This window comes from Hippichthys cyanospilos, chromosome 4, assembly GCF_059441005.1.
Source record: "Hippichthys cyanospilos isolate Australia breed blue-spotted pipefish chromosome 4, RoL_Hcya_1.0, whole genome shotgun sequence".
NCBI classification, from domain to species: domain Eukaryota; kingdom Metazoa; phylum Chordata; class Actinopteri; order Syngnathiformes; family Syngnathidae; genus Hippichthys; species Hippichthys cyanospilos.
This window is the reverse complement of record NC_142372.1, coordinates 8,386,384-8,674,527: the sequence shown is the minus strand read 5'-3', so window position 1 is coordinate 8,674,527 and position 288,144 is coordinate 8,386,384. Positions and strand designations below refer to the sequence as shown.

Below are 288,144 nucleotides of genomic sequence, written 5' to 3'. Positions count from 1 at the left end.
ATCTATTATAGAGAAGACCTTATTTGTACAAATTGATTTCTTGGTTCTATTTTAAACTGGTCTTTGCCTTACTATGGCATCCATGTGGAGAATCTCCTCAATGACACCTTACCTAAAGCAGAATGCTCCCTCCAATCCTTTCATTCTCCTTGCAAAACGACACTTCTAATGAACCACCGTGCCCTTGAGAGCTCCCCATTTTCTGCGACCGCCCTCATATTCTGCATGAAGCCGTTAGTGTCCACCATGTGAAGGGAATGAAATATTATGCCGCTACTGCTGCATAATTGCCTCTTTACCTGCTGGTAGCTCTTGCGGCAAAAACGAGCAATGCGTTCAGGAGCCTAATGGGGCCGTCGGTGGAGGAGAGGTAGCGTTGCCTGGATCTGTGTTCATGGCATTAGGCACACTCACACTCTTTGATCTTGCAGGTAATTTACACAGTGTGGCCATAAAGTTGAGGTCTAAGCTCGCCAACAAAGGAGCAAATCACTTTGTAAGATTGTGGTAAAGTTATTTTTTAATCCAAGCCTGGGCAACACTTTTTTTCTACCAGGTGCCATTTTAGTTCTGCAAAAGCCTTAGTTTATGATTTGGTACCACCCTTTGGTGTATTACAGACAAGAAAGATGCAAATAAATCCAATTCCTTCCATGCTGCCTTCTTTCCATCCTTCCCTGCAAACTTGTGTTGAGGCCTGGGTGGGGACACATCTGTCTAAGAAAATTACAGTGCCTGCCATGACGTCCAAAGTCTTGCATGTTGCAACCCGGCCGCAGTCTTTGACCTCTCTGTGTTTAAGATTAGGGTCCACGCAACCCCACCTGATCCCTCCCCCAGCAGGAAGTCCCACTTCCTGTCCAGATGCTTCACTTCCTCTTATACCGGCCCTTTAAAAAGCAAGACTGAAGCACTGTGAATTCTGATTAGTCAGTCGAGTGCTGTGAGTGTTTTAAAAGTGGAGAAAGTGTGCCTCATTAAAGCTGCAGTAGCAGTGACCACAAGCATCTGTTAAATGCCACTGGAATAGTGTGCAAAGGGTGGGGGGCACACAGCACAGAAAACGGCATTCAACCTTAAAACCATTTACTTACACAATAAAAGTCAGTCACTAGAATGTGTGCATAAAGCCAAAACCAGTGGTTTCTCCCGTCTGCCACAGTTAGTCTCCCCTCGAAATGTTACAGCTACTGTGCGTGGAGTATGATTGCATCTGTTGTACAATTGAATTAATCATTTTAAGAACTCTGTCAAGTTTAACAAATTGGCCATGACCACAACCCACAAAACAATAAAACAATCATAACTTTTGCCCGTCTAAACTTTTGATTGACATATCCATCTGTTCAGTGTTACACTGCATGCAAAGCTAAATTGAAAACAGTATTTCTAGTCTAAGGACATGACAAATGCCTCCTAAAGGTAGCTAGCTCCTACAGTAACATTTCATCTGAATTTTCTAATGCTCTGATGGGTGTGAAAGTACACCAATTGAGAGGATCATAACATCCCAGCGAGGCAGCTGAATTAACTGATAACACATTCAATTGCTGCCAGACGAACATTAATATCACCGCTCCAAGTAATTCTGCTAATGCTGTGTGAAAGCTAAAGGAAAACGATATAATTAAGATGTGAACACACAGTCCGGAGTAGCTGCTGGGCATGTAAGTAACATCCAGTCATCTATTTGGTGTGATGGTCTAGCAGCGCAGATGAAGTGGGAGTTATGTGATGGCACGTAAGGTGTCAGTCAGGCACACGGCCGACAAGGGAAGGTGTTTACTCCCTGACCCGCAGTGGCCTCGCTGTTGACTGTCTTTCCGCTTGATGAGCGGAGCCATGAGATGGCTTGCGCTCGCAGAATACTAACAACTTTGCAACAGCCGCCATAGGCGCTGCTCAACAAATCCTTGACACACTAATCTGCCTCATCACCAGTCACTTTACCGCATGCACCCACGCACCTTACAAATCCTGCGCAGTGCAGGAAAGCTGCTAAATACATAATATTTTGCACTATCATCCTCAAACATATACAGTTTCTTCCACTACATCTTCTGCATAATATGCTAACAATGTGAGTCTTTTCATTTACTTTCTTATTAGTGCTTAATTATTACTGCCCTTACTGCTCTATTACTGTTTTTTTCTGTTTTATTGCTTACTGTTTGCTATTAAAAATGTATATCTTGAACTTGCTAACTTCCTATCAATCTTGTTGTTTTGTTTATTCATTTTCTAAATGTCATGAAGGAAAGCTGCCTTAAAATCTGAAATGGAAAGTTGTCCAGAAAGATTAAAAAAAACAGGACAATAGATATGTGCCTCAAAAGTCACAAAGTGTACCATTACATCGTTGGACCAAGCACTAAGTAGCTGGTTGACTTAAGGGGTTAAGGTTAACCCTAACCCTAACCCTGGCTCTTCCCTCAGATGGCCTGGAGGAGAAAAACTTGTGAAGAATTTCCCAGACAAGATAACAACACGCACATAGATTCATTCCCTGGATTGTGGGGCAGAGAACAAGCCATAGGAAACAACAGGGCACAGAGCGAAGCGACGGAAGTGATCCAGACAAAGTGACAGAGAAGAAGAAGAGGAAGAAGAAGAACAAAGGCCGTGGGGATGGTAAGACAAAGAAAGGCAGTCAATAGATAAAGCGAGGCAGACAAGTGAGTGTTACACAGTCGGCAGCTATAAACAACAAAAATACACTGTGACAGTGAGTCAAAGGTAATGAGGTGAGGGACGCTTCTTTGTACGACAGCCCCTGAACACAGCACTTGGAGCCTCATTAGGGAAAAAGCTCTGTTTGGAAGGCTTAAGGGCTAAGTGTTATGTAAGCTGTTACAAATAATAGGGAGAAAACACTTTTCCTATTATTGTAAACACCCTTATTCAAATATGAGCGTCTTTATTTACCATTAAGATAATGGTGAAGAAATAGTCTTAACATTATTATTCTTATTATTCTTCTATTATTATCTTGTATTTAAAAAACTGTGATAGATTATTCTTATTATTAGATAGTCTTATTATTCTTCTATTATTATCTTGTATTTAAAAAACTGTGATAGATAAATGTTTACTTGCCCTGAAATGATGGTTGTTTTATACTCACAGGTAAAGAGTCTTGAAAAACAAAAACAAAAAAACTCCATGTAAACAGCATATTACACACTACTGGCAAGTTGTCAAATGTTTCATGGGTGCAAACCACATGCTCAACCCTGCTGCTCATCCGACAAATGTACGTTCTATACAAATGTGGCATCAATTATAAATTTAAGGCTTTCCAACGGTAATGAGATTAAATGACGAAGAAGCAGAAATAATCGACTGAACACAATTTTGTGGGCATTGTTTATGATTACACAAGCTACATGACAATTGTGGTGGGCTGGATCTGGCCTTAAGTTTGACACCTGTGCTTTAGATTTCCATGTGAATTCACAGTGGATCTTGCTCTAAAAACACTAAGAAATGAGATCTTATAAAGATGTGTGTTTGGCTCCTTCAACAGATGTTCTAAGGAATAAATTGTGTGCTTGCTGTCATTAAACATGATTGGGTGTGAGCGTTTGGCATATAATGTTTAATTAAGCAAACTGGCTGTCAAACTGAAGATGATAACACAACACTGAGGGAATTTGCCTGTGTATGTGATTTAATACCGATCAAGCAATGCCACACTCATGCATATTCCCAGAGTCCACTTTGGGCATCGATCCCGACCGGTACGCGGGCGCCATCACAGCTCATTAAGAGCGAGGTGAAAGCTGGTTAATGGAAAAGATGAATGTGAAGATTGCTTTGGTACGCAGCCGGCCCAGATAATGGAAGAACATTCTCCACCCAAACACAGCAGACACCCACCCCACTCCAGCACAGGTAACTTACAAAGCTTGAGGATTTGTAGTCAGGGCCAGTCAAAGTAAAATAAATAAATAAATAAAACAGTGTATGGCGCATTGACTGATACAGTATTCGGAGCATATATTTTGCAGATTTCCTGGAAAATTGGTTAATGGGATGGTCAATGAATGTGTCATGATAAACTTGCATGAAAACTAGACAAAAAAAAATCCACATAGAAATAAACTAACAAGCATAAAGGAAACAAAGACAACTTCAATTGAACTAACTTAACTCAGCTCTTCTTATCCCCAATGAAATTAACATCCCCTTTACAGTGTCCTCTCTGGTAAGTGTGGTTGACAAACACCCAAAGGCAGAGAAAACAGAAAATGCACACAAAAATGAAAACGTGGCAGTTAGAATGGCATCACTGTCATATAAATCGTATTAGGATGCAAGTCTGACACACTAAAGGCACGACTTTTTGCAGAGCAGTGATGTGCAGAAACCAAGCTATTTTTTGTACGTGGTTGCTGTTCCTTCGTTGCAGATAAGAAAAGCCGCGGATTAGACCCGGAGTGCAGACTGCAATGGAGGAAGACGACCAAGCACGGGAATGTAGCGAAGGAGCGAGGGCTGGGGAATTAAACGGAGGGAGACTAGAAGGCATGGAAAAGGCAAATCATCCATGTCTGTTAACTCCATGTTTGGTGACGCGGAAAGCTGCATGTGTGGTCACCAAAAACGGGCCGGGGGAAAAGGATGAGCTGGTGACATGCGGATGTAGATGTGATGAATTGTCACGGTGTGGCCTCTTTCCAATGGAGGTCAACGCCCCATTAGTGATGATAGGGAAGTTGGTACACCTTCACTTTTGACCCTCAAACTTCACCATAGATAAACAGTGATTACCAGTAGCGCATGTATATGGCTGTTAATTCATTGAGTTCTTTTGCAATTCTGACACAGATGTTTGTTTGTTTCAGTTATGAATCTAAGATACAAGCGACGTATCGTTTTATAATTGGGGTTTTGAGACCATCGTAGGATTTGCTCAACACGACGGGACGTCAGCCGAAGGATCTATGTATTGATATCTCTGCAGTCGACTGCTTGCTTGAAATTGTACATGAAAACGGTAATTTTTCTAAATGTTGACGTGGCATTGCAAAAGGTCTTGCGCAACTTGGCTCTACTTGACTAACGTTGAACTCCATACACAATCTTTTTTAAGATTCGTCAACTGGTGTTACCAAATAGTTTAAGTCCTTAACTGTCAAACTGCTGGCACGTATGCTAATGTTACCATGTAAACCAAATGCTGGTTCCAGTGTCATGTCAGTCAGTCTGTCTGTCTGTCTGTCTGTCTATCTCACACTCTGGCCTCAGTCTACAGTGATGCATTCACGTTCGAGCCAACGTCTTCCTAAAAGCTAAATAGGTTACTATGAGAAATAACAAGACATATGTTTTTCAAATGTTGCTGCTCTGAGTTTGTGTTTTTGCTCTCACCCCAGCCAAACAATGAAAACACCAGAATAAGGTTCTATTCCTCCCTTCATTAAGTTTCTGTACCCTCTTTGGGCTGTCACTCACTGGATGTCAGCAAATACACTCTTCACACAAAAACTGGGTTACCAAGATGTGGCAACAATAGCCACCCTGAACTGTGTGTGAACCCACTATAACTAGTGGAGATGATTACTATACCAAATAAAAGTTTAAAAAAAATTACACGACTGTATTTCCTGACTTCAAAGCCTAATTAGAAGCACAAAAGTAGGCTGCAAAAGAAGCAAATTACAAAATTATGTTTAATTAATCAAAAAGATGCATCAATATTCATGATGTCAGGGTAAAAATATCTAATCATGCTTAAAGGCCTTCATATTGATTTGAAAATCCAGTGGCTTTCCTCAGGGAAAGGTGCACAAGGATGACACGAGTTAAACACAGCGACGATGGTATTATCATAGTATACAGTGTTTACTTAGCAATCTGACAAAGTCACAGGAAAAACAAAACGTGATATCCACCTGATTATAGACTGTTTGGTCTTAAACAAAAAAATATTGAAAATGACAATGGAAAAACATTAGGAATGACTCGGGACTGATTGGCATATTTGGCTTCCTGCTGATATGCCCTTGAGTAATTGCAAAGCGCCCTAACTGGCATCTCCTGTTTAAAACCAGAGGAGGCTTGCTACATTTCACTCTGCAGGCCAAACAAAATTAAGCCTATCAAAAAAACAAAACAAAAAAAAAGTCCAGTTTACCTCGAGTGCCAACGTTACTAAAGTTAATTACAATTAACTGTGTTTTATGGCTGTATCCTGTTTTGTTGTTTTAAAAGGTGTGTCATAGGCGGCAGAGGTGAAGCTGCTCTTAAGGTCACCTGAGGGCTGCTTATAAAAATTTGACACTTGTATTCACGCAGATTCTTCCCAAAAATAAACTCCTTTACATTGAAAAAAAAGGGAAAAAATAGGTCACATAGCCGAGACAATATTCACAAAAAAATGGATATCCATTAACCATAAGTGGTGAAATCTGGACTCCAATTTGTTCTATTTGAAAATGTGACTCACAAGTCAAATAACTTCATTGATAGATTTTTTATGGGGTACCAAAATCATAACTACTAAATTGAGGGGTGTTTGAATCAATATTTGGCAAGTCAGCTGTATGCAATGATGAAAGTGCTTGTGTTTTCTGTTTTACGTGTTTGTCATTATCTTTGCATGCGGCTCACTGTTAATCAAAGGAATTTAAACATTAGGGACTGGAAAGAAGGGGGACCTAGTGTACATGTCAATTTTGTATGGAAAAAAGTATACAAAACTATACTAGAAAACAAGTACAGGTGAATCAAGCCTCACCCAAAGTTAGCTGGGATATAGATGCTCAAGCACCATAAAAAATGGATGAATTATGGTCACAAAAGTTTTAATAACTCATGTGTAAAACACACGAAAACATTTGCTTCAAAGTCTACAATAGATCTATTAGATTTAACTGATAGAAAGTATAAAAGACTTCTGCAACATTTAACCTTGACTATATTAACACTATTAGTGTAAATCAGTGTTGAGAGCACATTCCTTATTACAGTGCTTTATTTACTGTTATTCAACTGAATTTGTGGACCGCACCCATTGCCTGATGTCCACCAGCTTAGGCTTGAGTTTACTCACAAAGAGAGAGAAGGAAAAATAAATAAAAAAAAACAGTCCTCAGTGTAAGCTGGTGTGAGGTTTTATGAAGCCACTCTGGATGACTGCAGTGCACCAGCTCTCCATCAATCCCAACAGCAGCACTGCCAAACATCAGTCAGCGCACCACTAAATTTTAAAGTCCACACTGGAGTTCACTGTTTCAGGAAAGCCATAATAATTACCACACCGGAAACTGGCATAGGACTTGTATAGCAGCGCGCATAGTGTCACAATAGGGTTTAACTTCAAAGACAAACCCTGAAGTTGTACTATTGTGTAAAAGTCAACATTGACAAAGCATGTTAGTACCATCTCATTTGGTATGAATTGTCATTCACAGGCATGTAATTATACTCTATGTGGTTTGGCCTCCTGTAGGAATGCCAACATCGGTGCCCCAAAAAAAGAAAAAAAAAACAAGGCAAGCTAAACCAAAACTTGGAGGATGTGTCCCCTGTCCGCTGAGCATGTTCTCTTCCAGGAATGTCTACTCCAGCACTCTACCCACTTTACGTCACACCGTTTGAAGGGAATGCCACACGCACCGCCTGCGCTCGACTGTAATTACTCCAATGCGAAAATGTACAAAGAGAGTTTTAGCGTGCATGCTAAAAACTCTACCGTGTCATTATGGACGAATGGAAAGCTTGCGAGGCTGCATACTTCCAGTGTGCCAGTGATGACAGATAAAATGGTGGCACTTGTCTTCTGGCTCCGTAGCCAGACGATTACATACTATCTGGGTACGATACTGTCGGAGAAGGGAGGCATTCTAACAGTTTGTGGCTTTTCTGTAGATAACAAAATATTAGAAACAGCTGTCAGCATGATGATGTAGGGTTGGATAATTTAACAGCGCAAAGGTAATCCTGCTTGGGGTATGCGACCTGGGGCTTGTGGGTAAAACAAAAACAAAAAAACGTACAAATGCTACATATTATACAGCTAAACTAAAAAAATTCTGTTTCAACTAAAAAAGTAAACTTTCTGTGTCTTTTTTTGGCATTCCTTGACAGTATTCTTGCAGGACTACTCATTGAACTGACTACCAAATATCATGCTGCAAGGTGAAAAATGCTTTGCCAATATGTTTAATGAAAGTTCCATACCATTGTGAAACAGCATCATCTAAAAGTGATGAAACCTACCAAATTTTCCGTTGAGAATCAGTCTGTTTAATCCAAAATACAAAACCTGTCAGACATGTTTGGTTTTGAAGTATCCTATGAAAGGCCAAATTGGCCCTAAAATGATCACATCACGCCAAAATGGTTGAATTCCTGGGTCTTTTTGGGCACACCTTCCTTCGACATTTTTACACGCCTCCCAAATTTAATGTTGCTAAATCCTAGCTCCACTGCCAGTCCAATTTTGGGATGTCACATATGTAATTGCTACCAAACTCAATTTTACACAATGATGAGTTTTTAAGTATGGGAAAGCTATCTGCCTGCTCTCCTCGAGAGGAGTGCATACATAAAATAACTCGCTAAGCAGTCAAAATCATCTCCTACCTTACCTGCAGTAGTGTGTTTCGATTTTTTTTTTTTTTTTTTTTATTCAAGGAGTAAGTGGACGGGCACTGTCGACTCTATTCAGAGCCGAGGCTCCAGTCCTGGGTGTGGAGACTTTGAGCGAGCGCGACTTCATGCACGCCCTGCTTAGACACAGGAAACCTCCGGAATCCTGTCAGGAAAAGGAGGGGCCAATTTCTTCTCTTGGCTTTCGATTCTCTAGGAATTGTCAGCCTTCTTCTTCTCCGGTCTGATTCATAGCTCATTTCTGACGTCAAGACTAATGCGGTCGGGCGTCTTATCACCATGCTGGCTATGTACCCCACATTTCACACTCAACTCCAACTAAATGGCGGCCGACCTTTTCAGGCTGCCAGTCAAGGCAAACAACTCTTGACTAGAAATATGAACGGCTGGAGAGTCCATGAATAAAAACATGAACGGATGAGAAGATAATGCAGTGGCTGAGGATGATGGCACGGTAGGGGGGCCAGGGGACGGGGGGTATTCTATCATTTGTCGGATTCTAGTAGCTGTCTGCCTGCATAAGGTAGCCTCATTTTTTAGCATTCATTAGTTATTCAAGCAGAGCATAGAGAATCTCTGTCTCCAGGCATGTGGGGAATGCAGTCCAATCGGGAAAGAGGCATTTGATCACTATTAAGATGAAAGGATTGCTCAGTGGATGGGCAATACATCACAATCAGGGGCTAGATGTTGGCATTGCTAGATGACTTGTCCTTATTATTGTACGGAAAGCGACAATTAGATAATGGGTTTACTGCTATACATTGGAAAATGAAATATCCAGCAGATTCCTTTGCATCTTTAATGGTACAAGTTTTGATTAAAAAAAAAAAAACATTCTAAACATGCATTTGAGGGGAAAAAAAAAAAAAGAGTAAAATTAAAACCAAATGAAGCTGAAGTATCATGTCACAGTTCTACACCAAAAATGACCAAGTTGTGACAGAATTAGCGAGGCTTGACAGTGAAAAGGTCGTAAGGGAACAGGCGAAGACAGGATGTGACACACGGAGGCGGTGAGGCATGGACGGTGGCCAGTGCCAGTGCTCAGCCACTCTAAGTAGTGGCCAAACTCAGAGGGGAACTAGGTTATTTATCCACTTGTTTGGATAATCCACCATCTGCTGCTTTGTTTGAAAGCCTCGAGGTTGGACATGAATGCAAAGCATACGGGGAAGAAGAAGCACAAATGAAGTCCAATTCTCCCTGAGGGAAAAGTGAAGTGGCCAACAAGGTTAAAACAACGTATAAAATAAGACTGACTTTGGGAATTCGAATGGAAATGTACCGAAACTGCCAGTTAAATGTGATCCGATCAAATTCGTCTAATTGGTTCGAGAGTGGCTCTAGGTTTTTAGCCAAGCTTGTCATGTAATTATTTGAATTTTAATCGCAATCACGATTAATTAAGCTGATCCTCAACGATATTAACACTTCAAAAGCAAGCTACTGTACATGTCGAATCAAGCACTTTCAGTCATCCTACCACCAGGGGGCGAATGCAAGGTTAAGACTTCAATAAGCTTAAGAAATAAAGAAAGCCATCAAATCCTGCGCCAGCAGCAAGAAGGGGAGTAGCATTAGAACAGCCTCACCTGAAAGCCTACCGAATGAGCGTAACGACGCAATATTTCGCGTTCAGGCTGAACGCAGAAAGAGTGGGACACAATGACGACGATGAGGTTGGCTTTGTGGGCATGAAATGACCGAAAAAGCTAACTCCATACTCACTTTGAGTGATTCTGGTACTTTTGTACTATTTCTTCTTGAGAAAAAAAAAACATTAAGGCTGTTGCAGGTGTTGTTACAGACCTGTTTTTGTAGTATGTGCTTGGTTCTAAGTAAGCTTCATTTTTTTCAGTGGTTTGCACTCAGCAAGTAAGTAAGAGGATTCATTTATTGTTCAAAGATATGTATTTTTGTAAATTAATCCCATTAAATATTTTGCTCTTGTAACCAGTGAATTTATCTGCAGAGTAAGCCTTTTATGTAACTGTATGGCAGAGATGCAAGTATGCCTCGCTGACAAACACATTTTCAGTAGGCAGATTAATTCCATGTTTTAAAAGTTGGCACCCATGTGTATTAACAAAATTCAAATTGTCATTTTGACAGCATGTCCGGTTTAAGATTTTTTTTTTTTTTCATTTTCCTTTTTTATTTATTTCATGCTAACGATTACCTAGTCTTACCTTAGGGCAGCTAACTATTATTTTAGCAATAAATTAATTTGTGGATTATGTTTTCAATTAATATATATTGTCATTAATACAAAAAAATAGATATTTTCAATTAATTATGATTCATTTAACACATGTCTGTAACTGGTTGTAAAATACTGTAGGCTCTGATCTCTGATCATTATTTTGCAAAGTAAAAACAAACCTTTCATTGAAAAGCTGATGTTCTGACGATTTGCACAGTTTTAAAGTTAAAAAGGTATCCATCCATCTATCACCTATAGTCCCTTATTCTCATTATGGTCGCTGGCTTGCTGGTCCCTAAACCGGATGACTTCGAGCAGTAAGAGGGGGACACCTTGAACTGGTTGCCAGCCAATCGCAGCGTACACAGAGACAAAAAAGCAGTCACAATCACCTAAGAACATTTTTGACTTACCAATACAGCTTCAATGCATGTTTTTGGAATGTGGATGGAAGCCGGAGTGCCCGGAGGAAACCCACACGGGCACCGGGAGAACAACCAAATTCCTCACAGGAAGTCTGGAGCAAGTTGGAATTGAACCGTGAGGCACATGTGCTAACCACTGGGCCACCGAGCAGCCCAAGGTATCCAAATGATTATTAATAATAAAACATCTTTGATTTATAATTGATAAATTATGAACTAATTAATGGATGCCTCAAATGTGTTTATATTGTATTCTTATGTCAAGAGTTTGCTAATATTTAATTTTGGCATGACACTAAAGGTTGTTGTCATTGCATGTTTGTGTCTCAGCACTTGGCAAGGCACTAGAATGCTGAAAGAGGATGTACATGGCTATTAAAAAGCCAATACATGAGGGTGAGAGGAGTTGAGATGGAGTAACAGAAACAACAATGGTGGGGTGCCTCACTGAGCAATCTGCGGAAGTACTTTTGGGTGAGGAGTAGTTGCAACGGGCTGGCGGCGGGACAGCAATGAGTGCCGTCTAAATGGAACTTCTCTTCCAGCTTCCATTGTCAACAAACAAAGGCGCAGCGCAGCGGGGAGTCAAGATGAAAGGTGGATTGTTGGAATACATGACTGCTTAAGAGCTATCCTGAGGCTTATATGTTCAAAGTTGCTGCGATGCAAAGTGAATATCAGCCAGCATTAAAGTCAGAAAAAAAGGGAGCTAAAAGAGGCCTTGCTTTCGGGACCAAATACCAATGTTGCAATGTATTGTATCAGTAATTGCTATTAGGCTCAACTTTAGAGCAGTATCAGTTTAGCGAGCATCTATCCCACTGAGGGGTGAACATTTGCGAACATTTGTGGCAAGAAACAGAATATGAAACATGTTGGCAAATATTTAGAGAACCTTTGCAATCTTGAAATAATCGTGACAATTTTTTCTTTTCTTTTTCTTATTTCTTTGGTGAAAGTGTTACAGGGTATTTAAGAAGCATTTAAAGTGCACCATTCCATTTTTTCTTCAAGAATATTCCACAGAGTTGTCCGCCACTTGTCACGTTGCTTTATAAATACACAAGCATACTCACAGAATAATCACTCGGTATCATATTGTTGTTTGGTGCAATACAGTAAGGATGCACTAGCATAAGTTGCAATATCTCTTTACATCATATATTTGGTAGAATGTATCAATATAAAGTATCAGCAGGCAAAATTCTAATTTCACAATGTATTGCACAGTTGTTTGGTACAATAATGTATCAGGACAAATACAACTTTATAACAAACTCTTATTCTGGTTCTAATAAAACAGCGAACACGTTAGTCCTTTATCAACTCATTGTCATGCTAGAGTGGCATTCTGCAGACATATAGTAATTACTTGTCCACGTTCACATTTCCCTGCTATCACTTAGTTCGACCTAATTGAGCGCTTTCAAAAGCCAAGTCGATTTCTCTATTAGTAACAAAAGGCAGGCAGCTAAATGTGTCACAGAATGAAAGCTGTCAGTGTGGGTGTGTGTGTATGTGTGTGTTCCCTCACCATTGCAGCAGTGTTGATTGTCATAATGAGCTGAGACAGCTGGTCTCAGGTTTGCTGTCATTTTTGTCCGCGCAACACGCTGATGGAAGCTAGATAGCAAGCCAACAACGCCGTAACGCTCGCCGAACGAGCTGCCAGAATGACAAGTGATGGAAATGTGCCTCGGATGCCAGATGATACGTGATTAAAAAATGCAGAAATTTAACGACCTAAAGAATCACTCGTTACGACAATAAAGTCCCGTGCCCACCAAGACCTATTGGGAGAACCACAACACCTGTAGTATCCCCATGCTGCCCAAGGCTTAATTAAACAAACATTAGCGTTTTAGATGTGATGGCCCGCTTAATGGCGCCACACAGATGGGCTTTACTCCCTGATTTATCAATTTCAGGCCCGAGCAGTAGTCAGAACGCTCGTTTTTTCCCGTTGCTTAAACACAGCATTTCGTCACGCCTCGACCGCACCTGCTCTCGCCGTAATGATACTCACTCCTTTAATTCCCTGAAATGCCATTTGATGTCGAATCAGTTATTAGTGTTTAGCCATGTTTTAATGCACAACATTATATCAGATAGAAGTGAACTGCTGTAGCACTATAGCACCAAACATCCATCCTTTACCTGCCAAAACGGTGATTATTTGTGGTCTTCAAGAGTAAAACGTTGTCTTCCTTTCATCTCGCCAGATTGTTGATTGCTACCAAGCACTGCACTCTATTTGCCTCAATTGTTTCAAGACATAATACTGTTCGTCCAATGAAAATACTAAATTTGCACTTTATTTAAAGCTCCTTCAGGGCTTTTTGCTTATTAATATGATATTCAAGTCAATGTCCTTGCGGGAGATTCAAATCAAATGTTTATTCAGCACTACATGTGGTATTGAAAAACTTTCAGCAAAGAAGCTTCACAGGCACCCTCACGTGTGTATCTGATTCATCACTTTCCATTGTCCGGATTGGGCTCTTTTAATAATGCATTGACTCCAGATCAAAGGCGATTAATAAGCAGAGCAGCAGTTTGACTCGAGCACCTTTTAACCTAGCTTGGCCTTCATTTCTGCTGAATTAATAATCAGCCCAAATGTTTACATAGTGTCACCTGTCCATCGAAAGCCTCCTCAGTTGCACTTTTCCATCCTTTCTGTCAATGGACAAATGATCCGGTTGGTAAACACAGCCTGTTTGTTTGCTGGCATCGATGTCATCGGGGTTCAATAAGGCCATTAGGGCGACAGACTAACAATTTGGCCATCTTGTTGCTAGCATTAGTTGCTTGTGTGATAAGCAAAAGGCGCACATGGTTGACATTAATTCACATCCATAAGCTCTATGAACACTAGTGTTTTTCTAATGGGCAAAGTTGTAAGAGGCAGGCCAAATTTGTGAAAGTGGAAAAAAAAAATCCAAAAGTTAATCCTTATTCGTACCACACATATTCCCCTACCAGGAAGGTATACAATTAATACTAATAATTTTAAGTTCCACAATCAAAACCATCTAATTATGGGTCTTAGTCTCAAGGCACATTTTTTCTGCCATCTTGACTAAATCTTAGAGCGTGATATGGTAATAATTTTTTCAGCAATTAGGATGAGGCGGATGCCATAGAAAAAATGGGAATTGCTAGCTCCCCAAAAAGAGAACTGCAATGGCAGAAGTTGTAATGCTCAAGGATGCCACCCAAATGCGATGGTGGTATTTTTTAGTGCGGAGGAGTGATTATCGTCGGCCACCATCTCAAATTAGCCAGTCTGAAAATGGGCTGCTTTGAAGACTTTGCCATTTTTATCTCTCATGTTCCAAACGCTCAGCAAAAATTACATGGACTATATTTTCAGCTAATCACGGTGTTGCGTAAACTTTCTCTAAATGTTTACCCACCGTCTGGATCAGGGCATGAAGGCGTGTGGCTACACAAGGCCCGTTTAAGTGTGTGAATGGATGACGGAAGCACAACCTGCTTCCCTCTAGCCCACAATCCCGCTCTACATCCTGACAAAGGAAAGCGACTCACTGGGTCATGTCAATGCCCGCCACTTGTCAGGATAACCACACCTGTGTTGCATAAGTGCTGGATGACCTTCGGCATGCCAGTAAGTTTAATAGAAAGTCAGCTCCAGAATTAGGAAGTTAAACGTGTTCCTTTGCAGTCGTGTGTAGTGAGAAAAGCCTGGAAAAGTACCAGGAGGATGCTGTCTATAGAGAATTTGGGGGACTAAAAAGGCCATGTTCTTATGAATGAAATAAGAGAAAGCTTTGCATTCTGCTCATTGCAGTGATGAAAATAACTGATACAATGAATGTATTAAGTAGCATGGAACTTAATTGTTTTACACTATAAAAAATACACTAGACAAAACAACACTAAGTGACACACAAAACAAAACAAAGTGACAGTAATGTGTCTTAGTTTGTTCAAGCCGTATTTGACTTATTTTTTAATAAAAATTAACGTTTGACACGAAAAATGCAAACTTTGACACTACATTTTTAATAACTACAACACAACGAAAAAAAAACATTTACGAATGTAGAAAGAACTATTTTTTAAAGTCTAATACATAGTTTGTCAAAGCATGTACAACAAAGTTTGTCTTCTTTCAAGAAAATGAATGATACAAACATCCAACCATTTTATCAGTCCGAATTATATACACTACATTATGCCATGACATTTGTTATTGCTTAGGATGTGTTTTTGTTTAGGTTTCAACAAAAGAACGAAGGGAAGACTTCGACTGCAGTTCAAATAAACTAAATACCTGTAGTCTGATGTCCTGCCACAAGAATACTGTAAGCTAATGAATTATGTTGGCTAGCCAGAGGCTTAGCTGCTTTGTATTTGTTTACAAAATAGATGCCTGGCTCCAGCGTGAGGCAGGCACACGTCCTGTCCCTTACATACATTTTTCGGTGCAGAGAACACTGTGCCCTACTGAAAAATTGAACAGTGGACTTTTCTAACAAATATTCTGGGATATTTTTTTCACCCTCTTTCTAAAATGCCTTCAAAAACTGTTCTATAGCTTCAAACCCTGCAAATTTGTCAAATGATACACAATCAGGTAACAATCAGCCAGAAAGTAAAGAGTTGAAAACGAAATGCTTCAGAAGCTTGAGAAGAGGAGCAAAACAAAGATGTTGAAACTAAACAAATGAACATCGAAAGCAAAAATTGGACTTTTCTACCAAAATGGACGGTTATATTAATTAATGGTTGTGACATGAAGATGATGATGGATGCTATATGTACGTTTTTTATTTTAATAAATTTTATTGTGACATTTGTTAATAATATCTGTTGTTGGTTTTTGCTCATGTTTTTTAAATGCCGTTTGAACCTTGGACATGAGGACATGACACACTAAGACTTAATAGGGAAGCTCAATTGAATCAAAATATATGGACAAAAAAATGTTCACTACAGTGGACACTTCAAAAAGTGACAATGCTTACTACTGCACTGACATGCCCATTACACATGCCCTTATTGAAGGTCAGCATGAATTTTGGAGTGATCTTTTTTGTTCTGTTTTCATAAGAAACGTCCCAAAGGAAGACAAATGTGTCAACCAGTTGCGTAAAACAGACAAGCAACCTTGAGACACAGATCTCATCAGGCCTACAGTAGATCTACTAGAAGGAAGGTGCAGTAAAGTTGGTGGCGATTGGAAATAAGAGTGGTGATGGTGAATGTCTGTCTGGAAGTGTAAGGAAACTTTGATAAATTGTGGGATGATAACAAAATACCCAGAGGGGATTAAAACAGAGAAGCTTAAATGAGTAATGGATCACACGGACGTGCCACGAGGTTCCCAAAAAACTGCTGCGCTTGCTGTGTAGCCCCCTCCCCACCTCTCCGTCTCACTCCGAGCCCCCCGCCAGCCCTCTCTGTCTGCATCCTCAGAATCCAGGAAATACTAGGTCATGCTCGTCGGCACCCAAGCGCTCATATAAAGCCCCAAAGGGTCCAATTACTCAAGCTGCAGCCCCCCGTGACTGCTATATGCTGATCAGCGTTATCGGATATCAGCTCGGAAGCGACAAGAAGGATTTATTGGCATAAATCCCATCATGAATCATCCATGAAAAAGCTACATCTGATGCCATAAAACATCAAATCGTGCCATGTGTAGTCAGTCAGTCCTTAAGAGGTGTAAACATTTTACGACGGATAAGATGGCGTATCGTATAGTGTGAGCCTGCAGGAATCAACATTAGCCCGAGTAGCATGCATGAATGTAATACTCCCAGGAATCTGTGTGGACCTTGAGGTAGAGACCTGGAAAAATGCATTGCATCCTTCAAGTAATGAGGATGGAACCTGGTGCTTAGCCTTGGGATGCACATTGCGCACAAGGTATTTGCATAAAAGTAGAAAGACTGACTTTGAAATCTGTTTGCGCATCGATTTATGTCTATCCCTCCAAACATAATGCAAATCTTACTCCGGTGGCTCCCTAGGGAATGCCGAGATCTTCATTGGCAAAGTAAGTTTACCCAAGTTTTGTCGTTTCCACATGAGATGGCCTTGAAATGCTGTAAGAAACATCATAAACAACTTACTAAATAATAACCTGCGATCTCAGAACAAAATATTTAATATTTTAAAACTTTAGCTCAGCAATGATTTAGAGAAGGCTTTTACAATATTAGTGACATGACCTAAAACCAGTTGCTTGTAATTGTTGTATTTTGATGACTTTTGTTACATTTATCATATTTTACACTGCCTCACATATTTGCCCTTTCCTGCCTGTTTTGTCATCAGCCTTAAAATGAAATGGGTGGACATAGTCAAGTTCCTCTTGTGCTGTTAATAATGGGAGAAGAAAGATGCAATCTGTTTTAAGATACACCCCTCCTAGGCCAGAAAGATTGACACTGTGGATCAAGCTTCATAATTCATTAACCATAGGAAAAAATGTGACTTCACATACACGAGAGACCAACATTTGTTAACTGTGTAAGGAGCATGTACTGTACACTTCACTCCCAAAACTACTGATGCGTAACTGATGTCGACTCTGAGAGACTTGACCGTGCAGCATGAAAAATTCTTTCACTTGGAACAAACTTGTAACCCACCTAAAATAGACTGTGGCACAATCACATGTCTGGCCCAAGCCTGAGAGGAATCACCAATGCTCATCTGAACACTTTGTGATTCAAATTGCCCCCAGGCGCAAGCCAGAAGCCACATGTCAATACAGCCATATTTGAAATACGGAATTCAGAGCATCTTTTTCTAACTTTTGGCAGGTTGAATCTTTCTTTTTTTTCTGCGGTTGAAATTTTGCGTTCTGACAGGAAGACAGAGATGCCAACGCTAGTAATGCCAACGCTTTGCTCCCTTTAGGAAATGATGCACTGGGTGCACGTCTAAGTATAGAAGCTGTTGGGTTCATGCGTTTTGTTGTAGAGATGATCGCCGTACACAGCACAGCTCAGCACAGAAAGTGCTGTAGTTATAATCTTGGGATTCAAAACAAGAACAAGAAAAAGAACACAGAATTCCAGGCAGCAAATATGATCATACAAACAATCTGACAAACACCAGTAGAAACCCTATATCACATTGCTTCAGAAAAGGGATTATCAGATTTTGGGATGCACAATTGTGCTCCAAAGGAAGTGCTTTAGGATCAAGCAAAATAGTATTTGCTGAAAACGTTTGCAGAAACGGTGACAGTCTGGTGTTACATTGACAGTTGCTTTCAACATGGAGAGAGAAGAGTGCTTTCACACCACTTCCTGTAAGTCCCTGAAATAAAGATCCTGCCTCTTCCAGTTCTGATACTTAAGAGAATCGCTGCATTGAATTTCTCCTCCTTTTCCCTGCTATTTTTTTAAACAAAGCACAGAAAACAAAAACAAAAAGCATAAAACTTTACAAATTACAGCAACACATGTTGGTGGTCCCAAAATCCATTTGCACTGCCCAAAAAAATAAAACAATACTTCATACAGTACGTGAATGTGTTGAATACCAGAAGGAGCAATTCATATTGTTATGCGTTTTCCATTCCGTTTTACCGATTCCAATCTAAAAGGGTAGCCAGCAGACACAATAGCAGTGGTGATTAAGTGTCCAAGGGCATCCTGCGCGCTCTGAATGGCCCAGCTGTTCTCATTCTTAGGTTTCCAGTGCTTCAGAATCGCTGGCTGACAGGAGGTTCCATTCAAAAGGTAACCAGCATACCGCAGAGAGCATATGCTCCCACCATCAGTCTTTCTCCTCAGGACACAGTGCACCTCCAGCCTGACCTGGCATGACAAGCCTGTGGGTGGCCTCGGCACACCCGGGGAGATTCTGAAGGGCTCGCTAACCCCCACCTGCATGCCCCACTAGCTTGCCAGCTGACAGTGACATGTGGGCTTGCTGGCACATCACAACGGGGCAGTGCGTCTTGGTGTGGAGAAGTGAAGCAATGTGGCGAGTAATCTGAGAACTCCATTGGTTAAAAGATTTTTCCCCCCCACCACTGAGAGTAAAGACAAGTGCGAATGGACAGGAAGATAAGGACATCATAGTGTAATCGACAGGAGTCGGTTAATCACTCAATTGTGTCTTTGCCTTTTCAGTTTCTGAGAGTGGCGGACTTGAAGCATCTCACTTGCAGGGAAAGAAGCCACTCTGCCTGATTACAATGAGATTCAAGTGACAACTTCACGTTATGTTAAAATGATGCTTATTCACAACAAAATTCCAAATCTGTCCTAAGTGTCACTAGGGACAATAGTTTGTATTAGCACAACACGAATAAAAACCAGTGCTACAGACAAGTGGATGAGTGGACGAAGGGAAAATGAAGCTGCCTTGCAATTTTGTTCAAACTCAAGGGTAAACTGTTTATCACAAATCGATGGCATCGGTGATGTACATGTTGTCTAGAATGAGCAGCAAATCTCTGTCTCTGCCACAAATGATTAGTCCAAATGAGAGCTGAGAAATAATAATGCAGATAAGAGCATTTACTGGAGGTTTACTGGCATGTACTGGAGAAGACAAGCATATTCAAACTTTGATGTAAATATCAGGAACACATGCGTTTCCAAATATATACAATGAACAAGCATATTGAGTGCTTACGGAGCACTCCATGTTTTTTTCTGTGAGTACTGCTGTGCTACACAGATCATCTAAGGACATAATAAAGCGTAACATTAAAAGATTACTTTCCCCATCAGCTACTAGAATATTCGCAAGGTATTTTTAGCACAGACACAAAGTGAGTGTTATCAATTCCAAGCCAAGGGTTGGCAGGAGTATTAAAAAAAGAAATGTTTTGACTGATTTGAGCTTGTGTAAGTGCACATATTTGTCCATGTGTGCGTATAAACCTGCTTGCTTAGTCAGTGCTTGCAAAAAAATGTTTTTTAATGACTGAATGCAACACGATGAGCCGGTTTAATGGGGATCCAATCCGCAAATTAGCGACACAGGCAGCAGAAGTGCTTTTTTGATTTTATTTCTGAGCAAATGCACTGTATGTCTTACCATCAAACGGGGAGGTGATGCATCAATATCTGACCTGGCCCGGCTTCTGCCTTCCTGTGTAGAGTTTGCATGCTCTCCCCGAGCCTGCGTGGGTTCTCTCCGGGCACTCCAGCTTACTCCTACACTCCAAAAACATGCATGGAAGGTGTATTGGACATACTACATTGTGCCTAGGTGTGATTGGGTGCCTGGATGGTTTTTTGTCTCTGTGTGCCTTGCAACTGGCTGGCAACTAGTTCAGGGTGTCCCCTGCCTAGCGCTCGACGTCTGTTGGGATAGGCATCAGTAAGCCTTTATCTTTATCTTTGTAAGGACAAGCGGCTGGTATGCAATTTCAAAGAAGGATTTTCTATTACGACTGATTGTAAACACACAGTGCAATTACGAAAGGAGATTGATTTTTTTTCCATCATGAAAACAGAACTTTATGCCAAAAACACTACTGTATTTTTTTTTTTTTTTTTTTTTTTTTACCAGGTCTGTGATTGGCGGTGCCAGCGGCTGACAGATTGCTAAACACAAATACGTACATATGCAAATTGTTGAATATCTTTAATATGTTACCTTACAAGCATTGTTTTCATCAAAATGTTGGTTGAGCTCCATTTCACAAGCTCAAAACAGAAAAAAACAGGTCTCCCTGTAAAGTTTCATCAATAGTGATTAGAAACTGTGAATCACCAAGCTGGAGGTTAACCACATTTCTGTGCTGAGACAAAGGTCACTTAAAATAGCCTTGCCTGCAAGGTACATTGAGCTACTCTGAGGAGCCAGACTTTGGGCTCCAGTCTGGTCAGGGCTCCCTCAATCACCAGAAAGTCAATGCAGAATACAAGTCAATTATCCATGGACGTGGTGGGGGAGGGATTCACGATGCTATGAGATGCACAACGTTTCCTTATCCAGACCGCCAATCTTTCTGACAGCCAAATCATATGCACCTTATTGGATTTGGCAAAGGGAGACTTTTACATTAATATTTCACTGTCCGCTTCCGCATCTCATCATACGCTGGGCCACAGGGGGGGAGAGGCCATACGTTGCAACACACAGCTGTCGGGGAAAAAGCAACAGCGGTATGGAAATGAATTCTCAGACACACGGGCTTAGGAGTGATAGCGTTCCAGTGTCAAACAGTTCCATTTCAGCACCAAGCACACTGTCAATTTCCTTGGCGCGAAATAAAAACTGTCCATGGCAAACAGTACTTTGTAACTTGCCCTTTTCTGCACAACACGTCAACAGAAAATGTTTTATTGAGCCCTCTTCACTGGACATCATTGTTGATTATTTCTTGAAGTAAAACGTGTCCTCCATTTTACTTCAAGAAATTATTACGGTAAGCAGCAAGTTGGAACCCAGTAGACGCAAATAAACTATGTAGATTTCATATAAAATAATTTGTTGTGTAAAGAAAAAAGGTTATGATATCCAACGACTACACAGACACCACTCAATTTACATGAGATTGATTCCGAAGTGGGATTCGAATTGGATTGGAATCTTGGTATCGGTTTGGGCCCGTTTTAAATTGATAACACAAATAACTTTGTCACAGGCATGGGCTTGATAAATTGATTTTGCTGACAAAAAAAAAAAAATTGTGGAATTTAATCAGCATAACATAATGGTGTTCTAACCAGCATGCGGTAGAAGTCAAGCCTGAATTCTTTGTTGCCTAAAGTGCATTTGGAGGTTACAAACGATGTGCAGAAAGAGGAATAAAAACAAAACAGCAAGTACTAGCCTACCAGACCTTCAAACCTTGTTCCCATCCCATTTTGTTCCTGCTATCTCCCTCTCGTAATGGAGCGCCCCGCCAGCTCTAATGAGGCTCTCAGCCACACGCACCATATCAAATTAACAGGCTGCGCCATCCTATTACAACCCCTGAAACCCCTAGCAGCCAGCCCCCAAGTAGAACCAGCGCCTCACCTCACCGCACCGGCGAGCCCATTTCATGATTGATAAAATGGGATTGAGGCAAAGGCAGCGTATGGAGCTGGAGGCAGAGAAGACAGACAGGCGCGTGGGCCGACAGACTGGTAGCCATGAGAGCTAAAATGAAAGCCGTCCATACTTTTTTCGACAATTTTTCTTTCCAGAGAGTAATTATCCTCTTGATGGAATAAGTAATGAAGGGAAAAGGTCAGATGAAGCTGCTGTCAAGAGTCTTATATTCATTGACGATGAGGCTGCCAAACATTTGGAATAGAAAAATATGCATGAATAGGTCACCATCTGACAGAGATAATTGAAGCGATCATATCCGAAATACAATCTGGAGCGATTATATGAAAAGAGTTTAACATTTAGGAACCGTTTAGATATGGTATAAAAATAAAATAAAATAAAAAAGGAGCAAATGCACAGTGTTAATCTTCCAGCTCGTAACTGTTGATAACTCTACATCAAAAGTTTAGAGTAAATGCCGCACTGAAATTTGTTGTTTGACATTAAAAATCATGTTTGTAGAAAAATTATTTTTGTTAAAGAAACGAAATAACAAGAAACTAAAAAGGAAAAATCTTATTGAAGTTAAACTGAGAAAACGTCATTAATCATACTAACAGCAAAAGCGTCTTTTGTTTGCGTCTTTTGAAATTGATTTAATACATAATCATCTTGGGTTTATTTTACATATACTGTATTTATTTCGGTATTAGCCGGAGGTGTGTAATTCAAGTTGCTTGCTAAACAGTCATTTGACGACGTTTGCTGAGTCCCAAATAATTACGTGTCTACACTGTTTATCGTATTGACGATACATTGCTTAGTCGGGTATGTATGGCAGATTAATGCACAGTGAATGGCATCCTCCAGCGTAATTGCTTTTTGACACTTGGAAGACACACTCCACTTGCTCTGATAAGGTCGTAATCTGGCACTGGTTTACTCTCCTAATTAATTTGCTGCCTTAAAACCAAGTGAGTCCAATTTGCATTGCTACTGATGCAACATTCAATTAGCGGGTATATACCGGTACATTGTATATAAAGAGGAAAGGGTAACTGTTGGAATCAAACCGTAATAATGAGAGCCGGATTGCCCTAGGAGGACAGATTAGGGCACGTGTCCGAGAAAGTGAAGGTCATCCTTGGGTAAATGTCACAAATAAATTGGCTCCTGGAAAGAGCGAGAGGTTGTTTTAAAAGACAACAAAGCATCCTGTAAGGAGCTTAGTGCATAGTCTATGGAAGTGAAAGCAGGATTCTCAGGCGGCTGCCTCCGGGGTAGAATGATGGAAAGCGTGTGTGCACTGAGGCAAACACGCAGTATACACACAGCAGAAAAGAAAGGAAGTCAATCTTGGAAATGAGGCAGGGATGCAAAAGAAAAATGCCTGGTGAGGATTCAGTGAAAACAAAATCAAGTGGAAAAAATGTCAATGGGAGGCTGTTGAGATGGACAACAAACACTCTTTCACACGATAATTGAATTTTCATTTTGCACACAAACTAGAAATTAGTTTTTTTTCAGCTTTCAAACATCAACACAACATCTCAAAGTCAAATAACTGCATTCCTCATAGCAACAGTTTCATAGTTTTTTTGTGTTCATTATAAGACGTACAAATAAAAGTCTCAATAACACATACATAAAATTACAAAGGAAGTCGGCCATTTTGATTTGAAGTTGTCAATTTGGATTATCAGAATCCATCCAGGTATCCTGAACAGGTGGGTAATGCTAAATTGCTGAGCATTATTGCCAATGCCATCTAATGTGAACATGGCATCAAAAGGTTGATGAATAAAATAGGGTTGGGGGGGATTCGAAGGGAAACTCGTTTTGAGTCAAAGAAGCCATTTTGGAATTATATCTTGAAGAAATACATCTATCAAATCATTAAATATATATTTTTTTCATTTTAGTGAGCTATTTCAGTTTTATCCGCTTTTGTTTCTGAATGAAGTTAATAAAGCTGCCTCGCCTGACATCCAGGATTGGTCGTCGACCAATCATACAAAGAGCCTGACAACTATTCACACCTTCATTGAATAAGGATAAAAACCATGCTGTACCGACGCCAGGTAGGCAAAATTACTACAATTTTAACAATTTTCAAAATGGGAATTCTCCCATAAACGTAAGTGGACAGATGAGGTGGCGCTTAATGTTGAAGCATTTTGCCTATGCCATCTAGGATTCACTGTGAAAAAGAGGATGTGAGGACCCATTCAACCAGCTTCACAAATATCGTTTCTTTGACGGGTGAGAAACGAGCAAGCACATTTTGCAAATAATCTATCATGTAATTGTCAGCATCTTAGCAGCTGTATGGACCATGGATCGCTTCATCACTTTGCTGTCAAATATCATATAACCTGCACACAATACAAACAAAGAAGTACTCTAGGAGCAAGCTTGCATCCAAGCCAGCACATTCCTGCTCGCCTCCTTCTGTGCTACGCAGTGCCAAGCCAAGGATGGCTGGATGGAATGGCCGAGTTCTTGGGTGGCTGAGGTGGGAATGGTGTGGGGGAGAGCGGGCAGCCATTTTGGCACCGGGCACATGGGACTGGAGTCATTCATTTTAAAAGGAAAGATTAACGACACCATTATAGCCCGTCTGGGGATGTAGCGGTTTTACATGGGATGTAGCATGCACTGATAGGTGCTACGCAAGACAGAGGTTTACACAGCTGCCGCGCTCACACATACGCGCATTCCTGCGGGTCATCGGATATGTCAAGTATCCATTCGCCCTCAAGTGCCCGCAAGTCGGAGCTTGTGTCTCGCCATCGCAGGCTGCTACTTGATTTGAGGTTTGTTGTTGAGAGTGAATTATCAGTGGAGAAGCAGATGGCTGCACGAATAGCATCACAACTGTGTGTTTGTGTGTGTGTGCGCGCCAAAAGTTAAGCGAGGGCATCGGGCCTGTTGACAGTGGGGTGTGACAAAGCTCTCTTTCGGCGTGAGGGTGTACAAGTGCGCGCTTTACACGCTACAGCTGTTGCGCTACACGACAGCAACAGATGGAAACTCACAAGCGGGGTCTAACGTAACGCCACAAAACTATGGTTTGGTAAGTAGTTTGGTTTTGAAGTGGTGTTTACATTTGGTATGGCGAGAGAACAAAATGAATATCAAAATGTTTTTCTTTTGTGTAAACAGGAAATAAATTATGGCATTTATTTAACACAAAACAAGAGAATGCAAACCGCAAGCACAAAATTCTCAAAAATCTACACAATGAAAAAGTTGGAAAATTTCAATAAATGTATTAAATATTACAAGGATGTATCAATAATCTGTTTGTCGGACCAAGTATTGTATAAAGTAAATTTCATAATGTAGATTTTATAGTAAAAAGACAATATTTAGTCCTGGTCCAAACAAAGTAAAGTTTAAAAATAACTTTTACAATAGGACGAGAGTGAAATATTTAGGGTAAATCCATGAGTACATTTTACTCTAGGGCCAAATATAGTCTTTTGAGGGAAAAGTGTACTCAAGAAATTCTCCCTGAACAAATTTAAGTACTTATGCCATTGCGCCAAACATTTATAATGAAAATGTTTTATTTCATCAAGTTAGAATTGGGCAATAAATCTAAATAATTTGTGATGATTTAATTTGTCAGGTTTAAAAATTGACATTTGAAAATTCGCAAAATCTTGTAATCTCGGTTTAGTACAAGAGGCAGAATGCTGGATGGGTGCTTCACTAGATGTATAGATCCTACCTACTGATTTGTGGCATTTAAACAAGTTATGCACAGAATGAATAGTTTTTTTGTTTTGTTTTTTTGCACAGGGTATTAATGTTAGCTTTACAATCAAAACTGATTTGAAGTCAGTTTATATTATTGCTGTCTAAACAATTTCCACATAATTTATTTTGAAATTCAATCAAACATTTAAAATAATTATTTGTTGGGTTTATTACTTCAATTGTATCATTAAACAAAATAGCACAATGAAAAAAAGAACAGAAATTAGAATACGCAGAAGAAATCTCGTGTCATAAGAATTCATAACTTTTACCGAGAAGCATGATGTGTTCACTGTACATCAGTTGATTCATCATGATTTGATTACACACAAATACAGACTTTTCTATATCAGATGTCACAATTGACAGTGGACGTCAGAGCAGAAACCTTGCATTTTTAATCATTTTGGGCCACCATGGTGTTTATGAATGTTAATGAAAAAAAAATCAGGTGTTCTTAAACCAACGATCCCACTCAGTCGCAGTCAGGTGGTGTTTACAGTAAATAATTTTGTTTTCAATCAAGTTCAACAAGTTTGTGTCATACTGTATGTTGTTCTACATAGAAATGTGTGTAGGTTGCAGGCATAAATGAATAAATGTAATGATTAGAATTCTGTGCCACTTTTTGTCTTTTTAACCTCAGCTGTCAAAGAGGATAATCTTAAGCAGCTGCACAGCATTTGCCAGGAACATAATTGAATCTAGAGTCTTGTCTGAAAGCTACTGAGCTTGAGTCGTTAATCCACCATCTTCATACCCAATAAAATAGCACAAGGTAGCACACAAACAAAAATTATTAGAGACACATATTTAAGAAGTGTGACTTTTGTCTCAGAATAGGAATCCAAGCCATACTCTTCAGAGTTGTACCTGCGTCTGTGATTTTTTGAAATGTGTGGGAAGTGTGATGCACAGCTTTTGAGTGTTGTTGCTGCGTCAAGTCATGTAACCAAAGAAAAGAAGATGAGAGCGAGCCTGGATGAAGATTTCACAGGAGTGAAAAAAGATGTTCTTTTTTTTTCACAATTTAATACAGTCTTGACCCCAATTATCAAGAATCATTGTGAACTTCATACCTGATTTCCTGGTTTTAATGAAAGTAGCCAGCTTTTAGGTGCTGCCCGTGTCTTACTTTAAACCCCACCTCGTATACTATTGGGCAATAGCAAATCTAGCTTTCATTACCATGACGACCAGGGAAAAAACTTAAGTGTTGTGACTTCCCTGGTCTAAACTTGTGGAGGGGAAGCCAAGAGTAAATAGAACATTTACATAAAAAAAAATAGAAAAAAATAAGTGCTCATTGAGTCAGCAGTTCTTCCACTTCAATGTACGTTTATGGCACATGGGAACATCATAATAAACAGAGTAGTGAGCACTGGACACCTGCTCTGGCATTATGCCTTATGTTGCATCGCCAGGATCGGTCAAATGTATAATATATAATAACTGTCAGTCATTGGCTGCTCCAATTATGTATATGTGACACCAGCGGGCAGCTTGTTTGTTGTTGCGAGTGTCAACAAAATGATGAGACAGGTAGAAGCAGTCCAGTGTCACATGGTCAATATTGTAATGCATGTTATCTTATTCGCAAAATATTTGAAGCTTGAAATGGAACAGGACATGTTGTTTTGTTCTGACACTACTCCTTCACTCCTTTACCATTATTACCTAAAACTTATTATCTAGAATTCAGTTAAATTTGATGGTCTCAATGAAAAGGATAATGCCAAAAAATGAAGACCAGACACTCTGCCATAACGTACTCTTTTCTTGCCAGCTACCATTAAATTGTTCAATGATAAACATCAGCTTTACAAATGCATGCAGCTAAAATGTTGTGGTTTACTGTGACACACACTGGTGTCAAACATTTTTATTAAAAAAAAATAATAATACATTTTTACAGTTTCAGGGCAGATACCACTACCGATTATTGGTGGCCAAGGAGGCTGATAATTGATGTTTGGAGCCTAAATTAATTTTTATTAAAAGGAAAAATATTGGCGTCAATAATTAAAACAAAATACTAACTTTACTTTTTGGAATGCCTTTAAGCAGGTAGGTATCGATCATTGTTTTTTAAATTTCAACAAAAAATACAGTGAGCTCCCAGTGTCATCACACATCTTTACAAGTTTAATCAAAACTTAAAGCAATGTAAAACTAGTAAATAACTCCCTATATGTAGTTTTCTACCGTGAATAAATATTCTCAAAATAACAAAGGTTAAACTTACACTCATCTTTGTCCTAATTTGTAAAAATATTAATATGAATAAAAACAAAAGGTGCAGACTGCAAAGAATTCCCAGGGTAAGGTTAACATTGGTGAAATTTTACATCAGCAGTTCCATGTAACTAACCTAGGTTCAAACTAATATATTCGATCTTTGTTATCTGCTTTAAAAAAAGAAAAAAAAAGCTGATTTTCAAATTTGTCTATGCCTACAACCGTGAGGCTGGCATGAGATTGACTCGATCTCAATACCTCACTGTCACAAGTTCAATCAGGAAGAACCATGGAATGGATTGTTACTATATCATGTGTTGAATCAACTGAGGCAAAAAGGACTCATCCACTTGAGCTCCGTCAACTCAGGCTGAAAAAGATTGCTGTGTAAAGGACATGACATCAGTAATGACAAGTAGCGCTATGTCCACGGACATTCCCGATCTGATAGTATTCCCGGCACTGGGTCTGTTAAGCCAACAAAAAGCTTAGTTACAACACTCTCATGAGTAACGGAAACAGCTACTAACTCCATGGCTAACAATGACTCGTCCTCTTGGCAGTGGATGCTCTGCTTCACCGGGAGTGTTCCTTCAAACACTTCCAAGCCTCTTACACGTTAACATGAGTCAACCCTTGTGGAAAACATGAAGGTTTTCCCCTCCCACTTGGATGATAATCTGCAGCATGAGGACAAACCAATATTGACACAGTGTGAATGGCTAAAATATCCCGTTCTGATATCTCTACTTAAATACAGTAGTAAAGAACTTTGTTTCACTGTTGTTTGAAGCAGAAACAGTATGTATTCAGATATTTTCAGTGCTGGCAGAGGGAATCGGACTGGACCACAGAGCTAATTCACGTGAGCTGTTTGCAAAACAGGACTGCACTGCACTGTGAGAAAACTCACACATTTTTGGCTGTGCCTGACAGAGAGTGTGCGTGTGTGTGTTAACTGAGAAACGACCTGGCGCAGTTACCCAGTAATACTAACACCATCCCTTGTACTTGTCAGCTAAACAAGTCTCAACAGCTTCAACAATGTCGGAGGGATGGGAGCCCTTGTAAGCAGAATCGCATACCTCCACCAGGGCAAAACGACCTACAAACATTAAACGGACATGATACCTGTTTTTAACTTCAAACTTAAAGGGCTTGCCATGAACAGTAGAAGTATTTCAATTTTGGCCTTAGTTTCAACAACCCTTACAGTTGACATACACTCAGCACCATTCTATAATATCAATTTAAGGACATATTGAGCCTCGTAAAATAGGTGCTAAAGCGTGTTGAGATGAGGGAATAGCAACAGTTGATATGCTAACAATCAGCAAGATAAAAGCTAGCGTATAGAGTGTCATGACCTATTTGTCACAGTTTGTATGCTAGTGTATATCCAAGCAGCAACTATTGCAGGCCACATGTCAGAGATCAATAAGGGTTTTACCTCACATACCATATAATCAGGCATTTTCAAAAAGCAAGTAAGATTGAATAAAATGTGAACAGCTAGTATGCTAACACACAGTAAAGTGTATAACTTTTCGTTCAGAATCCTATGAACTGCTTTGTGCAACTTATACACCATAAACGAATGGTGATGAAATCCAACCTCCGTGGCTAAGGTAATAACAAACCAAAAAAGGCGTCTCTTCCGGCATCCCCACCTGTGATTATTTAGTTGCTGTGGTATTCCAGGAATGGCCACACTGACAGTTGAATGTGGATATGTGTCACTGGTAAACGCAATAGAATGTATGAGTGCATATGTGTGTGCATGTGTGTGTGTGAGAATGTTGACGAGCCCAAAAATACCCAAGGGTTTAGCGCCAGAAGCGGGCTGCCTTTTACCTATAACATACTTTGATCGGGAGGGAGGGACGGACGAACAGTGAGAGAGTTCTGCAGCAAACTGACACAGCAAACTGACACAGATTTTATGTGTTTCATTTTCTATAGTTAGGTTGAGTTTCAAATGAAAACTAATAAGTGCTTAACATGCTAATATGGTAAAATAAGATTAAGCATGGGATAAGCAGGTAGAGAAATAGGATGGATGGATGATAATATGAGTCCAATGATTTTTATGTGAGCATGCTAAGAAAAGAAAAAAAAAAAAAACACCTGGACTCACACATTCACATTCAAAGTTGATATTGTAAAGGCTGACGCGTGTAGACACAAAAAACACACCAGGCATGCTGGGAAGACGTATACTTGTGCACAAGCAGGAAATGCACAGACATAGTGGAGGGTGTGGATGTCTTGGCATGACTGCAGGTGGACCTGCAGCTCCCTCGCAGTAGGGAGGCCGCATTGCGTTTTCGGGTTAGGGAAGTCATGGCATGCCCCTCCGACGCATCCGTAAATCAAACAAAGTACGACAGCAGTCTTTGTGTATTCAAGGCGTGTAGATTGTGTAATGAAGAAATCGTCATTGCTTTTTAAACCAAATCTGCTTTCCAATCCCTTTCCATTTTAGGCTTATTATTTTGGACAGGGCAATTAAAACTTGATTTACTTCCACTCTAGACTGCTGAATTAATAGATTTTTTTTTTAAACACATCTTTTCATACACTGTATAATTTTACAGGTCGAGTTCACTTTATGAGGGAGTTTATGAATGACATCGCAATGGCACTAAATCAAAAACTAGCCTGGACATGAGCTGCAAATAGGGAAACTGGTGTTGATATGTTCAGCTTTGGCTGTCCGTCGGTACCATCTGTGAAGAATTGAATAGTAGCAAAGCTAAACAAGGCAGACTTGTGTACTGTGAACCCTTAAAAGGTGAAAATTTCAGGTGATGATAAAACACTGTAACTGTATTAATGTTTTAAAACCGAATTATGTCACATATATGATCTGAAAATACTATTATTTCAAACTCATCTCAAAACATTACCTTTAAAATACCTTTAGATACTTCCCAAAATATGCACACAAATAGCTCAGTTTCAATGAGCCATTTTTTTCATGTCTTTGACTCAGTGATTCAAAGATACACTCATTTCTTAAATGCATACTAAATAAACATACACAACTATATGGGTCAATTGATGTCTCATTTAAAAAAAAAAAAAGGAACCCGTAAAATGCAAAGCGTTTGTTAAAACGTGAAGAAGGATATCAAATAGGATGAAAAGAAAACATCTCGTGTTCGAAGGAAACCACAAAAGTGATTTTATATCGACAAGCGCTGCCAACCTAGTTTAGCGTCTCCAGACAAGCAAAAATAAAAGCAAATATACCTCAATTTAAAACTCATTCGAGTGCTGCGGCTGCCAAAAGAAAAAAACAGTTGCTCTGATTTCTCTTCTTTACAGCCACTAGCAGCTAGGAGAGGGTGATAAATCTTTGTTACTTTCTTCTCCTTACTCGGCTGAGGCAACGGCTGGGCCAGGGTCAAACTAGTAAGACAGATGAAAACAAGAGATTGTCTGGAGGCCACGAGAAGAAAAAAACTGCAGAGACACAGAAACACACTTTTGTCATGCTATAGACCTGTGATGGGACTGTGTCAGAAGTTGAGAAGTTTGTGAGCTTCTTTACCATATCCATCTTACATCAAGACTAGCAAGAATTTTGATGAAATTGTACTGCCCACTGTGAGAGAGCTTGCAATTTGCAGGCACATAGAGAAGGTAAACATTTACATTTACCTAAATTCATACCACATTTTAGAATGTAACATGGAAAGGAGCTGAAATACACAAAAAAAATCCACACAAGTAAGGGGCGAACATGAAAGCTCTGAATAGTAAGCCAAGCTAGCCAAGACAGCTAAGATTTGAAACCGGAACCGTGTTGAAAGTGTTATTTATAAACACTAAACTGAATTCTGTTTCCAGCACAAAAAAACAGATGCCTGATTTTCACATACAAAATTAATTTCCAAAAGAGGTGCAAATAATTGACAATTAATTAATAATCAAATAATCATATAGAGACTGACAATTATACAAATCCTTAAAATGTCAAACTCTTAACACTAAATATTCTCATATTTCTTTAATCTTCTATGAAAGCAGATTATCACTGTATTGAATCAAAATGGGACATAAAGTGTGTATTCACACATGCACTGTTTGGTCCAAAACATACCAAACAAAAACATACTAGGCTTCTATTCCAATGCTGGTCCAAACGTATTTTCCACATCGTTAAAAGATTCAGAGTTTCAACTCTATAGTATGTTTTCAAGAAAAGGTAAGCGGGCGATTAAACAACTCATACTTTGACAGGAAAAAAACAGTAATTTATGTCCTCTTTAAAAAAAAAAAAAAGCTATTGTGTTTGCATATTTGTCTTTCTTTGCCATTGCTCACAGCCACAGGATGAGTACAGTGTGACAGAGCAGTGTGGAAAATGTGGTGCATATGAGTACACCATGGTTGTGGTCTCAAGAGAAGGAAAGGAAAATGTCTTCCAAGAAAATCTCAGCATGCAGCCGCTTGTACATAGTACTTCAGAAAATAACCCTTTTTCAGAACCACTGCCGACCTTATTGTTTTTTTTTTTTGCTGTAAATCGCTTAGAGGCGGATATCATATAATTCCTGGCAAGTCGCCGCTTTTGAAACTGTTTCCAAGTCCTCGATGACACACATTTGCTTTCCGCTCTCCTGCACCTGTCATGTTAAAGCAGCACTGGGCCATCGGAAGGAGCTTTTGTGATTCCCGATGTGGAAGAGTGCAGCAAAATTACTTTGCAACAAGAACTGCACGAAGCGTGTACTGTGTTCAAGTCACAGCATGAATTTAGATACAAGTACAGTAATAGTGGCAGCCGTGCATTGCAATATTATGTTTTGCCATAGCTAATACTAAGGTGATAACTGATGGTGAAAGAAAAACCTTCAGGCGACAGTACATCATAAAGAAAATGCATGATACTAAAAAAATGATATTATATATGATACTGGATAATAAATAAAAGTTGTTAAATAGATAACTCAGAAAACACAAATTATAAGACAACAAAAATTCGTAAAAAAAAAAAAAGTTCATTCATTATTATTATTATTATTATCTATTGCGGCTAATGGCCATAAATGACTCATTTTTTTCATTGGTTTGCACTCAGCAAGTAAGTTAATTATTTACTTAATTTATTTTAGTTTTTTATTATTATTATTATCAATTAATATTAATATTAATTTATTTCGTATCAAGCCTTGAAGCCTTGTTTATATACTGCTTGTTAATCGTGATTAATAATCGTGATTTCAATATTGACCAAAATAATCGTGATTTTTATTTTGGCCATAATCGTGCAGCCCGAGTATATATCCCTAAACTGCCAACTTGACTCAACACATAAATTGTACATTCAAAAAATGTAGCGAAAGGATTAAAAGCTTCAACCAAATATAATGAAAACAAAAGTAGAAAAAAAAAAACACTCAAACAATGAGTAAAAATAAAAAGCAAACTGACAGATATATACAAAAATATAAATACATAATACAAAGTAATGGTAAAACAAAAACAAAATAATTGAATTATATAAAATGAAAAATAATTTCACACTGTGCTCTTTTTAATAAAAAAAACAACTGCAAATAATCTAAAGCAAATAAAATGCAAATATAGATATAATTTCAAACAAAGTAGTTTATTTCTCGCAAATGCGGATAAAAATGCCCACTTTCTGCAAAACTAATGAAATCAAGCCATTGTCTTCTCGTTTTTTGTTGAAATCAACAAAATTAAACAGTTAATGGTAAGCTTACCCAAACGTATCACCTAACCTGGGACGAAACTACGACTGCAATGCGACAAATATTCAACTTGTGAACATCAACAGTAAGACAAGACATCACTGCTCTTACCTGCCATCATCTTCTGGGCCTCGTAGGGTTCCATGTAGCCGTCATTCTCCGTGGTCACTTTCTCCGTGCTGGCCTGCGTGCCGCCGGCCTGCTCGGCATCAAAAGGGTCAGCGTAGTCCTCCAGGATAATGAGCTGAGGGGATACGACAAGGGGAAAGGTGGAATTGCGGTGAGATTTAGTTTTCTGCTCTGTTAAACACGATGAGGTGTCAGAAGGGTTGCGATGACAGATATGGCGGCATGCGCGTCGGACATCTACCGTCGGTCCACCAGATAAAGTAATACACACGATATGCTCCAGTACACCGCAATGTCTCAGCTTGGGGCCTCCAGCACGCTCTCTCTGCAAATGCTGCTTGACCTAATTATACGACAATGACAAGCCCACTTTTCAAAAAGTAGAGGCTTGGAGCAGGCCTGCTGGACTTTTGGACAAGCAATTTGGCAGATTTATACCCGGCTAGCCAGCCAGCGAGCCCGAGCTAATTGTAGTCTTGCGCAGTAGATGGCAATTAAGCGGACATCCTGAGACCCAAGGAACACGGCCCAAAACTCGAAGGAACACAGTGTACATATATGCGGCCTCCGAGGTTTTTAATGTATTTGCATCTATGAAGTATTTCCTTTCTTCCAGCTCTTAAAAAAGCAAATACAGTTGTTGTCTTGTGAAAAGAAGTCTGAGGCCTAAGGGGAGCCATCTGTCCTCCCTGGACAAGGGTGCTAATAGAGAGGTGTGAGTGGAGGAGTTTTTGCCTGCTGTTAAGGAGTGATTTGTTGAGACTCTATATTATTCCAGTTTGAGATTCATTGCTCTTACAGTGTGACAAGGCTAATGTGCATCCTGGACTAGCTACCAGTCAATTGGAGGATACAATAAACAAACAACTTACGAAATATTTGAAAATAGGTTGAGTCTATTTACGTATTTCAATAAGTTGCCAGCTAACACTAGGAAGCATTTATTTTTTTTTTTTTTTTGCGAGAGGAGCCCCTAAACAGGCACTGGCCGCCCCCAATTTAATAGATAGTAGAGTGTTTTTAATTTTTAAAATTGTCTATGGGTGAATGAAAGTGTGATTTTTTTTTTAATGTGTGCCGCAACTGACAAGCGACCAATCCAGGGTTCACTCAAATCTCACCCAGTCAGCAAGGATAGACTCAAGCTTCACCACAACCTGAATGAGAAAAAGTGTCAAATCTCTACTACAAGCCTCCTCCTGCCTTAGACCCAAGAATGGCGAAGAACACATAAACAAGCACATGTTCATTAAAGAATGAATTGTACGTCGATCCTATTGACAACTGTAGAAAATTGATGGTTCTAGTTTATGGCAGTTTTTAAATTATTTATTGTGGTTACATTCCTTGACAAACCTTCAATTTTAACCAGGGTGTGTTCACTTTCTATTACAAGCCAATATTTTTCCCAGAAACATGGAGAGTGACAGCAGCCCTCATGAGTCAACGCTACATGCCACAACTCCACAATGTGTCAATATTTGAGATTATTTCGGTGAGAAAATCAGTTGTGACAGGAAAGCTGCGGGCTAAACAGCCATCTCAAACTATTTGTGGCACCAGTCGATAGAATCCACCCTTTACCGAAAATCAACCTCTTTACAACATTTGTTGACTGTGTTATGACATCACTAGTAAGGTCATGACTTCCAATTACCTTCACAGTCCGTGAACAGGGCATTCAACAATTTCAAATCATGTCGGCACTAGTAAAACAGACTGATGTATTGGTCCAATCAGCTAAATGCTTCTGCATCAACCTGCACTACACCCTGTGACTCATGGACACTAGGAAATAATTTAGACTAAATATAAACAAGCATATCACTCATCAGAGCTATGCAGAGACAACAATCAGACAGCAGTGTGCGCGTACGCACATACCCTATCACGCCTAAAGTAATCATGCATAATATAACTATGATTTCACTTAAAGGGACACTGTGTAAGATTTGACAGTTTTTAAGTACGGACAGCAGTAAAGTGCAGCATTTACCATTGGCAGTAGCTTTAACATGGCAGCCTCCGGATAGTGCCACTCACCATGTAATATAATTTAATGATAACTAGACCTACGATTACATTTAAAACATACTGTTGGCTATTAAGAACACATTTATTTGCAAGTCTTTGAATTTTATAAACATATTAACATATTAACATATAAACATATTATAAACGTAATATTTTCTACAAAAAGAAAGCTAAAAAAATAGTATTTGGTATAATAAATTAATTTACTACCAAGAAATGATTACCCACTACATACATTATTTGACTTCATTCCCATTATATTGAAAAAAAGTTTTCCATGTTAACATTGAGAGGAAATTTAAAGTAATTAAAAACCACCAGCGAGAACGTTAATGCCTGAATGGTTGAATATAAATACACCCATTGGTGCATGATTAACCACTTTTTTCTTTTTTCTTTTTTTAAAAACAGGAACGAAAATAAATAAATTAAAAGAACATTCATACACAAGCTGTACAGCCACAACTGACACCCAGGGCCTCAACTGGCTAACTGTTAGCCGCTAACAAGAGATCACTACAGCCAACTACATTAATTTGCTGACTACTAGCTGGCTCACGAGACCAGGTCCCACCTTCCTGTTACTTCATACTATAAAGCCTAATCGTGAGTTACCTGTTCCAAACTGGCAAACTGGACTCAACCACGTGGTTGAAAGCTGGCTTTGGTGTTTAATTCTCTCGGAATATCATGTAACCCAGTAAAGCTTTAGCATACACGCTCAAAGCATGAATAAGAACTGGGGGGCATGGGGTGAATTTCCTCGCAGCTACTGTGTGTTTGTTAAATCCCCTATCTTCCAATGCTGCCCGTTTCCATCTGTTTTGGGGAAAATAACTAGGCCTTGTTCTGCCGCAGCATAATTATGGGTTCCTCAAATGTTATGCTTCTGTGAGTTTCAAGTCCAGCACAAACACGGCCCTGGTTTGTTTTTGCGCCACAAAATAAAATACATATGTTTCTCTTGCAAATAGGGGCAGCAAAAAAAAAAAAAAACCTGCAACACAAACATAAGCAACAACCGCAGGGTTCAAACGACGTCAAAATAAAAATAAATATCAAACATGATCACAGTTTGATTGCTGCCTCATAACGAGTTAGCACGAAAGCTGGAGCAGAGTTAATGGAGACGTGTGCCAAACCAATCTCTTACGCAGACCAGGACCAGGAATAAGTCAGCCTCACTACGAAAATATAATGAATCACATCAATTCCCATCCGACTGTGGTACTTCATTGGAGTGGTTCAAGGTCAGAGGCCATGGCCCAAAAAAAACACCCAAAGTGATGTAATGTGTCCCCTTGGCATTAGATTACTTGGACTTGTGTGTTGGTAGATTTAAACATTGATCAAGGTATCGATTAAGCATAGCAAAACTTCTAAGTTGGAACACCCTGGTAGTGGTATTATGGAAGAGCTCTCTGTAAATGTGTTCAAACTGCCATAAACCACAATATATGCAATTCACATGAGACCTCAGGAACTCTCCCGAGATTTCATCTATAAACCTTTGAAGCCAAATGCCCTTGTGGTTGTATAATTTGTACACTGTATTTCCACCAGAATGTGGTTGAAAACCTGCCTCAAAAAATTTGTTAGAAAAATATCGTTAAAGTTTCCAAATATTCAGGGGGGAAACTGTCCAAAGAGCAGTACAAAAATAGCCATCGTACATGATCTCACACAAGCTGTGCAAATCCTAAACCTTTCATGAATTCAGTTCTAAACCTTTTAAAGTTCAAGGCCCCAGTAGACATGTAAGTGTCCTGCGTAGTGAGTAAAATAAGTTGAATATGTGGGATGCGTTGAGTCTTTGCATGAAGGGACTCAACTTCCAAGGTCAAGCGGCGATCTTTCTCTGCATCATCATTTCTCTGTATCATCAGACAATGACTACAACATAATTAGTTCTTTTAAATTTTTGTTTTTTGGACTTGTTTAAAAATTTGTGTTCAAATTTTACTTACGTCATTGTAAATAAAGTTATAGTATAGTTAATTACATTTCCTGTGGGAGATTTAATTTTTGTAATACATTCAAACAAACTGGAACATGTTTTGTTTGACAAGACAGGCGCCACTGTAAATGCAAATCTTTTTTTTTTCTTTATGCTCAAGGTCTTGAAACACTTTCAACTGCCTTGTTATAGATCCTCATGATGCCGCAGGATGTTTGAGCATGCTTCAGGAAACAACAGCATCATTGATTGAGTTACGGGCGGAGCTGCTCCGAAAGCATGACATCATCTTTGCCTTTCCTGTTGACATAGCGTTGGACAAACGAAGGACGAGTGAGCGATGAAAACCTTGGCAGCAGCCTTCAAATGCTGCCTGAGTGCCGAGTTTAGTTAAAAAAAATCACAAAGAACTGTAATATTTGAAAGACAAAGAGATGTATGCTTTGACCTTTCCAAGCAATCGAATTGGATTTGAGATTTTTTACTAAGGCCGCTGATATTTATGAGGAAAAAATGAGAGATGAGATGTGATTTTGCAATCAGATACAGCAGCTGAGCCACTAATTTGAATGGTCGGGAGCAATTTCATTCAATTTCAGTTTCCAATGCATTTCGTTTAACCATGGGTATTAGACTGACTGGTTTAGACTCAAATGCGAAGGCTGTTGCACGCTTAAAAGGAATGGCTAGAGGCAAGATAAACCTCAACTGGTCACCAGAGATTTGCAGGGCACACATTGACAAAATACCAATTTGCACTTCCATCCATACCAATAGACAAATGAAAGTCTTCATTTAAAACACACCTTTATGGAATGTGGTGGGAAACCATAGCACAAAAATATAATTGAGAAGTACTGGGTTCGGATTTGTTTCTTACCATTTTGAAGCTGTTCTTCACGACAATACCACTTACATTGTTTATATAAAGTCCACTCCACGATAAACCGTTCTGCGAATATGCAGTTAAGTCAGTAAACACCTCCTGGCCACTAAATACAAAATATACTGGAGGTTTGGGAATGATTGGACCAAAAAAAATAATTAATTAAAAGAGAAACATTATTTTAAGCAGATTTTCTTAGAAGTGACAAACCAAAGCAGTTGTTTTAATACAAGATTAAATTAAGTTGAAGGTCAAACTTCAACCCATTCAGTAAAATAAAACGTGCAGTTTCAGAAGCTTCCAGAAATGTTTTTTCTTTTGGCTTTCTATTCAATTCAGGGAGTGCATTGCAGCAATGTTATGTTTTCACTGAGTTTGATGTTGTTTGTCAGTCAATTTCAATGTGTTTGTATTCATAACATAGTCTTTTGTTGCCCACTGGTAGGCAACAGTGTTAATCATTTATCCCCATCACATCTGAAGGGGCAATCACTATGATCAACATTCTGAAAACCCTATCAACCTGCCCCCAGTTGCCTCATTCGTAACTGTTATTGGATGCAGATGAGACGGTTAGCATTTGCAAACTGCTCCAAAATGTCTGCCCGGACCCGTGGCACTACTGTAATGACCAACTGACAGCAGGAGAAAGCATGAGGCTGCGAGCGACGAGTCGGCAATGCCCGGGGATGCACCATCTGCCTTGTGGAATGGCCAGGGTGCATCGGCACTGCAGTCGAGTTACTGTCAGGGTAAAACTCCTCACAAAATCAAAATCTGTGAGGGCTCAAATGTACAGTGGGGATTCCTTGGAAACTAAGCGGGTAATGTTTACTAAAATACGTTCATTGGAGAACTTACAATTTATCAAATATCTAGCCAGCATTTGATTCGTTCCACTTCCTGAAATAACTTCCTTTTCAATTCACTGGTTATCAGCTTGTTGTTTACTTATCAACACTGAAAAGAGCTAGAGAAAAAACAAGTAATTCTGGAATGGGATGATTCTGGCACGGTTATCAACTGCACTGGGATGATTCCACTTTTTGATCATAGTTCTTAATAAGTATAGTCCAAATCAAAGTTGTAAAAGCATAAACATCAATTTCCAGAAAAAAAAAAAAAAGACCGTAGCTGGTTAGACTTAGACTTAGAGTTGGGCAATTATTCAAAATTTAATTGCTATTTTGATCTAAGCATCTCCCAGTTTTAAATAATCAGCGTGGATATCAAGTTAGGAAATATCCATAGTGTTTAGCTAGCCCCATTCCAAAGTTTATCAAAAACTCTTGAGTTTGAATGGCCACTGTACCATTTGAATGTTAAAGTTCTTCACCATGTTTTAATGAAAGAATCTTGCAGAAGTGCCGCAAAGGCTTAAGCCTCGTCCCATTGGTACTTCTGTGTATTACTTTTGTTGCTGTTAACCCAGATTCTGAAACCCCATTTCTTATATCTGCCTGTTCCCTGGCGAGGGCAAAACTTGTTGAAATGCGCTGCAGCTCTCAGCCAATGAAGCCCTCTTCGCATCAGCGGAAACAGAGGGAGAGCATTAGTGAGGCGACCAGGCTACAACTGGCACCTGCCATTTTGGCTCAATATTTGACGGCAACAGAGATTCTCCAATTACAATTCGATTGGGGCCCTCATTCTTCCATTACATTGAAAAAAACATGGACGGGAATTGTCCTTCTGTGCACTTACGGGAGAGAGCGATAGCATATGGCTGGAGAGAGATAACAATCGGAATGGTTGCATTAGTTGTCATTTGAGCTCTCGGGCTTGGCGATGTGGCACTTCGAATAACACATTTGTCTGCTGATGGTTTATTTTTTTGACGGTCTAGATCATTCTGAGTAATTATGAGCTGCGTGTTAACCAGACAAATTCCAAGACAGGCCTCAGTTGCGCTGTTGGGAGTTTGACATTTATTCCGCGGCGGCTGCAGCAGGGATTGAGTGGAGCTCGTCAAGGTTGAAGCCCCGTGGGGAACGGCAGAAAAGTCATCAGGCTATCCAATGGAGAGAAAGCGAGAGAGACTGGCATGTGTGATTTATGTTTCATGCCACAAGGGATTTCAGCCACTGATTGCCCGATACAACACAGTGCTTAGCAGCTCAATTGCATTATAGCCTTTCAAAGGCTTTTTTTTTCTTGGCATAACTGTAGGTTGGTTTGTCAGGATGCAAAATAAGCTAGCAGCAAGAGCGCTTCAAACAAAGGAGAGAGGATAGGAGGACATTTTCGTCCACTTTATTTCTAAGCTACTGCTGTATTGACACCAATACAGAACACTCCACTCGAATCTTTAAATTCACAAGGGCAAAAAAAAAAAAAAAAAAATGCAGAAAAAAACTAGTCCAATGGCACACTATTGCCCAATTTCCACCACACGGTACTTACTCGGTACCTCACTATTGAAGGACTAGCATTAGCAAACTTAGTTCATATGAGTTACCACTGCAGGTCGCTCATTAGTTTATCAACTGTATAGTTGACATTAATATATCTAAAAGCACACTTTGTCTCTTGCTGTCCACTGAAAATGACAGCACGTGTACCTAGGGCTCAGGTAACATCTTGCAAAAGTCACATGATCAAACCCATAAAACAGTTGCACGATGATTGGTTATCTGAGCCTTGAATACATGTGTACATGTATTTTAGTTTTAAAATTCATTATAGAAAAAAACCTAACTTTTTTTACTGCTGGAAATGGCTAAATAAGCTTAGCCTTAGGCATAGCTTATAAATGGTTGCCCGGTGGCGTGGAGGCAGTATAATTTTTTAAGTCATCAAAAAAGTGCATTTTGCTGTCTGGACAGTAAAATCTTTATCACCAAAAATACCCAGCCGATCAAACTATGTCGTCATAACATGACATATTCGGATGACAGCTGAAGAATTGCGGGAAATGACAGAATTTGTGCAAAATTACAACTCTTAACATGCACAAATAAAAATGTAAACCATATTTGTGCGGAATCTCCTGGTTGAATTGAGATTTCTTTATAGACAAACTGTTAAAGTTGTAAGGGTCATGTAGTCACCCTTTGTAAAGTCCTGGCAAAATCTCTAAATGTCTCGCTCTACCACTTGAACAACCAACAAGATAAGTAGATCTGGTCTGGTCCAGTAGTAAATCAGTGTCAAAGTGGCATGTGGGTCAAACAACTAAAGAATAGAGAATGGAAGATGGAGTTAGTCTGCACTTTGAAGCGATAACCTATTTTAAGCCTGAATTGCCGGACTAGTGCGATTTTTTAAATGCTTTTAAGTTTGCGCTGATTGATTAATTACCTCATTTAGCTGTCTCTCTCCAAAACTACTGACCATATCGCAAAGTGCTTGGCCATTTTGTGTAAGTCATTTGGCACGATGCAATACCCACTATCAGTGCTGTTGTGTTTGTCAGCGGCAACTCTAGTTACCATTAATCACAGCAGCCTTTACAAAGGACTGAACTGCATTAAATATCTCCCAGACAGATTGGGCAGATGGCGCACAGGGCTGCGTTTTACCGCCGACACAAAGCCGACTTTAATGAAACTTTATGGAATACATTTCTAAAAGCATCACAACTGCTGCTCGACTATTCTCAGGCAAAATGATGTCTTTCCTCTAAAGGCCTACCGAGAGTTTAGAGAAGGTAATCATATTATTGGATTTGCTATGAAGACATTTTTCTCAATCAAGCTGTGTGAGCACTTTACTTGAGGGCAACTGTGGGTTGTTTTTTTTGCAGGTGAATTCATTTGCTTTGCTTTAATCTAATTGAGGAATCATCTCGGTGCAGCAATTTGCGTACACGTGAATGAGCATGTCAAGCACAACAAATAGGGACTTCAGTAAGGGGGGCCATGATAAAAACAAGGTTACATTCTCACATGTGCCCCGATAATTTATTCATAAAAGTCTCTTCTATTTTTGTTGCAATTCAGCCCGAGGAGTGCAGTTTTGGTAGATGTTGAAAGGATTCCATGTTGAACATGAGCAGCCATTAGTTTCATCTCCCTCAGAGACATCTGTGCCGCAACGCTTACAACAAATTTATTACCAACCCCACTCCCACTTTGAGATTAGGAACGTCTGCGCTTCAGATCTTTGCATTTCTGCCTATGCGGGACACCTTTAAGCTGAGTGTAGTTCGCACGGGGAAAGCTTCCAGAGTCGTGATATCACTGGACAGACTGCAGTGGCAACAAATTGCCAAAATATCGACACCACACGATCTGTAATTAAATGATTTGTATGACATTTAGAGTGCAGCTGGGTCATCCTCTATGCAGATGTAAACTGCATCATCATTTGATTTATGACAGCTCCATAGAATACCCTATGAAATAAAGTAATTAATTATGTATGTACGATCCTTAATCGGATGATTTAATCAGTCAGCAGATTAATCAGTTGGACCTCATCAGAAAACATACTGAAAAATACCTGGTACATTCTGTTCTAATGTTCTGGCATAGTTATTATAACCCCTAAGTCACTATATTTGACGCAACCCCGGACCATCACAAAAACCCATCGGTGTAGACTACCTGCGCCATCTACAGAGAATACTACGAGTCCAATTTGACAACAATCTCTAGCAAATATACATCACCTCTATCTCCAAGATTTACTTGGAGCATGCGAGGATTTAAAAACATCACATACAGCGTAGACGCAGTTATGGGGTTTCAGCCCACACGAGAAGCGAGCAGAGGCCCAGAGTTGTGCCGTATAAAAAGTTCCTTTAATATACGATAGATATTCAAGATGAAGTACTTGGTGACACGCTTGACGGCACCCAATTTCCTTCCTGTGCCACCCCTCTGGACCCCCTCTGATAGGTTTATTGGCAAGATTGCTGCAGTACAATAGTGCTGGTGCAGCAGCGGAATGCTGAAAAGTTATAAACTATGTTAATCCCGCATGCGCTGTAATTACAAGGGAAATGCTAATTTGTGGTTTTCTTCTTTGACAATGCGTGGGTACGGCTTAAAGAGGGGAAATGGCCAAGATGCAAGGATGCTGATGAATACTGAGAGGTTTGGGGTAATATTGGGCTGAAAGTAGAGCACTACAAAACAACATCTCAACAACATCATCACAGAGCCACAACAAGACACGAGGACAACTTGATGATGAAACGTGGCCTCAGATGGCCTCTTGTGCAGACGTCAATAGAGAATCCTCAGACAGGGTGGAGTCTCAAATCGCTGCTATGTAGCTCCGCTTCAAGTGACAATCGCCAATCAGTTACCACAAAGGAACGTCATCAGTGGCTCATGTGGCTGCCACAGTGCAATTGCTATTTGACACGCTTTTGGACATCCGGGTTTTTGCTCCAACCGGAACAGCCGTGAACATTTAACCCTTGGTTATATTTTTCAGCAAAGCAAGGCAAGCACAGACTTGTCGAGTTAAAAAGGGAATGTCGCCAAGCCGTAAACACTTCCTGTCAGGAAGGGAGCACTTCCTAAATCCTGGAGTGAGGGAGCTACGGCAAACAATTGCAGACATTGGCTGACTTTCTCAAACTGCATATTGAGGGGAGTAGTGACTTTAGTTTTTGTTTTTTATTTTTTTTGGCAGATTGGCTATACAAGAAACACATTCGTCACTTTAACTTTGGCCCAAAATATTAAGTCAGGTCTAAAATAGATAGGTCCAATTACATTTTTGTTTTCAAACCAGAAATAATGAAATAGCATTTTCAAAAATAGGCTATGATTTACTTGTTAGTGTGATTTCACACTTAAGGGGGAAGTCAGCCCCAAAATGTATATACATATGTGGCCCAACTAGTCTAAACAAAGAATTCTAATTGATATTATGTTCGTGGACTTGTTAATTCACATGCTTTCATCTCTCAGATATCAACCAGTTTTACAGTTTGCTTGCACCTGAAAAAAACATCACAGTTGCTCAGGGCTCAGGTAATGACCAATCGTGGCTTGCCTGTTTATCGATAGAAACCATGATTGGACATTACCTCAGTCCTGAGCAACGGTATGGTCCATTTTAAATTGATAGCAAGCGGCAAAATGGCTGCGCCCTGAGTTCAATAAAAACAGGTGGATGTCGTTACTTAATTCATAGTATACATATTGTTGTGTATAGGTATGCACGACATCTGCATGTATATATGTATGGATGTCTATGCATGTACATATGGATGTGCATATATGCAGTATGTACTACAGATCTTTACAGTATATACATGTAGATAAATGTAAATATACATGGACATGCACAATCACGCAAAGAGAAAAAACACGCAGAATTGCACACCCACAGATGGACACGTGCAATCAGAAGTTTAAAGATCAAATTAACTGCAGGTTATAGTGCTGTTGAGTGAATTTCACCCTTAAGATGAATATGCCTGGCTCTTTTTAAGGAGTGTATATTGAAATTAAGACATGATACATTACAATATCCATATCTAGTCCTTCCATTATACATGTTCTAGTTGGTGTTGGAGTTAAAGTGTGTGTAAAGAGAAATGTTCCATCCCGTTAAGTCGAGGCTCCAATTTAGAAATCACAAGCCAGCAGGGCGTCTGGCGACCTCCTGTCGAGCAGCACAAAGAAATAATAGCAAGGGAATGAAGAACTGCACTATGATGTGGAAAAAATACCACTTGGGTAAAGCATATGCTCGCATAGATTTGACTAGTGGAAAGAAGAGCCATATGCCGATTCCTCACGTCCATTTAATCAGTGGTTTGCGAGAATTTGCCCAGCCGCCAAGACTCCCCGAGGCGACACGCGCTGTCATTAAAGAAAATGGATGACATGTGTCGAGAGCGGCCGTTTGAGGCCTAATTGTGACCTGGTGGAGTTGTTTGAGTGAGCTGGTCAGGACAACACAATTGGAAAAGACAGCGGGTAAGCTTGATTGCAGCAAAGGGTGATTATAAAAGGCCATCTGACCACTTTTGAGCTCGCTGTTTATAAATCCCCGAAACCATGACTAGTTATTATATTCAATAATGCTGGATTACAGCATAGCAATGTTTGTGCAACGAGCTATGTGGATGACTAAATTATATCGAAGGCTTTCCAGTGTTTTCTTGATGGGATGACATCATGCCAACAAGTGGAGGCAAATGGGGCGTAAACATAAATCCAAGACAACTGAGCAACTTCCTTTTCCCAAAACTTCCACTTCATAGACAGGCTTTCAGAGAATGCATGGCATGACAGTCATTGGGTATTTTTTGAGCTGGTGAGTAACTTGTTGACATGAGTAACCCAAGGTGGTACTAGGAAAAATTCCTGAGACACTTCAAATAGCTCAGGAAGCCTGTGGCGTCCCGCAACACCGAAAAAAAGCACGTTACAATCGCAGTTTTGAGTTGAAGATGCATGATGGAAAATGCTACACAAATAGTGGGGTATTTTTCAATGAAAACTGAGCACGTTAAAATGACTTTTTTGTACACGCTGTTGCATATCTTTGGTATTAAACATCCAACCCTTAAAAGGATGCTTTAGAGCCAAACATGGAGAATGTATTACACTATGACTTCAGATGTGGCCTTTTAGATTTCTTGCCAAGCACCCTCAAATGGACACTGTTACAAAACATGATGGACTCTGATGTTTCATCCATTTTGGGAACTCTGGAAAAAAAAGACACTCACGAGCCATATTGATGAGAGTGCAACTGACGTTTCTCAGGCTATCATGTTCCGAGATGAGAACTAGATAAGGCCCTGATATTGAACTGCAAAGGTGAGAGGCCAGGGGAACACATTTCGGCTGTAATCTGAAAACTACCTGCACTATAAGAAGCAAGAGGCAAAGAAATTGTTTTTTTTTCATCTTTTTATGTGAGAGTGAATGACATCAAATGTATTAAATTGAATAATTATCTCACTTAAGTGAGAGCCCCTCTGGTTGTTTGCAGGGTATGAAAAAAAAATATTTGCACTACACCGTGCGCTCGGTTTACAAAACGAATGATTATAGTTTGTTTTGAGTTTTATAAGAATTAAAATGTAGTTTCAGTTAGCTTCAGTTTTTTTTAATTGTCTTTTTATTTTAATTTATTAACTAAAATGGTTTATCAATTCTAGTTTTGGTTCTATTGTTAGTTTTTGTTAACTACACAGCTATAACAGAGCTAACACAGCTATACCGAGCTGTACTTACGTGCCGTCAATAACCATTTGAATATCTGAAGATTTATGACATTCTGGTTTTTAAAGGCGACATAAACAGGTGGACTCACTTGAATAAGCTCATATTCGGATTTTTTAAAACCCATAAGACACTTCAGTTACCCTTTTTCAAACCAAAATATGTGGTCATGTAAACCCATTTGTGTTACCTCCATTGAATGGGTCATTGATTTGAGTTATGTGCATGATATAGCTGCAAATAATCTAGGTCTTTTCAGAACAAGGTATTTTTCAGGTAACATGGTTATCAAATTCATATTGTTAGGGCGCATTTTAATTTGCTGTTTTGACACTTAGTCAGACCATGGAAGATCATGGACTCGACTTTGTACCACCTATTGTTTCTAAGTGCTGTTCTACACAGAACAGCAACACTGGGGGGGAAAGGTGGAAAAATGCCAGCTTTTACAAGCATTAATAAAGAGTTTTTTGAAATGCTGAGCTAAGTTTTCTTGTAGTACAAGAGGCTCACTGAGGACAAGTACCAGAATGAGCTCAGTGCAAATTTGTTTCTATGTATAGATGTTTCTGTGCAAGCCGGCTCTACACGACTGGAGCAGCCTATTCCCCTGCGCACAAACACACACTAATGATGGCTGGCAACGAGGATGCCGCAGTATCCTCCGCGCCACCGCATTTTGTTTACTTTTTTTTTTTTTCATTTTGCAGCTCATTGTCACTTTCTCAGCGCCCTTGACTAAAAGTTGAGGGCAGCGATGAGCTAGCCGATGAGGCCTATAATGAGTTCGGAGGCGGAATGAGAATTGATCACCCCTCTTGACGCCGTCTAGCATGAAGGGCTTGCCGTCATTAAAAACAACACAACATCACAACCCTAATAAAACACAAGGTAGTCCTTTTCTATGCAATGGTCAACAAGAATACTCAAGTCAAAAATTAAGTCTACATTGTCATAAATTATGTAATAAAAATGCATCGTTAAAGGTTGATGTAAGTGGGTACTGCAATTTAGAGTCTATGTTTTAGGGTCACTCTCTAGCCATCTAAAGGCGGACCCGTTTTAGAGTTCTTATGTTCTGCAGTTCATTTGTAAAATGAAGATTGAACTTACTTTCAGAGAATTTGGGTCAAATTCAGAACCCTATGACCTAAATTGTAAGGCAGTGGACTGAATGTGAGCAATTTAGTTTTCCCCTCCTTCTCTAATAAGTAAAAATAAACTTGGTAAATAAGCCTTCATTCTTCTATTGGCATTCTGTTAATCAGCAAAGTGCTGATATAATTAGCGTTCATCAGTCAAGTAATTAAAACATCGATGCACCCAGGCACAGAGGAGCTGAGTCACTTTGTGCAATGTTTTTTTCAGATTCCATTGGTTTTTGTCTGTATTGTTAGTACTGCTCTAGAAAAGAAGAGGTTTATGATTTTTTGTCAGATTACTTTTGTGCCTTGATACTGTAGCATTACGACTTCTAATAAATTAGCATTTATTTTGATCTACAGTATTTTCATAATTTGTTACCAACAGCAGCGCAAAATGTAAATGTAGTCTAGCTATTTTTTGTACTGTTAGCAAAACAACTACTCGCACTTTAGCTTTTTATCAAGTTATAGTTCCAAGTACCTGTTTACAAGGCAAGTGTTTTATTAATTTTTATTGACAACATCAAAATACAAAGCAATACCTAATGCTTTATATATTTGGCACTTTTTTTGTATTCACTTTACTATCTTGCTTTGTTTTGTCATTTATTTTTGCATTTCAATTGTGAATATGCTAGCGTTTAATCCATTGTTACTACAAAATGACAAAATGTAAACCCCTTATCAATGTGTCTTAAAGTTCTCTTTATTAGGGTTGCCATCCAGTTGTATGGTAGCATTGCAACTCGCATGTTAGCATTTGATCATTTTTGAAAACCTAATAGATGGCAAGAGAGCCAAATCAATAATACAAACTTTTAGCATGTTAGCATTTGATCATGTTTCATGAAGTAAGTCACGACACAGCAAATTGTAAAATCCTGACTAATCACCTTTTATGCTTTTCTTACTCAAGTTGTTATCTTAATATGTGCGTACATGACAGTTGTTACCATGCTAGCCTTTTATACAATTACATTATATATATGACAAGGGCTAATGTAGAGTATAACCCCTAAGAATCCGCCAAAGTGTTTTCTGTCTTGTTGTTTTTACCCACTCCAGCCCCAAAAAGGCTCCTGCATCACTCAAGTTAAAATGAACATAAAGATTAGAAATAACATGTACAAAACACACTCACTGTCTGTGTTCCATTTTTTCAATTCATTTCATATTCTTGTGAAATACAAAGCGTCTACTTGGTTCTAAAATCAATACGAAGAGAGAATCAGCCCAAGTAAGCATCGCACTTCACAATCTATACAACACTTGTGTCAAACCCTCAGCACCTGACGAGAAACCTTTAAAGCCAATCTCTCTGTGTGCTGCTCAAGAGAGCCGGGCTGTCAGCACTCATTTCACATCGCGCGTACTGCTCAGCATGCACAGCACAGCACACAAAGTGGTCCGTTAAAGCCAATGTGTGTGAGAGCGTACTACCGATGTGTAATCTGTTTAATCAGCTTGAACAGCTGCACTGGTTGAAGCAAAATGATATTTTTGGGGAACGGGGGCCTGTTTGCTTCACATATTTAACACAGAAGTGGAGGGCTGATAAAACCAAGCTGCTGATCTTCAGGCATATGGGAAATATACTTTGGATGGCAATAACAGTTGTTTTCTGAAAGCAAGGTGGGTGGGCGTAGGAAAACAAGACACAGATTGTGCACAACAAGTATGGCGATGTTAACAAGATACAAGCAAAAAGTTACAACCTACAAGTTGACTCTGAAGTCACCTCGACGGTGCTACAAAAAACCTACCCTGAATATAACACCGAAAGTGGATGCTATTATGATGTATTAGCAGCACAGTTCATAACTATGGTCAGGAAAACAACTCAAAATTAATATTTAAAGATGCAAGTTGTGATTGTGTTTACACTTCACACAGTAGTTGTATGTTGTTTGTGAACATGGGCCACAAGCATTCCACACACCCAGATAACACAAGCGCGTCCTTAACCTTGCCGGCACCTGACTTCTCAGGTTTCTCCCGAGTGTGTGTGTGCATGTGTGTGTGAATTCCTGAGAGGCCAGGACATGACAAAGTGCGCCGAGATGCATTCTGCCTGCCTGTCTGTCTCCACGCCGACTTTGTGCTGACACAACAACACCCTGCAGAGTACCGTTGAAAAGCACGGACGCAAGTGTTGTCTTCTTAGCAATGAACTAAACTTAGTGGTAAGTGTTGTTTGACTCTCAGTTTGGCTCTCTCACATTCTGTAGATTCTAGAGATAATGTAGATTCTAAATTACCTGTAGCTAGAATTATGACTCTAAATGCACCTTATATTTGACAGGTGATCAGTCCAGGATATATCCCACTTCTTGCCCAAAGTCTGCTGAGATGGGCTGCAGCTCATCTGTGATACTGTATTTATAAGGACAAGTTAAAGACATTTTTTTTTATTTTTAAGAGCACAAAAAAAACTCACATTATTATCCAAATCCGTAATCAATAGACAAAAAAAAAATCGTACTTTTACAGGCAATGCCTCTATGAACACTGCAACTCAGAAATGAAAGTGATTAGTTGCCACACTTGTGCAAAATAGCTTGCTGATTTTACAATGACTGAAAATGGAACTCTACACGAGCGTTTCACGTCTAGATTAACATCTTGCTTCATCGTGCTACTCCTCAGCGCAGATAAAATCCTTGCATTGCAATGACATATTGGCCATGACCAGATATTCGACTTTGGTCAATGTTGTATTAAAACCAATTACTCTTGTATTTCGTTTTAATTTGACTTCATTTGCATATTAGTATTAGCATACAGTCAGTGCTGCCATGTTTGACAAAATGACTGCTTCTTTGTGAGTTTTGAAAGTCTTCTGTCATGTTTGTCATGATGTGGGTATCAACGAGTGTCCAATAAAAAGACACTACAGCAGAATTTATCCCGTATATTTTCTTTGCACTTCACTGCAACTTCACCGCAACTACATTTTTTGATTAGGGCATTTTCCCTCCACTATATTGTCTTTATTTAAAGTTAAGTTAAGTTGGTTAAAAAAATCAGCTTTGCACAGCATGATATTTCCTCAGTCAGCTTTATGATATGGGAGACGCTTTATGGCCTGAGATGACTTTCAGTTAACAGCTGTGCATTGCAAGAGGTAGGCTAATAGCGTGAATTCCTCGACCTCTTAATGTATTTGAGACCATTTTAAATGATGGAAGTTTCCAAACTTTTGACCAGCATTATACCAATATAATGCATACACCAATATACCAATGCATTATACAAATATAGAGCATATTATACATATATGTATAATGTGCATTATACAAAACAAAGATCAATTGTGCTGCAAGGATCACTGAATGCGCCAGGACGAGCGTAAAAGTATTCGCAGTACAAAGTGAAAGTAAGTTTGCTTTTCATGATTACAGATCTGGTGGGTCGCGAGTGGACCGCGTTCAAGAAGCACTCCGTGCCGCGCAGATTAGTCATTAGTAGGAAGTGGGCCGCGGCTCGCACCGTGGGACAAGTTCCACCGGTTGTCACAAAGTGGGTCAACCCCTCAAAGTTGACAATATTCCGATTTTTTTTAACTGCACGTAGAACGCGGCAGTTTAAAGCTCCCGGAACACAATACAATCGGCGGACCAGTCTATGTGTACATATCGGATCGTGTTAGCTTGATTTTCGCAGAAAAAGTTCACCTACCTTCTCCTTGTTTTCTTGCTCCGTTGGGGGCGATGTGGGCGATTTCACGCTGCCCACGGCGACTGCTTGAGCGACCACCGCACCACCGCCTCCTCCTCCACCACCAACACCCTGCGCCGGGTTGCTCTTCTCCACCGTCTCCACCTTGATTAGTCGGTGCTTGGGTGACACGTACTTCATGTCCGGCGAGCCCACGGCGAACGCAATATTTCCACCGGGAGTGTAAGGGTCCTCGAAGTCCAGCTCCTTTTGGAGTTTGTACGCGGCGAGAATGTCCGGCTGAGCGGGACTCAGCGTGAAAGTGGCCCCGGGTTGGAAGCCAGGCGCGCCGGGCACACCGGTGAGGCAGTGTCTGTAGTCCGGCTTCGGAGGCGCCGGAGGGGGTGCTTTGGTAGTTTTGAATCCGAGGTGCTCCTTGAACCACTTGGCCATGCTGCCAGAGCATCGCTTACGACCCGAAAATGACGGCACTTCGTTGTTGTTTATTAAGTTCCAGGAGTTCGAACCTGGCAGTGTGGAATGAAGTCCGTGGGTCAGCCGGGAGCCACAGCCGGCCGGGTGGCGTGGGAGGGCTTCGCCGGAGGCACTTTTCCGCTGTGGAAGTCTGACACGCGCACTCACACAACAAACACACCACGCTCACGTTCGCTCTCTACTGTGGTGTAATGTATGCGCGTGTGTGTGTGATGTGTGTGCGCTTCACACACGTCACGTTTCCACGCTGCGCAACATGGGAGCGACTATGAGGACACGCCCCCTACTTTCTTCCTCCCCACGTTACTTTTCCAAGCAACCTGGTCTCCGTTACCTGATAACGTTCATTGCCCCCTGCTGGACGGTCCAAGCAATGCAAGCCAGCGCCAACTGCGAAATCCACTTTGGAAGCTCTCGCGTGACGTCATTGTCCGTTTTTGTGTGCTCGTGCTGCATTCTTCACAGGTAGGGAATAGGAACTGTGCAAATTTTGTGTTTCCGTGGAAAGTTTTAAAAATTATGGAAAAGATGGATGGTTGATGGGTTGAAAGACTGGCAGATGCAGTGGCAGGTACGTTGGTGATTAACCGAACAGAGGTATGATAAATGGGTAGATAGAATGACACTGTCATTGACAGGCCAAGTATTTCCTGTGGCTGTATCCGGTAGATTCCTACATACATACAGTTTTACATGCGCTTGCAGCTACTTAAAGAGGTCGTGCCTCCTTTGAGACGGCGGATTAGAGAATTTGCATTTTGATGGCTGACAGCTCAGACAGCAGGAAGTGGGGAACGCGAAAAAGAGTGATTGGACTCAAAATGCTTGCAGATCCTCTAATCGCAAAATTGAGATGTATTATATTGCGCGGCTGACTATGTTTTTCAACGTGCACCTGTAGTCATCCTTGTATATTATTAGTGCCAATGTCATATGTAGTTCAAGGGTGCAGACCTTTCTCGAGGAGACCACGTAAAAGTACACTAAACAAAAGAGACCCTTTCAATCAATGTGAACCTTTTTTTTTTAATTTAATCACATGAATACACCTAGCTTTGAGGTCAGTTTGCTTTTCACAAAATAAACTGAGGATAGCAATAACTGATATCTCCTGAGTTGTTCCTGTGCCAGAGTTAAACTGTGATCTGAAAGTGTTATTAAAAAGAAATATTGCTTCATAAAACCACCGCAGTCTTGACTCCTGTTAATAATGCACACTGTTGTCAGTGTTTTGTTTTTCATCTGTGCTCTGAAGCAAAATAAACAAAACAAAACATTTGATCCTTTGATCTATTGTGTCACTTCTGTGTAAAGGTACAATTCTACAGCATAACTATTTGGTAAAACATGTTTGTAATTCAGGAAAAAAAAAATCTGCATTAATGTCCAAACCTTACCAATAATCATATTTTCTCTTCTTTTTTTTTCCTCGCCTTCTTTTCAGAGCATTTATAATGCAACATGCAATTCCAAACTATGTTCAAGCTCACCACGCTAGGCAGGGTGAAGCTCTGACATTTTCAAAATGACGACTGGATTATACTATCCTATCAAATGAAAGTTAAGTCAAAATGTCAAAATTAACTATCGGTTTTGTCAGCACAAACTGCAGCATTCCAAAAAGTTGTCAAAGAGTCAGAAGGGAATATTTTTCTTGGTAGTGTCTGCTGCATGCACCATTCGCTCAAGTCAGTTCCACTCATTGTCAAAATGTATTCATCATCTTTTTCTGATGAAATGCTGCCTTAACAATTGAAAATAAAAGTGATGCTTTTATTTCAATTTTCATGGGGACTCACTTTTTTCTTCAGCATGTGGGCAGTTTCAGAACAAGTAGCTGCTCGCTTCATGCTGCTCCTGATTGTCATGGCAACAAAAGCCATTGCTGATGTTTACATTTGTCATCGAATAGTCAAGTGGACACAATGGGTGTATGCCTTTTTTTCCCCCGAATTCACCTGCGGGACAATTATGATTGAGCCCTGAGGGGTCTGCTTAGCGATAACAAAATCGAGATCAGGAACAAAAAATTTAAGCAACATCCTTATCCTTGCGGTGTCTGCACAAATAGCAAACTATGCATTTAATAATGTGATTAAAAGCCTGGTTAGTGGAAGAAGTAATTACAAAACATTTAGACTGCACATTCTTCCTCCTATGGTGTGCATGTTCGTGTGTGAGTGTGTATAGAAAGCAGCCTAAAATCCACAAAGCTCAGACAGCCTGTCAGCTTAGGTTCAGTATATGCAGGCATTTAATGCCGCCATCAGTTGCCATGCATCTCAAATAAATAAATCAAATGCATAAAATAAGACTTGCTGTCTTGCAAGACATGCAACGACTTTATTTCCTCTGCTAAGTCGTCTTCCTTTGGGGCTTTTTGTCAGGCTGTGACAAAATGATGTGACAGCAGGACCAGGCTGTTCCACAGTGAGGACGCTGAGAAATTATTTATCAGTACATATATTCTATATTTTGGAGGGGTGAATTTGTTTTTTTCTTTTCGGTTTCACAGAAAAGAAAGGCAATAGAAATAATTGTGTTTAGATCAACTTAAACAAAAAAGGTAAACTAAAACCAAACAGAAAAATTGATGTAGCCATCCATTTCATAAAGTATTACACTGTTAAACTATCTATAGCAGTGGTTCTCAAGCTTTTTTCAATTATTAACCACTGCCCCTCAACCAACGCACAGGTTGAATCTTGAATCTTTATGATAATGTACAAAACATTACAATGTTTTGCAAAAGAGTAAATATAGCACGAGCAATAATATGATAATCATCTTCCAATTCATATGCTCTTAATCTGAAAAGAAAAAAAATACTGTTTATGTCATGGCATTTAAAAACATGAAATTCAATTGAACAAAAACCCTGTTAAAATCTCAAATACCACCCCCCACACCTCCACTTAAAGTGCCTTCATATTCCCCCAAGGGTACGCATACTTCCATTTGAAAACCGCTGATCTATAGTAATTATCAATGAATGATATTTTATGCTGAAATTCATCAAATTATTCCAGCACTTTATATTCCACTTTATGGAAAGCAGTCCTTTTCGAACACCTGTGAAGACTTCCGTCATTAACCTGCCTGACCTTCACCACCTCTGAAGTTCCAAGCCTTGAACTGCACATGCAATAACGAACGGCTTGATGGCTCTTTGAAGCCTTCATTTTGACGGTCACGCCTATCCCTTGGATGTAAAGTGATCTTATCTCACATATTATTAAAGAGTGCCCTTGCACATGCATTATAAAATGTGAAGGGGACGTTAGAGGACAATCCTTTACTTTCATAAGTGAAACAATGGCAAAAGAGGCGTATCTGTATATGGTCATGTTTCTTGTTTTGCACGAATGTGACTACGATGAGAATTACCAAGGTAGAAAAAGAGGTGGTTGGGAGCTTACTTTTGTCACGCTAGAAAGGTCCTTAACAGTTGTGCACGGCCTGATAAAGTGAGTGTCAGACTGTTGGCTCAGTGCAGATCTAGGAACAGATCCAATCTCAGATGTCTGATGCTGTTGGCCGTGCAAGTGTGACATTCGCTCACGCTCACTCGTTTTTCTGGCTAAAGGCGTTTCTGTGACCCAGTAATGTCTGTTTGTGTCACGGTGGGCTGCGCTGGACCAGGCAGGTGGATTACAGTTTTATTTGGATAAGTATAACAAAACAAAACAGAGAATGACAGGCAGGAAGGAAGGGGAGTGAGGATTTGGTTTTTGTCACCCAAAGTCAGAATTCACCGGCTTTCAACTTGGATTGGTTGTGTATGCATGTTTGCAGGGGGAAAGAACTAGAGGGCTATTGTCATTTTAGTTTACTTTTACACCATAGTGTAAAAGCTGTTTAGGCAATTTTATTGGTGTGGTTTAATGAAATATCCAATGTTGAACTCAACTGAGTTTACACAAAACTGACTTTGGATGAGGCTACGTCCGTACCATGCAGGGCTCATTGACAATAATGTTGCCTCGCAAATGAATATAAATTGGTATCATTGATTAATTACATTGATATAATACATCTAATACTGATAGGAAAGAATGGAGTAATAAAATTACTGACCAACCTGAGTGTCAAAGACCAAAGCCGCACCCTTCATCGAAATGTATGAGCGAGTTAATTTCCTCTTAATGAAAACTGAAGGCGTTAAACTAATTGGCATCATCTACAGTAACATACAGTCCAACTAACACAACCAAATCTTGTCAATGCTTCTATAAGGAAGAATTTCCTCATTCAGCGAAGGCGACATGAACTCGCTAAATGGGGAAAATGATGTCAGTGGCGACAGAATTGAGGGCACGGTGTGACTTTAAAGCCCCATCTTAAATGAGCGAGCTGCTTATCGCTTACTTGACACACGCGCACACACATGCAAGTCAGTCATCGATGATGACAATAAAGTTTCTCATTTTTACAGCCTTTCACAAAAGGCAGCACAGAAATAACCTCCGGCAGTCTGGTTGATGAGACCTATTGCAGTTCACATCCAACACACCAAGGAAATAAAGCAAAAAAAAAAAAAAAAAAAGAGTCAGCTCAATCGCAAACTGGATGCAATGGTTGCCATCTTGGAGAAGTTGGCGCCTCGCCTAGAAGAATTGATTACTAATTCAGCTAATTGAAGCCCATTGAGTCACCGCGCGGCTTTGTTGGCCAGTCCCCAAATCATTCGTTATCCATACTAGAAGAGGAATTCTGATTAAGGTTATACCCCCCCCCCCCCCCCCATCCCACTAACTGATATGCTGATATGGACAAGGCTGTCTCCGTGGCACTGAGACAATATGCATGGTGCTTCAGGTGATGGCCGTTCAATGCACACACATCTACAGAAACACACCAGAAACACACAAACTTGCTTGAACACATCTGTTGCTTGTCCAATCTGTTGATCTTTACATCATTGCTGTTTTACATCAAAGGGAAAGAGTTGAAAGAAGAAACTAGGGAGCTGAAATTTCACCCAGATGGTGACAACTAACAAAGTTCAACATGGCACAAACACTTAGTTATCCCCCTAGCAGGATTGTGCCATCCCTTGGCTAAAATATGATGAGAATAATATGAAAGCAAATGACCCCAAAATGGTCAAAATACTGCACAAGGGTTAACCAGCAACTCTCTCCACATTATACCAATCAGCTTGGTTGTGTCATGACAGTCCCCAAGCCTCCTACATATATGCCTTGTGATTAGTGGACTACATTGGTCCCTTTGGAGAAGCCAAATTGGAGGGATTTGATTGATTACCAGGATGGCTGCATGGCCTTATCTCTCTCTCTTCTTTGACAAGAAAAAGATGATCACTCCTGTATCAATGTTTCAATTACTTGCAATTACATAGTTTGTGTTTACAAGTGTAACTTTATCCGTGCCACTTGATATAATCGCTGCTGTTACACAGATGTGTACAACAATTCTCCATCCACATTAGCATTTCCAGTGGTGGGTGGAGGTTTGATTTAAGGACCATTTATGCACAAAAAAACAATGCTGCGTAATGGAAGTGAGATTTAACATCCAAGCATTCTTTGAGCACTTCTTCCAACACCTTTTTTCCCAGACAAATTAGACACGGCTCGGTGGCTCAGAACGGCTTCCACTCCAGGGAAATCATCACAAGACAATGGGCTCGCCGTCTTTGTTTTATGTCCTGAAGAAGAAGAAGAAAGAAGAGCGTTTGGAGACTTGTTGTTGTTTTCCAAAAAACGTAAGTTGCCTCCTTGGGGGGGGTCTGATCCGAGAGTGAGATAGAGCCCACCAGAGTGCCATTGCACTGGGATGATGATGATGATGATGATGACATCAAGAAGATGACGGATTGATGCCGCCAAACGTGCAAGACGGCAGTGTGTCCGGGCTGATGGCCGGCCTGCTGGGAGCCCTGACCACAGCCTCATTAAACACACCACAAGTCCATATCCTGCTGCTTGCACTATATGCAGGTGATAGTAACTGCTCTATTAAGCAGCTTGACAGCCAGGACGTGGGTCCAAACAGTAATTGAAAGGTTTTTTTTTTTCCTCCTTTAAGGCAGGCAAGCAAAATAAATTGATTTCCCACTTGGGAAATGTCAGAAGGATGTACAATAATCCTATGGTAGATCGCGTAACTTACAGCATGAGTGCCACTATATTCTGGTGGTATAGTCTATAACCTTTTATGTGCCAGTTTTTTCTTTTTTACTGAGTAAATGTTGCTTGCCGCAATTTTGTTACTTAAAGGATTAAAACATACAATTACAAATGTTTGGAAAGTTTATTCTATACATTTTATTCTCACATTTTTTTTTCTTTTTTTTTGGTCAAATACATTTATGGCCCCGTGGAAGCAAAATGCAGAAATATAGCAACTTCAGTGTTGTGGATATGCTTTTAAAAAGCATGGCCAAGTGAGTGTCGTCAAGAGCTGAAGTTTGGTTGCAGGTGTGTCCATAATAGTATCCGGCACAGCCACAAAAAGTGAGGGCAGAGGCAAGGTGACATCTTTTACTGTAGCTCATTCTTGGTGTGAGATTAAAAAAGGTCTCATTTACATATAAGTCGAGAGGTGCGCAAGCTAGCGGAAAAGGTAGCACTGGATCTTCTCATCCTGAAACAGCTGATCCAAGTATTGGCCAGAAAATGAACATAGGAATTTTTTTTTTCAGTTTGTTCATATTTTGCAGCTTTTTGAATTTGTAATAACCTAAAGTTATGAATGGGATAGCACAGTGGCCCAGTAGTTGGCACATCTAACTCCAGGTTCTGAGGTTAAGGGTTTAAAACTCATCTCTGGCCTTCCTGTGAAGAGTTTGTGGAGTAAATTATGCTTGCAGGGGTTTTCCTCCGGTACTTTGGCTTTCTTGCACATTATAAAATCACACATATTTAGTTCAAGACTCCAAATTGTCAATGTCTATCAATAAGACTGTGAATAGTTGTCTATATGTGTCCTGTGATTGGCTGGTGACCAATCCAGGGTGTATAACAAGTTTGTAAAACAATGTAACATTCATACTGTTATTTTATTGGATATTGTTGTCAAGCAGTAGATGGTTTACACTGGTTGGACCAGTCTATCTCCCTCTTGGGGGTGTTCTAATAAATATGATCTTAAATACTGCTATCTTTTCTACAGTATATAGGCTATAGTATACATCCCACCAGTGAGCTCCAACCTCGCCACTGATTAAATCAAAGAACGGACATAAAATTCCCTCTGAAAAGGCTTGAGAATGTTGCTTTTTTTCTCCAAGAAACGGCCAGCTCGACCATAACGTCTGCAGTTTATTAGATGTATTTTTATGTGCTTTGAAGGCTGGGGTAGCTCGCGGCACCAGTGGCGTTATTATTTTTCTTGGGCTATTGTCTCGTAGAAGCTGTAATTCAAAGCCAGTTAGGCTGTCTTTAAACCAGTGGCCATGATAGGGATACATATAATATCTTATACTATGAAAACAGTAGCCAAAGGATAGAACAGATTAAGTATTTTCTTCAAAGAGCATTCTATTGACTTCCGTTGATTGATCCACAGTTTTAAAGTAATCCCAGCCTGATCCCCGATTTACCCTTATAAGCCACATTAAGATTTAGTACTATTATTGTTGTTTTCCTTGAAGTCTTCAGTGTGTCTTTCCCATATATGCGTAAACTCAGAACACTCACCAAACAAACTAACATAGTACTGCAAATAATGTTCATGACAAAAAAAAAAAACATATATAGTAGTACAGTATTAGTAATGTGTGTGTATGTGTGGGGGAGGGTCTGACAAAAAAAAATATAATTACAGTACAGACAGCAATGAAGTCCTATCTGTAATTAGTGGTTTTAGTAATAAGAGTTTTCAGAGCGAAGGTAGCAGTAGTTTTGATCATTTGCACAAAATACAACTACAGAAAATTTCTGCCAGTAGTTTCAGTATTAGTATTAGTAGCAGTGTTAGAAGTAGTAGAAGTCGTAGTACTAGTAACAGTAGTTGAAGTAGTAGTAGAGTGGGGGTGGGAAAAAAAATGTAGCAGTATTAGCTGCAATGTTGTTGTTGCAGCTGTGCTCCTTTTGGCAGTGGCAGCTGCAAACCCAATATTTTAGCATCCCACTTCTGACACCAAATTGAAGGACAATCTAAAGATTCCTGAATTTGAAGCCAAGTCTGCCGACCACCCGATTCTTCTCTTACACAAGCATAATGTCCAACTCCTTTTGTAAGTGTCCTAACACAACCCAGCATCCTGCTTCTGCCACCATTTTTATCAAGGAAGGACTGAATGATAAGTACAGTCTTGAGTCACCACCCTTTCACATGAATAGAGTCCTCACTCGGGAGATTAGGGACACCGTCTTCAAAATAACAATGACTTAACACGTCAGATATACTTATCCTAAAATGTCACTATTAATTCAATTGTTGACATGACGGGAGGCGGCCTATTCTTGCAGAGGGTTATCATTTCCTCACATGGATTCAAGGCAGGTCCCATCTGAGCGAGCATAATTAACAAGCACGAATAAAAAGCAAGTCGCCCTGAGGGAGATGTCCACTCACAAGATACTTGATTAAATGGAATTGTATAAAAGGATAAATTGTGAGTTGTACGGTCTCAACACTTCCACCGGCACGTTCATCTGCCATAAAACATTCATTAAAACAAATGGATCACACGGCGTCCATCAGTCACGTTGCCTGTGTGGGGAGCTGATGTCCACCCGCGGGGTGAAGTGTGATTGCATTTCTTCATGCTAATTGGCTCCTTCTGTCAGTTAGCGCTCAGCTTCTAAACCCAGGTCTGATGTGCAGCCAAAGCACCACTGAGGTCAGGACTTCTGTTGATGGTTTTTGATCCGCACGCTTCATCAGAATGCATGTATGCTAACAAGCGCTAACAAATATCCTCCTGCTTTGACATGCTCTGTGGATAAAAGATTGGATCCTAAATCTGATCCATCAATACTAAGTAATTTACTCCAAATCCTAATCGACTAACTTCCCCTAACCCACAGCTTTACCATAACCTTTAGTCATTGTCCTATTGACTAACCTTAAACCTTACCAACTAACCTCGACTGTAACACTAACACATTTAAAACAATACATGTGGTACTGTATTCGAGCATATAAGGAGAATGCATTAAAAGTTGATGACATTTATGGCTCTTGACTGAAACTAATGAAAAATGTGAACGAATCAAAATTTGGCTAGGCTTCCATAAATGATTTTGTTCAACCCCAGTGGTGCAGATTAATTAAAAATGTGTTTACTGGAGTATAGATTTCATTGCTCCAATATAAACAAGTTTTTATTATATTGTATGTATTTATGAGTCAATTGTTTCAATCTTTTTGGCCAAATTGATGCTATGAATTGCAAACTGGCACAGTGCGCAAAGTAAATGTTCAATTTTAATAAGGAGCTATGTTACTATCAAGACATTCATGATTGTATACAAGTTGATTGCTTTGTTATCTTTCTTTTGCATTAGAGGCTTTTAAATGCACCACCTGTGGTTCTGTTACCAATCACTTTTCTGTTAATCGGTCCAATAGTAACACAATAGCGGCTGTATACATTTTTCATAAGTGTCCGTTCATATCAGTGTGTGTGCGTGTGTGTGTGTGTGTGTGTGTGTGTGTGCAGGGAAAGCCATTAAGTCTTAATGGTAAAATGACACCAGAGAGGCTTTTTGGGCCATTTAGCTTTGGATCAATAATATGAAGCCTTGGGATTTTTCACTTCTCAATTTAGGCTTACGTCCCATCAGAGTATTTTTTTTTTCAGCGCGAATGACTAAAGTGCAATGCAGGTTCAAGCAGTCATTTTGATCAAGCTGATTGGGGAGAGAGATCGTGTCTATTAGCGTATTGATCAGTGACTCCTTCTGCTTGAGATCATACTACGTAGGTCATACAGGCCGACACTGAGAAGACAACAGGGAATTGATGGACAAGAATTGGATGTGCACTTTACTCAAGTGCAAAATGAGGTTAGCCCGTTTTTAATATGTCGTACAACTGCTTTCATTCAAACAATCAGCAATTAAGAATTTACTTTTTTTTAACATATTTTCTTTGGTCTTTCCTGATTTCCACAGGTCCATTCACTTGGCTCATTGAGCGTTTACATTATCGAGACTGTTGTAAAACCTATTACAATGATTTAGCACTTTTTTTTTTCTTCAAGGGAAATCAAATGCATAGTGTTTGTTTTAGTTTTGCTGAGCAACATTTTTTGCATCCCAAGTGAAAGGTTGTGGATTCCATCCCCAAGGACCATGTCAAAGTGTCCTTGACCAAGAAACTGAATGTGGCAGCAGACCTAAGTGGTGTAGTACATATTTGTGAAAGGGTAAATGTGAGCTTTTAGCTCCAAATTGTTTAGAAAGTGCTACATAAATCCACTTTGTTGTCCACTAAATGAAAAACTGGTTTATTAGAATCAACTACAAATAATTATAGTATGTGTTTGGACAAAATATATATTTTTTTCCAATTGGAGATTTTCTATGATTTTTTTTAATATTATAATACAATTTTTTTAAGCTAATGCCAGTTGATGCTAGGGAAATACTTGCTGGAAAAAAATTGTGTGGAGGAAATGAATGAAAGAGAAATAGAAGTGGAAAAATACGTATATAATACCAAACCTGAACAACTTGACTTTTCCTGTAAGTGAATAGGGGAAATAAAAAAGTATATTGAATTTTTGTCTGGAAAAAAAAAAAAAATTTATGTCAAGGCCATAGCGTCCAATCCTAACTGGGGATTTATTTATTTCAAGCATCTGTCAAGATCTTAACGTCTTTTAGCCTCTCCTCAGCCTCCTGCCAAAGCTCTTCTCATAAGCCCCCCCCATATGTGTTTCCACCTTTCCCACCCATCACAGATGTGACAGGAATTTGAAAGCAAGCCCATCTTCCCTTTCCCGCTCCTCCCCCCCTCCCTCCATCCACCTGACTGCTTGCCTCCAAGGACACAGACAAAGGCATCCTCCTGATAAGGGGAGCCATCACACCGCCTGCCCGCCTGCCTTTTGGCTGTTTGTGTGTCATTGAACGGCCGTCACCACCGCGGAGAACATGTTGAGGAAATGATTGGGTTGCACCAATATGACTGAGGAATTATGAACACATTTTAAGATATTACCTCTTATTTTGTAAGGAATCTCTGTTATGAAACAATGGTCAATTTGCAAGTTAGACAGTGCACAAAAAGATGATTATAAGTAGTGTTTTTCTAGCATGCAAAATATGTGTGTAAAGGTGTGAAACAGTAGTTATTATACGGGGATTTGCTCCTTCTTGTAAAGCACCCTTTGTCATGTAGCGATGTGTAGTGAAGTCTTTTGAATGGCTCTTCACTGTGAACGACGGGATTCGAGACTTTGTTAAGAGCCGTACACCCGCCCTCACAACCGACCCTCTTCGTCACTTGTGGGACTCGTTTAAGTCGTCACTTTACAATTGATGAGGAATTTACTCAGACTTCATTGGACTAATTAAACTGAGTCTTGAACGTTATGAAACTTTTCGAGGACGCGGGCTGACAGTGTGTTGCTGATGTGAAGACGTTGAGGTAGACTTTTTTAATGAAAGAAAGGGTGCGTACCAATTACTATGTCCCGGGTTACTCATGTGAGTAACCCACAAAAGAAATTATGTGCATCCATGCTTAACTTGATTCTCAAGCCTCATCAGGTTGGACGGGAGATGTCTATTCACAGCTATTTTCAGGCCTCTTCAGAGATCTTCAATTGGATTCAAGTCAAAGGTTTTCAGCCAAAGGCAAAACAAAAAGGCTATTGGCCTCACTGTTCCAGTACTTTTGAAGGGCGGTGTACTTCATTTAAGTGTGAGAAAGCCTGACATTTCTATCTTTATTTACTGATGGGGTTGTCAACGTGAACCCCACATCCACAGATTGCGTTACTGCACCTGTTTGTGCTTCTTATCAGATGATGTGTGGCTTTGACCACCATCGCGTATGAAGTTATTTGTGCCGGAGAAGGACAAAACCAATAGAGAGGTGATTAAAAGTATGAATGGAATGTCACACCTAATGGATACAGAGCTGGCCAGAAAGAGAAATGGGAAAAGAAAAAGTGGTTTATTTACCTTTATATATGTGTGTGTTGGCATGAGAGGCGTGTAGATAAATTGCACCACGCTGCTCTCGGCTTCCCCAATTTCAGGTGTAATTACCCAAGAAAATGATGGAAGCCAACCAGACGGACGTCTTCCGAGAGCCATTCCCTCCTTATACACCAATGCTTTTGTACGACACAGAGAGGAGACATTCGCAACGATAAAAATGCACACTAACTACCACCCAGACTCGCACAACGCTGTTAAGTTGTGACGCAAGTGTGTCGTTACTGTATGTAAAGATCACGCTGTTGCAAATTGCCGCAATAGTGGGGCGAGCAGAGGTTGTAAATGGGCCAAACGGCACAACTGCGGTTGTAAAATGGAAAGAAAATGAGTCGTATATGTACGGAAACTTGCAATGGGAAGCTTAGTTGGGGAAGTTGACAATTTTAAATGATCGTTACGGTGAAATGCATAATTGCTTTTCACTGTTTTTTTTATATTCCTGTACATTAAATTAGTACCAAAAGAAGTATATTTAAAGTAAAGCAAATGTAGTAGAGTAAGCTAGCAAAGCTAGTGGAGCAAATCTAATTTATTGCATTTCACTTTTCAAATTAAGAGCAAACTAACTGGAACTTGAAGCTACCTATTTCTAAACTGTGTTATAGTGACCTCTTCGCAAAAGGGTCAATGCCTTTATTTTGTTAAGTTTTACAGAGATACACATCGTCATAAGTGGCACAATACTTTGGCAGACAACTCAGAAATTAGACATGAAAAATGTGACAATTAGCTAAATGTATACCCTAACGTATAAATAAAGGTTTTGCGCAATACTCTACAATAGTTATTCATTACTTAATTATGGCATTTAAACAAGTTATGCACACAGAATGAATAGCTATTTTAAGGACAAGCGCTGAATAAGTTTAAGTTAAACCTGATTTTAAATCAGTATACATGATTGTTTTCTGAACATTCTGCACGCAATTGAATTGATATTAATTGTATAAATGTTTATCAGATTATTAGTTTGCTTTAAATTGATTAAAATTGTAATCATCCAGCTAGATTAAAGGAAAAAAAAGTGTGATCCTTGAAAAAAGATTGAAAATCACTGCCCGCATTTGAGTACAACTGTAAATCCCTACTCACCTTTAGCTGGCACAGTTGTACATATAAATTTTTAGATCCTGCTGCATGGAATCCTAGAAGCACATTGGTATGTTCTTCGCTTAACATGCAAGTAACATGAAGCGTTTAAGTATTGATTAGATTATTTTAGACCCTGAAGGTTCACATCATTTTTCCTGCTTTTTGTTGAACATGCATTATCCAGCCTTTTCCAGTCCCGAACACACACTTATCTGCCATGTCATAAGGGGAATGGATGGCCGTGGCGCACTTAACTTTCACTTGAGGATTTACTCTGCTGTGGGGAATGTGGGCCCACTCCGCAGTAGATCCTAATGGATTATTAAAGTGTATTGTGCTGACATTGACACAACGTGAGTTTGAATATACAGGATGTGTGTGCGCGCGTCTTTATGTATGTATGTGAGGAGGTGGATTCGAGCACTGATGGACTCCATAAGTGAAATTACATTACGACCCAACTGATGTCAGCCCTTTGTGTGGTGTAATGCCTTCACTCGGTGTGCATGATGACAGATCAGCACTGGGGTAAAAAAGCACTTTTTGTAATATTCATAACTGATTTACACTCGGGATGGAACGTCACATAACTTCCACGAGAAGAGATGTCTCAAGAATTTGGGTGCGGGAGAATAGGATAGAGATTTTTGAAAAATGTATCATCATGTTTTTCTTTTTGTCATCATGTTTTTTTTAATTTTTATTCTTTTCATCGACAGGACAAAGAAAGTTATCAAGCGAGTGTGCGGATATAAAGATAATCTAGTACTCAAATGTAGACATTGCATAACTGCAAAACTAAAATATCACATCACAGGTGATTTACACAAGAGCAACTCTCATTAAAGATAATGGTTAACTCATTCAATGCCAGGGACGTATTTTTTTTTTTCCCAAAAATACGGACATTCACTCCCAGATACTTAAGCACTAAATTTAGACTCAAGAATCTTAAATCCCAGATACTTGAGTATCAAATCAATACTTAAGTATCTAGGATTGAATGTCTAGACTATTAAAAAGTTGTGAAAATACGTCCCTGGCATTGAATGAGTTTTAATGAGCGACAACCAAAGAATACATTTTGTCAGCCTGGTTTGTTCAAAAGTGATCAGTATGAACAGCAACAGTCAGGCAGTCAGTATCAAAGTGAGTAATTTGCATTGATTAAACTGCCTTTGAAAAGTAAGCTCATTACCTGGCAAATGCATTCTTGTTTGTACCCCATGTCAAAAACAACAGCCAAAAGAAAATTAATTTTTTCCTATACATGATCATGAAATCGCTTGGTGGTCTAATCTTGTCATACGAGATCTTGTCCCATCCCTCAATTTTCACCATTGTGTTGTACTCCTTTTCTTGTTTTATGTCTTTCACATGAGGGTTTAAATTTTGAAAATCATCGTGCAAAAAGTACATGACACAATATATATTCATATGTTTTGTCGCGTATGCAGGAAGATCCCGTAGGCATGCTGAGTAGCTTTGCAGTCCCATGTGCATTTTTGGGAGGCAATCATGATGTCCCCCGTTCTGACATGTTTGTGCTTTCTACCACCTGGCAGCTCATCACCTTGCCCAGGGTAAAGAAAAGCATTAAAACTCTCTGCACGATCTTTTGGATTGGCTTTTGGCTTTTTTTTTCTTTTTTTTACGACAGCCAATGTCAATTGTGAGAGAGGTATTATGTAGATTTGTTGGAATGCTATTTGGTTGGTAAGTTAAAAAAAAAAAAAAACAATGTTTTGAAGGAATGCTTTAGGGTTTGTCTTTGGCTCATTATTAGTTGGTATGGGGAGTTTAGTTTTTTCGTAGTTTTTTTTTTTTTTTGGCTGGTGTTTGTTGTTCTTTGTTGCTTATTATTTGGTGAATTTGTAGATTTGTTTGGAATTTGTTAGTATGTTGTTTTCATTGGTCGTAGTTAGGTTGTGTTTTGGCAGAGTTGGTTAGAATTGTTTTCTTTTTGGTGGGTTTTTGTTTTATGGCTTGTAGTTTTTTGTACTTTTCTTTGAGTTATTAGAGATATGAAATGTTATTGTTTTATTTTTTATTAGTTGGTTTCATTTATTTTATGCTCTGTGAGTTTGTTTCAAAGTTAGTTCACTTTTCATTTTACTTGGCTAGTTTAATTGTATTTTTTGTTTAATTCTTGTTTATTAAAATCATTAATTTTGCTTTTTTATTTTTGGCTGTTAGTTTTCATTAGTTCATTATTTTAAATAAATTTGTGTATTAGTTGGTTGTTTTTATTTCAATTCATTTTGTATGTTATATTGTTTTATGTTTGAGCTATATTTTAGTTATTTGTTACTTGTGCTCTTTTCTTTTGTTTTTTTGGTCTGTTATTTGTTGAGAGGTTGATCTTTTTTTGGTAATTATGATTGGTGTTTCAATTTATCTAATCGTTTTAGTTGTTTAGTTGTGATTTTGCATTGTTTAATTGTTTCGATCGGTAGCACTGGAAGAGTTGGGAAGTGGCTCATAAATGAAGCAAATTGTGATAAAAAGGCTTGAAACAATTTTATTTTGTTTCTTTCTTGGTTAGTTATGTGGTTGATTGTAGAAATGCAATAATAAAAGTTGTTTTTTTTTTCATTACAATTATGTGAATTGCCTCACTTAGCAGCATTAAAGTCAGAGAGTGGAATGAATGTCATGGGGGAACAGAGGAGAACATGGTAATCAGACGGTGGTGGAGCAGTAATGAAAAAAATAAAAAGTCAGGAAAGAAGGTGGAGTGTAGAGAATGTCACGCTGTAAACGATGTCTGCTTGGGTTTGACAAAGTCGACATAAATGTCAGCAAAGCGAATGTTACAGCCTCAGCTAAGGCTGCGTGAAACAACCTTTGATGCGACTTAGTGCGCCATCGGAGTTGGGAGATAACTCACATAGACCACCAACTGTGAATTCTATATTTTATCACAAAAACAATGCTAAGACATTTACTGTCATCTAAAGTTAAATCACATTTCATCGATCTAATTGTAAACTGCTCTCTCACCTTCGTCCATTAAAATCACAGTATCATGTTTCCCCTCTTTTGCATCAGTATTATCTCAATTATTCCTCAACCGTCGTCGCTGGTTTATGTGTCACTTTTTTCGCAGCTGTTGTCGTACACAGGCAAAGGTCTTGCTAATTTGAAGTGACATATGAAATTTAGCTAATTGGATGCTGTGCCACATAGGAGCTAAATGAAACAACTCTGTTGCTTGAACAAATGGCAGCTGCAGTGTCGCATGCAAGGAGCCGAGGCCAAGTATGACTTTTCTTATAATCGTGACCGGGGGGATATTTGTAAGCCCCGAGTCATAAAAAAAAATAAAAATAAAAAAATACATGAGCTCTTGTAGACATTAAAAGCATAAATTGTTTTTCACTAATGGAGGCAGCACTTCATCAGGGATGCAACTATTCATACAGAAGAGACCTTATATACCGGATTTTTTGGGGCCGGCCATGCGCTTCGATTAGCGAGGTTGAAAAAAAAAACAAACAAAACAACATCACCAATCATGCTTATATACTGGTATTCTATTTATTTGTATTTGAATAGTATCTGTAAAATCAAACATTTTCATGGGGGATTCACAATATTTGTGTCACCGAAAATTGAGATTGCACCGTAAAAAAGAAAATGACCTCAATAAGGCATTCAAAATCTGGCCAGACATAAAATAAATGTAAAGTGAGACAGAAATAATAACTGAACAACTTACTGTCATTAAATGACAATGTATTGCAATCCAATAACCAAATAAGTACTGCAGATAAGTAACTGATGTTACAACAAATATTTCTATAACAAAATGAATAGTCACACTAGAGCAAACAAGAATGACGTTGCCCTTCAGAACATTCATGCAAGATATAATATGAGGAACGATCAATGACATCATTATTGCATCGCTCGGCAAATTGACATCACAGACGATCACTGAGCTTGTGTAAAATGGCAAACCTTGGCCGATTTACAATCAAGTCGATCGGATTGGAGTAAAGTTTAGTAACAGATTGACTCATTCCAGGGCAAATAGGAGAAGTAAGACAAAAATTGGCAGCCTCTAAATCAGGGGTCACCAACTCCGGTCCTCGAGGGCACCTATCCAGCATTTTTTCAGTGTAACCCTCCTCCACTGCACCTGATGCAAATTATCATGATCATTTTGGTGCTCCTGCAGAGCTTCTTGATGAGCACATCCTATGAATCAGGTGCAGTGGAGGAGGGTTACACTGAAAAAATGCTGGATAGGTGCCCTCGAGGACCGGAGTTGGTGACCCCTGCTCTAAATACATCAAGCAGGGTTAGTTTTTTTAATGTATTTTTTTTAGCTGAGGGTTGGATTTGGACGCAAAGTTATTATAGTGAATAACTGCAGTAAGTTATCTTGTTTGTCTTTTCAAAGGCATGCTTTGATCTACATTTCTTGGAATCCCTGCACCATATAAATATTTAGCCCTTTGCCCTCAACTCTCAAGATGAATTCCCGGGGCTGAGGCTCTATAATCAGCTGCTGCAGCCATTTTGTCATCCACTGCTTTATAATCCTTCTATCCGGGCTGGCGAATATGAATGAATATTACTCTCCGAGGGGCTGCTGCGCCAGCCTCTCTCCGAAATGAAGTCTGACAATGTCTGCGGGCGTAATTGTATAATGCTGGGGGCATCGGTGGAAGTGATGCTTGCAGGAACTGCCCTCCTCTCCCCTCAGAGGGGAATCAAATACACTTAATGGAGGGAGGAAGCTTTACGAGTGTAAAGGAACAAGATGCACCCAGTCACCGATGTTATTTTGGTGTCAGCGAGGTTCTCAATGAAAGAAAGCTTGACTTGGCGATCCGTGTGCTACCCACCAATGAAAAGCAACATGAGATATTACCTGTGGGATTACATGCTGGAGAATTCCTATCCATGATTCATATTTGAGTCTTTGCGATTGACTGATACGGGCCCAGGGTATAGCTCATCTACGTCTTCGAAATTACCTGCGACTAACTATAGATATACTGTGGATAAAAAAAATAAAAATAAAAAAAAGTAAAAGGGATTGATTGTCCATGCAACATCAATGTCTCCAGAGTGCGGGGCCAGTGAATCAAGCGGAGCAGAGTGAGCTTCAACTACAGTCCGGATCTAGTTTCACTAGAAATGGGATTTTTTTCACATTAGGTCGACTCAAGGTGATAATCTTTCAGGTTTCTCCAGAAGATTTTTGATCAATCAATCTTAGATTTTAAGTCAGGGATTTGTATTATAAAATTATTCTTGTACAGAGTTAGCATTTTCCCTTGTGCTACCCTAGCATGTTCTTTTTTTTTTCCTCCCACATTCCAAAAACATGCATTGTGTTTGGTTTACTGATAGCTCTAAACTTCACATTTCTTTCTAGATATTACAGTATACACTTACACAATGTTTCTCAATTTTGTTTTTGCAAAGCACACCTTAGAAAAGAGAATATATTATCATTATATTGGAATATATTAATATAGCTAAAATGGTATCCTTTTTAACATGAACAAAAAAATGAAGTGCAATAAATTGCCTAAAGTAAAGAAAAAATGTCAATCCTCACTTCAATTAAAACATTTTGCCCATCTGAAGCGTTTGATGCTGAAAACCAACTGAGTCAAATATTTCCAATATCTCAAACATTTTAACCTGAAGTAAAACTAATAATATAAACCATTGTGTTGTTTTTTATTTATTACATTAATCATTTACGTCATTTAGAAAAAAATGTTGACAGCCACCTAAAAATATTCTAACTCCCGCATGGAATTTGACGATGAGCACGTCACAGCAGCGCCTGGTGCTGTGTATGTGCAATTACACTTCACACGGCAAAAGCAAAGCCTGTACCGCAGGGTCATGCGAGCGTGGCATTGCATCGCATCGCTGCATCACAAAGTCGTACTCCCATATCTCTTAGGCCTCTGATACTACCTCCAATGGCAGAAAATTGCACAACACACCAATCCTTGTTAGCGCCCTTCACGCAGAACAACGACACAGCAAAAAGCTATCGTTTCCTCTTTCTTTGTTCAAGCTGTCTTGTGTGTGACATTCCCACTTGACCGCATTGTGTAAAGATAACACTCCTCTTCTTCTTTTCCTCCTCAATGGTGCTACAGTCATATATTAAGAATAAATAATGAAGAAACTCATCAGAGGAGACTTTGCATATAGATAGCCTACTTAAGCCGGCAGCAGCCATTAACACAAGTTGCGGGGAGGGAGCGTCGGGTAATTAGAGTGGATCGCCTTGCATCCTTGTGTGTGTGTGCGTACGTGTGTGTGAGACTAATAGAGAGGCCGTACCGACAGAAGGAGGACACGGAACACAAAAAGGACGGAGGACGTCATTTCTCACTTAGCCAACTCAAGTGGGAAAAAACAGAGCAATCCAATAAATGTGGTGAGTCTGCAAGCAAAGAGAGGATTACGCAAACAAAGTTGTAATTACTCACAAGTACTCAGTTACAAGCAGGGGTGTGGTTGTCGTCGGGAAGTTCGGGAGAACTCCTGTATGACTGACTGATCCATACCAGGCCGGAATTTTCGCACATCACCACGTCAAACAAATCCACCCCAAGTCACCACATTAAAAAAATCGTCCTTGGCATTGGTTTTGCAGTGTTGAGCGGTTCTCAAATGTGGGAGTGCGAGTATCCCTGGGAGAATGTCAAGGCACTTCAGAGGGTAGGAGAGTGCTTAAGAATTTTTGCAGGTATTAGCAAATCTAATCGAACGCTTCTTCATGGCAGGACAGTTCATTTTTTATTTCAAATTAAGCGCAAGGTAATGGGAACAAGACCGACCTCAGTGATAAATTGTGTTATAGTGAATCCTTTGCAAAATGTTGGATACCTTGGACACTGTCATTCGTGACAGTTTTCTGGATCAAACAGAACACTGTCTATGTCCTGGATTTGCAGAATGAAATACACCAAGAAATATCAATTCAGATGAAGTTGGAAAGATGAAGAAATGGCATGTATGGCTCAACACTCACAACACTGTTTTAAGACTTTTCTTTTTTCATCCAAAAACGTTTTGCAGTGGTGGTGAAATGAGGCTGTGCTCACTTGGATTATGGCCCTAAAAGGAGATTAATTTGAGTAAGAGGGGGGAAAAAAAAAGAGGACATAAACTGTGTTGTAATTTTCAATTAATGGGCTACTTCGAAAAAAAAAAAAGTTGCGCTTGCTCTCTGAAGAAATACGGCACACGTTTGGAGGAAGACATTAGGGGACGACATGGTGCTACTTGTGTCATTTTAACTTCATCATGGCAGCACGATGTGCTCATCCTTGTTTCAGCTCCACAGTTAATTATATGAAGCAGTGGGAGCAGGTCATTAAATACAGGATATATTAAATAATTTGAGGGAGTTGGCACCATCCATCAAACCTCCAGTCTGTGTCTGGTTCATCAGGGCGGAACTCAAGCCCATCAATCAAAAATCAGCATGTTGCATGAACACCAGCCTATTGCCTTATTATAATTTGCAGCAAGGTTGTTGAATATGTATGAAACTTTTTCCTCAATAGACTATCCAAAGATTGGTTACGTGGACTCAAAACTGAGTTTGGCTTGGCAAAACAGTATTTAGTATGCATAAAGCAAGGAGATTTGAGCGAATGTGGCAAAAATGTTAAAATTAAAAAAAATTCTGAGCAAACTCAATTCATATTTTGTCGGTCACTGCCTATCATATCTCAAGAACTTATTCAGTGGACTGTCATGGAAGTAACTCAGGCGCAACAGATGCAACGGCCTTCTATTTCAAAGGTCACACTCCTTGGTGGACAGCGAGGACATCTTGCTATCATTCCGCATCTTTGACCCTCTCCGAATAGACACTGCAATCAGTTTCAACGGAGACACAAGCACTAGAGTGGAACTCAGTCAAGTGCAGACCGTAAAGGAATAAAACAATAGGACATAATCTAATGCTAAATGGTAAAAACACAGCATTTGTTGCCATAAAAAAAGAAATACAACATATATATATATATATATATATATATATATATATATATATATATATATATATATATATATATATATATATATATATATATATATATATATATATATATACAGTATATATATATATATATATATATATATATATATATATATATACAGTATATATATATATATATATATATATATATATATATATATATATACAGTATATATATATATATATATATATATATATATATATATATATATATACAGTATATATATATATATATATATATATATATATATATATATATATATATATATATATATATATATATATATATATATATATATATATATATATATATATATATATATATATATATATTCCTCTCCCTACTTTTCAGCATGGGTTTTTGAGCCATTTTTGTGGGTCTACGTGTATTTCACTTCAGCAATGCGTGGTGGAAGCATCTTTGTCAGGGGCCTGTACAGGTTAAAAAAAAAATAAAGAAAGTGCTGACGCGCAAGCGCACCCCCAATTTTACACCTCCAATAGCCTCGTAACAATTGAGGATAGATGACCTTCGATAAGGCCTCTCTCTCTGTTGGTGAGCCCTTTAATGGAATTGCTGCTGTCTCAAGTCGCTGCGGTCTATCGACTGCTCTCGCCGGTGAAAACAGAGCCACCTTGAGATGTGAATGCAGCGCTAGATTGATGTGACTAGGGAAAACCACACAGAACAAATCTTCCTTCTCACTGCGAGTTTGGAGAGAAGGCGTTCTGATGCCAACGTGTTACAAGACCCCCTCAAAAAAAACATACCCCATAGGCGCTTCCCCCACTCTTCGCCTTAGCAAATAATAAACTGGATTTTCACGGTCTGCGGGGACTTGCCCAATGCTGTGTTCTACAAGAGGTCAAGAGGCAGACGACAGGCCGATAAGATGCTTATCCGACTGGTGAGGCTGCGCAGCCTTATCTCTCTTCAAGGGTCTGCCTGGATGGCGGCCAGCCTGACAATGAGGAAAGCTCAACGGGGAGCTAATTGATTCCCGTCATGTCAGTTTTTTCCCCCCCTGCGATCTAGAGGCTGTCGTTTAGCCAGCGTGATTGAAACGTCGTCTGTATCTTCAGACACATCTGGATGACATAAAACCTTCCTGGATGTAATTACCACTTTCAAGGGTAGTATGATGTTGCTGGCCGCAGTTTGTTTAGTTGTAGTGGGGGTCCCTCAAGGTGCAATCTACACTTGTGTACCCCACAACAAATCCGATTTGTACTCAGCGTTTTTCAGTATGGTATAGTGGCCTGTTGAACAAAACACGATGTGATGGAAAGTGAAACTAACTTGCATTACTCCGTGAAAAAATACAGTGCAGCTTAACCTCTGGATTTATACAGTTCATCATTCTGCAGGATATACTCAGATGCTCCTACTGATATTTAAAGAAACCAAGAGGGCACCTATTCAATATGGCCAATGTTTCTGAGAAGGAGGTGTTCACCTTGTGCTTCTCGTAAGAACTCCTATAAATGGTGATTCATTGTGTTTTGTGCAAGCCTTTCAAAAAAACTCATTGGGTTAATGCAACCCTGCCGAGCAGAGTCTTATTTCCGTTATGAAGCCAATCAGTCAGCTCTGTGAATGATGTCATGCTTTCATCTATCACTGGCAAACGCTCACCACCACCCACCGCTACTGGAAATAAGGCGGAGGATTAAGGAGAGGGGTCTATTAGGAAAGATATAGGAATTCCTTCATTTTTGACATATACTGGTCACTTGCTGTATTCGTGGAAGTAGAAATTTGTGCACATAGAAATTTAGGTCTCTATGACATGAAAGATTGTGTCCGTTAAATTAGTTAATTCATTTGAGATTTTACTGTATGTCGGAAGTGCAATGTCATTCTAATGAAAGTTCTATCAACATCAAATAAAAAAGAATAAATAAAATAAAGACGGTTTAACACCCCTTAGGATCCTGCCTCAAAATACTGTGCTGCTGCCTATTGGTGAAGAGCAGTTATTACATGATCACGCTGCAACACACTACTCTCACAGCTGACAATGGCACATTATGTTAACGAAAATTTAAAAAATAAAATAAAATAACAAATGTGAAATTGGAAACTTGACTGCATCCACTGCCGCAGCTCAGTGGTTAAAAAATAGTGGTCTAGATGAAGCAGTACGCGGTTCATCACTGTTATTCTCCAAGTAGAAAATGAGGTTTGTGATCACGAGGCGGCTGATGGCTTTATTTGCTATACCATTTGTTTTTTCTCATTGATAACAAGGAACAAATTACAAAGTGCTTTCTAGCAGACTAAAGTGGTTAAATGCCATTTGAATATCATGTTTGAATGGAAAAAAACTGATTTGATTATTGAGTGAATTTACGGTTTCTGTATATTTTCATCTCTTGGATGAAATTTACTTGTATTTTTTGTGTCTTATCTGAGTGTCTTATTAGCATACATTATGTATTTTTTTCCAAAACCTTTAGGTGATGCATTTCCCCAATCATACAGTACTGCACAAATCTCTTCTATTTCTAATTATCTCAGTCTCATTATTCGCCATAAAGATAGCATCCAATGCCTAATGAGCGAAGAGACAAATGTTTCTTTTGGGATGGATGCTTTGGGGGCTGGGGGGATAAGTTGCCGTGAGGATGGTGCAGAGAGACGGATGGTATGTTTCACCAGGATCCGTGCTTCTCTTTATTGATCCTCCAGTGCGGGTTTGGCCTCCTGATGAGGTGTATCCATAACGACTTGAGCGCCTCCAAGTAAACAGATGCCGCTACCGCGGCTAAACGCCTGTGTATTTCAATGGTCCAGCTGCCGTTTATTGCCCTATAGCCGAGGTTCTTAGCAATCCGTCTTATTTTGCGCAATTCTTTCAGCCGTCAGAGTGCGCGCGCAAGCTCCCCTCTCAACAGTCATATTTGCTTTTTATTGTTTGGTCTAGTGGGGGAACTTTCCGCTACGGTGCCCACACAACATTGAGTAAGCATCTGGAATAAGTCACAGCCTCGCTAATGGAAATCCATTTAGCCTCGGTGTGATGTAAACGTCGTCTGTGCAGGGGAGCAGAACGACATGCTGGCTACCCCTGAGCCTGGCAAGGACACCCAAGGTGAAAAAAATATCCAAAACTATCAAGCAGCCACATTTTAGACTGCTGATCTTGTTCAGGGTTGCAGAAAAACTGCAAATGTCTGCCAGTTAACACCTACATTTACAACTTTCAAACACTACAATTTTCTGGAATATGTAATATGGAATAAACCAGGAACCGTTTTAAACAAATGTAATAATATGGAAATCTCTTGACCACAAGTTGTGTTATCTATCGATTCTCTATAGCTGCTTTTCCTTACTAGAGCCGCAGGCTTGCTGGTGTCTATCCCAGCAATCTTCGGACAGTCCACTGAACTGGTTGCCGGCCAGTTGCAGGGCACACAGACGAACAACCATTTATGCACCCAATCACACCTAAGGACGAGTGCAGGCCATTGAATTAAATGAATGCCAATGCATTAACTTGAGTTGACATTCTGTTGTCATATTTGTCAAATAAATTATAAAATGTTTACTCTCATTTCCTGGAATGTGCTCACGGAGTAGTTATCACTGCTTGGTGCATTGAAAGAGAATTCCTATAGGATTTTGAGGTCCCACATAAGTCATTTAACTTACAACATTCAAATGTGTGAGTGATAATAAACTCGGTTTCTTTTGGTTTTCCATGGGGATAGTTCAGAATTCAATCACGTTTTGCAAACTCTTGTTTAATAATTTTAAAACTCAATTGGCACAACATACCTTCCAGTCCCACATTGGAAACACGCTTTCAAAACTGCTCAGCTCGCTAGGGTCTGACGGCGTTTCCCCATGATCCGTAGACAAAGCAGTAAAAAAAAAAAAGACATCAGGAGGGCGGCAACCTATGTCAAATCGGGACAGAAAAATTAGGTTGGCAAATTTTTTTGGACTCAGGACACAAGGACACAAAAATGGGACTGGCCAGGCTAAACCAGGAACCCACTCAAAACTTTTTATGCCTTCATTGGATGATTTGATGCAATGTCACAGGCAGACAGACAAGCTGATAAAGACGCAAATGTATTAAAGTCAACTAAATTAATCACGACAACAACAATGGCTTGTCAGGGTGAAAATTACTGGTTGGCAGTCAATTCCATTACAGGGAATTTACAAATGGGGCATCGGAAGGGAATCAAGAACTAATTGTACTCCAAGTCAGCTATTTGCACAGTTAGAATCAAATAAAACCAAATAGAACGAAGCAGATAGCTTTCCATCCTTGTAAGCTTTTCTTTTCACGTCAACATTTTGTCTCATCAATGCACTTGCAATTCACTGCCCTTTGTCAGACATATTTTTATTTTCATGTCCTTGTCTGCTTGGTAGTATCAAAACGTCCAATCCAAGGACGGTATGACGGCTATTAGTTGAGACAGATGACAAAGCTTTTTATGCTATCTGGCCACCAGGAATGAGAAGAAATGAGATTGACCCCTAACTGTTTACATTTTAATTCAATAAGCAGTTGCTCATATTTGCAGCTTTGATGATGGATGGTCACGCTAAATTACATGTGAATTGCTGCAGAGTATAACCGCCATGAAGTGACTGCTTCTGATGAAAGGGGGGAAGGGAGGTTATGGTGAGAGCGGCCACCTGGTTTATTGGCCTCCAGATGCTTTGCCCTGACTTGGGGTCATTCAGAGTCACGGTGGGACTTCCTATTCTACGAAGCCAGACATCATTAGAGCAGACCGTGTTCCTAAATTTACGCTAACAAGACTTACAACACAGGCCACAATAAAAAAGGGTTTAATACAGGAAACACCTGCTGATGCTGCGCTGTTTTAATGGCTGTTTAGAAGACTTTAGTGTATCAAAGAAATTAATATAATCCGTGAAATGTAAAACATTTGTTTTACAAAGCAGCGGGTAATGTGATAACCTTAAAATAGGAAGTCTGATCATTTTCTCCACAATGATGTTCTTTGCGGCCACAATAGTCTAAAAACGATATTCTGAATAATACTGCGCTGGAAGAATAGAAACTAGGCTGCAAAGCCCACCCGTTTTTAACCATCTCAGCGGGATTTCACCACTTGTTGACTGAAAATGGCTTCACAGCCTCTGAGGCAGGCAGTTATATTTTGTTAGCCCCCCCACACACACACACACTTGATGTGCTGATTATATATAAGACTATTATCTATAAAAATTGTATGAGTGTGCCTGAACCTGTATCCTTTTTAACATTAACAGAAAAAAAGCGATATAAATCAACTTTCAACAACTTTTAATTATTTTTGACAGCTGTTCTACGGGTTACAGCTTAGTCTAAAAAAAGTATAGAAAAAAATCACCAAGTGTACCAAATTGCCTGAAACTACAAAATAAAAAAAATTGTATGTCCCCCCCCCCCCCCGGGGGGGGGGGGGGGGGGGGGCACCCCACTATTTGAGAAGCATTGCTCTGAGGGCTCATCTTGTGACAGTCATATGACCAACGCTAGAATAAGGGTGAGCTGATATTGGTCAATATATGAGCCGTAAAGGACTGTGATATAAACTAATTCCCAGTGGCAAAATGTCCGCCTCCAATGGATAAAAATTGGTAGGCTTTTCTATGAACACAATATCATTCAGAATACTGTGCTTAAACTAATGGGGTCATTCAGAATCTTGTTACAAAGAAACCTTGACCACTCCTTTAAATTTTGGTTAACAGGACAACTGGGAGAGGAACTAGCAAGTCAATGTCCTGACTGGAAGATAAGCGGGTATAGAAAATGGATGGATGGATGGATGGATGGGAATTTAATGAGAACCTGCTATCTTAAAAAAACGACTTCAAAAACAAATCTGTTTTTCATGACAAAAAAATATGATCATTTTGAAAACCTGCATTCGGGTGGAAAGGCCAAACATTAAATGTAACAGTTAGTACTGATTTCAACATCAGAATCAAAATGACAGTATCAGATCATGTTGCCTGAAAATGATTCTTTAAGTTAGTAAAGGTCTGTAAACTCAGATCACAAAAAATGGAATGGCCCAGTGAACAGCGTCCAACACATACATTCTATGCTTGAAGCTGTGCCCATCGAGGCTTCCATGTGGACACTTTTAATCATAGAGATGGACTGCTTCTTTCCTCAGGGCCCTTTGAGGCCTTTAGTTTTCTTCTCTCTGTAGCTGTAACAAATAATGTACTCAAGACGGCCCCCTGGGCACCTCGAAGACAGAATGAAAACCCATTGCCCAAAAAAAAAAAAAAGAAAAAAAAACACACAAAAACTCTAACAGGAAAGACTGCAACTTTTTTTGGTCCTTTGATACTTACTGCCCACATTACACATTTGAGTGACCTAAAAAAAGTGCAGTACATTCCCAGACATCGAAGACGCCAGCTTGATAATGCTCTACTGCCATCTAGCGGTCACAAGTAACAAACACAATGACAGGCGTGAGCCTTCAACCACATGGCCGAAGTAAATTACAAATCGTGGCAATTGATGGGTGCACGCAAAGCTTAAAGGCATGCAAGAAGACATTAGAACATTGATGATCAATTATGATTATAAAAGAAGAAAAAGCGCTGGAATATTTCATAAAATTCTTTATTCATAAACTTGATGCAAGTTTACAAATTACTTTACATGGTCAAATTCACCCTTGCATGGGGGTAACCAAACAAAAACAAAAATCTGAACCGAATGCGAAGCATGCTAACCAGTGCATAAATTAAGTAGCCATGGGACAGTTGAGGATTGGAGGAACATAATCCGGCATCGGTTCCGACTTTGGATCGGCGTCGGTCTTGAGAATTGTCGGCCTAAGTAAGGCGGAGCTGCTTTCAGTGCACATCAGACTCTCCGGGTTAACAATTATCAGAAATGGTAAAAGGTTAAGACGTTTGATTGGAATTTGCAACGTATCCAACCTGGTTCCACACGCAGGGCAAAACAAAACTGCCATGATGCCAAATTCCTGTCAATAATCTTGCCTTTGAATTTGAGTTCCTAAGTCATAGAACACCTGTCCAGAACGAGATCAGCATTTTTGTTTTGCATTTGAAACCTTTGAGAAATGGCAATGCTGTTACACACCAACATTGCCATGCTAGCTATTAACCCAACAAGGCCTCGATTTCCCTCGTTGCGACTGAGTTCACACGCACGACAATGATCAGAATGCGGATTTGAAAGATCCATCGCTACGTTTGTGGTATGTATTCCTGAGTTGGCGTCCTTCCTCCACACAGGAGGTTAGCATGAACACAGATTGCTCTGCGGCATTCTGGAAAATGTCCACCTGGTGAAGAAATGTTTTCTAAATTATTATAGGAGAATGACGGAATTAAGGCCGTGTTCACACTCCTAGGTTGGTGCTCTTCTTAGGTCACAAAACCTTTATTTGGACAGTCGCCAAAGTGTGACCGAAAACCTTGAGATGAATTTTCCTATTCTGCCTTTTAGAATGTCCTCATTTGAAACAAAGCTGGCAATAACTGAACCCACACCCGTGACAATAGAATGAACACGCAACAGGAATCAAAGATGCGTGAGGAGTTTCCGTGACGATGGTAGTGAGGTGTAAAGTTGAGACTATTGCTGCGCGTTGAGGAAAACTAAGACATCGTCCAGGACAATTCACTTTTGTTTCCCACCTTCAGACGTCCACAAAAACGGTTTGGGGGTGCGGCTAGTGAGAACAAAGCTGGCCAATTACATGACGATCCAATGCATAGCCTGACTGAGGTTCATCCGGTTAGAGGAATGACAGGAGGGAAAAAAAAAGAAAAAAAAAAGAAAAAAAAAAAGAAGAAACAGCAAAACCCTCAGGGCTGCCAGTAGCAGCTGTGATAAAGAGGCGCCATCAAACAAAAGGGGTCAACGGTCCCTTTTACACCGCCTGCGAAAGCCAGCGTTTATCTGCCATGTATCGTTGTTCGGGATAAATGGCAACGGCATGGAAAGGTGAGAATGGAGTCAACGCTGTGATTTTCCCCTTTCGGAGGTAGTATCAGAGCTGCGATAGAACTGTGGTACCAAAGGTATTTTCAGACTTCCGTACACTGAGCGCCCAAGTTCAACACTGAAACTTCGCCGTTAATATCTCATCTTCAGCTTTGACTCCGATGCAGGCAATTTTTTTCAGGCTTTCTGTGTAAAAGAGGCTAATGTCACCTGGATTACAAATTAATATTAAAATGAAAAAAAAAATGCAGTAGTCATTAGTCTTACATAAGAATATGGCATACTTATTTTCCTTATGCAAGAGTGTCCGTGTCGCAACTTCTTCAATTCCAAGAGGAAAGCTGCTGTTGATAGTCGCGGCCCACGCGAGGTGCACAGAGTCTCAAGGGCCTGGGACGGGGTTACGTGATAAACATCCTCTTGGAGAAATACAAATGTACATGTTTACACTGTGGTGTTAAGAATTGACAGGATTACAGCGTGAGCCGATGCTTTCCTGTTTGGTCCATTTTTTTTTTTTTTTCCTGGGGGTGATTCGAGGTCAGCTCAAGGTCACTAGGCAAAGTTGTCTATTTACTCTTCACCTTCGGCCTTCAAGTTTTGAATAGATGTCCGAATGCAAGCTGGCCTGCCATTCATGGAAGGTCCGTTGAGATGTTGTTGAGCATATCCTTAGTGATGTGGTCTAAGATAGGCACCTTCCAATCAAAATGAGCCTCAGTGATGGCCGACGCAAAAAAAAAAAAAATGTGGACTGTTTCCATCAGGGGATAAATACGCAACGGCAGGATCAACATCCAAAGCGGAAGGGTGGTATATTTGCCAATGTGCTTGTTTTTGATTGGTTGGTCACTGGATGAGGAATTTTGGCTTTGAGTTAAAAAAAAAAAAAAAAAAAAGTTCAAAATTGCTTGCGCAAAAAAAAAAAGTTGGTCACAAAGAAAATTAATCAAGGGCAGAAAAAAAAAATTAGCCATCCTCCTTTGGGGGTGTGTACCATCCTGGAGGCAAAAAGCAAGAAGGTTCAGTACATGTGCAGATTTTGATCACAATTTTAGAGTGATTGGGGTCACACATAGCCCAGTTCCCAAATACAAATTCCCAAATATATGGAAACCACATGTTGCACTGCAGCAAAAAAAAAAAAAATGTTAGGTAAACAACTAATGGAAAACTTTTTGAAAACAAAATATCAGGACGTCATGATTTCATGAAAGGGGAAATATGTCCTATTGCTACTAGAATGAAGTCAAAATATTTTGGCCGAAAACAGTTTTTGAGAAAGAAACTGTTACACTACAAGAATGAAGTAGTAGTATTGTGAGGAAAATGGGACTCTGTATGAGAAAAATCCATTTAAATAAAAGTAATCAAAAAGATAACTATTGCGATATTGTCAAAGATACTATGAAACAGGGGTCTTAATTTTATGAGTGAAGTCATAATATTGTAATTTTATGAGTAAAGTCATGATATTGTCAGAATAAATGAATAACGTGCCCAACAGTCCATCTAATTCGGATTTTGAGCTGAAAACATTTGATTACCTGTGCTTTGGAGAATAGGCCATTTGATTTTAAGTGAAATGCTGCCAAAGAGATGTGAATGAGCATGCGTTCTTATGTAAATGCATTCATATCATTCTATTTTTAATTATATGTTTTATATTTAAAACATCTGTGCGCTCCCCTGAGATGATTTGGTGCCACACTTCCTAGTGAGAGAATTTTCCGCCGTCTGAGGCGACTACAGACCACCACGCTCTACTTTATCATAATTATAAAAAAAAAAAAAAAAAAAAATGTAAGCATGGTATCAGCTCATTGGTGTTTGGGATGTTCCATAAATGTCACAGTAATGAATTCAGGAAAAAAAAATAAAACCCAAAGGAGTACTAACCATTCTTTTCGTGAATCTGGACCAGGGATTTGTAGGACTGCTGTGCTCTGGCGAGATTGTACTGGTTCTGCAAGGAGAGATGAATCAAGATCAGCTTACAGGACAATAACAACATATGAGCCATTTCAGAAAAGCTTCATCAGACTTCTGCATCCAATGTCAAGCATAAATCCTAAATAAAATGGAGGACTGTTATGTTACAAGCAGAAGTAAGTCAATAGTAATTAATTATGCCCCATTTCTAATGTATTTGCAGCACAACAGAATTCAAACTGGAATAACGAGGCCAGCTTTTCTTGAATCTAAATGAAGAAAAACCCTGTCTAAAATTGCGCAACATTACGTTCACTTACTTTATTGGCTCCAAACTGCACTCTGGCTTTTCCCTTGACTAAAGTAGCATTGATCTGCATGATGACAGACTCAATTGAATAGGCACTGCTCCAACCCTGCAGGCAGGAAAGCAATGCCAGTTATAAAGGGACTTAATTAGATTTAAAACACTAAATAAACATGCACAATTGACTTTTTAAGAAGATTTAAAGATTGAATCACCTGTTTGGTGAGAAGCTCCATGCACAGGGCACCTCCTCCAAGAACATAGCTAAGAGGGGCATAAAGAGGTTTCATTATTTCTTATTTAACCTACTTAAATGTCTTTGTTTGAATAATGGGAATCGTGGCAAAGGGGTAACTTTTTGTTATGCGTGCTCACTTTATTTCTTTGGTCAAACACAAGGCTATTTGAGAACATTTACATCCTAAAGCATGCCAAATTTTCATGTAGGTGAAAATATACATTTGGTCAGGGTACTGCTGGCCATTTTGTCATAAAATTTATTTTAAAGTAGTTTTGGACATTTCCAGGTGACCTTATCAACCAAAAAAATAAATACAGTGGTGGCAACATTTGAACATTACATTTTGAAAAACTTACCCCCCAGACAGCACAGGCGATACAACCCGCACAAAAGGAGGATCAAAGGGGAAATTATCCTGAAAAAAAGGAAAAACAATCGTTTCAAGTATCAACTTTATTTCTGTTTTGCAGTTTTAGTCCAAACTACTCACTTTGTAAGAGAAGTTTAGTAAAATGTAGTCCATTCCTTCCTTTTCCTTTAATACTTGTAAGTCGCTGTGTAAAGGGCTGTCTGGATCCACACTATACACAAACACAACATAACATTTGTTAAGTGTATTCCTAAACAAAGGCGAGCCTCACCAAAATATGCACTCACGTTCGTAATTTCACATGCCATTCGTAGAGGCTGTCATTGACCAGCTCCACTGAGTAGATGCCTGCCATACAAAATGGAGGAAATACATATTTTTAATTCAATGAGAAGTGTGTTTGATAAACTCAAGACTGCCAGCCAACTTAAACTGGATTTTCACCTTATACAGCTGTTAAAGGAAGTGAGTTATCCCACTCACTGCCAGCCTAGTAATACTAGATCTTTGATGTCTGTGGCAGCAAATGAGTGAAATTGAAAAAAGCCTTTAGCATGGGGGGAGTGGTAAAACTATACGTTCAATCTTTCTTGATTGCATTTTTCACCGGTTGTAGATGCTTTGTGAATATATTTCCTGTGATAAATTGAGGGCAGCTATATTACTAAATGAAAACTTCATCCATGGTGTGTCATTTAAATTAATATAATGTTTTTAGAAGTGTTAGATTATCATCACAGATGTAAATGTTAAAAAGTAATCCATTGAGTTATTTCGTTTTTAAATGGACAACTACTATTTTAAACTTCATAATACAGTCATAGTACATATACAATGCAGCATAAATCATATTGAAGAGCGGTATATGTGTGAGTGTGTGTACTTGTGGTTTCCTGGGTGAAAAGCAACCTACCCGTCTTATAACTCTGAGACCTGTAGATCTCTCTGAGTTCCTTCATTAGTCGGTCTGAGGCTTGCACTGACCCAGACACGGCCCCCTAAAAACAAATGAGTAAATTTGTCGGAGAAAAATGTGTCAAAAGCTAATTACGGGTGAAAGCACACACAGTTGAGGTAAAGCGATTAAACGCCGCCACGTTTGTTAATATATGAACACATGTCACTTACATTTAAGTGGTCCTGCCTCTGGTTCTTTCTGATCTTCTCAAGAACGGCCAGATTCTCTTTCTCGATGCCATCATCTTCAGACTTTTTGCCTTCAACGGGCTCCTCCTCTTTCATTTCATAGTGGTCCAAGTCCTCAATGTCCTGTCAAGAGGCCAGAGCTGCAATGTCAACAATGCTCAAAACATAAACTGGTATGATTACATGGTAAAACGACAGAGCAATGTTTAGCACCAACCACTGACATCATCATCTTCTAAACAGGAAGTGCTCTAGTACAAATATTGTTACCTCTCCCATCTCTTCCTCCTCCTCCTCTTCTGACGTGACCTCCTCTGTGCCATGCTACACACAAATATACACATCATTAAAACTACAGAGAAGTTGTTTAGGTGACCAAAATGTAATTGGATATATTTTGAAAAGTGCAATAAGTAGTGTCTGGTGCACCTTGCGGTCCTGTCCAACAGGGCCGGCGGGCAGCGGCTGATCCAGCATCTCCACATCAGGATGCTGAGGAAGGTTGTACAGCCGGCAGAGATCGCAAATCAGCTTCTTCAACTGCTGCAAAAGCTGGACAAGACAAATGCAAGGGGGGTTCATGTTGACAATAATAATTCAATTGTAGGAGCTGAAGACGATATCTAGCTGCCATTGACAACGTACATGAAGTTTGTGCTTTAACACTACTTTCACATCGGCTTGTATTTCATATGCGTCAGATGATTCCACTTGGATGAAGAGACTAATTTATTTTTTTCTTTTTCTACTTAGAATGACGCTATGCATACACAAACTGAGCTTTTTTTTTAACAGAAAAAAGAAATTGTGTCAGTTGAAGTGTAAATCCACTCGATGAAGCTAATTACTGAGATGCCAAACGTGTTTGCTCAGGCTCAGTGTAAAAGTGGTAGAAACCATCATATATATCAAGTTTGAAAAGACAAAAATGTAAGCACTGGTAGAAGCAAAAGAAACCAAACTACAAGAATTACATCGATTTTGAGCCAGCAACCGCATAAAAGTCATGCATTGTTTGATTTATTTGTCCTCAGAGTGTAGCAATTGGATGCACTGAGAGTTCTGTATATAAAACTTGGGACAGCACACTCGGGAAACTACTCTATGAGAGGCCAGCTCCAATTGTCACAGTGCACTGAAATAAGCCAGAAATATGGAAATGCAGAATTGAAAGGATTTTGTCATAGGTAATATGACATGTGGCATATTGCAGGAGACTGGCTCCAAGTCAGCTCTTAGATTACTTACAAGCTCCATTATTCCACTGCTGAATAGACTATAGGTTATGTGACAGTCCATTTTTTTTGCATTCCTAACATTTTTACAAGTAAAGATGCTTTCACCGCAGTGCCTCATTTTGCCTGTGTTATACTGGCACCATTTAGCTTACTGTTGCACATGTTCTTCAGACACACTATTTAATGCAAAAAAAAAGAAGTCACAATTTGTCGTACAATTGATGAATCACAATGCACATACAAAATTAACCCATTAGCATATACTTCTCCAGGTATGTGTCAAATTAATTGGGAGGCGATTTAGCAAGATTGAGATATGCTCTGAGGGGCTCCCTGTTAATAGATTAGCATTCAAGATAAGCAACTCACCAACTCAGTGCTCAATCATTCTACCATTTTGTCATAGACCTGAGTTTCAAGTGGTAACTGCTGCTGGTTATTCATTTGCTTTTCTAGCAACACTTAGGACTGAAACTGGGGCAATCGAGACAAATCAGCCAACGGCTGTCCTTGCTTTACAATGGCTCTGAAATATGATATTTGGAAGTTACCCCTCAAGGAGCCTCATCTGCCTCTCAAGAATACATATGGAACATTCTAACATGTTCGTTTTGCTGTCACATCGTCCACAACTCCTCAGATAACAAAGAGCTCCAAATATACTCAACATTTTATAGAGCCCTGTGAGGTAGGTCTTAAAGAACATTTTGAAAACCAGGTGCATTCACTAGTGCCTCTAACAGGAATGAAATCACTCATCTCAATTATGTGATGGATTATGTGATAAGTGGACAGGGAAGGGCTGTGCGTGATTGTGGGGTGATGATATTTACCAAGGTGCTGCCTTTTCTCACATCCTCCAGGCGCTCCAACACTTGTGCCAAACTGGGGTCATCAGAGTCCACAAACCAAATCGGTGGTGTAGATGGATATGATTCCTGAACACATCAAAATAAATCAGGTTAAAGTGCAATAGTTGCATTTTTTTGCCAGTCATATTGGTAAATACTTTAAACAAGTAGTTCTCAAACTTTTCTCATGGTGTACACCTTTTGCATATAAAATTCATCCATCCATCATCTATAGCCGCTTATCCTCACAAGGGTCACAGGCTTGCTGGTGCGTATCCCTGCTGAACTCGAGCAATAGGCGGGGGAGATACCATGAACTGGTTGCTAATCAATTGCAGGGCACACAACAACCATCCACGCACCCAATCACACCTAAGAACAATTCAGTATGTCCGCATATAAAAACATTCATTTTTATTTGATGGTACCTTAAAATCTCACGTACCCACTTGCAGTGCATTCACGTAACCTTATTTGAGAAGAACTGCTTAAAACCATTAGAAGCGAACATCCCATGTTGCTTTTCGGTAAAATGTCTTGGATAATCTTTGATAAACGGTGTTGACGTGAGTGGCACTCTTTGTAGGAACTCCCTATGTGATATGAAAAGTAGTTTTGGTTTCAGGATATCGCTCTCTCCTGTTGACTCAGAATGTAGAATTCATCATGGCAAACGTGTTCATTTAAATTTTACGCGTGAATTTCCCTAGGGGTTTAATAAAATATTTCCCTGTGTGTCATTGTGCATATAGAGTTGGCAAAGACTTCTACTCGACTAGCGATTTTTATGGCTAACTTTAGCTTCTGCTAACCCCCATAAACATGTCAATCGCCTCTGCCGTACTGACCGTTATGTTACAGTGGATAATCAGCAGCTTCTCCCCGGTTACGTTGAACTGACAGCTCAGCTCGTCGGGCTTCCAATCGATAATCCTGAATCGTTCGTGGTTTGGGTCGAAAATAGACTCCAAAAACTTCAGTTCGGCCTTCAGCCCCGACACCGACATCTTCCACGCATCTCCGGCCGGGGCCGGTTGGGGAGGGTGAGAAGAAGCCGGGGCTTTAGCTTTAGCTAAACGCTAGCTTAAACCACAAGCGAACCAAAATAATAAATAAAAAAAAGATACCCGGATTTAACGTTTGAGTTAATCGAAGACAAATTGTCTCTCGGGCTCCTCCTTGTGAGTCCAAACGACCTGGTGCCTTCCACGAAAAGCGTCCGGTTCAAGTTAATCTCAATTCGGTATGTTTTCACCGACGTAGCGTCTTACGTTAGCGTTTAGCAAGTTAGCATGCTAGTCCCTTGTTGTTGTCTTTCCGTCTATTGTTGTTGGCCGCCTATGATGACAACTGTCTTAAAATGCTACGAAGCGGCGTCCGAACATCTCGTACGCTCGCTCCCATGGCACGGCGCCCCCGTTATTCATCCAAGTGGCGGGTAGGCGCACGGTTCAACCCGCTACCCCGCTGCGGGTGGAAATAATCCGCCGGAGGAGGGACAGTGTTTTTCATCCCGGTTCATCTACTGTTAGCGTAGTTGGCCTCTGTTGGGGTTTAAAGATGGCGTTGTACGATCTCGTCGTTCCCGCAGCATCCCACAATCCACCGCGCCGTCTCCCGCGCGGGCAAAAGTTTAGCCCGAATTATATTTACATAAATTAACTTGATACTACAGGACACTGTTTTGATGCTTGTTAACCTTGAATTCTGCAGATTCTCTAATGTACCATTAAAAAGTGAAGACCTTGGTTATTATTTCCTCCTCTCACAGTTTTGTCGCATTATATGACAACGCACCTGTTTCCTCAAAAAATTTAGTGAAAATACTGGTATCTTAATACTTGCACATTTGGTGATACTAAGCATTTCTTTAAACCAAGGGTATGTTCATATGAAGAACATGCAATGAAATTTCCCGATATGATGGAGTACATTCTAAAATTGCCTCCCATTTCTTTACTAACATTTTTGATAAAACATCCCTTCACAATGTTTGGCAGTAGATATTTTAATCCACTAATAATGTGATGTAAACCCTTAAACCACTTTCACGTTTATCTGAAACACTGACTCTGGGTTAATCTTCCATTTAATAATTTTAGACGGACTGTTAATCCCTTTTGGATAAATCAGTACAGTATAGTAGTAAGGTGAAGGGACGAGTCAAAAATGATCGTTTGGGGGAGTTGTATTAGTCAAAAATTTTCAATAGGGGACAGTATTTCACCAAAAAAGAGAAACGACGCTAATGGCGAGAATTAATGGATAAGTATTTTATATATTTTACCTTTTTGTGTGAATGATAAAATCCGATTCACTGATATAACCACATTGCTGTTTATGTTAAAAATATTTATTACACAAACACGATTTTTACACTATGGTATCAACAGAGTTATAATATATAATAATAGTTTCAGATATCCAGCATATCTTTTCCCCACATTATATGAATTAGTTCAACAAAAGTAGCAGATTTTTTCTTCTTGCAACATACTGATTTTATTCACGTAAAAAAATATACTTTTGTTTAACGATTTTCCAATGCTCAATGTCTTGTCAAATAAAGTTATCCAACAATATTTTGACTTTATTCTTTTAAAATTAGAAATTTGTAATTCATGATTTACAGCATTAAAAAAATAGTTTTAACAATGTTTGCCTTTCACAGACAGCACAACTTTTGGCTAGCTTTATCTGCAAACACAGTGAGGTTTTGATTCAGATGCTGTTGTACTTTATTTTCCCAGTTGAATCATTAACATATCGAAAGCCTCTCCCACCTGACCATCAACCACCATGAAGTTATCTGCTTGATACGTTTTTTTTTAGCAGTTGAGCCTTTCATGGTGGAGGTCTGCGCACTACAGTTCCATACACCATTTTCACATTGTTAAATGACGCAAATGTAATGGCTCAATGTAGTATATTTGCATCAATTGTTAAAGGTGTGGCTGACATGCACTTCATCATGTCGGGCTTTTGTGTACGCACTAATAAAGAAGCAGATTGCTTTTGTCTTGGCTGATTTATCTTGAGCCAGGCAAAAAGTTAATTAAAAGCTCGCCTCGTCACCTCATTCCATCTCAGCAAATCACTCCCTACCATTCATAACCTTTACGATTTCACCATAGATGGCCAAAGTGTCAGGAAGTCCTCGACGAGCTATAAAATAGAACTACTCAATCGCTACCATGTTGGATTTTGTAATATGCTCCTTAATAAAATTGAATTAATTAGCAAGTGGGCATTTGAGTGGTTAGCACATTACTATCTTCATAGGTATAAACATGGATGTGAGTAATTTTTTGTCTTTCCTGTGATTGTTTGATACTTTTATCCAGATTCTCAAAAAATAATAATGGGTGCTTTGGTACTTGAATCATGTGTGACTGTTAGCAAGTGAATTAACTAAATATCTAACTAGCATTTTTTGCTAGCAGTGACAACAAACAAGCAAATATGTATTCCATATTATATGAACATTGTCTAGATGCAAAATCCAATCAGAATTTGGGTAGATAGAAATCCTTCAGTTGTTGGGTGGAAAATTCTGGCTTAAGCAGGTTACGACACTAAATCATGACAGCAATTACCAGATTTGAATGTTACAAATGACAGGAAAAAAAGACATGTATACAGGATATAATAATAAAAAAAATGTGCTCAAGTCATTCAAGATACATTGAGTGAAAAACAATTCCAAATTTGCGCTTTTATCTCCATCTCCACCCAAATTGAAAAGGAAGCATGATACGATGTAATTAAATCTCCTTTGCCAGTGTGTGAGGCGTGGACGAGTGCTCCAGTCAAAGTCAAGTATCTGTGCTGTGAAAACTTGGCGGAATGTCAAGTCATCAAGTTTTGTGACCGGAACATTTATAACTCATGTCGTCAAGTTGTTCTTGCCACTGGATGCTTAGCTCTGGATCGCTAAAAGTCGATCCCTCACTCTCATGCGACTGAATCGCTGATTCACCACATTCGGCACCGGCACTTTGTCAACTGGCGACAGCATCATTCTGATTCTCTCAATGCACACACACACACGCGCACACACACATGCAGACACACACAGGCTTACTGTATAAGCTATTGTAGTTTTAAAAAATATGCACTTACTTACTGAACGTTCACACATAAAATAATTTGTATACTGTATATAGTAAGTCAATTTAAAAAAACAAAACAAAACATTGACTGACTTACACAAATGTGAACTGTATCCAAAAATTTGTATTGGAAAGTGGAATCATTTACTTAAATACTATAACGATACTCTTATTGTATATATTTAAATAATTTAAAAAGGATTATTCAGTTGATTGAGGCTAAATAGGACACTAAAGTGCATAGTTTCACAAATTTTGATTCCTCATATGTTTATTGGAATAAAATAAAACTGTCATGAAATAAGACTATCTCGTCAAAATAATCCAGTCAAATGGCACTAATAATGCATAATACTCAGCGAAAATATGAAGTTGTTAAATAGAAAATGCCATTTTTTAAGTAAACTAATGAGATATTTAAGTGAAGTAAAATAGTCTCCAAGTATTTTTATGCATTTATACAAGATAATCAAAACTTGGCAGGATAAATCTCTTTTAAAAAAGGCCTCAATCGATGGTCGATGTGTCTAAGTCAGTTTAAGTGCTTCTCCAATGAGTCCGTGGAGGGCCATTAAGGGCGAAGGGTGAGTAAATGTCACCTTGAGTTGCAGCGGCATCACTGCAGAGTGGCTCTCAGCTTTATTTACATCGTCACTTAATTGCGCCTGTGCCTCACAGTGTGTGTGATGTGCGACAAAAACACGCTGCTTGCCTCTTGATGCGTAACCGACTGATATCATGTTTGTAATGGAGCCAATACGCAAATGCTACTGGTATTTAAAGGGCCTTTACAGTATTATGAGATTTTAAACTTTCCACTGTTAAATATATGCATACAAATTACATTTGACACATTGGTAATTAAAATTCTTATTAAATATGATTTTTTTTTATTTTTATTTTTTTTTTACGAACATTCTACCAGGAAGTGAGGTAAGGTGTGTTCTCTTTTCTTTTGCTCAGGCGGAGCAGGGGCGGTTTGGGTGTGGTACGAGGGACCATAATCATCATATTGCCAGTTGCAAACCATATTTATTTGTTTGGGTGAGCTTGAGAGCATAGAATAAACAAGGAGTGCTTAGAAATGCATCAATGAAGGAAAATAACATTTTATTAGGGGTGTTTGAAATGAAAATTAACAATGTAACATGGTTAAAAACCCCAAAAGTTGAATTTCCAATGATTAGGGTCCTTTAAATAATTTTGAAATAAAACTAGATGATTGATGTATAATATAAGTTACTGGTTCTCAAACTTTTTTTTCAATGATGTGACATGAAATGATACCATCAGTACTTGTATCTTGGTTGAGAGACATCATAGGAGCTACGTTTAGTCTGTTTTGGACAACGTGCAAATGTTCCATGTGCATTTATTTGAAATCAAAGAGTTTTTGTAGTTTTATTTGTTAACAACTCAATTCTTGTTCCATTCTAATGGAACATTTTTTTTTTTAGTTTCAAATCAGCATTTGAATATTACACCAATAAAGTAGCCAAGGGGTATCGGGAGGTTTTCTTGGCATGTCTTGCTATTTGAAACAAGTGGCTGTAATCAGCCAGTGGAGCAACTTGTCTCACTTGTGTCACTTAATGAAAAGTCTCCAGAGAAGACTGATTAGACAATTAATAGGCTCGTGGTCGGCGTGTCACTTCATGACAGCAACAACGTGAAGTCTCATATTACGTGAGCAGATGACGGAAGGCTGAAAATTAGCACTTAACATGACCACGCAAATTAAATCTGCGGTCTCTTTACAGTCCACAGAAGAAAGAATCGGGTGTACATTACTTGTCATTCCCAGACAAACAGAACCTCATGCAATTATGGCATTACATTGGGAATAAAAGTTAATTAAAATCCAATTGTAGCCACTGAGATAGGATTACATCCAGAGCAGAACAGGAATCGTCAGCGACGTCAGTGCCGATCAGATTTAAGTATGACAGAGCGTGAACTACCCAGCAACCCTCCCGCGGTTTGAATGGATCGGTCAGGGCTGTGCAGATCAATCATTGTTTATCAGTGTTGAGCATGTAAATGAGCCGCCTGGATGTGTAATCTGCAGGGGGTTGATGATGGGTCGTGTCAGGTGGGCCAGTCAAATTACACAAATTGGAGTCAGTGGAAAGGCTTCGCTATTTAAGTTTGGATTTCATGAGCATATTTTGGGGAAGAAATTCATTGGGAATATGCAAGTAAAGTTTCCAATTTTTACCCAGTCAGTATAACCTATTTTTAGGCTTTAATGGGGTGAGATATTTAGCATGTCTATGCATTTTAAGGAGGTCCTATCATGAAAGTCACTTTTTTGGCTTTTAATCATGTTACAATGTTGATTTCTCACCCTGTTATTTTCCTTCAATGAAGCATTTCGAAGCATTCCTTGCTAATTCTGCGTGCTCTCAATGTCCCCGCCCGATCAGATGAACATGATTTGAGAAAAACTTAAGAAAACAAAAGAAATATTCACCTCCCCTATACAGCCTCAATGCAATGTACCAATTGTACTTAATATGCATGATTTAACTGTGGAAAGTGTACAAATATTATGATCTAAGTCCTTTAAAATTGCTTCTTGTTTCTGTTTTTCTTTTTCAATGCATCGCATTTGTTGTTATTAAACACGTAACACAAAACAGTGGTGTTATTAGAATGACTGGAAGGAAGGAATGCAATTTTATGTCATTTTAATTGTATTCCTGATATTACTTCTTTATTTATTTATTGCATAGTGCATAGTGTTGTGTTCTCTGAGTTTGATTTGACAAGTCTGCAAGAGCGTGACTTGATCTCATGGTGCAAGATGCGGTCCCGGTGAGAGAGAGGTTAGCAAGCAGTCCACGCACAGGTAGAGCCAAATTGGATATGTCACTGCTGCCAACAATCCAGATGGTGAGTCCGCTCCCCTTGAGAGCTTTCTTTCTGCTTTCTTCTTGCCCCCTCTGCTGTGATATAAGCCACTGGTGGAAAATGTTCATCACCCCCACACTGTTTACTAGCACAACCGCCATATGTCTGAAACTTTTCTCATTCTGCTCTTTTTCCCAGTTCTCCACATTCCACTCCCCCAAGATCTCGGTCAGGTTCCAACTAGACAAGCCTGCTGATTAGCTCATTGACATTTCATTGTTTTTGTGGTTGGCTAAAAAGACTCTTAAATCATACAAACAATCCTAGAAAATTGTAATAATCGCTCTCAGTGTGACATTTACATTCCATATGTATGTAATAACATTAAGTCAGTGATTTGCAACCACTGTGGCCCGGGAGTGTTCCGTCAGAGATCAATTGGCCTTTTGCAAGAAATGCTATTTCACGGAATTTATCTGAAAATACGTCCTACAAATATTTTATTTTTGTACATTTATCTATTCCATATATATACTGATAGGTAATCCCAATATTGTTTCTCACAGCAAAATTGTTTTTTCAGTTCTGAATTTTGGGTTTTGAATCTCAGCATGGTGTGGAGTTTTTGCTTTTCCCGTACTTTCTTTTCATACTCCGACATGCTCACGCTTTCAAAAATTATGCATGTTTATGTTAGTTTAGCCTAACATAATGAAACATTATGCTTAAGCTTGTCATCATGTTTCCTTTTCTGTTTGAAAATAGTTTATAAATATTATGATGATGAAAACAGTGGCATTTGTACACTAATTTTTTAAATTGGGACAAGCGTAACTCACACATGCCGAGTCTGAGCTGAAGCTCAGCTTGCATATCTTGACCAGCATTGATGTTTTGACAACATGTTAGCGTAATTTTTAAAGCAAAGAAAGAATCAGTGCTGTCTGTGATTGAGTTAGTAAATAAACCATTAGAAATGAATGGCACATCAAAATTTTCCCTTTCAACTCAATTTTGTCAAACCATATTGTCGTCAGGGAGGAATTGTTTGTAAAACATTTTAGCCATCCAACTAGTATTTTGTTAAATTGTTGTTATCAATCAATGAAGGCCATTTAGGCAGTGTATTAACACCTTTTTAGTTACTTCACTCACTCACTACTTCAAAGTTGTTACCGAAAAGTTGTAAAGTTAAGTTAGCTAGCTCATGAGGCCAATGTTTATGTGTGTACAGAAGTGTACTGAAAGCCCAAGTTGTCATTTTACGTTTTAAATATACACATAACTTTGTCAGGTGATACAATGCACCTCAGTGACTGCGTTATCGCTATAGCCCACATTTATACATCCCTAGCATAGTCATAGTTGACCAGCTTTGATTAACACGGCATTGGTCCTCTTAGCTAATTGTTTTAAGACCGCCCCTACTCCATTGTGCCCCCCCCCAATCGGCTCTGTAAACTGTTTTGGCATTAGGGGAGCGATGTGCTCATTTACAGGACTCTCACAGCAGTCTCATGTTGCCTCCAGCTACAACAAAGTAAATAGACTGTGCTTTGAATGTGATTAGGGAGCCAGCTGACTTGGTTAAGTCGCATGAGCAACAACAGAGCCCACGGAACTCGGAGGCTCCACAAGATAACCTTCATCCGATTATATCGGCTGAGCACAGTCCATTTATCTATTACATGCGGACTTATGAAAAATACATGATTTTGCACTGAGAAATCCATGTTCTCTGCCTCGTTGCTTATTGTTAATGCTTTGGTTTTATTATGGTTTACATCATATACACCATTATGAACTTTCTGAAAGCATCATACAACACTAAAATGGCTCTTCCTCCTGCAAAGGCTGCAGTACGGTATTGTTTTCCCCCTTCTTCATCTACACCCCCTCGAATAATATTAGAAGAGTGAATAGTGAGTAGTGACAACACCCGGAACTAAAAGCTCCAATTTAAATCTATTCTCATATTAATCTTTTGACAGCAAACCAATGTACTTTCAGTCTGTAGCAAAAATATAAGAAGGATGGGGAGCTATACTGATGATATAGTATTCTTCTTATTTTTTGTAGTTTTTACAAAAGTGTGTTATGTAGAGGAAATTCTCAATATTTTGGTTCTGCCACAAAGAAATCACAGTAGAGCGGTAAAAAACTGTTGTGAAAAGGCATGGTGGGTAAAGATGTGGAAGATGTGGACCCAATTGCGGGGAGGCAAGGCGCGTTCGAAATAATAATAATTTAATAAGAAGTGGTTGAAAAATGAAGATGCACAAAAAGGCATACAAAGTAACACACAAAAAAGGCAAACATAAACTCAATAGAGAAACACTTGAACAGACTCTTAAAGGAGAGAAAAACTCACAGAGACTAACACAACAGAAACAGGAGAACAACATAATCAACAGCGACACTTTGACAATGACCCAACAAGAACTGAAAGGAAACAGGATATTTAATACGCTCAAATCTGATGAGACAACAAGGAGCACCTGGACAAGACAACAGGAAGCTGATTGGCCAACACAAGGGAAGCAGGTTAATGCAGGCAGGTGGACGCAATCACAGTAACAAGGGAAACAAATATAAACTAGCAGAAAACAAAAGGCCAACAACCCAGAATGTGAAAAAGAACAGATAACCCAAACACCGACCAAAAACAACAAACACCAACCAGCACATAACAAGAAACCATAAAGTGTGACAAAATGTAAATGTTAAAAAGTTGCTGGTTTTCCCCACTATAAGGCACACCGTCAATGAACGGCCTCCTGTTTTATATATAAGGTGTACAGCATTATAAGGCGCATGGAATAGAAGCTACAGAAGTGTCTAGTGTTGTGTTATATATCCACTAGATTGAGCTAGTTCCCTTTTAAATTGTGTCAAAATTGGAGCATATACTGTACAGCATATCAATATTTCAAACAAGGTCTTAAAAAAATTGAAATAGTAAAAATTACATTTAGAACTGAAATGCAGAGGTAAAAACTGAAGAATTTCCATGGCAATTAAGTTATTTATTTTTAAGTTATTTTATAATTCAAACCAAAGAAGTCTTGAATTCCTCAAGATATCTTAATATGATGAAACCCGCCTCTCAAGCACAAGTCTGTCATAAGAGTTCAGAGTGAGTTTATCGTTTGAATTTACACTTGTATGACAGTTGCAAACGTAACTTGAAAATTGCCTGTAAAGTTATATCAAATATTTATGATGGTAACGGATAGATCTAAATCATACTTCCATGATTTCCTATGGGTAAAAATAGGCTGGGAATCATGAATCAATCAGATGATCAATCGACAGCAGCAGTCAATAATTTCACATGAGGGCAAGGTTGCGGAGAGCTGAAGCCCATGCAGCACTCCAGGTAATGAACTGTCTATGTGATATATGTATAGTGGTGCCGATAGTGATGGTGTGGGTGTGCTAGTGGTGCAACACGGTAATGCGATGGCAGCAATTCTGCGATTTGTCTTCCATCACACTTAGTCGGAGCTCGCATACTGGACTAACTGAAAGTCTGTCGGCATAGCAACGTTTCGAGCTACCGTGTGTACTTGGAAACTCCAGTTGCTGCTGACACAACAGTTTTTATAACATAAGTTTTTAAATATAAGAACTAGTTGACAAGCTACTTTGACTGATAAGCATTTATGCTGCGCAGTAAGTACTGAGACTGCAGTAGTCCCAAAAAGAAGACAACGTTAAAAATAAAACATATTAGGGATGCATCTATTATGTAGTTCTTGTATTTGGATATCAGTTAGAAAATTTGAATCAAATATTCGGTATTTCGCTAAAACCAACATTTATACATTTCTGATGATCGGCATTTTTTTTAACCAAGATTTAAACTGTGCAAAGTGGAACTTTACTTTTACTCCTCCTCATCTGAAAATCTTCCATAAATGTCCGTCCATGAGACAAATTTACCAGCTGAAAAAGCACATTTGAGTTAGCAGGGTTTGTTAAAATGTGATCAGTAAGAATGGCGACTGTTTCAGGCTGTCAGTATTTCAGTGTGCAGAGTCATTAATATGGCGCACTTGAGTGCTGCTAGCTAGCAGCTAATTCCTGCAAAAAGCAGCTATAACATAGCCCGAGCCACCGGTACACTGGTAAACACTGGTAACAGGTGTTGTATGTCAACGTGACTGTCAATCTGATGAAGTTGTTTGTTAGTGCCCTGAATTTTTGAAAGAACATGATTTCAAAACAGGTTTATTTTTAAGTTGTGCTCTCACCACATTTCCAGCGCGTTATACTGTCACACAGAGCATTTACAATTATTATTGCGTTTGGCTTGACATTTTTTTCTGATGATTACAATAATAACTGGGGCAAAAAAAAAAGCTTCAGCCATTTTTTTACTGAGGTACTTGAATTATTTGAGGGCTCGTATTACCTCACACAATAATCCGGCCATCTTTTTTCTTTACACATTATTGTGTTCAGGGTTGCGGAAAGTTGCAGTCTACTCCTGACTTCGGAGTGAAGGCAGACTACAATTAATGTTTGTCACCTGACAATCACAGGGAACGTAATAGAGACAAACAACAATTCACACTTGCACTTACACAGAGTGGGGACTGAAGCCACGCTAGGCAACCTGCACATGTTACGCTACACTGTCAGTGACACAAATTACAAAGCAGGGTAAATTATTAAGTACAATTAAAATGAATGTAGAAAAATCTGGCTTTCTTGCAATATTAGTTACTTGAAGTATAAGTGCATGCATGCATGTCTCATCAACCTTGTTTTTTTAATTAATTAATTTATTTATTTTTCAATAATATGTAATGAGCACAAAGTGCAAAACCAGAACACCACTCAGGTTGTCATTAGATGGGCAGATCCTCCCAAACAAACCACTCCCGGTCTCATTGTCACCCACCCACCCGAGGGGTGGCAAATGCCTCCATCTTCAGTATATCCATTGCTCCTTGTCTCCTGTCACCATGGGAAAACCTGGAGTGAACTTCCAATCCAGTCCAATCCATTTCAGGAGGACTGATACCAGAACACAAGCCGTGAATTGTGGGAATCTCAACAATATCCAGTTAGAACTTCTCAACCTTGCACACCAATTCAGCCTCCTTCCCAGCTAGAGAAGTGACATTCCATGGCTTTAAATGGGGACTGCACCATCAAGGTCATTGCCAGGTCTCGACAACTTAACTTCAACGATCAATGGGACACACAAACCGCTCCACCATAATAAACTGACGACTTAGTAAGAAGACACATACATGAAATTAATAACATATTAAACGACTGTTTAGATGAATGCCAAGATGAATCAAGAGTTTAAAAAATATAATTATGATTCAATTTTAATATTTCAGTTTATGATTCCAGTAAATCAGCATTTTAAACCTTTTCAGCACAAAGACCTCCTATCTATCAAAGGGCCCAAAGTTTAAAAGAAAAAAAAGTCTTCAGTTTATAAAACACTATGCAGCACTAAACATAACTAAAACTACAGAAAACAGGTGAAAATTGCGATTGAAATCCTTTGCATGTGACCCAATGTAGACTAATTGTTGGTATGTTAGTGTCAAAATGGCTTTTGAGGGGTCAAATAGCACATTGACAACAAAGCTGAGCTGATGGGAGACTTGACTAAAATACAGTACCATAAATCGAGTGTTTTGTGCAAAACAGAATGTTCAAAACGTACTTCAAAAAAGAATCAACCTTTTATCCCTAAATTGAGGCATGCAATAAGAAGTTTGACTTCGCATTCCCTTGTGTTCATGACATGAGAGCTCCAGCTGAAAAAAAAAAAGCTGGGCAGGTCGTGGATGCTCACAAGCCGCCTGAGACGCCCCAGGAGCGGACACGTCTTCTGTGCGTCCCCCTGCTGGATGGACGGATGAACGAAAAACCACTAAAGTATACACCGCGAATGTTTCATTTTTGGGGTATTTTTTTAACTGTTACATTATAGTGGAGCCCTATTATGTAACACTTTTTGGGCTGATGACTTTGTTTGACAGGAGCGTCATGCTGGCTCCGAACCGGTGTGAGCCGATTGCGACTCGCCCGGCCAAAGGAGCTCTGGTCTGAGGCATCGCAGGCGCATTCGTCCCGTTTAGCGCATGGTAGCGGAAAAATGACGACTACTCTCGCTATTGTCGCTTGCGTGGTCACTTCAATGCACGGTAAGACTTATTTAGCTCTTTATGATGCTTTGAGTAAAAGCTGCTAAAATGACTATGCCTTTGTTTGCCAAGAACTTGTGATGCTCAGTTATTGCGGTGGTACTGTCCCAAGACTTTTGCACAATATAGTTCACGCAAATGTGAGCCCAGTATATTGTGTTCTAAATGAAGAGGTACAACCTGTACTGTCCAAAGCACATACTTACATGAAAAAATAAATCTCTAGAAATGTGTAGATGAGCAATTTACAATGTGTAGAGGAACAATTTACAAGATATGTTATGTGTAAAATGTATTAAGTAAAATTGAATGATTTTGTAAGAATACTCGATGTCATGGCACACAGATATTGTTGGAATTAGCCACTGTTTTTTCAACTCATCTCTCCACTGAACTTAATTTCTAGGGGACGTAAAAAAACAGCTGCTGTTGCTAACAACAACAACAACAACAACAATAATAATAATAATAAAAATAATAATAATAAATATAATAATAATAGAAATCTCAAAATATAAATTGTAATCCCGAGATGGCAGCATGCATGACTTGACTTGACTGTTACCGCAACTGATGTTTGAGTGTAAACAAATTGCAGTTTGCAAACAACTGTCAATTGATCAATTTTGTTGATTAGTAACAATGTGCTGCTATCTTCCACCCCCAAAATAAGTTACACAACCAAAACTAATGCAAACAGTTTATTACGACGCAAAACTAATAGCAAATGGTTCAAATGTATTCCTTTTTAATGAAAAAGGGTCTAAAAATGGTCAAAATTTTACATTTTGTCCCTTTAAGGGCTTAGTACCTATGAAAATGATTTACAAAAATGTGTTCAAGCTACAAAAGTGAAGGAAAATGGATGTTTCACCTCGGTGTGTACTCGCTTTTGTTGCTAGCCTTTTTAACTGAGTTCTTTTGTGTCTATGGTCTAACCAGAAGTATTTACAAAAGTTTGAGCGGTGCACTCATTGTTGTCAGATATTGTATATATACTGTAATCATTTGAGAATAATACATACAGTACTCCTGAAATACAGTACCTTTTTTTGTACTGTATATGATGACTACATACGGTACTTTATGAAGAAAAAGAAAGTGTATTTAGTACTCACATTCTGTCACTCCCATTTCATCACATTATTTTGTCAATATACTTTTCCCCACGACCTTAACAGGACATTAACCACGCCTGACCACACTTTCAATCAACACTTTCCACATGAAAAAATATACACTGATGATTGACACAGCAGGTCGCATTGCAAGTTCAGGCGGCTTTTGCCTGTTGCCTTGTTTGATTGTGACCCCCGAGGTCTTGACAACCCGCCATCTGCTAATCGAAGCAGCAGGGGTAGCCATGGGGGGCGCACAGTCATGGTGGGCATCACGGCGCGAACACAGAAGGCTCAGATGTGCTAGCATGCTTGGTGCCATTAGACAGGCACTGGTATTTGGCCCGCTAATGGCTTACACTGTCTCAACAAGAAAAAGAAAGCTATTACAAAGTTTGGAAGCAGAACAACATTGTGATCATTGGTGCGTCAAGTCATATTTTCTATCCAAAAGGTCACAGTTGATTGACTTTCTCGAGTTCCCCATGGTTGCAATTCTACTTGAATAGGACCATCCAATTACAGTGTACGTTATTAAGTACACGGATGGGAAATGGGTTTCATTCATGGAGAACTTTTATATAACATTTTTGCATAATATCACATAGATGAAAAGTAAGTACAGGGGGCTTGCTATTTCACCTTCTCTAATACAGTAAAATAGTCCCCCACATATTTCACAGAAAAGCTCACATTATTGGACTTGTTGTCCTTTCTGAAATTCATTATGATGGCGCAAAAGCTCCATAAAGATAGGAAAGTAGTAATTCAGATCTTGTTGTCAAGGAGGGCTGTTCAAAGTGGAGTGATACATCTCAATTCAGAGACAAGCTTTGTATATTAGCAGTGGAGTTAATTATAGCCTGGGTCACTAGTAGTATACAGTCATAAAATCACAATAATCTCACATGAATGATACAAAAAATAAAAAAAAAATACGTGTAGTTGGATTACAATAAAGAAAAAATAATCAAATCTAAATTTCGCAAGAAAATGTGCAAATAATAAAGTTATGACCATTAATTATGGTCATTTGTATTTCTGTTATTATCAGTTGAATTGGTGTTATAACACATTTATCCATTATTTATGTGACACTGTGTATTTCATGATTTTTTTTTAACTAAAAAAACAGTGACTTTATGTTGTGAATAAAGTAGTAACATCAGGTCATTTTACACAGCTTCCTGATATTGCTAAAAAATTAAGATTTGCTATGTTTTGAATGACAGGTTCACAGAATTAGTTCACAAGATGATATATATTTAAAGATTCAAGGTTACGATATTGATTTATGTGCAAAAAAATATTGACACCAATGTTACTTGTATACAACTGGAAATAGAGTACATTAGCGTAAAAACATTAAAACAATGATCAAATATCAACTATTTGGACAATTATTTTTGGTCAATGTTTGAAGGGCCATTATCGTCCAGTGTTATTGGCCGGTCGGGCCCCACAAAAAATAAATACAAAAACATAAAAAGTAACACCATCACATACTTACGGTGTGTTTACTACATACTATTATATGAGAAATAAAGTCCAGCTTTTTAATCGCTGTTCTAGGCTTTAGTCCACCGTAGGTTGCTTCACATAATCTTCGAATCTTACTTTTTCTTTTCAGTGTGATTCGTTTGTAGTTGCACATGAATGATGTACATTTTTTTAAGCATTTATACGGTTAATAATGACAGCAAAATGTTTGTCCAGTCTGTGGTTGTGCCGACTCGGAGGAGCGCCTCATTAACTGGCTGCTAGGCGAGCACCGCTACAACCCACTCATTCGTCCCGCGGTCAACCGAACCGAGAGGGTAACCGTGAAGATGCAAGTGTCTCTGGCGCAGCTCATCAGCGTTGTACGTGATGTTTTAAACTAGTACAACAATACTGAATCTGTTCATGACCTCATTGGTGATTCTCCGCTGTCATTTCTAGAATGAAAGGGAGCAGATCATGACCACCAATGTATGGCTCACTCAGGTAAATATCATGAACAAACTTTAACTTGGATTCAAGTGGAGTCTCCTGCTTTTTTCACTCTATTGTTATTTATTGATTACAAAAGATGCCAATTGGAAAGTCCAACTGACTCTCCTTATCCCGTTCAGCATTGGGTGGACTACAGGTTATCATGGGACCCCGCCAAGTACGAAGGAATCGACAAGCTGCGTATCCCTTCCAGGCATGTTTGGCTGCCTGACATTGTCCTCTACAACAAGTCAGTAGCACTTAAAATCGCCGTGCATTATTTTCAACAGTTTAAACAAGGTGTCTTCATTCTGTTTTAATCCTTGCTTTAATTGAGTCCTGTTTCAAATATAACTACTACTGATCTGCCTGATATCTAATCTTAACCACTTGGCCAAGGCAACTCTTGACCAAATACAGTATAGACCCTTACAGACAGCATGAACCAAATTAGGAATTTGACTCAACACACTTGGGTGTCATGGAACGGCATACTGTAGGTTATGGGGATTGTGGACCCAATCGTAGGGAAGCTCAGAGGAAGTAAGTGCAGGAGGCCATATTTAATTAAGAAAAGAGGGTAAGCAAAAGCATGATGCAGGAAAAAACAGGATTTACAGGCAGGTGGGTAAACAAGACAATGATTTGTCAACTAACTCAAAGAAAGCAGGGAACTAAATACAAGCAAAACAAATAGACAACAACCTGGACTTGAGACAATTGGGGCAGGGAGCTGACTGGTAAACACAAGAGAAGCAGGATGACGAGGATAGGTGAATGCAATCACACTAACAAGACACTTACGCATGTGATCAGAAACATGAATAATTAACAACACAAACTCAAACCCAAGACATGAAAGGAACAAAAAAAAAACACTTAACATCCTCAAACATAACACTTAGGATCCATTTGCAGCCTGGTCCTTACCAATGCGCTGACATAAAATCTGGATTCATCTTTTATCTTCTACTAGTGCCGACGGAACCTACGAGGTGACGGTCTTCACCAATGTCATTTTGCTCTCCAACGGCAGCATTAACTGGCTTCCCCCGGCCATCTACAAGAGCGCCTGCAAGATTGAGGTGAAGCATTTCCCCTTTGACCAGCAAAACTGCACTCTCAAGTTCCGCTCGTGGACCTACGACCACACCGAGATCGACTTGATTTTGAAAACGGAGATGGCCAGCATGGATGACTTCACACCCAGCGGCGAGTGGGACATCCTGGCGTTGCCCGGCCGGCGGACGGTCAACCCACTGGATGTCACCTACGTGGACATCACGTATGATTTCATCATCAAGAGGAAGCCACTTTTCTACACTATCAACCTGATCATTCCGTGTGTGCTGATCACCTCTCTAGCCATCCTGGTCTTCTACTTGCCCTCAGACTGCGGCGAGAAGATGACCCTGTGTATTTCTGTCCTGTTGGCCCTCACCGTCTTCCTCCTCCTGATTTCTAAGATCGTCCCGCCAACATCCCTGGATGTGCCATTGATCGGCAAGTACCTGATGTTCACCATGGTGCTGGTGACCTTCTCCATCATCACAAGCGTGTGTGTGCTCAACGTACACCACCGCTCCCCCAGCACGCACACTATGCCCCCCTGGGTCAAGATCATCTTTCTGGTCAAACTGCCCGCCTTGCTCTTCATGAGACGCCCTCACGATAACGATGTGCGTCAGAGGCTGCGACAACAGCGATACCTCCCGTCGGAGAGGACAATCATGGGCTTGGGTTACCCTGTCGCATCTAAAACCGGTTTCCCCACAACAACTTCAGCCTTACTGCCTTCAGACTCTGCCTTATCCACGCCAAGACATAAAAGTGCAACGAAGGGCGATTTACGGTCCTCTGATTGCATTTCCGGTGGTTTTGCCTTGACGCACGACCTTCATCATAGAAGCAATTCACACTTGGGTGTTGGCGTTCAAGAGGCGGTGAACGGAGTGCGCTTTGTGGCAGAGCACATGATGGCGGATGATGACGATCAAAGTGTGCGTATAATGCATTTCGTGATTGCACTTCTATTGCACAGGATCTTGGAATATATACACTGAACCCTTGGGATTTGCGTTTGGCTTTGCTGGGGTGCCAATGTAGTTGTGGAGGGTGAAGCAGCACAGAACATCTCAGCGCAGGGTATTAATGAGACCACCCGTTTCAAACTCCAGTCCTCGAGGGCCGGTCTCTGGCATGTTTTCCGGTTTTCCCTCCTCAAATCACCTCATTCAGATTGGTTAGTTAATCAGCAAGCTCTGTGGGATCTTGAAAATGCTAACCGCTTGAATCAGGTTTGTTTTTAGAAAGAAACATGGAAAACATGGAGAAAACCCACCCTCAAGGACTGGACTTTGATACCTGGCTTTTCACTATCAGGATTTGATGAAGATAACGAAGATAATATAATAGTTAATATAACAAATACATTCTTGATTTGATTCAATTAATGATCCAGTCTGTATGATATGCTGCATCCTCCTATTAGATCACCACTTTGAGTTCCAGTTCACAATTTAGTCCTAAACCACTCACCCCTTAGATGGAGTCCTCTTTTTGATTGCAGGTGATAGAAGACTGGAAGTACGTGGCCATGGTGGTGGATCGCATGTTCCTGTGGATCTTCGTCATTGTGTGTGTGGTGGGCACCCTAGGCTTGTTTCTGCAGCCCCTCTTCCAAAGTCAGGTGCCTCACCAAGACCAGCAGCCCAACTCTGAGATGCCTCGCATTTGACTGGCACAGGTTTTTAGCATCTTTTTTTGGCAAAAAACGTCATTGCAAATCTAAGGAACAACAGGGATTAAGAATTAATTATTGTCTGATTTGTTTCTTCTTTTTGCTTTTTCCGGTGACACTCTTTCCTGAGCCTTACTTTAAGCAAGTACTTACATTGGAAATAACATTATAAGCGCACTGACATTCTTACGAAGATCATCTCTTATTAAAATTTTGGTTTTGTAGCTTTTTTTGTCGATTTTATGTAAACGGATTAACTCATTTTTTTACACTTGTGCAATGATTGAGAATTTTCAAAACAATGAATATGAGATGAAAAAATATCCGTAGGACATGCACTGATATTAAAGTTAAAAGTCAAGATGTTTACATATTCGTAAAAACAAAAAAATGTGAGAGAAAAATGTTAAAGGTGGGGTGTTTTCTTTTTTTACAACAAGATATAAACAGTCTTCTTTTTATCCTTGTATTATTAACCTTTAGAGTGCCGGTGACATGAAAGGACATCAACAAAAACATTGCTGAGGAGCGTTATCGGCGTCAATTGATGTCAACAACACTTTTTCTTTATAATTTGTAATGGGAATGAGCAAAGAAAAGGTTTTTAAAAAGGTCAGACATTAAAAGCATTAGTAAGAATTCGTATAATAATAGCTGTCAAAATGAATGTGTTTCATGAAAATATTAAATATGACATTGAGAAAGTTTGAGAAAATAATGACCAAACCAGCGACTGAATTAATTGAAAAGCGGCAGGTACTATAAGTACTACATCCTTCTCTCTTGTGTGATATTGCTTAATTCTTGTCTTAATCACTTAACAATACACAATTGAAGTGATTGTCCTGATTTTGGGTCACAAACTCGTATGTTAGGATCATTGGCCAAGGTAAGTGTGAATTGTTGTCTGTCTGGAACTGTGACACTCAGCAAAATAACCAGTTTAGAGAATGAATGGCTATAGTACAACATGAAGTTGTATACAACATGATGTACCTGCGAGTTGGTTTCAGTGTAAGAAATTGTAAATAAAGTCATGTGTGCTGTATTCTCTTGTCTTTTTACTTTCACCACATTTCATGAAATGCTGGCCTCTGGTAGATGCCTACTGAACATTTGATATTTGTTGCTAACCAAAAAAGCAGCGACAACTAATTATCCCACAGGCTAAATGTTGTTTTTAATTCTGGGCAAAAAACGAAATTTAGATATTGCACTGTTGAATTTTATTTAAAATGATTATACAGTACTGCGATTTTTTGTTGGTTTTTTTAATTAAAGGCCTCTCAATAAAAACTCAACATTTGGGATTCTTTTTGGCACATGCTGTACAAACATACATCATACTAGCGTAAATTAAAAAATAAACAAATAAACATTCACTCAAACATAAACCTCCCTGCTCATCTCAGGAGAAGACAATTTTTGTTGACCTCTGCTCTAACAGACGCCTTTTTTTTTTGAAAGAGTCACTAGTTACTGGTGTTTGGAAAAGTCTTGAAAAACCATGTTGTTACTGCAAGCAGCAAAGATTTACATTGAGCTACGAAAGATGCTACAAAAAAAATCCTGAGCATTAAATTGGAATTAATTAAAAAAAATCAATTTATTACAGAGCCTGAATCAAAATGTTTTAAATATATTACTTGTATAATTAATCCAAGGGCCCACACACACACACACACACACACACACACACGCACAAACGCACACCATGTTCACCGCTCATTAAATGGTGCTGAGTGTGCTCATTAAGAGATTCTGCAGACTGTCGGCCATTTTGCCCAAAGCCTCATCACGAGATAGCAATCAGCCTCCAAGTTAACTACCCCCTCCCCCTTCCCTTCCTTTTTTTTCAAATGGACTTTAATCCATTTTTTTTTTTTGGGCATCTCACTTTGCATCTCGCCATCAGATGGGATGTGAGCATGCTTTGGTGTCATTAGCTGCTGGGTTGATCTACATTGCATTATACGCTTTACTAGACTGTGACTTTTAAACGAGCTTCCTTTTTTCGTATACGTCTTCCGTGTGATGGATAGGATGGGATGGACACAATTAGCTACCATACAGACGAGGCCAAAGCAAAACCATAACCTCACAAAGCATTTTTATGATTGAACAATATTTTCTGAAGGGTCCAGCGTCAGCAGCGGTTCCCATATGGCACCTCCCCATTTCACGTCAACCGAGGCCTGGCTAAATTTATCTAACCGACTGCTCATTCGTCTGACTGAAGGACAGCGTGGAAAATCATTCTGGCAGGAGGAAAAGTGGTGCGTTTATTCGGTGGGTGGGGGTGGGCTAAATGGTGAAACCGACAATAACAGGCATATTTTTAAAGGAATTCTTACAACACTCTGACAGGGTTGTTAGAAACTTTAAACTACTTACATAGTGTTCCACAGAAACATATTTCGTATAGTGTTTCATTATACAGTACTGTTTCTAATATGGAATGCTACAGGTTGATTTGACCATTTTCATTTTAAAAAGTGTTATCTAGCGATTAAAATTAATCAACTAATTAATCGCTAAATTTTCCGTCGCTAAATACAATTAATCATATTTGTCAACAACCATGTTATTGAGACAAATATTGGGTCAGTTTTTTTTTCCCCCAAAAAAATTGAGTTGTTTTTTTAACTTAACTGTTTTTAGGGCATAAGTTACAGTAAATAAAGTGTTCCACAGTCTCTCTTGTTTATAAGATGTTCTCTCCAAATAAACATCTTGTACGTTTTGTATTTGGATATCAAAATATGAATTTATATGTTTAGAGAAATTAACTCAAACTTGAAGAGGGTTTTGTCGAAGAGGATGTGGTGATAATAACACATATTTATATAATAATGTATATGTTTAAAAAAATAATACTAACTTTGAAAAATACAATAAATGTACAAAGAAAGCAACCTTGGCTTTGTGTCATAGCAGCTTCTTATAGGTTGCCGTGGCGATCAACCTGCTGTCGGTGACTGGCTCAGCCTGCCACCCTCCCTCCCGCTCGAGTTCTGCATCCTTTCACTCTTCCTCTCCTTCCCTTTCTCCGAGCGACCCGGCGCAGCCTTCTTTCAGCAGCAGGGAAAATGAAAGGCACTTTTTGCCTCCTTTTTGCATCCACCTGTTCCATCTTTTTGTTGCATCCAAAGGGTGAGTTGGAAAGCTCCCATTCTGTGACTTAACATAAAATGACTAACAGAGGCACAGTTCAGTTAAATATGTACGGGTTAATGCTTTTAAACAATTTTGTTTAACCATGCAACATAGTTTATATGGCTTGATATGATCATTACAATTTTTCTGACATTTGTATTCAGATCATTTTGAACAGTTCGTTATTCAATGTAATTTTATTAAAACACTCCATTTGAATAGGGACTTGCAGGAATATAGTTAAATAAACACAAAAAAGACTAAAATTGTTATTTAGTTATTTATTGTTATTTGTTTTATATATATATATATATATATATATATATATATATATATATATATATATATATATATATATATATATATATATATATATATATATATATATATATATATATATATATGTTTTTTTTACTGTATTTACCACATAAATATATGGATGTATTTTAAAAGGTATTTTTGTTTGATGTATAACTTAATATTTTATATTTTTTATATAGACACACATTAATATATAACTTCATAAAACACATTCACTGACTCCAACTATATATACCAGCCACAAAATTTTAAAACATGCTCCTCGGAGATCTACAGTATATCTGCTCTCTGACTTTCATTTATTCTTTAACCAAAATGTCAACAAATGTTTTTTTAATCATCATAAAAAACAGTTTTAACTGTAGGTTGTACGCTATGCCACCTCATCCTGCACCTTGTCTAATTATTTGATTGTGTGTTTGTGCTGTGACATCAGGCGTGGAATGCTCAGAGGGTGAGCACAAGCTCTTCTCCGTCATCTTCTCCAAATACAACCAGTACATTCGGCCAGTGGAGAACGTGTCTGAGCCAGTCATTGTCCAATTTGAGGTTTCCATGTCTCAGCTGGTCAAAGTGGTAAGTAGCTTGGATGCTTATGCAATATGTCTTCCCTACTACCTAATGAGTCAGTTTCTTAAAAAGGGATCAGTAGGAACTGTGTCAGAGTAAGTGTCAAAATGTGCAGTCATTTATGTCTATCACACCAGCCTATATAGAGCGCTTGAGTGCTGCCAGCTAACGGCTAACTTATGCTAGACACACCTTTCATGGAAAATAAGTGTACCATGGAAGAGGACGACAAGGTGTTTATTTGGGTGTGGCTATTTCAAGTGGATGACATTATGAGGTATGGTGTCTAATAGTGCGGAGAGACCAATTCATATTTCAAGACAAGCTCCTAAAACAAAGCTTGACTTTTCTTAAATGAAAAAAAGTACTGGTAGTTGTTTATTCCAGGACTTTGGACAACTTTTCAATTTGTTGAGTTAAAAAAAAAGGATCTGGAGCACTCTGGATTACAGATTCTTGTCCTTGCTTGTTTATTTTCACAAGTTCCACAATGTTTCAAACAAAACCAAGCTAGTTAAATCAGGCTAGTATCACCAAGAATGCGGCAAGCACGCAAGCGTCAAGGGGGCCACTCGCCCGTGACAGCATTCTCACTGTTTTTGCTGCTAAAATATTCAAACATATCTTGTCCTAAAATCCTCGCTGCTGCTATGCCGTCAGGATGAAGTCAACCAGATCATGGAGACCAACCTGTGGCTGAGACACGTAAGTTCACCGCCCCAACGGGACCTTCAAGCAAAGGGCGCCTCGTATGGATTCTTCCCTCTGTCACTCTTGCATGACTGTAGAAAATTGGCATCTTGAATTATTTATGGAGACGAGGGCCAGCTTTTAAGCACAATGGTGCCTTATAGTCCAGGTTTTAAAACGACCTGATAAGCATCGCAACTTGGGCTCATGTCCAGATAAGCAGGGGAACGAGATAGATCTGAGTTTAAATCAAGAGTGGCTGCTGTTCTTTCACTGCATCAACATTTTGCTCATTATTTGACCCAACACCAAAAAGATGGATTTAAAAGAAAAAAAAATCCTGCTGCAATTCAAAATTCCACAAAAAAATCTGCCCCTAAAACTGCTTGAGACCACACTTCATCAGCATCAAAAGTTTATTTTTACACATCTTTAAGAAATTGTGCATTTCCATTTCTAATTTTTAATTTATGGTTTTAATTTTTAATTGATGATTCATATGCTTCCACGGATCTATCAGGCTTAAACAACACATATTTCACTCTTTTGTTTTATTTGCAGACATTTTCATTCATGCCTAAGAGTGAGACGACCCCCCCCCCCCCCCCCCCCCCCCTTACCACCACCACCATTTAATTAAGTGCAACTTTTACAGCATCCACCGGCTGCCACTCTCTATTGTGGCTTTAGGCCAGTGCTTCTCAAGTATATTTTGCCAAACCTCCCCATGAAAGAAAAAACTTTGCGCCCCCCCTCAATGCACTGACAATAAATAAGATTAGGAACTTTAAAAATTGCATTTACCTAAACCTTTCAACTGTTAGCTACTTCTTTTTTTTTTACAGCATTTGTACTGGTTAAAGGTTTGTCTAAGCAGAAAAAAAAAAGTGCATTAAAGTGCCTGAAAAAAGAGATGCCAATCCTTGTTTTATCACAATTACACTTCACATAGCAAAAACAAAACCTTTTCCCTGGGTTCATCTGTGTCCCCCCCAATGCTTTATGCTCTTACAAGGACTGCCAACAGCAAAAGGCATGTTGAGCGCATTTGACTTCCTTCTGCGTTAACTGAATAACTTTAATAACGTCTCTCTTTTTATTGTTTCTATAGCGAGCGGGGGAACGGTTGATGGGTTTAAAATCAAAACCTGAGAATTATATGTTATGTTTCATCTTAGGTTATATGGTGCAATTTATTACCTCTTTTTGTATTAACTTTTATCTTGCACCAGGCAATAAAATCTTTATGTTTCTATCCACCAATGATCCTCCGAATGGATTTGATTTGTCACTTGCACTGGAGGTAAATTTACAACTAAATGAACATTAGGCTTGTATTCAGTGAAGGAGTCCTTACATATTATATCATCTTTTGTCTTGGCATTTGTTTTTTTCTGTCCTAAATTTCTATAAGTATGTATTTTTATTACTGGTGTTGAATATAATTTTGTTTTAGATCTGGAATGACTACAAACTCAAGTGGGATCCAAAGGATTTCGGAGGTGTCGAGTTCATACGGGTGCCGTCCAACAGGATATGGAAGCCGGATATTGTGCTATACAATAAGTGAGTGTTTTATTATTTTTTTTTTTCAAACATTTAAAAGTAAGTCATTTCAACAATAAGAAACCATGTTGATAATGCTGTTGTTTGCCTAAAAAGAAACAGTCCATTAGTTTTTAGGGAGTGTTTAAGTAGGCTTATGTAAAAACAAATTACTTTCTTCATTTGTCTGTCAAAATGGAATAAAGTAGTTATTTGAGTAAAAATAGAGTACCAGTCTTATGTTTGGAAACACTATTCCATGATTTTTTAATTATTTAAAAATGTCCTGATTTGTTGACAAAACATTAGTGTTATGATAAAATTGAAACATTGTGATTATGATGAAATATTGATTACATTTTTTGTTTGAAAACGTTTGTCAAAAATGAATGTTTTATGAATAACATTCTTTGAAGTAGGCTGTGTTTTTTTTCCCGCATACCAAAAATTCACTTTTCCAAATATTCTGTTACACTTACAAAATCCCAATTAATTTTGAATGACGCATTCAACATTACATTAGATCAAATTACTTTTATTATCTGACCGTTTTAAACCATTCCATTCATGAACAACCACATGCTTCCATGATTTTTTAATCAGCTTTGAGCATTTACACGCCATTTCCCCAGAAATCGCTTCATTTGGTTTGATAATACGATGCTGCTTCCAGGTCACTTCTTCTTCAGATGATAAGGCCTTAAAGGAAGCTAGATTCAAGAGTTTTATTGTCATATACAAAGTGTACCACGCAAAAAAAAAAAAAGCTTATTCTGTTCGCTTCCCCAAGCAGACTACAGTCCACAAACGAGTAAATAACAAGGTAGGCAATAAAAACACAAACAAAAAAACAGTAATAGAGCAACAAGGGCTGTAATGGCGAAAAACTAACAAATGGACTTACATTCTGAGCATATTACAGAGGTTGGATCATCACAGAAACGGTTTGTTGGGTTTGTCGATCCATCCAGTTTACTTTACAGACACAAACACTCGCCAGCATTGGCCCCTCAGTGGGACACCAGGTAGCTTCAAACACCACAAAAGTTTCAATGAGCTCACTGAAATATTTTACCGTGAATTCACTCTTTGGTTTATTTCTGGAGTTCAGTCTATTTAAAAAGAAGCAAATGTGAGCACACATTGGAGTTTTTAGAAGATTCCTCCACCCCATCTTTGTTTCTCTCCACAGTGCTGTTGGAGATTTCCAGGTGGATGACAAGACCAAAGCTCTGCTCCGGTACAACGGCGAGGTGACGTGGATCCCTCCCGCTATCTTCAAGAGCTCGTGTAAGATCGACGTCACCTATTTCCCCTTCGACTACCAGAACTGCACCATGAAATTCGGCTCTTGGACCTACGACAAAGCCAAGATTGACTTGGTGCTGATTGGCTCCACCATCAACCTCAAGGACTTCTGGGAGAGCGGCGAGTGGATGATCATCGACGCCCCCGGCTACAAGCACGACATCAAGTACAACTGCTGCGAGGAGATCTACACGGACATCACGTACTCGCTGTACATCCGCCGTCTGCCGCTCTTCTACACCATCAACATGATCATCCCCTGCCTGCTCATCTCCTTCCTCACTGTGCTCGTCTTCTACCTGCCGTCCGACTGCGGCGAGAAGGTCACGCTTTGCATCTCCGTGCTGCTGTCCCTGACCGTCTTCCTACTGGTCATTACCGAGACCATCCCCTCCACCTCGCTGGTCATTCCGCTGATCGGCGAGTACCTCCTCTTTACCATGATCTTCGTCACCCTCTCCATCGTCATCACCGTGTTTGTGCTGAACGTGCACTACCGCACGCCCAAGACTCACACCATGCCGCGGTGGGTGCGCGGCGTCTTCCTGGGACTGCTGCCTAAAGTCATGTTCATGACCCGGCCGGAGAGGGACATCGAGAAGATCAACAAGAGCGTCCAGATGATCCACCCGAGATCATGTGGCGTTCACTCCTCGGGTTCCCAACACAAGGCTCAGACTCTGGCCTCCAGTGTGGTGTCCACCCTAACCAACCGCCAGAGGTCCCCAAACAACACGGAGCTCTCGGATCTCAACAACTTGAATGCAAACGAGCTCGCCAAAAGTGCCGGGTCGGGATCGCTGTGCTGCGAGGGACGCTGCAGCAGCTGCTGGCATCAGAGGTCCGGTAAACTGCCAGCGGACTGTGGAGCTGGCGGCAGCTTGGGCAGCCTTGGTGTTCTGACAGGGGGCGCCGTGCCAGGAGCGGGTAGTCAGTGCTCCAGCTCCGAGTCCTTGGATGCGGGAGTCTTGACACTTCTGCCGTTCTCGCCAGAGATCAGGGAGGCCATTGAGAGCGTCAAGTACATCGCGGAGAACATGAGAATGCAGAATGAGGCCAAGGAGGTGAGAGCTCACTAACATGGGATCGGGTACACACATACGCACAATTTGGCCCAGTTATGAGTATTTATGCAAATAACTTATCCATCCATCCAACCATCCATCCATCCAGGCAGTGGGTGGGAACACCCTGAACTGGTTGCCAGCCAATCACAATGCAAACATAGACAAACAACCATGCATACTTAAAAACACATCCAAGGGGAATTTGGTAAAGGAAATTCTTTGGTAATGCGGAAGAAAACCGGAGTACCGGGAGAAAACCCACGCAGGCACAGGGAGAACATGCAAACTCCACACAGGAAGGCCCTGAATCAAACCTGCTTTTCAGCCCTGTGAGGCGGACGTGCGACCCACTCTTCCACCGTGCCACAAACTGATACATAACAAGCTACATATTTTCACTTGGGAGAGTTCATTGTCCCAGCACAGCTACATGCACAATCCGATTTCCTGGTTGGAATCCCTATTTAGATGTCATGTTTATGTCGACTATCTCAAAGTACTCTGGTCTCCGCTCATGTTCCCAATGCATTGAGTACCCTTTCTATTTCTTACAGGCTGCTGGGATAGGCTCCAGCTGACCCATCTTACTGATGAAGCATATATGATGAAGCATATACTCTTATGTCTGTATAAATACATATGGCCATTGACCATTTCAGGCACTATACTCCATTGAGTTGGCGCTTAAGTTTTTTTCAGCAGTTGTCAATCTAGTTCATGAAATTTAATTTAGATTACTGTATGATGGGGATAACTAAATCATATCATTTATGGAGAAATAATAAATAATTGAACCTTTTAAATTCATGATGGTGGAGGTTATGCTACTCTGGTTGGATGGGCAAGGAATTCAAGTCAATTCACATTGCCTCCGTGGAAGGCAGGAAAATGTATTTTCTTTACTGAGTACCTTGTGTTCATTTACGGCTTTGTCATTGTCGCTCCTCTCGCAGATTCAGGACGATTGGAAATACGTCGCCATGGTGATCGACCGCATTTTTCTGTGGGTTTTTATCCTGGTGTGCATCCTAGGAACCGCCGGCCTTTTCCTTCAGCCTCTTCTACTTGGCGAAGACATATGAAAACGTATTACAGGATTTTTTTTAAAAAAATAAACCAGACCGTTAGAATGCACCAATTTGTTAGGTCATTTTAAAAGCGAAGACACGAATGTAACGCCAGTCATTTCACATGAAATTATATGGCCTTGAAATTGGTTTGGTTCTGCACAGGAAATAAAAATTGAGGCGGAACCTGAACAACACATTATGATCAAGCAGCGACGTTGTACGGCCATATGGTGTTACTACAAACATTTCTCTGCAGCAGTGGCCTTAAAACGAGAGCGCCCCCTGCTGGACTGGTCGTCACCCAACCGAAGGGCACATAGAGACAAAAACAATTTTTCACATCTTTGACATTTTAAGGAAACGCAGCTTTATTTATATAGCTCTTTTTTTACATAATATGTTTCGCTTGCATTAAAAAAAAAACATTCACAAACATTTTTTTTTTTTAACAAAACACAATAGATAGAAGTATCGTCATATTATTACATTTTATGTTTGTGTTTGCTTTTCTTCTGGGCTTCGCTAATTGGAACAAGCCAGCAGACCTTTATTAGGTTTGAATTTCTATAATGTATTCATGATCTATGAACCAAATTTTAAAATCTTCAATTCACCCAACATGCATTTTGAGTTGTGAGGAGGACCTAAAACTAAATTGAAACCCGAAGCTCACAACTGTGACGATGGTACACCAATCACTAGTGCAATCTGAAGCCTAATTAGGGGCATCACATATATATATATCAAAAAGAACAGCTTTGTGATTTAAAGATGACAAAGTTATTACTAAAGACTGTAATTACGGATTCCAGATCATTTTGACTTCCTTTATTTCTTGGTGAATAAACCAGCTGAGGGAGGATGCCTTTGGGGCTGAGGGTCTCATTTAAAGGGCTGGCAAGGCTCCATTTATCACAGCTTCGTACCTTCCGAGCCACCACCCTTGCCCCCTTGGAGCAAAATGCCAGCTGATTGGACAATCAATAATGAAGATCAGTGATAAAACGTTTCCATGCTTTCCTTCATACAGGTTTGCTTCCTGGTATCAAAAGAGAAAACGTTTTTTTCTTCTGGTTTTTTTTTTTTTTGCATCCTGTAGTCTCCACCTGGATGTTAAATATGTCAAAGCTCATGAATGTGTAAAATGTTCATTGGTTGTAACTGTTTTTTAGTGTTTTTTTATGTTTTTTGTTTTTTTTAATGAAACTTTCTATTTGTAGCTCCAAAGTTTCTATGGTTCAATTTTCGGCAAAAGAGATGGCAGCAGATCTCTTAGTTTTTATGTATGTAGCCTTGACTAAGCACTTGAGGGGCTGGCCTTGGCCGTTTCTAGACCGTGTAAAATATCACAGAGAAGTTGAATATTACAAGAAATTTTGCTCGGAGCATTTAACATACGCTTTTTTATATGATCATGAATAATTGGCTGTGAGATAGTTCTAAATAGTGTGATGGCTCTTAATAAGATTAAAGAAGCAGCTCATTTTCTGTTTTTGAAGACATGCATCCTCAAAACCACAAACGGCAGTAATAACATCACTGTCAGCGTTGTAAATAAAGTGAAGAGGATATCCACATTGTAGTAGGCGTACCAAGGCAACTTGTAGGACTCGGTCCTCAGGTGAGCTGCGCCTTTATGTCTCATGACAAAGTCAATCCAGAAGAGGGCGCTGTTGAGCGGCGGGATCGGCTGGTCTCTGTGCAACCTGGACAGCCGCTGCATGTTGCTCTTGTAGGACTGATTGGTAAGAACTTCTTGTAGGGCCTTCAGGAAGTTGTCGTTTTTGTCCACCAAGTTTAACGTGACCGCCACAGCAGCTCCTCTCTCAGTGAGACGCCGCAGGTTATCATGCTGGTCGAAAAACAAGGGGATTCCCACCACGGGGACGCCGTGGTACATCGCTTCTTGGATACCATTTGTCCCGCCGTGAGCCACGAAGAGCTTCACCTTGGGATGTCCAAGGAGGTCGTTCTGAGGTATCCAGTCCGCCAACAGAGTGTTGTTGCCCAGCGTGGAAGGTTTGGTACCTCTAAAGCTCCAGATGACCTTTTGGGGGAGCTTGGCGAAAGCTGCCGCAATTACATCGGCAATATCTGCAGGGAAATGGCTCACTAGAGTCCCAAAGGACATGATGATGACTCCATGTTGTCCAGAACTTTGCACAAACTCCTCCAGATGATCGGGGAGAGGTTCTGCAGGCCTACACTGGAAGCCTCCTATGTAGATAACGTTGGGCATGGTAGGGCGAGGAAACTCAAAGACAAAATCTGCTCTCATGAGCCAGATGTCTGCTTTTTGTATAAGCTCATCATATCTCACTTCTGGGCCAAAGAACCGGTTGCAAACAGCCTGGTATTGGGGGGTGACAAAATATCCATACAGAACTTCCCAAAAGGCAAAGTACACAAGATTCTTGGTCCTCTGAATGAAAGTCATCTTATCAGACAGTCCAGAGCCAGTGATGGGAATGTAAGACAAAGGAGAAGGCGCCAGGACCAGATGCCCCTCCTTGCACATCACCCAGCGCACATAATAGACGACAGGTAACTGGAGAGCGTGAGCCAGAATGACGCCTGTGCCCAACGTGGGGTCAGTGAGGATCAGGTCGTACTCACGCTCCTTCAGACGGGCCATTAAATCGTCGTCTCGTAATATCGCGCTTGTCATTTTGCACATGATGTCGCCCGTGCCGGACATCGCTCTGAACATTTGAAGCTGCAGACCCAGAAAAGTCATTAGTGAGCTCTGCTGCCTTTCCAAAGCAAACGTCTTTACCAGCAGGGAGTCGACAAAGGCCGTGTCGAACACTTGGTCCACGGATACCGTGATGGGGTTGTAGTGTGGCACGCCTTCCTTGATGTACCAACTCTTGTCGGTCCGGATCACATCTACGGAGTGTCCCTCGGAGTGAATTGCTTTAATCAGAACCTCCATGTTGACCCAGTGGCTGCCCTCGAAGGGTACTGCTAGAATCTTGCCGGCGTGACAAGCTCTCCACGTGGACAACGCAAATGATGCGAGAAAGAAAAGTACGTTTCCATGCACGGACATCTTTAACCTGAAGGAGTAAACCACATCAGCTCAGTCAAGTTCAAAGCACATATTTCACTTTTATTTTCAAAAATCACATTCGAAACATACCTTATTTACTGTTTATGGAGCAGCTGGGATCATACACAGTATTCCTCAAGTGTGAATTACCGAGCGGATACATACCAGGAAAAACTTTACAAGAGTGAACATTAGCTTTTTTTCCGCTTCTGGAATGCTGAATTGTTTCAGTCAGTCACATCTGCTTTCACTTTACTTTTCATTATACTGGGAGCCACGGCTGTTCCTCCCACATGCAACTTAGGTCAACTTTGGTCTCTAAGCCTGTTGTATCAATAAATTCATATTTCATTTAACACAAATCTGAATAAATGAATACATGCGGCTCCTTTTAGCTGTGGCGTATAGGCAAATGGTTTCGTTGTAGTATCTGCAAAAAGTATACCATCCTTTTCTTCATCCGGAAAACCAAAATGTCACCGCAGGGGATTCAAAAGTAATCCGAGTATCCTGTATATCCCCTACGTATTAATCAAATGATTTTTTTGTTCATTAACTGGGTATAGAATAAATGTAAATACAGAAGACCAAAATACACATTTACACCTGTTTACAAATGATCAGCATCTCAGCACAACTGAGAGCAGCAACAACTGCAATATGCTGCGTATCCCATTGCCACAAAAACAAAAAACACATTTATCCCAGCACTTGGAACAAATTGAAATACATTATAAGTACCTCGGATTTGTTGTATGGAAATAAATACATTACAAATAAATAAATACATGTCTTTTGGATTGAATGACTAAATACTGTAACTATATTATTATTACGATTATTTATATTAATAAGTCCAGACATTAAATCCAGGGTACTTATAATGTATTCAATTTGTTGTCAAGTGTTTCGATAAAGGAGCTTCTATAATAGATGATGAATTAAGAGGAAGTAAATAATTAGGTATGAAAGAATTACATTGCTTTGCCAGGGATGTCCAAACTCAGTCTGCATGTTTTACAGTGTTTTTTCTTCCTTAACACTGCTTTTAATTTGAAGTAATTAATTTAGGAAATATGGGTCCTTGCCCAGTAAAAGAGCACATGACCCAAATCTACAAGGTCACAGAGTTTATTTCAGGTTTTGTTCAGTTCTGTTGCCCTTGTCCTCATTTTGGATCCAGTGTAATCTGGAACTTAGCCAAGCCGACTTTGGGTGAATACTCACTGAACTAGTCAGCACATGCTGGGCACAAATAATAAAAATAGTCATAAATAATTATTTGCACATTCGAACCATATACTGTTTAGAATATTAAGGCACATAGAAACACATTTGACGAATAAATAACAAACCCTCACTTAAAAGTTATCATTCAGTACATCACAAAGTGCATCTAGAGTTCCACTCTTTGTAATTCTGTAGTTTAGCGAATTGTTCATTAAAGCATGTCGTACAGGGATGTACCTTAGAGCTCCGATGGAAATGCACTTCACTGATAGCCTCTGTTGATGTTTATCTGGAGTCTCTTCACACGGATGCTTCAAGGAACATGTTGGTTCGGATCTGTGGCATCACTCAGCTGCAGGTCCGCGCATGCACGCACAACATGAAACGGAGCTTGTTTTGTGCAACAGAGCAGAAGAATCCCAATGAGAGCTGAAAAAGGACAAAGTCCAACAAAACATGCTTGAGTTTACCAGTTACACTTTAATCTTAACCAGGGAGTTTGCAATCTCCAATATAAAGCATACATCTTTGTTAAAACTATCAGTGAACCTGACAGAAGTTACGTAAGTTCAGCGTCTCACTTTTTTAAATTTTTATTTATTGTACATTCCAAAAAAATAAAACTGATTACTGATAACATTTTCGCTATACTGTATCAACACTAATTACAATACATCATGCTACCAATTTAGCGGTGTTTACTGTTGCAATGTGACAGGGGCCACCATCGTGACGGGATTGAAAAGAACCCTAATTTGCACAATAAAGTCCTCTAAAAGCCTCATAACAGATAAATCCACAAAAATAATTGCTGACTAAATTGCATAACTTCATGTACTGCCTAAACTGCTCTTCTCATGTTTCTGGAGCATGCTGCTCCCCCACCGGGTTGAAATTAAAAGCCATGTTAATCTTTTATCTCCCTATTTCTAAAAATGAATGCGTGAGAAAGCTGTTATGTACGTTTGCTAATTTACCGGCCCCACCGCCCCCATCGAAAAAACAAAACAAAACACACACACACCTCCAGGCAGTGCGGTTTCTCAGCCCATGACATTATGAGCTAGTGCAGGAGAAGATTCAGAACCACTTTCAAATAATAATGCATGTCTCCTCTAATGAAGGACCGCTCAAAAAAATTGCAATGACTTATTGTGGCTTTTATTATGGGACGTTTTGGGGAATGACATCCTTTCATGTAATGTCCACAGCAATTAATGTTCCAAAATACAGTACACAGCATATTTGAAGATGTGTCGTTGGCAACAAATCAAATCTGGCGCTTATCCACTGATGTGCCTCACCTCTAAGTCATCTAACCTTCAGAAGGCTTCTCCAATATGTTTGGGAACGATAATGCTGGCCCATTTGTAGATAACCGGGATGAAGAGGAGAGCCGAGCCCAGGATGGACACCAGTAGGAATGCCCACAGAAACATTCGATCCAAAACCTGGGCAACGAACTTCCAGTCTTGCACCACCTGGAGCCGACAACAGACGCAAAAGAAAGCTAGCAAGTTTCATTCTGGTGCTCTTTTGTTTTATAAAATTGGAAAAAGACTCTAAAGCTAACCATGACAATGTTGATGTATTTGATGAATCTTTTGTTCATGCAGTTGCATTAGCAATGTTTTTTTACTGTTTCACAAAAAAAATCATTCTCCCAGCTCCATCCAAATGTGGGTCACACTGGCATCTTGAAGCAGTTTTGGCATTGAGCTTGTCTGGACAAGGTCTGCATAAGAATGGCAGTGGGTATTCAATGCTGACATACAAACTGCGGTGTTAATTCAGGACAGGGAGCAGTGCATTTAAATACTTGAGAATAGCTGTGGGCATGTATCGGGCGAGCTTGAGTTCTGGTGTGGAGTGCATTTTGTCTGGATCCAAAACATTTACCTGTATACACTAACATTTATTTTTGTATCTGACTCTGGCTTTGTGGTCGTACTGTCCTTATGCTGTATTTTCCCACCAAATCTTGCTTCTCACGGGACAGCGACTAGAAAGGTTGCTTCAAATATCAAACCATCACACCCAAGAATGCAACACAGTCTCCAAGTCCTATTTTGACCTACTGGTGAAAACAAATTTGCAATAAATATTTTTATAAGGGGACGTCAAGTACTCTTTTCTTGTTTGTTTTTCACAGCCAGGCTTGAATGCAATCCACTGTGGATCAAAAGGGGGAGGGGTTACTTCACACTCATGCAATAAGACAACCACTATTTTTTCCATTATTGTGTGGAGTCTATATTAAAAAAAAATATTGTGCTCTGACGGTATATAAAAAGGGTGTACATCAAAACACAAACTCACCTCTCTGACCTCATTTTCTTTCACCACGTGCATGGTTATGTAGCGGATGGAATCCAGCGCCGCTTGGATGTTGTGTCTGGTATGTGAGACGACGCGATCGGTCGCACAGTCCTTCATCAAGCCCAATCCCAGCACCCGTCCCGTGTGCGCTGCTCCCGCTGTGCCGTAGCGGTCCACGTGGCTTCGCATACACAGCAGCTTGGGCAGCCGATGCAAGAAGATCCTACGCACCCACGGCGCCATGCCGTGGTGCGTGGAGGACGAGCGGTGGTGGACGTTGATGGCGAAGACGGTGATGACGATGGAGAGCGTGACGAAGATCATGGTGAAAACCAGATACTCGCCGATAAGAGGGATGGCCTTGGAAGAGGAGGGGATGATCTCCTCGATGACCAGCAGGAAGACGGTGAGTGACACCAGCACCGAGGTGCAAAGGCAGATCTTTTCGCCGCAGTTTGAGGGCAGGTAGAAGACGAGGATGGTGAGGAAAGACAGGCCAATGCAAGGGATGATGAGGAAGAGCGTGTAGAAGAGCGGTAGCCGGCGGATGATGAAGAAGTAGGTGATGGTGGGATAGGAGGCGCCGCCGTCCACCCTCAGTCCACGGCTGCCTGTGGCCTTGACTATCTCCCACTCGCCGTTGTCGAAATAGTCCTGCCTGTCCACGTGGAAGTCCTCCAGAATAACGTCAACCTGCCGAAGAAAGAGATCATCTGAATGTCAAAATCATAAATTTGGCTATTTTTCTTTTATTCTGTGGAACCGCTCCACAACTTTAGTAAAAAGTGTTTTTGTCTTTGTGCCACTATTGTGTTTTTTGCTGTTTCTGCAATATCCTAAAATGCCACAAGATGGCATCAAAGTTGAAAGTATGATAAATTGATGCAGCTCCACAAAGAGAATATGATCTCTGTGTTGTTTAGCCTGGGTTGTTAGCTAAAGTGCAAACCTTTGGCGCTGGAGAGTGGCTATTAAAACATTTAAACATTTAACAAATGACTTTTTGTTATATCTTAACAATTGCCATTGTTACGGCTTCTCTTGCTTTTTTCCTAAACCAGGCTCTAAGATTTTTTTTATTTTTTTTAAGGTTGATGCTCTGGGGCGGAGCTACAGGGTGGCCTAGGATGTCCAAGCCAGCCCTTGTCACTCTGTGGCCTTTACTTTGGCCACTCTCAGACCAAGAATAACCCCATTTTTGAAAATATTAATGACATATTTTTAGAAAATACATGTACAATTGACCTGAATGTAAGCTTTAAAATAATCTATATTGCTATGGGCAGTATTAAAAAGAATGACAGACACACGGACCTCATTGAAGTGTAATGCCACTGGCCACCCTAAGGAAAAATTTCTAGCTACGCCTCTGGTAATGTTGAAAGCTGAGTCTGAAATTATATAAAAGTGTTTTAGGGTCATCTACTGTAATCACCTGGGAGCCGTCGTAAGTCCATGAGCCAAATTTCATAGAGCAGTTCTGCAGGTCAAATGGGAAGAAGGTGACATCGATTGTGCAGGCAGACTTGTAGTTGGCAGGCGGCGTCCATAATATGGTCCCGTCGTATTTGACCACCGCTTTGGTGACAGTGCCCTCGAAACGACCATCTGAACTGTGGTGGAAAGTGCATTCAGTTCACATATTCATTGGCCACGGTTGTACAGTAAACTTCAAAACATTTGCATATATTAAAGTGGAAGTCAATACAAATATGTACTACTTAACCCCGTTAGTGTAAACATGGCGTTCTCATTAATATTATGCTTGTGGAATATGAAGTAAGCAGCAGAATTCATTTGTATTTTTCCATCCCAGGGGGCAGCCATTCTGTCACTGGTTTTTCATAACAATATGTACTACTTGTCCCCATTAGTGTAAACATGGCGTTCTCATTAATGTTATGCTTGTGGAATATGAAGTAAGCAGCAGAATTCATTTGTATTTTTCCATCCCAGGAGGGCGGCCATTTTGTCACTGGCTTTTCAACTAAAAAAACGCAGCTCAGTTGCTCAGGTAACAACCATCCATGTCTCAACCTTTCAACCGAGTTACGTCATGTGACGTTCGCAAGCTGAGCCCTTGTTGGTTGTTATCTGACAGCTAAGCAACAATGTCATTTTCAGTCATCAGCAAGCGGCTAAATGCCCGCCCCCTGAGGTGGATTAAAAAAAGAGCAGATTCTGCTGCTCAGTTCATATTCCACACAATATTAATTAGAATGCCATGTTTAGACATGTGGGGCTGCAGAGAACAAATCTGAAAGAAAAAAAATGAATTCCTTTCCTAGGTTTGAGCCATTTTGTTACATACTTATCATACAATACGACATCTGGCAGCCAGAGCCTGTCGGAGGGCACTCGTATAGTGGTGATGCCCAAATAGTCATCGGGGTCCCATCTTAGCTTCATGTCAGTCCACTCCTGAGCGACAGGCAAAATACATGTGGTGGTAGACAAAAAAAACATGAAAGTATCGACCATTTGCTGACAGAATTTCAAATTATTAAACATTGGCTCGACATTGACAGCATATTGACAGAAAACACATGAGGTGCGTGGTAGGTCATAGATGTTTATATTGTTCTTCTTGCCTGTTTCATCCAGACGTTGGTGGTCATCAGCTGGTTCTTTTCATCCTGGGTGGTGAAAACACAGCATAAGCTTCATTTTATTGCCATTGATCATTTTAAGACGGCATCGTTTAAAGCAAATGCGTATTGAACCGCACCACATCAACCAGCTGGGAGATGGCCAGTCCAAACTTGACGCATATAGTCTGGTTCAGATACTCCACCGGGCGAACCCATTTCTGGTAGTTCCCAAAGAGGTATTTGAACAGCTTATCTTCAGCTTTTGCATAGGAGGAAAGTTTTGGAACACCTGGGAATGGTAAGAGCATTAGTCGTGCAATGTGACAAGAACCCCCACCCCCTTGCTAAACTAAGCTTAATTTTGGAGGATATATCAGACTTTTTCTCCTCTTTGTTTTTTGAATTAAATAATTCAATCCCCAAAAAAGTATTTTAACATTTTTTTTTTAGAGTCTAGAAATTCAATCCTAGGTACTTATTTATATTTCTTTTTTTTTCTTCAGGTTTTCAGCAAAAGAAGTGTCAAAAAATGGCCGGTACTAAATAAATTAAGAACTGAAGTAATTAATTATTTTAGGTAGTTGTTAAAGTCATGATGTCATTACTTTAGTACCTACAGTAATCCATTAGTTAACCTACATGAAGTAATAGATTACTTTAGTATGGAAATCCATCAAGTAATTGATCTAATTTTTACTTAATTACTGAAAGTAATCAATTACTCTGGCACTTAATAAAAACTGGCAGAAAATGTTGTCGGTTCCAAAGTAATGGATTACTTCAGTACTTGATAACCTAGAGTAATTGATAATTTTAGTTCTTTAATTCATTAAGTACCAGCCATTTTTCAACCATCCTTTAGGCAAACACTTATAAATCGTTACTTGATATTCAATGTCTGGACTTAAAGGGACAATGTGTAATATTTAGACCGTTTTCCATTCAAAAGGAATAGATTAAATGATTATAAATTCCAAAAAACTTGCAATAAATGTGTTCTTAATGACCAACACTATGTTTTACATAAAAACGTAGGTCTAGTTATCGTTAAATTATATTACATGGGGGTGGAACTCCTCTGAAGAATGCCATTTCTGTTATAGCAAAGGAAAATTGAAATGTAAATGCAGCACCTCCTGCTGAATGAAAAAAAAAACTGTCTTAATCTTACACATTGTCCCTTTAAAAAAAATGTAAAAAAATGTCTGTGGGATTGAATGTGAAATGGAATTCACTGTCCCTGCGGCCATGTAAGAGACAAAGAAAACACTGAAGCCATAAATCCCGTTCGGAATCACGTGTATTGTGTTTCACATTCAATTTACAGGCAGTGAATCTCGCATTTGTGGTGTCTAGTGTCGATACGGACAAGCAATCCTCTAATTAATGTGCCTTTTAACCAACCATTTGTCATCTTTTCAGGCTCCCCACCTATTAGGGTCGTTCCGCCGAGCTGAGACTCTCAAATCGATGCAAGCGTACTGGCAAGGAGGTGCTCTCTCTGCAATCCAATTAATGGCGACGCACTGCTGCTAGCCACTTCATTATATAGAATATTGATCTGAATTTATTACATTGAAGACACTTTGGTTCAACCAATTTAATAAATTGTATCGCATCCAGCCAATTATTATATATTTTTTAAATTATATAATTTAACAGTAAGGGAAGACTCTGCTCAATCTCAGTTGACTCCCTCCTACTTCCTTAAAAAGTACCCAAATAATATAGATTAATCGTCTACAAGTGAAAGACGTTGAGGTGATCTCAGGTGAAAAACTAAGATTTGTATAAGTTTAGCCTGGGCTGTTAGATGAAGTTACAGAGAGTGTTCACCGCATGTGCAGTACATGCACATTTTTAATGTATTTTTTTCAATCAAACCGCCTGGCATCCTTTAAGGGAAAACAGTTTGTGGTGTATATTTACAAACAATAAAGGCAAGGATAAACAGTTTAAGGGACTGCTGTCGATTATTTGCCATTTTTGCATGGCGGGGCTCGATCCCTTTCTCCCACAAATAGCGTGGGCTTCCTTTAGAATGACTGAGTGAAATCTTTCCTGATGCTCCTCAGCTATGTCACCGGAGAGTCTATTTATTCACGCGTTAGCGGTGTCGGCGGGCACCTTACGCAGCGAGTGGCACAGGTGGCAACAGTGCAGCAGCGGCAACAGCAGCAGCAGTGCGAGAGAGGAGGCGGCCGCTCCCCCCGCTCTCCACATCTTCTTAGAGACGGTGCTCAGGCATCGGAGGTGCGGAAGACGGAAGCTGCCTCAAAAGGGAAACATTAGCGTCATCAACAAAACACAACAACTGCATCATGTTAGGATGTAAGCAGGGTGAACACATACCTGTCGCAAAGTGGCGCATGTAAACAGAGGAGCAATGCTCACTGCCTCTTCTATTCCCTATGCCGCCTGTCTCTAGTAAGCACCACCCCCCATACACACACACACACACACACAAACACACCTACACGGGGGTTTTTCCTATCGTGATGGGGACATCCCATTGACATATAGCGATTCCTGGCCCCTAACCCTACTTGTTAAGGTCACAACCCTTACTCTAACCCAGTCCTTCTCAAATAGAGGGCCGTTTTTTTTCCTTTTGTTAAAGTTAAAAACGTATACACATTTTTTTCTAAAGATAATGATTTTACTTGCAGTCACCACAGCAAGGGGGTGCGGCGTGAAATGTTTTCTCTTTTCTATGAGGGTTTGTAGGAAATAATTGAGAAGCATTGCTCTAACCTCAACCAAAATACAATTCATACATATACTCCAAAAGCAAGTTTTGACCCTCAGAAAGAGGTCTGATAATGTGGGGTCCTCCAAACTGCTGTCCATAAGTGCAAGAGGTCTCCACATAGACAGGGCAACCCGAGATTTGGTCCCTATCATGTAGAAAAAAACAAAACAACAACCGAGCCTCTCTCATCTTTGGCTCGTTACAGTTCTGAGGTCATTTCATCTTCAGCTACAACCCATGACACAACACAAGAACAATTAGAAGTCCACCCTTCATCTCAGCTGCGGCAGTATTTCTAAAAATAAAACAATACTGTGAAAATGGAAAACAGCTTTCACGCATACATTCTTTTATACTATAATGAGTTGATGCCATATTATGGCAGATAATACCCAAAACATATCTTGAATTGTGGGAAGCATACATTAAAGTGACAGTCACATATTATTACCATGGTGTCACCTCAACCACCAAATTCCACCTAAAATGAGAAACGCTTGAAAAAAAGCTTCTTCATTACTGAAGGGATCTGTTGTTTTTTTTAAAGCTTTTCTAAGCCCTTTGCAAAGGAACAATTTCGTACACAAACAAATGAATCAATTTCAAAATTCAGAACGCACCTTTGTGTAGGGTACAGCAAGCTTGGGGCTCATTCTTGGATAGTTGAAGGAGACAACAAAGTACAAAGAGCACCTTCATTTTTCTCTCTATCAATAATGAGGGGAGGTGTTTTATTACCTGGAAATCCCCGACATGCAAGTGACTCAACAGATAGCCACAGCCCAAAATATTACACGTACAGTCTTGCAATGTTTCCAGTAAATTTCAAGTGCCTACATTTAAGTATGATGAAAGGTAAACATCATCCTCGACAGAAAAGAGAGCACTTCAAAATACAGTAATTACAAATAATTAATGCGAAGGGGAGACGTGATAGTGAACAAAATTCGCTGAGTTTAAAAACCGCCAGAAAATGAGAAAATACGGCACTGGAGGGGAATGAGATACGATTGCAAATAATTAGATAAACAAAAGATTGAACCACTTACAGTAATCGTATAGAAGGCGCGTAAATGATTAATTGCGTATACACACACGCACGTCCCAGTGACCTCTCTTCTCCACGGTTCCTCCCACGCAGTTGAGAGAAAAGCGTTCTCTCCGATACTGTCGCAACGTACATGAACGTCTCACACCGGGGGACTGAAGCGGACTAAAAACAACTGACCGAATCTACTGTATCTGAAAGATAAAAAACGACACGACACAGCACGGTCGTAAGTATGCGACATTTACACAGATGTGACATGTTTTCAGTGGCATTAGTTTGTTACATTTGCTTAGTGCACGTACTTCCTTATGATGAACGGTCTGTCCCAACGCGTGGGTAATATAGAAAGACAGAAATATTAGCTGATGGTCAGACAAAATATCCCCAGTATATCATGTATTCCCATAAAGTTATTATTCACTGACTAACCTTTGGTTATTGGCAATAATCCGACTCAATAAAAACTGACACGACCAACAGTGAAAAGGCTTTCATTGTACCTTGTATTTGTATGTAGATTTATCTACAGTCGGGTGCACAGATAAATGTACAGCTCAGATACAGCCACCGACCTGACCTCTCTCTGCGTGGCACAGAAAAGCGTCAACATATGAATAAATAAATACATAATTGCAGAAAAAAACGCACAAAATGCTGTTTATTCCAGATGAGGCTGACATGCTGCTGCATTGCCTTGCTGCTCTTCATCTCGCTTCCAAGAGCCTGCCAGAGCGGCAACATTTTGGTCTTTCCAATCGAGGGCAGTCACTGGGTGAACATGGACATCCTTATGCAAGAGATGCACGCTCAAGGACACAATCTGACCATCGTACGGCCCAGCAAGACGTGGTACATAAAGGAGGCCGCGCCTCACTACAACACAATCAGTGTTCCTGTGGAAAGGAGCTTGGACAAAGACTTCATCACCAGCTTGGTTTATGAAATAATAGAGTACGAAAGGGGCTCACTGCCACTTGTGACATTTCTCCATATGAGTGTGGGAATGTTTGGGATGTTCCTGGAAGCTCACAAGACGGTGAGTGAGTTCACAACGGCGATTCTCGACGACCAAGACTTGATGAGGAGACTGAATGAAAGCAAGTTTGATTTGTTGCTCACCGACCCTTGCTGGGGCGGAGGCGCCATCGTGGCCAAATATTTGAACCTCCCTCTGGTTTACAACGTCCGCTGGATTATCGCCACCGAAGGCCACCTCGCCATGACGCCGTCTCCACTATCTTTCATTCCTATCACAGGAACTGGTAATACAAACAAGATGACATTCCTTCAAAGAGTCCAAAACGTGATTGTTTTTCTGGTCGGCTACACGCAACATAACCTGGTCATCAAGAAAACGTACCAGGAAATATGTGACAAATATCTCGGACCAGATAATGACATGCACCACTTGCTTCTTTCCGCTGATCTTTGGCTTATGAGGGTGGACTTTGTCTTTGAGTTTCCACGCCCCACAATGCCCAACTTCATCTACATGGGAGGCTTCCAGTGTAAACCTGCCAAGCCTCTACCCAACCACCTGGAGGAGTTTGTCCAGAGTTCAGGAGAGCACGGCGTCATCCTTATGTCTCTAGGCACATTTGTGAGCGAACTCCCCACGGACCTGGCCGACAAGATCGCGGCGACTTTCGCCAAGCTCCCTCAGAAGGTCATCTGGAGGTATAAAGGTGCTAAACCTTCTACTCTGGGAAGCAACACACTTCTAGTGGACTGGATGCCTCAGAACGACCTTCTCGGACATCCCAAGATGAAACTCTTTGTGGCCCATGGCGGTACAAACGGCGTCCAGGAGGCAATTTACCACGGAATTCCCGTGGTGGGAATACCCTTGTTTTTCGACCAGCATGACAACCTGGTGCGTCTCACGGAAAGGGGGGCCGCCGTGGTGGTCACGTTAGCCTTGCTGGACAAAGATGACAACTTCCTAAAGGCCATACAGGAGGTTCTTGCTAACCCAACCTACAGGGACAACATGCAGAGGCTTTCGAGGCTGCACAGAGATCAGCCCATCCCGCCACTCGACAACGCCCTCTTCTGGATTGATTTTGTCATACGACACAAAGGAGCGGCACATCTGAAGACAGAGTCCTTCAAGCTGCCTTGGTACGTCTACTACAATGTGGACGTCTACCTGTTCCTGTCTGGAATAGTTCTGACTGTAATTTTAATGATTTTTATAATGCTTAGGTGTTTGTGCTCTACTTTATGTATGGGGAAAATGAAACGTGACTAGGTAAAGTACACTTTTACTTATAATATACTGAACAGTCCCTTTCAAAAGTCTTGCTGCTTATTCATTTTGTAGAAACAACAGCCTATAACATGATATTTTTTAAACACTGGTTTTAGAAATGGCTTATATGAGAGCTAGGCGATATGGCCCAAAAGTTAAATCATGATTGTTTTTGTTTGTTTGTTTGAGTCATTTTGAATGATCGCGATCTTAATCAAAGTGGGAAACCGATTTGATTTACAGAGTTCCCTCGCTAAATCGCCGTTTGGGTATTGTGGCTTCTTAATGTCTTATATTGCACTTTTACGTCGCTAATATTTTTGCAATTTTTCTTCCTTTTAAAGGGATAGTGTGTAAGATTTAGACTGTTTTTCATTACGGACAGCAGGAGGCGGTGCATTTATCACTGTCCATAGCTATAACAGACATGGCAGCCTCCAGAGGAGTGCCACCCCCCATGTAATATCATTTAAGGATAACTAGACCTACGATTATATTTAAAACATCCTTTTGGTCATGAAGAACAAATTCATTTGCAAGTTTTTGGCATCTATAATCATATAATTTATTCCCTTTTAATGAAAAATGGTCCCTTAAGTCACGCCTGTCAAAAAATACCACCGGTATTTTATTTATTTATTTAAAAAAAAACCTCTAATCCATGGATTTTTTTTTTTAATGACCATATATATTACAGGTTTACTTAGTTTTCCTTTGATATATTTACACCTTAAGTATGACCAGAGAAAAAAATGTATGCATTTTTTTTTAAATAAAAATATAATCGGTAGTGTATTTTGGATGTGACCATTGAGCCTTCATTTACCTTTTATTATTCTCAACGAATGCCTCACCCCCTGATCTGGCTTTTTAAAATGAATTCTGCGGGCAGCTATTTGAGCAAATTAGGTATTTTATATCGCTTTTATTGGTATCATTCTGACCATTAGTTTGCTAAGATTTTGGTTGGCATATTTTGACAATATTTTTTTGTTTAAAAAAATTGTTTCATTTGTATTTTAAGTTGGATTTGGATGTGCAACCATCAAATTGTAAAAAGTTAATTCTTAATAAAATCAAATGTACAAGTAAATTGTGTATTCTTTTAACCTTGATTTTGAAGTCTTAGGGTTTGAATCTAAGCTGCAGCTTGTATGTAGATTTCTGCGTTGATTTATCTGAAAAAAAAAAAAAAAGGGAAAAACTCCAACCGTTTTTGGTCATGTTACTCATGATTTTGGCCAAGCCCACTTGATATCAATTTAACTGTAAATAAACTTGAAATGAACTTAACATCCATGTTAGGGAAGTGGGAGAATTCTGGGCCACATAAAAGAATTTCCAAGCTAACACAAGGCCACTCATGTGACGAAACCCTCAAATGCACCAAGAATTAATCGTGGAAAATTTGAGGCCTGAGCGCCTTACTGGTATTTTTAAACAAGGGCGGGTGAGTCCAGAAAATATTTAAAGTCCCACTGGTGAGACAGCTTTGTTTTGATTTTCTTTGAAGCTAACAGGAAGTCTTGTTCAGATTGAGATTTTGGAGCTGTTCCTGAGATTTTTCACTGCTATTATGAGTGCAAATAGTATAGGATTAAATAGGAACTATTTGATTAGATTTTAAAAGGTTTGCATTTAGGGTTAGAGGATTTGGATGACTTAAACTGCACAACGTGGGCTTGAAAGAGAATCTGTACACTGTGAGGAGAAACATCAGGTGTCCCATTGTTAGCAACGGGCTTTTCAAGTCAGCAGGCTCTCATAACAACAGTTGCTGCAAAACAGCAAAAGTTGTTGGATATATCGAGAGCTCGACAAGAACATGTTTCAAAGCACCATCAGGGATGTCCTGCTGAGAGGTCCCCAAAAATGAAAACAGTGCATCATGCCGCTGAGCGTGGTTTGATATTGTCAGCCATTTTCTCTTGCACTTGTCCTCATTAGGTCAAAAGCCAAGCTCGCTTTTGGTGAGGGGCAGGTAACTCCCTGGAATGCAGTCTTTAATAGCGAGCAAGGATCTTATTTGAAATCTCCGTCACGTCCCACTGGGGCAGCTTTTCCAATGACATACAACCACCGATATAAAATATGCAGGAGTTTAACTTCTCAAGCAAGCTTTCACCTTTGAACTATCCTTATCCACACTAGAGTATTTAAGAGGGAGAAATTACAATGTCAAAGTCCTGCCTGGGCTGGAACTGCATGCACGAACACTTGTTCTCTTTAGTTCAAGGGAGTCTCTCGACAGTCAAACTAACCTGGGTGTCAAATGAGGTAATTCTGCCTTTTTCTATTAGGCACATCTTGAATTGAGCACACTCAGGGTTGGATGAGCGTTTGTGTTTGTGTGTGCATGAATGCATTTTTGTGGCCTGCCTGTGTGTGATACGAGTATTGAATGTGTACTATGTGTGTGGAAAATGCTGTATTCTGATGCCGATACTGCATTCAGGTGTATATTGTGCTCCAAATTACTACTGTATGTTTTCCCTCTAGTTTTTTTCCCTCTACATGTTTTAGCATGTACTTTAGTTTTGTATGTCTTTGTATGAGTGATTTCCAACCGCGGTGTCTTGACTTATTAACATGGAAAAAAATAACTTCAATAATTTATCTACGCCAGCAATGTGTAGTGTCGTAATATGCAGACCGATTCGGGTAAAATGAATCTATCTGCTGTCATTCATACCACGGAGAGTAGCTTTGTTTTCAACTAAACTAGCAGAGATTTCATGCAGAGTAAATATGAGCTAATTGAGAAAAAACACAACATTATTTTTGTTAAAAAGATGCACAAAGGTCTGCAATTGATTGTTTTTATAAACTATTTTCAATCTCATTTTAAACGTAGATACTGTACAATATAATATTGTACAATATGCTTTACAATACAATATTGTGGCAGTTAAAAGCTTGATGTATAGAAAATAACATACAATTAAAACATAGTTAATCCTGAATGTTGCAGACTCTTTCAAATGTGGGGTGTTTTCAAATTTAGTTTGGAATAGAGCTTGCTATGGCTACATTAGTGTCTTAGTTGTTATTGCTAGCTGTGGTTGCAATGGCAGCTGCGTGCTTTGCATTTATGTGGTAGGCTAAACTTAAGCTTCTTCTGCAGCATTCAAGCTCCTTCTTGCAAATGCATGTCACTCTGCCTTTATCAAATTTGCCATCAGGATGTTATTTTATGTTAAATTTCGTATTCATCTCACATGAGCCTCCTTTTTCATGGCTGTCTTCTGCTCCTTAACCTCCCACTTTGCCACAGCAGAAGCCCATAAGGTGATGTCAAAATATGGCACCCAATCAGTGTCCACTTCAGGATCTTGTTAACTTTTGTTTTCTAACCCCAAACAACATAAAACACAAAAGCCTGATGCATAAAAATGAATCTAATTAACAAACTTAGAGAATAAAAATCAATTCAATTAAAAACACTTTACCTAGGACTGTAATTCATTGATCACATTTAATCTCTTCTATTGTTTGCATTGTTTGGTGATAATTCTCTTAAGTAAAGTACTTGCCTGGCGCAAAAAAGGTTGTGAAACTGTCTTTTGTAGATTGTAGTACGCTAACTTCAAGTTTAATTATTAGCCGAGCTGCGCTCAATTAAAGGCAAATTATAACCTGTACATTACTCCAGCTTGGAGATGTCCAATAATACTTGCGACGGAAATGAAAAACAGTGAAAATTCTATTTTAAATGAGATGATCCGTTAAAAAAAAAAAAAAAAAAAAGGGTGTGTGATCCTAAGACCAAATGAGGATATTTTGATCCAGGCAACTTCAGGAAAGTTTCTGTATTCTTACTTGCAGAGTCAAAATGCCTTGGTCCTGGGTCTGCCTCTTGTTTTCAACTCTATTTGTGACTTCAGCATATGGCGGCAAGGTCCTTGTTTTTCCAGTGGATGGGAGCCACTGGGTGAACATGAAAGTCATTATCGAAGGACTACACTCAAGAGGCCATAAGGTGGACGTGGTGAGGACGGATGACAGTTGGTACATCAAGGAAAAGTCCCCTCTCTACACCTCCATCACACTTGATGTGGAATCAGGCTTCAGCAAAGATTTCCTTGTGAAGTTCGTGGCGCAGTTGTTGCACATCCAGCGGGGAGGGAAGTCCGCCTGGCGTCGTTTCAAACTGGAAATGGAGCAAAGTGAAAAAGCCTCACAGATGCATGTAAAAACAAGCAAAATGATAGAGTGGATTTTTGAAAATAAAACCTTGATGGAGTCTCTAAAAAGCACCAAGTATGACCTTGTTCTGACAGACCCAGGAGTGCCAACCGGTATTATTATTGCCCACTACCTGAAGCTCCCTCTTGTTTTCAACGTGAGATGGACTAGTCATGGTGAGGGCCATTTAGTAATTGCGCCATCCCCGCTGTCTTATGTTCCAATGACAGGAACAGAACTTTCGGATAAGATGAGCTTTTTTGAACGAGTTCTGAACAATTTGGTGGTTATCTTTGGGGAATATCAAATATCAAAGTATATCAAACCGCATTATGAAGGCTTGATTCAAAAGTATTTAAGCCCTGGTGAAAACTACCACTCGCTGTTCCAAGCAGCAGACCTGTGGCTGATGAGAGTGGACTTTGTATTTGAGTTTCCTCGGCCCACCATGCCCAATGTCATCTACATGGGAGGCTTCCAGTGTAAACCGGCCAAGGCTCTCCCGGACCACCTGGAGGAGTTCGTCCAGAGTTCTGGAGAGCACGGAGTCATCGTCATGTCCCTGGGGACTCTCATCGGGGAGCTTCCCAGCGACTTAGCTGACGAAATTGCGGCAGCTTTTGCCAGGCTCCCCCAGAAGGTCATCTGGAGGTATAAAGGGGCTAAACCTTCCACTCTGGGTAACAACACCCTCCTGGTAGACTGGATGCCACAGAACGACGTCCTCGGACATCCCAAGATGAAACTATTTGTTGCTCATGGCGGGACAAACGGCGTCCAGGAAGCAATTTATCATGGCGTTCCAATCCTCGGGCTACCGCTCATATTCGATCAACGAGATAATCTGCTCAGGATCGGCGTGAGAGGAGCAGGGAAAATCGTTGATATATTCACCATGGATCATGACATATTTTTCAAGGCTATGCAGGAGGTTTTGTCTGATCCATCCTACAGGAACAACATGCAGAGACTATCCAGGCTGCACAGGGATCAGCCCATTCAGCCACTCGACAACGCCCTCTTCTGGATTGAGTTTGTCATGAGACACAAGGGCGCAGCTCACCTGAGGACAGAGTCCTATAAGTTACCCTGGTATGTCTACCACAGTATGGACGTGCTCCTTTGCTTATCCGCGATAGTGCTGCTCATTTTCTGTGCTTTTAGCACCTTTGTTTACTGCCTCTGCTCCAAACTGTGCCTGAAGAGAAAACATAAATATGATTAAATTGACCCCCACCAAAAAAAATAAAATAAAAATCGTTGATGTGAGCGAGAATATACCGATGAAATATATTCCAAAAATATTGTAGAAATCATTTCATTATATTTCAAAAGTCCTGAGCTATGTGCAAATAAGTCTATACATAGTTACTGTAGCAAAAACGAAGCAAGTAATACAATTTTACTCATTCACACCTTACAGGAATAGCGCTAGCCAAAACACACTAAAATTCTTTTTTTTTTTGCATTAATAAAAAAAAAATCCTTGTTATACATTATAATAATTGTCGTCGGGTCCATTACCCGTTTTAGTTAACTGCACTTACACATTCACAGTCGCAATTTCTTAGTACATTTACTGCCAGCCCAGTTAAAATGGAATTTCAATGTAATTAGCTGTCAATGGCTATTCAAATCATTCAAGTCGTGATCTATTACTTTGTCTGTTGTTACATGCATAGCCGACATAAAGCTGAATTCATGTTTACATATCTATTCATTTATATGAAGTTGATGTAATATACCTGCTTTTGTGGGTTAACGTGACAAATGGTGTCAGACGTTTGATTTGCTTTCCCTTTTCATTTCAAACTTTGAGTTTGAACATTCTCTTCCTCAGGTTCATCAATAGCATAATCCCTGAAACAAAATGTAATATTTTTCAGTTTTATTCATGATGCTTGCTTCAGGCGGTTGCCTCTGCATGCTGCATAAAAATAGCATGATATAACAACTTGTAAAATCACACTTACCTGAAAAACAAATCCCCAAATATTTAAAAAAAGATGAATTATTATAAGGTGCATAAATCTTGTACCACCATTAACTTGTGTGGGAGTGTATACTCTTGTTGATGTATGAGCTGATTCACACATTTATGTAATTGCTAACATTTCCAGGCACATATTTAATTTATACCTTAAATAATATTCTTTTCATAAAAACTGTCTGATAGTGAGTTAAAATCTGTCTGCATACAATATTCAGGCCCGATGAGTAGTTCAAATATATTCCGACATTGCCTTTATAAAATGTGCATGTGTATGTGAGTGTCATTGTGTCCAAGGATAATAAAAGAAATGGTTCAAATATAATCCAATTTCGTGCAGAGATTGATTTTGCCCACTGCTATGTTCTATATGAATCATTTCCCTTGCATGTTTAAATTCTGTTCATTATAATGTTAATAATTAAAGTCTACATCATCTTGGCATTACTAAAAGAGCACCATTTCCTTTCCATTGCCATGTAAAACATGTGCACAAATGATGGCGCTGTATTAGAAAAATAATTTATTTTATTATAAACACGAAAAGGCTGTAACAGATGATACAAATCCTTTATGACAGTTTAAAGTTACATTTATAAATCAGGTTCAGTTCATAATGTGAGGAGAGAGAAATTTTATCATTTTGCTGATAACCCCTGCAAAATATTTAATTTGTGTTCTGCCATTATAACAGTGGTCCATGTATTTGGTCACTGAAGCGCTCACATTTGAGGTCTCTACCCACATTGCACTAAGCGGTCCCTCGCAAAGTTGCAAAGGAACCAAGACTAAACGTAGTCACGATATACTTTCTTTAATAGTTGAATTTTTGGAGAGGAACCAAATTCCCAATTTGGGCATTGAGCTGAAGAAATGTGGGAAATTTTGCTTTTAAAAAAGTGTTGTTTTTTTTTTCAAATTTTAGACTGATAATACAACAAAACCTGGTTACAGTAACGAAGTCTGTATCTTGATGGACCATTTAAGATACAGCTTTTGGAAGTGGGCAGTGAGGGGTCAGTTTTGTCAGAAAACATCTCAAGATGTCCTGGTCCGCAGAGAGCTCATCCTGAGGACTGTAAGCTCAGCAACGTCAGCTTCCTGCAGCTCTTCAACTTCCTGTTGGCAACTCTTTCTGATCACATACACGACAAGACCGACACAGATGATAATGAGAAGGACGATTCCTAGAACCTGTGACACAAGAGAACAAGAATGGCTTGTGAGTCTCACCGTAGTGGCAGTATTTTAGCTACTTACTTGTATAAAAGTATAAATAAGTTCATAAGTACACGTAAATAGGCTCTCCCTATTTCCCTAGTTTAGGACCTCCACTCACCTGAGAGAAAACAAAGAGCTGCTGCGAACGCAGCATGAGCTCTTGCTGCGGGACACCTCCATCACTTATTGGTTCGCACCACTTCTGCGGAGCCGCCCTGTCCACCAGCACAAATCTACCCTCCCAGTCTGTCATAGCACAAGCGAAGTACTGGCCGTCCAGGAAGACCAAAATGAGCCAGACGACGGCGGGCACCACGCTGGAGAGCGACACGCTGCGGCGACACCAGGCGTCGCAGTGGCACCCCTGGATGATGAGCATCAAGGTGAAAGCCATGACGGCAGGGATGACGAAGAAGGCGGACGAAAACACGCCGTTCCACGTTGGGTTGCACGGACACTCGAACTCCAGTTCCACCAGCTTCTCTAACCCCATGAGGATGAAGCCAAAGGCCACGTTGGAGACCAACGGACTGTTGCTGAGTTCATCTTTGAGCCTGGTAAGCCATTGTTGTCCACTTTCCATACTAGATGGGCCCAAGAAACGAAGAGAGTTGCTGTGAAAAGCCCCAAAGAGGGTCTCGCGTTGTGAACACATTGGCAACAGCTAAGTGATGCGTGATTAACGCAGGCAGCCCTAAGTTTTCCCCCTCGGGCAACATGCCGCACTTCCACTCTGATTGGTTTCAAACAAAGGAGGCGCTAACATCTCTGCAGCTGATTGGCTCAGGCCAGGTTTCAGGTGGGGTTACTTTTTAAACAAACCGGAGCGAGGGCTGCAAAGACAATAGGGGATCGCATGTCGGAGGCTCTTCAAGCAATGGAGGTTGCAGTTAACTCACATTTGCTTTTATTTATTTTTGTTTGTTTTCAAACCACTGAAGCTCACTTTCTGAGACTAGTATATGCAATTTTTCTTATTTAAATGAATTAAAATAGAATCAACAAGTTTTAGCGCCCAAAACTAAGCTGCTTTGTTTTGGGGGTTTACTTAAAAAAAAGAGAAATACAGCAATGATTTACGTCTTCAATTCGTGCCATTCTATTGGACCACCAAGGACAGTGGGGAATAGGAATGAGTGAGAGAAAAAGTTTACATGTACACACACACACACACACGCACACACACACGCACACACACACACACACACACATATATATATATATGTATATGTTTAAGCTCAGAACTTTACTGCTTGTTGTAGTATTCGTTTTTAACGGTGTATGGTGCTGCAAGTGCACACTCGTGCTTCCTTTAAGGGGCGTGGCCAAGTGAGTGCCGTCAGTACTCTATCTATCTATCTATCTATCTATCTATCTATCTATCTATCTATCTATCTATCTATCTATCTATCTATCTATCTATCTATCTATCTATCTATCTATCTATCTATCTGTCTGTCTGTCTGTCTATCTATCTATCTATCTATCTATCTATCTATCTATCTATCTATCTATATGTCTGTCTGGCTGTCTGTCTGTCTGGCTGGCTGTCCGTCTATGCGTCTAATCATTCAGGCGCTGCCTTCAGGTACCGTCTTGAATCGCAGCTTTCCTGTTGCTGAAGTGCGGAGCAAGGTCATTTATATGGACACTTCGCCAAACTGCCCGCACGAGGGCACACTTGCTGCAGCGCCGATTAAATAACGGGGCAGATGAGAAGGGATTAACCAGGAGGCCATGTTGAACTTTTCAAGGGGATATGCTTGCACGAGCAGTCATTAGACATGACATATAAATAAAAGGAAAAAATACACACGTGCCATTCCGTCCAATATAACGACCCTTTGTAAGGCGGCAGGCTGAGAAGGACGCAAGCGTCTTAAGTGTAGGCCATCATCATCTCTGCCGACGAATTGCAGCATTAATATTGCACGAGAGAGTGGGGCCATAAGTAGAGGAAGTCACGTGGTCGCCGGGGCGCACTTCCTCCAAAATACAACACGATGAAATGATGAAGGAGGAAGAGAAAGAAGAGGTGGACCTTATTGAAATAAACACCTGACTAGAGTGGCGGTGGAAATTGCAATCGTCGCTATCCGTGCGTAATTACGCGCTCTTTTAAAGCCCTCAGGACAGGAGATAGCCGATGCGCATCAGCTTGCGCATCTTTGAATCTTCCCAACTAAGCGGCGGACAATCTCCCTGACACCCCCTCCCGCCCTCGATACAGCCTCCTCTGCAATCCGACGAGGCTTCTCCGCCGCCGATGGCCGCACGTCGGCATCCCTGAGAGCCGCCGGTCGCTTCGTTTCCATACCATCCATCGCGCTCCAGTTTTTTTCCCCCTCCAACGGAACCACCCATCGGCTTTGTTTTTTTTCCCTCCTCTTCAACGCTATATCGGGGAATCTGCTGCCATGCTGCGCGCGTCTCATCACCTCCACCATCATTATTATTATCATTAGTCGAGCTGATCGACACAAGATCCTTCATTTCCCACTCCCCCACCTACCCCTCCCTTTGCATTTTTTTTTTCTCCGAGCGAGACCTCGACGGGATGTGTCCTGGTGCAGTGATGCTGCTCTTGGTCTTTCTGGGCAACTTGATGCCGCCCTTCGTCACGGCTCAAAACGGTAAGAATAATAAACATAAAAATAAAATAATAATAATAAGGGGGGAAAAGGCAGATGTGACCCGTGGCGTGACTTATGCAAACACACTGGAATAACTGAGGGGGCAAAGTGACTTAAAGAGGATTTGGACTCCACTTCACTGCACTGCACTTACACCCTAAGGTGCAGGCTAAAGGCTTCAATAGAGTCGTTGAGAGATGACTTCTTTGACTTTTGTGCAGGACGTATAATGCATTTCTTAGGGGCTTTAATCTAAATAAGGAGACCGGCTCAGTTTGTCTTTCGTATTTGCTGGGCTTTGAGCTCCCGTTGGTTTCACGTTTTTTTTTTTTTTTTTTAATATCCACGGGCAGTTGGCCACCCACCCTTGCCCTCATAACTCGCCCAGTGCGTTGTTGTGTGTGTTGTACTTGAAAGATAGGCCTGAGCGACTGCAAGCTTATCCTTTATGCCAGCCCTTTTCAAATAGAGGTATGAGTACCCCTGGAATTACACAAAAGCACTTTAGGTTGTATATGAAATTCTAACAGGGTTTCTACAGATATCAGCAAATTTAATTGAATGCTTTTTAATGCCATGACAAGATCAGAATAGTTTTCTTTTCAAATTAAGATGAAATGAATTGGAACATGAAACAACCTATTACTAATTTGTGTGAATTTTTTGGAGTAGCTGAATAAAATACACCTAGAGATACCACAATTAAATTCCAAAATCAAATACATCAGATATATATCTGTTTCTACGTCAATTTTTCATCCAAAAAAGGCTTTGTTCTGGCTAGGCTGGCTGAAAAAAATATTTCAGTGGGAGTACATCATTGAAAAAATGTTACGCTTTATGTCAAAATGTTTTTTCGACAAATTAGTCATTATTATGTCTTAAAAACAGTTGGTTACAAATAATGGGTCAAAGGAAATAAGGTGTCAAAAAAGGAACAACCCAATATTTGGGTCGGTTTGACCCAACCTTCTGGGCTGTTTTGTAGAAAACAAAATTGCACGATGGGTCAATTTATGAGTTTATGTTGCAAATGACTTATTGATTTAGGTTGTTTTTGTGCAAAAACTCTGATCACTTTGACCCAGATATTTTTTCTTTTTTTTTTTTTTTAATCTGTAAATGCTAATTACAAAATGCGTATTTCATGCCTTTTAGAGTTACACTAAAGTTATCGTCTGCATATTTATTTGCTGATGTTGTCATGTCACGTCTGTGCTCGGATGTTACTTAGGCTAATGTGCTAGCTAAAACTGTTGATAAGCCTCTTTTGCAGGTGGTATGTCTGTGATGAATAATTTAACTACTAAATGCAGTGGTTTATGTAACACGGGGTCTTGCTTGTGTACATGCTTTGTGCATGGTGTCGATGCTTTGCTGATTATTTTTTGCCCGTCTTCTCAAAAGACTACTTTAATTTGTGTTGATGCGTGCCTTAAAGGGGTGTGGCCTAGTGAGCAGGATGATAAGCTGCAGGCGTGTGGGTAGTTCAATGTTTGAGTCAATGCCATGTTCTTTGTGAGTCTTCACATGATTTATTTGTGTGTGCGTACCATATCAATTAGCTTTTAAAAGCGCCTCGCCCCCCCCCCCCCCCACACACACACACACAAACACACAAAAAACACACACTCTTCAATCAAGCAGCGCACTGAAAACGTAACATTCTGAAAAAATGATTATAAAAGTTGAAGTCGAATGATATTTGCATCGATGGGAAATATTTCAACTCACAAGGACTGCAAAATCAGTGACATCTGCATATCAGGCCAGTAACGGTAATGCGATTTCACAAGTTCTTGAGACAGATCATTTCTTGTGCATGCCCAATTATTTTCTTCAAAGGATCATTTTTATTCCGGGACTTCTGAGCCCCTGAGTGATGAGCAAGAAGTAATCCTCATGGGGAAAATAATAAAAAAAACAAACATGGAGGAGGGAATGACTGTGAGTACTTAAATTTAAGGCCTAATACCCACCTCGTGTTTTCTGGGGGATAATCAGACACCCACCGTGTGATTGTTAATAAAAGACACATTTTGAAGGTGGGATGAAACGCGTTGACACAAACATGCACTGTCCTAGTTTAGAGAGGGTTTAATTTGACCTATTTCGAGTAAATAATGCACTATAGAAAAGAGTAAGACAATGTATCTGAGTGGATTAAGGAGAAAATAAGTGCAAAATCACAACAGTTTCATAACAAAATCTCATCCCAGGGATTCTGCTCTTTCCCTTTTTTAGTCTCCGTGATGCGAGGAGTGTGATGTGAGGCATTTTATATCCCATAATCCTGCTATTGTTGGACATATCTGGAGAGTGGGTTTTTCGTTAGTTGAGATGGTGGGAGGGGGGGCTTCTTATTTCTGGTAAGTAAAACGATGTGTGGCTCCTTATGTAATTCTGGTTATCCTGTGGTATTACAGCCTTCAGGTTGTGACACACGGACACTAATAATTATGAGTGCGGCGGATGTAATCACGGTTTTCAAGGAGCGCGGGGAGCGGGTCGCACGGGGAATCCGTACGTGTTCAAATCTTTTCCACCGCACGTTCATGGGGAAGAAGTGGGCGGTCGAATTCTTGCGACAGATATGAGCGCAAATAGTGTTCCCCCATGCCCCCTCCCGGCCATTCCGCCCCATTTCTATTTTTACCGCCACGGCACGGCAACGTGGGTTTAAGGTCCTTTTGTGAAAGTGAATCCATTAACGCTTAATGGATGGCCTCCTTGTGCACAGCTGCAGCCGCCTTGCCAAGAACTCTGATCCCGCTGCCAGCCACAGCCGTGAGACGATGCTACGCCAAGAAAAAAAAAAACAAAAACAAAAAACAGACTACAACAGACCAAATACGAACGTACTACTAATGCTAAATTATACATGCACTGTGTCATTGCCCATTTTAATAGTTTACACAATAAATAAACCACAAATTATGAGCCCCAATTTATGCCAACAATTTACGGGGGGTGCTAAAGATCAGCTGTGTACTACAAAAAGCTTCAAGCAAACAAAATCAAACTTAGATCCTCTTTGACGCACAAAGATCATATAAAAGTCAAGATAAATCAGTTTAACATACTTATTCCCATCACTTACTACTTTCCTTTTAAAAAAGGAAAGGCTACCATCTTGTAGCACCCTAAAGCAAAACATTAGTAAAGCATTATCGAAAACACAAAAATCATTCATAGAAGTAGTAAGTTTAAAGTGGAAATAGGTAAATTCTAAACTCTGACGGGTGGTATTTACAGTATTTAGCAATATTATCAAAATAAAGGTAGTTAGATACTATGACGTGGTAATATCAAAATTCTGCAATCATTGCGTCCTAGTAAAAATGGATCTTTGATATGTACTGTCAATGGCAATGAATGAGACGACTTATTCACTGCCCGTCTAGTAAAAATGAATTTTTGACATCTATATCCGTGAATGCACTGAATGGGTTAAGATAATTGATATAATCTGCTGTTTGTATTTTAGTGGCTCACATAGCTAACTTTTCCTTAGACGTCGAATGACTGCAGCACACATATTTACTTAAATTTTAAATGATTAAATCTTATACAGTAACCGTACTGTTATCCCTTCTCGTTTCCATGCCTTCACAGGAAACTTGTGTGGAGGGGCAGGAGTTGTAATCCACGTTCAGGCAGGAGTTGTACTCCACTCCTCATTGGTCGATATTCGTATCGGGGGCCAATCATGTGTCTTATAGTAATGCCCGTGTCTTGTTGGAGTACACGTGTCTTGTTGGAATTTCATTTTTCGTGCGGGGTTTTCGGTTCCCGTTAATAGCAAAAATTGAAGGAACGTTGTATACAGTCTAAACTTACAGCAAGCATACAGTACATACATACACCCAGGAATAACTGAGTTTTAGAGCAAAAGTATGCAGCAGCTACTATTAAGAGAAAAAATGCCTTTAATGTTGCGCTGAGAACATTTTCTCCCCATTGAGAAATCTGAGCATGGCTGAGAAGTCAATGTTTGAGCTGCGTTTCAGAGTCATAGTGTCATGAACTGAAATGAATACTGTACACAATCTTGCTCAACATATTCATTGTATAGGCCTAAAGTCAAAGCAATGTTGAGAATTAGGTATTGTGAGATTCTTCTGTTATTTTGCTTTTTAAATATACCTTGAATTAATAAATCACACAGTTCAGCAAATAATTCTGGAAGGCATTCTAACAGACTCTTTGCCAGGAAATGCAAGATAGAAGTTTTAAAATTACACCCCAAAAGGCATTATCAAGTAAATTAAGCTCTACAAAATGTTTGTTCTTATGTTTTTAACAGATGACGGGTTTAAATGTGTATTTTGTCTTATGCAGCCATTTATGTGAATGGTTATGGAAGAAAAGACTCCAGAGATTGAAGGCATTCAAACACCATGATGTGTATGCCTCCTAGTGGGTGTGATTTCTTATTGCAGTCTACTGCCAAGAGAACACATTGCACCAAAATGTATGCTAAATCAAATTACATTTCTAAAGTAATAGTTCTTGTGTGCGTGAAAGAGGAATTCCCAGAGTCAGTGAATGCACATTTTAAAAAGCCAGAATTAATGGAATTAAGGTATTTTTTTTTTTTTTTTTTACAGTGATCAGTAATGGTAAATCAATCATCATCAATATCATGACGGGCCAGAAAACTTCCTTGCCCTGGCTCTATCATATTAAAAATGAGCTCTGATTAGTTTTGGATGTTTTTTTTTAAAAACATCTTTCCATACACAGTTATGAATGTTAAAAACTATTTCAAGCAGTACTTTCCATTTGCCCATGAGCATCTGGAATTCACCACTAAAGCTAAAATTAAAAGCATGTTTTACTAAGAGGAAAAATGTTGAAGAATTGATTATTTGTGATGAGAATATTTGTCCATGCTAGGAGTAGATGGAGTAGAATGCAGGCATCCATCCACCCATATGTATTTATCTGTCAATAAGTGTAGAAAGCAGTTTAAAAGCAAGATATTCCTGATATTATTGCACGGAGACACAAGCAAGAAAGCAGCACCAACAAGCACTGCACTAAACACTGGAGTATAATAAGTGGTATTTTGCCAATAAGTGGCTCTTTTGTTCTTCTTTATTTCCACCAAGTGTTGCCATCAAGAGAGGCGGGGTTTGCCTTTTTAAGACTAGCATTATAAAGATGCATCCGATCCAATCAATAGAGCTTATGAGACAAAGGAGCGACTTATCCATTATCGTGTTTCTTGTCCGCGCTCCGGACAAAAGGTCCATTTGTGAATATGCTGCGGGCCTCGAGCCAGCGCTTCGACCGACTCGTTCTTGCTCTGTGTGAAATCTGATAGGGACCCGCAACTGAACGCAAAAACACACAACAAGCAGACATGAATGCACAACTGTGTAAAATTATGCATATATATATATATATATATATATATATATATATATATATATATATATATATATATATATATATATATATATCATGTGAAGTCTTTCAGTTTTGCTTCAGTTTTGCTTTCAGTTTTGCTTGACTTGGCCTGTTTTGACCTCCAAAAGATAATAAAAGGACGTGTTTAGAGATTGTGATTACTGAGGCAGATTAGAGCACGCCTACCCAGCAAGGTTTACTGGGATTTAAATCTCATTAAACTGTTGCCGCGCCGCTGTGCCTTTGAAATGACAGCATCCGGGAGCCGTTTTATTTGAATTTGCAAATAACAGCGACATTGTGTCACATGGCCCCCCACCATGACATTACATAAGTTGTAATGCCAGTGATATCAGCAGTGGAGAAAGCAAACAATGGCCACTCTAATGTTTTTAAAATCACCACGCCAAATCACTTTTGGCTTTATATACAAGTAAACAATAATGCTAAATTTGAATTGATTGATAATTGGCGGATATGTTTGACTGACTGTTCTTATATTAATGTGTTTATGATTGCCGCAACAAAACCAATACGTAACGTATTTTACCATGTACAGGTCGACCTCGCGCATAAATCGACTCCCCCTTTTTGACTTCAATTTGGGTGAATTTTACAATAACGTATAAGTCTACCCCTGACTTCAGTGTTTACACACATTATGGCTGTACAATTAAAACACATTAAAACACATGATGCGTGTTTACAGTCCAGTACGAAATTACAGTACTTTTAGACGCATTTCTTCAACGTATATTGAACGTACATATATTGTTGTGGTTTTGGAAGTGGGGGTGGGGTGGAAACGGGACAAATGCAAGGCAATGTACACGCGCATGTACGTAGCTGCAAGTGCTGAAACTAATGTTGCAACAATAAAATGAATTTTAAGTGTCAATGCTTTCTCAATGGAGAAAATCGGTCTGATTTTGAGTTATGCGGGTATATGTCCACTCCACCAATATTGTTGAAAATGTGGACAAAAAAACTCGACTTGTTCACGGAGAAATACGGTATTCTTGGCTTCCCAGTACATTATGAAATACATTATGACCTGAGACTCCTCTGCAGACATTCTTTAATAAGAAAAAAAAAAATCATATAATTAAATACATAGAAATTATTTACAGTAAAAAGGAACAAGTGAGTAGAGACAAGTAATTTGTTAATAATGGGCCACTCCTTTGGACACTTTGAACTGTATACATAAGTGTCATGAGACACAGTGACCATGAATACAGTATACCGCCATATACAGCTAACGAGCATACCAGGCATGTGGTTGTAAGGTTAGCAACTATGCTAGAAGTAATTCATTCCTGATTAAAAGTGAGGCTATTTAAGCAGTAACAGATTCATCCTGTTTGGTAACAAGTGTCAGGGTGAGGCAAGTTGCAACAATTTCGTCATAGGATAGGATCTTATTTGCAATCCGCTCGTATAAATTCCCAAGTCAGATATAAAAAATGTGTAGTGCTTTGTATTTAGATATACATACAATTCAAGACGTACTCACCCTTCAATGACAGAAGTCTGTTTTTAGGTATCTGGATGTTCAATTGGCATTCATCATTCTTCAGTCATGCAAGTAAATGAAAATAAATGATTCACTTTGCATTTCTATTCATAAGCAATGCATTATGTACTCACCATTAACGCTTAAGATGATGCGATGAACAGGCAGACGGGGCTAGATCACAAGTGCCTAGGAGGTGGCCCCCAGCATAATATATTAACTGCAAGAAAGCATGTGAATCAATACATTTAAATGCTGTAATTTAGTGTCATTTGCACCATAAAACCTGGTTTTTAGTCATGTATCACCAATGAGATCATTTTCACTATATATATATATATATATATATATATATATATATATATATATATATATATATATATATATATATATATATATATAGAGAGAGAGAGAGAGAGAGAGAGAGAGAGAGAGAGAGAGAGAGCGAGAGAGAATGAGTTGTTTTGTTCCAATTCATTTGCTCTTATTTTGAAAAGAAAACATGTATTTTAGTATCATGCCATTAAAAAGCATTAGTTAGTGCCTGTCGAAACCCTGTTAAAACCTAAGCTACCTCTTTGAGTGCCTTCACGTACTCCCATTTGAGAACCACTGAGGTAAAGAGCAAGAAGAGAGTGTAACTTATGATGCAACCTTCAGAATTTAGGCATCATTTAGCAATAACTTGCTTCATGTACATATTAATTTGCTCTTAAATTGAAAAAAAAATACACCGTTCTTGGCATGGCATTATAAAACATTAAATTAGATTTGTTGATACCCGTGGAAACCCTGTTAAAAGATCACCTACCTGAAGTGCACTAGTTTATCACAGCATTTCTGTGTATGGGGGCACTAAGTGGGAATCGAGTCTGCATGAGCTGCATAGTAGCTAGCTATGTGTACAATATGAACTGTGTATAATAATAACTGTAAGAAAGTCAGGCATGTGATCCACTACATTGGCAATCAGTCACGACTGTGAAGCATTTGGATTTTGGGCAAATTGCACCACAGATCTATCAATCTGTAGATGACTGTGAATGGGACACTGATGGAAATTGAACCAGTACATTCTGAGTATAAGTCAGCTATTCAAAAGTGACTGTATTTTTTTTTTTTTTTTGCGAGACTCATTTGTGGTCATTTAAGTTGCACAATAAAAATATCACATCAGTACTGGTTTATCAAGAAGAAAATAAGTTACAAAATCAAGACAGTCACAATCAGAGCTCCTGTGTCTGGTAAAAGTGCAAAATCGGTCCAAGCACCACGCCAGTCCAACGCACCCGCAGATGCACCCATTACCACATCACCACACTCGCGCACGCTCACACACGCACGCATAGGCACACGCTACCTTCTTGCATGTGACCAGTTCAGCGGTCCTTAGGGGGTTTTCCTACTCACTGCTCTCTCTGTCTGCCTTGTGGGAGTGCAGATGGGGATCCAGGTTGTAGGCAGGCAGCTGACTCACTCTCAGGCTGCACGGCGCTTGTGTGCGGCTTGATGTTGCCTCTCAGGGGAGCTCTCTTTTATACCGACATCAGTCGAGTAACGCTTTAATGCTTAAACAACTCCGATTTTTTTTTTTTTCTTTTTATGGTACTGCTGCTGCCGAACAATGAGTCTTTCTCATTGCGCTGTTCTGCTTAGGTTCCTTGTAAGGTTGTACAGCAACTTTAAACCAGATATCTGAATTTCACCAAATAAAACTTTTAAGTGTACACGTGCAAAGCCATAGTACTCGTTTGGAAATGCCACTTTCATTGAAAATGTTCTATTTTGTTCAGATTTATATGGTATATATCACCCTGGACTTGTTGCCAGCCTATCAATATGTGACCTTTTTTCAGTGGAATGAAGCCTGAGAAAGCCTCATGAAAGTCAGCTATGTGAATTCCTGGACTACAAATCTGTTTTTGCTACAGCTGAAAGACAGTTACGGTGTTTTCATATTCTACTTACGTCTGGCTGCCGATCAATGGAGTGTGATGGTGGATCAGAATCAAAATGGGGCATTGAGTGGTAATCTCGTCTAATCTAATAAAATCAGCTATGTGAACTACTACTTTGAAAATGCGCTACTGAGCCAGATTCAATAAATAATTACAGTAGGGTCATAGGGTGGGAATCAAGGTTGTTATAGTTACATTAAAAGAATAATACTAATAACTACAACTGAAACTAATATTTTTATAGAAATAAAATAAAAACTAAAATGATTTTACAAAATGAAAACTACCTGAAATTACAGCTTACTTTCAAAAAACTAACAAAAACTGACTATATAGTGAAAAATTAAGAGTAAGATAAAAGACATTTGATTACAAAAATTTTGGTTGAATAATTCAAATACAGCCTTTAGAGCTGTGGCTTAGGACAATATTGCAATGTTATAGAGCCATTTATTCTCCTCAAATATTACACATCACTGCTATCATTTTTACATTTTATGCAAGATCATTAATCTGATGGAATGTCAAAATAATATACTGTATTTTTTTTTTTGGGGGGGGGGCTTTTTCTGTGAATTTTTATCATAATTGTGGTCAGAAATTTTAGGGTTTAACTGTTATTTGTTTTTCCTAATATATTTTGGTGGGCATCATTTAGCTATTTGTTGTTAGTCCTATATCCCCACCAATAGTGGTGGTCAACTGTACAGTAAAAAAAACAGTTTTTTAAATAGACTGGATTGATTGGTCCATCTTCTCATCAGTTCTGTTATTGTTTTATTTCTATTCACCGATCAGCTCCAAAATTCAGAATGTGCAAACAACAGTAAACAACAGGAAAAATCATGTGTTATTCTCTCATTCGTACTATTTATTTTAATTCTCACCAATATTGGTATCTATAGAGGATAGGGTAAATTGAAGATGAGCCATAGGTTTTGGTGGTAACTGGTCTGGATTTAGTTTGTGCAAATTATTTGCCAAAAGCAGCAGAGTACATTTTTGTTTTTAACAGTAGCTGCATTGTTTTTCTGGAATGACTTTGAAGGGAGAATGGATAGATGTGCCAGCTGTTCTTTGCCAGCATGTTGTTGGAAACGTGCACCAATTGCACTTGCTCATTTGTTGAGCATTGTCTCTGTAGTTTGTTCCGTGTGTTAATTCTCTCCCGCTGAATACAAATTACGCCTAGCTATTTTCATCCTCGGGCCATCACCTTGATGAACATTCAAATGTTGTTTTAATGCATTCATTTTCTATTATTACGGTGGTCTTGGGGAGTCGTTGGCTACATTTGCCATGAGTGGAGTTGCTAGAATCGTAGTAAAGAATGTCACAGTAAATGTGTCAAATTGAAATTCCGCTTTCACGAGCGTAGGCGTATTAGACTTGGTTTCACCCTCTGGGATTATGTTGTGAGCTTGATGGAAGCAGATGTTTGCAGAGAAAAGAAACAAATGCTAATTACGCTGCATAACTGGAGGCATCGCGCATAGACGCTCGCATTGTAAGTGCCGAATATCCTCTTTTTTTTTTTTTTTTTAAATTCCCGCTAAATTCTCCCCACAAATTCTGCCTCTAATTCATTTCCATCTGGTTGTGAGTCATGAGCATTTTTTCGCCAACTGAACCGTTACTATGGTTACAGAGTAAAAATTCATGTATTGTTAATTATGTGAATTTTTTTTTGGCTGGACTTTTGACATTCTGTTTGAGTCAACTTGCCAGATGACAGAGATCACAAGTTTTGGGGGGTGCATTTCCAAATCATCTGAAGCCAAATGACAGAAAAAATGAAATCAAAGCTAGGCAGCACAGTAGGCTAGTGATTAGCAATCCTGCCTCGCAGTTAGGAGATCCGGGCTCCGACAGATATATAACTAAGCTACAGGCAACAATGAATGGGCAGTCCCGTTCTTGTGGGGCAAGCGAAATTTGGGAGGTGTGCCAGACTGAGTTTGAAGTATATCGGCGCATCAGGAAGAGTTATTGCATCTTTTCCTCCCTGTCAGTAGGAGGTGCGCTTATGAGTCTCTTAAAGGAGTGAAATTCATCACACCCAAGACGTTTGGTCAAGGTCTGACCTTGTGGAGTTTAGTTATTAGAGTTCCGTGTTTTATGACACGTCATCAAGTTTCACCACTCGGTACACAACATGCATGGATGAAAACTCAACTTCTGTGCAATTTGGCATCGTCAATCTATTTAGTATTTGTGGTTCCAATTTGCGAGCTTGTCTTAATAGGACCTCTGGGAATGACCTGCTTGCTCTCTGCATCTTCTTGGACATGGATTTTAGACATTATTTTGCAAGTTCACTCATAGTAGATATTTATTCGATTTCAGCTTGCAAAGAGAAACTGGCTGCAAAAAAGCACTCCCAATTTCATTGTATACTCATTGTAATAGATTTCATTCCAAAAATATAGGAACTTCCTGCTAATTGTGCTACTGTATATCTGGCCTAGATGATTAAGAATCAAAGCAATTTTAAAAAGGCCTGAATTATAAATTACAAATGAATTTGGAGTTGACTACCACAGTTTCCATTCTGCAAGCAAACTCTTAAGCGGGTTTCTATTAGGAGTAAATCGGCAGTTTAACAGCATCTTTGTTCCAATTTCCTCTAGCGATCGAGGACAAAGTTAAGTTAAGGTCATTCCTTTTTTCTTTCTTTTGTTTACAACTGACAGCTCTTTGGGGGGGGGGGTGGGGGGGGTAGAGGAGAGTATCTGTGGTCCAGGTGATTTGTCATTAGATGAGGTTCATTAGGGCTGTCAGCGTGATGTTGAGCTGACTACCGATGTGGAACTAGAGCGTGAAGGAAGCCCAAACACACACTATTACATGTGTAGCTTTGGCAATATAACTGATGGGATCCCACTTTATTAACACTACTGCAGTGTTTTCTAGAGGCAGGCAGGTGGTTCCCAGTGGAATACTACAGGTTGATGCTATTCCAAAGTGTCAGTCATTCAGCGGTCTACGGAGTGGGTGGTAGCTTGATTTCTCTTCAAATGGATTTTCGGGGGGAAAAAACGCTCGAGTGTCCTGCTCATCCAAATTGAAGGTCAGATGACCTCATTTTTGCTGTCACAGCAATATCTGCTCAGGATTAAAGAAGATTAAGCTTATTCCATTTCCCCACCACCACTGAATGGCATTTTCCGTGAAGTGCTGTTAATAGGTGCTTGATATGTAATTTAACTGTGCAGGGTAGTTTATGTATGTAAATGCCTCTAATGTCCCACTGGAATACATGATTTTCCTCCAGTGGAGACAGCAGAGGAATACCAATTTAAGAAGTAGAGACACATGTTTCAGTCTCATTTCACTGGCTGTCTCGGAAAAAAAAAAAAGAAAACAAGATGTCAGTAATATTGACAAAACACTTCAACTATGGCAGAACGCCTTCAGGCAGCATCATTCAGCTTAAAGTAACTCTAGCGCACAAACAGGGGTTCGGAACATTCAGAGAGACATCCAGGCTGGACTCTGAAGGGTTCTTACAAACAGCCATTTTTGCACAGATTCACATCTATGAACAATCTAGGAGTTAAATTCCCATGATAAGTGTCATAATAATTGTAAAAATAGTTATTATACATTTGCTATAATAAATATACATGATTGCAATTAAGAAATGTTTTCCTGTGAAAATGGATGCACTGCTTGCAATGAAACAATGTGTGCTATGAGAAGGTTGGCGTGAGAACGTTGCTGTCTCGAACTTCGCCTGAGAAGGACGACCAACCTCATCAAGATTGGCCCGGTCAATGTCACTTGTTATCTACCAAATATCTTGCCACACTTGTAATAATCATACACACACATAGGAAGGCACGTGTACCGGGTTCTTGCCAAGTTATTTTTAGGGCGGGAACCTTCATTTAAATTAGGGACTTCTAAAATCAAATAAATAAAGATGGTGCTTTCGAGAGCCGTAGAATTGTACTCGTGCAGTCCTTCTCTGTTCTCCTCGTGCATGAGAAAGAAAAAAAAATGCCATTTTTCCCTTTTTGTATGTAGTTTCTCACAAATGTCTAACAGGTGAAGCTGACAATTAGCATCTTTTCAACAAGTCAACTTTTTAAATATTAATAGATACAAGTCCAACCTATTTCCATGTTATTCACTCCCAGCGCTAACAAAGTTAGCTTTCCAGAAGTTTGCTATCGAGGTCAAGTGAAAGTGGTGCCACTGATTGCTGCGGCAACGTGCCAACAAGTCAGGTTGATTGTTGACAAGCGTATGTCTACTCAACAAGGGCTTCTGATGAACAGATTTCAAGGAACCAGACGAGACTGATGAAAATCGGTTGTGCTTTTTCCAGCACATGTTGACAGTTTTAGAAGAGAAGTCATGTCAAAAGTAGTCTGAACATGGCATTCTTATTAAAATTGCATTTGTAAAAATGAATTAAGTAGGTTAAGACGCTGGTTTAAATGTCAGGGGCTCGCCAATCACAGTTGCTCGTTGCTCAGGCTCAGCTTGCGAATGTCACATGATCAAACTCAGAAAACAAGTGAGCTGTGATTGACCCTTGAAAATGCTATTGCAAGTGGATGGTGAGATTGATGGAAATAACAGCTTATAAAGAAGATTTTTAACTTAGCCATGTTTTTCATACAGTTTTTTGTCTCAAATGTATCACACGCTAAGATTTAAAGGTGCAACAATTATTCGGCAACTCATCGATTATAAAATTATTAAATGATAATCTATTAATTGTAGCAATATCTTTTTTATTTAATATTTGGATAATCCTCAAAATATCAGCTAGTCAACAGTGTAAATTTTCTGTTATTCTCCATGAAATCTGAGTAATTATTTCTGCGTAAAACCAAAATAGAACATTTTCTTTTACTTTGGAAAGCAAGGATCCAAAGCATTACCTCAATGGTAATTAATTTGTTTCCTGCACTATCAATGTGAAAAATGCATTTTTCTGGAGTTGGAAAATATATATATATTTTTTTAATCTGATTATTGATCCCTCAAAAAATAGTAATTGTACTGTACACTAATCACAATAAATTTTTGTCACTTTAGCAACTGTTCTAACGCTCCTGATATGTGTTTGTTTTTAGCTGGCTTTGTGAAGTCGCCAATGTCTGAAACAAAACTCACTGGGGACACATCTGAGCTCTACTGCGAGGTACTTGGTAACCCCACCCCAGAGATCCAGTGGTGGTATTCCGAGATCAACCGAGCAGACTCGTTCAAGCAGCTGTGGGAAGGAGCCCGCAAGCGCAGGGTGTCCATCAACATGGCCTCCGGCGCCAACAGTGTCAGCGTGCTGGGTATCACGCGCCTCACGCTGGAAGACTCTGGGACCTACGAGTGCCGGGCGAGCAACGACCCCAGGCGAAATGACCTGCGACAAAACCCCGCCATCACCTGGATTCGGGCCCAGGCCACCATTTTGGTGCTACAGAGTAAGTAGTGATGAACGAGCCCGTAATCTTCTCTTAACCACTCTATCCCGTCAAATGTAATGGTCTTGCTCGACGAAGTAACTGACGAAGATCCTAAAATATCTCCTCTACATTTTATATTCGTATTTCTTTGCTTCCATTAAGAATTTGTCTCTCCGGTAATCTTTCAAATACAGTATATTCTTGTATTTGACACGACCATGGAAACATTGTTGCTTACTAAATTTTTACCCTTCCTATCTAATTCACTGGCTTCACTTCTGAATGCTAATTTTGTCCTTTCACCCTTTATGATTGCTGTGATGGTTGGCATTACTTAAAAGTCCAGCCTGCCAATCTAGTAGATCTTAAGTCATTTTTCCAGTAGCCGTTTCACTCAAATGCAATTGTGTGTAATAACATAAGAAGACACAGGGCAACAATGGAGTTTATTCTAGAAGAATGATATCATATATTTGCTCTCTAATTTGGTTGTGATTCAATAAAAGAATCCGGTCCCATTGGGTGTGTGATTTTGCCCTTGGATGAGACATATTTTATTTCCGTGAAGCGGTCTCCTTGGACTTGTCTGAGCATAGTGTAACCTTCTCGGCCAATAAGTGTGTGACTGTGAATCAGTAATGACATTATAGGCCCTTCAACCCTCTGCTCTGTGCACACAAACAGTCAAACAAACTGAATGGCGAATGGACCTTTCTAATCTGTGCATGCTTGGTCGCTCGGTCCGCTGAAGCACAGAGAGCCTTAGTCATCCTCAGCTTCTCCCGAAGAGGCTGTTAAGGTGTCAGATCCTTCCCGGCCTTTCACACAACTGTCTACATTAGCATGTTTTGACTGAGGCAAAATTGATTATTTTTAGTGTACTAACAACTGAAAATGCACACATTCTGTTGTTACTTAAGATGAAATGTTTTGCATGTTTTTTTTTTCTACAACACTTTAACAGGCTCTAAATTAGGGATGAGACAGAATACCAATATCACATCGTAATACAATACACATTAGCTATTGATTAGATAGTGCAGTCTAAACAATGCCCAATTATCTGCAGCTTCACACTTATACTTCGATACAACATGAATATGATTTCTTTTGCAACCAAACACGATGTTTTTTTAACTTTGGGGTATTTGGTACACAGTCTGGACTAGGAAAGGAATATTTGAAATTATTTCTATTTGTTGACTTTTAAAATGGATTTATATTCATAACGTAGAATGGTCTTTGTATATTTTCTTATTTGTACGTTCATTCTTTCATCCAGCGTGAGTACCAAAAACAACAAAGCACGAGTATGAATTTTTTTTTTCATCCATCCTGTTTCTCTCTCCCATTGGTCATTTTTATTCTTACCCCCACCTACCAACGAGGTGAATTGTCTATTTACATATTTGAGGGAAAATGGAATAAAGAAAGCATAGTACCTCAAAGTTCAGGGACCCGAGTTCAAATCCATCACGCTCTGGCCTTCCTGTGAGAAGTTTGCATGCTATCCCCAAGCCTGCGTGGGTTCTCTCTGGGCACTCGGATTTCCTCCCACACTCCAAAAACATGCTTGGCAGGTGTATTGGACATACTAAATTGTCCTTAGGGTGCGTGAATGGTTGTTCGTCACTGTGTGCCCTGCGAATTGCTGGCGACCAGTGCAGGGTGTCCCCCGTCTACTGCCCAAATCTAGCTGGGATAGGCACCAGTAAGTCAGCAACCCTAGTGGAGATAAGCAGCTTCAGATAATGGATAGATGGATAACTGTTAAAAACAATAAATTGTGTACTCACTCTGTGATGGCATGATGGACACAGAGCATCTGAATTCATTTTATTTCACGTTAAATTGACCAGGTAGGCTGGTTTCTTATTTACACTGATGGCCTGGAAAAGAGGCAGCCTGAGAAGTAGTTACATAAAAGTGATGAGCAAAACAATAAACTTCATGTCAAACATAAAACATAAAAAAATCCACAGACACAAATATAAAATAATTACATTGATGTACCTGTATGTTGAAGCAAAGCGTTTAAAAGCAAGTGGTCTTCTTGAATATTTTTCCAACAGTTTTTGAGCATCGTAAATGTCATTAAAGTGCAAAACAACAAACTATAATATATTATATTGACGTGACAGTTACTTTTTGATGGAATGGAATGTGACTGACTCAGAGATGAAAGTGCAAGGAAATTACTGCTTGTCCTTCAGAAGGGAGTCTCTTCACAATTGAGACGAAACACAATTCAATTTGCAGCAATAAATGTGTTCTTTTATAATTATTGCCAATTTGTTCTTTTGGTATTGAGCAGCAAAGGCAGAGATGTGTTTTAGACGGGCACATTTTTTCTTGATGAACTAGGAATTTCATGAATCTGGAGGTTCCTCACTCCTTTTCCACTGCTCATACAAACCTCTTCTGGAATTAGAATTATTTTAATTTCAAAAAGAATATGACAGTTATTGTCAATATAAATTCTATTCGGACACAGGCCAGTCAGTTCTATGACATCACATACTTTTTGAGTTCCATTTCAGTTTATGCCCCTGAGTCACACGCTGTGCTTCAAATCATATTAGTTGCATCTAAGAAGGAACATTTGGTGTGACTTAATAAGCTTGTAATGGGCCTAATTTTTCTTTTGCAAATCAGGACTGAGAATACCTGTTAGGCACAAGAGGTCCAAACCATTTGGTACAATCTAATGATTGGGAAGGCCATTTTTCTCTACATTGTAATCATTTCATGGCAATGTTGTAATACCCTCTGCTAATTTACCCCGTCAAACTATAAGGCACACTTCTATTCCTTAGGTTTCCTCAAGAAAATACAGTGCACCTTATAATCACCTTATGGATACATGCCAGCTTTACAGTTTGGCATCTTTAATTCAAATTCTGCCTTATGTACTGTATTTTCACCTCATGATTCCACAAATGGGGTACTTTGCATCTGTCTACAAGTGATCGCATACTGCAAAAATGCCATCTCTATAGGGTTGAATTGAGCATTGAATTTAAATAATTTTTTACTTATTTGTTGCAGTACTTTAATTCCCTTAATGTTCTGTAATGCGCCTCGTAACCTGGTGCACTGTATAACCAAGTGCACCTTATTAACCCGATAACCCTATATATGGAAATTTCCCAAAACACACCGGCTCACTGAGACTGTGCATTAAATGAGAAAAAAAAACAAAACAACAAATTTTCTTTTTTTTTTTTGTGAAATCATGAAGATCAGGCGTCCAACCTGTTTTCGAAAATACGTGTAAGAAGTTTGTATGTTTGTCCCGTATTGATTTTTTCAGGTTTCACTCTGGTTTTCTCCCTCATCTCCAAAACCAGTCCGGGGTGTACCCTGCCTCACGTCCATATAGCTGGGATAGGCTCCTGCTCACCATCTTGATTTATGACGACATACATTATTTCAATTTCGTTGTATCCAGAAAATATAGTTTTACGGGGTAAGAGCAAGGAAACTATTTTGTGTTCCTTTTTATAGGAGCATTTTATTTTGAGCTTCACACAGAAATAAAGTCTTCAGCATTTGAGATTGACAGGGCGTCCTTACAACAACCTTCTGTGTGAATTGCCTGTGGACCACTCCGCCGAGTTAGCTAAATGTTAATTTATGTACCTCATGTTGTGTCTGTATGCATGTCTTGAACATGCTATTAATAGAACATGCTTGGTGGGGGGAGAAGTGAGGGAGGAGGTGGAGTGATTTCCCTGTAGCGAGTGTGCATACAGCAGTGCAGAAGACGGTGCTGTGAATGCTAAGAGAAATCACTAGCTAGTCATCTTTTGCCGACTGGCTCAAAGCCTTGCAGGAATCAGTGGCGTCACGATGCTCGGGACCTTTACTCCTCCCCCTTCAGGGGTTTCATGGCCGCTGAGGTTGGTCTACCCTGGAAGAAAGCCTCCCTCTCAAGGCAGAGCAGAGGACGCTCTACCCTGAATGTCCTTGAGAAATGAATCGTGTAGTGGCCAGGGATCGCTGTCATTTCAAGGACTAAACAATGCACCACAGCAGTAATGTAGAATGTTAGTATCATGTATTTGATGTTACATCTAGTTGGGAGCTTATTTTCCACTGATTATCTGGCAAAACAGTTTTACTGCAGCATATACTACAAGAATGAACATAATACTGTCAATCAATTATGAATAGTGCTCTATTTATGACTCAATTGCATTGCTATAGCGGGAATGTCAGACAAATTTGTTCATGAGTTGCCACACGCTATATGACACGGGTGTCAAACAGACACAACAAATTGATATTTTTGAACTCACAACATCTTTTCCATTTTTAAATAAATTGATGTAACCATCAACAACGTAGTCATAAAGGCATAATGACTGTAAATATTTGGTCAAAAAAATGAAAATTCCATACCAAGGGCTTCTTTTTGTTTCTTTTCCATATGGTAGAGTAAAGGACGGTCTGAAAACCGCTAGCACTGAACGAGTTAATCAAATGACTCACAGGGAGCAAAAATAGAAGTATATCACTGATGCCAAAAAATAAGTTTAACTTAGTTCCGGAGATGATAACGCAGCACAAGTTTCGACATAAAAAAATATCCAATAAAAAATGTCAGTATGGTGCACCATGCCTTGTGCCGTGCAATGACATACATATGTGAAGCAAACAAAATTAAGTAAATTACTGCAATCAGAAAAGGGTTGCCCTCATTGAGTCGCTTATATGGTTGACTAACACTTTTTCACGGGAATGCATATGCAATTCTACAGACACTAATAGCCCAAACCCTTTTTTTTTATTGTTTCGAAAGCAATGACTGAAATCTTGTTACGAGGTCTCAAGGCTATTTCTGAAAATTGCTTGATACGCGGACTTTACACCACAGCCAGTTAACAGATATGTCATTTTAGCAGCATAAAGCCTTAAATGGAAACTGCTGAATATTGCAAGAATTACACTGAGCTTTACTCCCGTGATAAGCTTGGACTGTCGCTGTCTTTCAGAACCAAAGATCAATGCCTCTGATCAGATCATCCTGCCGGTGGACTCCCCTCCCGTACCAGTTACTTTACATTGCAACCTCACCACTGCTCACACTCAGCACACAGAGAGCTTCTGGGTGAAGAATGGACGGGAGATCGCCAACACGCGGACTGAGAATAAGGTCACAGCGTACAGGTGTGGTTTTGAGGACTGAGCGATGCAGAAAATACTGCTGCAAAGTGAATTAAAGTTCCAAAATGTATACAGTAACATCAACTCAAAGGCAGCATGCCAACTGACTGATTGCTTGTGTGCTTTCCTATTGACATTTGTGTTGGCTTCTTTGGCCAAGCAAAGCATGAAATCTGATTTTAGACAGTGTGTACTTATGTGATAAACCCTGCCCTTTGGTAATAACTCGTAGTAACTTTGTACTGTCACAAAGGATCACCAATGGAGCTCAAAGCCACTGTCGCCCCTGTAGACAAACCACAGACTCTCCCTAGCCACGAGATAGGACCAATTGGTCACTTCCTTGTCACATTACATCAGTGATACTCAGAAGATTACCGCTAATATGCCCATGGTTCCCTTCCCTGCAGAATCCTGAGCTGCTGCTCTGTAATATTACAGTGTCATGCCAACACATTGTTTGCTACGGGCTCTCTGGTCCTCGCTGATATAGTCCCAAATAATTAGTAGTAGTTTACTTCATTCGGTTTGAGTGACTGGTGGGTTTAAGATTTAGGATTAATGTGTTCTGTCTTGTTGCAGGATTGCTAAACCACGGGCAGATGATTCTGGGGAGTACATGTGTGTCTACACCTTCAAAATGGCTCCGAATGCAAATGCGACGATTGAAGTAAAAGGTAAGATTCTTGTATTGTGGAAGTCAACATCTTTGACGTTAATGACACTAATATCTCTCAAGCCCCTTGCCTGTTAGACTGTGGTGTTGTTCTGTATAAATTGCACCAACACGGAGTAGAAAAGTTGATCTGGTAATAATATGGCTTTGTAGCACCAGAGTATTAACATAGTCAGGATGCCATATGTACAGTATTTGTGTATGGGTTAGTGCCTGTGCCGACAGAATCGCAGAATAGCTCAGGATGGTATTAGCATGATATTTCACTAACAATTACAATATAATATCAAGAGACAGTGATTGAGGATAATGTATTTGAAGGAAAATACCAAACGTTAATACACCACGTCATCTAGGCAATTTAAGACACAATTTATGGTTTATATACACAAGATATTATGGCCATCATTATTCGTTATGTTGACGATGACATGGTTAGAAATCGCATCAAATTACTAGCTGTTCTCAGTTTATGACGATGGTGCAAAATCCCAATCTGTGCATAAATCGGAGACTTCAGTTTGTCAAGAACCGAGTCTTAGTGCAATGTGAATTCTTGTGCTGCTGTGCAAACTAGATTTACTGTAAAAACAAGATCTTGTTTGTGGCAACTGTCAGTAAATTAATGCATTTGTACTGCAAACAAAAACAATATGATACATTACGATATTGATATTCATCCCACCTGTACTTGCTGCTTACTTTCTTTGACCTACTGAACAACAGCCAAATATCATGGCTTTGATAGGAGCTTTTGACATGCCATCGCTGCCCCGTGATTGATTAGTGACCAGTCTGGGGTATGCTCAGCGTCTCACTTAACGTTAGCCGCAAATCTAATGAGGACAAGAGGTATAGGAAATGGATGGATAGGTGGTTTGATGGACGGACGGACTGGCCATTGATGGTTTCTGACTGAGCCATAGCAAGAGTAAAATGTCCTACAACGTTGCAGAAAAGTTAAAAACCCGAGGCTGTGTGAAGTGACTCCTTGTTGACAAAGATGTTTGAACTCATCCTGTGCAACGGTTATGACATGAACTCTCCCGAGGCCGTTGTCACTCTTGGCTTTCGCTCAGATGATGGTCTTAACAAAATGGACAGGCAACCGCAAATGTTCAGCAGGCATGCGAAGACGGGAGCTCTTGTAATTTTGTGATTGAAAACTCGGCGATCGAGCGATTGCTTAACAGTTTATGTAAACAGTGCCTACAATAGCGAGAAAAGCTGACCGACCAGGCTGACTCAGATGTTGTATCACACAAGCTGACAGCCAAGCCATCGCCTTGAATAAGGAGTCTTCCCTGAGAAAAGGGCAAGTGAAGACCCTGTTCAAGAGAAGCTTGCCTGCGTGCTGTACATAAGCCAATTTGCTGTGGCATGGCTTGGCTGCATACTGAGCACGCCCTGCCTCTTATTCCACGGTTGTCTTAGAGCGCTGCCTGATTGCGTAACATGGGTGATGAGTATGTGTGTGTCTTACTTTTTACTGGCTCAGGACCTGATGAGACTCATGTCCTTTCAAAGTGAAGTGTCCTGGCCATCGCCGAGGCTGCGGGCCTATGACTGTTGAGGCTTTCTATGTGTCACTGCAGAGAAAAAAGTCTGTCTTTTAACAGGACATAGAGTGTATGAGTTTGTCCTTTAGGTCCATCCATGTTAGGAGAGAAGACTTCAGGATTTCTAACATTTTCATCAGCATCCCCAAATACTCTTTTAAGTGTTCTTATAGTGTTTGCAATCTTTTGTGACCTAGGTATAGAGCCCGCTGTTATGCTAGCCAGCTTTGCAGTGCGCTTCTTGGCAGTCGATTGCTGCGATCCCTCGCCTACAGTGTCCTTGGCACACTCATCCTTGCAGGACTCAGCTCTAGAGGCAACAGATGGAGGCTTCTGTGATGTTGTAGGATTAAGGCTGTGAATCCAGTCCCAGCCATCTCTGTTGCAGCACGGGAGTTTATTGTCTGCGATACTAAGCTCACTGCCACTACACCCTGGTGCCTCAAAATGTCCTAACCTGCTGAATGATCATTACATTTACTCGTGGAACATCCAAGCTTCTATCTCTTGTCAACAATATTACTTGTACGAATCTAAAGTGATAGATGCGGTTTGCATTGCTATTCCAACAAAATGCAGGATTGTTATTTACACAGATCTCTAGCAAATGCACTGTTAAAAAGCGCAAAAAGAAACATGACTGTAGTGTGCCCGATGTGTTTGTCTGGTAATATTGCAAGAGACTAATGAGACTGCAATGAACAACAATAAAGAATGCTACAACGCTAGCAATTGATATTGTAAAACATGTACCCAGATGACATGTTTAACTAGTTCATCACTTAGGAGGCAACATCCTGATTGATGGATGAATGTGAACCAGACCATTATGTCAATTTGGGACATCATTTGGCCATCATTGGACAGATGATATTGTCTAACAAAATGGGTATATTTCAAAGATGCCAAGATTTGATATGCAGATATGTGCCATATCCAAATGTCCCCACAAATTTCAGAGTTTTGCTTCTCTGGATTCAGCTAATATTTTTAAAGCCTAATGAGAGTGGATGAAATGCTAAAATGCTGAGAACATATTGTAACATATCCACGGATAGCAAAAAGCCATACTTTTGTTTATTTGTCCATCTGGTTTGTTAGTTAGTTGGCTACTACTGAAGAAAAACAGGATCCAGTTATGATTCATGGAAATGAAGTAATGCATGGACACCATAAAACCTAAGTCGTTTGGACAGTCCTGCCTATCATCACAAGCAGATGAAATTGAAAGCTGCCAATAGAGGACTTAATTTAACTGTCTCTCAGTCATCCAATGACATCCTAATGCATGCACTCCTCTCTGACAGCTATGACCTCAACCCTCCGCAAATGTGCACGGTCTTTATCTCCGCCTGGCATAAACAGTTTAATAATTTCAGGACTGTGAAATTGAGGTCTCTGCTGGTTTGGTGCCACTTTACACAGTTGTCTCTACGCCGTCACTCATTGACATAATACAAGGCAGGGATAAGGAGAAAATGAGCTTGGCCACTCCTCTGCTAAGGGCAGCACGTGGGCTCCATAATTAGAATGGCGGTGATGTCACCAAAGCGCTCAGACCCCCCTCTTGCTCCATTATCCCTGTGCAGCTGAAAAAAAAAAAAAAGATCACTCGGGGTCTTATCCTGCTTAATTGCACGGGAAGGAATTATTGTAATTTTGGGGGATTAGCGGCAGAGCGGTTATCCTCTCACTACGCAAAGAGTCAAATGAAGAGTCTCACCTGTTCTATTGGTTGATTGATGTGACTTGGTGCATGGTCTAACAGACGTTTTTTGTTAAATGAACAGACATTGAATAGAAATTGCCCTAGAATTGCCCTCGTTAATTAGAATCAATTTATTTTGTTCCTTTTGCATTGTATCTCCTTTGTGGAATTCACTTTGGAGTTGTTGAATTGGAACATCTGGAGGCTCTAATACCTCACGATCCCTCCTCCTCATGACCTCAATATGATTTGTCATGATTTTTTTTTTCCCCCCTCCATCCTGCAGTGTGATGTAGGATGTAGGAATTCAGTGTAGGATTCAGTGGGGAAACACCAAAACCAAAAGGTTTACCGGAGAGAACATCTTCCTGGGCAAACCACTTTTTCATGAAGGCATTTCAAAGGCATTCCATCTGTAATTCTATATAAAAGAGAGTGTTAAACTATCCCGTGATTAATTAGTACGTTTTCCAGGTTGTACCTAGCTCAGACTCAAAGGAAGCTGGGATAGGCTCCAGCTAATCCACAACCCTAATTGGGACACGCGCGATTGAAAATTATAGTGTGAAACGACACTCTGGGTCAATCCAGAGTTTTTTTTTTTTTCCTTTCGCCAGACAATATAGAGTGAAATACACTTTTCAATGTAGTATTATTACTTTTTCACAGAGATGTTATCCACTGTAAGATAAAACTACAAGACAAACTAGTCGTACTTTATTTATGAACGGATACTGACAATGAGTATTACTGGATTTTATGGGTGTTGTAGGATAACTTAAGAAACTCAAGATAACTTGATTGTTGCAGTTGCGTCGTCAATTAATGCCTCGCATGGATGGTTGAAAAAATGTTTTCAATGCAGTACAAATTTTAGCACAAAGGGTTTCTCTGGTCTTGTCTAGTTTTGCCTACTATTTATTATGTTTCTGATCTGTAAAATTGGTAAAATCTGGCACAAAGAACAAGTACTGTATATTCTTTTGACTTTGCAAGTATACATATTTTTTCTAGGAACGTGGTTGAATGCTGAATTGTGTCACCTTAACTTTGAATGTTAGACTAGTAGTGTAGTGCGCTTAAAAAATTGAAGCAATATATAACATTTTGATCATCTTTTTAATATGGTTGGGTATCTTTGACGGTCTCACAATTTGATTCCGATTTTGGGTTCTCTGATTTGATTGGCTTTTGTACCTCACACAAGACTGCGTTCAATAAGGATGGGGCGTTTGAATTTCCTCCATTGTTTCTTATTGTGCGTCGTCCGCGCCGGCTTGACTTTTCAGAATAGTCTGCATGGTGATGTCATGGCAAAGGGTGCCTCCGACGTAGGACAGAGGCATCAGGGAGCAGATCGATTTTATTTTAAGCATAATATCGATTTAGGGACATATTATATCGATTCAAATCATAGTAAATGAGAATCCTGATTCTGATAAAAATGGATATCTCAACTTTTTAATGTCTCTGTACACCAAGACACTGAATCACACCTCATATTTATTATACCATAACTTTCTCTTTCGCATTTGTCATGCTTCATTAGCTAACGATTTTTTTAAAAATCTTTTTTTCATAGCAAAACCTGTTATCACCGGCCATAAACGAAGTGAAAATAAAAATGAGGGGGAGAACGCAATGCTTTACTGCAAGTCGGTCGGGTATCCGCATCCCACCTGGACATGGCGTAAAATGGATGGGACTTCCTCCAGGGTAAGAAATTTGGATCAATATTCACAGATAAATTTGAATAGCATGTATTGTTGACATTGCTGAATCACATTATCCTTTTCAGGACATCGATAACTCAACCGGACGCTTCTTCATCACAAGTCGAGATAACTACACAGAGCTGAACATCACAAACCTTGATATAGAAACAGATCCCGGGAAGTACGAGTGCAATGCATCCAATGCCATCGGTTCAACCGCTGAAATCACAATCCTGCGGGTGCGAAGCCATCTTGCGCCGCTCTGGCCGTTCCTGGGCGTACTCGCGGAAATAATTATCCTCGTAGTCATCATCGTCGTGTATGAAAAACGCAAGAGGCCAGATGACATTATAGATGGTAAGAGACACCATTTACGACTGTAATCTTTGTTTACTGTATTTGGTTGCTATTTTAGCGTGTTTCTTATGAGAATGACAGAGGTCACAATTGAGGAACAACTTGTAATCTCATGCTGTAAAATTACGATAGATTGGTTATGTGATAAGCATGAGCTATGACATCACAATGTGCTGTATATAGCTAGCTCTTATTTATAACAGGAAGAAAGCCCAATTTAAAAATGACTTTGACCATGTCATTTATCTTACAGATTATTAACTTTTAATTCATTGTGTTCTGAGCCAATGAATTGTTTTAACAAGTTAAAATTCAGGTTTGCCAAATTTGCAGGTCATGGTAGATACTTTTTTCAAATAATGTTTGGAAATGCACTCTTCATATACAGTATCTGATGAGGAAATGTTTAATACACAACTATAATATTTCTTTCTTATTAACGTGCATTTCCGTTTTCCATGAAAAAGGATAATGCATTATTGACAAGTCAAATTAACATTTTATGATTTGTATAAAAACACACGAGAAACACTTATTAGATTCGGTGTCAGACTAAGTTTGTTAACTCATCTTTGTACAGGATCTGAGGTTTTAAAATGTTTATATGAACTTGTACTTCATAGAGTGTGTATGTTTTTTTTTTTCTTAGCTTTAAACAATGGATTGCATTGATAAGATTACAATCTTATGATATGATCAAAGCTTTATCATCACCAGTATAATATCACCCTAAATTCTACATTGGTTTAATAAACTTATACAAAAACAATGACAAAAAGATACCCGTTAACTAATAGGCTTTTTTTCTCGATGGTGTTAAATATTTTGTTAAGCTATTTGTCAAAACATTGTTGACCCAGACTGTTTACTAGACAGATTGGGGAGGAAGAAAAAAAAAAATCACTCATCGGATAATTGCTCGGGCTAATCTTGCACAGCCATCAGAGAATTGGGCTTTTGCTAACTTAAATTGTAATGGAGAAAAAATGCTCAAATTTTACTGCTTGTTGAGATGTGTGTAGCCTGCTGAAGCATATGTCATGGCCTGCTAACTTTCCTCAAGACATGTAGTGTCAAAAGGGAAGCGGAAGTATTGCCTCACGTAATAATCCATGTTAGATGCATGCAAATATGACCTTTATAGATCCACATTAGGTAATTGAGAGGAGAAGTAACCTTTTGAGGAGGTGTTGTCCCTTTGACTGACAGCATTGGTAACAATGGTGATGATAACATATTGTACATATGAACTGTAACTGAATTGGTTACTATCTTTCCCTTCCCCTTCTTTCGAAACGGCACCATAATCTAAATGGGTGGTAAGTGAGAGATTCTGCATGGTCCTAGAAATGTCTTTTTATCAGTTGTTTTCAACAAGCCTACTGTCCATTGCCTCAAAAAGTGTGAATTTGGCACTATCTTGGTATTTGTTAAATGTTTGATCTACCGCCAACGATTCAATATTCCTCAAACGATTAAATATTAGGTTATCTGAGTCCTCCAGCAAAAAAAAAAAAAAAAACTTTGCATGCCTCCCCTTGCAAAAGGTTCTGAAGCCTTCTGTGCTGCTGCATCGCAGAAGCTGGGTTCAAGTGTGGGCGGACACACTGTAAACAGGCAGGTAAACAACACCTGTGAAAACAACTTGGTATTACCACGCACGTCCTTGCAGCAAAAAGCTTCACAAAAGCATTTTACAGGCTGAGACATAACATTATATCTTATTCATCTAAAAAAAAAATCGTGTTAAAAAATATATATATATATCAGAACGAACTGATTTGAAATTCAAGTAACATTTCTCAAAGTGCCTTTTTTGCTTCTGGTGGAGTCTAATTCCCGTGGAGGACATGACTGCCTGAAAATGTCTCAAAACGCCAAAGGCTTCCGCGAGTCAACAAAGGTTATGTCTAACCTTTACTAATGCGACTTTATCATCTTCAAAATTCAACAGATGACTATGGCCCCTTTATACAGTACTAAAGCACAACAGTGACAGGCCAACCAAACATTCTAATACAGCTCAAACTTAGCTTCAGGGTGCATCTTGCTTTTGTTGATTTAGAGCAAACAAAGAAGATTTACTTGGGCAAATGTGTAAGGAATATTAAACAGCTATATTTTGGCTAGGCTTGCGTCACTCCTCTTATTCCATCAGCTGCAAATTGACAAAGACGAGTGATAACATCGGCAAGTTATGTAGCAAACTTAGCATAAAGCATTGATCAGAGCCGTCTTTTTTTGGGATGGAAAAAAAATCTACAGAGGAACTTCTAAAGCAGAAAACCCTTTCAATCTGTCTATCTGTCTGTCTATCTATCTATCTATCTATCTATCTATCTATCTATCTATCTATCTATCTATCTATCTATCTATCTATCTATCTATCTATCTATCTATCTATCTATCTATCTATCTATCTATCTATCTATCTATCTATCTATCTATCTATCTATCTATCTATCTATCTATCTATCTATCTATCTATCTATCTATCTATCTATCTATCTATCTATCTATCTATCTATCTATTAATCTATCTATCTATCTAGCTAGCTATCTATCTATCTATCTATCTATCTAGTTTATTTGTAGAGCAACTTCATAATTTAGGATTTTTTTAAATCTTAAGACTTTTAAAATGACAAATTAATTGTATCAATTCGATTTCTTCCTCATATATAGTCTATGTCTATTCTTTCTTAAAATTCAACGCTCGAAATGTGATAACACATCACAATTTGAAACGTTCCTTCCCTGGGCTGGACACACAAATGTTGCTCACGCCAGCTTTCAAGTTTAGGCGGAAATCGAGGCAAGCTCAGCAATACTTAGGCAGCACCAGCTAGCTAGCAATACAATTCGGCCGACCTCTAGTCCAGCTAAACAACCTGCGAAGTCACGTCTTAAGTAGGCTGCATTTCAAAAAAGATGATATTTTGAGAAAAACGACAAATGCATTCTTATTGCTAATTTAGCCTGAAAATGTGAGACACCAGACTCAAGGCTTGAGTAATTAAGTACGCTTTTCACGGACGTTTGTCTGGATCAGTGTTAAAGCACAACGCATTCAACTTTGCACAGAACAAAAGCAATCGGGGGGGGGGGGGGGGGGGGGGGGCAAAGACCTTTACAAGTATAAAACATGTTATAGATTAGCCGTGGGTTAAATAATAGCTAATAATAGCCACTGGAATCAATGTCTTGAAAACAAAATGTTATTTATGTATGATCTGTTTTTAATTGGTATTTTCTTGTTTGAAAACACAACAATGTTGTGATTAACTGTCTGCTATCATGTTGGGACAAACATCAAAGTCATAAAATACTTTAGTAAAACACATTTGCAGTGCATCACTGCATAGAGAGCTCAAGTAAAGTGTGTGCTCTAGTTGGTTTCATCCACTGGAAAAATGAAACGATTAAGGTGGATTATATTTGCTATGTTTATGCCATTCAAATCAGCAGCGAGGACTCTCAGCTCACGAGGCACAGCCTCTCTAAAATCTCCTTTTAGCATCCCAGATTCCCGCCGCTTTTGGCCCCCTGTCTGCGTGCATTATGAGTTGCCGTATTTGAACACCTCTCACGCTCCACAGTCAAGGGCTCTGAGGCAGAGGCTCACATTTATACCCTTGTGTTTCAAATCTACAGTAGCTGCTTGTGATTTTTCCTGTGTGACCTTTTTTTTTTATAAACAAAACTAAAAAATGTATTATTTGTGACATAACATGCATTGCAGACATAAGTGATCATGTTGCTATCACTGTCACACAGTAAAAATCAGTGATTTGTCATGTGCTTGCAGAGGCAGTATAGTAAACACAGCTTGTGTGGCGTATGCATAGGAGGTGAGAAAATGGTGGCATATGCAGAAAGACGTCCTCCCGCAATTGACCGCAGCGCCATGTTTGATGACTAACAAAATGACTGCTGGACTACTCAGCTTCATATTAACGCCACGGAATGCTGCTATAATGCTGCCGATCTGTGACTTTCTAACTGCATGTGGCTGTTTACTTACTGGGTGACACGATTGCATCTGTATGCCAAACACCAAGCGCTCCATGAAGGACACCAAACGTATAAATTCACGCCTCGTTTCCACCAAGTTATAAGCTTCAGTTTGGTACTAGGAACTTGACAAAATATGTCTATGCGAGGAAATAAACAACCAAAAAGGCCATGGAAATTGAGAAGCAACTCAATGATCTGATATGATTATATCTTAATTCAGCAATTATAAGCTTATGAAAAGACTAATATTTTTAAAAGAGCTTTGTATTTTAGGTAATTAAGGTGCCTTTTGTACACGTCCTGTTTTAACTCCCGATTTTGAGACTTGAGTTCGGAGTTTCGACGAATTTCAGCAGCTAAATTGTTTTCTCCTGATTTTACAAAGGTTGCAGCCTGACATCTTTCTTTTAAGCCCTCAAACCAGTTGTTTTGGCCATGCGTATGTCAATGTCAGTCAATGTCAGTGATTTATATGCTGAAGCAATTAAAAAGGTATTTAAACTGTTTACTTTCACGTTTGTATCATACCCTAATTAGTACTTCTTCTTGCTTTCGTGTTGATGAATCAAGTGAAATGATGTCAGACCGAGATGAGCTTAATGGCGATACACTCCCAATGTGGGACAGCGTTGTGTGTTGTGCCAATTAATTGTCAGTTTTATGAATACAGTTTTTGAGAAAAAAAAAAAGTTCGTATAATATTCGTGTAGTTGACGGGAGATGTGTTAAATGACCATTCACACCGTAAGACATCTTAAATGTCAATACAAATACTAACTCAATGCACCAACCTGTAATGAGTAGCCTGTGAGCGCATTGCAGGGTGTACGTGGAAACATTATGTGACAAATCAAAATCCGAACAGACACATGTCAACCGAAGTTGTGCAGGGAATACACATTTTACTACACTGGCTATTACATGGGATCAAGCAAAACCAGTTGGGTCATGCTGAGTGCATTGAACGCTTTAGCGCTGTTGAACTGTCATCCAAGATAGCATTTAGCATTAGCTAAAATAATACCACAACCACCACACATGAACGACTATTAATTGTCTACTATTGTCGTGTACCTTTTATAATTTTTGACGATACAGTTACCTTTAATTGTCATGTCATAAATTCAGTTTTGACAAATTACTTTGCGATAATAATAATCAACCATCATTGCCAAATAATTGAGATATTGTTCTATTATTTGATGATCATGGCGCCATATGCATTTTTATTGCATTTCCATTGTAAAGGTATCTGAGAATAGCAGAACCTAAAAGTAGTTGAAGTACAGTCCTGAAAATGTTTATAAATGCTTATACAGAACCGCAAATAAATAGGAATTATTTGAGTTGTGTAAAAATGAAATAGGACTTGTGTAAAAGCAATGCTAACTAATTATTGACTGATGGTGAAATTGCAGTCTATGTCCATGTTACAATAAAATTAACAGAATGGGAGGAAAAATTAAACCAAAAATCCTGGAGATTTACAAACTTTCTTGTTTATGGGTACACTGCATGTATAATGTTGTTGATGTCTGTTAAATTAATATCTCACAAGTACAAGTTTCATACTATTTGCGAAGCTAGCACAGCGTTCGCTATTGTGAGCTGCAAACACAAGCCTCATTTGGTCGACTGATTCTAAATGTACTCTTGGTGGAAACGTGGCTTGACACGTGAGTTTTCTTTTCGTTAAAAAAAAAAAAAGCACGGCTCACAAAGAATGTTCTTGTTAAAAAAAAAAATGACTTACTCGTTTGAATGAATTACAAATCAGCAGTAAAGGCAGAGATTCTTACTGTGCCGTGCTGTAGGGAAATCATAAAACCACTATGATGCTGCTGGAAGCTCCAGAAAGATCCGTGTTATCATGCCAAATTGGTCACAATAGCTCATTAGTGTATTTATTTTTTTTTGCCTTTTCAAAAAAAATTGCTGTGATATTGCTGGGTGTAATTAAAAGGTGGATTCAAATGAGCCATCTGTAAGGCTCCGACACGTATGCTCGGTCTGAAAATGAATAGCAACCCCAAGGGTTAAAATTAGATTTGTGGCGATTTTAAGGGTCCGTCGCAGTATTGTCAAATTTCACTACTTAAACGTTATGTCACTGCCGGCCGTTTTACCACGCTAATATGATTATGTGGCTTTACCGCCTTCCAAGAAACCTCACTTTCAAATGTATCCTTTTTAATTTGAGAGGGTTCGCGCATAGAACGCCGCCGACTTGTGTGATTTCAGAGCTCATCACGAGTGCACGGCTGTGTCACACCACCATTCAAAGCAATCTGTTCTCTCAGCAAACGTTCACGCTTGAATGATTCGGTGGCCTATATTGAGCAACTTTGGATTCCTAAGTAATGGTTTTTTTTCTTTTTTACGCCTCAGTGAAATAGTTACCTGTGCATTGTTGATGTGCTAGATTTGGCATATATTTGTATATTACATTGATCTCACATTTGTTTTGTGTTTGTTTTTCATTCCCTCGGCATCAAAGATGATGAGCCAGTTGGACCGATGTAAGTCAACAGATGTACACAGAATATTTTTTCAAACAGTGGCCAGAGTGTAAGAAAAAAAATGATTAGTAACATCCATCTTTTTATCTCCCTGCCCATCAGGAAGAAAAGCTAGTAATCCTGAATCTGGTAATCATAATGAACTCCATTCATAGACCTGACAGTTTGCATGAAAACATTAAGGGGTTGACTGATTACCATTTGAGTTCTGATGCAATCCAAAACAGCAACACTGAAGTAGAGAAAAAGTATGTTGTCTTAAGATACGACATTTTGGGTGTAAATTTCCTTTTTTTGTGAAGTGGTAGTCGCATCATATAAATGACAGCAATAACCTTTGTTGTCACGACACAAAGTTGTGTCTGGGGGGGCTTGCCCAGTAGGCCTCTTTTCTTGACATTTTGTTCCAGTTCTTTGCCTTTTTTATTTTTGCTTTTAAGACGACTTTCCCCTGAAGGACATTTAAATAAGTCAGTAACATTTAAGGCATTTAATGGACCCCATATGTGCAATTGAATAAAAAAATACAGGGCCATTTTTTGAGAAAATACACAAAACATACTGTGCTTCATTCTATTTTTTTACCTTCATGTTTTCTAAACCCTACCCGCTTTTCCCAGGAAAACCAATTCTACAAACAACCACAAAGACAAAAACGTCCGTCAAAGGAACATAAAATAAGCAATCGACTGAAGTAAGACACTGTGGAGAGTGATGGCGGGTGCTAAATATAGAACGCACTGCCAAGGATTATCCGTGGTCATGCCTTCTCTTTATTTTCTCTCCACAGATGAGATGGTGGAACTGCAGGTTTTTTGGATACCCGGCGGCATCTGAGTTGCAGCCTATCTCGCGGGAGGAAAAAATAAATAAAAGCATATCTTGTCTCTTTTTACAAGAAACATTATCAGCATAACACTGGCAACAAAGAGCAAGCGGAGTGGGGAGTCTTAAAGCATGTCTTGTCGCGTGGAGATGTCAGGATGACGAATTGTGACTACAAATTGCTGCAGAGGTGTTTGCAGTTTTTTCCCCCATGTGATGTGGATGTCTCCTTAATTGATTTGAATCATGGCTCTCAGATGAGCTGAACCCCCTTTTGTATGACATATCATGTAAATGCATGCAAAATAATTACGCAATAGGATACTCAGAATAGACATCTTCTGTTGTTATCCCTCGTGTGGCTTTTGTTTTGCATCCCCAAAATGTTTTTATATATATATATATATATATATATATATATATATATATATATATATATATATATATATATATATATATATATATATATATATATATTTCTCCTCTTGAACATTTGTACAGCATATCATTGTCATTTAATGTTTAATTTTGTGATGAAGAGTCCACTTTGAAGAGAACTTTTATTGTGAAGCAAGGGCTTCATTGACAGGCAGTATTTAAAATTTAATGGCGCGTGAATACCGAAAATGATTAACGTGTGTTTAACAAAGTAAATATCAATGGTATGTGTATTACTTAAATTTCCTTTTGCGAGTAACTTAGAGTGTCTTGTATATGTTGCAGTATGAGTGTTCAAATGATAGGAAATCTATAAAAAAAAGAAAAAAAGAAAAATAATATTTTTTTTATCATTTCCTTATTTGTTTTTATTTTGTATTTTTCTTTGACTATATAGCATGGCTATAATCCTATGCAAAATGTATTCTTGAATAGTTTAAATGGAGGGCAGTTTGTTTAAACCAGTCAAGCTTTAATATTGTGGGATCCTTGGAAGCTGGCATAGCGACATTAACTGCTGTAGCTGCATGACTCCTCCTTTCAATAATGTACTGATGATGTGTGTTGCGGTGGGAAACGGACCTGCATTGACGTGAGAACAGAGGGACCAGAGTATATAGCCACGATCAAACATATGAATAAGACCAATATTTTTTTTCTGAATAAAAAACAGTCCAAAATGAACTTGTATTTTGTTAAAGCTGTATTAATCTAACCAACCACTTGAATTGTCCTAAATGCTAATGCACGACTACAAAGCTGTTGACATTGGCAGCACCAAGCGAGTGAACTCCTACGTAGGGAACGGCGTGGGAAAAACAGCAAACAAACACAAAAGCACAGCACTGACTTGACCTTTTCTCTGCCTTCAGTTGTCAATGATGATTCACTCTTTGAGTATTTTCCTCAGCTTGCCTTCCACCTGCTCCACTAAAGCGGGGAAGTTGGGATCCAACAAACAAACACGTATGAAGGCGTCCAGGTCTTCGGGTTCTGTAGATGCGTGACGATACAGCCCAGGCAGCACCAGAGGCGTCTCTCCCAAGAGATTCTATTGAATTGCAATATCTTTTATCAGTAAAACAGGTCCTTGAAACTTCATTTTGAAGACAGATCCTCAAAATGATCATCGAACTTCAACACCACTCTTGAGATGGTGCAGGGAAAAAAAAAAGTTTCAGAATTTAGCATATCTTCTTCAGTTTGGGGCTCATTTGGCTAAATTCCCTAAATTGGAGTTTGTTGAATAAGGAACCCTGAAAATTGTCAACTTGTTGACTTAGTTCAATTACGGGCAAGCGACTTTAATAAGCAAGGAATCACTTTAGTGATTATCTCATATTTGAACGTAAACAGAGAGATGATTTCAAGACGCCAACGAAACTTTAAAGGGGAGGTTCAAAGTCAAAGAATTTCCTGACAATATGTTCCATACAACCCCACTAGTGGAAACACGGACCTCTGATTGAAGTTAGGCAACAAAATTCTCCCATTTTTATCCATCTAAGGATGAAATAATACCATTTTGCCATTTGCTGTGGACTGAGAATGACATACTGTAACAGTGGTTGAGCACTCAGGTAACAACTAATCCCAATTGTTTTCTGAGTTTGGTCAAGTGACCTTTGAGCTGTGATTGCCCAGCCCACTCAGCACTTGTCTCTTAACTAGCTGGTACTTAGCTGAAAATGACTTGCATCAAATACCTGGGCAAGATGCTTGATGGACACTGATCCATGAACAACCTCTGGTTCGACTGCGGGCGCCCCACCCTGCAGCGGACAAGGCTTCAGACACAAAACAAAATGAGAAAGATGTAACCGGACACAGCACGATGCCACAGAGTTGAGAGTCCAATCAATTGGCTTCATTACTAATTGAAAAATATCCCACTCTCGCCTCCCCTCTTCAAAGCTCTTTCATCTGCGTTGGGAACTCCTTTGGTGTGTCAGGTCGCCGAAATGTCAAATTCCATCGCGTTACCACATGCACCTTTACTGTTCGGCTCATGCCCTCACACGGATATCAAATATTAAAACAATTTTAGTCAAGGTGTTCCAAAATACAACCAATATCTTCCAATAGGCTTATATTGTAAATGTGATTCAGTATTTTATTTGTAGCATTGGTAAGGTTAATATTAGTAATCAATAACAGCAATTACGTGTTTTTACATTGAATTAAATCAATACAAGGTGGCATATTGATTAGATTGGGTGTAGTCTTTGAGAGCCACAATCCATTCCGTTTTTGATTTTTCCCCTCAACCAACACGCCTCATTCAAATGATCAGGTCATCAGCAAGGTTTGCAAAAGCCTGATAGCGACCCTGATATAAAGCAGGTGTTGATGGAGGGGAAACATCGAAAACAGGCTAGATTATGGCTCTCGAGGACCAGAACTGGCCACCCCTGGACTAGATAAATCAGTGCCATACTGCATTAGTCCCTCAAGATACAAGCAGCAATGTGACCTCTAAAGATGACAGTATTGTAAATAGCACCATCTAGTGTCTGAGTCCATGAGTCTGACCTAGTTGAGACAATGCTGATTAATCAGCTGTCAGATACAGGCTCTGTAATAAACATTGCAGAGACATGCAGATTGCCTGAATTATTTTACTTAAAAAAAAAAAAAAATCATCGTCAAAAAGTTATTAGGCAAACATCATGTAATATATATAGTGAGATGTGTCATTAGAATGCAATCATACATCGTTAATAATTCAATCTGTTCCCAGAATGCTGGATAGTTTATCACTAATCTAAAATAATGCAGCAATTAAGTGATAATTACAATAAATATTTCTATAATAACACTTGTAAGGCAAAAATATGTGACAATCAGCACTGAGACGATTAAGACTGTTTAAATGTGTATTATGTTAATGTCTTACATCACTGGTTGATTGGGCAACAGGGTGTACTAGTGCATCTGCCCCAAAGTTCAAAAGATTGGAAACTCAAACCTGAGTTTGCATGTTATCATGCACTTAATGGGAAATTTTGTGCAGAAAATCAACGAGTTGTATTTTATGCAACCTACGACAAACCATAGTGAAACGACGTAAAATGTTATTTCAATTTTAATTAAATTAATTGCGAAATAGGTCACCTGTGTCACCGGCGGAGGGACGTTGGTGGGTGGCTGATTATATAGCGGCAGGGTGTCGTCAAGAGTGTTGACGGGCAGATACTCCCGGAGTCTTTCAGCAGCACTTGAGCACTGTTTGACGGCCTCCGTCTTGCTCTTGCCGTTAAACTGCATCCTGATCACGCGGCCGGATCCCTGAAGACACACGTTCAATCTTGCCGCTGTCACTCTCAGCCGCGACGTGAATAATCTCTTTGTTATTTGTTTGTCGCCTTTTTGAAATCAGCATCTTATTAAAACTAGAACAGGCTTGTTGTGAGTTTTTTCGCCTTTTTGAAATCAGCATCTTATTAAAACTAAAACAAGTTTGTTGTGAGGTTTTTGATAGATCAGAAGGCAAAAAACAAATGTCATGGGCATTAAAAGACAGACAAAAAACAAACTAACTAAAAAACACTGGTGAAAACCACAGTTAAAAAGCTCACCACAGTATTACGAATCATCAGGGTGTCTGATTTCTGGTTGACTTTGAGGCCATCGTTGGCACTAATCAAAGGAATTGTCTCCTGCAACAGTAAAAGTAAGACATTTTGACTATACTGAAGTACAGGTTGAAATGAGCTTTCTGCAAAATCTGGTGCAAGCATAATTCATGTCTTTTCATATTGATTTAAGTACATGCATACGTATTTAAAAAAGCATTGCATATTTTTTTCTTTTAAGAAAAAGAAAAGAAGAATTCTACTAGACTATTACATCCGCTTCGATACTGTTACTAAGGTTAGTCAGCAGGGGTCTCTATTTTCTCAGTTACGTTTGAGGGCATTTTTGGCTCCAAACTGAAGTTAATATGACAGGCAGGAGTCTACAAACATTAATTTCAAAAGACATTGCACTATGGGCAGCACAGTGGGTTTAATGATTAGCACTTTTGTCTCAACGATCTGAGGTTGGGGATTCAAATCTTGTTTTGGGCCCTTCCATGTAGTACATGGACAATTTTTCTCCTGGTACTCTCGCTTCTAACTAAATCAAAACAGTTAGAGAGATGAAGACAGACAATTTGATTATTTACTATGTTGACAATGTTAACACATGGGTTGAGGGTGTATTGAGGCGTTGGTTAAACTGTCAAATCAGATAAGCTCTTGTATATAATTAGAGACTGGTATTTAAGTACATTTTTTAACTAAGCATGGGAAATTAATGGTCAATCAACAGATTAAATAGTGTTGGTGTTTTGTTTTTTTTTTCAAACAAAAATTTTGAATTAATGTATTTTTGCAACACAAATTCCATGTTGTTTAACACTTGCCCTAATTAGCGTTGAGGGTGAGCTGGAGCCTATACGAGCTGACTTTGGATGAGTGGCGACCTAGTCATTTGCTGGGTCCCGATGTCACTTATTTGGATAATGATTCCAGGAGGAGAAGTTGCCATAGAGCGGATGCTTCTAGCTGCTAATGAAGCGACATTTGACTGAAGTGGTATATAGCAGCCTGGTGGTAAGCACACCTCACAGGCAATTGATTCTAGGTTTAAATTTCAGCTATAAAAGCCCCACATATGTTATGCTAGGTTAATTGAAGATGCTAATGGGTGCTTAAAGACGGGATCAGGTCCACAAATTCTGAAGGACCAATTAAATACCTACTACCCACCCTGAGTAAAAAGTAAACTTTTGTCAGTTTTGTAGCATTCCAAAGCCAAGCCACCTTAAAGACTGTACTGATTTTATTCTGCTGACGAACTGGCAACAGCAGTTGCTCTGAAGGCCTTAACTAACATCACACTTTTCTTTCAAATACAGAAAATTACAGTTCACAGCACCTTTTCCCGCCTTTCCTTATCATGTAGCCTGTAGGCCCTTCTAAGCTGACGATATTTGAAACTTCCCTGAGCGCTTACAGTGCCAATCTATAATAGAGCGCCCTATCATCCTGGGCAAAAGCTGGTCACAGTCTGACCTGAATATCAGGTTGACTGCTGAATGCAAGCTATCTGTGACTCAAGACATTGACTATTTGCTGATTTTCTTTGTTGTCTTGTCTACAAGGTCGTAAGCTTATATATTTATTTATATTATTCCATTTTATTTCTAAAGACAATGGTCAGAGAACCTCTGAGTATGAATAAAAGACTACGAATGCTGCACAACCTCTGCGTTGTTCCATATTTTAATTAAAAGAGATCTCATCAAACTGAATGGAAATACAGTATGGGTTAAGGGTAAAACTGTTTTTGTGAAAGAACAATTAATATACGTACATCCATCAAAGATGTCAAAGTGTCTTGCAAACCAATGACATCTTTAGGCATTAAAGAAGGCGTCAAGGTCTTCGACTACCTCCCTTCCGCGAAAGCAGCATTTGAGTCTGACCAAGTTCGGACTATTGTAAGTGCATAAATAGGTTTAATGTGGTTGTGGCTCTGATTAGGTCAAGTTAAATCAGGGGTCACCAACCTTTTTGAAACTGAGAGCTACTTTTTTGGTACTGTATAATACAAAGGGCTACCAGTTTAAGTGAAGACACCGATCGTGTTCATGATTTTTTACAATAATTCACAAAAAGCTGTAGTAAATATGTAAATCAAATGTAATATATAATGTAATTTTAATTCATGTATAATTATTTGTAAAATTCTTAGAAAATCACCAATGTTCTATCTCTTGTAAGCTATTTGCAGAACAGGCCTGCGGGCTACTCATATGATCTCTGGGGGCTACCTTGTGCCGGCGGGCACCATGTTGGTGACCCCTGTTTTAAATCAAACCTTAATATTCTCAATTTCATCGTCATGCAACACCAAAGCTTGAGACTAGCTAAACTATCTTAATTGTCAGTCAAAAGTAAACTAAGCTATCGAGGTTTGGCAGTCACATTTCACTTCTTTGACTGGCGAACATTGATTTTCAAACCTTCAGACCTTGAACTCTGTACAGTATATTTCCTTTTTTTTTTTTTTTTTACAACTCTATTTGGTTGCATCAAATGTAAAATATGGGCCTTGGCTCAATCAAGGTTGGGAAGTACTGACTTGGTATTCACTGAGCTTAAGTCTTGAAATTGACTTTAGCGGTTTCACTATGCTTCGCTACTACTATAATACATGAAAATGTGAATCATTAGCTATTTTATTGCTACCAGAAAAGAGCAACCATATACAACAACCTATAACACTGACATTATTGTTCGATCTTGCTGTAATTTACAGTAGTTGCAGGTGATAAACTTACATTCACATCTCTCCCAACCGGGCTCATCATTTGAAAACCGACATTACTAATTAAGTGCTATGTTATTAAATGTTGCAATCTATAATGCAGGCAATCTACAGTATAATGACAAGTGTGACACACTATAAATTGCCAGAATCGTGAGCATGACATTTGCAGATGCAGCCAAGTCGTAATTTATTTTGTGAATTACAGAGCAGAGAGTGGAGGTATGTGGCAAGCAGTTTCATGGATGAGCACATTCCAGAGTCCAATGTGCGCAGGTGGAACATCACAATTAATTGCTGCATTGCACCAGATTTTAGTATGGCGATGTTGACGTATTCAGGAGATCGAGATTACCATCCAAAGAAATGATGAGCAGCCGGAAACTTTCACCCTTTTTTTTGTTGTTGTTTTTGCTTTATCACTGCTAACTGGCTCTGGGAATTCTACCTCAAAGCACAGGAGGGATTTAAGACTCTTTTGTCCCTCCTGGCACGCGCCAATCTTAAAACAATTAAACAAACAAAGCCCGTGTGGGATTATAACCCTGTTAGCATTTCTGAAATGTGTTATCGATGGTGTGATAAGCACATAGTCTAGAAAATGCATGTCGGGTTGCACAAGGTCAGCAGTGGAAACAATCTCTTCAGGATTGTACAACTGTGGGATTGACAAACATTACACCTCTCAAATAAATATTCACAACTAATAAAGTACTTATATCAATTTATTTGATTACTTTTTATAATAGAATGATAGTTTAGAGGCTGAAAATCAGTCAAATCTTCAGAATTCCAGCTGTGCATCAAATATTCTCAGATTTAAAGATTAGTCTCAGATCTAAAAGATGATCAACATTCTTCTCCATTTTCTGACATATTATGTGCCAAACTAGTGCCCAAATTATACAGTATATATGGATTTTCATTGGGAGGGCTTGCCCATTTTAATAGAGATAATGTTGCCCAATTACGGTCAAGCCCTAATTAGAATGATCCTACCAAAATATCTTACCAAAGATTCCTGTCCCTGTAAAACCATCAAGTATTCAGAGTTGACGATCGTGAGGAAAATTCCAGGCCCCCTTTTTTGTGGTTCAAATATCTGGAGAGGTAAAAATACAAATCCATAGTGAGAATCTGCTGAGACAAAATAGCTTCACCACAACTGAGTAATATTTAGAAGTTTGAGGTGTTCTGTGTTTTGTTATCCTTTGCAGTATTTTGACTGAATCATGTCAGAGACCTTTTATAAGGTCTCCTTTGAAATGTCGTTTACTTGTTTTAATCGTTGAATTTTATCAACATTTAAAGTTATTTTCACACTGATAATTGTAGTACTGTATATGCATTATTTCCTGGGGGGGAAGAACAGTTTTGAAACCAGAGGTTAACTGTAATCCCACCTAACTGAGCCTTAATTGACCTCATAGTTGAACACACACACACATCACAATGTACTTTGTAACCCACAGCAGGAGAAACGTGTCAAATAATTGGACAAGTAACCACTGTCTTTTTTTTCAGGTTCCGCTATTATGATGTCTTCTAGCCTGTTCTTACCCTGTGAAAGGTTGCCAAACGGTTCAGTAAAAACACAGCCATTGTCATTGTTCCTGGTGACAGCTACGAGAGGAAAAAAATCTTATGAGTCAAGCCAGGCTATACACTATATTTATTGGATCATTACATACTGTACGTGACAAAACTGTCAATTAATTTGTCAAGAAATTACTCATTACGGCAAAGAATAAATTGATAGCAGACATATAGTATTACTGTAACATACTGTATTTGATGACATGTTTTTTAAAGCTGTGTACATCTTAAGGCAAGTCATTCTTAATTTTGTGTGCCACGTGCGTCGATTTTGCTTTCTTACCAACCGACTACAGTTTACACAAGAAAGGAATTATTCATGTAAGAGCACAGTACTTTATGTACTGTGTATGAAAGGCCAGGGCAACACTGAAATAAGGGACTAGAAGATCCAATTTTTTATTTAAAATTCTTTGCCAAAAAGCAGACAAAAACTTCTGAGAGTTGCTTTAATTTCCCAATAAATCAAACAAGCTTTGAATCCGTTTTCCCAGGATGTTTTTGTTTCCTTTTCCCCATGAGCAACTTGCATCAATTTCCATCAGTTAACACAAATGTAACTCCACCAACACAAAACATTTCCGAGATATAGACCCACAAAATGCCAAGCAAATGTATCGCCTTATTCAAAAATACACATCAAATGAATTTAATCTCAAACTAGTTCACCTACGATAAATTTGAGTGCAGATCTGAGAGATGGGGTCATAATATGTACATTATATATGGTAATGTAAAGGATGAGGCCCCAAATTTAATGTGCAATTTCTGGAACCCAAAAGTGGTCGTGGCACCCCAAATTTGAAAAATGTAAAGCTAGAAGACACAAATGGTTTCTTTATTTTGATGTAATAGGGTACTAAAAGGAAAAAAAAGAAGATATCAGGCAGTCTGTACCATGTTTGGGGGATTTATGTGAATTGACACGGAATGTCCTTTCTGAGAATTATTTCATTATTTTTTCTGTTTCTAAGATGAATGAAAGCGTTGTTAATATGCGAATGGCTATTTGTCTCTATGTGCCCTGCGATTAGCTGGCAATAAGTCTAGGGTATCGCCCGCCTACTACCCAAAGACGGCTGGGATAGGCACCAGCAATTCCTTATCCTCGAGTTAGGATAAGTGGGAAGAAAATGGATGGCTGGAATGATAGATGAATAGATAGATGAGTTACTGAAGTCACTAAAATGAACTTCGAAAAAATATCACTCCAGAAATTAAATGACCACTCAGCTCTATCGGAACTCTGATGCACAGGAAAATTGTGAACATATCACTAACCATTTGTTGAAGTCTCTGAATTGACTTTTTAATTAGTAAATATAAAACAGAAACCAACAATGTGGATTAACCCCAAGGATGACACTAAGCGAGCTGTCTGCTAATGTTGGCGTACAAAAGTGAGGAACGATGCTGATGTCATAAGTGTGCGACTTGAAAAGCGGTCATACCTGGTTAAATTACCAGTACAGCCATAATAACTATGTAAAACAACTAGGAGTAACTTTTACGAGCAAAGGTGAGGCAAACACGAGGAAAATATCAGTTTTAGTTTTTACGACAGAAATGCATCCCACTTACCTTCCAGGATTCCCTTTTGGTGTCACTACCCGAGCCTGGAATAAGTCGTCCAAAACGCTTTAACCTCCACTTCGCACTTGTAGCCATTTGAATTAAGATATTAATACTATTATTCGAATATTTTGTTCACCAGACAGTCAATATTAGTGAACAAGTCGTATACGGGAAACGCGTGTTATCGTGAGACTGACTGTTTGTTTTCAAACGTTAATAAAGTTTTGATAATTTCCTCAAAAAAAAAAAAAGTGGCGAGTTTGTCAAACAAATTGGTGTAGTGACGAGACGGTTTACCTCTAGGTTTTTTGTGTGTAACGAACTTCATCTATATTGATACAGACAGTTTGTCTAACATAGTTAATTATAACACGTACCAGGTGTAAACAAAAAAAATATATATATCAAACTGGCACCGGATGAAATGGTATGCGATTCATTTCCGGGTTTTGTCACGCTTAGTGTTCACTTGTTGCTAGGCAGGAACGCTAGGCCTCCTCAGTTGAGGCAATTCCCCAGTACGTACATCCAAGTTCCTGGGCATTTTGTTACTCTTTTGAAATGCGACTCGAGTTCCATTACCAATCTGTTTTTATGTTTTTTCTTTTTCATATGTAAACTCAAGCACAATACTTTATCAGTGAAGTTTATGTTTTAGTTTGATCTTTTTTTAACACCTTGTTTGCTTACTTCATTATAACCATATTTCTTCCTCGGAGGTGGCTAAAAAGGAATAGTGAAAACTCGGTATCTGCGTTGCTCCTTGGGCATTGTGAGTATATACTTCCTTTTACTGAAGATAGTCCCCAGAACTGCAAAATTGGCCTACATAGAATAAGCGCGCAATGAAAGGAAAACACAGCAAACAACAAACGTAAATTATGTACTTTATTTTACAGATTACAACTGTGGCATATTGCACATTCAGAATGAGTGCGATTTCAGCCCGGCGTTTCTCCAACAACTTGGTAATCAACTCACGGAAGTGATTGAGTTTCTTTTGGGATGGATCTATCTCGCTGTCTTTCCAATACAGTATAACCTTGACCCATTTGTAATCAGCTTAACTCGCAAATGATGGCCCCATAATTGTACGCAATTATAGCAATTACTCTCAATTACAGAATCAAGTCTCTATCAGCATTTTTGTCCCCTCATCACCAGTCCGCCTTCACCCGCATGAATCATGTTGTTTACTGTCATTATGCGCCACGTAGGGTTCAAACAATGACCTACCTGTAGCCTATCCCGTCTCCTCTCCCTCTTCTCGTTTTAAGAATGGGAAGAACATTTCCCCTTTAAACAAGGTGGGCTGAGCTGAGCCCCTCTCGCTCCTATGGCAACCCAACCAGATCATGCATATTCACGCGTTCACCTAAACGCTCCTCGGCCGCGCGGGATGGATCGGGGTGATGTCAGCGCGTGAGCCCCGTGGAACGGACGCGTGCATGCTTCCCATCCGGATCGTCGCCTCGACGACGCTTTGGCGAGAGGAGCGAGCCTGCTGCTGACCCTTCCATATCCCGCCTTCACGACCACCTCCTCCTCCATCCGCCGGCGCGTCCCTCACATGCCAGGCAAAGGTGACTTTCAGGCAGTTTCCCCCCCACTTTTGCGCGCCATGCAGGCGGAGAGGCGCAAAGATGTGCGAGGTGGCCGAGCGGACCGCCCAGGCTGTGCGTGAGGAGGACGCACGCGAGCTGCCAGGTAGACGAATTGCCATTTAACAGGAGTCCCAAAAAATGTGCAGTTTATTTCATTAAGAGCCAATTACCATCATCAGCGTCCTCAGAAGCGGCAAAGGCGAGTGTGTCATGTGTTGCAGGCTTTTAGGGATCGCTCACAAAGAGATCAGAAGCACCACCCGGTGCTGCTCGCTTTGCCTACCAAATCAAGATTTGTTCCGTTTTCGCTCCGTGACATAATGGACAGGTTGCATTCATCCATGCGTAAACGGCTCTACAGTTTGCCCCAGCACATTGGACACAAACCGTCCATCATGGGCGAAGGAGAAGACGCGGACAAGGACACGCGGAGGAAGAGCATCCGGATGAAGCCGCTGCCGTCGCCCACCTCCGGGGGAAGCTGCAGAGGCATCGGAGAGACCAAAAGCGGCGAGTCGCTTATCATGGAGACCGACATTGGGAGACCGATGAAGACCAGCTCCAACGGAGACTGCCGGAGGTTCCGGGGCAGCCTCTCGTCCATCACCAGCCGCCATGTGCACGACTCCGACTCGGCGGAGGAGAGACGCCTAATCACCGAGGGGGATGTCACCCCGAGCGAGGAGAGCCCCTCTGGAGCCATCGGCGAGGGTGCCACCGAGCCCGGTGCGCAAGGGGCCGGCGGAGGTGCCGCTTCCACCAGCAGCGGCGACGGCGCGCCTCCGAGCGAATCGCAAGGTGACAGCCAGTCCGGGTTCATAAAGTTGGATGGAATTGATCAGATCCTGCCCGATGACGAGCGCTTGTACCAGGCCGGCTTCATGCACCGACAGTTCGGGGCCATGCTTCAACCGGGGGTCAACAAGTTCTCCCTCAGGATGTTTGGAAGCGAGAAGGCGGTTGAGCGAGAACAGGAGCGGGTTAAATCCGCCGGATTTTGGATTATTCACCCCTACAGTGATTTCAGGTAAACGAATGCTCCAATTGCCACTTTGCTGTTTTATCCCCTTTAGATCATCAACTATTGGGCCTTTCTTTGTCATTCAATGCATTTATATGAACACTCCAACAATTACTTACAATTCTATACTACAATTTTATATCACATGTATTTTTATATTATTATTATTATTATTATTATTATTATTATTATTATTATTATTATTATTATATTAGTGGCATTTGCCTCACATGTTTTAGGTTGGTATTTTGAATCCTGGCTGTGGCCTTCCTGTGTCGTTTGCATGTTTACCAGTGCCCGCGTTTTCCCTAAATAAGAAATAATCTATTTGATGACGAAATTGCAAGTTTGAATATGAATTGTTCTGCACACAAGTTTTCCTGCAATTAGTGGCAGCCTGTCAAGGGTGTACCTGACCTCTAACCCTAAAACATCTGAGATAACTATAGCTCACCCAGTGAGGATATGCAGGGAGGGGGGGGTGTCAGAAAATGGATGAGTGTATTTTTTAATTGTATTTCTTTTCAAGTTTCATTTATTTTTAGTTTGTCATATTACATTGAATGCTCTCACTGGCTATACGTACTGTATATGGCCCATTCATCTAAGGTTTTACAACAGTAATAATGCTGATTGTCTCAATTCATGTGCTCCACCTTTCATGGAAAAAACATGAACAATTCTGAAAGTCTTTTCTCACATAAGAAACTGGTTATTACTCATTTTGGGGATGTCTGAGAGGCCCGTGCTATCGTAAATGGACCATTTACACCAATATACGCAATTGGAAAGAACTATTGAAGCCTATTGTTTATTTCTTCTTCCTGATGGTTCTAAAGTATTCTTGCATTTGCATAAAACGACATGGACTGTGTCTTACATTTCATTTTTTCAAAACAGTCAAATGAACTACGTGCGTTTGATTATAAAATGCAATGTATTAAGGTCAACTGAAGCAGAGTTCTTTTTATATTCTGCAGATTCCTTAGTGCCCTTGAGTTTGATATTCGCCATATGCATCTTGATTCATGGCCACACGGAGCCTCTGAACAGCTTGGAAAGACTGGCTTTAAAGGTTCTTTTTATTCGTGCTTGGAAGGCTTTTATAATGTAACTATATATTCTTGAGCATCATCTGGGGCATTTATAGGAGGCTCCGATGAGATATGTAACTCTTTATTGGCAAAGAACAGCAATGATGTGACTGTGAAATCAAAATAAAAAACATCCATATAGCTTGATAGGAAATTATAAAAATGTTGCATTTTTTTTTTTCCCTCTTCGTTTTCTTTCCACTAGCTCATTTCCTGTAGCTCGGTAATTAAGGAGGGAAATATTTAATTACAGCCTGTGTCAGATTTAGTTCACCGGTACAGCTATTCACTGGAGCTACATTGTGATTCTTGCACATTTCCCTCCTTTCACATTGAATGCTGTCTTATTAGGACGCGATAGGCAATGCCGAATTCTATCATACCATCATACCAGCCCAATCGTATCCGTATCAAAGTGTTTGCAACGAGATGTGTAACTCTGAGACATGCATACATGTTAATCCATGTGAGTTTGATGAGGTAAAAACAAAGACAAAATAAGACATGAGTGGAATACAAAACAAGACTCATTCCTCCTATCCCCTGCAGTGAATGAGGTATTTTTCTTTTTTCAAAACATGATCGTGACATCCTGGGTGGGTTTATTTTTGATTTCAGGGTGATTTCTCTTGTCAGCGAGGGGAACAAAATTGAGGCTTGGCAATTGGACTAAATGTAGGACAGGTGACTGGAGAGACTGTGAAGTCCAGCCATCCGTTACTGCCACGGCAGATCCATGTGTAGGGTCACGGGGGTGTTCTGGGGATGGAGTGTGTCCCAGTTGTTATGAGTAAAAAAAAAAAAAAAAAAGGCGGGATACACCCTGGACATATCACTAGTGCTATCAATTCATAGGAGACATAACCCATTACCAACAGTTGTAGAGTGCCCAATCACCTGAATACATAGATAGTTTGGTGAATTTAGATTGTATTCAAATTTAATTGAAAATAAATTATTATATTGCACTACCAGCCTTTCTAATACAAGCAAACAAACTACTCCCTCGAAGAAGCATGGCAGGCACACAATAGGAAAGGATTGCAACAGTGTTTCTCTCTGATTCAGCAATTGTTTTAATCTCCCATCCAATCTTTCCGCAAATATTCCTAGAAAAGCCTGTTGACAATATTCATTGATGTCTTAAAATTGTTTACAGATTTTCATTGCAAAATATTGTCTGTAGTTAATGTATAGTATTTCTCATTGTGTAACATTACTTCAGTTGAGACAATGAATGAATAGTTTTTGATGTAAACATGTAAAGAAAATAAAATAAAAACACTGACAGCTCAACCAAACATCAAACCAAAATGGTGCTGCCCATGATTGCATTTGCTGATTTGTTTCCCAAAGGTTTTGCCAAGCTTAAACTTAACAAGTGTATAAAAGCAAGTGGCACCTGTTGCAAAAGCGCAGCAAACATCTATAAACTCAATGACCTCTATTTTCTTTTGCTGCTGCTTGAATCCTGTGGTTTCAGCAAGGACGTGCTAGCCATTCTGCACTAGCTCTGCCTAAGCAAAAGAGTATAAAAAAAACAACAACCTCACAGGGTGTATACTATTGAAACAGTTTAGAACCACTGAATTAGAGCAATTAATTATTATTATCATCATCATCAGAATCATTAAGTTTTCTTTCAAGTAGTCTACTAACCATTGTGTTTTGATTTACTTAGCTTTAAGTTGTTAAATGTATTTTCAAGCATAGAGAAATATTTGGACAATAAAACCCCTCTACAACGAAACCTGCATGTGCAAAAACATCCCCTAGTGTGAAAAAAAGAAATTCTGGAAGAAACGCTTTGCAAAACACCTGGTCCGCGCGGAGGGGCGTCCTTACCGAATAACGTCATTTTGACGCGTAGAGCCGTGCGCCTCAAGTTTAAACCAAGCTTAACACTGGCTGCAAACATAATTTTGTTGTAGAGGAGTTCTACTGTATGTGTTAGAACTGCAACTAAATGTCTTGTGGTTATAGTTTGTGATGTTATTTATGGTTCGCACAATAAGTAGTTAGAATCGCTTGACAATTTGCTATTTGCCTTCAGGCTTGGTCGCTGTTGTTCACAAATAGGGATCCACTGTAGTTTGAAGCAGTCAAAGTTACACAGATGGCCATTTTGGTTGTGCTTCCTTCCTTGCTGTTTGACCCCCTTGCTCTTGTCCACCTCTCTTGCTCTCTTACTCACTGTGTTAAATGTCACTAGAGAGGGTGATTTGGGGCTCGGGGAGAGTGTCCTCATACTGAAAGGTCAGAGGTTTGGCTCTGGCCCTTGGTTTTTAAATGACTTTTTGAGCGAGGATGCAGAATTAGGCAGTGCTGCTCCTCTAGCCGCATGCAGATGATGCATGTGTGACTCTGAGCAAAAAGTAGAGAGGCGATGGTCTAAAAAAAATGAGGTTTACTAACCAACAGACTAGAGACTGAGAAAGGATCTCTGAGTTGATATTGACGCGTAATCTAACTTGTCTTTTCACCTGAAATTCACTGCTTAGACTCCAATACTCTCGACTGTCGCAATTTTTTTTTTATAAAACCCTGAAAATCAGTGACTGTGACTATTTTTTTTAATTGACTACAGCAAAAGCATATCTGAAGTTTGCAAATTTTGTCTTGCAACACAAAGCAAAAAAAAAAAACAAAACAATGTTCATAACTTGAAGAAGATATGATTTGTGACACTCACGAGTCTAGGTACTGTATTTTTGAGCACTTTATTCAAAATAAGGTGCCAACACTTATTTTAATACTCTATTATTATGACAGTTACTTTTATTCATTGATACTTTGGATTTAAAAAAGTTTTAATTTTCATCACTTAATTTGAGAACAGGGCATTTCAATTGGTTAGACCAGAAAATAATTATGATTCAGTTAAAGGTTTGGGCTGTAACACTCATCAGAAAATGGGCAAACATTTTGTTTTGAGCATTTACTGTTGGGAGGCTGAAATTCTGAGGATGTTGACACTTTTAATCTTAACAAGGTTTATAAATGAATAATTGCTTATTGTAAATCGCTTATTGAAAATAATTACTGTTTAATTTTACAACAGATTACTTGATTCATGAATTTATCCTTGCACTTTTATTAGGAAATAATGGAAGTAAAGTAATGATGCAACCACGATCGGGATTAGCTGCTTGAAAAGTAGAGCTTGGCACAAAAAAGTTTGGGGGCACCTAATTTTAAGTGTGAAACTATCTTGGTTGCATGGTGGGCTAGTGGTTAGCAGGGCTGCTTCATAGTTCTGGCTATTTGTTCTCCGACCTTCCTATGTTGAATTTACCAATATAATTAATTGTTGTGTGTACTTTGCATTAAATGTAGGTCTTTTTCATCTTCAAAAATGAACATTGGATATCTCATTGTATAATTATAAACACACAGGTGTTGCCTGATCAGGAGAGCTAAAACCTACTTGTAATTATGCACATCAGTCCGTTGGAGTGTAGAAAATCTTTGCATGTTTTTTTTTTTTTTTTTCTCCTGCTAACAGGGACAAGACTAGGCTTACCACTTTTAATGCACCATTTCACAAGTAAATGAAACTATAATGGACCATTGCTGTAGTGCCTCTCAGAGGAAGTCTGTCATTAGTTTTCCGCAACATTTAAGTAAAAGTTTTTTTCAGAGATGATGGCAAAGTTAGACGAGGGGGCATAGCGTGCCATGTCAGAAAGATGACACCGCACGTCGAGACGACTTTCAGCTTGTATTTGAGTTTTAATGCGCTGAGGGGGAAACGCTACTTTGGACACCTACGTTCTCCAAAATCAGGATGAGCACAGGACAAGATGAGTCTAATTAAACTCCGCAGGGATCTGAGTGGGACCTTTTTAATGGGGCCGCAGAAGAGAAGGGTCGCTGTGACTAAAAGTTTTATTCCCATGTCTGCATCAAAGCCTTAGCGCTATAAGCTCAAATTAGAGTGTCACAAGGAATCACGTAGTCGTCACCGCGCCAGAATTCGGCAGAAATCTTCTCTTGTCAAGTATTGTGTAACGCTAAGAAGTGGGGAGGAGCGGTATCCAGCCAGGGAAAAAGACGGATTAAAAATGGCATCATAATCCAATCTACAGCCTCATTTTCCACATCCAAAGCTCAGTGGCTGCCTTCCGTTCTGAATGAGCATCTTGCAAGCAAGGAGATGTGGTCAGTGACATGTTGACACTGAGCAACCAAAGAAAGAGATTCTTTTAAATGAGGAAGCCTTGTAAGCCCTGATGGACCATAAATATCTGCTGATTGAAGCCGCCTTAACTGTTCTTCTACAGCTCTGAATAAGCCCTGCTAAGCTTTATCAATGCTATGCCCTTGGTCATAAATATCGACAATTAATATAGTGGTTACTTTGAGGTACCAATAGGCTGTCCAAACTTTGATTTGTTCAAATTGATTGTTTTATAACCACATTTATAGTTGGGCCTTGAGGTATCGTAGAGATGTATCTAACTGTTAAAGTATCATGAAACAATGTATAATTTTTGATTTTTTTTCTCAATTGCAATTTGTAGTTTGTGATCCTAAAACAGCTCCAAGAGAGTAGCAAATTCTAGTTTTGTCTGCCATCACAAGTAGTGATACCTTGAAATAAAACCAGGTATCGGATTGATACTGGCGCTTGGTAATGGTTCTCGCCGATCCCAAATGTTAAAATATATTTGCAAATCAGCTTGATCAGAAACGCAATGTCAATGATATCAGCTGCGAGCGGTGGATTCCTGTACCAAAAATTTCCCAATATGTGTGCATAATACAAGTCTTACAGCAATATTTTGTGCACACAAACCAAAAGTACATAATGAGGACAAGCACTGAAAAAAAAAAAAACAGATAGATGGATGGATGAATAAACGTGATTAGTAATGTCTCATTGATTTTGGATTATTTGAGTGCCAAATGTGGTGTTTTTTGTTTTTTGCTTTTTATAGTAATTCCTCCAGTATTTAAAAAAATATATATAAAAATAAAGTGTTTTCAAAGAATTGCTTCCCTCCTGTCTGGGTACGGTAAGTGTCTTTGAGGAAAGCATGTGCAGGCAAAATAAAATAAAACCTGTTGAGAAAAAGAAGACTTTGCAGAGCGGTTGGAAGGATTGGCTTGCTGACTGTTGCAAAGGGATTTCACTGATTGACAGAAACTGCTGGACAGCCCACCCTCCCGTCTTTGATAAAGTTGGCAAAGGTAGAGAGGTGGAGGGGTTTAATAGAACCATCATTGCGAAGGGAGGGCCGGAAAAAAAATATATAATGTGCGACTCTTTCTTTTCTCACGTGGAAGACTTTCCAACAGATGTGTCCTCCAGGCTCTGAATCACCAGATAATTAAAAGGCATTTGGCGATCAGAGAGCTGCATTCTAATATTGGGCCACATTGTTTGTCTGGAACTCGGCACCCAGCGCTGTTGCATTGATAGGATTCCCCCAGATATTTCTATGGGTAAGGCAGCAAACATCAAGTGGTTTTCATCTGGCATAAATGGAGATCTCATTGTCTGATTTGGAAAAACATTTTATCACTTGTCATTGTACGGTGTACCCTCGAAGATTCAATGTGGAATTTGTTAAAAAAAAAGAAAAAAAAAGAAATGGCTTTCGGTTGCAGGTAAACAACAAACGTTTGATCTTCTTTTTCTCTCTCAGTCTTTCTTTCTATGACTGTTGAAAATAAAATGCATTGTAAAGCAGAAGAAAACAGTGGCTGCTTCTCAAGGAGAATAACAATCTTTTGCCAGAAAGAATTCTGAGAATTTGAAATTTGGGTTGCACTAACATGAAAACATGCAATTAAATTGGGGCCTGAATTGTTTTTACACAGTTAGCTATGTACCAAGAGCTTTTTCTAGAAGTTGTCCCAAGATAACTATTAGTGTACGTTGTGATGCATCAGATCAAACCTTAGAAGAAATACACTATGCTCCACTTATTGCACTTTATTGTCACTGGATTCTACAGTAGAGGTGTGTTTCCTTTGTGTATAGTTGTCCATCTATTAGTAAGCTAATTTTAAGTATTTTTTTTTTTTTTACGTGTGTTCTGTGTTTTCATTTTTGTTTATTACTACACAATCCGCATGCTGACCTCTTTTAAAATCTCACACTCCACAAATTTCCTGTATAAAAAAAGTAATAACAAAATTAGTGAACATATAGTTAAATTTAACTTATTCAAATGTATTTTCAAATATATTCCAATTTTATTTTCACATTTGTTTGACTGTATTTTCATCACCATGTTTTCAAATATGTTCACATGCACTTGCAGATATGTTCAAACATATTTGTAAGGTAAACGCTAAAAACAACATTTTCCAATAATGCTCAAGGTTATGCCCGCTAACACGATGCGGCAATATGAGAACAAATACTATGTTTTTAGCATTTAGCTTACATATACGTCTGGACGTCTTTGCAAGTATGTTCCAGTGTATTTGTAAACCTATCTAAAGAGATTTGGAAATATGTTTAAACATACTTGTACACATTTGAATGTACTTTCAAGTACATTCATATGTGTTTGCCAATTAAAAAAATGTTTACTCCACATTGGCAGCGCCACATTTAAATATAAAAAAAGTCAAAACAAACTAAAACTATGAGGAAAAATCCAAAACTGTCAAAACCCTAATTCACCATAGCTCCTTTAGAATTTTCAAATTGTACTTTTTTTTAGCTTATTTATCCATGCACCTTTTTTTAATAATCTGCTCGCCCATCCTTACACTTTCTATAGTTGTTGAATTTTAGCCTATAACAAATGACTTTATGAGAAGCAGTGTCCACTATATTTCTTTTCCAAAGTACATTCCTAACCCTCTCCTAAAACTCTCATGGGAATGCCCAATAATGTAGCATTGAACAAAAATGTTTTATGGTATAACACACCATAATGTCTAACTCCTTAACAACTTGCCATTTTTCTATTCTATTCTATTTTACCTGATCACATGGAGCTCAATCCATCCACCAAATTTCCAACATTTATTTAGCAGTTTGACTCGCGTTCCTCAATGTTGCTGTCCTGTAGCTATCTCAAGTACACAACAACACAGGAGGGATGTATGAGTACGTGCGTGCATTTATGTGAGCACATCAGACGGAATAACGGTGTTGTATATTTTATTGTGGTTGATTACAGCTGAGAGAGTGTTTTGCTATTGATTTGTTTGGGTCTCTTGAGGCGCGGCAAGTGTTGAGTACTGTTGAGTATATTGAAAAACGAGATGTAGAGACACGCACTGCTGTGGAGATGGTGAGCATGACGGGGTCAGAGGTCACTTCAGACAAAAGTTTAAAGCCAGACTGCAAATGCCTCAAGATGTACTCTTTTTTTTTTTTCATTTAATTTTATCGCAGAATCATATAAGGATGGCTGGATAATACGGACCAAACACTGAGACGTTCATCATGCTCTAAGGCAATTTTTCAACCACTGTGCTGTGGCACAGTAGTGCACCGTGAGATATAGTCAGATGTCCCGTGGGAAATTATGCAATTTCACGTTTATTTATTTATTTTTTATTTTAGTAAAAAGGCATTGTCTGATAACTGGATAAGTGTTAGACCGTGATTTTAAAAGTCAAGGTTATTTAAAGCAGTCCAAATCTGCCTAAACCGGTTCGTTCTTTTCCTTCCCGTGTTGTCTGCGTTTACGTGAGTCCTCATTGGCTCCAGCAGCCAATCACATTACAGTTGTTTTTGTCCACTTCTTGCGTCGCCAGTTTCAGTATCAATATGTTTGCTACTGCGGCTGGCAAGAGACTTCTTGTGCTATTTTAAGCTTTAATATTATTATTCTTTGTTTGTTTGTTTCTTTGTTAAAAATATGGGAAAGCTTTTCATATTTTCACATTAGCAAGACTTCAAATATTTTGTTGAATTGACTTAAAATTGCATCAATGTGTTGTTTTGAAATTTTGACATTGCCCAACCTTGTTATTATTTTTTTTTAATTTTACATAAAGGAAGCAGAAACCAGATTGTCCATCTCACTACACCTATTATATCCACTTGATTTTATGTATGTAGTTATAACCCCCCCATAAAAGTCAATCTTCCAAGGAGCACAATTAAGTCGGGTTTCTGGGACAATATTAAGTTGTTGTTGGCATGTTGATGATGAGGCCTCCTGAAAGTTGGAGGATAATTATTAACAATCGTCCTAACAGAGCCTGTTGCAAGTACCCTAAATACACAAAACAATACAAAATAAAACCTGGGCCAATGAAAACAAAACCTCCTTTTTTTGTTCCTTTTTGAAACCTTTTGGATTAAAGATGCACGAATGAACTAGACTCCAGCAAGTCAGCTTTTGCCCTTAATGAGCAATCCTTCAGAGTGCTAATCTGCTCCGAGTTATGACACTCTCAAATTGCACAGCTTCTGTGTCTCCTCGTCTTTTCTTTTTTTTCACAGTTGATGTTGACTAACTCCCCCGTTTAATTTAGCGATAGTTAAACATGGGGATTACAGAGGGTTCTGGCCCGGCCCTAAAAGTGGGCTAGTCAAAATAGGCTGCCCGCTCTCATCCATAAATATTGAGCCAAGAGATTATTACGGCACAATTTATTTAATGGAAGGAGCCCATGCAGAGGCGGGGGAGAATGTGTTTGGCCGCGGGGTAGAAGAAGGTTGCCTGTCACTGTGGCGGAATGATTGAACGCTACCGTGTGACCTCTCCCACGTAAATGAAGCAATGTGAAGCCTGAACAACAACACCAAAAAAAAAGATTTTTTTTTTTTTTTCATTTTGCATGTCAGACAGCCACTCCCCTCCCACCTCTGCCTTCTGACGTCATTTAATGCTGCTTCACATATTAAGAGAGTTTAACCTTGTGACTGTAATCTGGAGGCAAGATTACGTTGATTGATTGGACATCATATACATTTGGAAAATGGGCAAGCCAGCTGCTGTGCACGATGTAGTTGGTTTTCATAACAAATGTGTTATGTTAACAAATGTTGTGTGTCCTCCCCGCTCCGCCATTTCCCATGCTGCCACATCAATTTATAATCTCCCCAGGTGGATACACAGCCACAGTCGCCTGCCAAGACTACTTTTTACACCTTCAACACCACTGTCACGTCATCCCTGAATGACTTGATAGCTAGGCTGGGTCAATATTGGCCATTTTCTTTATGTCAGCGCAAAAATCAGTTAGTTATCAGTAATGATTCACAATTTTTAAACGATGGCTACTTGATGGTATGAAAGCCTAAGTCCCATAGAAAATGCTAAAGAACAGTAAAAGTCTTTGCATTCTTCTGAGACTCAGCCTAGTATTTTATGGCCACTGTATTGGAGATTTGTTTTTGTGGCTTACTGAGACAAAATAGACACACCAGTCGACATAACCTAATATGTTATGTGTCAATTGGATATGCAAACTCCAAGAAAAAAACTTGACCTAGCACACTACACCTGGAACACTGGACCTAAAAAACTAGGAAAACTAGATTCGGGATTTTGGATAAAAACTAAGACAGCTCGACATGTCCCTGGACAACTCAAATTTAAATACTGAGAAAGAACATAAGAGACATAACAACATCAGGTGCCCAACCAGTCACCACCACTCACCGCAAGTTGCCTTGCATGATTTTCTCAATAACATAATCTTTTTTGAAAACGCATGGTTAAAAAGCCAAAGGAAAATTGAGTTAATCCCCTGATGCAGACTAAACCGAGGTCTCACCCCAACCTGTCATCTCGTGTGATGTAATGCATTTTTTTCCCTCAAATTCCAGCTTGTCTTCAACATTTTCTGCTGTATGTGCATTGCATTTTCCAGCAACCTAAGAGGTTGAGAGACGGGTCCTGTCTTGCATGTGACAATGAAGTGACCAAGACCTCCATGACCCCCCTCCTCATGCCTGTTGGCGTGCTTTTCGCTGTTTGCCATCCATTATTTGAACGCCAGACATTCTGTTGATGGGGAAAAGGGTGAGTGCAGTGAGAAGGGCAAATTGCACAAAAAAGCCATTCTTGCAGACAGTTAACATATGAATATTGCAAAATAGGCCACAGATCACTGTTAAGGAAGTGACACGTCATACTGAAGGTGACAGTCAAAGCACCAGCATACTGAGAGTTATGACTACTTATTGATGGTTTAAATCTCACTCTTTTTTTTCTTTACTAGACCCGTGACTATAATTCTCCCTTCATAAGAGCTGTGAAAAAGATCAAAGAACATCATTACTGCTAGAGGTGGGAAAAAGTCACATACTGTATATATGCAAGTCAGGAGTACACTCAGGAAAAATATAAATGCAACAGTTTTGTTTTTGCGCTCATTTTTTCAATGTACACAGGACACCAACCTCTCTCAAATATTGTTCAGAAATATGTCAAAATCTGTGTTAGTAAGCACTTCTTCTTTGCCAAGACAATGCATCACCTCATGCGAGCTTTATCAAAGATGCTGATTACACTGCGCAATTGTTGCACAGGTGTGCCTCAGGCTTGCCACAAGCAATACATTGTAGTGTTCTGTTGTGCTTCAGAATTACTTTGGTTACCTTTTGAGTTTGACTGGATTAGATTGATGTCTACTGTAGGCCGTGCAGTTGGCTGACTGGCAAGCATGTTCGCTTCACAGTTCAGAGGTCGCCGCTTGCCTGTTCTCACCATGCCAGCATGGATTCTCTAGGTACTCTGTTTTCCTTCCACATTCCAAAAAAAAATCTGAAAATTATACAGACATATATAGCCTTGTGAAGTGTAAATGCATTACAAAAGAATTTGTTTTCCAGGCACTTTAATGCACTTTTTTACAGTTTTGTTCTGTATAAAGGCCATAAAAAGTAGTCAATTGAATGTTGCTTTTTTTCTTTTTTAACATTAAAAATGATACAGTTTTAGGTATACTTAATCAACATTTATAAATAATAATCATATTTAGAGTCCGAGCAGCAAATGTGGGGTTCAAATAGTTTTCTCTTTTTTCTATTTTAAACTAACCTGTAACCTGTATAAACATAGTCAAGAGTAAAAAAAAAAAACAGTTGTTGAAAGTTGATTTATATTGCTTTTATCTTTTATTAAGATTCCAAAGGATACAATTTTAGGTATAATTCTACAATTTTTATAGATATTTATAGTCAGTGTGGAAAGTGGTGGGGGCACTCAACAGGTTTTCTCTTTCTTGGTGGGGGGCTTTGCAAAATATAATTGAGAACCATTGATATACAGTCACTGAATCACTCAGTTACTGTTTTGAGCAAGTTGTGAGAAACTAAAATGAATTAATATTGAATTGTAACATTCCCAACACCGCTTAGCGGTAATGCTACAAATAACTTAAATGAATAAAATGAATCCATTCTATTTTTCAATATACTGATTATTACTCTTCGCAATTGGTTGACAGTAAGGCTAAAAGACCAGACTGGAATGGCTAGGATTTAGTCTTTAAATCTAACCCCCCAAAATGTTTCACTGCATTGTTTGTCCATCACTGTATCGAGATGGCATCTTTCCTTACTGTTGACTTCTTCATGCAAGCATGCACACCACAGGCTCTGCTATACCTCGCACATACAGGTTAACCTTTTCAGCTCAGGCCTGTGTCCCAGGTGCAAACTCACACCCCCTGTCTCTCTGAAATAGATTTTTTTTTTCTCCCCCCCAACACCACTGACCTCTTCCCATCAGACAAGATGAGAAATGGTCAAGATGTGATATGTCGCTTCAGGGGGCTCTCTGCACCTGTGGAACATTGCATTAAAAAGCACTTAAAATGTAAAAGTAAGTCAGCGCTGTGAACGGAAAAGGTTTGTTAAAGCTCAGAAGCAATTAACAGAATGTGTCCAAAACTTAAATCAGTTCTACTTGTAGGTCACAGTGTCATTAATTGTGCTAAGAGTCATTGTGCCCGACGGCTCTGTACCTCATCACTTATCACGTTTTTTTGCATTGTGCTGTAAATTCTAAAGCAGTGTCTCTCTTCGAGAACTCCATTCAAACAAAGGGTCATATTTGGATGTATGATGTTGCTTGTATTGCTGTTTGATTAGTTAGTCAGTTAGTTAGTTAGTTAGTTAGTTAGTTAGTTAGTTAGTTAGTTAGTTAGTTAGTTAGTTAGTTAGTTAGTTAGTTAAGCCTGTATCCCACTAAGATATGAACATTGGCGAGTATTGAGGAAGGTTGCATACGCATGTTCATTGTAGGAATTTGTCAGGGTTCACTCAATTGTTCTTACGACATTCTTAAGACATTCTGAAACAGTCCTAATTGTTTTCCATTCAAGAATTTGAATGGAATTATGATTCTGGAAAAATAAGGCTATTTCAGAATGTCTTTAAATAGTCTATGTGTAACTTTGAATGAAACTGGAAACCAAGAGCCACTACATTTGCTTGCACTCGCTAGTATCTAACAATTAAACAAATAGACAATCAAAATTATGACACCATGTGATCCCCCCCCACCCACACTTTGATTATTCTATTTTTGCGATTTGAGTGACAATGGAACTGTGCCACTTCCTCTCGAATGCTAATGATGGCTAATTTCTTTCAACCTGCAATTAGCATGCAAATGAGCAAACTTATTTTTGTTTTTGTATTTCCATCAACCCACATCTTTTTTTCACTTTTTGATAAAATGTTGTTTTCTTGATCATTTTTTTTATCAATTTCTTACAAACTTTTGTTAGAGATAGTTTTGTCATTTAAGTTACATTAGAAATATTTCCCCACAACATGACAATAATTAATCCTAATGTATTGCGCTATCCTACCAATTCACTTTCGTGAAGATTGGAGCTCTCGTTACCTTCTGCTAAAGGCCAACCTTCTTTTGAGAATTCAACGTTTGCAATAGCATTGAAGAAAGGTCTAAACCAGCCGGATCCAGCAGGGCGTCCACTCAGAGACCTCCAGAGTCCAGTGTGCTGGATAAAGAAGTCTGTGTGTATGTGTGTTTGCGTGTGTGTGCGTGTGTGTGTGACTCACAGGAGATACTTTCCTGGATCAATTGTGTTTGACTTGGCCACACCACACGCTGTCTGTCTGCTGCACTCAAACAAATGGGCTGCGTTACCACACACATGCAGCAGTGGTAGACAGCGGCTATTTTTCCTTCTCCGCTGCTCTGTGGGCGGACTCCTGATTTATCTTCACCATCATCATCATCATTGTTTGGAAGATGTCCTAGTTTTTCTTCCCCTCCTCTGTCTTCCTTACACACATACACGGCTTTTGGCCATAAGTGAATATAGGGAGCAGAGAGAAATAATTGAGTGGCAGTCATTTTGCCATAGTAAAACAATAAATAGAAAGCTACATGCATTATCTTAAACCAAGCATAAATTAGAGTTCCATTTGGCCCCTGCTGTTTAACGATAGAGTGTGTTAACCCTTAGGTATAATAGTTATTATAATGAATAAATTCAAAAGTTGTTATCTTCTAAAGGCTATTTGGAAAGTAACAGTGCTCTTTTAATTATTTCACTACCGTTAATGGTTATAGTTAAGATGCATTTTTAATGAGTTTTCAGTGAATAAGTTAACTCATTCACTGCCATGGACAGCTGGCTAGTATATGTCAAAAATCTATTCCAATTGAACAGTAAATACATAAATTAACAGACATGATTTAGACAAAATCTTGGTGGTACTTCCGTATATGTGTTATATAGAAACAGCTCTGTTAAGAGAAAAATATAGAACATATTGACCGTATTGCTTCTCATTTACCCTACTTTCGTCTTCACTGGTTGTCAGTCTTAACAGTTCGTCTGAGGGTAATGTTGTTTTGGTCCATATACTCTTCTCTTTGCACTTTGACCTCTGATTACCATTTTGGAGTTATACAAGAAAGGCTTTCATCGTGGCTCCTCCATTTGCTGATTACGGTGGTTGGAGTGCTGAAGATAATGACGCCGTCCAGAACAAGGGCTCGAGGTCACATGTACAGAGCGATCAGCTTCCGCTATTACACAGACTGCATTATCTTAGCACGTCATTAGTGTTTGGAGAAAGCCCAACGCTCGATTCCCAGTATCCCCGGCCAACTGTGCTTCACTGTGTATGGTGATGGTGGTTGTTTTTAGGACCTGGCACGTGTGTATTTTCTCCTCCACACTCATCGCCGGCTGTTGGTGGACCTTGTGACCTAACCCCAAGGACCTTCTTGGAGATAACAAGGAGTGGTGATAAAAGACAGGCACAATTACTGGCAGTACGACAGACTGCAAAACCAGGGAGGAGATACTGGCATACGCTAGTGGAATAAGTGCATGATGACGGCAGCGGCTGGGCATTCCTTTTACGCTCTGTGTAGCCATGCAATCGACTACACAGAGATATTCAACAATCACAGAATTATATTCAACTGAAAAAATATTGGCTTCAGTCCTTGAGTTTCTTTAATTGACGGTAACAGATTCAGCTGTAACCATTTATCGGCTGCTAGTACTACATATTGATTAGTACCACATACTGACTGCAACTTGGTGAAGAAGGAAACACTTTTCGGTTTTTAAGAAGGAAAAAAACAAGCTTTGCTTTCAAAGTGGACCCCAAAATACATTAAAACAAATACCTAAGTATTTGTAATGTCTATATTGTAGTGTCATCCTGCAATAACAATGTTTTTTGGTATTAAAGGTTGTGGTAGCATCTAAATAGTGTTTTGGGGTTTGAAGTTAATAGATCAAATTAACTATAGACAAAATGTTTACTTTTTCGGCTTTAAATACCTCAAGATAATCTTCCAGAGACATCCAATATTTAGGATCTCAACCAAATGGAAGGAAATCTGCCTAAAAATCTTTGTGTAGGATGTTTTACCTGCAAACAGATGGAGTCTTGCATTTTCATTCATATTGTCTGTCTCAAGCCTTCATTGACCGATGCACATAAAATTAGCTTCGGAAAAAAGTCCACCAAAAAACCTTCATGTCCAACAATGGAACAACTTATTGATGGAGTTTTTTTTTAGGCGCACTGGGCAAGGCTCGTTTTAGTTTTCCTCAGCTCCCTCAGGGTTTTTAGCAAATCCCACAGTTTCTTTTTCCCTCCCCCAGCAGCCTCAGTTTGGGGTATTTTGTCTCAACTTCTGATGAAATCTTCTTAGCGTAGGCTTGATAAAACGGTGCGCCTCACCTAAATATAGCCACTTGCAACTGCACAGCCCCGATGTCAGTGATGTGCTTGCAGTGTGTCTGCTGGCGGTGCTTAGAAAAAGAGACGCCGGCGTTATGACAGTTCATTGGAGCGGGTGATAACAAAAATAGGATTAACCCTTTTAACCTGCATTCTTTTGCTTAAATCTCAGTGTGTTTGCCAAATGGTGTGTTTTGAAACCAACGGGCCGCTCTTTTATGGGCAGTGTTTTTGTTGTTGTTGTTACAGATGTTCTCCTTTTTAAGTGTGACAGCCTTTTGATAGATTTACTCTGCCCACGGCTAGAAGTTAGTGCGTGCAAAAATCAAGCAATTTTTATTCCCCCTCCCTTTCTCTGCTCACAAGAGCCTCGCATGCCTCATTGTTATTCATTCCTGCTAATTCATTCTTTCAAACATGGCTGCCGATTTAATGGGGCTGCTGCTCTGTCCGTTTTATTTAACCTTAACGGCAATTAGTCGTTGTTAAACTGCTATGTAAGGAATATTTTGCGACGTTAAAAAAGTTTATCAAATACTAACTCTCCACTTATCTTTGCAATACTGTGTATTGAAATGATGATAGGTGTGATTAAATACTAAAATAGTGCATGAGTCACAATGCATATGTATAGTGTTTTAAATGAAATTGTTAAATTCTAAAATAGGTATAAAGTTACCTCAGTTAAGGTGGTGGATATGATTTTTTTTTCTTAAGATTAAGCGAAAACACTTAATCTACAATTAGCAGCAAAATTCATGTGGGTTCATTTGCTTTGGTCAAAGACAGACATAAAATGGCATTGGAATGGTGTGCCAAAAACCAATTCTGCCATAAAACCAACATTAATTAAGCTCTGCTGACAAGTGACCCCTAATGGTAATGTAATTATTCCTATGTCCAGTAGCAAAGGCAAACAAAACATTACATTGTTTGGCTGCCATTAAAGGTGATGTAAAAATAATGTGACTACAAGCCTGCAGCGAAATTACCGATGAGATTCTTGTTCTGCTCATATTAACCCATGTGTGATTTCCCCTTAAATTTTACGTTTCGTTTGAAAGCAGTTCGACTTTGCTAGATTAAATACGTTTACATTGGACCACTGAAAGTGTTTAAATGCCTCATTTCAGATCTATTAATTAAGGATGTTTGATAACACTGTTTTCAGATCGATACAAATACCAGTGTTCAGATCTTCATACTCACAGATAACAACACCAAGTCAGTACTTTTGCACTTTTGCTGCATAAATCAACTTTTTTTGTAAAGCCCTGAATCACCGCAGTCTCAAAGGGCTTCACAGATAAAAAAAAAAAAAAACGCATACAGTATATCTTCAATGCACAACATACATACAACCAAGCTAATCTTTAGCGCAGATAGTCATGTTGTGAAGAGTGCTTGAACATATATCATAGGCCTTTTCAGCTACAGTGTAGAAAAACGGAAAGCCATTGTAACCACCATGATTTTTAATCATAAAGACTGTTTATTTAATTTGGTCGTTGGCTAACTAGCAGTGATATTATTTAGCAAGCAATGAATAAATCCAAATCACCGAATATATTTGTACTCACTTTCAAGATCCATCCTCAAAAACTAAACTCCAAGGCATTTTCAAGTAGCAGAAAGAGGATGTAACCCACTTTGCAGTTTTGTTTGTTGCTATCAAACATAACACCGACTCACATTTGTTAGGATGTCACTTGGCGCGACAAGCAAAGCTGAGCTTGAGAGACAAAATGTGGGCAAACACGCACACATTCCTAGCAAACAAATTAATCATTCATTATGCAAAGTCACAGCAGTTTCAGTCACATTTGCAAAGCACACAAAGTTTTCCAGAGGAGCCCATTGAAGTAGACTGTGCCAAAATAGATGTCAATATTCGGTAAATGGGATATAGTGGTTGCACAGACTGGTTGACTTGTTTATTACCCCACATGAGCGTTGAAAAGATTCCTTGAGTAATTTCAGTACCTTATGTCAATAAAAATGTCAAGTCCATTGCATCAACAGTTGTTCAATGCTCTACCTGACAATAAAACACAGCGGAAATGAGAAGGCCAACTTTGAAATAACTCTTTGTTGACCAAATAATTTATGGACATGGATGCCTTGATATGCCTTTATTTTGAAATTGTTCTCAGCGTAATGTCGCGGTTTAACAACTTGACTAGTCTTTCTACTATCTACTGCTCCTGACTCCTCATTCGCACAACACTATGATATTCCAAAATCATGTTCAGTCTGTCGTTAATTCTGACTAAGATGGACTGTAGGCTGGCCTCGGATTACTACGGGCCTATATTGTATATTAACCATGTAGCTGAGGGCTATACAGAGAAGCCATGCAAGTGTCCCCTGTGTCTCCATTTAAATATAGACCTACCCCAAAGCTAAAACGTGCATCCATTTCAGGCTCTTTGTGCCGTTCCTCTCAGGCAAGCGTGGCTGGCAGGGTGAGGAAACTGAGAGAGGCTTATCGTGTAGTCCGCAGCACTCTCACAGTGACAACATGTTTCCGCCAGAGAGCTCGGCCCGGCCAATACCTTTTCTCTCCAGAGGAGGGAAAAATGTCAGGGAGCCCTTCATCGCTGTTCCGACCTCCCTGTACCCTAACAACCCAAGTGGGAGCAAGTCGGAAAGTTCAATCTGCTCCATCCGTGTCCCAAGATTGATTGTCCCATAATGCCCATACCTCCTTGGCTGATCTGATGGTTTCACATTACTGTAAAAGTGACAAATTTAGGAGTTGTTATTGATTTATTTTTATTTTGGGAGGGGGGGGGGGGGGGCATCATTTTTTTTATTGATGCATGTCGACCAAGTTAGTTTCCTTTTTGCCTTCTTCTTTTGATTGACATTTGGATGAGGTGTTCAAAGAACCTGTCAATCAAATTAGAAAAAAGAAAGATTTTTTTAACAGTTCTTGGATTTACTGTTTATTCCTGACAACTGTATTCAACATTTTAATACATTAACACAAATACTGTATGAGGCCATCCAATGAGGCAAAACTTAGATTTGAACTTAAACCAAGATAAATACACACTTTTGTCATTTACTTTATTCACATCTGTATTCAAATTAGATTTTTTCATAGTTTTCAGTCGAGTCTGTAAATGTGTGTTCTAAAAGCATCTCATCATCTGTAAAAATGACATTTTTTAAATATTATTTTACTATCCCATCTTTATTACATGCTCTCTAAATGATTCATATACTATATCTGTGCCATAGATACATTGACTCACAAAATTTCTCCTCACAATCGTGATTAAAAAAAAAAAAACACACCTTTAAAAAAATGCAACTGCTGCTAAATTGCTGCATTTTATCAATTTATTTTTTGGTACTACACCCCTCCCAGGAATTTAATGCCTTTCAAATCTCCCACGTTTGTATTTGTAGAACAATCGTCTATGTCAAGCACCCCGGTGCATAATAAAACAGTAAACGGATCTCGGCTAAGTTTAGGTGGCCTGACCTCTGACGACACAAGTGGGGAAAAAAAAAGTCATGAGCGTTTGCTCGATTCATGTGATGCTGCACGCACACCACACACATACACACGTATACGCCCAAGTGATACCGAAGGGCACCTTCCTGTGTGCGATCATTGTAGGGGACACAATGTCTTCCAAAGTGCTGTAAATTCGCCCTAGACAAGAAAGCCTCATTACTATGTATTTACTGAAGGATGTTTAGGTGGGTTTTGAATTTCAGAAAAGAGGACACATCATTGACATGTGGACTGACCAATAAACAATTACATAATCAAACAATTACCGACATTATATGGTATGATTAACAAACTGTATAAATACAAAGGAGCTGACCACTGTTGTGTCAGTTAGGTAACATTCATTAAAGCATTTTTATGAAAAATTGTTTGCAATGTTGATATGGTGCATTGATGCATCATCAGTAATTTGCTAGCATTTATAGGGAAAAGCAAAGAGCCATTGTTATGGACCATGCACACTTGTTCCAGGTGTGTAGGTTTAATAAATATTCATGCCTTACAGTATATGTGCTCCAAGTACAAATGTCATTACCTATGTAAGCCTTTCCTCTTTTGAAGATTTTCTTGTTCTCTGGGGGCTTCCCATCCCAGCACGTGCAAACCCAGCGGTGGCGAGGTCTGTCTAAATATAACACCACTTGAAAACAAGCTGAAACGCCAGATACCCTTTTACTTTGAAGAATTCCAATTATTGTCACTGCTTCGTCTCTTGTGTCGTGTGTGTTGTGTACGTAACACTGAAGCGTCGGCGTACAAGAGGACTCGGCTTCTCTGGTAAAATGTAAACCTTGTACACACCTTGTCATACACCTTACCAAGATGATGGAGATGAAGATCCTTATCCTTATTTTCGTGTCCAACAAATGTCTGGCGAAATGCACTGCGTAGCTATGAGTATTTGCTGAGTTTTCACCTAAGAAAGGGCAGTGGTGCCGTTGTGGGCGTAAACACAGCTCAATTGGTTCACAGCTGAAGTAAGTCCTCCAGGGGGATGATAGCACTCTCTTGTCATATAGCGTACAGGACAGTCAGTGCATTTTTTTTTTTTTTACTCTCTACTTTAAAACATGTTTCTGCTTTCATCGCATTGACAAAAATGGCAAAACACCACCTGCGTTACATTTTACATCTATTTTCAAATGTTTGAATGTTTAGTATACCTTCAGATATCAAGTTTTCAACATGAGCCGGGGGTGTGTAATATAAAACACCCCCAGTTCGCCAGAACACTCAGCCTGGTACAGCGTGGTCTGTCAATGTGCACAGTTTGTGAGAATACAGCCGGAAAGACTTACCAAAGTTATCGAATTTGTCCAAGACTTGGAAGTACTGATTAATATCACGTTGATCTTATCGGCCATTCACTGGCCCTACATTGCTTTCAGGCTGACAATGACATGTGAGCAATGTAATCAACCCATCCCTAATCAACATGGGATTTCTGACATGGAGCTTGACCAATCGCCAGCGACTACCAATATTTGAGTGAATATTTTTTAAAATAAGTATTTTACTACTGTTCCGTATGACATTTATTTCAACATGCCATGAATCAATCCCGGAATCAATAGTCATCAGTGGGAGTGAAAGCGCTGTAATTAATTGCTGTAGTCTTGCTAACTTGCAGAAAAATGGAGTCCCCCTTATTCTTGTTATGTACCTACAGGGTATGTATGGAGGTTTCCCTTCTCGAAATTGCTTTGGCGCAGCTGCAGAACTTTATGGCCCAGTTAAAGGTGGGTAAATCATGTGAGGTCTCTGGTCCGGCAGGCGACGCAAGAAACCCACCACCTTTTCTCATACTGCATTCTATAAAGTATCTAGGATATATCACCCTTAACACAAAAGAACCAATCTGAATTCAATTACTGAGCAGGCAGTAGAGTGCAATTTATATCCAAACGTTCATGCTCGGAAGATGGACGAGTTCACCGGGTTGCTTTATAATTAGTAGTTAACCCACGCTGACCTTCCAGTCCAGATTTACTGGCCAAACAGCAAATAGCTTTCATGTTGAATTGTTGTCATGGGGGCAAAGCAGCACGTGCGTGGAATATGCATTTGTGTTTACATGTGAACAAAGCACTAGAATTAATCCATATTTAGCCACTGCTGGATTAAATGTCATGTAGACGCTAATAACAGCAACAATTGGGATGTAAATGGGATGTTTCAAGCTTCCTTAATCCGTGTTGGTGTCAAATATGCTGTCCAAACATGCAATATTGTTGCTAAGCATATTTGGTTTAGGATAAAGGCAAACTGACATTTTTGGTGGACCAATATCATCATATATATATATATATATATATATATATATATATATATATATATATATATATATATATATATATATATATATATATATATATATATATTAATGTCATGCAGCACATTCTGATCTCTTGCTGTCCAGATATTAGAAATCTTGTGGCATCTCAGGAGAATTAAAACTTGTATGTGGTATAGTATTACAGCGGTTTGAATAATTGGCTTTAATGCAGCTGATGTAGGATCACTCAAAGGTTCATTGTGACATCATTGTCAATCTGTCTCCTTGACCAGGTTTTACTGGGATTTAACCATGCTGCTGTTGATGGTGGGAAACCTCATCATCATCCCCGTAGGCATCACCTTTTTCAAGGATGAGCACACGCCCCCCTGGATCGTCTTCAACGTGGTTTCCGACACCTTCTTCCTCTTGGACCTTGTGCTCAACTTCCGAACGGGAATCGTCAAGGAGGACAACACGGAGATCATCCTGGACCCGCAGCAGATCAAAATTAAGTACCTTCGCAGCTGGTTCGTGGTGGATTTCATCTCCTCCATCCCGGTGGACTACATCTTCCTCATTGTAGAGACGCGCATTGATTCAGACTTCTACAAGACGGCGCGCGCCTTGCGGATCGTCCGCTTCACCAAAATCCTCAGCTTGCTTCGCCTCCTGCGCCTCTCCAGACTCATTCGCTACATCCATCAATGGGAAGAGGTAGGAAAACTCACCCAAAAATTCACGTTCTGATTTGGGATTGTGCCTTTCTAAAGTTTTCAGTTCTGCTTCTTTGGCAGTTGACTTCTGTACATTGAGTGAGTAAAGGCGGTAACTAGGGATTTTCATGGAAATGGAATTTTAAGTCTCTTTTCTGCCCCCGAGGTGGCAATTGCTTACCGGTGAAAGGCCTTTATTCGTACACAACATTTTTTTTTAAATGATTGTAAATACTCTTACGGTTACACTATAATTTCTGTTCTCAATTATATCATAATGAATGCAGTATTGTTTTGAATACTGGGCAGTAACATGCAGTAAGTCATCGCACATTATCCCATCCGTCGGCATGCCTTTGTATGTGCTGCAGTTTGGGTCAGCAACAGAGTTATTGAATCATTTAAAATAGGTTTTGAGAGATACTGTCAGTGCGATAATGAATCCTCCTCAGGTTGTTTTGCTTGTGCCTGATATAGGTTTTGGGTTTGAATTGTTACATCAATGGCATATGGGCCAATACAATAGAATAAAATAGAATAGAATACCTTTAATGTCATTGTACGGGAGGTATAGAACGAAAGGGGAGTGCTGCTGCGATTGGTGCACATGAATAAATGCGAACAATACGTAATATAGTGTCACAATATCAATCGTTATTGATATTGGTTTTGTTTTGGTGTTTTTTTTTGTTGTTGTTCATGGCAAATGTGTGGTTGGTATTTTTGTTTTTTATTTTCCTTTTTTTTTTTCAAAATATTGGCCAGTTTAAAGTGTTGAAAATTGCTTGCTGACTTTCACAAGGCAATGCCAAATCTTGAACAAATTTGCCATGTTTGGTCTCACCTAAAAAGGGATGACTTCGGAGATGCAAAGATTTTGCCAGATGCCATCAAAATCTCCATACAGTATAATACAGTATGTGCCATGCGATTGGGAGGAGATCAGTCCAGTGTATCATATGTACCAAACCACTTGCCCAAAGTCAGCTGGAAAATGCTGCAGCTCCTCTATGGATCTAAGGAAGACACGTTATGTAGAAAATGGATGGATGTACAAAAAACGACAGCACCTATTTGACAGAGGTATTTACATATTTCTCAAACTGAATGGCATTCCCTTGTAATATACTTAACCTTGCTATTTAGCTTTTTTTTAATCTTTTACCTTCCTTGTATGGAAACGATTCCATTGAATTATGTTTAATTTATGCACATTCTTTATAGTTACCATTCAAACAGCAATTGAATTCCACTACAGTTATGTTTGTACAGTACTAGATGTGTCCCCTGGGAAAGAAATGCATTTGTAATTATGCACAGAGATTGAAGATGCTCTTTTTCTGGCACCTTGGGCGTCAGTGAGTTGATAAAACCACAGCGTTGATTGGCATTTCTGTCTGTGCGCCCATCCAGATAGTAGTGGGGCCACAGATCCCGCTGAGGCTTTTCCATGATATGAACATGATTGTAATTGCGGCATCAATTTGAAAAAACTCCCGTCACTTCCGACCACATGGATCTCCTCTGGTCTCCAAGGTAAAAGGTGCAAAGTGAATGTCTCAGTGTGGAGCTGAGAAGACATAATAGCATCGTGAGGAAAATGTAGGATTCTTGAAGATTTATATTTGTGGTACTATAAGTGCCCCCTTCACTGTGGTGCTCGGTAATCTCAACATCATCCTCGAGTGGAGATCTTCTTGGAGTACCTTATAAATGTACTTTTATATAGAGATGCACACAATCAATCTTAATCTCCTACATGGACTACAGTGAAAGGACTAGGAAACCTCTTAGCTCTTTATGTAAAAAGTTCATATTTGGCAATCATTAATTTGTTAAGAACATTATTTTTCTTGGAAAGTAAGCACCTTTAAAATCAAATATTTTTACTAGCTGTGGACTGAAAATAACATCACATATGCTCAAGACTCAAGTAATGACCAAATATGGTCACAAAAGCTTGTGAACGTCACTTGACCAAACCCAGAAAACGGGTAAGCCGTGATTGGTTGTTACCTGGCCCTTGAGCTAATGTGATATATATTTCCGTTGACAGCAAGTGGAAAAATGTATGTTCAAAGATATTAATTATACATGAAAACTAAATGAGTTGTCAAATAAATTCTAAACAAAATATATAACCTTACTACTGAAAAAGGCGAAATAAATTCTGCATCCCTTTATGCGGAATGAGAGAAAATGCTCCCCCAGCCGGGAAGCAAATCAACTACGTTCACTACATCAATGTGCAAACACCTAAAGAAAGAAGACTAACAGTTTGACCAGGCTTAACACTACCATAACCATACACCTAAGTGTAAATAAGTAAATACATATGCACTTAAACATCTGTTAGTCCATCCACATATGCACCCATCTGCCAATTCCTGCACTCATTCTGAAGCAAACAGAAGCAAATCAATCAATTGCTTAACAACAATGATGACGGATGCATCAATTTTCCAGTTTGCACAATCAGAACACTCAATTAGACTCTCGCACCTTTGTGCATGGCAATTGGAAGGCACTGAATACCACCTGATTGCCAATCAAAGCACCTTTTCACTGGACCCATCTATTGCCCGTTCCTCTTCCTGGTTCCCTGTTATTACTCATCCATCCAGCCTGCACTCCGTGCGGAGAACAGTGCGGTGACATCAATCTTTGTGATGCCATTTCAAAGAGGAAAAGTTCAAATGAATCACTGGGAGAAGAGTCTCTCTTATTCCTCCTCATGCATACCCTCCACCGCTTCCGGGAGCCCAGAACGAAGGCATCATGGGATATTCGGTCCGACCTTCGCTTGACTGGGGTCGGCGCTCTGCCGAAAAGAGTGGTTGCGTGTTAAGCTTGAGCACTGAGTCGACAGTATGATTAAGGAGGAGGAAACGGAAAGAAAACAAGCCAAATTGGTTATTGAATAAACATTGATACCTCATGGGCAGCCCCACGAACTGGTGTCCAACATGTCTTTTTACCTTGCTGTCAAAAGATTCAGGGTTTGAATCTTGGCTCTGTTGGCCTTATATTTGCTTCTTTATATTTTTCTTGAGTAACTCTATCTTCTTCCCACATTCCAAAAATATTTGGTTGATCTGTAGATGCCTTAATTGTCATTGGTTGGTCACCAGTTCAGCAGCTCTCTCCTAGCCCTGACTGGTTGTGTTTCTATATCAATATCGGTTAGATACTGAATTCTGTGTGTACTTGTAAATGGACATAAATGAATGAAGCAGCATGAAGAAATGTGAATGATAAAACAAGGCAGAGGTGCCAGAGCAGCATAAAAATGGCCACTCACTTGATTGGCTATGTCGTGGCAGAAAATGTAAACTTTGGCCTGCAAAGACCATTTGCAGGATACGCAGCCGTCGTTAATGTTGTTTTCATTCAATTTATTGACAGATTCTGAACTCCTTAGACACACAGTGAATGAGTTCGTATTGTCATCATTTTAATTTATTACAGGTATATATTGAATCGTCCAGAAAATAAATGCATGGATGGATGGATGAGAGGTCGTTTTCCCACAGCAGAACAGCCCTCCCTCTTTCAGAGCCATTATTAATATTTAGCCATTTAACTTGATTTCCGGACATTGTTGTGTTGTTGATGTCCATGATTAGTCAAGTTAGAGAATTACTTGATGGCACACTTCACCTCTACACACAAGCAAAACACATGTCTATTCAACAACTATCACAATAACTTCGACAAATGAGATCTGTCCAAAACACAACGAAGACCAACTTGTGGTCAACAATAACCACAAAAGACACAGCACAACATTGCCCTGCCAGCTGCCATTTGCATGTTTCATGCGTTGGTGGGTGGCGTGCGAGTGCGGCGGTGCTCGCTGATGAATGCCAGTTAGGCAGACAGAGTAAAAGGCCAGCTTTGCCCCAGTGCCAGCCTACTCCAGATGCAAACTCACACAAATGTCATGTGTCACACAGCAGAATATTTTGTCGCCACCTGACTGGCTCTTTGACTTTTCCCATCGACGTTTCCCGCCATATTTTAATATTTCGGGGCAGAAAATATCGCTTCACAAGACACTCCTGCCTGACCGCTTGAATGTTGACTGGATAGGTAAAAGAGTCAAATAAGGAAGGTTATGGTGGTGTTTCCTCTGAGACTTTTGGACTTATTTTTTGAATTATCTTTTTGACCCTAGAAAAGACAGCTTTTCTTCTCCCTCAGCACTTTTCTAAAGTAAAAATACACTAACCCTAACCCATAGTTACAAGAGAGTGTATCAAGATGATTGCAAAAAAAAAAAAAAGTCATTTTCACAGCACCGAGTGAGGATCCATGATGATTCATCACACTGTGTAATATTTAGCTCTTGTAACAAGACTGATTGCCATACAACATGTCACTTAAATTACATCAACTTCTCTGACATGGCAGAAGTGGCGCATACACAAACCCTGGCGCCCCCACCAAACACATACATGCGTGCGCACACACTTACACACACACACAGAATAAAATACTGTATAGGATTTTGGCATGTTACACTATGAATAGCATTGTGGCAAATTCACTCGGTTTTGTTATTGTTTGAGTTTAATTTTCTCTCCAGTAAGAAGTCACACAAAGGACACTTCTTGCGGGAAGTGTTTGACTTGAGCAGAGCAGAGCAGAGCTGAGCGCTGCACACTGCATCGCTTAATACTGCAGGGAGTACATTTTTACATGAAATCTTCTTTCTCCTATTTTCTGTGGTTTTCCTCCTTTCTTTAGAAATTCAAGACAAGTCCAACTGATGTTGCAGTGTGAAATACAGCGCAAAAAATGTGCCATTTATATCAAAAAGCTCAGTGACTGAAATGTGCAACATTTTTTGTTTTACTATCTTTTTTTTTTTTTTTTCACCCAATGTGTTGCTGCAAGCTGGTACCCACTGGCATACTGGCATTTGCCCATAACAGCTATATAGCACTGGGCAAAATGGAAAAAGCTTATATCACAATATATAGATCATTTCAGAATAGAATAGAATAGAATAGAATAGAATAGAATAGAATAGAATAGAATAGAATGACTTTATAGTTATTGTTCAGCAGTTACAGTAAATAACAAAATTTGGAGCACTGCATAGTAACCACTTAAATAAAAAAAATAATTTTAATAATTATAATGAATACCTTATAGATAATAAATAAAAGTTGTTATTATGAATATGATTTTGAAATAATTATGTAATTTAAATGTATGATATTTAAATGAATAATTTAAATAATTTCAATATATAATATATAATACAATTAAGTAGAATTCTTATTAAATATTCTATAGAAAAATTTACAACACAGAATTACTGCGAACATTTTATCACTTTATGTGGAAATACCATGCATAAAAGAATACAATAAGAAATGCATCTTGTGTCTAAATAAGAAGTATAAAAATAGTTCTGATAATTTGATTAAAAAAAAACGCTATATATAAGTAATTTAATTTCGAGAACTTTTATTGTGCAGAACCCAAAAGTCAAAAGCAAAATGTTTCTTATATATATATATATATATATTTATATAAGATACCATATCCATCTCTTTCTGACTCATATCCTCAATACAAAAAGCCTCCTTGTAGAAATATGGATCGCCATAACAATTATGTCCTGTTTAACTGTGTGAATGTAGCCTTATTTTGTATAAATTTCTTTCCAGACACTTTTAATTGACTGTTACTTTGCTCATTAACATTGGATAAGCTCCATTTTAACACCATTCCAAGTAGAACTCATTTAAAATTGGACTCAATCACCCAAGCACTTAATTACAGACTTTCTCAATACCATTAAGTTAGCTTAGCTATTAGCATGGCTTCACCACTGCATTTTCCTCATCAATTCTCTCTAATGTTCACATACAATTCTATCTTAGTATTATTGGAAGTGTTGGGTTGGTTCTGCTCTTAGCGGTTGTGGTGTTTTGTGTTTCATGGAACGCCATGCTTTTTCATCCCTGTGTGTGCCGAGTGAATGTCGGTAGCCGGGGTTGCCAAATAATACCCCTTTAAGCCTAATTAAGGTTCATTTATGCATGTTTTCTCCTTTTAATGTAACAAGAAAGCCTGGCACAGTGGAACCAAAATGAACAGGCAGAATGAGTTAGTGTACAAAAACATTCATGCAGCAAAAAATACACTATTTTCAGTTTACTTTTGCCAAAAATATGAATGAGTTCATGAACCTTTGTTCATCTAACGTGTCCAGGTACAGCACTGTTGGCATAAAGTTATGTTATTCCTGTCCAGTCAGATACATAAATGTAATCTATTTTCATGGTCATTACAAGTCTAGCATGGCTTGTTTCGGTATTTTCACTGTGTAAAACTGACATTGTGGGCACACACACAATCATCAATGCATTTCTTTGCATCAGTGCTCGATTCACAGTCCTTGACATCCTATAGGAAGATTTTGCTGGGGTCTCTACCTGTGTATATATGTTTATTACTTTACTGGTTGTTTAAATAATTTGCATGTTCGTAGTTTTTTAGTACCCATATAAGATACAGACTTAGCTATTAGCGAATCCCACTAATTCTACTGTTTTGTATATCACTGTTTAAAGACGCGCTTTTCTTTTCGGCCCTCCCCTGCCTCACATGCGGTTATAACTGCATGTCCTTAAGAGGGTTGCACTGTGTTAGCAGCCCAAAGCGCAGACATGTTGGCACATCATCACAAAAGAGTTGAAGTGTCCTTGCGCATGCTACTTGACCCCCAAACTGCTCCAGTCGGCCATGCCAGGAGATAAAGAGTGGCGGATTTCACGGGTCAAAGCAGAGTTAGACGTTTTTGGCGACGGTTTATCTTCAGACAGTGGACTGTGTTTGTGTTTTAAGGGACAAAATCTTGATTATGTTTAAATTTAATTACTTGACTCTAAGTATTTGACTCAAACTTCAGCATATTTTACAATTATCATGATAGGAGACTTTACAATGACTTGCCATAAATGGACCATATTGCTGCTTAATAACCTTTTCAGATGTTATATTAATTACATCAGTGGCATTTATTGTAGCGTTTTTCCTCAAACATTAATTTTAAAGATATATCACCCATAGCAAATTATGTTTTGACCAAATTTAGCTGAGTTTATGCAAACTTTTTACAATGAAAAATCTTAGAGATTGATAAAGGTTTACTGCGGTACTGATGTACAAAGTTTCAAGTTACGACTGCTTTCCATTAACATCAAATCATTAATATGTCAGTAACTTCCAAAACCATATTCCAAAGCCAAACTATGCATTTTCCCAATCAGGGTGAGCCTGGTGATCAACCAGCACATCAACACAGGGATCACTGTTTTCTTCATTGTGCAAGATCAGGACAATGCGTGGCTGTTTCACTCCTTAATGCACCTGCTTGCAATAATCCAAGCATCCAACATTTCGTAGCTGAGAGGAACATTTTATACATTTCACTGTACTGTTGTCATAGTGGAACTTGTGTAGTTAAGAAACAGGCTGTATCATTTTTCAAGTACTGGAACTTTACTGACACACCTGTCCTTTAAGTCAGTGGTTCTTTTTTCAATAGTAAAACTTAACAAAATAAAGCCATGCAAGAGGTAGTAATAAGTTCTTTCATGTTGCAATTAAGTTGGTCTTGATATCAAAGGAAAGGTGTACTGCTCCTGGAACGACATTAAAAAGCTTTGCATTAGATTTTCTGATACCTGCAAAAACTCAACTGCCTGCCATTTTGCACTCTTAGTCGTAGTGAGTACCGTACTCATAAGTGTTCCAAACTATTTTCTTGCGGCGTACCAAAAAAAAAAAAAACAATACAGAAATATCATGCTCCACTATCTCATTAATCCCCTTTTGAGTTTAAGTAGAGCTGTCATGAATGATCTCAGATTGCGTCTATTGCACCCAGATTTAATGTTGTGTTTTTCCAGCCGTTGTCATGAGGCTTGTTTACTTGTGCAACTTGCATGGATTTAGCGTTATCCGAGGATTTAGTATCCAACACTGACACTTTTCTAACACGTTTTCATCCTCGCACCCATGTGTCTGTGGTTTGACCAGGGTGTTCCCAATTAACTGAAATATGTCCTTAAAAGGGAATCAAAGTCACAACTATATACACACGTGCGGCATCTTCGCCTCTTGTCAGCCTCCTCTTGTCACTTGTCTCCGGGATAAAAATAAGACTGTGACCGGATATTCTCCTCATCGGAGTTGTCTCCTGCTGATGAACCAGTGACTTGGATGCGATTAGTCATCCCGTTAAATCAGATTCCAGGCAGCACGATAATGACTGAGATCCGAGGGCGACCCCGCGCCGTGCCTGATGCCTTTTTTCCGCAGAGTTGTTTCAACTGGCCGAGCACGTAAATGTTTTAAGAAATGTCGTTGAGAGGAGCGTGCCAAAGTGGGGTAGCTTTTACTGAAGGGGTAGTCAAAAAACAAAGAGGATATTTATGAGGATGGTGTGACTTAAGGTGTGTGGCTATATTAAAAAAAAGTTGGTCTGATTGCTCGTGTGTGTGCTATATCAAAAGGGATGGAGCGTACATATTTAATGGAGGCGTTTATTTGAGAGGAGGCCTCTATTCCTACTAAAGTTTGTGTTGGCTATTTTTGGCCAGAAATGACACACTGCCAAAAAAAAAATAAAATAAAAGACTGGTCTCAAAACCACTGCAACTGAGAAACGGCATCTATTGAGGGAAGACCTGACTGAGGTCCAGCTTTCATTTGAAAAAACATTTGTTGAAATAGAAGACAAATGAACATTGAGATACAGTATCTGGCTTTGAAGAATTTGTTTTTTTCAAGTGCTGAATAATAAAGGAATGATGTTCATGATACATGTTTTATTATTCAAGTGAATGATGCACCTTGTAACTTATTGGGGCAATGTGTTAATTTATTTACCAGCATCTTTTAATGAGACGGCCTTTATTTTGTCAACTGACAAGCAATTGAAAAGAGGTACAGTATTTATTTATTCTAGTGGACCATGAATCAGGCAACAAATTGAGGCACTCATGTGAAGTGGTGCAGGTCATGCGTCACTTTTTATAGTTAAATAATCAGACTATATTTTTACCAATAATAGGGTACTTGAAAATAGAAGAGAAGCACAATTATATACTTAATGTATTAAAACTTAGTTTTTTACAATAGGCACGTATTTCTCAGTCATGATGCAATATAAATTTAGTGAATAATAATCATCATCATCATCATGAAATACGAGAAATGACCCAATTTTTAATGCTATATCACTGACTAATGAAATCTTCCTGATGGCAGCAGTTTAAACAATTTGTGTTGTGAGTGAGTATTGTCCCTGATGAGGTTGTGTGTCCTCAGCAGAAACCTGGTGTGTTACATGTCCTGTAAATGTGTTCTGAGATCTTGATCACACGCTGGAGATCCTTCCTGTCCTGTGCTGTGAAGTTTCCATACCCCAGACTGTGTGATTAAAGTGATGAGGACATGATGACACTTTGAATTTTGCATCTGTAGAAGTTGCTGGATGAAGTCTGGATGTGCACCAGCAAGCGTGCGACCCTTGAAAATGGATGAATGGATAAAAATACTGAATGTTTTTGGTGTCTACAAACAATTTAAAGCTAAGTGAAATTCTGAAAACATAAAACATTAGTGAAAATGGGTGCTGCTGTTCACTATTACAAATGTACATCTAATTAAGTGGTGTTGATTTTATGTGAACCAGGCTGATCGCTATCAACAAAATGTAACTATTAAATTAACCTGTATTCTCTCTTAGTTACTTTTGAAAGCAAGCATTCAGTATAGTACTTAATTTACTTTGTCAGTCAGATAATCAATAAAGTAAACTACTTTTTCAAGGTAATTGAGGCCACCCTGCTCATGTGTCTATTTAAGGAGAGGTGTTCATTTCCTCTACCCTAAACTAATTTAGATACATGTTCTATTTGGTTAGAGGCATTTATTTCTTCTATCCGCAATTTACTTATAGGCATGATGTCTGTGACGGTGTTCATTTGCTCAAGTAAAAATTAATGAAGGTATTAAGTCTTTTCACGTGAGGGCTTTTATTTGTGCAATTGGTTACTAATTGAAGCGCAGTGTCTATTTGAGAAAAGACGTTTATTTATTCAAGTGGAAGACATACCCTGCAACAAATCGAGGTATGGCGTCGATTCGACAAGTGGCGTTTATTTCTTCAATTGGCTACTAATTGAGGCATGCTGTCGATTTGAGCTCATGCAATTAATTTGAGGAAAAAAAGCTTCTGTTTCATTCTCGCTCGGGTGCCTTGGCAGACATGGCGGACCCCCAGCACCCACCTACAGCCGCATCCCCGGGTTCCCGAAATTGCTGCCACTCATTAAATTCACGCAAAGTTATTTGAAGAAGGTAAATCAACTCATCAGCCGCCACTCGCTGACCCGTCTCCTCGGTCAAGGAGTGCTCTTTGAGAGATAAGAGAGGCCGCAAGAAAAGATTTAATGAGCCATTATGGGGCGCACAATGAGGCTCACCGGCAACACTGACAGGTCCCCAACAGTGTGAATGAGCCCCGTTGTTATATGAATAGCCACTCGAGTGGAGTGAGATTTTTAAAGACCATTGCACATAAATGTGTGATCCAGCACAAACCAAAAGGCACATCTCGCCAGGAAGAGTGTTTTGTTTTTCTTTTTTCATGGGGTGATCGGAGCCCTGCAGGCCTGTTTAGACAGATGATGGAAGGGTGTTCCCTGCGGTCCACTCCCAGAACCACTTCTCATTCACCGCAGCCATTTCATCCAGCAAGACGGCATGCATGCCCATGACATTTGGGTGAAGGCCTTTTTTTTTCTTTTGCAGGAGAAAAACCCCAGCCTTCCCTTCCCGCGGGTCGCCTGTGGTGTTAGCTGATTAGAAATGAACTCTGAGGTGCGCACGGATTGATTTAATTGATAAAATTCATTGCTTGTCACATTGTGTGTCAATCAAGCAGAGTTGATGATGCAGCATTCACTCATTCAACTTCACAAAGATGCACTTTCTGATCAAAATATTTCAAAAGTAAATTTGTTAAATAAAGTAATTCTCTTAAAATTATCTGGAAAAATATTTTAACATAATTTGTCTTGCATTCATATGATATATATATATATATATATATATATATATATATATATATATATATATATATATATATATATATATATATCAAAGATTATTGATCGTTATTGATCAAAATAAATATTGTTCTAGATAATAATTAATAAAATAATAATTAAGGGTACACACACATTTGTGGTCTACTGATAAATGTGCAATCAGTTAATAATTAATAAAATAATTCAAACGAAAATTCTTGAATTACATTAGTTTAGTCAGGTCAATCTTGTTGAGGATTTGATTCAAAATGAACTATTCCCTCATAATAAAAAACGGTTTCCCACTGCTCAGATGTGCTGAGACTATTACAAAGGCTAGAAGAAAAACAATGAGAGGCGTTGTTTTGTTGGTGTCATCACCATTAGCACTCAGAAGGCGCTTCAGCACCACACAAGCTGGAGAGTGTCTGGTCAACTTCTACTGTAACCAATCTATTCTCTCACCTGAATCACACTCCTCTCACTCCCATCTGTTTTCCGAGGATTTGACAGCCGCCCTGCATCCGCTCTCTGCCCCCTAAGGCTTTTCGATCGAAACCTCACAAGGACCCCAGCTCTCAGTCATGTGTAGAGAATTTTGTTTAGCAAGTTTGGTCATCTTCAGAATGCTCTCGATCCTCATTTTGGCCAGTGAAAAACAAAACATATAATCACAAATATATATATATATATATATATATATATATATATATATATATATATATATATATATATATATATATATATATATATATATATATATATATATATATATATATATATATATATATATATATATATATAACATACAAATTTATGAGGATTTTTATTATTTTTGTCATTTTTAATATGTTTTTTTAATTTTATTTTGCTTACCTGTGTATTGAAAAGTTTTAATTGCTGTTGCTGGTTTATTGATGTTTAAATGCTCCAGAAAATAGCCTGCTTAGTACACGATTGGTGTACTACTCACGATACAGGTGATCCAAGGTAGACATCACTGAAGGCCCCCTGATAGCTTCAGTTACCGATTTGTTCCAAACGTCAGAAAGAAAAGGTAAAAACAATTAAAGTATCTTTCCTAATCCTAACCCTAATCCTAAACTCAAAATGATTAACTGTTATGTGATGACTATTAAAAATGATCATTGATTACATTGATCAGTGATCACTTGTCAGTCGATTATTAACAATGTTAGTGTTGAGTACCGGTACCGTTTACCAGCTAACAAGGACTCGATTCCTCGTGGGAACTGTCTTTATTTATACAAACACATATCTAGAATACCAAGTATTTACCTTTACAAAATGTGGCTTTGCAAAAAGGCTCCACTGGTTTCCCCTTCCGGTGGCTTGTCTTGTTTTCATCAGGAGTAAATGGGGAGACATAAGAGTGGCCTCTCATATGGACATCTCCTAATGAGCAGCAAGCCCTTCATGAGATATTGTTGCGCCTTCATCAATCACAGCGCTCCTTGTTTGCGTGCTTGATGTTGCCATCCTCACTTTGCGTCCCTATCAATTAAAACAAAGTGCTCAGCAATCCATCATCCGTCATGCTGCATGCATACTTTTTTCCTTTTTTTTTTTGCGGTATGCACGTTGCAGCACATGCTAGCGTTTTAAATGAGTCTCTTTTTTTTTCTTTTTTCATCCTTTGTATGGAGGTTGAACCAAGAGGGGAACCAATCTCATTCCTTTGTGTTACAGTAACGATCTTTAACAAGAACCAATCTCGGGAACAAGAATGAGAGACTTAAGCCCTGTTCCTGTGCTGCACGGGTGGATTTGAATTGATTACAGCCAAGAGGGGAAGTAGGCCAATCACCTTGCCATGGTGCCACAAGGAGTTTGGGGTTACAAACCGGAGATTTGCATGGCATTACACGTGACAGCTCCGTTTGAGTTAATCCTCAAGTGGCAAAGGGCACGTGGACATTGTGAATATAGCAGATATTGTTGGATTATAATGACTCAAACAGATTGTGGCCGCTGATACTGAAGGATGACGTTCATTACATACATAATGAATTTTTTTTTTTTACAATGTGAAACAGTTTACATATGTCCTAATAACAGCAATAATAATAATGATAGACAGCAACATGCACATTTTTGGACACGAACTATTTACAACGAGCAAATTGAGCCCATTGATAGAATTTCTATCTCTATCGCTTTCGCTTGGGAAAAAATATCCCAATGAGTAAGATGACACACCTTTACTTTTGCTTCGTCTTCCTGCAGTGTCCAAGTGTGAAAATTCTTCAATTTATTTTCATTAAAAATGCTAAAAATCATTCCATTTCACCTACATTTGATCATTTTAGCATCATGCTGTGCTACATATATTCAAAGAAAAACATCTCTCTGAGATGTATAAAAGATGCACTAAATAATGACACATTTATATTTAATCACAAAATTAAAAAATATATATATAAGGAGCATGTATGTCAAATAAGAATTATAACTCAAAAAGAGTTAAAAAAAATTAGAAAGAATTAAAAAAAGAGCATTTATATCCAAGATGGACCTCAGCAATTACCTGTTTTCTCCATTTGGCATAAAATGACCATAATTATATATTTCAGCCTGAGTTCTAGGAACTACATGAAAACTGACTTTTCTGTATTATTTTTCTATATGTTTTGATAATCATTGCACATTGATTACAGTATACACAATAATAGGCATGTACTAGCAAGTGTTTGATATTTAGAGGGGGTAGTAAAACACCATCTAAATGTATTGTGTGACAAAAAAAAAGATAGGAATGTCATTAAACTGTTCAATGTTTCCCCGCCAATGTCATTTAATGTAATTATTTTGTATGTTGTACACATGTGGGCAATAATGATTAGCATGTGTGATTCACAGTTCTGATGTTTCCTGTATGGAGTTTGTGCATTTGTGGACTTATGAGTCATATATTCCAAAATACACATACAAGGTTAAATGAAATGTGAATGTGACAAGTTTGCGTCCACAAATGGCCCCCGTGCCAGACTTTGAACACCCCCTGCTTTACAGCCTTAATCTGTCACAAATTGCTTTTTGCTTGAATTTGCTTCCGTTTGACTTAAAAGCAGTCATTTCCTATCTGGAAATGTGATTTCTTAAATGAAAAATATATCAGGAACGCTGTGACGAGCCAGGAAAATGAGGGGTACCTCATGATTTATTCAATCGCCACAGAGTGAATTGAACACTTTTAAGGTTATGGAATGCCATTACAGCTGCGGCAGGAAATTGGACATCCTGCAACATTGTGCAGTTGATTTTTTTTTTCCCCCACCATGTTTAGAGGAAGATTTCTCCCTTAATAAAAGGAAAACAAACAATAGCGCTGGGGGCCAAACATCAATAGGAAGAAAATGGGCATGAAAGAGCAGCGTGTTGTTTGTGTATCTGTCATCCACTCTTGAGAAAAGCTGCCTGACGCTTGATTCACACCCTGGCACACTTTCCCAGGCGCTCCTCCATGATGGAGTTACAATGATGTGATTTGAAGGTACCGCGTCGGCGGCGGCTCCTCTCGCATCGACGGAAGCACAACACTTGCAGGCTTGTCCTTAACACGCAAGCAAATAAACACGCACAGGAATGGAATCAACAAGCAGGGAAGAAAACAGCGGCACTTTATTCAATTAGATTTTCACCCCAGTGGCCCAATGAACATAATTTAAATCCATTACAGGTGACACGAAAGGTAATGCACATATTGTGAAAACATAGTTGTGTTATATCGTGAGCAGCATAACGGTAATTGAAAACAAATCAAATCCACAATAACTTATGACATTGTCTTATCAATATAGTGAAAATAAACATTTGTTCCCCACGGACGGAAGTAATGAGGCTCCATTTAATCTCTTTTTGAATTTGAAAATAAAACTTAAATTACCTTGTTGACATTATTTTTATATTTTGTGCTGCTGTATCAAATATGAACGGAACTGTGACTTTAAAACCAATGTAGACCTACTATACTGTGGTAAAAGACCTCAAGTAATTCGAGTAACATTGCTACCATTTTTTTTTTTTATCCCAGGTAACCTGTTTAATGAGTGTACAACTGTCAGAAAGAGGTCCAATTTTAAAAGAAACTTTTGCATTTCAAGAAACATACAGATATGAATGCCTTGATACACTTTTATTTTGGTGTTTCTGTTATACCTTACCTGTGACAAAACACACAAAGCGACATTTCATAGTCATAATTAACTACACTTAGTTGGCAAAATTGGTATTTATGCGACAAAAATGGGCAGACGAAAGTATTGATGTCATCATTTTTTCTCACAGCAACGATGAACTATGCAAGTCTGCGTCGCAAGCCCTTAAAAGGCCCTGAGTGGATTTTAATCAGGTGTAGAGTAGTTAGTTGTGCTCTTCTGTGGGATTAAGAGGCTTTTGAATGGCCGCGGCCATTAAAAACTACACCGGCCCACAAGTCCTGCAGCGCCTTGTGAGTATATTTATCATTAGGATTAACAAACCCTGCCTGTGAAACACTCGGCCCAAGAGCGCCGTTACCTCCGCTCCGGCTTGCCATTATTGTATTTGGCTGAGTGGCTGATGATAGGAGTGATTCAGCAAAGTCCCAATAGGGAAAATAGCGGAACGTATCCCAGAGGATGCTTCTCAGAACATCTGCATGCACCTGCTCATCTGTGGCCAGTATAATAAGATGCTGGCTTTGCAAGGGAGAATAGCAAAATGTAATTCACAATTCACTACTTCACATCACGCAAACGTAGGTTGGCCAGTTATAATGGGGCACTGAATAGAAGTCTCGCTAAATATAACATTGAATCTCTTACACACACACACACACGCACATACACACACACACACACACACACATGCACGCACACATACATACATACATATATATATATATATATATATATATATATATATATATATATATATATATATATATATATATATATATATATATATATATAATGTTTGTGCAAGGTTTTTTTTCCTTTTTTCTAGGCTTATACTATACCTTTTACCCTGGAGTACCACACAGGCCTTGCTGTTCTGTATTGCCCTATTATGAAATGAAAAGCTATCCTATCCTATCCTATCCTATCCTATCCTATCCTATCCTATCCTATCCTATCCTATCCTATCCTATCCTATCCTATCCTATCCTATCCTATTCTATTCTATCCTATCCTATCCTATCCTATCCTATCCTATCCTATCCTATCCTAGTTTCTGAATATGAGTTGCTTTCTCATAAAAATCAATGGCTCTTTAGTCAATAGCAATGGAAAAGTAAGTTTTTTGGGAAGAAAAAAATCCAAGATGTTTACGTACCACCCATCTCAAATTCATTGGGATGCTGACATGTAAAATAACTTCATAATATGTGGAAAAGAACTAAAGTACACTTGAGAAGATAGGAGGTACATTGAAAATAGTCTGACATTGTTATAGCTGCATAAGATGGGGTGACTGGTTGAAAAGGGTTAAACCCTTACGTTTGAATATGGCTCTACATTATTTATGCTTGTTGCATTACGCCTATTGCCAATGCTGTGTTTCATGCACCACAAGTTTAGTTGGTCTGTGATTGGAGGTTTTTGTTAGTATCAGATAGTTTAGTGTTTGCGGTGCTCCATTTAAGGTGAAATGCAGATGCCTTTTCATGCATTCTAGCTCATGACACAAGCTAATGAAAGTACATTTAATCCTGCTGTTGCCACACAGATGAGCAAAGAATGTGGTGTCCCTAAGAATTGGGCGTCCATGCCTCGCCACTGATTGTGCCACATTACGGGGTTCTAAAAGAATCATCCGCCTTAACATACTGGAATGTGGCGTGCTTCGCGATCCAGTGAGATACTTGAAATGTAATTACAATGCTTTTTTCCTTGCAGATCTTCCACATGACCTACGACCTAGCCAGCGCCATGGTAAGAATTGTCAACCTTATCGGGATGATGCTGCTCCTTTGCCACTGGGATGGCTGCCTGCAGTTCCTGGTGCCCATGCTGCAGGACTTCCCTGCTGACTGCTGGGTGTCCAAAAATAAGATGGTGGTAAGTGTCTTTCTCTTTCCTGATGCAATCTGATGATACTCTGACTTATCTCGTCCATCCACATCCGTAATTACTCGACTAAAACCCTTTAGCATCCTGAGAGACCTTGTCTTGCGTATCTGTCATCTTAAAGCCTAAATGTAATTTACTGTACTTTGTCAGCCAAATGTGGTCCACTGCAATCATTCCACTGATTTTTGTACAAAGGCTGAGAGACCTGCATTTCGTTTCTCCGTAATGGAGATCCAGTGTGTCACAACTAATTGCGACCAAATCAGTCGTGCGGTCAGTAGCTTTACATTACCTTTGCACAGTCTTTTTAAATAGTGGGGAGGGCCACCCTGGAGGAGGGTTGGGGCGATGCCAGGGGGAGGACGGATGACCCCAGGGAAAGGGCTTTGTTTTTATCATGCGAAGTGTAATTGCGATACAAAAGAATTTATATTTCAGGGAATTTGATGCACTTATTTCAGTTTTAGACTAACCTCTAACCTGTATAAAGGCTGTAAAAAAAGTAGTTATTGGAAGGTTTTTTTTTCCCCTGACATTAAAAAGGATACATTTTTCGGTATGTTTAAACAACTTTTATAGATGATAATCATATTTAGAGTCGAAGCGGCGGATGGGGGGGTTCAAATAGTTATCTAATTAGTTTCATTTTATACTAACCTCTAACCTGTATAAACACTGTAAAAAGTAAACAATAGTTGTTGAAAGTTGATTTATATTGCCCTTTTTTCTTTTCTTTTGTTGGGATGAAAAACAATGCAGTTTTGAGTACACTTCTGCAATCTTTATAGATATCTTATATATAGTTGGCGTGGAAAGTGGTGGTGGTGGGGGGGGGGGGGGGGGGCATGTTTTCTCTTTCCTGGGGGTGGGGTTTTTGTAAAATATAATTAAGAAGCACTGCATAGCTTAGCATGAGACAGGTTGGCTTCTTTTATTCATCGCTTATATTGGTGAGGCCGAGATCGATCAGCAAATTAGCACTCGTCCTTTTCACTGGCACATACCAATAAATCAAATGTACTGTGAAATTTCACTTCTTATGGAATGCTGCTGGGAGTAGTACTTCCCTAACTGGTTGGTTATCAATATATGCGGGAGGTCGCCACAGAGCGATGGTGTGTCATGTGTTAGTCATCGCTGTGAAATAAAGTAGAATAAACAAACAAACAAAAAAAAAAAAACAAGTGGTCGTGCGAGCTGGAATAAAGGCGGCACAGATTGAATGGGCTTATTGGTTTCGACCCAGCGGGTGCCCTCTTAAAAGTGATTGCATTCTGTGTTAAAAGCGGCCTTTGTGGAAAACTGCAAAGGGATGTTTTTATTACCTCAGACAAAGCAGTCATGTGTGCATTTTTGGTGAAGATGTGAAGATTTTTTTTTGGAATGTATCTGCAACTTTGTTTTAACAGATGTTCAGCCAAGTACCCAAGTTAAACTTTGCAAGTAGATTTTCAGTGGGATCTCCAATTATATTTTATTCAGCAACTCCAAAGCAATAATCATGTAAATTCAGTACTTTTATTTCTGATGGAACTGTGGAAAATTGCATCACTGAATGAAAATTTGCATCCATATAAAACTTAAAAAACGCCATGCAAGATGTTACAAAAGAGCAACTTCAACACAGTTTTTTAAAATGTTCCAATTCATTTGATCATAATTTGAAAACAAAATATGTCCTTTTCCTGTCACTTCATAAAAAACACCACATTAGAATTGTTGACACCTCTAATTTGTTAGTTTTAGTTTGTGATAGTAAAACGGCACCAAGAGAGAGCAGATGATACCTGAATACGCTGTCATCACAAATAGCGATACTTTTTAATTAGTCATATTATCATCCCAATACCAAGAGTTGGTATTTTTACTTGCCGATCCGTCATGCACTGTATACTGTGCTTTCTTTTCATTTTCTCTTCTTCCAGGAAGATGATTTCATCTGACTCATCATACACTAATTTTATCAAACCTGAACTGTCCTTCCCAACAACAAATATATTCAACAATCTAATCATTTTCAGGTGATATTAGTTAGAATTAATCAAGCCCCATATAGTACTTGAAACTTAGTTATATTAGTATGCACCGTTATATCATTTTAACCTATAAATGTATATATTAACAAATATTCTTAAAGCAGAGTCTTAAAAAGAGTGCTGTGCCTCACCCTTCCCCTCCTAAATAACCTCCTTAAATGCAACACTTTGAAAATATTCAAGCTCTGATATGACAGCCATTTAAACATTGCCATGCACTCCATTGTGGTACTTCAGTAAATACTAATGTTAAGCGAGCCTGCTGTGTGTGATGTCACATTGTCCTCAAGGCACATTGGGCCTTTTATGGTTCACACACAGGTCATATACAGGTTACATTATTTGAAAATGTGAAGGACCTCACAAAAAAGTTGGACTTCTCCAAAAAAAAAAAAAGGGTAATTCAGCGTTAAGTCCTGCTGTGGAAATTAGTCAAGCATGAACTTTTTAGAACATGGGAGGAAGCTGGAGAAGGCAACATGGCACAGGGAGAACATGCAAACGCCACACAGAAGTGCCGGCTTTGAAATTCAAACCCAAAACCCAACAAGTGTGAGGCAGACATGCAAACCACTTTAACTGCCAAGTTGGCACTTGAACATAATCTAGAACTTTGGCGAATAGATAGATCTTAGCCAAAATCAAGTTGATTTTGCCTGTAACGAATATTGAAGCCTTGGTTGGGGTCTGCACTCTGCGACTGCCCTCTTTAGCATTTGGCGCTAACAAAAGTGGCAGAATAATTGACGTAATCGAAAGGAATGGCGCTGCGCAAACATTACGGCAAGAGCCCACTCCGAGTGGAATATACGGCTCACAGTCAGCTGTGCGTGCCAGAACAGATGTCACATGAGTAGTTACATCGCTCAAGGTATGATGTATTTGGTTCATCATGCCTCGGTGCCTCGCTGACATGCCGAGCGCTCGCTTGCTCCGTACGCCTCGCCTTCCATCACGAGAAACGACAGATGTTGCACACCAATGTCCCTTGAGATGCTTCACAATTTAGCTAATTTTAGCTGACGATATACCTACCTGTCTGCACTGAAGGATTGGGACTCAGGGATCAGACAACATTTTGACTAGATTTACCCTGCAGGTGTAAATTAAACAACCACAAACACTATTACAATTTTGATACATTTTAATGTGGAGTTATTATAAAGGGGAGGTCAAACCCAATTTATTAATTCCAGTTATATGTTCTATGCGCTTCGACTAGACTAGTGTAAACATGGAATTCTTATGACTTGCATTTGTGGAATCTGAATTACTCCCAAAAATGCTCCTGTTTTTAGCCATCCCAGTCAGCGGCCATTTTGCTTTTTGCTGTCACATTTGCTCAGAGGTCAGGAAATGACCAATCATTTAGCTCCTGTTGTCTGGCTTTGATCATGTGACTGGAGTCTTGAGTAGGGGTAAAACGAGCTTTTGAGTCATTTTAGTATCTCGGTTTAAAAAAAAAAATGCTAAAGGCACTTTTGCTGATATCAAATGGATTTCATCAACATTTGAACAAGATCTCATTTTATTTTATTTTTTTTCCAAGCATATTCCGTAATTGTGTCACTTCTTTTAAATCCGGAGGTTGACTTCGAGATGCCTTGTGATTGCACTATTTGTTTTGTAATTGATTAGAAAAATCCATTCAAATGGACTAAAACGTGAGTAACAATACTTCTACCTTGAGATGAAATGTGTCAACGGTTCAATGCATCCCATCAGGATTATTGAACGTTACCTCAAGGCTGAACTGTCAGAAGACATCATGTGATCCGTGGCTCATCATTAAGGTGCAGTATGTAATGCTTGAATTATAATTGGCTGACTTTGATTGTGTGTATAAAGGCCAAGGAAGCTTTTATTTATCTTTTAGCAAAATTGGATCTGTGTCTATCATGGGCCTTTATTCATTTTTTTTTTTGAAAACTATATTCTGTGAGATCTGCACTGTGTCATAAAAACAAGCTCTTTCTTGGAGTTTGCTTCTGGTATTTTTGTAACCTTTTTCAGCAACATGAGAGAAACAAAGACATCGTCTTTCAGTCGGATGTCCCTGAGCTGAACGACAAAAAAAGATGCACTCTAAATCCTGAGAGATGGAAACATGGAGCTTCTCATCTCTTTATTTTGTTTCACACACTAAATGCTGTCTAATTAATTGCATTAACCAGAAGAATGGTTCTCAATTTGACAGAATAACAAATAAATCTTCCGCTTTTTCCTTGCCAGTCAACAGCAGCCCCCTGGCTAAATGGCTTGCTAAAAATGAAAGAAAATAATTTATTTTTCACTGATGGTAAAGATGTGTTGGGTTCCTGGGGTAGGAAAGCAACCTTGATCATTCATGCCCCCTCCGTCATACTCCACAATTGGGATTTGATGGTGGAGTGCTGTATCTTTTTCTGTTGTCTCTTCTGTCCGAACTGCTAAACTAAAAGAACTAAAAAGATTGCCAGTAACACTGTGAAATATCCAGGTGTTCTTTTGAAAAACATCACTTGTAGAAATGTTTTTGAAGGCAGCTGTGGCGTCCTCCAATTACATTCAGTGTTATTTAATCTTTTACTGAGGACAGATTTGTCAACAAGATGAGATGTTAGCATGTGCCAGGAATTTCTTTAGCCTGATTTTTCTTTATCTCATATATCAATAGAGATTTCTGTTGTGCTGTAGGTAAACAAAACACCAAAAAGCACAACAAATTAAAAGTTAAATTAAAATTTTTATTGTAATCATGGTTTATTAACAACAATTAATCGATTGAATGACAACTAGTCGATTATAAATGATTAATTTTGTTTTTGTGACTCAATAGATCCTTTGGATATATTTTTAAATGTACTTTTTTTTTTTAAACTTATTGATAGTAATTGTTAATCAATTTTTCTACTGATTAGCTTTGTAAAAAAATCGAATACTTATTAAGGACACTAACTGCTAGTTATTCCGGCAAGTTAATTTTGTTAATTATGTTGTTGTCAATTGTTGACACACAGATGAGATACATGTTGCATTCAAATACAGTCAGACATTTCAAACTCTAAAAAAATAGTCCACTACACAATGCATTAAATTGAATCGTAAAACTTGTAAATATCCAAGCAATGGGGGCTCTCTGATCTATAAAAGTTGATGTATGTATATTCGCAATTAATGATGATTTTGAAATGACTGCTAATTTTATTCGCCGTCATTTTTCCATATTGTTATTTATGTTTACAATACTTAATAATATAACTCAGTTTACAAGCTTTTTTGTCATGAGTGTAATATCACTGAATCAAAATTACTGAATGACATCACTTGATCAAGTCTGTTTCTAACATTTCATGCTAAAATAAATAAATAAAGTAGTCAAGTCCCGCAATGTAAATAAAAGCAATTAAAAAGCCACACTGCCAAAGCATGTGCCCTTTACGGTACAATTTTTTTGGCGTCTTTTGACAGTAGTTGCCTCCATTATTCACTGGGTGGGCGTTTCTTACCTTTTCAAGAGTGTCACTAATAAAATGGCCATCTTTCTGGCTTTTTTCAACTGTGGAAATTAGTTTGAAAGCAATTTAAACATGTCAACCCCCAGGAGAGCTTCCTATTGATTGACCATGAACTACCACAAGGATCTAACGTGGGTAAAAGAAAAAAAAAACAAGAAGAGAGGGGGGCAATTTATCCACAAATGAGAAAACCCAATGAGAAATGGTATCTTTTCTAAATAGCTGACCTACTTTCCCGCCACGCACGCCAGCCTCTCCCGTGTGTGACACGCTGTATTCGCTTGTGCTCGGGCTTCCGTTCGCAACGTTGGGCCCAAAATGTCGGCTCGGTGTGTTTGCATATTGAGACGTCGCACTCTGCCAGCTGCCTCAAGTGGACATCTGCCATTGCTTTGCGTCCTATGAGGAAGCGCGCGGGCGAGCTGCCGAGGCGCCCTGCTGACATTTGAACGTGCCGTCGATTGGATGAGCAAGATGGCGGCTCTCATTTTTTGTTTGTTCTTTCCTTCTGCAGAATGACACGTGGGGACAGCAGTACTCCTACGCTCTGTTTAAAGCCATGAGCCACATGCTGTGCATCGGCTACGGCATGTATCCCCCGGTGGGCATGACTGACGTATGGCTGACCATTCTTAGCATGATCGTGGGCGCCACATGCTACGCTATGTTCGTGGGCCATGCCACTGCCCTCATCCAGTCGCTGGATTCGTCACGACGGCAGTACCAGGAGAAGGTGAGTGCATGTATTCCAGAAAGAAAAATTGTTTGGTATTTTGGAGGGTACATAGGGTAATAATCCTCCCTGACTGATTATGTGTGTCCCTTCAAACAATTTTGTAACATTGTATGCTTAAAAATATATCATGAAATGTGTTGACAGGATTCTATGGAACTGTCATTTAAAACATAGCAAATTTTAGTTTTTATAAGCAATGCTGGTTACGCAAAGAATTGGCCCAGATGTCACTATTTTGCATAGCATACGGCGAGACATAAACCCAGCACATATGTGTTAACAATGACATAACTATTGGCAGCACAACCACATCTGAACACATATGATGCAGAAAAATGTGCTTATAACATCATCAATTAAATGCATTATGGCATGTGATGGATTCTGGTAATTGAAAGCAAAACTTTATTTACAATAATACTGTATTTCCGATGCACACCTCCACTAGTCAAAACATGGCGCGTTGTGATTAAAATATGAATTAAGCAACAAAATTTTCCTGTTCTTTACGATATCATGAGGCAGCCATTTTGTCACTGGCTTGTTGAGTATGACATCACTATTACTCAGGGAACAACCGATTTTGGGTCAACTGTTTCCTGGGTTAGGTCATGTGATGTTTACAAACTGATCGATGATTGGTTACTGCGTGAGCTCTGAGCAACTTTGATGATTATATTCAGTTATTATATAATTAAAATTTATAATTATATGAATTATATTATATTGAATTATTTAAATTATATTATATTAATTATATAATTAGCTTATTATATAATATTCAGTCAAACACATCAGACAAAATAACCATCATGGGATTTTGCAGCTTAATTCAAATTCTACAAATGCACTATTCACCAGAATTCCAGGTTTAGAATAGTGGGGCTGCCTCGAACACATTATTGTAAAGATCATTTTTGGCTTGACTTCCCCTTTAAATATATTTACAGTAGACCCCTGCTATATGTGCAATAGGTACCGGGTCAATTGGCAAAGAGTGGATTGCCGCTGATAGAAATGCATTTGAGGGAAACAAATGTGTTTCAATTCAGTGAAAATGTTTGACTTAATCGGTAATCTATGTCTTGTGGCTGTTTGTGAATGTTAACATCGGTGGGTCTTTCTACCGAACCTTTGGGATTTAGAGAGATGATATATAAAAATCGACCTCATCCATGAAATGGTACAAAGTATAAAGTGGCATAGAGAAATTGCTGAAATCCACTTGTGTGCTGAGGCAATCAAGTCAAGCACCATCGAGGTAATCAGGATATAAGACTACGTTTACACTGTGGTCCTGGCGCCATGATTTTTGAATCTCCAATATGATATGCCCCATTAAATACTTTCAGGTTTAGTCGCACGCACTCCATTTTATGAGTGAAATAGGTTTCTCATCTTACCTTGAGTGCCGTGTCAGTTTTTTTTTCATTTCAAAATCTCGCCTGCCACGTTTTCCCCGCAGATTCCCTGTTGTCTCACAACCATCTAGTTTTGCCCATATTAGCCTGAAGTTGGACGTAATATCGCTAGAAAGATGCCTTGCTAAGCAGCCATGATCTTTCCATGTGGGTGAGCCCATGCGGCGAGGAACCCCAGCATTCCCACTACAGAGGCGCGGGAGGAGGTGGGGGGGGGGAAGCCCTGACAGCTGGCTCATTGAAGCTGCCTTCCACAGGCGCCCGGCGTGGGTGATAATGAGCCGAGCTTCTGGCCTGCCACATTTCTTGCCGTCTGCGGCGCGTGGGAGACAAGAGATGGGAGGGTGACCTCCGTCGGATGTTTCGCTTATATTCAAAGAGGGGGGGATGAGAGGGAGTCAAAGAGCTTAGATGATGTAATGGGACTTTCAGGTAGCTTAGAGTGGAAGCGTTAAATGCTTCACCTTCACACCCGGGCAGACTAACGCCACTATTGCTTCGGATCTGAAAAGCTATGTGCTGATAGTTAAGTCGAGAGCTATTGTTTTGATGCGAGGCGTTGAAGTCTTGCTTTGAGGAGGAATCCAAAGATCTTTTTTCTTTTTAAATCCTATTAAAAATGAAAAACAAATAAATTAGAAACACATCTCATAATTTGGTATTAAATGGCATAATGTAGTCAGCTAGGGGTGCAACGATTAATCGACAACTATTTGATTACCCAATTGAAGTGTGTTTTTAAAAAAAAAAAAATTGTCATTGCTAAAAAATAAAATAGAAATGTATTACAATCAGCAATGTTATGATTTGTTATATTCAATCAATCAGTTTTGAAACACTTTTTCTTTTTTATTCTTGGGGGTGGGGGGGGGGGGGGGGGGATTTTATTCCAAAACTGCATAAAACACATTGTAAAATGACCGTATTGTTCAGACTATAAGCATTTCAACGATATAATAACCATAGCTTTTTTCTCATGATTTGAGACCTGCGGCTTATTGTCCAGTGCGCCTCATCTGCAGTTTTTTTTTTTTTTTTTGGCTAGACACAAGGAGACAATCCACTGGTAAAACAAATGTGTTATCTGTTCAAGGTGTCAACTTAAGGAAAAACGTCGAAACGGAACTGAAAAGATGTGAACGGCTGTGGTCAAAAAGAGTTTTGAAAATCTATTATTAAAAATGTAAAAATAATGAACAATAAATAATTTACTGAATAGTTTCTTGTATAAAAGGTTGATGTTTGAAGTTCAATGTGTTTATATGTGTACGCAAATAATATAATACAAAAGGGAGAGAGATGAAGACGCTATCGAAGACACTATAATTTCTGTGTTAATATTTTGAGCTAACTGTCAAGCAAAACAAAAATAAAGAAATTGGTCAGCTCTGGAATTTTTTACACCATCTGTTACAACATATTTTAGTGGGCAATCCTTTTCAAGGATGCTGGACATAAAAAGGAAAAAAAAAGGAACAGACTTGGCTGTGAAAATGACATGAGAGTGGCACTCTCCAAAGTGAAGCCACGCATCTCTGATCTGCTCTCTCAGAGGCAACACTAGAAGTCACACTGATTTGCAGGTGTCAGTTTTTGTGAGTTCATGCACTGTGTTGGTTTTGTTCTTTAAACAAGTCTCTGTTCATTTTGTGGACCAGTAAAAAATAGATACATTGTACCCATGTTTTGATTTTGAACACTAATGAAGGGCTCATTGAATGTGCATATTGAAACTGGTGGGGTTCAAAACCTCAAATGAGGTTAAAAAATCATTGGTTTAGAGAAACAAATTTGTCCAAATGCTCAAAATGTCAGCATTTTCATTGGGATTATCCAAGATTTTTTTTCTTAGTTCTGCATAAAAGCAAATTGATCATCATTGTATTTAATCAAAATAAGGCAGTTGCAAACATATCTTTTATTTTGAAAACCATTCCCATTTTTGCCGATTTTCTGAAGTCATCATAAACACCAACCAAAAGACAGAAAACTTTGTATAATTTTCTGCAATCTCAATTAGAAAAACAATTCTGTTTGATGGAAATCAAAATATGTTTTTACAAATCTGATTGACCTATTAATCGACAAAACATTCCCCAGAATAATTGAAAATTAGTCATGAGTTGCAAACCCTAAAATGAGCATCCTCATTTGACAAAAGGAAAAATTTACAAGAAGCTGAAATGCACAATGAATATTAAAAGACAAGCCACCAATGTTTAAACACCAGGGTTTTTTGTAGTGTGAAAAAAGTTGACTAAAATGACTAATTTCATTACATTCACATTACAATACATTCAATTTCATTAAGAATAATTTTAGTATCATTCATAAACAGCCAAGCGTCCATCAACCCCCCCAAAGCCATATTTCTCATTTTCTGGGTTCATCCTCTACCTAAAGATCCTCAGGACTCCCCCTCGCTCCTCACTTGAAAACACTCCTGCATTCCTCTAGCCTGCAGACAGGTTATTTCTGCGGCAAGCAATTAAATTTTCAGATGGTGGGTTCTCCCGTTTATCTTTTTCGCACGCCTCGGTGATAAGACGCTCTCTGCCGTGCAATGCAAGGGATTCTTTGCCACTGCCGGGATTTTGTATGGAAAAAGAAGGCACTGTAATCAATTTAATGCTTAAAATACATTAAAGGAGAGGGAAAACTGATTAAATAATTGAATTTAATATACATGAACCGTATACAAGCAACAACAAACAAAAATAAAATGTAATGACGATAATGTGTACTGTAAGTGTATATATTATGTGCAATATTAATGACTGAATATTTTCGATTGTTTCTCCAATCGATTAGTTGTATTTATCTGTGTATCTCACCATGATTAAAAAAAAAAAATCATGTAATACTTCTCACAGTGGGAGTGCCACAGTACTTCAGAAAATACATACACTGAATTGAAACGAAAAAAATCTAAACTAAACTCCTTTTTAAAAAACTGTCAACACAAGAGGCAGCTGAAAAACAGTAGTCGCACAAAGTGGACATTTTTCTCTATTCCATGAAGACAGGTGTCTGTTTGGAGCCGGCCTGAGGGCTACAGAAGGAGGTCATGTTCTATATGCTGTCAGCTAGCACAAACAACACATCATCATTCACCATGGAGAAGGACCACTCTGAGAGTTTTTGCATATTATCCGCGGGAACACATCCAACTGATGACCGTGAGCATAGATGCAAATTAGGGTTGAACAACGAAATATTTTTTTGTTGTCGACTACATATGACGGCAGTCAAGTCCAATGGAATAATTTATATTATCTGTACGCTCAGTATACTGTATTTTTCAGAGTGGTGAGTGCACCGGGGATTGGTAGGAAACTTTCAAAGAACAGAAAATTACTCCCTATATATATATATATATATATATATATATATATATATATATATATATATATATATATATATATATATATATATATATATATATATATATATATATATATATTAGGGTTTGACCCTCTATCCCCCAAATGAATGGACATTGTACATATATAAATGAAATGTTTATGTGTTTAAAAGACTTGCTTACCTTCCTTTTCCACTCCCATTGATCTCCTAACCGTAGTACGAATCCTGGACAGGCGTGTTCCATAATTTGCCACAATCGTAAGTAGTGCTACATGTTAAGACCACTTCCCCCATCTCTATTAAAAAAAAAATATATATATGTCCCTTGGTCTTATTGCTATGAATACTCGGATGGACATTTGTTTCTCCACAGAGTATTATAGTCCTGTCAGTCAAAAGTTCCTTGTATATCATCAATAAATCGAGATGACAAAAATATGTCATTAGCAATTAGTCGATTTGATGCAGAGTGTGGTGAATAGTTGACCAATGGGTTCAACCCTTAATCAAAACACACATTTTGTGTTGTAAATCCACTTACATATAATGAAACGCCCATTTTGAAATTAGCAGCATTTACTTAACTTTAATAAAGACAGCACCCAGCAAAGCACTGCAGCCATCAGAAATATGGTAATCATCACAGATGCATTTACACCGGTAATTTGCATATTATGTGGTGGATGCTTCTCTTTAATAGGTCATAAGCCCGTAAAAATGTGTCCTGTCATAAGCATTTAATGCATGTTAATGAACTTACAAAGTCAGGCTCAGGCGAGAGGCGCCAGGATGCAATAACTCTAACGCCCATAAACACATCTTTAACGTTATATACTGTGAGAGGCATTAGAAGGACGAGCAGGCGTGGTGATGTACTTATAAGCGCATATAGGCTGGATAATGTGAAGCCTTTATTCCAGAGATTTAATTACCACACGTTCTAACGGAGTACATAAGAAATATTTTTTTACAAAAATACAAAAAATAATACATTTTGGTTGTCACTGAGAGAGTTATTAATTTAACAATATATATTTTTGCAGCTGTAGTTCGCAACCGCACTTCGTTGTACTGAGAGCATTATTATATTCGTGATGATGCGTTTCTTCAGTTGCGTCTCATTAGATTGTGATAAAGTTATTGACTCTGTTTTACTTCTCTGCTTGTAGCTGTGAAGATTAACAGTCCAAATCAGTGTTTTATGCTAAGATACAAAAAACCCTTTCTAAATTGAAAGGCATTTTGCATTATTTTGTGCGGCACGGTGGCTGAGAGGTTTGGAAGATCGCAGGGTCGATACCAAAGCTCCCTATCGGTCCTGATGCTGCGTCATCACTGTGAATTTCCCTACCGTTGGAATGGGAGGGATTGTCTTCTCATTTAGATTACTTGCCGACTAAATGCATTCCCTTTGAGGCATTCTCGTCTATTAATTTTGCTGTACTCACTGCCTGGATCCGATCACGCACTCGAGTCTTAAGTTGAATTGGTTCAAGCAGTGAAGAGAACTTGTTTTCATTTATTTTATAAAAGACTATCGGTCAAAAATGAGAACGTATCCTGACTTTAAATTTCATTTGAAGTCCCATTCCCAAACTCTAACAGCCATATTTGATGTTTTGAGTTATTTTTTTTTTAAGTTTTTAACTCAGCAAAAGTATTCTTTCTCCCTCTTTCTTTAAATCATACCCCCCCCCCCCCCCACACACACACACACACACACAACAACAACCAATCCATTTTATCGTTAAAATCGATAATTGATAATGCGTAATAAATCGATGGTGGATCCTATGTGATTTATAGCATCACAATTATGTGCACATACTGCACTTTTTCCTGTTCTTTTTGGCTATTAGAAATGTTGCGACATACATCTTAGTTTGATTGAAGACTCCAAGGTAATTTAAACTAGTTATGAATGTGACTGAAATTGAGTGTTTGTCTGTATTGGTTTCTGTGTCCTCTCATTGGCTGTCCACCAAATCAGGGTGTACCTCGCTTCTTGCCTGGAGTCATTTGGGATAGGGTCCAGAACACCTGCGACACTAGCTGGAATAAGCGGTACATCTAATTTCCCGAAAATGATTAAAATCCAGGATGGAAAAAAAAAAGCTCAAACATCACCCAACATGAATGTTTTAATGTCATAAAGCCAATCACCTCATCAAATAATCCAAACCGTTGTCGTGTAAACCCTCAATCAACAGTACAGGCAGCTCTCCTAAGCAATAGGTGGTCACCGTTGACCTACCTTCTAGTAAGGCGCGCAGGAATAGTTTTTGAACACCAACTTACACAAAAGCACAAAAAAGTGTTTCCATCTAACGTGTGTCGCAGCGAAATTAAAAAAGAAACACATTCTTCTGTCTGCGAAATCTGAACCCCCAAAAAAAAGTTGTCTGAAGGAATCTCCAACCTTTTCACATAGGGAAAGAACAGGAGACGAAGGGGAAATAGACGCCGTGCTCTCAAAGATGGTGAAAATTATCATCAGAAAGCGACGGTATAATCTTTCCTGAATAGAATTCTATTACAATATGGCACCGGGAGATAAATGCCCGCGCTGTCAGAAGCGAGCAAGCTGGCTTAAATGGGCTCTTAAATAGGAATCAGGCAGCCTGTTAACTGTTCCACAAAGTAAGAGAGCCCAGCAATCACACAAAATACTAAAAAGGGGAGGGGGGGGGTGAAGTGTGGCCCCCTCTGAGATGAAAAATAGCATTATTAGTTTCATTTTCACTCAGCTAAAAATACATGTGGTTTGCTGATCCTGCACCATGTGTAAATACACTGAAGAAAGTGGAATACACAGAACGGGGCTGAAAAATACAATAAAACTTGAAGTCCTTTGACCGACAAATTGGACAGGGAAAAGGAAGGTATTTGAAGCATGACACTATCACAAGTTTCATTTTAAACTGTATTAGTAAGTGTGAAAATAAATGTATCTTCAGGGAGTTCAAGCACATTGTAATCTTTGCTGACATTTGATTGGTCAGCCTCTGCTTCTATAGGCTGACTATACTTAGCAGCAAACTGATCGCCTCTTGAAACTTACTCGATTTTAAACAAACCCCTGCCCTAAATTTTTGCTACAAGAAAAAAATTGCTGGCTGAAACAACACTTTGTTGCTTAAAAAGTGATCAGTAGGAACAGCAAACGTATTACATGGTCAGTATCAAAGTGTGCAGAGTAATTTACGTTGCCGCGACTAATTTGACTTTTTTTTTTTCTACTGCGTACAATCAAATTAAAAATTATAATAATGGGTATTCAGGGCAAGAAAATATAACGCCTCTGGCTTTCTTTTGAACCAAGGAGTTCAAATTACTCGAGGACTCATTTCAGCCCTACAGACAATACATACTATACTGTAAACTGCATATCTTGCAGACAAATGTGATTGTAACTTTTGTATTTGGATTATGTTTTTATTTAAACTCGTGATAGAGTAAGGTCAGCATTTGTCTGTATAGAGATTTTAGACAAGCTAAGGAATCTTTCTCTTTTGAAGGTGCAGCTCGGCAAACGTATTGAATATGCCACACAGGATGTCTCCATCTTGTAGCGGCCATGCGGAATTCCATCTGCACAGATTGTGGGCACAAAATGGCTGCACAGGGTGCGCCTGCCATTCTGGCTCGCCAATAAGCCGCTGTTTATCTTCATCTATGAAAATGGAAATATAGGATGGAAAAGGGGTGGGTGGGATGGGGACGGGGAGGGGAGGGGAGGGGGAGTTGTTAAGGAGGAGATAATCTCCCTCATTTGTGTCTTGTTACTCATGGACACTCAGTCATACTTGAACTTTTCGCATCAGAGCTTTCACATGTGATATGGTGAGCTGCTGTTTGATGGCGCTATTGTTAATTCGCTGTCCAAGAGGGACGGCATCCATTGAGTGGCGTGTTGAGGCGTGTCGATCCCAAGCGGCTTCTCTTGAAATTGGACAAGCTCCCCCTTCCATTTAAATCACTAATTAACACTTGGCAATTAAACAGGCCTCAAGATCAGCGTTTAATGGCTCAACAGGTTCCCAAACATGTTGTATTTTCAACATGCTTTGAGTACAATATAAAAAAGTTATTTGAGTGAAAAATAAAAAAAGATGACGTTCAAATCTGTAGAACAGAAAAAAGAAGCAGGAAGTATTCCTACTGGCATGTATTTATTCCATTACTCATGAAAAATGGAAAACATGTTTATAATTTTAACACCAAAAACATATTTAAATCAAATGTATTTTGATTAAAAGGGCATTACGTATTGCTTTTTTGTTTAAAAGGAGAGTCAACGTCAAATTATCTTTACAACGAGTTCAATGTAACATTCTGATTCACCCATTCAATTCCAAATGCATAGCTTTACATATATTGGGGTCCAGATATTAAATTGTACTGTGTTTTTTCTTCCCAACTGTTTTTTTTTAAAGGAGGATCTAAAGCTGTCCTGTACTAAATGGTTGACTGTAGTACAGTAAAAAAAAAAAAAAAAATCAATTACATTAGTGCTTAATTACTAGATATAATTGATTACATAACTTGTTAGTTGTAATAGATGACTTTAGTACTTCATTTTATGAATTCATCAATTATTGTAGTACTTAACTACATAAGTAATTGATTACCTTGGTACTAAATTACCTAAGGTTGCCTTAGAACTTAATTTTAATCAATTACCTTAGTATTTCATCACTTAAAGTCGTTCATTACCTTATTCCCTAATTAGTTACAGTAATGGATTCTTAGCACTTCATAAATTACAATCACCTCTCCTTAATTGTAAATGATTATTTAATACTTCATTGCCTTTTGTACTTATATTACTTTAGTACTTTATTAACCACTGCAATTGATTACTTTTGTACTTAATTACCGAAATTAATTGATTAGCTTAATTTCGCTATATAATGCATTACTTTAGTACTGAATTTTTTAAGTACCTGCCAATTTTAGACACACCTTTAGCCAAAACACTTGAAATTTGGGGGGGAACATATCTACAGTATATACATGTGAGTATGTGTGTATAAGAAATTCCATTGATTCAATGTCAAAACTTTTAAAAACCTCGTTGTGTCGAATTTTTTCAGAACAGCCGAACAAAAATAGTCCCAACTTGTGGGTTGTAATGGTCCTTTTATGAATAAGATGTCTGTTGCGAAAAACAAGTGTCTGTAATTCACAGAGGATACAATCAACCCAAGGACACAGCTGTCAAGAAGTTGAAGACTTTAAGTCTTATTCTGCCTTACAGTAAAAGCCGCCCTCACTTCTCATTAGTCCAGACCTGACTGATGGCAGTAATTTAACACGTTTTCATTTGTTGATCTGCCAGACAGTGTTACACCCCAGTCCCAGGACTGTTGATGTGCCCACAGGGTGCACATTTTCAGACCTAACTTTTGAAAACTGTCATTTTACGTCATCTCTTGAGCACTGTTATGAGTTCATTTGTTTTTTATGAGGTATAAAAAAAAAACAAAAAACGTTCTCTTGTTGTTGTTATGGTACAGCATGTGCAAAAAATGAATAAAATGACATCAAGTGGAACAATCAGATCAATCAAGATAAATAAAGGCACAACAAAAAACAGTGTACAGACTACCGCACTCTCAACATGTACGCATGATTCCAAAAACAAAAACCATGTGACGGTATTTTAATGAGGCCTTTGTTCCTGCCTCTGACTTTTAACCGAGCCACGCAAGGTTAGCAAGAAGGTGACAGAGTAGTGGGGGTTGGGGGGAGTAAATGTTTAGAAAGTATAATCAAGTGGCTGACATCGCTCTTAGGGAATGAATTATTTACAGCTCGTTTGGACAACAAGGAAAAGAAAAAAAAACAGCGGCATTAGCATGTGTATGGAGAGCTGCACGAGAGAGTGGGATTGGGGAAAGAAAGGAGAAATTTCATACTGCATATATTATACATTAAGAATAGGGTACTGTATACTATATTATACTGTAGCACACTTATCCATTGCATGTCATTGGACAATGGTCTTGCACACTCAACAGTCTATATTGACCAGCTACCGTTGTAGTATATTACCCGTATATTTACCACAAATACAGCACTGTATTCCATAGCATACCTTCTCACTGTAGAGACTGAGAATTCAATCCAAAATATTGCATTTTATGCATATAAATGTTCTCAGCATTATATTTCATAGTGCGTGCCAAATATTGAGTGTGTATTAGAACACATTGTGTAGAAGGTTTCCATCACGTCGTAGATTTGTCAAAGTGGAGTGTCAGAGCAGGGACAGCATCGGTGGCTGTGCGTGGCAATAAGCTCATTTCCTGTCAGGCAGGAAATCATCTACTCAGCTCATAGGTCGCTTTCTTTACATCTGTCAGCCTTCGCGCAGCACTGATTAACATACTTGGCCAGCGCCGTGCACTCGAAGGGATTTGAATGGGAAAAGCACGGGGACATTGTCTTGCGTTGTAAGATGAAAGCCAGGGCTAAATGGATTTATTAGATGCTGACAGTATATTTTCATGAATGTGGATGAAAATATAATAACCTCCGCCTTTGAAGCTTCGCATCCTCGCAAAGACCCCGACGTACTCTGGCAACCAATCGGACGCCTGCGATTGTTTTTCCCCAGCGCCTTGCCATTTTCCTTTCATCGTCACATCAGTAAAGTAAATTACCCTCGTGACACAACCCATTCATCCATCATATCTACGAAGGATTTCATTTACCACGTCCCTTGTGTATTTATTTGTACGAGAGTTGCGTTGTCACATCCATCGGTTGTCGAAAGTTGCCTTACAATAACCTTGATACATAGTCCAATTCTAACAAACTTGGGGCATTGTGTAATTCCTAATGACAAAATTCAATGATGTATGGATGGATGGATGGATCCAACTTTGTGACCAAACAAATGAATGCTTAAATGTGCATCACCATCCAACAGTAGAATAGTACGTAAAAGCATTATCCTTCCATTAAATAAATGTAACTAATTAGTGTACTATTAATTAGCCATGAGTACCATTGGAAGACTTATTTTGCAACATTAAAAAAAAGGTCCCATCATTAGATAAAAATGTCTATTTTTAGGTAAATGTTCAATATCTCCATAATATAATAATAAACACTATACTCAACACATTTAGCCCAAGTTTTTCCAAGTGCACAGCTCTTGAATGTGAAACTGAATATTAGAAACTGAACAATTAAAGTTTTGACATTCATCATGTCTTTATTGGGTTGTTTCTTGCAAATATAATCTCATTTTGGATTTGATGCTTGAAATATTAATTGGTCGTAATTTAAAGTTGCTGGAAGGCTTGTGCGTGTTGGATTTGAACTAGGGACTCTGAACTGTGAAGCAGATGTGCTAACCACTCTTTCACCGAGCCGCCCATGCCTGAACCATCTTCCCCCAAAAGTTGTCTTTTTTACCAGTTATCACATATCCTTTTAACAGCGCTCACAAGTGTTTGGAATAATTGACATAAATTGTTCAAGCTCTGCAGGTGGAATTCTTTCATATTCATACTTGATGTATAACCTCCGTTGCTCAGCAGTTCAGTTTTTTTCTGTCATGGTCTATTTTCAATCTTCACTGAAGTATTTTGACCATTTTGGGTCATTTTCTTTCACTTCTTTTTCATGATATTTTAGCCAAAAGATGGCACACTCCAGAAAGTGTGCTAACTGAGCGGTCCGGCCAAGTCGAAATGTGACATGCTGTCACCATCTAGGTGAAATTTCAGCTCCCTAATATCTTTTTTTCAATGCTTTTCCTTTGATGTGGTATGCCTTTGATGTAACTAATAAATATGTGTTTTAGTTTCAATGGGAAACGGGTCTGGACTGCTGACAAGTCAATCCAGGCTTCAGAATTATGCAGAATATGGCTTGGTGTTTTCTTGGCGAAAAAAAGCAGCAAAGTCTCTGACAAAGACATTACAAAAGAAAATGTTGCACAGTATGGTTGACAGATTGTGATGTTATTTGTTCAGGAGTCTTATGGTGTGTGGCTAGAAGCTGTTTTCTTAGTCTTGTTGTTCTTGCTGTGGCACTCCTGTAGTGTGTGCCAGATGGGAGAAGTTTGAAAAGTGTGCTGTGACTGTGTGCTGTCTCTGATAATATTCTGTGCCCTCTTTGTGGCACGGCTGTCATATGCTGTGTGTGACATAGTGGTGTGAAGGCTATTCCACAGATGTGTTGTGCGGTTTTAATGACATGCTGGAGAGCTCCCTGTCATGTACAGTGCAGTTGTCATACCGGCCTATTTGTGCATAATTCCAGATTTTCTCAGCCTTCCCAAGAATTACAGTCTTTGTTAAGATTTGATGGACATAACAGTTCTTCCTTCCAAGTGTTCTCATGTAATTCAATGACACATTCATGAATCTTTAAATTTGCAAACAGGAATGGAATATGATTTTTTTTTCAATCGATGTTAACATTATGAGGGTGACCTTGAAGAAAAGATTCAGACCCATTTGGTTTAAACGATCGCCGTCGTAGATCCGATATGCTCGTATGTTTACATAATTTAACTCGAGGGTATCCGAACTATGGTCTGGGGACCATTTGCAGCCTATCGTTTATCTGCCAGCTGCCCAAGGCTAATCGAACAAAAGAGAAGAAATGGTGTAAAAATACAAAAAATATGCTGCAGAACTTCATGCAGAGATAATAGCAAACTATGTGAAACTGTGGTGAATAAAACAGAAAGCTGCTCTGTAGCAGTTTATCAAATTAATTCAAAAACATAAACAATGTGTAATTATTAAGTAATTAGTAATAAGTAATTCAACCTACGACCACACCTTTATGTCTGCCAACTAATGGTGAAACGGCATATATGGTATGCAGCTGTGCTCTTGAATCTGCACACCCCTACTGCTGTACGTATATCTAAAATTATGAGCACAACTGTAAAGTAGTATACAAGGGGAGTCTACCAGAGGTCAGCTGAATGGAGAGATTTTCTGTGATCAAAGCTTACCTCTAGCGTCAGCTTATGCATACTGAATTTCTTTTTCTTTTTTTTTTTGGGGGGGGGGGTATTTTTCTCTAGCAGAGGGTCAAGGATGCTACCTGTTATTAATCCCCAAGGGGCTCCGCGGTGTGCTTTGATGTGCATCTCAGCTTCTCCCGTACAGACTGTCGTGCTTTTGTTCTGAACAAACAGCATAAAGACTAACAGCACCTTTGACAGACTGAGAATTTGTGTGATATGTTTTTTGGTGTGTGCGCTGTTTAAACGGCTAAGTATCCTTGATGTCAGCCACAGTACAGTAGAAGAGCTGTTTTAAAAATAGTTGTGTGTCATCTCAATGCTTTATTGGGTCATTGTTTGGGGTTACTTTGTCCAAAATGTGAAACTTTTACTTATCACTCTCAACTCAACTAAAATTCCAGCAATAAGACCTCAAATTACTACATAATACTTTTAAACAGACCAGATACATATCCTTCTCCAACGAGAGTATATTAATCATTCTTCACACTGGTCTACTGATTATATTGATCTATTTTAAATATGCCATCTCACCCATCTTCAACAAATACATTAACCACTGAAACATTCTCTATTAGACCCCGGCGACTAAATTAGCATTACATCCTATCCAAACCAATTGCATATAATAACCTCAGATACATACAGTATTAATTACTACAGCATATAGTACTCTAGCCACTATACTGGCTGCCGTTGGCATATTGTCTCTGCAGAGCGTATCATCTTAGCAGAATAACACCATACCATTGTAAGTGACAGTCCTTTCCATAAAACAAGTTTTGCCAGAATTCCCAGCATGCCTAAGTGCACTTGCAACTTACTATATTGCATCTTACTATATTTTGAGGTAGAAAACAGTATTAAATGTCCCATCATATAAACAGTTAAAGTATGACATGTGATGTATCATGAATCACTGTGCCAGTTTTTTGAATGACTCTTTTTAGTGAATGAAACTTTCCCTTCAAAAAGCCCAAAAACCCATCACTAGTAATGGCTTAATACTGCAAGTAAACAATGACTAAAAAAAGTAGGGTTCCCTTACCCATGAATGAATCTAACACGGCATCGTAAGAGATGTTACCTATTGAACCACTACGCTAACCACTAATGCACAATATTTTTGCCTTATGCACCACTATATATTAATCTCTATAGCATACAAAATCCCAACTCAACACTATATTAATCACGAGCACAGAAGAGGTCCGCCTATTTAGAACATAATGAAGTATTTGTGTCCTTTGAGCGACTTGATATCTGTCTCTGTCTCTCCACAGTACAAGCAGGTGGAACAATACATGTCCTTCCACAAGCTGCCGGCGGACATGAGGCAAAGGATCCACGACTATTATGAGCACCGCTACCAGGGCAAGATGTTTGACGAGGAGAGCATCCTGGGGGAGCTGAACGAACCGCTCCGAGAGGTACGGGAACCGTCGTTTTCCGGGTCCCTGATAATGGCCGGCACCCGGCATACGGAAAATAAGCCCGCCTGCTGCTCGGCATTCCCCACGGTTCACTTCACATTCGCTGACATTTTACCTTTACACCGGCAGTGATGGAGGATCTCGGGAAAGGAGAAACAAATGTCATCGTTTCCTCTAATATCCTTTCCTACACGGAGTTGTGTCAGGTCACTGCATTCTGTCAAACGTTGTTTGTTTTTTTTTCCGTCTGGCAGGAAATCATCAACTTTAACTGTCGGAAACTGGTGGCGTCCATGCCGCTGTTCGCCAACGCCGACCCCAACTTTGTCACCTCCATGCTCACCAAACTGAAATTCGAAGTGTTCCAACCAGGAGACTACATCATTCGAGAGGGCACCATCGGCAAAAAGATGTACTTCATCCAGCACGGCGTGGTCAGTGTGCTAACCAAAGGCAGCAAGGAGACCAAGCTGTCGGACGGCTCCTACTTTGGTGGTAAGCAGCCTGCTTTTTGAGTTTGGGCGGTTATTTTGCTGATATGAACTCCCTTTGAGCTTCCGCTGGTGCGTTTTGTGCGAGTGCTTGTCACCTCCTTTAAAAATTCTCCCTCATGGTTTATGCAAGACTTTTTCCCATTTAATTCACATCACAAGCGGCCTCTTTATTGTAGGACAAATGCTGATGAATACAATTCACCATGCTGCCTCTCAAATGGAGGAGTACACATTTGAAGGTGGGACCAGTCATGCTGGTGCATGCAGCGCTTTGGCTGGAAATGCATGGTACAATATTATATACAATATTATATGTGAATCAATTGCTACCAGCCCCATGGGCCGCAACCGAAATAATTATTTCCGTTTAGTGAATGCGTGAGCCTATACACGTTTTACTTACGTTTCATCCCTCTTAGTTAACTGAATGGCAATAAGTCAGCAGAAATGGGGAATCACCAGTAAATGACTATATGGACTTATGGCATATACACACATTCATAAACTTGGTGGAATACGGATGTTGCACAACTTTGGGTGTTTATGGCAAAATGAACTCAAGCTGCATCATGACAAAAAGGAAAAACTGCTTTGATGAGCATTCAAAGTTACACTGGCGCTGCGTTTACTGACCGTTCACAATGCGAATAATCTGAAACACTCTTCACCCGCAACAAATATAAATCTTACGGATATGAACACAAGAAAATATGAAGAAATTACGAATATGACATTCATTCTGTTTTGCTGTGGTTTTACACTATCACCAACGTGTTGGTGCATCCAATACACCGTAACGTAGAATTTAACCCTAAAATTAAGGGTACGTCCTATACACTGGTGCATCTTATATTTGAGGAATTACGGTAATCAAGGAACAGTTGAATCCCTGCTTTGTATCATTACAAAATCCGCCAAGGACAAAACTGAAAAACAGCACCATCTTCTGGGTTTTTCATGTCCAAGATGCAATCCCCATTATGCAGAAACGCTGTCGTCTGAGGGAATACACACTGGAAGTTTGCCAAGGTCGTTTTGCACTTAAGTAGACTTCTTCATCGGGGTCACATTTTCTGCGGCGCATGATACGCACGGGGCGACATGGCCGCCATCTTGCCCTCACCAAATACCAATTCATTTGCCCGGCCACTGCATATCATTTAGACACCGCTGTTAAGTAATGAGAAATGGCGGCGAGGCGTTTGTAACAGCACTCGCGACCCAACTTGCGGAAGTTTAATTACGCCTTGGCTGCTCAAGTTCGTCTGCGTGCCCTCTCGCTGGGGGGTTCCAGAAAAATAATGAAAAGATGGCAGGCAATCTCTTGCTCCCTCTTTCTTTCTCGGTACATGCAGAGAAAAAAAAACTAATCAACATTCTCAGTAAACATGGTCCAGTCTCTTTGTGAGACCAAAAGATGTTCTCTCCCTTCGCATCGTCCTCATCGAAGCTATAGTTCAAAGTCAAGTCAATGTTGCGCCTTTATAGTTCCTGCAAACATTAATCTTGGTAATGTATCCGTCTGTGTTACAGCATGAACGCTGATGCTAAAATGAATGCCTGGAGCAAGGTCCACACATAGCAATTTTTAAACATCTAAATAAAATTTTAAAACATGAAAGAACACATTAAAATGTGAGAGACACATTAGAAGAGAAAAACATGTGCGCTCTTATTTGCTTTTACTTTATATGGTGTACTCAAGATGACCAAAAGAGCACACAAACACCACAGCACGGAAAAAAAATGATACGAGGCTTGACTTGGTAACTATGCAAACACTCAACCCAACCATTTGTTCCTTTATTTATGTTCTACTGGGCGAGCGTTGCTTCCTGAAACGAGATAAATACATTTAACAATTGTCCTACCGCCGTCTTGATCTCACTCAGGAAGATTTACGATCGTAAATATTGAACAATATTATATTGGTCTGCAGCTGTCATTACTTTTACTTTAGTTTTGTTTAATGTAGTCCTAATAAGCAGTGAGTTACTTTTGCTTAGACTTTGTCGAGCTACAGTAAAGGCCAGCTGTTCGCTATGCTAACACACTGTAACTGGTAAAATTCAACAAATATAAGAATGAGGCAAACAAACAAACAAAAAACTATGCTAATAAAAAAATTAAACATAAAAAATTGGAGCGACAAATGCAACAAATGTGATACTTTCTTTTACTCTTTTTGCATTTTTCGTTTGCAGCTGCTTTAATTTTTTTTGCTATTATTTTGTTCCGTCTCTATCATTTTTGTGATTTTTTTTATGTTTCTTGTGTTCTATTTATTTATTTATTGGGGTTGTTTGCAGTTCTATTCTCCCCATTGGCCACCTTACCTGTGGGGCGACCATCAAGGCACTCCAGGGAGTACATGAAATTTTAAAATATATGTTTTAAGAAGTTGCATCCATGTAAAAAACTTTTAAATAATTGTTAAATTGTTTACATTTAATAGGAAAATATAGTGTTAAGTCTGAGAATAAAAAGTAGTAAATAGTCGTAGTAAATTTTACTATCCTAAAAACAGTCTTGGTAAGCACTAACTTTGACAGTTGATACTGAGTATACTTAATTCATGTGACACTGTAAACCCTAAACACAAACTCACTTGCTTTGCTCTAATCTGAAGTCTTGGATCTGCAATCCTTAGCCCACACTTTTATGCTTTTGACTCCCACATTGTCTATTTCTGGCATTTCCTCTCCTATGTGGTAGGGGGTGGGGGGTTACGAAGGGCGAGGAGAAGGGAGGCTACTGAGGTAAGCCCTAAGCCACAGGGAGTTTGTTACCAAACACGGGTTAGTCATTCATGAAATTAATTGGCGGGATCAGCACAGGGAGTACGTGGCACACACACATTTTGCTGTGACTGTCACTATCCGATCAAGTGGGAATTGGACGGTAACTAAAATGGCATTCTGGAGCGAGCAGACCTCCACCAAGGCTGAGTAAATACAATTTGGATCTTCACTAAACCAACTGTACACTCTTTTATCCTCAACTGTTTATATATATATATATATATATATATATATATATATATATATATATATATATATATATATATATATATATATATATATATATATATATATATATATATATATATATATATATGATTTTTCTTTGTCTCTCCTTTTGTCTCTACAGTTTTAGCGCCCAACTAAAACTGTAAGGGCCTGTAACTTTTAAAAAATGTAGCCGTATCCACTGATAGGTCAAAGTAATACTTACTTAAAAGGAAAAGTATTGCAAAAAGATCAACAAATTTTACTGCTATTGACAAATAGTGTTCGTCCCAAGGAGTCTTCTGTTCTCCAAAAGTACTGGATGCTGTGGATGTCACTTTTTCATTTTTTTTTCCAAAATGCGTCAGCCAGCCTTTTGGTTTACGCTACAGAAAATTCCGCGTGAAAATGCACATCGGCATGTCAGCATAGGCATGTTAGCGTAAGTCATTCATTCATCGAGACTCTGAATTATTTACGCAATTATGTACTCAGCAGTCTGCTCCACTTTGTTGGCTGCTGGATAAGCTTGAGCCTGAGAGCTCTAATGTCTAAAGTGGACACGACATGTCCTGGACGGGAGCGTCGGCTTGGGCACCCAGCGATCCCGCCGAAAGGGGGAAATGTAATGTGACTGCAGCGCTAATGCCGAGGGACACATGAAACGCTGCCAAGCCTGCTCTCTGGATGCTGCTCTGGGCTCAGGAAGACAACATGCACACACCCCTGCCTCCCCCGCCCCCCCTTTCCCCATCATCCTCTCCTCTGCTCTCAGTATTGGAACACTTATCTGAACAGCATCTCCACCGCTGCCCGTCTCGGCGGCTAGCCCGAGAACCTGATTGTGTGACGTTATGCTTCATCTTTTGTCGGCTGCGGTAATTGTGGAGCGTGGGGCTCGGTGACCTTGTGCTATGCCAGGCGGAAGTGCTTCTCAAATAGCTGCCTTTGATTGGACCTCAGAGATGTCTCCTTTTTGCTCTGGGAGTAAGATGTGACATGTCACCACGTGCCGCATGGCGAGGACGGAGGAGTCTGAGTTTTCGTGGGTTTCATGTGGGCATGAGGGGCAGAGGCACCTCTATAGAAATTATTAATGGGACAAATTCATATTGCTTGCGTGGGAATGCATTTTTCTCACAATTTTTGTAGAATTCATGTTGTTTTTTCCCACAACTCAACTCAGTTCACACAATATGGGTATTGTTTTTACAAATTATTGACCAATCTAGTGTTGGAAATGATGTTTTTCATGAAGCATTGCGAGGGTTTTGGATGTACAAGGATGCACTTTTGACAAAGTATAAATAAAGTAGAGTAATATTTGTACTCTGTAGGATGAAAATTCATGGACTTATAAGGAGAAAATAAAAAAAAAAAAAACACATAGACCATTGACACTTCCCGATGAAAAACAATGCACAATATACAGTATGCCTCAAAGGAACATAGTGATCCAAAATTGTCAGATCGTCATTTTAAATGGAATTTTGCATGCCAAAATTTAATGTTTATTTTCTAAAACATTGCAAAATGAGCATCACTCATCTGTCCATTATATGTAATAAGTCTGGCGGCAATTGGATAAAATGTCAAAGTCCCTTCAATATGGCCAAAATGACTCTAAAATGGCTGCTTTACACCAAAACATTAAAGGGCACAAAACTTATTTTGCCTATGTCAGCAGTAAAATGTGAATATTTTGTTCTTATTCATTTGATAAGTAAATTTGCCATGTAGAATTCATCCCTTTAAAAAAATATTGTGCCATATGCTTATGACTAAACCTGACATCACATGCATAGGGTTTGGTTAACAACCAATCATGAAAATAATGCTGAAGTTGCTGCTTCAAAACAAAAAGGAATGCATTGTGTTTTTTATGCATGAATTATTCAAACCCAAACACCAGGTTGCTAATTAGAACTGGTTCAGGCACTTGTTTGAAAAAACTCCAGTGGGTGCCACCAAGCCAAAAGACCTAAAAACAGCATCTGCCTGCAATCCAAAAAATTCATGTTAACATTCAATGCAGTGCTAATTTGCTTCATTGGGAGATGTTCGTAAAAAGTCCGAACAGCGGTGATGGTGAGTGGGCTGAGTGCACGACTGTGTCATCTTTTTCGATTTTGCTCGCAGTGAAGAGTTCCCTGCGACGTAATCTCTCCTGAAGCGTGGAGGTAGGGAACTAATAGGCATTCAATCCCAGAGTGCCAAGCGGAGTTCTAGAGCTGACAAATGGCCACCCTCTTGCAGTGGGTCAGTGAGGCCAGGTGTAATCTTCCACAAGAATTTTTTAAGAATTTTGCATGATTTATTCTCCAGCAGCATCACCTTCACATGCGCTGCGCCTGCACGATCTAATAGAATCCAATAAAGGAGTTGTCAAATATTTGAGAACGTTCACCGTCTCATATTGCAGGCTTCATCTCAAGTGCAAAGAAAAACTGCACGTGTCAATGAATCTCTTTCATTTAAAAAAGAAAAAAATAGACTTGGGACTAGGGCTGTCACTTTCAACTATTTTTGGAATCGATTTTCCATCAATTTTACCTCGATTAATCGAACAGGTGGATTTTATTTGCATAAAAGTGTATTAAAACAATTTTATCTGCAGTTAATTTAACAATTATTTTATTCACTTGGTGCTATTTAGTATTAAATAGTGTTATTTAGTGTCAACATACAGTTAAATAACAATTAGGCAAGATCAAATAAGAGTGATCTTTTATTCACCAACCTTTTTGGAAACTGTTTGAGTCATATTTTTGAAAGTTAATGTAAAATATAAATGGCCTGTTTTCATAATAATTTAATTTATTAATGTTTAATGAAACACGTTCTAAATCTTACACAGTGTCACTTTAAGAAAGTATTGAAAATGACAAGCTCCTTTAATTGACAGTGCTTATATTATTAAAGCATTAGTAATCGTTTGTCAATGTATGCATATATTTTTTAATTATCACTTACTTTTATTTTGGGATCTTTTTTTTTTTTTTAACTATACAGTATTTACACTTTAAAATGGTTATTTGCAATTGTAGGCATGTTTACGTGTGTGTTTATGTTATGCTCGATCCCTTTTCCATTTAGTGCAATCTCCTGATTTTAATGTAAAATATAGATGAGTTTTATAATGATGAATGTGTAAACAATTTACTTTAGTAGACATCGCTACACCCTTTTACATATACAACATGCAGTGGTGACTGCATAATTAGGATGAGGTGATTTCTAAATACTAATGTAAGCTATCTTATCAGTGCCAACATAACGGAACTCACAACATTCACTTGTGGCTGTTTTATATTCAGGAACTAGAAATATGAAATTACAGGAATAGAAAATTGCTATAACTGGTTCAGGTTTTAAATGTATCTTTCATTGTGTTTTGGAAGGGGTGATTGGGGATTTTGTATCAAAACAAGTATTCATCCTGGTATATGTCAGAAAAAAATAGTGGTATCTAACATACTTCTGCGAAAGGATACTTTTCCGTGAATAGTACTTGATCCCTCCCATGGAAATCATCAATCCTCACCATGTGATTCAAGAATGACTCAATAACGTTGAGGTCAGTTGACATTGGAGGCTAAACCTTCTGCTGCAGGCCTTCTTGTCTTCTGATTCCCTAGAAGCTAGTTCAAACTCCATCTTAATGTTTGGCCTCCAAACTGAATCGATCAAACACCAGCCCAATGCTATTCTTTGATGTGTTTGCACTGCCCGGGCTCCCTTTTTTTTTCTTTTCCTTTTTTTCTGCAGCAAAGCAGCCTGAGACCTGCCAAGATTGTCCACCATGCTCAGCCATGGCCTCTTATTTGTAGCGCTCCAGCCCTCTGGCGAGCAAAGTGCCTTCTGCTGGAGCCAGATATTTCAAATTTTGACTCATCGGGTTCAGAGTGCCTGCTGTTATTCCTTGGTGCCCCAGGTCTTGTGTTTTCTTGCATGGTGGTTTTGCTTTATTTCCACGACAGAGAGCTAACCATTTCTGTTTTTCTGTTTATATGGATTTTACTAAGTCATACTCTCATCCTTAAAAACGATATTTTCTGCGCCTTTTGTTAGAAAATTAAGCCGGTGTGACAGACCAGCAATTTAGCAATTATTTTGCTTCTCTGCAAAATCAGTGAGTAAATTTACAAGTGAATTTAAAAATCAGTATGATCATTTAAAATAATGTTATTTATTCACCAAGGCAATGAAAACAAAGGTATTCTATTCTATTCTATTCTATTCTATTCTATTCTATTCTATTCTATTCTATTCGTCCATAGTCCACCCCCACCAAAATAACAACAACAAAACAAATGGGGGGAAAAATTTAAAAACAAAAACACCAAAAAAAACAAAACAAAACAAAAAAGTTAAATAGATAGTCTTGAACTTAAAAATCAGGTCCTGTAAGTCGTTTTGAAGAATTTAATATTGGTATCAATCACAACAAAGCATTTTAAAATGTGTACTTTTTCATTTGTCAGTGTTGTAATATATCAGTATAAACATTAAAAAAAAATCTCTTTTAAACCAAACAATATTTAAAAAAAATCATTTTTACCATACCTGGGAATTAGAAATCATAGATCTGTTCCTACAAATTCACTGACACTTGATGAAAAAAGAAAAAACAAACAAACTGATGCATGCTTTATATTCATCAGTCTTGCTGATTGAGCAATAACTGCGTATGATATGGATGGTTTAACTAAACTAATTTTAACAAAAAAAGTTTAAATCAAAGACCATAATAATTATGACATTATTTTTGTTGTGTTTGTTGTGCTGCACAATATTACTTAAAAATATGTTGTTGTTTTTCTCTTTGTAAAAACAAAACTCAATTTAACAGACTGGAAATTGTTTTTTTTTTTTTTGTTATTGTTACTTCGCAGCCTCATCCCTGCATTGAATGAAGATGACAATATGTCCAAATTACTTTTCAAACAGGAAACAGCCAGTGACACAACAGAATGACAAAGCAGGCAGGCCAGATTTAAAAAGAAAGAAAGCACACCCACTTGCTAAAATGCTTTCTGTCGGTTCTGCTCAAGCAACCACATCTGGTCACCTTGTAATTAGCGGAAATCAGGAAGACCGCAATGCTTGCTTTTTATTGGAGGTGGTAGGTGGTGGGGAGCGTGTCCAATGGCCGTTGAGGTGGAAGGATGCCGTTTCAATGTGTAGGAGGTAGATCCGAGCTGACAAGCGGGAGCTGGAGCCCAGGTGAGCCTTGCCAGACCAGAGCTGCTGGAAAGGGCCACTTTATCACAGTCCAAGCAGCCCCGCGCACATGCACACGCTCATTAATTCACCTCCATGCACGCCGCTGAGCACAGAAGATGGCCGCGGTGCACGCCACAATCGAATGCACGACCATGCGTGGCAAAACATAGCCGTCCAAGCTCAGTGTTTGCCTTTCTCCCCAAATGGTGCACGTCCGGAAATAAAGCAGACATACCGTATTTTCCGGACTATAAAGATCATCGGTATATAAGCCGCAGCAGCAAAATATGAGCAAAAAAAAGATTTTTGTCTCTAGATTCAAACACAGATTTTTGGAAATGGAAAAGACAGTCTCAACCCATCCCTATTAGTTTTGTGTTTATAATTAAGGTAATGATGTATTTTTTTTTTTAATCTTTTTTGATCTTATCTCTAATCCCAAAACATGACGCTTCGTATTTAATGTTTCTGTGGACAAATATTTATTTATAATTATTTATTTTTGAAAACAGGTTTGAGACTTAATGTTGATTATTTTTTGTGGATACTTATTTATCAACAAATATGTTATTTCTTTTTGATAACAGATCTTTTCTTTGATCCAAAAGAGGACACTTTTTGTTGATTATTTTGTTTGTTGACCAATACATAAATAAAGTTTTAAGGGTTCTAAATTTCAATAAATCAGACACCGATGGCATGTTTTAAGTTTTTTAACCCAAAAATGCTTTGCTAAGTGGTACTTGTCTAAAAGCATATTTCACAAGGAATACATGAATCGTCTTTTAGTTCACATCTAGGTATTATCAAGTCAATTAGCTTGATTTTCTTGACCTCATAATGTGTTTGAGAGGATTTAAACTTCAAACTGTTTTCCAACTTTTGACTTATACTGTACTTTCTTCTTAGCAATTGTTTGTGTACGTTGATGAGCAGACGCACGTACCATGCATCACGGCCGCTTTCTTATCTTTGAGTATCTAAAATGGCAAAAACAGCAATGTTGTATGTTGTAGACTAGAGTATGTCACGAATGTGTTCCGCCTGTGTGGCGAGTGCCTTACCTCTCGAAGAGACAGCTTTATTGACTGACTTTTGCGCTGCTTTTTTTCCTCCCCGCCTCCAGAGCGGATGCAGTCAAGAGAAAGTCGATAAACAATGACGGAGGGAGCATTGTTTGTCCGCAGAGCATGTAGCCCTGTCATGAATGACACACTGAGCGCGGAGTATGTTGTGGGTTGACTGGATCTCAGGTGAGGGAGAAAATCCAGATTGTGTTTATTCGCAGAAACATGCAAACTGGCAAAATCAGTTGGATGGGGAGTAGGCGTTCCAGACTTTTTCCTTCAAACAGATGGTGCAACGTCCTCATCTCTTTTCGGCTGCAACGTGGTCATCTTGGTCATTTGAATTTGGTCGCTTAGTGGGTCACATGGTGCAGTTTAATTGGATGCCAAGATTGTTGACTTGATTTAAGGTGAATATTTTAGAATACATTGAGCGAAGGCTTGCTGTTTTCTCTTGTGGTTTGGTGCTTTTAAAATGTGGCTGATTTTATCTATTTATCCATCTACCAAAACCTGTAAAGTCTTTCAGATGGCATTTTCCCATCCAAAGTACCTTTTAAATGCTTAGTTTAGACTAGTTAAAACCAGTTTGGACGAAGTATGGTGCACCTACAGACATTTTATTTTTTAGACCAGCGGTTCTCAAATTGTGGGACACCTACCTCTGGGGCTCGAGGCACTTTATTGAGTATTTATGATTTTAGCAGGTGGTTGACAATTATCAGCAAATCTAACTTTAATTTTTATTTACAAATTAAGAGAAAAGTTATTGAAAGATAAAACACACAATGTGTTACATGGGCTATCTTCTTGAAATAAAATATGTCACTACAGGTCTCAGGCCTTTAATAGTTTGGTCTGAACTACAATTCCTTCATTCTTCACTTCCATCAATCATAGATACATCTTTTATATCTTTATTTGGGCCGTATACTATATGTATTATTCACTTTTACATTTACTGTCCAAATATTTTTCTTTTAATGATAGAGAACAAGGGGATAGGACTAGATAAGTTGTGAACTTCTTCCTCCTCTTTTGAACATATAGTTGTACTTCATAATTATGTATTGATCCCATCTTTTTGTTTGGTTTGTTTTGATGAAGTTTTTGTTCATATGCTCCATCTATCAATCAATCACTCAAGCAAACATTTGCATTTACACTCTGATAGACTTAGTATCTTAAAATAACTGAAATAATAACCTTCCTTCCTTCCTTCCTTCCTACAGTAAAAGACACCTCCCACACCATCTGCACTTAAGAAAACAATCACCATTGCTATTTGCATATAACTATTACTATTAATCTATATCGCCCCCACCCTTCACCTTGGTGAATGTGCAGGAGTAGACACTAATGGATAGCTGTGACCTTGGTATGTTCTCACCAAGGTCAGGGAACATTCTGTCTCAGATTCTCTTTTTTTTTTTTTTTTTCATCGAGCAAGATCCAATTTTCCTTGGTGTCATTCAATTTTGATGAATGCTTTGTCTCGCAAGTGTGGAAGAAAAAGATTGGCCTTCCGCCAAACACATTGGCGGGCGAATATCTCCGCCGGGCCAGATACACCAGCAGACACGATGGGAAAATTCATTGCGTCGCCACATTCATTTTCCCCCCTCATCTGAGGAGAATTTCTTCCTTTTTAACCACTCTCTAAACGCCGCTTCACATTGGACGATATCACGTGTAATGAGATGTTTAATCTACAGCCGGTTATCTTGTATTGCGACTGGTGTGGTGTTCATTGGAGCTGTCGCAGCCCCAAATGACGCTTGGGAGATGATTACGAGTCATCTCATTGTTGCTCCAGACCGCACAGAAATATACGGTTGTGGATGAGGATGGAAAAAGAAGACGATGGCAGACGAAAACGCAGGCATCGACATTGAACCGGGCTTTGTCCCTATTTTGAGAGCGCTGCGATGAGTCACAAGTAAGCATGTGAGTAAGCAATGGCAGTAGCTTCATTCATAAATCTACGGATCATAACTCATAAAAACATCCGCAGAAGCCACTGAGAGGTGAACACTGCAGTGATGTTTTGATTTTTTTTTCTTCCACTTTTGATCAAATGGATTTGATTTACAAATTAATAGTGGTGCTAGTGGGGGGGGGGGCTTAACCAAGTCTGTTGAGTCGACTTGAGACAAGCATGAAACATGCCCAGTCTGCTCATCAAGAAACGGAAGAAGAACAACAGTGAAGAAGAACAGGAAGTTATTGACCTCATTGTAGCTAACTGGCAGCCCCACTCAAGTTTACTTCAGGAAATAAATGTAATAAAATGTAGACAGCATCAACCTTTGTATATTATTTTTAAACAAATTCAACTTACATTCAAGCTACTTAAAAATGAAAATGGTGAATGGCTTCAAAAAGGATTTGATAACAGCCCAAATGAAAACCATCATGCAAGACCTTAACCTTTATTTTACCTGTTTACATTTGATTAGAATATATTTTAAAACATTTTCCATGCTGTGTTTTGACTATTTTCATGAAACAAGACCATATGATAATACAAGCTATCCATTGTTTTGTCAAATGGTCAATGAATTGAATTTAAACAAAAAAAAAGGTTTAATTTCCATGTGTTTATTGAAAAGCATTTTCAAAGGTTTTACCTTTAACATGTCAAATAAAAGGGCAATGATGTTGATCACGTCTTTCCAAAACAAACTAGTATTTGTAACTGTGTACATGGATGACTACAGAACCTGTATACTTATTGCTGAGAGAATACACTTTGATAGAGATTATGATTCGAGCAAATATACTGTATATTCAATTATGTCTTGAAACGATGAATCGATTAACAAAAACTACTATTGATTCACTTGATAATTGATTTGTTGCCTATTAATCATTGAAGCTCTAAAAAGGATGTCAAACCCAGTTTAATCATGGGCCAAATTGCACTTGATATTTCTGTCCGGAAGGCCGATGCTTGTGAAGTGAAATCAATTTAAAACTATGTATAATGTAAATGGATGAGTGGACTTGCAATTACATTGCACCACATCAGGCCCAAAAAATGCCGGCCCACTCGCATCTGCCCTGAATGCTAGATTGTCAATCCAGCCCAGACATCATACTGCCACGAGAAATTCAGTTTCCTATTGTAGCCTTTTTGTTTTTATTGCAAGTAAGGGTTGATCCTATTTTGCACCCTGTTTCAGGACAGTAGCCCCGCTCTGTGGTATCTTATTGTTTCGTCTTGAGCGGGCGTGCTATGGCTCCCAAGATAATTCTTTGCTCTCCCCCCCCCCGCGCTCTCGGCCCCGCTAAGTGTGTGATCTTGACTCGTGTGCAAAGACACGTTCGCGAGGCCAGAGGGCTGACTGCCTGCAGCCCTAGCAGCTCATCTTGGCCCTGCCGGCTTCATCTAGAAAGCCACAGGACAAGAGGATTTAATACAGCGCAGCGGTGCTCCTCTCCAGAGGGGATTACCGGAGCGCTGCTGCTGCCGGTGCAGCTACAGCCAGGGCTGCCCCGCTAGCAACCACTTACAGTGCACGCAACGCGCACACACACCGGGGTATTTTTATACTCGCCTATTCACAGCTGTCTTCTCCACTTGTCCATGCTCTGCTCAGCCATCTCCTCCTTTCATATGCACTTCATGTTCCTCACTCCGATTCTGCCTTCACTGTCCATCATATATTCTCAGAACTACTTTGCACCCCATCACGTTTTAGGATTTCGTAATCTGTACGCTATGATCAAGATTCAGCACCGGCAGATTCTGTTTTGTACCCTACATCGTCCATCCTTTTTCTGTAGCACTTATCCTCATGAGGCTTGGCGGGGCGCTTAGAGCATTTCCCAGCTGATTTGGAGCAAGAGGAGGGTTACACCCTTGAGTGGGTGACAGCCAATGTCACAAGCCTTTCAATCATGAAAGCTTGATAAAAAAAAAAAAAAAAAAAATCTTGGCCGAGAGACAAGGACAATTCCTGTTCTACTAGCTGATGTTGAGATGTTCAAGTTCCAATTTGAATCCATTTTAATTGCCAAATATGGTACTCTTCCCAATAGAAATCTAATTCTCACACCAATTTCAATTTTTGTTCAATTTATGGCAGACCATACACCTATCCATTTTCCTCATTGCAATTGAAGGTGAGCTAGAAGGTGACCTGGACTGGTAAAAATAAATATAATAAATCAAATAAATCAATAAATCAAGGAACCTATATGCAAATGGTCAAAGTGGTTTTTTTTTCATTTTACTCTCCCAATAGAAAAACAATTATTATTATTATTATTGTTATTATTATTATTATTATTATTATTGTTGTTATTATTATTATTATTATTATACCATACAAAAATGCCCATTTTTGGGGGTCCGCAAAAGAGATAATTTTGGAGATGCAAGTACTCCACCCAACTACAGTTGTACAGTATTTTTGTTACTTTTTCCTATACTATTTTATAGGAAACCTCTACGGTCTGGCATAATTCATAAATATTGGTGAAGGTATGTGCTTTAGTGCAAGACCCTAATTTTTGGGGGGTTGTACATCACACATATCACCTGTGCCAGATTTAAAAAAAAAAACATTTTGGCATTTGAACTGGTAAAGCATATTCTCTTTTGCATAGGTATCACAGTTTGTGGTTTGACTATGTTGACTGATTATGTAGTAAGAACAACTGGTTTTCATCTTGTGTCAACCGTCTTGAGTCTGGTTTACTTTTAAAGTAAATGGTTGATAGATGTTGTCTATTGAAGAAGTATGCATTTTAAAGGACAGATGAAGTTCTAAACTTACGCACAGAATTTAATGAACACCTTTGCTCAGCAGTCTAAGACTACGTCAGCTCAAGAAGCGGTTTCTCATACGAATGTTTGGCGTTTTTTTTGTGATTTTATTGCAAATTTAGCTTTGTCGCGCTACCTTCACAAATCTCAGACCTCCGACACTGTGATGCAGGCTTGCAAAGCACTAAAATTAATCAAATTACTTGAGATATGAAGCAATGCAGGTGAGAAAGTAAATGCGGGACCCCTACGGCCTTTTTCTCAGCAAAGTGGGTCGTGGCGGTGAGGAGTGCTGATGCGATGGGCCGTGATTGTTACCAGCCTTTAACGCAGCCTCGTCATCGCGCTTCATCTCGCGCTCGTGTTCTCACGCGCCGCCATCATACCCTCGTAGCCAAACGTAAACAGCCGGCGGTGCAAATGTTTTTATTGATTAAAAGAGACGTGGCCTCATGCGCACCAGGGATCCATCTATGTGAGTACGTGTTTGCCAACATGCGGAATATGAAGGGGATAAACGGAAAATGGCTTTCTGAGAATAGAGAGTGTGACAGCAGGAAAGGAGATGAGCGCTAAAGAGCTATTGGATGAAATGGACACTCACACGCCTACACACACAGAATACAAAGAAATTACCCAAAAGTTAGCATCTACGGCATCCTGCTAGGTGCTTTCATATCCGCATATGCATATATATAGAATATATAGCCCTGTTATCACCCCCACTTAGACCGAAAAGCTCTCATGAATAAAACATGCTCACAGCGGCACGAGCATGCACGCATACTCATTCTGTGCAGACATGGCAGGCACACTCACACACATGCATACATGTAACCGCACATTGTACAGACAGATGCACAAACTGAGTGCAGGAGCTCCGTATTACAGTAGTGCAAACCTGTTAAATGGACCATTAGTCTCTTCAGCAGCTATGGCAGATGACGCCGGGTAGACCTCACTATTTAAGGGAAATTGCGCTTTTGTTGCCGGTAACATAACATTTTGCAGCAAAGTTTTGATTGTGTTGTGCATCTGCGCTTGGTGTGGGTGGGGCCTTGGCATGTAAGCAGCTAATGAAGATATACTAATGACTTTGTGAATGTCATGATTTTTTTGCTTTCTTTTTTCTTTCACTTCAGAGATTTGTTTGCTAACTCGTGGTAGACGTACAGCCAGCGTGCGAGCCGACACGTACTGCCGTCTCTACTCGCTGTCAGTGGACAACTTCAACGAGGTCCTAGAGGAGTACCCTATGATGCGACGGGCCTTTGAGACAGTTGCCCTCGACAGACTGGACAGGATAGGTAAGGATGTGTTTCTTACTCCACAAACCTAAGCTTAAATCACAATATGATATCATATAGTCCTCATCAGTTTAATGTATCGTTTTCAAATCATTCTCAGTGTGGCATGGACAATCAGCAAGTCTGTCATGGGAAATTCTAACATTTCCATAAAACAAATAATGCCTTTTTACATAGCTATAGCATCATATTAACAGGCATTACAATTAAATGCTCACTTGTTTAGTTACAATAGTAACCTGCCTGACCATCCATCCATCCATCCATCCATCCATCCATCGCTTTTGAGTACTCAGCCCTGCCGTTGAAAACTTTGGTCAAAGCAGTTGAATATATACACACTACGAAGTCCCTGTTTGATCCCCAATGCAGACAATTGATATTCTTAGCATATCCATCAGTCTACTCAAAGCCCTGTGCAAATAAAATATTCACAATGAGAGGCACGTCCATATCATCACTCAGCCATCGCTCGCCCGCTCTGTTTTATCCTCGACTATGTTTAGCTAGGAGGACAGAGACGTTTCTTGTGGGGGAGACTCTTTTGTAGCAAATGGCGGCTTTGAAAATATATGTTGGGCAGATAGTGATCTCACAGATGGTCTCTGGTGTACGGCTGTTCTTTCTGCCTGTACATCCCTCTCTCCCTTAATAAAGTCACTGGCGTACCATATAACGCTGACGCACAAATTAATGACTCTGTTGATGGACTTGTGCAATCTGATTAGAGGTTTTGAGAGCGATTAGCAAGCAGGTGGATGGAGGGTCGTCCTCAGAGGAAGGACCTCCGCCGCGTATAGCCCCCACCGGTCAGAACAGACGGATTGAGCTGCGTCTAATTGCATTTGGAATATCTCGGGGTTACTCGGGCTAGAATTGAGAATGGCAGGCCTGCGAATTGACCCTGTCACCACTCAACTATGGCTAATGGACTTAGAGGTCAGAGTTTTGTGCAGTTTCTCAGGGGGGGTGGAGTCAACTTGCCTCTTTGACCTTGTTTACCCTTGACATGCCTGCCGTCAAGAAAGGAGCCGGTCAGACAAAAACGATTCTAAATCAAGTAAAACCTCAGAACAATTGCTTTAACATAGCTAAAAATGTTTTGTTTTGTTTCTTTACTTTGAAAGGTAATGCTGTTTTTTAATAGTATGTCTCAAATCGAATGGCTGACAAAATTTTCCATTGTATATTTTTATGATGCAAAAATTATTAAAAGGAAAATCTTATTTTGTCATAAACATTCAAATATTAACTGAATTTAATAACATAATTATTGTAAATGAAGGCTGCAGCCTGATTTACATTTATTAATGTTTTTAATTGTATTTAATTGACCTCTTGGAATAAATAATACTAGAATGTTATTCATTTATTTACTTTTTTCTTCATCTGTCTATCTATTTACACAACTTTACTTCTGATGATCAGTCACAGATGTATTCATTAATTAATTCATTCATTCATTCATTTAAGCCATCAAGTACCTTATTTGTGGAACCATTCTGAAAATCACAAAGGAAATGAATGAAACATTGACAGTCAATTCCCATTTGGACTAAATGCTTACATCAATAGAATGAATGTGTTCAATAAATATGTTTCTAATTACATATACACATTTTCTTTCATTAAAACTCATTCAAGTAAATTCATGTAGCAAATTACAAATTTGTAATGCTTCATTGACTTCATATTTATCCCATTTTGTCCAAAAGCCCCCACCCCTACATAATATGCATTCGCTTGCATCAGAGTTTGTATGTTGTCCCTACGTTACTATGGAATCTTACAGTCAGCCTCTGCCTCAAAGCTGTCATGCTCTCAGAGTTCCCCTCTCTGGGTAGTTGTCTCCCACCTGTCATTTATTGTTTTCTTTGTCTCCACTCTTTTTCTCTTCCCCATTGCATTCTGCAATTTCAGTGTTATCTTTTTGCTGAGCATTTTGCTGTGATTCCTCTACTCTTTTTGTAGTAGCTTCCACAAGCGAGAATTGCCCTTAAATAAGGTTGTCGCTCAAGTACACCAAAAATGTCAGCTGAGCACTATCTGTTGACAAGATATGCTCATTCTTGTTTTTTCTTTCCTCCCTTTCTTCCTCCCGTCACTGCCTGTTTGTGTGTCTGTTCCTCTGCATGCTTTCATAGGCAAGAAAAACTCCATCCTGCAGCATAAAGTGCAGCACGACCTTAGCTCGGGTGTCCTCAACTACCAGGAGAATGAAATCATCCAACAAATAGTGCAGCACGATAGGGACATGGCCCACTGTGCCCACCTCCTACAAAACGCCCCTCCCCAGTCGCCACCCTCGCCAACCCCTGTCATCTGGGCCCCACTAATCCAGGCGCCTCTCCAGGCAGCCGCCGCCACCACCTCAGTCGCCATCGCTCTCACACACCATCCCCACCTTCCACCGACTCTCTTCAGGCCCCCGGTTTCTGTGCTGGGGTCCCTAAAAGATCCCCCCAGTCGGCAAAAAAAGTTTGCTTTTGGTCAAGCTTCGCCAGCTACTGGGTCTGCTGGAGATTCCCCCGCTAGCACCCCTTCAAAAAGACGCACTGGCGTGGACATGTCCTTACTGGCCTCTTTTCAGGCTCAGCATGTAGCATCAGGTTCAGGGGCAACTAGCTCTAGCCAACAGGGTTCAGGAAGTGGAGGCAACAATGGACTGAATGAGACAAAGTCAGGGTTTAAGGTGAGTGGGTCCTCAGCGCTTCCTCGCAGACCATACTCACCATCTGGTTCGCCCTCATCGAGTTTGGCCCAACTGCACCCGCAACCGCAGCATCAGCAGCCTTTTCGTTCCACCACCCCGCCTTTGTCTAATTTCTTCCAGCAGACATCGACAAGTGGAAGCACAGGGTCGGGAATGAGTGGAAGTGTAGCTGGCGCCTGTGGCGGTGTAGACTGGCCCCTAACTGGAGCAGTAGGAGGGTCTTTTGAAGGTGCCAGTGGGGGGGATGGTGGATGGGCTGGTGAGGACTATACAGCCACGTCGACGGAAATAAGTTCGCTGAAACTCTTTGGGCTTGGGGCAGCTTCCAGCGGGCCAGTGGGGGGCATCTCAGGGGAATCACTGGGTTTTTTTTCCGAAGGATCAACTGGTGGGCCTTGTGACAGACCGGCAGCAGGGGTCTCAGGCGGTGTTACCTGTGTGTCAGTACCAGATTCAGCCAGGAGATCTTTGGAAGCAGTCTCACTTGCATCAACAGGAAGGGCTTCTGGAGAATTATTGATAGGTGGCTCATTAGGGAAGGCATCTGGCAGTTCTTTGGAAAGAACGTCATTAGAATCAATAGTACCAATAACTGCTGCAGGATCATTAGGGAGGGCTTCAGTTGGGACAGCAGTGGAAACCTCTGGAGATTTGCCGGTCTCAAAAACCGCTGCAGGGTCATTAGGCAGGACTTCCTCTGGGTCAGTATGTGGAATTTCTGAAAAATCACTAGGAGCAGTGACATCTAGTGGATCGTTGGGACGCCCATCTGTTGGAACAAAGGCTTCCGGAGGTTCGGCCGCAGGAGTAGGCATAGGTTCCCTCATTGGAGTTTCCAGTGACTATCTGATATCAAATCCTGGAGACGGATCGCTGGGAAGGGCTTCCAGTGGAACTGCAGCCACCTACGTAGGGGTAGGTTCAAGTGGGCCAGGGGGAGGGGGAATTGCGGCACACAAGAGCAGGTCAATAGAGGACACAGTAGGAGGCCATAAAGCAAGTGGCCCTTCAGGGGGGGCCTCTGGTGGCAACACAGAGGGATTTATTTCTTCTTCACGCTGTCAGAGCCCAATATCTACTGGCTCTTCCAAGCCCATGCCAGGACAGCTTCTCCACAGTCAACCGTCGTTCAAGCCTCCTCAAGTGACTCCCTTGCAACAATTTGCTGGAGGAGGCAGGACTACAAGTGGTTTGAACCTTCTCCACTCTCCTCCACATGGCTCCCCATCTTCAAGCAAAGGGCAGAACGGTCAACAGCACACTGAGAGTTCACCGTCATCACTTGGTCATTTTAGCCTGGCAGGTCTTCAGTCAGGTTTTCTTCCCCATCAATTGTCTTTGGAGAGGTCTGCCTTGGCTTCCCTGGCACAGTACGGTTCAGCCAACGTCTCGCCATGCCTTACTCCGGTGGCACCGAGCCCAACCATACAAAGCCCTGTGACGAGCAGGACTTTCCTCTTCAGTGACCTATCCAGTACCACGGGATCCAACAGTTCCCTCTTCATGCCTCAGTCCTCTCTTCCTTCACATCCTCACACTGCAGGAAGAGATCCGCAACCCGGTCGCTTTTCTGAGGATCTAAAGCTGCTATCTAGCTCACAACCATCTCTTCCCCAGGAGGCGGCTCAGGCCTTAGGCCACCAAACAGTTTGTTCTTCTGTGGAAACAGGTTATTACCCTTCACCCTTCTCCTCCCCCATTCTAAAATCTAAACCCTGTAGCTCAGTTTCCGGTCACATGACTCCGCCAATCCAACTTTCTCCGGGTCACCCCCATCACTCTCCTGGAACCCCCTCGCTCCGGAGGGGATCCTCTGCCTATTCGTCTGATCTGGAAACTCAAACTGTCCGCTCAAAGCTTCCTTCCAATTTGTGAGGATTGATCACACCCTCCTGCGCTCCTCTGGACTGAAAACGCACAAACTTTTTCAAGTGTGGTATCGGTTTCATTTTCTTTTATCAGACGCCACTGTGTTCAGCCTTTTATTTGACCTTCAATTTGCTGTGATTTAATAGACACTTTACAAGGTAACACTGTTTTATGCTTTGTCCTACTCTTATTTATACGTCATATATCTAGGTAGAGGTATATTTAAGTGATACGTTAAACAAGGAGGGTGTGAAAACGATCTCTATTTAAACGAGCGTCATTTCTTTATGTGGAGAGGGCAGTTCAATACACATAGTCATTTTGTCTGCAGGCACCTATGCACTAATACCTGCATCCGAGGCTTTGTGTGTGTCTCAACAAAAGTGATCTACATTTTTGCTAAAATTATACATGTTATACGGGATCGCATATTGTTGATTCTCAAATGTATAGACTGTGCTTATTTATCATGTGTATGTGTGCATACCTTTTGAAACTTTATGATGAAAAAAATTTAGGATACCAAAAAGGACTTCCAGTAAGTTATAATCACCTTTTGACCCCTTATTTTATATCACCTAATATTAATAACAGTAACAATAATGTTTCTGAAAGCAGGGCCAAGAGGGGCGCAAGTGAGCTGGCCTCCATTTCAACGTGGAGATTACTGCAACATGTGTGTCCCAACAAACTCACTTTGTCTTCCAAAATCATGCCGCTAAACGTGTGTCGGATGCCCGTGTGGTTTCGTTCTTCCTGAATGTGGGCGACTGTTCATGTGGCGCGAGTGTGCGACTTAACAGAACAGTCAGATGCAAGGCAAGATGTTGCCTTTTTTTATGTTCAAAATGTAGAACTTTCATGAACCACGGGTTGAGATTGTTGTCATCAGTCATCTGGGTCATTGGTGTGCTACAAACTTTGGTTCAACCTCTAAATTTAAATTGAAGACAACAAGACTCCTCGGTAGGAAGTCTACTTGCATTCGATTCCACTTGGGTAAACTGCAGCTTGCATGTAGTGCCATGTACCACTTGGACCATGGAACAATCAAACAAAAAAAATACAAATCCAGTTGCTATCGCTGATAATAGAAATGAACAGCATGATCATTAATAGGGGTGTCCCGAAACAAGGTTTTCACTTCAAATATAAAACTGAAAATGAAGCCTAGAGAATATGAGCTCCAAATATTTCGATTACATAAATTCAACTCCAAACATGAGAATGTATTGCACTTGACTGAACCAATACTAAACTTGAGAAATAACCCTAATAGTAAATATATTATACTTTTTGAAGTGCAAAATCATAATTTTCAGTTTCTCTACATTCTAAATCAATTAATCAAACGCAGGAGTGCAGCCTGGAATGGACCAGCAGTCCATTCCATGCTCCACTCCTGCCTTTGAGTAATAGTATATGCATGCTAATGTTGGTGATTTTGGATGACTGACATAATTTGAGAGGTTTTTTTTGCTGATGTTGGACAGATGTCCAATGTCATTGTAATTGGATCGGGACACCCCTAATCATTGATGTACGCATGATTTATTCTTCTATGGCTGCTATCAGATCAACATGGGCACATCTCTTGAAGATGTTGAATGTATGTACATTTGTCGCCAGTTAAAAAAAAAAGTACTGTAGCACCTAAAAAGACTGTTCTGTCACTTAAAAATGGCAATCGGGTTCAATATATTGGACATGTTTTCATCATCAGCCATTTCTGATGCGAAAGTGGCCTTTGGCAGGACTTACTTAGCATTATTACTTGCCAACACCGACCTGGGTATAAGACTTGGTAAGTTAAAGTAGCATCTTCCCCGTTGTTATAATGCAATACTTCAAGTGTAGCAGAAGACAGGTGAATAATAATGTTGATACTGTTGAGAACATTTGGGTGCAGGGAAGCATAAATCACTTTGAAAGCTGTTTGTCTCCATGCATTTTGATTATTACACTATTCTGTTCTGAGTGTGTTTTTTAATGCTTTCCAAAGGAATCGTACCATAGAGTGGGTGTAGCTCAACTTCCCTAGTTAGCTAGCATGTCAGTATATTTTTAAATAGAAAATTAGTTGGAATTTAAAGTCTTTGATGGCTGTACCATTTTATTGCTTTAGGACCATTAATCATTCTGCTCGGTCGATCTTTTTTTTTAGCCCGTTTGCCATTTTAGAAAAAAAAAAAAAAGAGCGTGTGAAGGCAACGAAGGGGATATACTTCAACTAGTTGGTCTGCACCTCATCACGAAACACACAAATCCAGCCAGGTTCCTCTCCCACAGCTGAGTCCCCTTCAACTCAGTCACAGCAGCCTAATTTAACAAGACATGTTTGTAATCCCTTGACCCTCGCAGGCTAACATGTAGTCTCCACACACACACGCACACACACACACACACACACTGGCACTCGGTGCCCATCTCCCCTCATTAACGCTTCCCCGCAAGTTCCTGTAATGAGGTGCAGCAAACACACAGGACGTGACACTGCTGTATACGTATTTACACGCGTGCAAATCAAACAGCAACAAGGAAGCGTCTTAAATACCCTTAAGATTTGATTTCCATTGAGCAAGATGTCATTTACATGCGGGAATTTGATTGCCAATGTAACTACAGCACCAGTCAAAAGTTTGGAAACACATTTTATTTTCCCCATTTTCCAAAATGTTCTGATTGTGCATTCTGTACGCTTCATCTTTGCTGCTATTGTCAGCTGTGCCTGCGGTTGCAGCTGAGTGCTTTGCATTTATGTGGTAGGCTAAACATGAGCTCCTTTTGTGGTAAGTAAGCGCATTACAAAGAATGCATATCACTTAACCTTTATAAAGTTACACTGTGGGCATTTTTAAAAGGTAAATTTAGCATTCATCAAACCTCAATCCATCAAACATATTTTTCAATTTTCATGTCTTCCTTCTACCCTCCCACGCACATTAGGATTTTATCACGTAATGACAGCCAACCATGGTACACACCAGGGTGCCATTGACCTTTGTTTTCCAATCCCCAACAATTCAAGGACAACAAACCCAATGCATAAAAAAAGACCTAATCATCATACACAAAGCAGGAAGTGAGAGATTAAAATGAGATTAACACAATTAAAGAACATAACACTTTAAGTATGGCAGTAATTAATCGATCATTGTTAATTTGTTAATCTGAGATAAATGTAACATGGTATATGTTTATTTTTTGGGAAAGTGCAATAGTTTGAATTGATGTTTGGGTGTTGAATTCTTGAGCCACTACAAAGCTTGTGTACAATTTGTTAAGCTATATTCAACCTTGAATTTTATTTTGATTTTTGGCCAGTGAGATTCCAGGTGTAAAATTATAACCGCCCTCAATGAAAATTCAAACTTACGCAAAGCTTAAATTATAACCCTCACCAGGATTTTCCACAATTTTAGAGCTGTATTCTTCCTTAAAAATGCAGCTTGAATTACAACTTGAACAACCTCAAGGGCGTTTGATATTCTATTAAAAGTTAGACCGACGCGTGTACATCACCATATTCCAAAGCTTTTCTGAATACGATTGCACCAAGTTGGTTTATTCTTACGGAATTACATCATATATCACTACCTCTCCTCTTCTTGTGGCTCAAACTCCAAAACCAAAAAAAAAACATGCTTCAGCGCTAGTGTGACTCATAACAGTGTGTGGAAAGTCGTGTCAGGAGTCTACTTTACCAGCTTCCAGAGGACCAAAGGTTGCAGAGACCGAGCCCTGGGGGGTGGTACGACGGAGGATGGAGTGAAGGCTAAAAATAGTTTCAACTTTGGTTGAATCGATTCCGATTGCCGCAAGAGGAGTCGGGAGGGAGAGGGAGCTGAGTTTGCTCCCTCTTCACTGCGACCTTCGAGACGTTTGAAGGTGTTGACGTGGAAGCACTGAGCGAAGACAAAAGAGGCCAGCATACCGCTGGGTACTCATGCTGACCGGAGACTCGTCACGGAGGACATTCTGTAATTGCTCTGCTGTGGAAGCATGAGAGCCAGTAGATAGCGTCGACTATTTGTTTTTTTTTTGTTTTTTTAAAGAGGGTAGCACCAGAAGGCATCGGTCCAATCTTTTCAAGAGATCAACACAAGCCTGGGATTGATTCGTTATAGTCTTCTCTGTAAGTTCTTACGAGCGATGACACCATCCCGCTTAGAAGCATAGAATTTCTTTGCGGAGATAAGCTGTTGTTTCTTTTTTTATTGATGACTGTGTGGCTTATGTAATGGAAATAAAAAGGAAGTGGAGGGGCGAGTAGGGGTTTCATAATAATAATCCTCCGGGTCAAGAACATTTCTCAACTGGCGGAAAACTACGTAATCCATCTTTCTGAGTAAAAGCCGTGAAAATAACTAAAACTGGAAGAACAAGATTTTCACCTGACAGCAAGAAGGATTTGCTATTCCCATCCTCCAAGACTATTTGCGTAACATTCTAGTATAGCTCCATCAGATGAGAATTACGCAGGAAGGCTTTTGGAAGGGGCCAATGAAAGAAAAACAACAAGGAGGCTGACTCACTTCATCAAGTAGCAAACAGTTTTCATGATGTCTCCGTGCCACCCATCAGTGGAACACGGCAGTTTGAGGGCAGTTCATGGGGGAAAAAAAGGATTGAAGGCCACTGAGAAGATCATGAAAGCTGACAGTGTTGTATCCAATGCGAGCAGCCATCTTATTTGCATGTCTGGCCTGTGTTTATTGTCCTCTTTAGGTGGGCAATGTTTTGGGCTCAAAGGCCGCATTTGAATTTTAACAAACTGATGGGCCCCTCAGAGGTATAAAGAAAAAATATCTGTTTAGCATATTCACACCAAATGCTTTTTAAGCTGAATTTTGTATCTTCAGTGTTTGACCAAGTCTTTGGCTCATCAGAACAACGCAGGATCGGAAAGATCCTTTTTTTTATATTTCAGAAAGTTAATCAAAAGAGAATGTTTTATTTGATCCAGATGACAACTTTACCCATCTCGGTATTTCTTCAATCAGGTTTATGATATGGATAATGATTTATGACTTGGAATGACTTTCAGTTTGCAGATGTGCATTCTCAAGTCAAACTGTTATTGAAACCACAGTGTATTTCATTATTTTGACTCTAAAGTTGGAGCTCTTTCTGCCCATATAACTTTGCATTTCCTGTTCTTAGTCAGCTTGATGACATGGATGATGCTTTATGACTTGGAATGACTTTCAGCTTACAGCTGTGCATTTCCCGACTACAGTGAGACCAAGACCAAGATGTTTCCAAACTTTTGACTGAGACTTCTCGTAGATCATCATGAAATTTGTTTTATTACTAACCATTTTGTATTTTAATTTTTACAATAATTACATGTAGCAATTGATCAAATCAGTCCTTGAATAATTTGAGTAACTTTTCATCTTATAGACCATAATACATTGACATAGATTTGTCTAAAATCTAAGAGATAGAAAAGTAATATGCTCTGAAGCAAGTTTAAAGTTTAAAGGCCTATGTCTCTGAAAATGAATATGTGATCAAACCTCCAGGATAGATGAATTGAAGACTCAAAATCAGTAGTAGTGTTTTTTTCATCCTTGTAAAGATTCAATTCTAAAGTTTTGTGCTTTGCTTGCCCGTGAAGTTACCACTTGGGCTTATCCTATTTCACATTGCGAACCTTCTGTTTGCTGCACCTCCAATTTCACCACCTAATCTTGACCTCCCACTTCCCTTTTGTGCTGCCCAGCTGGCGCGTGACTATTGGTTGATGAATCAGCGATGCACAATAATGGAATCGTTTGGTGTGATTGAGGATTAGAGGAGCCAAATCGAACCTGCATTTTGATTCAGGGGAAATGAGGCATTTCACTGCATAGGAGAAGTCTTGCGATAGTTTTTAATTGATCCATCGACGTTAAATTGACCAACTCGCTCTTCCGCTTCTCGTTTGTTAGCATTTATCCATAAAAAAAAATTACATTTAATGCAGTTCAGAGGCCTTTATGTTGTTTTGTCATGTTGCACTCAAGGGAGTATTCTATACCTTCTTCCTGTTAATGACCACTCAGAAAAAGAGTGTCAGCAGTGTCTGTTTTTTTTTTTTAAGCATTTGGGGAACCAAATCCAATGCCATTTTTTTAAACAAGTTTTAAAAACTCCGATCAAAATACCAATGCAAGGGCAACGATTTCCTTCTGCGTCTATTTTCACTCAACTGTACTGACTCGAGACAGTTGTAGTACATTACATGAATAGGTGACTTTGTGAGAAGCAAATCACAAGCATGTGGACTAACTCCAATGGTGAGATGCCTCACATGCACCAGTCCACATGTGGTTTTCCACGTGGACATAGATGATTTGAAATCATGCAAACAGAGATGGAAGCTTATTTTCGATGTAACACTTGAAATAAATTCTAATATTGCTACAAGTATTCTTGCTTTTGATACAATGTCTGATGATTGATTTGATGGCACTAAGCATGGACCCATATTAGTTTGACGGTGTGATAACCATGAGCAAAAATCACAATATCATGGTAGTAAAATTACATCTCTTTTTTTGTTGTTGTAATTTTCATAATCAAAGTTATTTTTAAACCAATTATTGACTATTTGGCTCATTAAGGAATGTGTACTATGTTTAGTACAAATTAATGAATAAAGAAAATATAATAGGGTTCTTCTTCACAGTGCGTCATTGCTGGTAAGCCATTTTTAAGACAAAGACACCCACCTTGTTTTCCATGCATACCAAGAAGGTTAAAAAAAAAAATCAGCTTCTTGAGCCAACTCTGCAAGCACTAGTGGTACCGTATCACTAGTTTTTGTTGAAAATGCACCGTCTTTTCACAAATGTCCATTGTGAGGCGCTAGATTTTGAGAAAAAAAATACTCTAAAATAATGTAGTATACCCCGTTATTTTCTTCTTTATCAAACAGTAGTAATACTTAAAAACTTTAAAATTCGAAAGTAAAAAACTTTAAAATCTTAAAATTTGCCGCCACATAATTCATATTGTATCAGGCTGAATGCTACATACAGTTGACACAGGCTTCTATTTAGCGTGGCATCAAATACGGCCATCCTCTCTTGCCGCTCCAGTGAGATGGAATGACACGACGGTAATGTCGCTCTGACCGCAAAGTGTGCACTGCATATATTTGTCTGCGTGTGTGTTAGTGCCTGTGTGATATCGGGCAGTTTAACCTGCATATGACCCAGTTTAAGAATAGCACGTAGCAATTGATTCCAAGAGCACGGCCGGATCCTTCAGGGTTGTAATGATATTCCGCTGTCAGGATCGTGGCTTACTTGTCAATGTGACACGCCGATACTTCTGGTGACTGCCTGTCTGCTTAAAAACAAATATACATGTACGTGAGGAGAGATGCACATTTCGCCAGCTGGATTGAATACAAAACAGGACCTCATTTATGTATCGATGACCTCTTGAAGCCTCCTTTAGGTAAAAATAACCAGTGGTGAGCGACGCTCTTTCAAATGTAACTATACATACCAAATTTAGTATTTCCATCGGACCTACTTACTGTATATTTCTGTATTTGTTTTAGACTCTGCTAACTGATGTCACCACGTGTATAGTTCTTGACTTGTCCTTTCTTTTGTCATAACAAGCATAAAAGACTTTCTACAGGGAAGGCTCAGCCTGTGTGTATACTGTACGATGCGTTCAAGGACAAACCAGCGAGGGCGATGTTTTCAACGCTCTTGCTCACGATCAAAGGGATTATTAAAATGATTTATTTTCTGCTTTTAACATGGGATAAAGCAATAAGGGTCACGTGAAGCTGGTACAGGACTGGACGTGTGAATGTGTGCGCACGAGTGAGTGTATGTTGGAGAGAGAAGCCAGATCCACAAATGCATTGTCGATAAGCACACATGCTGGATGAAATCATAAGGTATAGAATAAAATGAAAAAGGAACAATTGTTTGGAGTATTTTTTGGTTTCGCCCTCGCCGCCTACCACATTCTCTTTTTACTTACATACCAGCTTAAATTTATTTAAAGAGAAACTGAGGCATTCATAACGCTGGCTGTTGTTTAACTCAAATCCAGCAAGCGTTTGGATATGATTGGTTTCTGAACAACGCCACATCCTAAGCTAGTGGAAGGTGTGCGCGCTTATACAGCCATATTTCTCAGTTGTTTTTGTTTGTTTTTATACAGGTTACAATCCACATTAATAATCGTAAATCAAATAAATTCCATGACTTATCTTGGTTTAATTTTATTGTGTAGTTCAACAGGGGTGTGTAGAATTAATATATTCACTGTACATACACACACAGTGGAGCAGCTGCACACAACAAGCGGTCAAGAGGCAGGTGAGGCTCCTCAGACTGCCACAAACGTTGTCAGGCTGAAAAAAAAAAAAAAAGGCAGGGTAGTGCGTGTGTGCCCCTGTGAGCACTCAACCATCTGCTTCATTAGAATTCCCCTTTGAGGTAACCTTCCTATCTCCAAGAGCAACTCATTGAAAGTGAAGGGCTTTGTTTTAGACTGTCTATTGTAATTACACATTATTCTCTTCACCATGTGACGGACATAGTACATGGATCCGTATGTGCTTGTTCCAGGATATAGTCAGGGCCAAATTTCTTGGCCCTCCTGGGGCTTTAATGGAGGTTGTTAATTTTCTCCTGGTTGAATTATGTCTGTCCTTTTACATATACACTTAATTTAAACATCAGTCTTTTCACATGGACACTTTATCTCAAAATGTCCTGTCAAATAATGTGAACTGCTGGTTATACAGGAGAATTCTCAGGTTTTTTTTAATGCTTTATTTTAGTATTTATTTAGTCTTAGTTTGCTGTTTTTTATGTCAGTAGAGTAAGTCATCAATCTGCCATTTTTGTTCTTGTTTGGACGTGAGCAAAATAAGATCTGATCATATAAAATGAAGATTTTTTTTTTAAAGAGCCTCAAACTGTTAAATGCTTCTCCCAGCTGAAGTTTACTGTCAACTAAACTAAACAAAGTTGATCTGTTATGTATTTAAAACAACCACACAATGTTGCCCTTTAAGCCTAACAAACAATACAAAATGCCCTATATGCTAATCAATAGCTGTGGTTATACAGATAGGCAATATAGGTTCATACAATACTATATGGGCCAATAGGAGGGAACCACTAGATGAAAACAGAAATTTTACAGAGGAACAACAAAAGTCATAGCTCCCAAAAAACAGTTGGTCAGAGTTGTCGGTTTGATTTTTTTTTTCTTTTTAATTCAACACTATTCGAGGAAGATTTGCTGACCACATACGCTGGGTTTTGATTTGCAGATGTGCATTTTTATATCTGCCGTATTCTTACTTACAATAATTACCAAAACGGGACGAGCAAGAGGACTGACGTCAGCTGGCTGTTAGCAGCAAATGCCTGTACCAGCTAACAGCAGATCGTGTTAGCTGAGGTTGTTATTTTCAATAAAAGAAGCGAGTCGTGGGAATTCTGAACCACACTTAACTCAAACAAAAGTATAACTTACAGATATGAACACAAGAAAATATGAAGGGTTTAGGAATATGAGATGTATTCTCTTTTTCTATAGTTTTTACATTGTTGCCAAGTGTTGGTGCGTGTTATACACGGCAACAAAGAGAATACCAGAATTTGACCCCAAAAATAAGGTTGCGTCCTATACACAGGTGCATTTTATACTTGGGGAATTATGGTAATATTACTCACAGGCATCGACAAATGACTTATATTATCATAGCTTACAGAGTCACGGGAATTGTGAAAATCTTATTCGCTTGAGTCTCCATGAGTGTGTTTTACCACCCCCTGGTGGCCAAGTCTTAATGAACTATGTTCTGGAATAGTAAATAGCATTTCCATTCAATGAGGAAATTTGACACGTACCCACATCTCTGATGATAAATAAATAAACAAATAGGGATGTCCTCAAGGAGCTCAAGTTGGCTGGGGCCTTGCACTTGCTGCATGACATGCTCACCACAGAGGTGTCCATCAGGCTCTAATGCCCTCTTCTGCAACATGGGGGGATAATCTGCTCTAGTTCTCCTTGGGTCAGACTCAACTGTAATTAATCCTCACATTACCCTGCAGGCTTCCAACTTAAATCACTGTAAACACTTGCGATCATTTTTTTTTCCTGCCCCTGGTCGCTCATTTCATCTCCAGTCATTGAGCAGACACTTAGCAAGCAGATACTTCAACCAAATTGAACTTGGATTCAACTGATTTGAGTCTGATTTGAGTGTAATTTATAGTGAAGATGGTAGAAAGATGGTATGACACCTTCATAACAGTAAAAACATAATAATATGCTTCTGGGTGGTTCTATTTTTACAAGTCGCCTTCATTCCGTGACCTGTTTTGTTTGTTTTCTTTGCTTTTTCCTTTCTGTTTTTATGCCCGTGGCAAGTGAGCGTCATGTTTTTTGGCAGCGCTCGGCGCAGAGCACTCAGCGACCGGCACACAGTAACTACAGCATATCCGTATTAGAGCTGCTTATTTTTTTTTTTACCCCATAAAATCCATCGTCAAAGCCTTATGACATCTGCCAGTTTGTTCTCAAATATTGTCTTATTGCCAAAATTGCAATATCATGCCCTGTGATGTGTATGAGGTAAAGTTTATATTTATCTTAGGTATTTATGTATTCTGACATCAGAGAAACAATTGGGGACTCATCCATAACATATGCATAATATAAACATCTATCAATTAAGAAATAATGTGGATTTTGGCTATAGTACAGAAGACTATTTGTGAGTCTCCATGGAGTATTCCCACTTTCATCATTTTCATCAAAGGTGAAAATCTACCAGGTCTATTAGCGAGTTATTAGCCAGAACAACAATCAAATTGAAGCACATCTAAACGGTAGGTCTTGTTTTTGTTTTGTTTTGCTTTTTTAATTAATTGTCGGTTGGTCACATTAATAATCAATACTTTGTATTGTTTCCACAGAAGCGTTTATTGATATGGATGAAAGATACAAGTTGAGTCCAAGTTGAGAACCTCACTGTCAATGCAACTTTTATGTATGGAATTGGAGGTTTTTCTGTCAGGGAGTCAATCCGTTCTGTGTTTGAGGTGGGATCCACAACTGTCAGAGAGACATTTATTGATGGAGTCAGGCCAGCAGGGACAGTTGGTAAGCCACTACTGCAGGTGTGTCTAAACGTTTTGCAAAGAGGGACAGAATCAGGCGAGGTGAAAATTTTGAAACCCACCATTTAGCATCCTAATGTGATCTAATAATCGAAACTAATTTTAGCAAGCTAATTTTTGCCAAACCAACTTTAGCAAACCAAACTGGCTTCATATTTGATTGCGGTCCTGCTGGTCCACCATGTCAAGTAACTACAAGGTGCAGCGGATAAATCACACATCCCTCGATTTAAGCTAGCTCGCGGTAGTTCCTCAATCACTGCACCTTGATGTGTGTTTGAGGCACTGAGATGCGAAATCAACTTCCGGGTCATGTTTAATGTTCGAGGATCGATCTAGGAACCTTGCAATTAAGAAACATGAGATGGGCCCGGGGTCATGGCACTAGACAGAGTGCTACTGCCCTCTTCTGGTTGAATATAAAATTACATTTAGCATGTATTTTATACATTGGTCAATCAGGCCTGACTTTTTTTTTTTTGACAAAGACCCGCTAGCGGGCCCGCTATAATTTCACCACGGGCCACATTTGCCCCTCGGGCCGGGTTTTGGACTACCATCAGAACGAACTGTTAAAACCGTGGCGGTGATCAGGCACCTGAGATTACTATCACTTCTTATTGTTCCAGCAAATCATGATATGGCACAGAAGTGTATCCTGTACAAATCAGAAGCTTGAAAGGTCTGGACTGCAGGAATAAAGGAGAAAAATACACCATTAAACAGATGAGGGTGCACTGAAAAGATCCTGCTGTCCCCTCGGCACACATAAACCAGAATGTGTGTATATGTGTGTGCCTCCCGGGATTTAGTTGATGAAAGCACGGATAACATCAGAAAGATGACCACAGGTTGCCAACCTGATGTCGTCTTTCTTGCGCCTGTTCCTGCCAAATCCCTCCCAAGCCCCAAGCCCTCCAAAACACCCCTGCCCTCATCGCCATCCTCCTGTGTTAGGAGATGGGCCATATGTGCCCTACTTACAGGTAAAGTGCTGACAACGGAACCAGAGCATTCATGGGTGAGTAGTGGGCAAAGGCTTTTTAAGGTGAGATTTAAAGCAATCCCAAGAATTTAGTCTTAATAGCCGATGTAGTTTTTGCAAAAAATGTATGATTATCTACATCATTAATACATGAATACAGAATTGCCATTTTTGATCATATTGTGATATCAGTAATGTTGAATTGTTAGCTACAATTGTCAACATATTACCTTGTCTTTTTGTTCCTTAATTCTTTGATGATGACAGTTTTCCTTTGGTACTCGAACTTTAGAATGTTTTAAATTTGAGACTTTTGTGTGGAAGTGGACTTCAACTCATGAAACCTTCTCATATAGTGGCTGTACGTACAGACTTTTGTTTTTCATACAGTATTATTGTGGACTACAGAACACAATCAGGAAGTTTAAAACATATTTTTGGTTGGTTTTTCAAAAGTTGCAATGTGTTTTGTCATGATGTGGTTTGTTGTAGTTTATTTTGGACTACTGAACAAAATCAGGAAACTAAAATAAATGGACAACAATGCATTTTGGGAGATTAATTAGGTTTGTAAAATCTGCAGTTATTTTTTTTAATATACATGTGGCTTTTATTAATGCATCCCTAATAACCAGTAAATGCAATTTTTATTAGATTTTTTTTTCTTTTTTTAATCCAGCCATTAAAGTGTTCATTGGTGATGTTCAATTGGTAATATAGATCCGAATGATCACCATTTCAGCTTTTTTTTTAATAACAAAAAAAAAAAGGTGCTTACGTGAATGCACAGACTTGTATTTACGTAAGAGGTATTTAAGACATATTTTTATTATGTAAATGTTTATGAAACGTATGCACAGTATGTAATATGGCAGAAAGTTTACATAATGTGATGTTGCCTATTGTCTGGACAATTAGGAGTTATTTTTTTTACATATAAGTAAGATTATTGTTTTGTTATAAAATATATACTTTTTCAGATTACTTAAAAGTGCTTTTTTAAAATTATTGTAAAAAACCAATGACCAATAATATGTATTTATTTATGGCAAAACATGTCAACCTATTAACATTTTTTAGGCTTGTTTGTTATTCATTATGTTTTAATGTTAATGTAATAATACATCCAAACATTATTATTGCATATGTTATCCATTTACTAATTCCATTTTAACTCACAAGTCAGAAAATGCCTTTTTGAAAAGCAATAATAATAATAACAATACAAACCTGGGAGAAAGAAAAAACAAACTTTTGACCTATGGCTATGTTTTTATGTTTACATCTATAATCCTCCATGACAGATGACTCCCCCCATCCACGGATGGGAAAGGAAAAGCTCTTGCTTCTTTCTAGTAGTCGCTTCCATCACTCAACACCATCACTCATATGGTAAACTATGTAGAGCAGAAGCCCCCCTGCTACTCCCACCCTTCTCCCATCCCTATTTATCATATTAGTCTGCGCCCTTGAGCGTTTTGCAGCCATGTGGGTCCTTTGAACTGCGGACACTAAAAACAAGCGCTCCGATGTGACCACGTCTGCTAATTGTGTGGGTTAAACACGTGACAGTAAATACTCGTAAACGATTGGCTATGAAAGACAATGTGGATCCATGTGTAATTAGACTCTCAGTTTCCCCTATCAACATAAAATTGAATGGATATGTTTAGCATGACATTATACGGGAATTTCAGCTAACTGCTGCTTGAGAGTTTGACCAATCGAGCTCCCATCAGAAGCAGTGATCCTTCACTTGGGTGATGCCAAATTACAACGATTTTTGCCTCTGTCATTTGTTCAAGTATTCAGCTCAATGTATAATATTTTGTTGTTCACTAACCACCTTTTTTTAACAAAAAACATTTCACTTAACATACATGAGAACTGTCTGTGTAGCTTGAATGAGACGACCTTGACAGATATGTGATTTCAACACATACATACGGTATATTATTATGACCTGTCCTCCCTCTTTGTAGTTTCTTCCTCCATCGCCTTAAAAATGTTCACTTTCATTTGTCCCTGCACACTCTCTTGCAGACCATCAGACTGCTCTTTTAAGACTTGTTTCTTTGAAACAAAATGGGCAACTTACATTTTTTCGCTGGTCTGACATTCGTTATTCTGTCATTTGACTTTTTTTTTTTTTTTGGTCCGTCATTCATCAGGCACTGGTCTACTTCTGTCTGCACCCATACATTTTTTTTTTCTGTTTTTGTTCTTATACTTAAACTTAATACGTCCGTGGTTCTACATTTACATTCCAATTGAAATATAACACAGTAATATTAGTGCAGCAAAGTGGTTTAACCTTGGGTTATAATACACCATCATGTTCATTAATGCACATCTATAGAGAATGTATGAGAGTACAATTAGCAATCAAGTCCACTGGATGGCATTATTATTATTATCATGCTTTACACAACACTCAAATGCTGGATGTCATTTCTCTAAAAAAATCCACAACACTTTGAAATTTTGAGAGCTGTATTGCAGTTGTATCCTTTTTGTTGCCTTTTTTTTTGTGCCACTTTTTGATTTTTCTAGAGGTTTTTTTTTTTTTTTTCAAGATAGACAGGTGTCCTGGTTGAGTTATTGATCAAATTAGCATTTTCTTACTATTTTTTTTGTCTCATCTAATGGGAAGATTGTAGCATTATGAAATGTGGTGGCTATGTCCAAATAGGACTTCTATTTGGACACAATTTCACTTGGAAGCCACGATCTTAGATGCTAAACTGCCAAGTTTGTTTGTCCATATAATTTCACATTGGCTGGACATAACAAGTGCCAAGCTTAATTTTATTGTATATTTTCCTCCCTGTATCACTTTTTCTTTGCTTTGGTAGATACACCTCAAGTGTCCACTCCAAGTGACATCCGGGGGATTCAGCATACATGCCGCAGAAAGCTTTAAATGACACCAGTATATGTACAAGTAAGTCTCCTTCTGCTTAATTAAGATAAGGAAGTGTCACGACGGACTCATATGGCCGCCGTAGTGTGCAGAATGACTCTCGGAAGGAAGAACTTGGAGTGGAGGAGCAATTTTGTCAGGCAGCCAATGTCATGCTGGTCCTGCTGACCTCCACGCTTCGTCTCACCTGCAAATGAACGTCGCGGCAACAGGTGGGAAAGCAGTGGAGATGGATTCTTTTTTTTTTTTTTTTTTTTTTTTTTTTTTTTTGAGGAGGGAGTGAGCGGGGTGGGGGTGAAATCCAGCGCTGTAAATTAGTCATGATGTTACTTACCTTAATCATCATTTTATATATGTCTCAGGAGGGTATTGCTTTGGGTAATAGCCCTTCAACAAATAGTACCAATTCTCTTCTTTTAGGACAGCGTCATTGTAAAACCTATTTTGGGTGCTGGTCTAACGCTTGAATAATAAAGCACTACAGTACAGTAAAAAAATATAGAATGACATACTTGTTGTGTCATCAGCACATCCATAGAGTAATATTCATTCTTTCCATACTACAAGGAAAGCAGATGCTAATTTCCGGGATGGGATGATTCACTTTTGTTAAGGGAGCCTTTTGATCTTCTTCCATAGGGATTTTACTTTTTTTTTTTTTCGAGCAAGGTTGATATTCAGTGTAATTGTCTGTGCGTGAATGTGTGTGTCTAAGTACATAGCTCGCAGCAGTGGATTCAATTGACAGTTGCAGCGAGGAAGCCCAACTCCCCTGAAGCAACAACAGTGGTTGTGTGCGAATATTTGTGTGTAGGTGTGTGTGTGTCAATCTGCATATTTTTCACATTCAGTGAAACATGATGTAGAGCATCGGCTAAATAACGAAGCGCCAAGGGTCTGTGTGTGTATGCATGCGTGCGTGTGTATGCGTGCATGTGTGTGTCAGACTGCATATTTTTTATGTTTGCTGAGCTGAAAAACTACTTATATCAGATAATAAATAAACATGTTTTTTAGAGCTTCCCTACCACACATCTTCCACAGTCGGCCTGACAGTCATTAGATGGACTCACAAGAAAGTTATTGTTGCACTGCCTCTGCTTTCGAAAACTTTATTCCCCCTTCAGACTTCACAAATAATTTTAAATCATGAATCTAATATGTTCGATAATTCCTGGATGTATTATATTACTATATCTTGAATAATTATTTTGCCTGTGCACTGTTTTTATGCTCAAGTCAAAGGCCTGTATATTATATATTTATTGCTTTGATGCCATTTTGCAATTGTCATGACTAGTTGTTTTGTTTAGTTTTTTTGTGGGGTTTTGTTCATGTTGTTAAATTCATGTTTCTGTTCCACTCGTGTCTGCTTTAATTGTCTGCATTCTTGTTAGTTTGATTTTGTTCACCTGTCTGGTTACATGCCCCCCCGCGTGTCCTCCAATCAGCTTCCCCTGCCTCTTGTGTCATCCAGCTGTTTCACGTTCTCCTTAGTTAGTGTGAGTGTATTTAAGTTCCAGTTTAGTTCTGTCTAGTTGTCGGTCATTGTTTTTTTTTTTTCCTTGCTGTTATCCTGCTGTTCCTCTTGAGTTTACTATACAGTTTCGAGTTCTTTTGCGCCTTTGTCTGTTTTTTTTTATCAAACCTTCATTTTTTGAGCTATTTACTCTCAGTTTCCTGCATTTTTTGGTTCCCTCTCCTTCCTGAATTCCACTCGCCATGTCCCGTCATGACAATAGTATTTTGGTGCCTTTGAACTATGTTGAAGTCTATTGCCTTGTCAAATATTAAGAGGCAATTTAGAGTTCACAAATGTGCAACTTTTATGAATTCTCTGCATGTGTTCTGAAGAGTGTTAGAAAGGCAAATATATTGTTCAGCTTCCCGTTCTAATCTTGGCGCCGCCGCCGGGATTAAAAGGGGTGTTGTTAAATGAATATTTCATGACTGAACATGTCACAACTAGGAGGTTTAGATTAGCTCACCTTTTTCTCTCTATGATTAGAGGAGTCGGCAACCTTTGTTATAATTATTTTCTCTACCCTATACGTCCTGTTCACAAAGAATTGACCAAACTGAGGCAGAGGGATAGCGACTCAACATTCACCAAAATGGAAGTGGGTATCATCATAGGAATATATCAAAAATTCAAAAGAAAAAATAGGACTGACCATGAAACATCCAAGCATATTGTATAACTTACTTATTCCGAAGTTCAGTGCCTTACACCAAGCTATTTTGGGAGCGCTTGTGTTTGCTTTATAACATAGTGTGACTAACCGGCTGTATCCAATCAGCAGGCGGAGTGCCAGCACTGAAACGTCTTCTTAGTCCGTGTGGAAGGAGTTGCCGAACGAATGTAATAATCCCCCGCCACCCCCTCCAACGGCATAAAACAAGATTCCATTTGGACAGAGATCCCGGCGAGGTGAACTTCACTTCCTAATCCCGACAGACAAAAAAAGAAAACTGGAAAAATGAGAAAACTGATCCTGGGTGGTTTAACTTGGTCAGCAGAACCATTAAGTATCCTTTGTTGTCTCTCTGGCTCCAACGCTGGCATTTTCTTCCTGCATTGCTATACTCTAAAAACGTATTGGTCAAATTCAACCAACAATCTGGTTGAATTATTTTACCTGTTACTATTGGTTGTTTCCGATCATTTGATTAAAAAAAATCAATTTAAGATAGTAATGTTCCCATAGCCTCAATTTGAAATCTGGATGTCTGGACTGGGACGTTGACATACCAATCAGTTGGCTTCCATGTATATTTCACTCCATAATTTCCCATAACCCACCGGATTGATATCACCAAAATCATCTTAATCCATTTGTTTTTACAGTCTAGATAACTGCAACTATGCACTCCAGAGCAGTCCCGTGTCAACTTTTTAGCTAATTTTAGTAATATAGTGGACTCCCGGGTTCTGGCATCCTTGCCTTACATTTTTTTCACGTTACTAAGTGCAATATCTAGTTTTTTCGTCCCCTCTTTACGGCATTTTTCCCGGTTTACATCATCAACAACAACTACAAAATTCTAATTTTGTGGTCGGTGTGCGTGCGTATGACTGCGAGTCGGATGATGCTCGTGCGTCACTACATACGTCACTAAAATGCTGTTGGTCGGCATCAGACTTCTATTGCCCGCCATAGGACGATTTTGCCTTACTATCCCAAAACTGAAACAGACTAATTTCGTATGCTGGGGGTCCACTGTAATGTATTTAGTTTTAATGTTGCTATTTCTACCAAGTAGAAGTATTTTTGTGTGAGTGTGCGCGTGCATGCGTTTGTGTGTCTGCACTGAAAGTGAGGTAACTCATGGTTAATTTACCTTTACCCTTGTGCAGTATTTTTTTTTCCAATCCTTTGAACTTTACATCAAAGGCCTTTCACACCAAAGGGAAAGCATTGAGAAAAGACATTAAGGAGCTGAAATTTCACCCATATGGTGACTACATGTCAAAGTTCAACATGACCTGACCACTTAGTTATCACTCTAAACTGAGCATGCCATCCCTCATCCAATCATTGCTTAAATGATTGTGAGGGGGATGTGAAGGAAAATGACCTAAAATGGTCAAAATACTGCACATGGGTCAAACAAATAGCCAATAGGCTTCATTACTTCATGAAGGTTTGCATTCAGCTTCACTACTTTCTGCTTATACACCTTGAATTTTTGTCCAAAAACAATAAGGCCACAGTACATGTACAGTGTGCATAATTGCAACTGAGATCAACCCTATTGCTCTAGTATGATGATGATTATGATGATAACAATGACGATGAAGGCTACAGTTGACTGCAGATGTCCTGAACGATATTACGGCTGAGAGGCCGGGTCACGCAGTCGGATATGCAGGTGCACAGAAGCGGCAGCTTTCCTGCAGCAAACATTCAGCCCTCCGTCAAAGGTGTACTGAGGCGTGACACGTAACGACACACACACACAAGCGCACAATCCACTAACAGCCACATCTCTGCTCTGAGCCTCTCGCTGCCACACGGATGGCTGATAAAAATATCACAAACCCTATCAGGCTATTAAAC

The 288,144-nt window shown here is 39.3% G+C and overlaps 9 protein-coding genes and 3 pseudogenes across 29 annotated transcripts in view; 6 read left to right on the top strand and 6 right to left on the bottom strand.

Annotated features, from left to right (window-relative positions):
* The window catches only part of shf (Src homology 2 domain containing F), a 75,242-nt gene extending 22,600 nt beyond the window's left edge, over nucleotides 1–52,642 (bottom strand). For all 5 annotated transcript variants that reach the window (XM_088413913.1, XM_088413916.1, XM_088413914.1 and 2 more), the window contains exons 1-2: nucleotides 51,942–52,642; nucleotides 34,083–34,215 (exon numbers count right to left, since the gene is read on the bottom strand). In XM_088413913.1, the coding sequence (XP_088270039.1) occupies nucleotides 34,083–34,215; nucleotides 51,942–52,373 (565 nt within the window). In that variant the 5' untranslated portion in view covers nucleotides 52,374–52,642. The remainder of the gene's footprint in view (nucleotides 1–34,082; nucleotides 34,216–51,941) is intronic.
* Nucleotides 52,643–80,292: 27,650 nt separating this feature from the next.
* LOC148424477 (ubiquitin-conjugating enzyme E2 Q2-like) lies at nucleotides 80,293–89,311 on the bottom strand. The gene is made up of 13 exons (XM_088413857.1): nucleotides 88,604–89,311; nucleotides 87,738–87,842; nucleotides 86,096–86,218; nucleotides 85,937–85,990; nucleotides 85,649–85,789; nucleotides 85,434–85,518; nucleotides 84,808–84,868; nucleotides 84,641–84,731; nucleotides 84,507–84,565; nucleotides 84,125–84,173; nucleotides 83,923–84,018; nucleotides 83,570–83,636; nucleotides 80,293–82,671 (listed from the first exon to the last, which is right to left on the bottom strand). Exons 1-13 carry the CDS (start codon nucleotides 88,760–88,762, stop codon nucleotides 82,640–82,642), a joined length of 1,122 nt encoding a protein of 373 aa, XP_088269983.1. The 5' UTR covers nucleotides 88,763–89,311; the 3' UTR covers nucleotides 80,293–82,639.
* An 11,213-nt stretch (nucleotides 89,312–100,524) lies between these two features.
* chrnb4 (cholinergic receptor, nicotinic, beta 4 (neuronal)) lies at nucleotides 100,525–107,479 on the top strand. 2 transcript variants are annotated; one of them, XM_088412356.1, is made up of 7 exons: nucleotides 100,525–100,630; nucleotides 100,735–100,899; nucleotides 103,734–103,879; nucleotides 103,959–104,003; nucleotides 104,132–104,241; nucleotides 104,968–105,991; nucleotides 106,561–107,479. In XM_088412356.1, the coding sequence occupies exons 2-7, from the start codon at nucleotides 100,851–100,853 to the stop codon at nucleotides 106,726–106,728; spliced, it is 1,542 nt and encodes a 513-aa protein (XP_088268482.1). In that variant the 5' UTR covers nucleotides 100,525–100,630; nucleotides 100,735–100,850; the 3' UTR covers nucleotides 106,729–107,479. The 2 variants fall into 2 exon arrangements, with proteins under 2 accessions (XP_088268482.1, XP_088268481.1); XM_088412355.1 differs by having other exon boundaries at nucleotides 100,563–100,659.
* A 2,293-nt stretch (nucleotides 107,480–109,772) lies between these two features.
* On the top strand, nucleotides 109,773–117,576 carry chrna3 (cholinergic receptor, nicotinic, alpha 3). The gene is made up of 6 exons (XM_088413434.1): nucleotides 109,773–109,884; nucleotides 110,645–110,784; nucleotides 111,439–111,483; nucleotides 112,925–113,034; nucleotides 114,206–115,385; nucleotides 116,342–117,576. Exons 1-6 carry the CDS (start codon nucleotides 109,821–109,823, stop codon nucleotides 116,468–116,470), a joined length of 1,668 nt encoding a protein of 555 aa, XP_088269560.1. The 5' UTR covers nucleotides 109,773–109,820; the 3' UTR covers nucleotides 116,471–117,576.
* On the bottom strand, nucleotides 116,802–119,510 carry LOC148424474 (UDP-glucuronosyltransferase 2C1 pseudogene; annotated as a pseudogene).
* Nucleotides 119,511–121,020: 1,510 nt separating this feature from the next.
* Nucleotides 121,021–129,566, bottom strand: chrna5 (cholinergic receptor, nicotinic, alpha 5). Of its 9 annotated transcripts, none has more exons than XM_088413435.1 (10): nucleotides 129,452–129,566; nucleotides 128,003–129,109; nucleotides 127,783–127,923; nucleotides 125,788–125,939; nucleotides 125,651–125,695; nucleotides 125,371–125,480; nucleotides 124,495–124,672; nucleotides 123,060–123,752; nucleotides 122,045–122,221; nucleotides 121,021–121,169 (listed from the first exon to the last, which is right to left on the bottom strand). In XM_088413435.1, exons 2-9 carry the CDS (start codon nucleotides 128,019–128,021, stop codon nucleotides 122,063–122,065), a joined length of 1,497 nt encoding a protein of 498 aa, XP_088269561.1. In that variant the 5' UTR covers nucleotides 128,022–129,109; nucleotides 129,452–129,566; the 3' UTR covers nucleotides 121,021–121,169; nucleotides 122,045–122,062. The 9 variants fall into 9 exon arrangements, 8 of the variants coding, with proteins under 8 accessions (XP_088269561.1, XP_088269565.1, XP_088269566.1 ...); XM_088413439.1 differs by having other exon boundaries at nucleotides 127,783–127,919; XM_088413440.1 differs by having other exon boundaries at nucleotides 127,783–127,919; nucleotides 129,023–129,109.
* Nucleotides 129,535–132,797, top strand: LOC148424472 (UDP-glucuronosyltransferase 2C1 pseudogene; annotated as a pseudogene). Its single transcript, XR_015865420.1, has 2 exons — nucleotides 129,535–129,679; nucleotides 130,121–132,797. The product of XR_015865420.1 is annotated as a UDP-glucuronosyltransferase 2C1 pseudogene (transcript).
* A 1,870-nt stretch (nucleotides 132,798–134,667) lies between these two features.
* On the bottom strand, nucleotides 134,668–169,686 carry LOC148424470 (calcium homeostasis modulator protein 6). Of its 4 annotated transcripts, XM_088412288.1 has the most exons (5): nucleotides 169,232–169,686; nucleotides 139,219–140,447; nucleotides 137,635–139,073; nucleotides 136,953–137,087; nucleotides 134,668–135,854 (listed from the first exon to the last, which is right to left on the bottom strand). In XM_088412288.1, the coding sequence occupies exons 2-3, from the start codon at nucleotides 139,753–139,755 to the stop codon at nucleotides 138,918–138,920; spliced, it is 693 nt and encodes a 230-aa protein (XP_088268414.1). In that variant the 5' UTR covers nucleotides 139,756–140,447; nucleotides 169,232–169,686; the 3' UTR covers nucleotides 134,668–135,854; nucleotides 136,953–137,087; nucleotides 137,635–138,917. The 4 variants fall into 4 exon arrangements, with proteins under 4 accessions (XP_088268414.1, XP_088268413.1, XP_088268415.1 ...); XM_088412287.1 differs by having other exon boundaries at nucleotides 134,668–137,087; XM_088412289.1 differs by lacking the exon at nucleotides 169,232–169,686 and adding an exon at nucleotides 140,917–141,289 and having other exon boundaries at nucleotides 134,668–137,087; nucleotides 139,219–139,684.
* Nucleotides 135,534–137,114, top strand: LOC148424471 (UDP-glucuronosyltransferase 2C1 pseudogene; annotated as a pseudogene).
* Nucleotides 141,104–175,000, top strand: nptnb (neuroplastin b). Its single transcript, XM_088412281.1, has 9 exons — nucleotides 141,104–141,733; nucleotides 155,713–156,060; nucleotides 161,040–161,214; nucleotides 161,794–161,888; nucleotides 166,737–166,870; nucleotides 166,953–167,226; nucleotides 173,741–173,762; nucleotides 174,383–174,456; nucleotides 174,553–175,000. The coding sequence occupies exons 1-8, from the start codon at nucleotides 141,658–141,660 to the stop codon at nucleotides 174,441–174,443; spliced, it is 1,185 nt and encodes a 394-aa protein (XP_088268407.1). The 5' UTR covers nucleotides 141,104–141,657; the 3' UTR covers nucleotides 174,444–174,456; nucleotides 174,553–175,000.
* Nucleotides 175,001–175,047: 47 nt separating this feature from the next.
* Nucleotides 175,048–184,953, bottom strand: rec114 (REC114 meiotic recombination protein). Of its 4 annotated transcripts, none has more exons than XM_088412282.1 (7): nucleotides 184,521–184,953; nucleotides 182,904–182,966; nucleotides 182,356–182,445; nucleotides 178,604–178,684; nucleotides 178,140–178,313; nucleotides 176,732–176,812; nucleotides 175,048–176,076 (listed from the first exon to the last, which is right to left on the bottom strand). In XM_088412282.1, the coding sequence occupies exons 1-7, from the start codon at nucleotides 184,605–184,607 to the stop codon at nucleotides 175,912–175,914; spliced, it is 741 nt and encodes a 246-aa protein (XP_088268408.1). In that variant the 5' UTR covers nucleotides 184,608–184,953; the 3' UTR covers nucleotides 175,048–175,911. The 4 variants fall into 4 exon arrangements, with proteins under 4 accessions (XP_088268408.1, XP_088268411.1, XP_088268409.1 ...); XM_088412285.1 differs by lacking the exon at nucleotides 184,521–184,953 and adding an exon at nucleotides 184,221–184,331; XM_088412283.1 differs by lacking the exon at nucleotides 182,904–182,966.
* A 974-nt stretch (nucleotides 184,954–185,927) lies between these two features.
* On the top strand, nucleotides 185,928–270,947 carry hcn4 (hyperpolarization activated cyclic nucleotide-gated potassium channel 4). Its single transcript, XM_088413269.1, has 8 exons — nucleotides 185,928–187,145; nucleotides 209,449–209,872; nucleotides 226,892–227,053; nucleotides 233,113–233,331; nucleotides 248,406–248,552; nucleotides 248,810–249,050; nucleotides 264,267–264,431; nucleotides 266,576–270,947. Exons 1-8 carry the CDS (start codon nucleotides 186,439–186,441, stop codon nucleotides 269,017–269,019), a joined length of 4,509 nt encoding a protein of 1,502 aa, XP_088269395.1. The 5' UTR covers nucleotides 185,928–186,438; the 3' UTR covers nucleotides 269,020–270,947.
* Nucleotides 270,948–288,144: the final 17,197 nt, after the last annotated feature.

Excerpts from the sequence above, each read along its gene's own strand:
- hcn4 (XM_088413269.1), top strand. The coding sequence starts at position 186,439 with ATGGACAGGTTGCATTCATCCATGCGTAAACGGCTCTACAGTTTGCCC. Across the intron at positions 233,332-248,405 it reads GACGGCAGTACCAGGAGAAG|TACAAGCAGGTGGAACAATA; the intron begins GTGAGTGCATGT and ends GTCTCTCCACAG. Across the intron at positions 249,051-264,266 it reads GGACGGCTCCTACTTTGGTG|AGATTTGTTTGCTAACTCGT; the intron begins GTAAGCAGCCTG and ends CTTTCACTTCAG.
- LOC148424477 (XM_088413857.1), bottom strand. The coding sequence starts at position 88,762 with ATGTCGGTGTCGGGGCTGAAGGCCGAACTGAAGTTTTTGGAGTCTATT. Across the intron at positions 84,174-84,506 it reads TCGCCTGTGCTGTCTGGGGG|CTATGTTCTTGGAGGAGGTG; the intron begins GTAAGTTTTTCA and ends TGCCCCTCTTAG. Across the intron at positions 82,672-83,569 it reads CCAGATTCACGAAAAGAATG|GATGGTACACACCCCCAAAG; the intron begins GTTAGTACTCCT and ends TTTTGCCTCCAG.
- nptnb (XM_088412281.1), top strand. The coding sequence starts at position 141,658 with ATGTGTCCTGGTGCAGTGATGCTGCTCTTGGTCTTTCTGGGCAACTTG. Across the intron at positions 166,871-166,952 it reads TGGATGGGACTTCCTCCAGG|GACATCGATAACTCAACCGG; the intron begins GTAAGAAATTTG and ends TATCCTTTTCAG. Across the intron at positions 167,227-173,740 it reads GCCAGATGACATTATAGATG|ATGATGAGCCAGTTGGACCG; the intron begins GTAAGAGACACC and ends TCGGCATCAAAG.
- chrnb4 (XM_088412355.1), top strand. The coding sequence starts at position 100,611 with ATGAACGAAAAACCACTAAAGTATACACCGCGAATGTTTCATTTTTGG. Across the intron at positions 100,660-100,734 it reads GCGAATGTTTCATTTTTGGG|GAGCGTCATGCTGGCTCCGA; the intron begins GTATTTTTTTAA and ends TTTGTTTGACAG. Across the intron at positions 104,242-104,967 it reads GACATTGTCCTCTACAACAA|TGCCGACGGAACCTACGAGG; the intron begins GTCAGTAGCACT and ends ATCTTCTACTAG.
- chrna3 (XM_088413434.1), top strand. The coding sequence starts at position 109,821 with ATGAAAGGCACTTTTTGCCTCCTTTTTGCATCCACCTGTTCCATCTTT. Across the intron at positions 113,035-114,205 it reads GATATTGTGCTATACAATAA|TGCTGTTGGAGATTTCCAGG; the intron begins GTGAGTGTTTTA and ends TTCTCTCCACAG. Across the intron at positions 115,386-116,341 it reads TGCAGAATGAGGCCAAGGAG|ATTCAGGACGATTGGAAATA; the intron begins GTGAGAGCTCAC and ends CTCCTCTCGCAG.
- rec114 (XM_088412282.1), bottom strand. The coding sequence starts at position 184,607 with ATGGCTACAAGTGCGAAGTGGAGGTTAAAGCGTTTTGGACGACTTATT. Across the intron at positions 178,685-182,355 it reads TACAGGGACAGGAATCTTTG|GAGACAATTCCTTTGATTAG; the intron begins GTAAGATATTTT and ends TTACTGTTGCAG. Across the intron at positions 176,077-176,731 it reads CCATCAAGCATCTTGCCCAG|AATCTCTTGGGAGAGACGCC; the intron begins GTATTTGATGCA and ends GCAATTCAATAG.
- chrna5 (XM_088413435.1), bottom strand. Across the intron at positions 125,696-125,787 it reads TCTCCCAGCTGGTTGATGTG|GATGAAAAGAACCAGCTGAT; the intron begins GTGCGGTTCAAT and ends TTCACCACCCAG. Across the intron at positions 122,222-123,059 it reads AAGAAAATGAGGTCAGAGAG|GTGGTGCAAGACTGGAAGTT; the intron begins GTGAGTTTGTGT and ends TGTCGGCTCCAG.
- LOC148424470 (XM_088412287.1), bottom strand. The coding sequence starts at position 139,755 with ATGTGTTCACAACGCGAGACCCTCTTTGGGGCTTTTCACAGCAACTCT. Across the intron at positions 139,074-139,218 it reads AGCTCTTTGTTTTCTCTCAG|GTTCTAGGAATCGTCCTTCT; the intron begins GTGAGTGGAGGT and ends CTTGTGTCACAG.